The 288358-nt window shown below is 32.5% G+C and overlaps 9 protein-coding genes and 1 long non-coding RNA gene across 18 annotated transcripts in view; 5 read left to right on the top strand and 5 right to left on the bottom strand.

Moving 5' to 3' along the window:
• LOC132720951 (sterol O-acyltransferase 1-like) overlaps positions 1 to 7874 on the top strand; it is a 24583-nt gene extending 16709 nt beyond the window's left edge. The window contains exons 10-17 of the mRNA XM_060705197.1: positions 151 to 223; positions 853 to 952; positions 1417 to 1613; positions 2896 to 2972; positions 3540 to 3638; positions 4150 to 4285; positions 4647 to 4783; positions 5721 to 7874. Of these exons, the coding sequence (XP_060561180.1) occupies positions 151 to 223; positions 853 to 952; positions 1417 to 1613; positions 2896 to 2972; positions 3540 to 3638; positions 4150 to 4285; positions 4647 to 4783; positions 5721 to 5798 (897 nt within the window). The 3' untranslated portion in view covers positions 5799 to 7874. The remainder of the gene's footprint in view (positions 1 to 150; positions 224 to 852; positions 953 to 1416; positions 1614 to 2895; positions 2973 to 3539; positions 3639 to 4149; positions 4286 to 4646; positions 4784 to 5720) is intronic.
• Positions 7875 to 27837: 19963 nt separating this feature from the next.
• On the bottom strand, positions 27838 to 34201 carry LOC132720949 (uncharacterized). The gene is made up of 5 exons (XM_060705196.1): positions 33837 to 34201; positions 30519 to 30610; positions 30086 to 30231; positions 29351 to 29484; positions 27838 to 27892 (listed from the first exon to the last, which is right to left on the bottom strand). Exons 1-5 carry the CDS (start codon positions 33878 to 33880, stop codon positions 27838 to 27840), a joined length of 471 nt encoding a protein of 156 aa, XP_060561179.1. The 5' UTR covers positions 33881 to 34201.
• Positions 34202 to 45751: 11550 nt separating this feature from the next.
• On the top strand, positions 45752 to 52754 carry LOC132720952 (uncharacterized). Its single transcript, XM_060705198.1, has 4 exons — positions 45752 to 45943; positions 46140 to 46208; positions 47214 to 47405; positions 51794 to 52754. Exons 1-4 carry the CDS (start codon positions 45865 to 45867, stop codon positions 51949 to 51951), a joined length of 498 nt encoding a protein of 165 aa, XP_060561181.1. The 5' UTR covers positions 45752 to 45864; the 3' UTR covers positions 51952 to 52754.
• Positions 52755 to 54429: 1675 nt separating this feature from the next.
• LOC132720961 (uncharacterized) lies at positions 54430 to 64151 on the bottom strand. 4 transcript variants are annotated; one of them, XM_060705212.1, is made up of 6 exons: positions 64012 to 64151; positions 59851 to 59915; positions 58804 to 58872; positions 58078 to 58269; positions 56288 to 56445; positions 54430 to 55493 (listed from the first exon to the last, which is right to left on the bottom strand). In XM_060705212.1, exons 2-5 carry the CDS (start codon positions 59894 to 59896, stop codon positions 56288 to 56290), a joined length of 465 nt encoding a protein of 154 aa, XP_060561195.1. In that variant the 5' UTR covers positions 59897 to 59915; positions 64012 to 64151; the 3' UTR covers positions 54430 to 55493. The 4 variants fall into 4 exon arrangements, with proteins under 4 accessions (XP_060561195.1, XP_060561196.1, XP_060561193.1 ...); XM_060705213.1 differs by lacking the exon at positions 64012 to 64151 and adding an exon at positions 63986 to 64008; XM_060705210.1 differs by lacking the exon at positions 64012 to 64151 and adding an exon at positions 62916 to 63233.
• Positions 64152 to 68134: 3983 nt separating this feature from the next.
• Positions 68135 to 85448, top strand: LOC132720959 (uncharacterized). 4 transcript variants are annotated; one of them, XM_060705207.1, is made up of 11 exons: positions 68138 to 68469; positions 69409 to 69636; positions 71072 to 71176; positions 73087 to 73179; positions 74044 to 74072; positions 74532 to 74645; positions 78291 to 78403; positions 79511 to 79649; positions 80119 to 80291; positions 84481 to 84613; positions 85261 to 85448. In XM_060705207.1, the coding sequence occupies exons 1-11, from the start codon at positions 68319 to 68321 to the stop codon at positions 85336 to 85338; spliced, it is 1356 nt and encodes a 451-aa protein (XP_060561190.1). In that variant the 5' UTR covers positions 68138 to 68318; the 3' UTR covers positions 85339 to 85448. The 4 variants fall into 4 exon arrangements, with proteins under 4 accessions (XP_060561192.1, XP_060561190.1, XP_060561189.1 ...); XM_060705206.1 differs by having other exon boundaries at positions 68142 to 68469; positions 71072 to 71191; XM_060705208.1 differs by having other exon boundaries at positions 68153 to 68469; positions 71072 to 71191; positions 84481 to 84617.
• A 3273-nt stretch (positions 85449 to 88721) lies between these two features.
• Positions 88722 to 92138, bottom strand: LOC132720958 (14-3-3 protein zeta-like). Its single transcript, XM_060705205.1, has one exon. It carries the CDS (start codon positions 90838 to 90840, stop codon positions 90106 to 90108), a length of 735 nt encoding a protein of 244 aa, XP_060561188.1. The 5' UTR covers positions 90841 to 92138; the 3' UTR covers positions 88722 to 90105.
• A 1163-nt stretch (positions 92139 to 93301) lies between these two features.
• Positions 93302 to 95414, top strand: LOC132720957 (14-3-3-like protein 2). The gene has a single exon (XM_060705204.1). The coding sequence runs from the start codon at positions 93461 to 93463 to the stop codon at positions 94175 to 94177; it is 717 nt and encodes a 238-aa protein (XP_060561187.1). The 5' UTR covers positions 93302 to 93460; the 3' UTR covers positions 94178 to 95414.
• A 6223-nt stretch (positions 95415 to 101637) lies between these two features.
• Positions 101638 to 133837, bottom strand: LOC132720955 (heparan-alpha-glucosaminide N-acetyltransferase-like). The gene is made up of 17 exons (XM_060705203.1): positions 133589 to 133837; positions 132988 to 133086; positions 132213 to 132373; positions 128895 to 129025; positions 128496 to 128611; positions 112762 to 112831; positions 112429 to 112510; positions 110440 to 110534; positions 109916 to 110023; positions 109444 to 109592; positions 109006 to 109118; positions 107548 to 107669; positions 107170 to 107296; positions 104676 to 104762; positions 104135 to 104209; positions 102902 to 103085; positions 101638 to 102232 (listed from the first exon to the last, which is right to left on the bottom strand). Exons 2-17 carry the CDS (start codon positions 133040 to 133042, stop codon positions 102057 to 102059), a joined length of 1851 nt encoding a protein of 616 aa, XP_060561186.1. The 5' UTR covers positions 133043 to 133086; positions 133589 to 133837; the 3' UTR covers positions 101638 to 102056.
• LOC132720956 (uncharacterized) lies at positions 123173 to 123900 on the top strand. The gene is made up of 2 exons (XR_009624404.1): positions 123173 to 123276; positions 123774 to 123900. It is a non-coding gene; the product is annotated as an uncharacterized LOC132720956 (long non-coding RNA).
• A 5134-nt stretch (positions 133838 to 138971) lies between the features above and the next one.
• LOC132720954 (receptor-type tyrosine-protein phosphatase N2-like) lies at positions 138972 to 286698 on the bottom strand. 3 transcript variants are annotated; one of them, XM_060705200.1, is made up of 23 exons: positions 286586 to 286698; positions 282751 to 283560; positions 282106 to 282159; positions 277998 to 278054; positions 272560 to 272715; positions 271856 to 272008; positions 268147 to 268219; positions 259849 to 259932; positions 252441 to 252520; positions 236850 to 236917; positions 218917 to 219108; positions 214680 to 214816; positions 207588 to 207617; positions 179508 to 179562; positions 178936 to 179083; positions 169274 to 169347; positions 168684 to 168761; positions 167345 to 167464; positions 165495 to 165661; positions 149701 to 149754; positions 148674 to 148738; positions 144566 to 144639; positions 138972 to 143219 (listed from the first exon to the last, which is right to left on the bottom strand). In XM_060705200.1, exons 1-23 carry the CDS (start codon positions 286677 to 286679, stop codon positions 143148 to 143150), a joined length of 2895 nt encoding a protein of 964 aa, XP_060561183.1. In that variant the 5' UTR covers positions 286680 to 286698; the 3' UTR covers positions 138972 to 143147. The 3 variants fall into 3 exon arrangements, with proteins under 3 accessions (XP_060561183.1, XP_060561184.1, XP_060561185.1); XM_060705201.1 differs by having other exon boundaries at positions 271856 to 272005; XM_060705202.1 differs by lacking the exon at positions 207588 to 207617.
• Positions 286699 to 288358: the final 1660 nt, after the last annotated feature.

Here is a 288358-nt window from a genome sequence, read left to right as displayed (position 1 = left end):
CGGTATTTAGAGAGTTCCGATTTTCTCAGCGTCCTGTTTTCTCAACTTTCACTGTATTTGACTGGTCTGAAACAGGCACAGAATGTACACTGAATCAAACATGTTTATTATCATATCTATTAAATATTTCATGATGTGTTATATTTTCAGTTGAGGTTCATGATGAAATCCCATGCATTTGTCAGAGAAAACTTTCCGAAGGTTTTGGAATATAACAGCAAAGGTATCTCACATTTTTGCTCAGTTATAAAATGTTTGAGTTAGTTTTTGGCTATACGTTATCATTAAGAACTGATACTTTGTACATTTAAGGTAGTAATTACTTATATTTGGATGTTTGAAGTGTTTCAGACAAAAATTTAAAGAAGATGGAACCATATACAGGTTCCAATTATGAACATAGATTATTACTAGGAACCATGTACTGCTTCTCAACTTAAACAAATTAAAGTTTCTCCTAAAACAGACAACAGATAGTCTTCACATTTCTGCGAGTGTTTCAATACTTTTAAATGGTTAAAGTACACCATTTAAATTATTATTAATGTATTTTAATACAACAAAGTCATTGTTCTTGTTCTTGTATGATTACAATTTGTAGCATTTAAATTTAGTCTCCTGATGTAAATAAAATGATTTTCACCTAGAATGTAATACATAATTGGTAATCATTACATTCAGTCAAAGAAACTGATAGAAAGTAACAAACAAACAAACAAAAAATGGAAAAAAGGATGGGTTAAGTGCACATGAAGATGAAATTTGTACATATGTCAAAGCAAGTTTCAGGGTTTCTTTATCAATTCCTAATTTTCTAGCATTATTATTATTTAACAAATGTATATATTTCAGATAGTAAAGATCATGACAGAGCTGACCTATGTCCAGATTTCTCCAAATATTTGTACTTCTTGTTTGCACCTACACTTATATACAGAGACAATTATCCCAGGTAATTTTATTTATTTTCTTTGCTTAAGTAATGCTTACTGATTGCTTATTGTGGGTTATAGAGTCCAATGATATTTTTCAGGTTTTATGTCTTGAAAGCACTCACATGTGCCCACTTATGTTTAACCACTGACTTTTGTTATGCTATTAGGATTTCTTCCTGGAATGAAAGTTACTTTTCCAAACAGACTTCAAACTAAGTGTGTAAAGGTAGTTTTGAACATTTTACCATAAATGTTGGGCTTTAGGTCAGTTAACATTGTACAGCGCAGAATTTTCCTTATCTGTTAAGGGAGGTAATATTGTCAATGAACATTCATAACATCCTTAACCACTTTGTCTGGAGGCTTTAAAAAAGAGCTGTCAAAGTTTTCATGTTCAACGTTAAGAAAATGTTAGTGATAACTTATTTTCCTCTTTGTATTATATGCATACTCTTTTATTTCTTGATATTGTTTATTCCAGAACGGCAACGATACGTTGGGGATATGTTGTTAGCAATTTTGCTCAAGTGTTAGCCTGTACCTTGTACATTTACTACATATTTGAAAGATTTTGTGTGCCGGTGTTCCGGAATTTCAACAGAGATCATGTTTCAGCAAAATTATTTATCACCTCTGTGTTCAGCTGTATGCTACCTGGAGCATTAACTTTATTACTAGGTAATTATAGCATAATTATACTTGTGTTTCTGTTTTTTTTAACATTCAGATTTTTTTTTTAACGAATGTAATTGCTGGTTTTTAAAGTTGTTCTACTCTTTGTTTCTCCCATTTTATACTTACACTGGAGCCGTGATATAGCGCTCATGTTGGGGTCCATGATATCAAGACAGCGTTGTAACGAGTAACTTTTTATAACGCTCATTTTGTAATTATAGCGAAAATATCGCATTACCCCACCCACCGCCGAAACATATAACGCTTGTTAGTGGAAATGATTGTTTACTTACCTTCCAATGGATATCAGTCCAAGCTTTTTTATATATTATTATTAATCATTTTGTAAAGCATTATTGAATATCTTTAATATAAACATGAAATTTACGAATTAAAAATATAAACCACGAATGAATGTTTATAAATTTCCAGTAAAACAGCGGTGTTAACATGAGTTATGTGTGGTCATGAAAATTGATAGCTAGTGGATGGGACTAAATTAATCGTCTTTCCTGCTGTCTCTTGTGAAAAAATCAGTCATCCTCAACAACTTTTTTGCAGATAGATCGAAAGTGCATGCTTTTTAAAATTAATTGTACGCTTGGGTGATTTACTTAACTCGTCGGTGTTTGCATGTCTTAGCTAACAGTTTGATACCTGACTGATCAACACTTAAAAATGAACAAAAGAGCAGATTAACGCTTACCTTTGTATGACTTCACACCTTCTTATCATGAGTGACGTAATTATGACTGTTTATTGCACTCGACTGACACATTGAACAAGCGTGATAGTGGATAAGGTGCGGTATTGATATACATGAAAAAAAAATTATAATCGGCGAAAAATACGATTTTTTTTTGGGAGCCAAGGCATATGAGCGTTCTACTGAGATTAGCGCTATACCGAAGAGCGCTATTTCGCGGCTCCAGTGTATAAACCTTTTCTTATGGTATTTTCATTTTTAGAACATTTTTGTATGTGGATAATATGCTATTTTTTATTTGCAAAATATTATTATTATTATTTAAGTAATTGTCTGTTTTAGAAGAAACTTTTAAGTTCAAGTTTAGAAGAAGTACATGGTTCCTAGTAATAATCTATGTTGAAGTAAGGAACCTGTACATGGTTCCATTTCTTGGAATTTGGCTGAAACACTTCAATTTCCAAAATATAAGAAGAAACATTATACCAATAGTTATCAAATAAATGTATATTGACTGAAAGTTTTACCTCTGTTATTGTACACTGAATCTTTAATATTATTGTTTATGTACTTTTGTAGGCTTTTTTGCAATACTACATTCCTGGTTGAATGCTTTTGCTGAAATGTTACGTTTTGCTGACAGAATGTTTTACAAGGTAAGTAATTGTGTTTAGTTTATAATAACTAAATAAAATTCTTAGGAAGATTAAAAAAGCTTATCCCCACTAGTTTAGTTTATGGAATTATATTTCCTATTGGTATATGTGTCTACGCTGAACCTTCATTAGAATTTAGAACCAAGTTTATGATAACAAAAAAGCAGAAAAAATTCTTCGCCAAATACATGAAAGCACACAATCTCAGTGATAACTTCTTTGCCTTCAAACAAAGCAACCTATGTCCTAGAGGTCTGTGCATCTTACTGTAGCCATGAGTTAAGATTGATTCACTATGGCAACAAATACACCTATTACCACATTCCTCCAAGTGGGGATCAATATATTTATGTAGGATTGGAACAATCCCCCAGCCTATACCCCCAAGTTTATAATTAGTTGAACAATGTTAGAAAATAATTTTTAGGCCAGTCTTAAGTTGTTGAAGAAATGAGCATAAATTTGAAATTGATAATGATTAATTTAGACTCTCAAAAAGAGATAATAGTTTCTGAATATATATTTGTACTTTATTTAAAATAATCACATGCTTTATTTAATCACTAGGATTGGTGGAACACAACATCATTTGCCAGCTATTACAGAACATGGAACATTGTAGTACATGACTGGCTTTATACATATGTATATAAAGATTTTTGCAGAGTAAGTTATACTTTATACTTAGTAATTATTAATAGATATTAGTTATAAAGTCACATTTGCTAGAAGGATTATTTTCAAGGTGTTTAAATGACTATATCTTCTCTATGTGACTAAACTATATCTGTGAATGTTAGCCGCAACCATTATTTACTTTCACAACGAACGAAGAAATTTTGAAAATGGCCCTCATCGTACAGAAATCAAAACTAGGTCGCCTGCTTCACAGTCCAAAGCTCTACCAATTAAGCTAAAATGGCAATTCTATTCTGCCTGGCCAGGTTCTATTCTTTTTATAGCTAAATGATGTTTTCATATTGATATTGTCCATGTAACAGCAGACAGTTCCAAAAATAATAGACACACAAGAGTTGCACAAATCTTGCAGGATCAGGGTTAAAAAAATTTAGAAAAAAAAATACACAAAAAAACATTTAATAGCATAATGTATTGTATTATTGTATTACTAGTATATGTATGATGTTGTTTATTGATAGTATTGAAATTATTTCAGGTTCTGGGACCAAGATATAGGAGTTTGTCAATGGCATTGGTATTTCTGATATCTGCTGTGGTACATGAGTATGTCATAGTGATGGCCCTTGGCTTCTTTTATCCCGTCTTGTTTTTTATGTTCATGGGAGCTGGTTGTAAGTTTATTATATAAAAAGAAAACTATAATTGTGTTTTGTTGAATTATATGAGGAGACTTATAAAGCTTTATATAATGAAATATCATTAAATTTATAAAAAAGTAGAATTATGTTGTTTCCATAACTTTATGGTCAATTCTGAAATGATTTGTAATATAAAATGTCACTATTGTTTAACATAAATAAATATTGTAAGTTATGTTCTGGAACAAAATGTTATGCTGCTTTTTTAAATGGGATTTTAACCATTTATCATTGTACATTTGCATGTGTTCCGTTTTAATCATTTAAAACAAAGCATTCATGAAAATACAATAAAATGCAAATTTAATACTTGTATTTTAAAATTTTGTTTCAGTTGGTTTCATCTTTGTGAAAGGCACAGGACGGAGTTGGAATGTCTTTTTATGGCTGGCTTTATTTATGGGAATGGGAGTTTTATTCTGTGTGTACAATATGGAATGGTTTGCAAGACAAAATTGTCCAGAAAATTATGTAAGTCCATGTATTGTAAATTGTATTTGGTCTCACATTAGTTGTTCAATACAAGGGTATTTGTCTATGAGTTAGGACTTGAAATTTGCTTCAGACTGGAAAGAAAAAGTTCAAAATTAAATACTATTGTTATTTTTGTACACATTGTTTGGTTGCATTAAGAACAATTTGGATAGAAGGTTTCTAGTTTCAAAGGCTAAACAAGTTTTCCAAGGGTTGGTGGTTCTACCGAGGTGTTGCAAAATTGCGAAAGGTTTTGATGGTAAAAAAAGACTTAAAATCAAGTTTACTAATAAAATAGAATAGAAAACTAGTTACAAAAACATCAAGAAAAGTGTCTTAATATCTCACAAATGTTTTCCTTTCTTGTGTAAATTGTGATGATTCAAATACTGTGGATTATTAAACGTGATGTTACAATGTAGCTATCCAGTTAGTTCAGGGAACATCAGTGGTTCTACAAAGGTGCCTGCTCATGCCTGAAATAATATATGAAGGGACACCTAACTGAGGTGTTCTTCCTCCGGTAAAGGTAGAAAGTCGCTATATGACCTTTACGGTGATGGTGCGACATTAAAAAAATAATTAGTTGATACAAAATCTTTGAAGACTCGATAATTTGTTACCTGCCTTTAACCTGAATCAAAGTACAAATTATAGAAATCTACATGATAATTAAGATGTAAAGTGACACAATAAACATTCATTCCTCTGAAATATGTATATCTTACCAAACTTGATTGCTGGCCACATGGATTCAAACCCTGTCAGGGGCAAGTCATTGTGTCCTTGTGCAAAAAATTTTACCATCATTGCTTAGTACTGACTGGTTCCAGGAACAGATTCCAGAATGTGTTTAGAAAGTTAAAGATTTATTCACAATCATACTAAGATAATTTCTGTATAAATTTAATTTGATTGAAAATTCTATTTTCAGGATCATTTTATGGATTATGTTGTACCACGATCATGGACGTGCAACTTTGATGCCATGAAAAGTAACACAGAATCCTGACTGACATAGAAATACAGATTTTATTTAAGTCTCATACATGTAAAAAAACAACCAAAAAATGCCAAATTTTTAATCCTGTGAAATTATCATTTTTATTGAAGATTTTTGTATGTTAATATTACATAAGATTGAACAATATAATAACAATAATGATTGTTGATATGCTAAAATGTAGATGTATTTATGTCCGAACAAAATTAAAAATTTTGATCAAAACATTTTTTTAAAATAAATGTGTTTTACAACAAGTGTGTAATTATAACTGTTTTTTGTGTAGAACATTTAGAAATTTCACAAATATTTTTATTTGATACAGACTTCCATTGCAGCCAACACAAAAGTTTATGATTTATAGAGAACATGCATTGGTTCCAGTTTTATGAAATGCTAGCTGTAATCTAATGTACTTTTAATTTATCGTTTTTCATTTTGCTTGATTTTGTTTGAACAAGAACATTTGATGCATTTATAGTAACCTTTTCATGCATAATATCTTTAGTAGCTTTAAATATTAAGGTTTAATATTTCTATTTAGAAGATTTTGAATTAAAATACTTATGATTAAAAAAATTAGGCCCTTCTCTGTGTACATTTGTACTGGTCTGGATGAAATACAAAATTTTGACAAACATTATACATATAATTAACTATGTATCACAACATTGTTAAAACTATTTTTTACTTGCTGCCTTGGGTGTCTGTGGCAGAGTTGTTAACGTCTTTGATTTCAAAGCATTTGCCCCACGCAGCTAAGGTTTTCCTCCACCAGTAAACTTTGAAGTTGGCATATGACCTTAACAGTGTTGGTGCGACTTTAAACACAACAACAATAACTTTCACTGTCTTCAAAACCGTTTCACTAACACCATACTGTAGTTTGACTGCAAAAAAATTATACTTGTCTTTTATATCTGATAAAAGTTTAACTGATATATTTTTTTTCCACATTTGTATGACAATTAAAAGGTATTAAGTACAAGAATTAAGCCAAAACAATTAATTATTATTGACCTTAAATTGTTTTTTCTCATCCAATTATCTTTCAAGTTCAAATTTATTTGAAGAAATGCTTTGCAATGTTATCAATATATGTTTTATTCAAGTATGAGATTGACTTAAACATTTTAAAATTTACAGTCTTGCATTGTATTAATGTTGTATTTTTTGTGTTTTTATTTTCCATTTTCCATCATTGTGTTTGTATGTCTATTTTTATTTTGAAGAATTTTGTCAAGTCAGAAGTTATAGATAGATATGTATATATAGAAATGTTGCTGGACAATATTTTGGTGTGTTGCATTTGTGTATTTATTGATCTTGCATGTATAATTAATTATATATGTAATTATGAATAAGAAATTCTGTAAGAGGGAAGTTACTAATGTAATAAATGAAATGGTAATGTTACTGTAGAAAATATGTGAATAAATGTAAACATTTTAGTAAAACAAATAGCTATAGCAAAAATTTTGCCTCTTGCATTTTTAGCTCACCTGTCACAAAGTGACAGGGTGAGCTTTTGTGATCGCTTTTCGTCCGGCGTCCGTCGTCCGTCCGTCGTCCGTAAACTTTTACTTTAAATGACATCTCCTCATAAACCACAAGGCCAATTTCATCCAAACTTCACAGGAATGTTCCTTTGGTGGTCACCTTTAAAAATTGTTCAAAGAATTTAATTCCATGCAGAACTCTGGTTGCCATGGCAACCGAAAGAAAAAACTTTAAATATCTTCTTTAAAAAAACCATAAGAGCTAGAGCTTAGAATATTTGGCATGAAACATCTTCTAGTGAGTGTCTACCAAGTTTGTTCAAATAAAAGCCCTGGGGTCAAAATTGGCCCCGCCCCGGGGGGTCATTGATTTTCCCTATATGCATATAGTAAAAACTTAAAAAATCTTCTTTTAAAGAACTCAAAGAGCTATGGCTTAGATATTGAGCATCAAACATGTTCTAATAGGTGTCTACCAAGTTTGTTCAAAGAAAAGCCCTGGGGTCAAAATTGGCCCCGCCCCAGGGGGTCATTGATTTTCCCTATATGCATATAGTAAAAACTTAAAAAATCTTCTTTTAAAGAACCAAAAGATTTAGAGCTAAGATATTTAGCATTAAACATGTTCTAATAAGTGTCTACCAAGTTTGTTCAAATAAAAGCCCTTGGGTCAAAATTGACCCCGCCCCGGGGGGTCATTGATTTTCCCTATATATGCATATAGTAAAAACTTAAAAAATCTTCTTTTAAAGAACTCAAAGAGCTATGGTTAAGATATTTAGCATCAAACATGTTCTAATAGGTGTCTACCAAGTTTGTTCAAATAAAAGCCCTGGGGTCAAAATTGGCCCCGCCCCGGGGGTCATTGATTTTCCTTATATGTGTATAGCAAAAACTTAAATTTTTTTTTTGAAAAAACCCAAATAGCTAGAGTTAAGATATTAAGCATGAAACATCTTTTAGTGAGTGTCTACAAAGTTTGTTCAAATAAAAGACCTGGGGTCAAAATTGGCCCCGCCCTGGGGTCATTGATTTTCCTTATATGTGTATAGCAAAAACTTAAAATCTTCTTTGAAAAAACCCAAATAGCTAGAGTCTAGATATTAAGCATGAGACATATTCTAGTAAGTGTTTACAAAGTTTGTTCAAATAAAAACCCTGGGGTCATAACTGGCCCGGCCCCAGGGGTGTCATTGTTTTTAACTATATGTGTATAGTAAAAACTTTAAAAAAATCTTCTTTTAAATAGCCCAATGAGCTAGAGCTTAGATGTTAAGCATGAAACATCTTCTTATGGGTGTCTATCAAGTTTGTGCAAATAAAAGCCCTTTGGTTAAATTGGCCCTGCAACGTTTGGGGGGGGGGGGTTGGGGGGGCCTATATACAGGTGAGCGACCTCAGGGCCATCATGGCCCTCTTGTTTGTCAAAAGAATGATTGTTTTACAGGAAAGTTATTTGATGCTGATAATTGAAATATTTGATGGAAACAGTGAAATATGATTCATATCAAATGTAATCTATTAGTCTTTGTTTCAAAGTATTGTTATTATTTTTAAACATAATTAAATATATTTGGGAATACTTTTAGATAAGATACTACTCTCCTCCTGAAAATATTAAGAAATTAATTGTGTTTTTTCTCAAGTGGGACGAATTTCATTAACATTCTCTATTTCTTGTTTTTTTTACTTTTTTAGACAAAATACCTTTAAAAGAGCTTCAAATTAGAATCTACTATACATATTTCATTGATGTTCAGAACAGTTCTTAACCCTTGATATGCTAGACACAATATTTTTGTTTGCCTTTGTTACTAATAGCACAAGAGTAGTCTGCACAACAATGCAGCACATTATCAGACTTTATACAGTCAGCTGCTCAAGTTTTTATTGAAATTCCTTGCATTTACAGTGGAAAAGTCCATATGCATAGCAATTTATCATAACATTTTATTGGAAAGGTAAGGGTAAAGTGTCATAATGGAATATTATTATACCTGTATGCCTAAAGCTGCATGCCTCCAGATAAGCCAAAATAATTCAAGAAAATCAAACTTGAAAAAAATGTGCTAAGATTTGAAGAAAAGTAAAAGGATTCAAGAAAGGATTTACATGTTATTTGCGATTCATGACAGATTTAGCAGTTTTATCACCATATTTCTTCTGAATGTCTAATGCAGTAAGGGCTATTTCTGCATATTTTGACAACTTTTTGGTAATTTTTATGGATTGTAACTGTCGTTTGCAATGTTTACTTACCTTGCTCTCTTCACAATATTTTACTTATAAATAATTTTTTAAGATTTTCATGAAAATAAGCATGAATCAGGTGGTATGCTGCCTTGAGCAGTTGTTCAGATAATGAGTAAATTTGTTTATACAGTCTTCATATGTCTGACACTATGTTGATCTATGTTATAATGTTTTGTTTTGTGCTGTACTCAAAATTGCGTATATCAATGATGTTTAACCATTTGCTCTAGTCTGATATTCTAGTATAACAAGTATAAATTTAAGCGTAAGAATTTGACTTTTATTTGTATTTAGTGAACCAATTTGTTTAGACAATCACTTGGAAATAAGTGATCATCTCATTGTATGTTATCTTATTTTACATGGATTGAATTACTGAAATATAAAATTTGTTTTTGTAGATGTCTTTATATTTTGTTATATTTTGCAATGTGCAATACTTAAGAATCATATTAATATATTCTGTTTATTTTACTTGATGTCGCATTAGGAATCATACATTGATCTCCCAAACATTTATCATACTGGAATTAATCTGTAAATTCATGATATCAGTTTAGTTTTTGAATTATTACTGAAACATTATTCCTTTCATTACAATTTTGAAAAAAGAATTGTTTCTTATTTGGACCTCTCTAGAATTTATTTTATGCTTCTCATAAGAACTGATTTTAAAGAAATGTGGAATTATTGACCTAGAATTTGTAAATTTTATTGGAACAATTTTGGAAGCAAGTGTTATAATATAGTATGTTAACGTAGAGCCATTTTCAACATTATCTTTAGCAGTTACGATATAAGTATCTTAAACAGTTTTAGGAGAAACTCATTTTATTAGGAAAATTCTACATCAACTTTGTACTTGAACACTTGACGAGCACCAGTTAAATAAGTTATAACCAAAAGCATATATTTTGAAACTTAAAATTTTCATGCATCTGTAATATATATTAAATGGTATAATGATGTATGTGCAAACATTTTATAGGTTTAAATAAAATGCAATTAACATCCAATGTTTATGATTGTTATATGTAGTTGTGTTCTCCTAAAATAGACAAGATCTTCTGCAAATAAACTTCTTCTTTTAAAAACTGTGTTCTCTTTTTATGGGAGTGAGAGTCTAGACAGTGCCTTAATAGAGAAAGTGGCATAGCAACATAAGATGATTAAATAAAATGTTTCATGTTTTGTTTTGGTTATGGTACCAAAAGACTTTGTCGTACAACTTTTGTCCAACATTTCCTATACACTTGCATCAAACCTACAAACAAACCAATCGTTCAGGTAGACGATAGTCACGTGTTTGGCGCTCAGCAATAAACCATCTGAAATCCATCTACTTTGAAAAGTCTTTCTTTACATTTACACCTTGTATTATGATAACTGACGTACACTGCGTCGTTCATTTTTAAAGTCTTAACTTGAAATTAATTATTAACTTTTTTTCCGAAGATTTATTTGATGTTATTATGCGTGCAGAAACGAACACAAATGTTACAAACGCTCCATTAGTTTCTAACACCATCCCAGAAAACAAAGAAGAAACCCACTAAAATCAACCGAAATACAAACTGTATTGGCAAGGAAAAAGCTAAACAATGAACAAAATATCACGGGTCTCCACGGCTGCTTGACACGTTTTATCAAAAGTAGTTGCTTAATAAATATTTAGCCAATTCTTTACATTAAAGCGTTTAAATTCATATACTTGCATGTTCAATGATTTCAGCTACACATTTCAAATGTAATATGTCCATAGATCCTCATTGACAATCCAGACATAGTCCAGGGAAATAACCTAACATATCTCAATATTGCATTTTAAATGATATTATAGTGAATTTCTTTATCACTCAAGGTTTTTCTTACATCATAAGGCTAGAAATAAAAAAGATGTTTTACCAGCGAATGAAATGATTCAGGATCGATTATGTAACATTGTTGAAATGTTCCGCCGAAAATGTCCTAAACCTCTGATAATAAAGTTTTCCCAGTCAATACTGAATACCACTTCAAGCATGTATTGAGCTGTTTTTATAACCACCGTTTGCAGAGTACTCATATAATTATATTTCAAAGATACCATATACATTGATGTACATTGATCGCATTAGAATGATTGTTTCGTTCTTAATGAATTTGAATATGGAACTGAACACAATTGTGAGACTACAAAATGTACAATAATTACTTACATAACATATATATATAAATAAGAGAAAGAAACATTGTAACACAACAGAACAGTTTTCTATTCTGTCTATTTTGTTTTACTTAAAAACATGATATTTTTCTGCTACTTTTCCTTACTTTTTTGTCTAACTCCTACTTTTTTCCTCCTTTTTAAAAAAAAATATTCCTACTTTTCCTACTATTTTACTAATATTTATGAAACTAAAAAATGTATATAACAACATGTTTAAGTCTTTGCAAAATGAGATATGCTACATGATAAAAGGACTGATGGCATATACTGTTATATTCTTGTTCAGGTTCCTAAGTTGGCCTCTTTTGCAAGCTGGTGTCTTTCTAAATGTTTGTGAACCTAAGAGGCAAGTTGGAGTTAATAAAACATTTTGAACTTGTATTTTGCCTTTTATGTGAATTATGTGCACTGTATATAGAAATTCTACTATATGCCCAAATAATGTGCAAACTGACCGGGGGGGGGGGGGGGGGAGGTGGGGATTATGCACCTATCAATAGGTCTGGATACTAGGATGAGGATACCTTTTTTTGAAATATTTGAAATTTATATGAAATGTTATGTCTCTGTACAGAATTTACTCGTTCAGTAAGAAATAATGAAACATGCGTAGGATTTAAGAATTTCTTTCTGTTAAAAGTTTCTGATTATTTCTGTTTGCATTATAGGTGTGAGGAGAAATTCTTACTAAAACCTCAATTATGAGTAAAAGCAATTCTTCTCATTCAGAAAATCACTGATTAAAACAATTAAAAAGATATTTAGTAAAATGACAATGTAAGTAAAAGATATTGTTAATTTGCTGTGTCTTTTAACTAGTTGGTAACAAGGTATGGTAGGAAAATCTGAATTGACCAACTTGAGTTTGGCTCCACGAAGTAAGTCTAAAATTCGTGACAGAACTTTTGTTTTGCCTGCACCTTGATGTTTCAAATTATTCAGTTTTACATGCAAATAAAACTGAATAAAATGAAATAACTATAAACAATAAAACTAATTGGGGTATTATTGAGCACACAGAATATAGAACTTTTCATTAGAAAGATATTACTTCATATATTACGTAATTTATAAGTTTGCTTAAATAAAACTTTTCTACAGTACACATCAATGGTTCCAGTTATTCTGATATTTGTCAATGCTCTGTTGCTTTAAATATATAATTATGCTACTCCATAACCAGTGTATACCAAATAGCTTTGTGTATTTGCTTATGAAAGCATCCGTACTTTTGGTGCTTTTACACATCTGCCAATAGTTTTGCATTTTACACTAGGAATGCTCGGCAACATTTAATGTGTACTACTCCATAACCAGTGTGGCTCAATCTAATATTATATACTCAATAGTATTGTCTGTATTTGCACATGTGAACATTTGTACTTGTGGTGTTTTACCTATCTGGCAGTAGTATTGCTTGTTAATCAAGTTGTAATGTTTTAATTGCTCTGCAACATTTAATATATGCTTTTCAAGTGAAATTTCAACCAACATATACACAATATCATTTTGTGTATTTGCACATGTGAGCATTTGTACTTGGGTTGCCTGCAATTTGTAAATCTAGGTGCAGAGTTTTAATCGAGCATGCATCTGCTGTTTCTGAGAAAGACACTGAGCTGCTTGGTGTCCAATGACTGACTGAAGTCTGAAATTGAAAATTTCGTTTGCATTTTGTGCTGTTTTTCCTGACAGATCACAATTACTTTTTCATGCGCACTACAAAAATAGCCTGTTCTTTTAAGAAAAGAATTTTACCTTCTAAAGAATTTTCCCAAACAAAAAAAATCACCAACAAATTATATCAAAATTGTGAATAAATCTGGAATAAATCATGTTTTCCTGATTTGTTAATACAATTTGTTCATGATTCATTAAGTGAATCATTAACAAATTGTGCTGCTACAGGAAAGTTAACCATCCGATTTATTATAGATTCATTACAAACATGTGATATATTCAATACAATTTATTACAAATTCATTACACTAGTACTGGAATATTTACAATTTGTTCATGATTTATTAGTAACAGAATTTTTTCAGACTGCATTAATTACAAATGCATTACACTTAAAATAAGAAATACACAAGTTATTCATGATTCATTAGAAACAGAGATTTTCCAGGATTTATCCAATACAATTTATTACAAATTCATTGTACTTCAACTATAATACTGTATACAGATGTACATAATTTGCTTATAACAGAATTTTTTATTGAGGTCTTTCCGAGCATATACTGTACATAACAACTGAACCCTCATTCATAAAAACCTATCAACTGTAAACATATTTTTTGTTGTTGAAAATTTCTCTTTTCTTGTTACCGAACTTGTTTGGAAAAAATATATGTTTTTTTTGTCAACATTTTTTTCAAAGCACGTTATGCCTCAGGAAGTAATAAATATTTACTACTTAATAAGGTAAAACATGAGCATATTTGATGCATGTTACCTGAAGAAAATAGTGCTTAATGTAAAATAATGTCATAAAAGGAGCAAAATGTAGTAATTTGACTCCCATACAAAATACATGTTGTACTAAACCACTGTAAATGTAGTTTTGTTATGTACTAATTGCCAAAAAAAAAAAAAAACACACACACACACACACACAAGAAAAAGACAGTTCAGGTACCAGTAGAGGGCCAATGAATAACTTGTGGGAAACTATAAAAGAATACCGAAAATAAAAAGATTTTAAGAAATAAAACAAAGCATTTCTGGGGCATAAAAGGCCTTTAAGCATCAACATATTCCATACTCAATGAAAAAAATAAACAAAAAAATTTATTAAAGAAAAATAAACTGGGGGCTTCCATTAGTGAAAGTTTGTAGCTCTTGATTTTGGCTTGTGACTTCCAATATCTAATACGTTTCATTCTTTACCTATATAATGTGACTTCAAGTGCCACACATTTTCAGTCTGTATATAACTTCCAAATTTTGAAACTTATGGAAAGCCCAAAACTAAAAGGGCACTTTACAAACACTGACATAATATTTAAAACATTATATATTAGATGATATTCATGTTGATTTCAATGCTCTTTACTTTATCCATATATCTACAAATTTGTCTCATACTTGTTAGGTTCCATAGAAAAACAGATTTTGCCATCAATTTCAACACAAACACACATTTCAATAATGTCAGTTACATCTACAATACAATTCCTTTTTGTAGATTTCAGGTACTGGAATTGAGTGATTTCAGGTACTGGTATTGAGTGGTATTTCAGGTACTGGAATTGAGTGTTATCAATATCCATGAAAATTTTGGCAACTAATTCGTGATCATTTTTTTTTTCAGAAAAAATATTCACTTCATGTGTCTTACATAATTCAATGCATGCAAATAATTTTACATTGTCATCTTTTCTAAATTCACCATACCATAAAACAAAGCCATAGCAAGTATTGCCTTTCATATTAAATTTAACAGAATATGAATTTCTTTTTTGTGCTCTAGTATATTCCTTACTTTGAAAAATTAAACCATTGATTTTCAATCTTTTATAAAATAGCACATTATTGTTCACATTTTCACATCTGACAAATTCTCGTACTTGAACATTTGTAAATAAGTCAATTTTCTTTTTGAAAGGTTTACCCATTGTCATTAATTGCTCTTCATGTCTATATTTTTTCTTATCTATAAATGACTTAACAAATGAATATGTGGCATCACCAGAGCTAATGTCATTTCCAAGAGTAGGCAATAACTGATACATGTTTACAGCATTTACAATTTGTAAGTTAATAAACTGTGTACCATGAAACATTTTAAGTAATTCTCCATTTATAATTTAGCTCCTTCAAAAGCAAAACAAGAATAGCACCATAATGGACCCAATTCTTTGACAATTTGCGGCAAATGAAGTAAAGAGTGAGCATTTAACGTCATACACTTTTCACCATACAAACTCGGAAGCATGAATAAAAAATACTGTAACAACTGCTCTGCCTTGTCAATATCGTCAAAAGAAATACTAGACTGACTAAGGAGATATATACCTTGAACCAGGGCATAAAAACGATAAAGGTACTGACATTGTAAAATACCTTGCAAGCATGGAATAGAATAATAAAACAAGAGCTGTCCGTAAGACAGCGCGCTCGACTTTTTTATTGCTTGCCAATAAAAAAAGTTTTTGCAGTAAAAGGCAATACAAGAACCAAGATTCTAAGTCGATAAAAGGCCTTAATTTTTAAAACAAATCCTTGACAGAGTTACCTTCTCTTGCGTACAGATGGGGGTAATGATGTGAAATAGCATTAAAAGTTTCAAAGCAATATCTCAAAGGGTTAAGGCAATAAGTGGATTTTACCCATATTCAAAGTATTTTCTAAGTCAAAAAGGGGCATAATTCTGTCAAAAACCTTGACAGAGTTATGTCCTCTTGTCTGTTGATGAAGGTCGTGATGGTAAACAAGTATGGTCAGTTTCAAAGCAATACCTCCAATGGTTTTGAAATAAAGTGAGGTGGTACAAAAAACTTAACCAAGCTCAATACACTTTCTAAGTCAAAAAAGGGCCATAATTCTGTCAAAAACCTTGACAGAGTTATGTACTCTTGTCTGTAGATGGAGGTTATGATGGTGAACAAGTATGGTAAGTTTCAAAGCCATACTTGTAATACTTCTGAAATAAAGTGGGGTGGTACGAAAAACTTAACCAAGGTGTGACGCCAACGCCGACGCCGGGGCGAGTAGGATAGCTCCCCTTTTCATAGAAAAGTCGAGCTAAAAACCAAGATCTGTGCTCAGATGCTTTCCAGAATTTCAAATGTTCTGAAATTGATCGTGGTGTCCGTGATATAAAATGAGGCACTTTAACTTTTGCTAGCCTGTCATCAACAACTTTTACATTTTTATGCAAAGAATATGCCTCTTGTGAATTTTCAGAATAAAACCATAACTGTGTTAAATACAAATGACAAATTTGTTGTCAAAGGGTCAGTCTTTGAAAACATGTTTTTGTAATGTTCGCCATCATAAACATCCTCAATATTTCCTGTATTTTTTTTCTGTCTCTTTGATGGATATTTCAAACCATTCAAGAAGTCATCCCTCTGAAATAAGTTTTCTAGCTGTGATATTACATTTAGTTCAATGAAATGAGCTCTATTGTTCTTCCATAATTTTTGTTTACACAGTATGTTTGAACAAATAACATCACTTTCATTACACATTTGATTGCATTCTAAGCAGTCATAGTGTTTCTTAAACCCAGACATTGAAAAGTCCTTGTGAAATGCTTTTTTGAAGCTGTGAACACTCTTAAAAGTTGGATGAGATATCATTAAGTGCAAATTGATAAGTGTAAGAAGATCCCCTAACTGAGATGTTGTCAAGCAATGTGCTTTTGCATACATCCATATTACAAGAATGCTTGTCTTCAATGTTAACTTGTGTCCTGGACTGAGTGGTTGAGTAAGAAAATCAGTTTCTTCAACATCAGCATCACTGTCAGGGTCTTCTTCTGATTCGGAGCTTTCACTCTCACTTGTTCTGACAATTCATCAAGCAATCGATCTACAATCGGTTCATCACAATTTAAGGACAGACTTTCACTATCAACTGCTGTTTAACCTTCATCTTCCATTTGATTTTCAATTGAACTACAGTTCACATCATTTTCTGTGTCAACAAGATTACTTATGGGTTGTATTAAACTAATTGTTTCTGTATTTTCATTGCACATAAGTGAAGAATTTAGTTCTGTCACTTTCAGTATATTCTATTTTTTTAATATTTATTATGACTAGTCTCTGAATCACTTGACACATCATACCCTTCCTCAGATGCAGAATATGAACTTGAATCTTTAGCTTTTTTCACTCTTCTTCTGTATGATTTTGGACGTTTCTGTTGTCTTGAATTGACTCGAATATCTCGTACTTCTAGCATGAAAAATTAAGCAAAACATTATTATATTGATAATGATATGCAGTGTATTTTTTCTTTGGTTTACCCAGCTTGCAATTAATAAAGCATGATATGAATCCAAGACAATTTCCCTCCCGGCCATTTCCTCATTTGAGTGAGTTTGGACAACCCGACAATCCCCTTCCCATTCTGTTTTTACAAAGCAGACAATTCCACTCTTATTCTTTATTTCACTCCAGAAAATGCCCCTCAAGTCATTTAGACAGGGCGGAAATTCCCCATCTTTCAATTAAACTGTCAGCTTTAATCACACTAATTATAAACAAAATCTTCCATTAAAAAGAAATTAACCCGATCGTTAGAAATACATTCCAATTTAAAAATGAAAAAGCATTCAAAGTTTGAAGTAATTAACTTAAGACAATTTATGAGAAATATACCTTAGAAAAAAAGAGGCATTAAACATTGCAAAAAATGATTTTATGATTATCTGCCCTTTTGTCATTCCCTGCGGTCTTCAGATATTGGTACGCGTTTAACTTTTGAGGCATGGAGGAACACGTGACCTGTTTTCGGTATATGGAGGAGCATGTGATCTGTAAACCGTACATGATTGGTTAATTGCCTTTTCGAAAACCCGGCTAAATACCGTTTGCCGGTACGTTACGGATTTACCTCAAGGGAATTAGTCCGAATTACACATAATTAAGATTAGTCCGAATTACACATAATTAAGAACAAAAACTATACGTGACATTTCTAATTTTCTATAATTATTTTAACGTTTAAGATGGAAAAACTTGAATGATGTGTTTGAAAATTATCAATGTTTCTTTAATATCTATGTCAAATTTTACAAACAATAAATTGTTTATACTGAAAATCTACAAAATTAAAATATTCGTAGTGGAATCTGCCATAATAAATAGAGATATTTTGTAAAACTTGTGTGTTTATTTAATTTTTTTTTTGCTCGGAATTATTCATAATATGGTACGTAGGCCTATTTAATCATTTTCTTAAAAAGAAATAATTGTTTTATGTTCGATCTTCTCCGGTCTTTGAACAACGGTCACCAGTTTCCAAAGACCTTCTTCTATATTGATCGATTATTGTCAACTATATTCCTGATACAAACGTTTATTTATCCCCCCAAACAATGTTGAAAATAGTTAAATGAAATATCCTTATATCATTAAAATGTTCCCCGCAGGAAACCGTTTTACTTGTTCTGCATTTTACATACACCTTTCTTACTAGGCTACCTCCTATTTACTTCTACTAAAATTGGTTATATATAAATGATTCATCCCACTGTTGATTCGCCCCACTTTACTGATGGATTTTCCCCACCTTATATTAACACTGATTAAAGCAGCATGCCTCCAGATGAGCAAGAATATTTCAATAAAATCAAACTTGAGAAATATGTACTAAGGTTTTTGGAAAAGTAGAAAGATTCAAGTAATAATTTATGTATTTAAAGTGACCAATTGCTAATTTTTCATTATTTTTAACTATATTTCTACTGCGTGTTTGTTACTAACACAGTAAGCGCAATTTTGTATATTTTTACCTCTTTTTGTAATTAATGCGGGTTGTAAGTGCCATTGATAATGTTTAAGTTGCTTCCTTTTGGTTACTATACAATATTATACTGTTAAATACATTTTCAAAATTTTTATAAAAAATAAGCATTAATCTGGAGGTGTGCTGCTTTAAAACTTCTCAACTCATTTGGATTGAAAAAATTTATGGTTTATTTTATAAACATTGTCTATTGTACCTCTACCAAGATTGTTCAAATTACTGGTATAGCCCTTGGGGTCAAAATTGGCCTGTCCAAGGGGTCTTTAAATTGATTTTCATTATGATCATATGGTAAAAACTTAAAAAATCTCTTGTCTGAAGGTACACTGCATTAATATAACAGAAGTATTTAAATATCTTTTCAATTAAGCATTACCAATTTCTAAAAAAATGAAAAACATTTACGATTTAAAATCATCATTAAAATGTTAAAATTCAAATTGTTTCATTATTGATTATGAATAAATATCCCTACAAAATATAGTTTATGACCTAGTCATTTCATAAATATCACTGAATAGCAAACATTTCTTTTGCTAGAGGGGCGAATCATTATCAATTCCTCACTTTAACTAAATTCGTAATAAATTCAACTGATCTGTCTTTATAACTGACACAGGTTTAAGAAACTTTAAGATACAAATCTAACGCAAATTTATTAGACTTTTTTAAAAGTCGGTCTCAATAATATGCCAATTTTTAATTATTCTAATAAATATTCGGGGCCTAATAATAATGGCATGCATAAAAATATTGTTTCACTGTTAAGTGTGTCACTAATTTGGATGTAGATTTATTGTCATATAAGACTCTAGGTCTCTGCAAGTTAGTGATGGAAATCGGATGAAATTTGTCCCAATCGATCATCGGTTCAATCAGAGGGACATAATCGATAACTTTCCAATTAAAGTCGCGTTAAAAAGAAATAGGGAAGAAACATTTTTTCCCAAGGCACTTGATTATATTCAGTAACATGAACTTCATTTAGCACTTTTCAACACCGTTTTAACCCTATTTAGTTATTATTTTACGAAATAGATTTAATTTTCCAATGGATGTCAAATAATAACATTCACATCACATTATATTACTATTGTTTACATCACGTATTGATCTGAGATAATTTTTTTGTGATCGGCGAGGTGTTCCTAAAAGAAAATTACCGTCAGAATTAATTTGTTTTGATACTTTAAACATTTTTGACGACGTCGCGGAACATTTTTTTGTAAATCGATTAATGTCGCTTTACATAACAGTAACTGATTATCAACGACTTGCGACAATCGGAACATCACTACTGCAAGTGACAAAGATCTGTTCTTGTCTTTTTTATTGTCAACATGCAACAATTGCTACGATTAATCTGATAAACAGATCAATAATATCCATATGGTACATGTGTCAATCCAGTTTCGTATAATCATAAGTGTCAAACACTGCATAAGTTACTTTAAGTTTTGTTAGTGGAAGCCCGGGGTACAGATGGATACCAAATATAATTAAGCTATTTTCACGAAAATAAGATTTACTTTTATATGCTGCATTTACCCGTTTGAATAATCACTTGAACTAGAATCCTATATCGCATGCACAAATCAACAACTACTAGGATATAAAGGCAAACCAGGCAATAAAGCAAATATTACTCAAGATGAAAGATTGGCTCTTACATCATTGCGGAATAACAAAGAAATAATAATAAAACCGGCCGATAAAGATGGTGCCATTGTAATACTTAACAAAACCGACTACATATCTGAAGGCTTACGTCAATTAAATGATAAACATTTTTATAGAGAAGTACCGAAAGATCTCACTCCTAAAATTGCCTTTGAAATCATCTCTTTTCTCAACTACCTTAAGAAATTATACAGTTTACTCAGTAAGGAAGCTATTACATACCTACAACCTAAAAACTGTAGAACACCTATATTTTACATGCTACCTAAAATACACAAAGCTAACAATCCCGGTAGACCTATAGTATCTGCGTGCGAAGGTCCGACAGAAAAAACTTCAGAATTCATAGATTTATACATTAAGCCTTTAGCACAATCCGTCGACTCATATATAAAAGATACTAACGACTTTTTATGGAAACTACACAACCTAGGTCCCATACCAACTAACGCAATATTAGTAACCATAGATGTTGCTGCACTTTATACGTCTATCCCACATAAAGACGGCATTATAGCATTAAAGGAAGCACTTAATAAACGCCACATACAAGAACCTAAAACTTGGATCATTTTACGACTCATGTTATTTGTGTTAAGAAAAACTTGTTTCAAATTCAACGAAAAATTTTACGAACAAATATCAGGCACTACCATGGGAACCAAATGCGCACCCAGCTATGCAATCATCTTTATGGCACATTTTGAATCAAGATTTCTACTAACCCAGAAAGTCAAACCTTTGATATGGTGGAGATATATAGACGATATTTTTACGATTTGGCCGCACAGCAGACAGGAATTGTATTCCTTCATGGCCGCTTTAAACAGTTTCAGCCCGGCAATCAAATTTACACATGATGAAGACCTTAGGTCAGCACATTTTCTAGATGTACACATAACAAAAGACGAGGTAGGAAGACTACATACCAGCTTGTATACAAAACCCACCGATGCACACATGTATCTACATTATACTTCCTTCCATCCTGAACACCAAAAGAGAAGCATTCCGTACAGTCAAGCCGTAAGAATACGCCGTATATGTAGCAATGACCAATCTTATAATGAATGCACTAATTGTCTCTACGAAAACCTAAGATCTAGAGGTTACCCTTCCAGTCTCATACGTAACGCAATAAATAAGGCTAAAAAACTCAATAGACTTGAACTTCTTTTTAAACAACAAAAGAACACGGAATCAAAAAATGTCATCCCGTTCATAACAACATATAACCCTTATGTTCCAGATATACAAAAGATCCTCAACAATTGTTTAAAATTATTAACTAATAACACATCTACGCGTTTCATAAATAATTCTAAAATCATTGCTGTTCACCGAAAAACTAGAAATATTAAGAATAATCTTGTCAAAACAGACTTAAATCCACAACATGAAGTAAATGGAAGTTATCCCTGCAAACAGAACTGTATAACGTGCAGATACGTCTCAGACGAAACACACATAACGAGTACAACTACAAAACAAACCTATAAGATTTCTGGACACCATAACTGCAGAACAATAAGCGTGATATATTTAATAACCTGCAAAAAATGCGGACTACAATATGTAGGTCAAACAGGTAACTCCCTAAGAAAACGATTTTACGGACATATAGCGGACATTAAATCAAATAATTATGTTAAGCTGGTTCCCCGCCATTTCAATAGTACGGGACATAACGTAAATTACATTGACGTCAGAATAATACAGCACACGGAACGTAATCAAAACATACGTTTACGAACTCAAGAAGCGTGGATTAAACGATTACAAACAAAAACGCCGTTTGGACTCAATTTAATACAAGAGGGCCATGATGGCCCTGAGGTCGCTCACCTGTATATAGCCCCCACCCCCCCCGGGCCTATTTTTACCCAAGGGCTTTTATTTGTTTATTTGAACAGACTTGGTAGACACCCATAAGAAGATGTTTCATGCTAAACATCTAAGTTCTAGCTCATTGGGTTTTTTCAAAGAAGATTTTTTTAAGTTTTTACTATACACATATAGTTAAAAACAATGACACCACTGGGGCAGGGCCAGTTTTGACCCCCCGGCTTTTATTTGAACAAACTTTGTAGATATTTACTTAAAGATGTTTCATGCTTAATATCTAAACTCAAGCTATTTGGGTTTTTTCAAAGAAGATTTTTAAGTTTTTGCTATACACATATAAGGAAAATCAATGACCCCCGGGGCGGGGCCAGTTTTGACCCCAGGGCTTTTATTTGAACATACTTGGTAGACACCCATTAGAACATGTTTCATGCTAAATATCTTAGCTCTAGCTCTTTGAGTTCTTTAAAAGAAGATTTTTTAAGTTTTTACTATATGCATATAGGGAAAATCAATGACCCCCTGGGGCGGGGCCAATTTTGACCCAAGGGCTTTTATTTGAACAAACTTGGTAGACACTCATTAGAAGATGTTTCATGCTAAATATCTTAGCTCTAGCTCTTTGGGTTCTTTAAAAGAAGATTTTTTAAGTTTTTACTATATGCATATAGGGAAAATCAATGACCCCCTGGGGCGGGGCCAATTTTGACCCCAGGGCTTTTATTTGAACAAACTTGGTAGACATTTACTAGAAGATGTTTCATGCCAAATAACTAAGCTCTAGCTCTTACAGTTCTTTAAAAGAAGATTTTTTAAGTTTTTACTATATGTATATAGGGAAAATCAATGACCCCCGCGGCGGGCCAATTTTGTCCCCAGGGCTTTTATTTGAACAAACTTGGTAGACACTCACTAAAAGATGTTTCATGCCAAATATCTTAGCTCTAGCTCTTTGGGTTCTTTAAAAGAAGATTTTTTAAGTTTTTACTATATGCATATAGGGAAGGGCCAATTTTGACCTCAGGGCTTTTATTTGAACAAACTTGGTAGCCACTCATTAGAAGATGTTTCATGCTAAATATCTTAGCTCTAGCTCTTTGGGTTCTTTAAAAGAAGATTTTTTAAGTTTTTACTATATGCATATAGGGAAAATCAATGACCCCCCTGGGGCGGGGCCAATTTTGACCCCAGGGCTTTTATTTGAACAAACTTGGTAGACATTCACTAGAAGATGTTTCATGCCAAATATCTAAGCTTTAGTTCTTACAGTTCTTTAAAATAAGATTTTTTAAGTTTTTACTATATGCATTTAGGGAAAATCAATGACCCCCCGGGGCAGGGCCAATTTTGACCCCAGGGCTTTTATTTAAACAAACTTGGTAGACATTCACTAGAAGATGTTTCATGCCAAATATCTTAGCTCTAGCTCTTTGGGTTCTTTAAAAGAAGATTTTTTAAGTTTTTACTATATGCATATAGGGAAAATCAATGACCCCCTGGGGCGGGGCCAATTTTGACCCCAGGGCTTTTATTTGAACACACTTGGTAGACACTCATTAGAAGATGTTTCATGCCAAAGATCTAAGCTCTAGCTCTTAGGGTTGTTTAAAAGAAGATATTTAAAGATTTTTCTTTCGGGTTCGGGCATGAAACATCTTTGGGTTTCAGAGTTCTGCATGGAATTAAATTCTTTGAACAATTTTTAAAGGTGACCACCAAAGGAACATTCCTGTGAAGTTTGGATGAAATTGGCTCAGTGGTTTATGAGGAGATGTCATTTAAAGCAAAAGTTTACGGCTGGACGCCGGACGGACGCCGGACGAAAAGCGATCACAAAAGCTCACCCTGTCACTTTGTGACAGGTGAGCTAATAATGGCAGCAGAATTTACAGCAAGAAAACTAAATGATTATACTAAACATGAACTCGATCAACTCAACTTAATTGAAGCTCGTCCAATTCATCACCTATGTGAAATATGCGGCCAGGCAACATACAATAGATGGCAAAAACAAAGACACAAGAAAACACACAAGGATACCATTACCAAATACGAATGCTCATGGTGTAAAAAACTGTATGCCAGAAAAGACAATCTTATAACACATTCCCGCAAAATACATGGATTTGAAGAACTCACATTTAATACAACTGAAATACAACAACAAAACAAACTGGATACAATCAAACAACAGAATGGCAACACTAACATGAAAATTCTTCTAGAAAAACCCAAATTTAGAATCGTCATTAACAAAACTGGAACACCAACCATTAAGAAAAAAAACTTAAGAACAACACATAGTCATAAGAACGAAAACATCACCGCTAAACAGAATCCAGAAACAATGGTCTACAACATACCGAACCCTATATCACCAATACCAGCAAGCCCTAGCACAAGCTCTGAAACCATCTGTCAGGATGAGTACCTTTGTTTTAACTCGGACAATGAACTTATAATCAATGTAAATAGAATATATGGACTTCTCACTAACAATTTAAAAATTAAATAATACAGACCAGCATTTAACTAATTAATTGGCATATTGCCAATATTGACTCTATTTTTAGTAACAATTTATCTATATTTAGTAACATACGTCATATAACGTAGCCGTTTTTTTACCACCTTAAGAGACAAATTTTTAGTAAAATTGTCCTGATGAAGGTTGTATTGACCGAAACTAGTAGACACAAATAAAATATTGTAAACTTGCTCTGGTGTTGACGTGTATTACTCGTTAATTCATATTTCCTCGTTTGAATAATTATGTAAATTATGCCTTCTTTGAATGATTTTACAATAAATTGTCCGAACAAAAAACATAAAAATCAAATATATTTGAAAAATAAGAACATATGAGCCACGTCTTGACAAAACCAACATAGTGCGTTTGCAACCAGCATGGATCCAGACCAGCTTGCGCATCCGAGCAGTCCGATCAGGATCCATGCTGTTCCCTATCAGTTACTCTATTTGTAATAGGGTTGGTAAGCAAACAGCATGGATCCTGATCAGACTGTGCAGATGCGCAGGCTGGTCTGTATCCATGCTGGTCGGGATATGGGGATATGGATAAAAGCCCCCCCCCCCCCCTCCCCCCCCCCGGACGACACAGCCCTCCCATCTAAAAATGACAAGGTGGCCAAAAGCCCCCCCCCCCCCATGAAATTTACACATAGGACAAAAGCCCCCCAATCAAAAATACAGGTAGGACAAAGACCCCCCCCCCCCCCCCCACCAGTCCAAGAGCGATCAGTAATTACGTGTCGCCTCATGATGGCCAATTTCACGTTGGGATAAATTTTGTGACAGACGGACAGACAGACGGACAGTGCACAACTAGACTTGGTACTGATCATTCCTGTAAAGTTTGGATAAAATTGCACCAGTAGTTTATGAGGAGTAGTCCGGACAAGCTTTTGCGTATCTGGCGTATCACAAAAGCTCACCCTGTCACTTTGTGACAGGTGAGCTAAAAACATAATTCTGCATTTAACCAAAGAAGTTCATGAATAATTGAAACAAGGTCATAAACACTAGCATGTACTGAGTGTAATGGACGGGCATTTCTGAGACTCTTACTTTAAAATATTTCGCATTACATTTTGGGTTTTATATCACGGTTTATCATTTTTCATAACCATATATCTGTCTGTTCCTGTAACAATACTTCTTCGGAAAACAATGAAATGCTGTGGATTGGATGTCATCAAAAGTTATAATTCAATTCGTTCATTACGGTGCATAATTATTAATATTAATTTTTAATTCGTGCAGATTAATTAATCAATATTAATGTATTATTAAACTCTATCTTAGAGATTAAATACCAATGATTTATTTCATTTATTTATTATTGACAATGTCTTTATTTCTTTTAGAACTGTATGTTATACTTTTGTTGGCGTTTTAACAATTTGTAAACTGTCTATTTAGTTTTAATTGCCATTACTGGTCTGTCAATCTTTACACTTATACCGCAATTCAAAGTCACGATCTTTTTTTTAACCCTGAACCTCCTGAAATCTGTAAATAGACTAGCCCGGAATGTAAAAATGTAGAACTCGTTCGGTCAAGGCTAAGAGTCGTATAGCATGACGTCATAAATAAGTTTGTGCCGTGTGCAAATTTGATTGACACTTTTTGAAGCATAATTTCGATCACATGACTTTTGTTTACTGAGCATCTATTGGTCAATGTCATTTATCCCCGCTCTTTTTTACTTACAGAGCTGGTTTAGTCTCATTTAGAAATTGAATACCATTGGGATCACGAGGCGCTCATAAAAAAAAAAGAAGTTTAAAAAAATAATTGCATACAAACAACGGCAGTACTAAATGCTGATGAAATTTACATAAAAGATTGATAAGTGTTTTTATATATTTGACAATTAAATATTTCTCGGAACAGGGGATATAAAATGTTTGTGTTCACTGACAGGCAAAGGATTTTTTTATATGTCTCGTGTTTCAGAAAGTTTTAGACATTTTGGAAAATTTTGAGGCAATCAAGCATTTGAAAAATATTTAATTTGAATTTTAAAAAGATACGCTTGGAATAAATTTTTATGTTATAGCAATCTCCATGTTTTGGGCTAGCTTTGTGAATGCGTGTACTGGTCGGGAACCTTCAACCGGACACTTTGAACATTTTTCCATACATATTTCATATTTTCAAACCTAGAGACCTGAATACCTTTAATAATTGGGCTATATGCAATAAATTATTAACACTAAAATTGGTACTTACTTGTGGAATAGGCTCATCTGCTGGAGTAAGGTGCTCAACATGCTCTTCCTGCACTATTGTCTCACACTTCTTTTCCCTAAGATTTTGAATCAATGTCAGTGGCGGTAAATCATCAACATGTCAGTGGCGGTAAATCATCAACATCTGTTTGAAATTAAATAGAGAATACTAAATTTAATGAACATGTTGAATAAAATCATATTATGCAAGCCTCTGGTGAACAAAATATTGTTTTATTCAACGAGTTCAATAAATTTAGTATTGAAGCTACACATATATTATTTATAAAAAGAAGATTAAACTGTTAAAATGAGTAATTTTTTCAGTCAAGCTCCCGTGGTGTAACGCTAACATTATCGCCCGTTAACGTTGTGATTCTATGTAGAGCAAATAATGTCACATCAATTAGTGTTATTACACTAGTGTAAGATCGTTTTTATGAAATGGCTTTATTACACTCCTATCACTATGTGTTAAGTAAGGAAATCTAAATGACATTGGAAAGAAAACTTTTCAGGTATAATATTTATAATCAGAAATATATTGTGCCATGTAATGGGATCCTTTATTTATGCTTAAAAATGACATCATTGATCTTCCTTATTTATATCTTGTTAGAATTAGATATTATTTTTGAATTATTTTAATTATATAAAAGACTATATATTTCATAGGCAAAGGTTTGCTAGAAATGACTAAATTATTCCTGCACAAAAACAAGTAAATATTTTATTGCTTTACCTGCTGATTAGCAATATCTATTTTTACTTGCCGTTTAGCTTTATATATTTTTTTTCTTTCTTCCTTGAAAAATACATTATATAAATATGTAGAAAATGCCCCCTATTTCATTTAGTGTAATTCTTTAAAGTTTAAAAAGAAACTATTAATAAGAATGGCAATTTAACTGACAAGCAATCCGCTGTACCCTTAAATCCACTATTGCCTAAGCAACTGTAATGATGTTAAATTGAATGCTTACCTTCCTCTTCTAATTCTGATAAGAAGCTGTCCCACCAGGATGCAATTTTTTCTTTGTTGTAAAACCTTTTTTTTTGTCATAAATATTAAAATATTAAAAAAGCATTTATATTATGGAATATTAAATTTGAAAATAAAAAAGCTATACATTATACTTATTTCTTCAATCGGACTATTACACAATATATGTACAGCTGAAAAATGTAATCCTCACATATGCCTTTAATGAACGTTTCTATTGGAAACTGAGGCGAAAACAAATTTAACCACCAAACATAAAGTCCAACTTTATAATAATAATTAAATTTTTCTTGACGTGTTAGAATGGAAATAGATAATTATTCTTTGTGCATTATTGTATAATAATGCATGTTTTTCCTTCAAATGCTTTGTAATTAATCATTACTACGCATTTGAACTCGAATCGCATATTATTCTACAACATTGCACTCAGAATTGATATCTATTTCCTAAATAATTTCAGTTAATTATTTAAAATATTATGGCATTATTAGTTGTTTTTATTATAAAATTAAACAGTTTTTATAAATAAAAGACAGAACTTATTTTAAAATTTCCAACAATCATTAATTTTAAAACTATAAAATTTACAAAAAACAGTAAAAAATTTAAATATCTTAATCCCAACGGTTGAAAGTATTAGGGGTAGGATAGCAAAAAAATTTTAAAAATATTTAAAGTTAAAAACTATGTTATTTTAATAAACTAAAACATCTTTTAAAAAAATAAAAATCAAAAATGTCCAATTGTTTCCTGTAAAACGGCTTTTAATCTGGGAACCCAATTTCACATTAATTCATGCAAAAGTGAAAAATTTCAATGTTTAGATTTACCTTGCTACTTGATCTGTGTCGTGCCTCAATCTCTCAAAATCTAAATTGTCAACAGTTGGTTTAATTTTGTTAATTGGACTATCATCCATATCTTGGAGTATGTATTTGTCACTGCCTGTGCTTGTTATCCATTTCTTTGAAATAGTAAAATAGTCCTTGAATAATTATCTTAAGTCAACTTTGTTCAATGTTTTAGTATAAAATTGTCTCCCTTAAAAGTTAAAAAGATTCAAGATTATAGTAATAATTTTCATGTGATTTTAATACAACTTTTTTTTCAACATTTTTACATGTATTTCTAACGCAATAATGGCCTTTTTTCATATTTTGGCCTCTTTTCAAGTTTTGGGTAATTAACATTTGGTGTAATTGCTTTTGTTGAATCTGGCAGTCTGATCATAGGCCATATGGGCCTTTAACTTGGACAGAAGTATCGACCCGGACAAATAATCATAGGCCCAAAACATTTTAAAATTTATTGTGCATAATAAATTATGTTTTATTTGTATCAACAAGATGCAATTTAGGCACAATTGCATGGATTGTCAGTCTGCCACTTTTCATAAAAATTCTTTTTTTCTGTTTTTAAATACATGTACTTTTCATCATTACTCGTCAATCTACTGCTTTTCACTTTATTTGTTTGAAATATGAAAAGAAATTATCAATATCAAAAAAGCAAGCGCTGCATTCAATGTTTCCTGGTTTCACTTGAAAATGATTTAACACCATTACCTTGTCTGTGGACCACTTCTTATATTTCATTATCGCCTTCCCATCTTCATTTCTGGTGAACTTAAACACATGTGGGTGGGAGTGATTTTTAATATTGTTTAGTTGTAACCACTCCTGAAAATTATAAACCTCTGCTATCTTCATACCTGAAATTTAGCAGATTTTACATCAATCACATTCGGATTATTTGCTTATTTTTAAAGGAAATATACTTTATAACGATGCAATAAAAATTGTAAGAGATAATTGAAAATGTAAAAGTGTATTTTTAACCAGAAAATATAAATTTTTCTAGACTAGTTCTGTATATATTGCAGTTTATTTGGAAACTCCAGTTCATGCAAGCTGTGATGACAAAATTGGCTTTTAAGATGAGATTTAGCTGCCTCATTAAAATTTGCAGGTAATGTGCATTGAGAAATTCATAGAATACCTGTCACTGGAAGCTGCTTGTAGCATTTTTCAAAGGTCGTTATCAAATCATCCATGATAAATATGTCTTCTCTGGAAGCTCTGACAGAAAACCTGTTATAAATGTATAATCAGAATTTAAGTCAAGGCTGCAATGTTGTATACAGACATGAATCTTGTATCATATAAGAGTTACCCTTCAAATTTACTTCCCCTTTATGTAATCACGGACACCGACTAGGAGTGTAGACATTGAATATCACGATATCATCGATATTCATCATCCTATTCAATTTCGATACACATTTGCAAATGTCAATACAAGATAAAATTAATTTATTTCTTTTTGTAAATATGTACCTGTCAATTTTGCCTAATAAGAGAAGTCACTTTTTTACAGTTATCCAGGCTAACTTGAACTTTAAACTCTGTTTTCAAATGTGAGTGACGAAAATAACAGAAAAAAGAAACTTTCTGTTAGTTTGTAGTAATTCTAGTCTTAATAGAAGCATGCATAACACCATGATCACAATTTATAGCACACATTTAAATGTTTTTTATTGTATCTGTTAAAAGTCGATATATCGTCTATATTTGTCTCTCCATATATCGATACAAAAGTGTCCATCAATGACAGCCCTACTTTTGTGCCCCTGAATTTTATAAACTTAAGTATTATTTTTAACTTTTTTGCTTATAGTCATACGGTCAATTTCAGGTTTTAGTTTTGTTTGAAATAGTGTTTGCAGTATGATGATTTTTTGATATGTTATGTTGCTGTTTGTATGGGAATATCCATCGCGAGTGGAGCTGCCCATTGGGCGGTAACGAGGCTTGCTGATTAACTGCCATGGGCGGGTTCCTGCAGGTCGGATATTCCGAACCATAAACATATTTCGGATATTTTTTCTTGCATATTCTGCGCCATATTATTTCATATTTAAAATTGTTTATCTCGGTATGATATATATTCATGGAAATTAAAGTCATTTCATCCATAACTAATTTCTTACAGTAGCGTATGAACTTGCAACTTGTCTGTCTCAGAATAACAACGGCTAAATGAAGTCCTCCTAAGCACATAAGCGGGGGCCGTTATTCATTTTGCGTGCCGGTTATCACCTTCCGACCCTAGTCTGCCGTCTATTAATCTCTTAATAATCACATGATGTGCAGAGCGCAATAATTGGGTTGCTTACCCCGGTATCTAGGTCACACTTAAAGGTCAAATGTTAAAAAAAAATAATTTCATTAGTAAATGTCTACTTCTAGTGTCCGCTCCATAACTTTAAACAATTGAAAAATTTTTTTACATAATAGAACACAATGTTCACAATGTAATAAATTCATCAAAGGATCCAAATCAAACTTCAACCTACACTACAAGACACATGAGAAAACAATTACGATGTTCATATGCTTCCATTGATCAAGAATACACAAGAAGGGACATTCTTAAAAGACACTGCCGTAAAATACACGGCATGGAAATGCAAAGATACCAAACTAAAACGGAGAAAAGAACAACTGACTTAGACGAAATCAAACCAGTAAAACCATGGCAACCACCTTTTGAATGTACATTAAACACGAAACCAACAATTATACCTAAATTTCGAATCGTTCAAGGACAAAAAAATTGGCTAGCCAAAAAATTTACACCGGAATTTAATTGCACACAAATGATAAAGGAAATGACAGTAGAAGAACCACTATCACCATTACCGGACTCTCCATTTAGATCCAACGAAAATTCGCCGACACATACAATCTCAGATGTAACAATTTGCCAAGACGAAAAAGACGATTTTCTATACACAAAACACATGGACATAATGATTTACTCGATCTATGGTATTTTTAATTAAATAAACAATAACTTCACAATAACTATAAACATTTATTATTATTATTTTCTAATTATTCATACAAATAACTATATAGGGACAAAAGAACCACCTAACAATAACTTCTATAAATAGATTTGATCACGTGACAAAAAGAACCGTCAAAACTGTACCTTAGATGAAAAATTCTGATATATCTGTACCCTGATGAAGGCTATTGAATAGCCGAAACGTAGGTCTTAAATAAAATTATAGAAACCTGACCCACTTTGTTTCGTGTGTTTCACTTTCCTTATTCTTTTTATTAGGTGTTTATTTTGTATAAATTGTTGTCACTTGTGAATTAAAACATTGATTTTCAAAGTATTTTTGTGACTAATATTATAGTAATATAATAATTATATATATATATTTTTTTTTATCTATAAGGTTTTATTTGTTTGAACTGAAATTCAATGTCACTGATGGTTTGCTCACCTATGTTGTAAAATATACATTAGTGTATTAGTGACTAGACATTACTGATAGATTACCCTAACTTTGGGATAATTATATCAATAAATAAATTGATCTGGCCACATCTCATTAAATTGGATTTCGATTTGAGCATACACTTAAATTCCTTGTTTAATTCAATGCACCATTTTATGTATATAATATATTTGAAATGCTATATTGCAGGTTTTGTTTGAAGTTATGAATTTTGGGTTACTACTTATAGTATATAAGATGAGCAAGATCGACAAGGAAGGGCGACATTCAATGAACATGACATTTACTCTTGTTAACTACTGCCATCATTGCCAAGTCGCGCATCTGGCAATCTTTTCAACTTAATTCAGTTTATCTTCATCGATCTTGAACGCTTCAGCCATGTTTGTTTTCACTCGTGGTTATGACTAAAATACGTACTTAATCTCGTTTGTAGCTGCGAGCCGACTGAGTCATCTCGCCTGTGTTTGTAATATTCGTTATTATTTTATTTTTTCTACTTTTGTTTTTGAGCGGACTATAGCTGTCAAAAATCTTCTTTAAAAAAACTGAAAGAGCTAGAGCTTAAATATATGGCATTAAACATTGTCTGATGAGTGTCTACCAAGTTTGTTCAAATTAAAGCCCTGGGGTCAAAATTGGACCAGCCCCGGGGGTCATTGATTTTCCTTCTATGTATATAGTAAAAACTTTAAAAAATCTTCTTTTTAAAAACCCAAAGAGTTAGAGCTTAGATATTAAGCATGAAACATCTTCTGGTGAGTGTGTACCAAGTTGGTTCAAATAAAACCCCATTGATCAAAATTGACCCGGCCCCGGGGTACCCCCATAATTTTGAAATTCTAGATGCAACACTGTGCAAGTATTTAAAATAAATATCCAATTATTTTATTGTAAAAAATTACATCTGCAAGCTAGCCTATTCAGATATTAAAAATTAAAAAAACAACATTTAAAATGTTTTTGTTTTTTCTTTTAGTAGTATATAAAATCCATATTACCTGCTGAAAAGTTGGTCTATATCCTCATGTGTATGTCCAACCATTAAAAAAGAAACTTTCACTTTCTTGAAAATGTTTGCTTCCACCAACTTGGCAACAAAGCCTAGTACATGTCTGAATTGTAAAATTTATAGAACAGTTCATTTGCAGTAAGTGTAATTATTCACTTCAACATACATGTATTATGAATTATTAAATACAGGATATGGAATGAATGTTTTGAATTAATTTTTATTAAGTCTTAATAGGCAATGAGTAGCTTAATTAATTAATGATATTCTATAATTGATTTTATAAACAAAATGTATACTGTTGAATTGCAAAAGAATCACACCATGTATCACCAGTGCTTTCTCCATGGGAATGGTGACGATACCAGACAGATTGGGGAAAATTCCATTGGTTTGACTCTATAAGATGCAAAATATTCATTGGGAATTTCTTTTCTCCTGGGAATCAATAATAATTATGCATAATATACACTTTTAAACCATGTATTATTAACTTTAATGATAAAAAAAATAATATTTTTTACTACTTATTGAAATGATCTCAAATTTAATGCTAAACCTGTTCTTATTTTGCCCAGGACAGTTGTCGAGCTGAAGATAAAGAACATCAGGCGGACATCAGGCAGGAAATCTAACAGGGAAAGAATATGCACTAGCACCGATAAAGTGTAGGAAGCTCCATGTGCCCATTGGAAGGCATCAACGAAGCCGTACACTCCAATGCCATGGTTTTCAACGACCAAGTTTTGATGTGACAGAAATCAATAGGTCAAAGTGCACTGAAGTTATTGAGTAGAAGCTGAAAATTCTATTGTAAGCAAATGACCTTGAACTTGCTCCCAGATATCTAAGTGGCAATCCAAAGCTGCCACTCAGCAATTTTGGTGTCAAAAGGTCAAAGCAAACTCAAGTTATAACTTGAAAACTAAATACATTAACTTTGATCACAGACACCTGGGTAGCAATCCCAAGCTTCCTCTTGATATAAGCTACCCATTCATAAAGTTTGGTGTCAATAGGCCAAAGCAAACTCAAGTTATTGAGCGGAAACTGAATTTCTATTTTTAGTAACAGTGACCTTGACCTTAATCACAGACACCTGGGTAGCAATCCCAAGCTGCATCTAAATATAAGCTACCCATTCATCAAGTTTGGTGTCAATAGGCCAAAGCAAACTCAAGTTATTGAGCAGAAACTGTATTTCTATTTTTAGTAACAGTGACCTTGATCACAGACATCTGGGTAGCAATCCCAAGCTGCCTCTTGATATAAGCTATCCATACACCAAGTTTGGTGTCAATAGGTCAAAGCAAACTCAAGTTATTGAGCAGAAACTGAATTTCTATTTTTAGTAACAGTGACCTTGACCTTGGTCACAGACACCTGGGTAGCAATCCCAAGCTGCCTCTTGATATAAGCTATCCATACACCAAGTTTGGTGTCAATAGGCCAAAGCAAACTCAAGTTATGGAGCGGAAACTGAATTTCTATTTTTAGTAACAGTGACCTTGACCTTGATCACAGACATCTGGGTAGCAATCCCAAGCTTTGTCTTGATATAAGCTATCCATACATCAAGTTTGGTGTCAATAGGTCAAAGCAAACTCAAGTTATTGAGCAGAAACTGAATTTCTATTTTTAGTAACAGTTACTTACCTAGGAACATTTTCTTTATTTCATAGTATGTACTGCGGGGAAATCAAATACCAGCACACTTAGAAAAGCATTTAGGCATACATTTTGGCTACCAATATTGAAAGTTGTTGATAATTTCATGTTCTCAATGCTGCAATTTAATAGAAAACACATTGAACAAGTAAAAAAATGATATTGCTAAATGCAGGGTTCTAATTTAAGTTTATACAGCATGGAAATGCAAGCACACCTGGAAAAGCATTTTGGCTACTAATATTGAATGTAGTTATTAACTTCATGTTCTCAAAGCTTCAATTTAATTGAAATACCTTGAAGAAATGGAAAAAAAAATGTTATAATGCTTGAGCCACTTTAAATCTCGTACAGCTAACAGAAATTTCCTGTGCAATTGTTATCAATTGCATAATCATGGTTTTGGCAAGTGCCCACTGCAGCAATTGATGATTGTTATTATGCAAGCTATAGTATCTGATGTTGATTACTGTAAAATCTATTTCAATCGTCTTTTTTTTAGGTAAATGTGAAATTATTTAATTCTTGACTAAAAACAGAAATGAGTTTTAATAACTATTGTCAATGTTGTTTCTGACATTCAATTGGCATGCAGCCTATATATGATATAAATTGTTATATCTCGATATGTTTTAATTTTAATAATTGTCTATGTGTATTATACTGATGAGAAATGCCAGTTCAAATAGCTTAAGTCTTAAAAAAAATGAATGTATTCTAAGCAATGTGAACTATTTTATTTCAATTGAATAACCCCTGGAAATAGAGACACTACTAATTTTTTATTCACAAAGCATATAAAGCTATAATTCGTTTCAAAATATGTCATTATCTTTATTTAAAAACTTAAATTAATTGTAAATGAGTAGATTTTCCCTTCATTAATTATTTTATGCCTCAACAGCTTTCTCATCTTCATTTCTGGTGAACTCGAACACGTGTGGGTGGGACTGGTTTTTTTTTATATTGTTAAGTTTTAACCACTCGAGAAAGTTGTGAACTTCTGCAGCAGTTCTGCTATCTTCATACCTTAATTATTGCAGATTATATATGAAACACATTTTAATTATTTGCTTAATTTTGAATATTATTCTTTATATATTTACTTTTCAAAATGAAAATGTTAGAGGTAATTGAAAGTGTAACATCATACTTGTCAAGTCTCTAAATAATATGTAAGAAATAGGCTTATCATCAATAAAATTGTTACCTTGAATGGTCTCTAATCCAGTTCAGAATGTATTCAGATCTATCCATTTTTTTCATTGCCTGAAATGTTTGTCTTGCCATTTCTACAGTTGTTACACTAAGTGCAACAGCACACATTTTCAGACAGCAGAAAAACGTTGAAATCTCATTTGGTGACATTTGTTTCTTTGCTGAAAAAGAAATTTTTTGGTCATTAGAAAGTAACCTCACCCAATTTGACACTTTGCAAAGTACAAGGCATAGTCAGTCAAAAATAAAATTTGATTAATTAGGTCATTTTTGGCTCACCTGACCTAACTCTGGTCTATAATCAAAAATCTACAATGGACATTAATCAATAAATAACTTATAAGCTATTTATTTCTAACACTGAAAAATGGTTGTTTCTGGTGAGGGATTCAGGGCCGGTGATTTTTTTCCAATTTTCAAAACAACCTGTGGCTTACTGAAGGGGAAAATATAGCGTATTTTATTTTTTTAAATGGGTTTTGATACGCATTCTTAAGAAATCAATTGCGTATGTTATAAAATTAATTGCGTAAATACGCAAATACACACCTTATCTGTTGCTCTGCTAGCACCATGGATAATTACCATAATTATTGTTCCATTTTTACTTACATTTATTTAGTTCATTTAACATGTGTACATGTATAATTAAGAATTCTTAACACTAGAGGTCATATTTACATAAATACTTATTGTCATGCCTTAATACTTAACAAATTGTTAGAAAACATACCTGTTTTAATTAAGTATACTAATAATTTTATTCATCTTCACTTCTTTGTTATGAAAATAAAAATTTTCAATTTTATAGTACATGACCGCCATTTTGTCATACTTCTGGTTTAGTTCTATTTATAATCTCAACCTGAGGTCAGATTCATATATATGTTTTCTGAGCAAAGTTGATTAATAAATTAACTGTTATGTATTATTTATTGATTTGAATTGTATATTTGTTCTAATAAGGAAGTATTATGACATTTGTTTTCTATTGTAACCTTGAAACACCTAATTTGCATACCAAAAAATATTGGTACTCATTTGCATACCAAAAGCTAATACCTGAGCGTTCGTATACCAAAAAATCACTTTGCCTCTGTCCTTACAGTAGAGTAGATGTAGAAATTTTGTCTCATCCAAATCTTTCATATTTTCTAATAAAAGTTTCATTTATAATTACTAAATTTCATCTTGAAAAGGTATCTTAAAATATATTATTTTAAACTTGTTACCGGACGTTCAGTATTTTGTTAATAAACTGTCGATTTTCTGACTTATTCTTTTTGAGCACATTATTCGGTATAGCATACATTTGACGGCACTTTTAGTTTATATAGATATTCGATCTGACCTCGATCTTTTATAGTTTTCACATTTATGCAATTTATTTATGCAGAAATCATAACAGTATTTATTGATTCATGCATTTGGTCTAAATGTCAGCCAGAGTTATTGTTAAGGCCCATTACAAAAATAAATCATAATTTAAACCAAAAGGAATGGCTTTGTCCTTAATTTTAGTTAGTTTTCCATGTGTATTTGTAATTGGCCGCTACCAGGCTCGTTGCTTACGCTACCAGTAATTCTTTAGATTTACCCTTCACGTTAATACTGACTAACTTTAGCAATTTATTTGAATAATTGCTGATGTAGTACCCTTGCACATTTCAGTAAATTGTACCCATTAAAACAACTGGACTATAAAATCTGAGAAAAAATTTGTTTAGAGAGCAAAACAGGTGAAAGTCGAGAGAAAGGTCATACACAGGATAGAGGGGCTCTACAAATTACTGTAAATTTAGAATATGCTCTGTTTCTAGAAACAATTGTATTTCCAATTTTCATCATCAAAACACTTGCCGTATCAGCATTTAGTCTTCAGTAATATGCATTATGATTATACAATACTGAATTTTCATAAAAAGGGCATTTATAGTTAAAAAAATGAAATAAACAACATTTTTTAGTAAACCTAAAAAGATAAAAGAAAAATATAAAGGTCATGCTTGGTAAAAGGTCAAGTCTAAGTACACATTCATGTTCACTGAGGAAGGGGATTTAAATGTCTTGTTCTGTTTAAAATGTTTGTTATATTCTAACATGCCAAGTTAAAAAAAATTCTATTGAACAGTTTTAATTTTGCCTTTGTCGATATGAAAACTTCCTTAAAAATACACAGACCATAGAGTAAAACTGGCTGTCATGTATCTTTCAAATTTTCTGCCGATCAATAATGGATTCACATTTGAAAAATTTGATAATTTTTGTGCCCCCATTATTGGGGGGATCATTTAGATTTACCCTTGTTCATCCATCCGTTCCCTTTTTGTGTCGCACGTAGCTCAAAAAGTTTTTGACCTATAGTCATGAAACCTTACATGAATGTTGCTCAGCATGTGTAGTTGTGCACCTGGGTATTTTCGTGTGGATATTTTTAGAGTTATTGCCCTTGACTTAGTAAAAATTTTCAATTTTCAACTGTGTCGCATGTAACTAAAAAAAGTATTTGACCTAGTCTTGAAACCTTACAAGAATGTTGCTCAGCATCTGTAGTTGTGCACCAGGGTATTTTCATGTGGATCACTCTTATAAAGTAAAAAATAAAACTTTTACAATTAGAGTGGGTGGACCAACGCTCGGCGTAAAAATACTATATTTGATATGGCAAATTCAAATCAACGTCAACAAACCTCAATGTTATATGTCCATTTTCAAGACCAATGATATTGTTTTAAATAGCCATTGTGTAAAATTCGCTAATCACATAATGACGTGCATGGCTGGAGCTATAGATAGTCCGGATAAACAAGAGTGGTTTGCGTGAAATTGTACCATAGCTCGGTGTACAATTCTACATTATGCAGGATTGTTTTTCGAATAAAATCTCTTTTTTATCTTATGAAGAAAACATATTGAATAAACTGTAACAAGCAAATTAGGTTCATACATTTACAAGTACCCAACTTTTAGTTTTAATTTTACAGCCCCAGAACTCTAGTGTTAAAAGATTTTAATAATTTATATGTTGGGGATTACATACGGTTGTTCGTCTGCTTTAGCATTGTCACGTGACTTTACCAGCAGTGAACCACACCAGGATAAAATGGTAAAAGATGTAAATAAAAGCACCAGTGACCTAAATCGGAGATAACTCGAGACATTTTCAGATATTCTAAAAAAATTTTTTTACGCCGAGCATTGGTATGCACCGAGCATTGGTCCAACCACTCTATATATGATATGACATACAAACTTTCATTTTTAAGTAAAATTAAGGTCCATTTGTAGTATATCATACGTATCAAAATAATTTTGGTATAAAATGGGAGTGAAACGTCTTGGTGTGAACCGTCTTGGTGTGAATCGTCTCAATAGTGAAACGTCTGTCTACCGAGGCCGGAGACCGTCGATTAGTACGTATCCCCCTGTTTTGAGTAACATTTTACAGTAATGAACCGACTTAAAATAAGTTAATCACAAATTTTACCTTGTATATGCAAAACTTTAACTATTTCATTCACAAAAAATGTGTATTCTTTGGTAACTTTCCTCCATTTTAAGATTGACAACTTCCGTCTGCTGACAGGACTCCATTTGTTGTTGTTGCCTAAAACTCCAAAACCTATACCATACCATAGTTTTTGTTTGTGTTTTTTTTTTTGAGTTATGCTCCACTCAGGTGAAAAAATAAGTATGAAAAACAACAAAGTGTTGATATCTCAAAGGCTTTTTGAGTTATGCTCTGGACAAAAATTAATTTTGAAAAATAACAAAGGGCAATAATAGAATGATACTGTCCAATCCTTAAAATCATATAGTCTAATGTTTAAATGTTACTGTCCAATCCTTAAAATGATATAGTCGAATCCTAAAATGATAAAATCGAATCTTAAAATGACACTGTCTAATTGTTAACATAATATAGTCGAACCTTAAAATGATATAGTCAAACCATAAAATGATACTTTCCAATCCTAAAAATGATATAGTCAAACCTTAAAATAATATAGTCAAACCTTAAATTAATATAATAGAACCTTAAAATAATACTGTCCTATCATTAACATGATATAGTTGACCCTTTATATGATGTAGTAGAACCTTAAAAGGATACTGTTTAATCCTTAAAATGATATTCTGAAACCTTTAAATGATATTGTTCAATCCTTAAACCAATATAGTCTTACCTTAAAATGATACTGGCCAATCTTTAAAATGATATACTCGAACCTTTAAATGACACTGTCAAATCCTTAAACTGATATACTCTTACCTTAAAATGATATAGTCGAACCTTAAAATGATACTCTCCAATCCTTAACATGATAAAGTCAAACCTTCAAATTATATATTCAAACCTTAAAATGATACTGTCCAATCCTAAAACTGATATAGTCAAACCTTAAAATGACATAGTTAGACCTTGAAATGATATAGTAGAACCTTAAAATGATACTGTCCTATCCTAAAAATGGTCGTGTGGAACCTTAAAATGATAAAGTCAAATCTTAAAATGATACTGGCTAATCCTTTAAATGATACTGTCCAATTCTTTAAATGATATTATCTAACTTTACAGTCAAACCTTCAAATGATCTTGCCTTATCCTTAAAATCATATACTGGAACCTAAAAATGATACTGTCCGATCCCTCAGATGATAACGTCGTACCTTAGAATGATAATTCTTAAAATAATCTCGTCGATTGTTAAAATGATACTGTCCAATCCCAAAGATGATGTAGTGGAACTTTAAAATGATACAGTCAAACCTTTAAAAAAAATTTGATCTTGTCTTATCCTTAAAATGATATACGAGAACCTTAAAATAATACAGTCAGTCCTTACAATGATACTGTCCAAACCTTATAATGATACAGTCAAACCTTAAAATGATACAGTGCAATCCATAAAATGATATAGTCGAACCAAAAAATGGTACAGAGAAACCTTAAAATGATATTGTCCAATCCCTAACATGATATAGTCAAACCTAAAAATGATACTGTGAAATCCTTAAAATGATATAGTTGAACCTTTAAATGATACAGTGTCCAATTCCTTAATAAGACCCTGTCCACTCCTTAAAATGATAAAGCTGAACTTTGAATTGATATTGTAGAATCTTTTAAGTGATAAAGTCTTACCTTAAAATGATTGTTCAACCTTAAAATGATAATGTCCACTCCTTAACATGATATAATCAAACCTTAAAATGATACTGTCCAATCCTAAAAATGATTTAGTTAAACCTTAAAATGATAAAGTAGAATCTTAAAATGATACTGTCCAATCCTCAGGATGATAATATTTAGTGGAACCTTAAAATGATACTGTCCAATCCTTAAGATGATATAGTCCAGCCTTAAATTGATATTGTCCGATCCTTACAATGATAAAGTCAAACATTAAAATGATCAAGTCCAATCTTTAAATGATACTTTCCAGTCCTTAAAATGATAGTGTCCAAGTATTAAAATGATATAGTCAAATCTTAAAATGATACAATCAAACCTTCAAATGATCCTGTCCAATCCTTAAAATGATATAGTCGTACCATCAAATGATACTATCCCATCCTTAAAATGATATAGTCAAACCTTAAAATGATACTCCCCAATATTTGACATGATATAGTCAAACTTTAAAATGATACTGTCCAATCCTTAACATGATATTTAAACCTAAAAATGATACAGTCGAACCTTAAAATGAACCTGTCCAATGCTTAACATGATATAGTTGAACCGTAAAATGATTCTGTCCAATCATTATTATAATATAGTTTACCGTTAAAATGATACTGTCCAATCCTTAAAATGATTTAGTCGGACCATAAAATGATACAGTCAAAACTTAAAATGATACTTTCCAACCCATGAAATGATACAGTCAAACCTTAAAATGATTCTGTGTTATCCTAAAAGTGATACAGTTGAACTTTAAAATGATATTGTCCAATACTTAACATGATATAGTCAAACCTTAAAATGATACTGTCCAATCCTTAGAATGATATAGTTGAACCTTAAAATGACCCTGTCCACTCATTAAAATGATATAGTCAAACCTTTGAATGATACTGTCCAATTCTTAACATGATAATAGTCTCACCTTTAAATGATATATTCAATCCTTAAAATGATAAAGAAAGAAATCTTATCCGAGAGAATCTATGCTTTATCCTTGATGTCAGGTGTAACCGGGGCAATACCTGTGCCTTTTATGGAAAGTGTCGTTGATATTGGAATTCTGATTGAAGAAACCACATTCTACAAAACCCAGTTTGGTCTCAGTGAGGAAATGCTACAAGCATATGCGCAGAGATCTGAAATGACCATTGACCAGTTAACAAATAATCTGAATCTTCAAAGTCGTTTAATAGGTTTATCCGCGAAAGGAATTCTATCTTATTTGTCCAAAAAAGGATTTAAAAAGGCAGGCACGCTAACAACTGCGAAATATGTCAAGTACATTCTGCCTCTAATTGGAAATGTTGTGAGTGCAGGTGCTTCTTATACAATGACGTCATGGTGTCTTCACGACTTACTGAACTTAATGGTAGAGGATGCATTGAAAATAAATGATCATAAATTCCATTGAGTAAAATGTGTCTGCAGCATTGCACCAAAAATTATGTATATAATCACTTGATTCCTTGTTTTAAGTTCGCCTTTTCGGAGAATAGAAAGAGGTACTGTATTGACCATGTTGTCTGTGTTGGGGTCGCCGTCACACTTTGGTTAAGTTTTTGTGTGCAAGTTGGTACATGTATTTCCAAGCTTACTGGAAAATATTCAACAACAAATTATGAAGGTACTTTTATAACCAGGGTTTCCACCGTTTTGCAACGATTCCGTTCTCTCTTATGAAAATAAACAAACATTTCAAATTCAAGACAATTTACCTCCTCAGTCAACTAGGCTATCAGACTGCCACTTGTACTGTCTCTTCTGCCAATTTTACAGGCATGATTATACAAAACTATTTACAGAACAATGCTAACTTTGCAGTTTCATACAAATTGTAGACAATTGTATAATTATCAATATGTACTTGCATAAGATCAGCTAAAAATCGAACGCAAAACAATATACATTTTATGAGAAGGTCATGCTCTATCAAGCATTTTAACAGAATAATGCCCATTTTTAAGATAAAATTTATGTGAAAGTTTGCTACCACCGCATTGCAAAGTCCAGTGACATATGGCTTTGAAACATTGCACACCTTCACCATCATCCCCACAATATGTAGATGGGAGGAGATGGCTCTATCTTGTATTTTGACAGAATGATGCACCTTTTTGGACTTTGAACTTGCGTTAAAGTTTGCATACTGTACCATCTTATTTTTGAAAAGTGACTTTTAAGTCCATTGTCATTTGGCTTTGAAAGTTGAAACTTAATAACTTCTTTCAAAGCATAAAAGGACTCTCTACAAAACCTATAACTGTAACATTGATTTGAAACAATTTTTGCCCTTTTGTGAATTTTTTACATTATCAAAGCTCTTTTACTATCAAGCACTAAGGATAGTCAAGAGTGCTGTCCTACCGACATGTCTTGTTTTAAATGCCTTTAATGCACAGCAGCTTGTAGTGTAACAGTGGCTTGGGTTATCTCTTCATCTTTATTTCTTTCTGAATTTTGGTTTGTAACCTTGCCAAACTATTTTAACATAATGTTACCTTTTTCATGTCCTTTGTTTCCACATTGTACCATTTGAACTACTTACAAGAGTAACTTCGGCTTGGATATGACACTAAATACGATTTTTACAAAGTTGCAAACATTTACTTACCTTTCACTTTCTCACAGGCTGTGAAAGGTTATATATTTCACAACACAATCGACACTCCAGGACTTTCAGTGCTATGATTTTAATGGTCACTAAAGCGATCAAAGCATATTATTCTTTTGATAAATAGGGTAAATATATATATTAACCCCTTGTAAAATTCCTGCGAAGGCAAAATGAGGTTTAATCTACGGGCTACAAAAATGAATAACGAAATAAATGCAACCGTGCATATTTTACCAATTCCAAGGAAATTAACTAGCAAGCTTTCACACTGTGTAAGCGCTATCAGAAATATGTTTGTACTTTTCATAATTTTCTTATGTTGTATAATCATTATGCATAGCTTATGTAAAGCTAGAAAATTATTAGTTTAACCCTTAAAGCTAACAGCGTTGGTGTGTGCCTGTCTATTCCATTTATTTACTTTCGGCATATGATATTTGTTTTAGTTTAAACTGCCCTCACACATACCTCGCGACCTTACTGCGTCCTTACTGCGACCTTGCTACGACCCAGGACGCAGCACAGTCGCCATGGACGCAGCAGGGACGCAGTGAGGTCGTAGCGAGGAACCCAAGGACGCACAAGGTCGCAGACCGTCGGCGACTATTTTGAACATGCACAAAACAGTCGCAGAAACTCTGCGTTCTTGCTGAGTCCTGGTTAGGTCGCCGTGGGATCGCAGTGGAGTCGCCATAGTCGCAGCAGCATCGTAGTAAGGACGCAATAAGAACGCAATAGACGTAGTACACTCGTACTAAGGACGCCGTAAGGTCAGACTCATAATTAAATTTACTGGTAAAAAGTATTGTTTTTATAGACGTAGCAAGAACGTAGTAGGGTCGTCGTACAGTCGCAGGACAGTCGCCGGACAAACGCAATGGTCGTCGTAGTGTCGCCGTAAGGACGCAGAGAACATAGCACAGTCGCAGCTGGGTCGCCGATGATCGCCGTGGGGTCGCCTTGGGGACGCAATACAGTCGCAGTGGAAACGCCATGGACGTAGAAGGGTCGTATTGAGGACATAGAGAAAACGTACTGAACACAAGACTGCAGAGCCCCGGACCGTCTGCGAGAGAAATTTGAAAGAAAACCAACGATTTTCGAAAGAAAAATGCTATTTTACTAGTTTTCAGGTCGCAGTAAGGTCGTGGTTTATGTGTGAGGGCACCATTATAAATACATACTGAGTATGGTACTTGCCTAATGTCCAAAGTTTAACTAGTTAAAACGAAATTTTGAGTTTTTCGATCAATGATCAATTACAATATTCACCTTGATATTTTATAGTTTTTCACTCTTTCAAAGGACATCTTATAAGTTTAAAATATGAATGAAGAAATAAAACCGCCGAGCGGAGACACTAAAAGTAGCGATTCTGAATCAACCAAATTCTTCGGATCAACAAGTAAGTTATCGACTTGTGGGGTTTTCCCCGAACTTTTTATTGTTTAACCTAGGTCTTATTACTTTTCATCATAAGCTATAATAAATACATGAATGATGGTTATTTTTACACTGACAAAGTTTGATGTTAGTGAGTACATATGTTTGCTAAATAATTATATTTACTTATTTTCTCATTGTTTTCCTTTGTCTTACAGTTCTATTTGTCCTGCTCATAGCAAGCTACATATTATGGTTTTCACTAGGTTTGGCAAAACTCGTTATTGGTAAGCTTTCATTGTTTGAATAAGTGATTACTCGTATTTTGACAATAGTGTTTCATATGTCTTTACCTCTAAGTACGAGTATAATCGCGTATTAACAATAATGGCGCCGTATCTGGCCTGGTTAAGTTGCGTTCATTAGATGAGCTGCGTCATGACAAAACCAACATAATGGGTTATCCAGACCAGCCTGCGCCTCCGCGCAGTCTGATCAGGATCCATGCTGTTCGCTTACCAACTCTATTACAAGTAGGGAAACTGATAGCGAACAGCATGGATCCTGATCAGACTGCGCGGATGCGCAGGCTGGTCTGGATCCATGCTGGTCGCAAACGCACTATGTTGGTTTTGTCGTGACGCGGCTCAGGTTATCGAAGTTTCACAAGATATTACGAGTATTTATATTGCATTAGAACAGTATTCACTTAAGCATATATTAAAGGAATCGAATTTTAAAGTGAATCTGTCTAACATGGACACATTTAAATTAAGTTTTTCAAATATTGATAAAAACAAAAGAAATGTATCATTCCGATATTCTTACAAAATACAGCATCTCTAATCTTGAACTAAAATGTCGGTAGAGTTCTAACTGATTAAGTATGAACATTTATACGATGAGTAATAATATTTTGTTCTACAGTAGAGTATTTTATTATCTGTCTATTAATAAATGTAATATTAGATAATGTATCTCACACTTGCCAACAACATCAAAAAATGCATGTATAACTTTAATATTCGTGGACATATAGAATAAATATTCAGAAATATTGATGAAATAATATTCGTTTTTTTCATTTTCCGTATTTTCACTGTAAAAAATTATTTTTCACTGCAGTGAAACATATTTTCCGTATTGTCACAAGTGGTTTGCTTTCTTCTAAATTCAGCAAAACTAAAACAATTAAAGGGGGAAGTATGAATTTGGGCGGTGTAGGGTGGGGTCGGAGAGTAAATTGTGCACTAGGGATTTCTACTACATGCGGATTTAATTTTATCTTTCAGGTGCTGTGTATGTTAACGACTGTGATGAAGTAGAAATGATTCCAATATGGCTAATTATTGACGGTTTTGTTTATATACCATTCGCTATAGGACTTATCCCGTTTTATAAAGGTAGCAGTGATTCAACAAAACATTATGCCAAGATTCTCCTTATTGTCGGAATAGTTGTTTCTATCGGCTGGAATATAACTGGTAAATAGTACTTGTCAATTATCATTTGAGCCATGCCATGACAAAACCAACATAATGGGTTAGCGACCAGCGTGGATCCAGACCAGCCTGCGCATCCGCGCAGTCTGATCAGGATCCATGCTGTTCGCTTGCCAACCCTATTACAAGTAGAGATACTGATAGCGAACAGCATGGATCCTGATCAGACTGCGCGGATGCGCAGGCTGGTCTGGATCCATGCTGGTCGCAAACGCACTATGTTGGTTTTGTCATGACACGGCTCATTTCTTTTTTTCTTTTATATGTTTTAACCCTTAACTTGCTTGAACCGGAAGTCATTAGCCTTTGCCACAACTTTTTAAGGGTTATTGTAAAGTCAATATAAGAAATTAGCAATAATGAAAAGGCCAATACATTTATTAAGCCATGTGTAAACTAAATGATTTTTTATGATTTAGACAGTTGTCCAACTGATATTAAAATGTTTAAAGTAACTAAGAATTGACAAGGGTTGAACAATCAAGGGTCAGAGTCTTACCACCGAGTGTCTGTGTTTACAAGCGCGTTTTTACGCTACATAAACTGAAACGGGAAAGTAGTTATTTATTATGACGTCAGATTTGACGTCAACACACCTTTAAAGTGAATTGGTCTATACACAATTAAGTATTTCAAATTTTAATCAAAACAATGGAAATGTATCATCTCAATATTCTTATGAAATAACATTTATTTACTATCAACATTTATGTGAGAACTAATATATTCTGTTCTAGAAACAATTTCTGCTATAATTATGAATATATGTAATATCAGATCATGTATTTCAAACTATAATTTTTACAACTTCATTTCTTACATCAGTCAAAAGTATCTTATCTTCAGTTAGAAAAACAAAGTCCAGAAATTGTTCCTGCAACTTTATCAGAATCAGCTTTTACCTCTTCTCTAAGGACCTCAGTTTTCTTTATAGATGAATGAACAAGCTGTACGAGTAGTTTTCCTAACTGTTTAATTTTCTCCTTCATTATTAAAATACATCGGACTTTCCTATAAAATCAATGAAATCATTCCGTAAAAATCTAGTCGCGTTTTAATTTAATTTATTAAAATCTATTGAAAAAAGTCTTCAGTCGTGGTATCAAAATATTATACCAAACCAATTCATCCCCCATTGACAATGAACGGAGTGCAAATAAATGAAGTGACCTCACACAAACATCTTGGAGTAACATTTTCTAATGATGGAAATTGGCATTCTCACATACAAAATATTACCAAAAAAGCCTGGCAAAGAATTTATATTATGAGATCTTTGAAATTCATTCTTGATCGTAAGTCACTTGAAACTATATATATCTCTTTCATTCGGCATCTTCTGGAATACTCGGATGTTGTTTGGGACAAAATAACTCAACAAGATGAATTTGAACTTGAAAAAAAAAACTTGAAGCCTGCAGAATAATAACCGGTACAACAAAACAAGTTTCTATCTCTAATCTCTATGAAGATACTTGCATCCAACCCCTTAAAATAAGACGCTACAAACACAAACAAATACTTCTTTATAAAATGTTCAATAATCTTTCTCCTCATTACCTCTCTTCATTATTCCCGATACAGTAGGAGACTCTTCAGATTATAATTTACGAAATGCAGACAACACTAGAAATATATTTTGTCACACACAACTTTATTCTCATTCATTTTTGCCATTATCATTTAAAGACTGGAACAATCTTACTGTTAATTACAGAAATTCAAAAGAAGACTTAATGAAGATGTCCAAAGTGCGCCTTCTCATTATTATGTAGGTGGGAGAAAATACCAGATTATACACACAAGACTTAGAACACATTGTAGTTCTCTCAAAGAACATTTGTTTTAAAAAAAAAACATAATAGAAAGTCCCCTATGTGAATGTGGCGACATAGAAAACACATCTCATTATTTCTTCTCGTGTCCGAAGTACCAAGATGAACGAAATGTCCTCCTTAACAATTTAAGTAATAACAACTGTCACACTTAACGTTTTACTCTATGGTGATAATTCAATTGCTGACGATTTAAATGAAGCAATAGCCCTTCATATACACTCATATTTACACAGAACAAAACGTTTTGAAATGTAATAGAAAGTTATTATTTCGACTAACATGAAATAGAGATTTAGATGCATAATATCTTCTCAAAAGTATATTGTAAACTCGTTCCATCAACTCCATAGTATTAGAGTGACCTTCCTTTTGTCTTTCTTTTTTTTCTCTCAAATCTGTCTCTTATTTCCTACCCTCTATTACCCAACAATTTCCATATCTTTATTTTTCTTAATTTCTTAATTTTTTTAACATGTTTAAAAGTTCTATTATTTTTCTTGATAACTTTAAACGTGCTAATTTGTGCATTTATCACTTACGTGTATTTATGCTATAGAGCTATAGGGTTTTCCTTCACATTTTTATGTCTATATTTTATTATTAAGGTCATTTCGATTAGGAAAACAAGAGTGCAAATTGCTTACTTTCTTGTACATGTAAAGAAGCAAGTTTATTTTCCTATTAAATCAATGAAATCATTCCGTAAAAATCAAGTCACGTTTTAATTTACAAAATTAAAATCTATTGAAAAAAGTCTTCAGTCGTGGTATCAAAATATTATACCAAACCAATTCATCCCCCATTGACAATGAACGGAGTGCAAATAAATGAAGTGACCTCACACAAACATCTTGGAGTAACATTTTCTAATGATGTAAATTGGCATTCCCACATACAAAATATTACCAAAAAAGCCTGGCAAAGAATTTATATTATGAGATTTTTGAAATTCATTCTTGATCGTAAGTCACTTGAAACTATATATATCTCTTTCATTCGGCCCCTTCTGGAATACTCGGATGTTGTTTGGGACAACATAACTCAACAAGATGACTTTGAACTTGAAAAAATACAACTTGAAGCCTGCAGAATAATAACCGGTACAACAAAACTAGTTTCTATCTCTAATCTTTATGAAGATACTTGCATCCAACCCCTTAAAGTAAGACGCTACAAACACAAACAAATTCTTCTTTATAAAATGTTCAATAATCTTTCTCCTCATTACCTCTCTTCATTAGTTCCCGATACAGTAGGAGAATCTTCAGATTATAATTTACGAAATGCAGACAACACTAGAAATATATTTTGTCACACACAACTTTATTCTCATTCATTTTTGCCATTATCATTTAAAGACTGGAACAATCTTACTGTTAATTACAGAAATTCAAAAGAAGACTTAATGAAGATGTCCAAAGTGCGCCTTCTCATTATTATGTAGGTGGGAGAAAATACCAGATTATACACACAAGACTTAGAACACATTGTAGTTCTCTCAAAGAACATTTGTTTTAAAAAAAAAACATAATAGAAAGTCCCCTATGTGAATGTGGCGACATAGAAAACACATCTCATTATTTCTTCTCGTGTCCGAAGTACCAAGATGAACGAAATGTCCTCCTTAACAATTTAAGTAATAACAACTGTCACACTTAACGTTTTACTCTATGGTGATAATTCAATTGCTGACGATTTAAATGAAGCAATAGCCCTTCATATACACTCATATTTACACAGAACAAAACGTTTTGAAATGTAATAGAAAGTTATTATTTCGACTAACATGAAATAGAGATTTAGATGCATAATATCTTCTCAAAAGTATATTGTAAACTCGTTCCATCAACTCCATAGTATTAGAGTGACCTTCCTTTTGTCTTTCTTTTTTTTCTCTCAAATCTGTCTCTTATTTCCTACCCTCTATTACCCAACAATTTCCATATCTTTATTTTTCTTAATTTCTTAATTTTTTTAACATGTTTAAAAGTTCTATTATTTTTCTTGATAATTTTAAACGTGCTAATTTGTGCATTTATCACTTATGTGTATTTACGCTATAGAGCTATAGGGTTTTCCTTCACATTTTTATGTCTATATTTTATTATTAAGGTCGTTTCGATTAGGAAAACAAGAGTGCAAATTGCTTACTTTCTTGTACATGTAAAGAAGCAAGTTAATAGTGAAAATGTTATGTATATTTAACACAAAAATGCATATAATTGTTACCATTTTACATACTCTTTGAGATAGTGATTACGGAAAGAGTTTCTAAAAAAGCTTTTCAAGCTTCCTACTCAATCCGTACTATTTATTATTTGTCAATTATTATGTAAATGTAATACTTATAAATAAAATATTGTTTAAACTAAAGTATTATACAAGTATTCTATAACCATGATTTCGTCTATACAACGTCTGCTGATAAGCAACCCATGAATCATACATGAACAATATACAACTACATGTACACTAGCTGTATATACATTTTGTATATTTTTTTCACTATTTCAAAACATTGTTTCATTTTAGGTGCTGCATTTATTTACCCAAACAACAACAATGATGTGGACTGCAGTAAGGTGGCAAGGTCATTTGCATTTGCTATGTTGACAACAAACTGGGGAACCATCGGTATATGGGGTCAGCTTGTTTTTCGAGCCCTAGCAGATGGGAAAAGCTGCTGTTAGGAAAATACACTCCTGCCGATTTTGGATGACTTTACAGATGCACCGCAATGACGATTACTGACAACTTTCAATTTTTAATGATCACAATCGAATATTCAATGTAATAAGATAGAAACAAATCTTTGAATAATTGTTTCAGGATTGAATTACAAATGCCGTGTATCATTTTTAAGTAACACTAGAAGTACATTAAACCGTACACGACTTGCATGGGTAGTTCAAATGGGATGTACTTTATCAGCTTCAAACCTCAATCAGTAGTAAATTGCTTTTAATTTGTCATAGAAGTTGCAAACAATGTAGGTTTTTTCTCCCATTCCTATCATTTGGAGTATCTCGCTGATTATCCAATGTCCTTTCGACAGGGGTTTAAATTTTGCTTAATAATCATAATAAAAGCCTGTGACATAATATATAAGCCATTAGTTCCCTTTCCGCCAATCTTCTGATCATTATATAATAGCCGAGGTGTTCCGATTGCCAAGATTATAGTGTTGTGTGAGGTCAATTTAAAAGCTTTTACAGATCAACCATACTGCAGTATACCTCACAATCTGAGTAAATTTCAGATCTACTTTAACAGCGCAGAACTTTAAGAGCTGGTCTGCCTGTTATTTTTATTTTGTTTTTATTCATTATTTTGCCATTTTTAACCATATTGACTATATAAAGTTACTACAAAAAGTGCTGTTTTCCTTTTTCACTTGGAACGCCTTGCCCCTTAAAAAGGATTGAACGCATTTGAATATTTTGTCGTAGTTGATCTTCAGTTCTAATTTGTTTTCCACAAGTAATGGCCCGTGGAAGAATCAAAGGGCTGCAGCTCTATGGTATTTTCTGATCTTTGCAATCTAAATCATACTGACTATCTGTATGTACTTTCCTGTATAAGTTTATTTTTATATACTATAATTCATCTTACGCAGCGATAGCGTTTTGATATTCTTCTATAACAGTTTGAGATTGATATATATGGAATTTTGCATGAAAAAAAAAATAGAATTGCCTCGACTAGGATTTGAACCATAGGCCTCTCACACCCTCAACGAGACCGCTTACCTCTGCACCACGGCGAAGTAATACATATGTACCTTGAATAAAAACGAATACATTATGTAATTCTAAATTGAGAATTTCCATTTCGTGTTTGCAATCCTTATTAATTTCGAGGTATTTTGTTCACGATAAACCTGTTGTTTAACACTGATGAAAATAATTTAGCGAAAATCTTCTCGCCAAAACAGTCCGACATGTATATATTCCACTACTCGAGTCAGATTTATTTGTGTACTACGCTCTGGAGTATTCATTAATCGACATAGCTAAAAATAGCATTTTCATTGATTAAAATGATATTCATGATAATCCGAAGCTTTACGGAAATAGCCGAACATTTTTCATTGGGTAAAAAAGATATTCATCCGCGAAATTTGTGATTGTTACCTCATATTTCTATTGACTAATCTAAACTTTTAATGCACTGTAATTTGTTAAATGCCTACATTAAAATTATTCTTTCTTTTAAATTGCTGGTTTTTAAGCAGTTTTGAGTGAGAACTACTTTGCGTTGTTAGGACTGTAAGGAAATTTTGTGTTAGACCGTGGACGTTAGCTATGTATTTACTGATCTTACGATCAGAAAATACAAAAATGACAACTCGTATCTACTTCCAAATCGTTGCGTTAACTGTGTGTCACGCTTTAAATCTTTACATTAGAGACCCCTTTAACATGATTTGAAAAAAAGTCTCTGTACACAAACATTTTGTTGAAGTACATTTGTTGCATGTTGAATGGTTTCAATATATAATTTATGTGGTTGACCTTATTGTACAAATGCGGTGTTTAATTTTCTTTCAGTGGGTTATTGATTGATTTTATAATCATAATTTTCTGAAGGAACTGCTTAGCCCATTTTGAGAAATATAAACATGAAATATAAAATATGGAAAAACTTCGAGGCATCGAAGGACAGAGCATTTAGCATACATGTATATTCAAAATTGAAGTGATAATCACAGAGAAAAAGTGTGTGATGTTTCAACCCATATGTTTCAGTAGTTTTGGAGGCAAAACTAAAGTGTGACATGGTTTTAGGTGGACCGAAAAATTTTTCCTCCAACATTTTATTTTGCCTATGATTATCGTAACCAAACATGATTTGACCTCAATATTAAAACATTATTTCTTTTCAATCTTGCATTATCAAATGTGTTTACGTTCTGGTAACGTGTTAACAACCACTGACATTGAAGGTTGTTATTGTTAGATAATGGCTTTTATAGGTTTTTACGTTCAGCCAAAATCTATAATTACTGTTATGTTGTGTTGTTACCTACACATGTACAAATATTCTGAATAAAATATGTTTAAACCAAACATGACCTGTAGCAGTAGTTAATTTTTCATCTCAGTTGCGTGTTTGTTTCGGATAAAAGATTTAGGATCATCATGGCGAAACGATAAGAAAAGAAGATAAACATTGTTTTCAACATTTTATTTCAATAAACAATGATTTACAAGAGGTAGATTAAGAATACATGAAAAGTATAGAATAGCAACAAACTCAACAGAAACGGATTTCATTTTGTTTAGCAGTATAAATGAAACAAATAGCTTTCAAAATACTGACAACATTGTATTGCTGTTGAGTATCAAATACATTACCCCGAACAATAAATATTTATAGGTGTTACAACCTTTTTATGAAAATCGGATAAAAACAACAAACAATAAAAGATTAAACTAACACATAGAAACTACAGCATTTTTAGTTCAGGGTATATTTTTTTTGTATGAAATAATGCGAGGACAATTTTATTTTTCTCGTTTCACCAGGGGTATTTTTTAACAATGTTTTAAACCATCTTTTTTAATTATTTTCACGAGATTAGTTTCTAGACTAGCAAATGGTATAAAATGTGTATATATCTGGCTTACTAGTATTATGGTAAAAAAAAGCTCCTTTATTGTCAACATATACATATGAACACGCAAGCGTTGTCTCCTATACCAAACCATGGCTTCTCTCCTATACCAAACCATGGCTTGGAGAGAAACCCTCCTCCTGTACATGGCTATATTTAGTGTCACTATTAATGTCTAAATAAAAAATCTTTAAGCTAAACATATATATAATAACTATTTATAGCTGCACCAATACATATAAAATACACGTATATTTCGTGGTTATATTTAATAAAATAGTTCCCGTACATATGTACACTCTTTGTAGCTGGCTGCGGGAGACGATTCACAGTATGTGTCTTTGTAGAAAAAGCTTTAGGAACCGGGATTGAAGGTGTCTAATAATTGTGGTCGCTGAATCAAGCCATTTTACTTATAATGAAAACAAAAGTACTTCAAAGGCCAGAGATTGCATTATTAATGCATGAAATTCTTAATTTGATTGTTTAACTTTTCACGAAAATAAAATCTTCTAGCAGATACAAACAGGTGAATGCTAGAAAACTAAAGGGCTTGACGAACGCCTTTAACATCTAGCATGCTAGGAGTCGTGTGCTGTAAATATCCACGCAGGCCTGAAATTTGAAAATAAAAAGATGAGAAATATTTATACGAAAGCTTGGATTTAACATTTTTTCTGGATATATATTTTTCGATAAGAAAAATGTTATGTATTCAATCACACACAATGCTTTTCGTTTTCTTTCATTCATTGTTTTATACGAGATGTAACAGGGGATTAATGGGGTGGCAGTATTCAAATTTGGAACAATAAAAGGAGTTACTCAAAAATGGATGCCTAAAAGTGTTTTTAATAAACGCCATGTATTTTTAATAAGTTAAATTTCTAAAACATAGAAAAGAATGGAAGTGCATCTTACTCCTATTAATATGTGTATATGCTGTGACGGTCTTGAGTTAGGAATAATGATATGTATATATACAAGAACTTGGCTAATTTGTATGTTAGTCATATAACTTATGACCGGTTATATGACCCGATGTTGCGCTAATATAACCAAAGCTGTTAGACAGGGGTAATTATTACGGCAAAAAACTGGTGAAAGTTAACTATAGAAAGCATGTACAATGTATTTTCACTGTTGACTAGCATCCATTTAAATCAGTAAAACTCGGCTTATCTTTAAACACAGCTTAATAAGTTTATATTGTGACAAGCTTTTGGACAGTAGGAAATTACTTTTATTCACAAGTTATCCCTATCAATAAGTACTGTAAATGTTAAAATGAGGTGATGTTGAAAATGTTGAACTTTTGCGAGAGTTTCTTCAAAAATCTTGCTGTTTTATTTGAAGATGTCCTTAAAAACAGATTTCACTATTATGAAAAAAAATCAGACTGTAATTACCTAACAGCAGCTGCAGCCGTTATAAAACAGCGCACGGAACACAAGTTGACCCCAAATGCCTATCGTGCCCCAGTTAAGGCCAAGTGTGGCGCTTCCGATTGTCCTGACTACCTCGTCACAATCCTTTCCCTTGTTGCTTGGGTAAATAAAACAAGACCCTTAAAATTAAAGAAAATAAATCATTGCATGTTATTGTAGTATGTACGGAATATATATCATGGGTAACCGACAATGATTCATGATTGCAAATGCCGAATTGTTGTTAAAATAAGGAAATATTATCAAAACAAAAATAATATCATATGCATCTATTTTTTGCCTTCACTGCAACTCTGGTTGCATTCTTTAACTACAAATCACGAGTATGAGGATTTCCATGAAAATGTTCTAGGGACAATTTCAATTTTGTCGTTTTCCGCTCTCTTTTTTAATCTCATTAAAGTTAATCTAATTTGTTGATATACGGAATACAATGCAACCCGACAGACAAGCCCCTTTATGGAACAAATACCTCTTTACAACAACAGTTTCAATAATTTCCAGACCAAATATTTAATCTCTGTAGAACAACCTCCCAAAAGGTGATGCTCTCCAGAAGTTGCACTGTAGTGGCTTTATAAACCATTAGTATGCAGTCTTTAAACCATTCGGATTTTAGTGATAAAAAACAAGAAAAGATATTATTTACCATACTAAAATATAGACCATGATACTAAACATGTTGACAGTATATCAAACAAGTTAAAACATATCAAATACTTGTTTCATAATCTATCTCTTTTCACCATTTGATTTTCAAAAGAAATTAAAAGACACTGTCTAGCGTGTGTTCTGTTCAAGTTTAACGTCAAAAATTGAAAAAAAAAGTTTTTTAACTGAATATTCGAATCAGAATTTCATATTCGAATATTCGACAGTTTCTGAAATATTCAATTATTTTTTTCCAGTTTCCACCCCTAGTTTTTCCCAATACGTAACACTACATACACTACTGTTTTAATAAAAAAGTATTTAAAGATCTTGTAACACAATTTTTTCATGGTTTTATTTCATAAATATGATGCTCAAATTAAGATTTGTCAATATTGTAAGTTCCAATAAGCATTGTTTATAAAGATATTACCCAATTTAACATTTCATGTAAATAAAGGGAGGTAATTATAAATTTGTTTTCTATAAATTCTAAGTCAAATTTTCCAATAAGAAATGAATGCCTGTAATTTATTGATTAAATATAATGTACACAAATATTTGCAGTACACATTTTACATATCCTTCGATGTTTGAAAATTGTTTTATTTGCATAAATATGTACATATATAACTTTTTGCTAGTGTGGTATTCACACAGTAAAAATATCAATCACAAAACATACAGGATCTTTAAACTTTTGGGACATACTGCACAATAAAAATTAATATTCTGGAAAAACAGAGGGAGCAAGTTATTTAGAATTGTGTACAGAAGTTATTAGTCCAGGATCTAAGGTTACAAATTAATTGACCAAAGTCAGACTCAAATATCAACTATTTTATTGGCTGAAACAGGTGCAATGTGCAATGACCAATGAAATGACGGTAAGTCTCAGAAAAATTTTGTACAACCTGTAGGCCTGACCTTCATCAAATGCTACACTATTCTCGAATATTATTCACAGTCCTTTTATTTAACTTCAGTGGAGTCCCTTTAAGTGGTTATTAAGATTTAAATGCAGAGACATTTATTTCAAATGTCGGGCAGAAAAAAAAGAAACATTTTAGTTATTACAAAAAGAATAAAAGTGTATTCACCTGTTATTGTCCAACCTGCGCAAAGTATTATTCCAAAGATAAGAAGGAACTGGGCGTTTCGTTTCGTAGAATCGCTACTCTCTCTGTAGAAAGGTATAAGACCAATGGCAAGCGGGATATATGTAAATCCGTCCACCAGTATGAAGATTGGTATCATTTGTATATCTTCGCAATCGTTTATGTATACAATACCTGGAAGAAAGAAATCGTTGAAACAAAAATAGTCATTACAGTATAGTTAAATTAGCAAGTAACGGGAAAAAGGTAAAAATTAAGCCGCGTCACGACAAAACCAACGTAATGCGTTTGCGACCAGCATGGATCCAGACCAGCCTGCACATCCGCGCAGTCTTATCAGGATCCATGTTGTTCGCTTACCAACTCTATTACAAGTAGAGAAACTGATAGCGAATACCATGGATCCTTATCAGACTGCGCGGATGCGCAGGCTGGTCTGGATACATGCTGGTCGCAAACCCATTATGTTGGTTTTGTCATGACGCGGCTCAAATGATTATTGGATTTAATAGTGATTAAATAAATCTACCTCCCACTCCTGGGATTGTGCGCTCAGATATGTCATTATAAAATACTAGTTAACTAAATTTAAAAATTATACCAAAATTTGTTGATATATAAAAAGCACTTTAAATGTTATTTCTCATGTTGTTATTTGCTCATTAATAAAAAACATTAAAAATACAATTTGTATGCGTCATTACTTACCAAGCACAAATTTTGTCACGCCCCAGAGAAACCAATATAAGTAAATTATGACCAGTAGGATAAAAAGAACTGAAAGAGAAGAACAAGACATGTGTTTGATTTATGATTTTTACTGCACTTTACAATTTTAATCATTATTGATTTTAAGTTCGTAAGCATTCGGCAAATGCCGCCTTTTTCTGTCATGACAGTTACCGAATACATGTATACGTAGGCATTGATATCCTTATTCAAGTTTATACATTTTATTGCATCAAATACATGTCAAATATTATACAAATAGTAAGTATATATTACAAAAAGCAAATGGGTAGGGTAACAAGTTCTAGCAACATTAGACTAAGCCCTTCCCAGAAATTAACATCATAGAAAAAAATACTCTTAGGCAACAATGACTACTTTTAACATGTATATTAATTATTAACTTTTTATGTAATTGATTTTTTACAGCTCATACGCCCGGGTCCTTCTTATATGTTTATTGAAGGACCATCTACATCATAGCATCAAATTTTAAATATGATATAGGAAATGTTTTCCAGTGTAATATTTAACATTTATAGGCACAATCACCTAAAAAACGTTGCGGACGAATTACATTTCAGGTAAACATATGAACAACGTCACAACAAAACCAACATAGTGCGTTTGCGACCAGCATGGATCCAGAGCAGCCTGCGCATCCGCGCAGTCTGATCAGGATCCATGCTGTTCGCTATCAGTTTCTCTACTTGTAATAGGGTTGGTAAGCGAACAGCATGGATCCTGATCAGACTGATCCATGCTGGTCGCAAACCCACTATGTTGGTTTTGTCGTGACGCGGCTCATAACAAAGGATTTTATTTCAAAAGGTCACGGACAGTCACTTGTGAAACATTTAATATATCATTAATGTAAACACCTCACAAATGTAGAAACAAGACTCTTTCAAAAAAGTATATATTTAAGACCAAGCAAAAACATATATAAATAAACAATTCTTACAAAATCTTACAGATGTACAATAGTATCATCAAAACAAAAATTCAAGAGGGTTAAATTCTTACCTTTCGATCCTAGAAATCTCTTCGAGCCATCTTCTGTTTTCTCCATACTTTAACGTCCAATTATCCTGTAAACGTTGAGAAACAACTATTATATACATTATAATATGAGATAATACATAGTCACATTTATTGCTCATGCTCAATTTCATTTTTAATAATCGATATCTGAATGATAATAGGTATAACTTTAAAAATAGAACCTAATCGTTTGGCTGATATCTCTCCGGACCATGCCTTCTCTTTAACTGGTGTTATGATATAGGAAACACACTCGTAATCAAACTAGAGTTCGGAGTTGAGAGGCACACACCTTGACAACAAGGCAAAGGTTGTCATTATATTATTAAAGTAAATGATATCATGACTGTAATTGAATTAAACACTAAGTATTATTTTTTTAGTGCTCGATTTCTGTCAATAGACGAACCCATGTACATTATGTAAAATCCCTAAACAATCGATTATCTATCTTCTCCTAAGTTTGACGGAAATGACCGAGAAGATGCGATTGGCATAAATGAAAGACAAGGTCCGCTAGTTAAATGGATTCTTTTATGTGAAGAAGTTTTCCAGGTAGCGTAAGAAGTTCTACTCTGGCATTCCTGAGATATTCCTCCATTCAAATTTAAGCTGTGATTTAAAACCCAAGTAAATAACCTAATGGACTACAAATATCTAAAATATAGTCAGTGCGATTGTGTTGTTTTGTATTTGATCATAAAACTGGAATGGGAAAGTTATCATCCATCAAGAAAAGTACATCACGAAAAATTTCGGGTGCATATTCAATGGTATGTAAGTGACAAAACTGAAAGTAGGAATATATAATAGTAACAAGGGGTCCGTGATGGCCCTTGTATCGCTCACCTGATTATTAAGGCTATGAACTAATATTGTTAGTTAACGAACTAAATGTGGACGGACGACAGACGACGAACATTCAACGATCCTAAAAGCTCACATTGAGCCAGCTCAGGTGAACTAAATAGGGTTGAGAAAAATCTTACGTTTAACTTTGAAGGAAGTTGAACCTTTTGACATACTTGAATGTCGAAAGCAATTGATAAACAAATTCAATAATATTTAACCCATTAGCGATAGATATACACACGACACAGGGCGACCTTTCCCAACAAGTTTTAAAGCAGCACGTCTCAATTAATTCGTGTTATTTCTTGTTAAATTTGTTTGATCTTCTGAAAACAAAACACGACGCTTTACAGTCTTTTACATGCTAGAATATAACTTTTGCCAACCCAGTCTGCACAATTTTGATACATTTTCACTTAAAAATGTTCCATTGAAAAAAGATTCAGCGCGTTACAAACATAAAAGTCTTTTCTTGCGTGAATTCCAGCTTGTAAACTGGATTAAATATTTGAATTTAAGGATCAACTATTCGAATTTCAATGTCAAGGAAAAGATGCCCGAAACTCGGAAACTTCGCCGATTACCGCTTTATTGTCTGAGGGCTGAGAAATTGCGATTGTTGCGATTGCTCCTAGATTAATCAGTACATGTACTTCATGCTTGTATAAAGCAACAGAACAGATAAATAACTCGAGTTTTTTTTTATAAATGTCATGTCAGATTTTGTTTTGCCTGTTAAGTTAGTTGACCAACTGACATACATTTTTATAGAATATTACGCATTAGTTGTTATGTAAATCATTACCAATTAAATGGTTTTATTACCTGGTTTTATAGTTAAATTTTGCCTTACATAGGTAAAAATACTTGACTTTCAAAAGAGATGTCAATATTCATGCGAAAGTAGTCTATGTGCAAATTTGTTGCAGTTAAATTAGTTTCGCATTGAACAAATATAGCCTTTTCAGCAAATATATTTTGTGTCCTTAACTATGTAAAGGAAAAGGAATATTTTAACACATACTGTGAGGACTTTTAAGACTTTTCAGAATCTGTAAAAAAAACTTTTCACGAAAAAATGTCACATAGACTAGTTTCGCATTGACCCCTCGAGTTATAAAGCAAGCGTTTACAGTTTGTAACCGTCTTCTTAGCTCGGTTAGCTTAAATAGGTACAGCATTGGGATTCGGGTCCATGAACGGTGCAGTTCACTTTCGTTACATGATTGTGTCATAAAAACCTTCCTACAGTCATACGCACATTACCACTGCTCTGCCTCTGACATGAACAGAAATAAAATTGGTCAGTTCCGGTAACTTTTACTGGTAAACTGCTTAACAAGTTAACAGCCTGTCCAACTGCACTGTGCTCTGGTAAATTCAGTGTGACTTATATAGCCGTCATCCTGAGGGTAAACTACCACCACCACCACCAACTTGTGTGGTAAAAAACTAAGATTTTAGGAAAAGATTTAAGTATTAATTAACATATTATGTGCGATTATGATTGATTTTTCAGTATTTATAACAATATTTCTACTGTGCTACTAACGATCTATTCAGTAAAGGCTATTTTTGATTTTTTTTTTTATCTCATTTTGGTAATTTGCGTGGGTTGTGAGTGCTGTTATTAATGTCTACATTGCTTCCCTTTGGTTACTTTACAATATTTTACTTTCAAGTTCATTTTCAAAATTTTCGTGAAAACTAGCATGAATCTTGAGACACGCTGCTTTAAACTAGTATAGTACTCCTTATATATAGTTTGTTTACATTAAACTGCGCGATAAAGTATAATCGATATCGCTTCTAAATATTTTCACCATGAACTAGATTTTGACTTTGAACATTGATGTTAGCTGAGAAGTTCGCTTCTTTGCCACTTGGCATAAAATATAGTATTATATAGTGACATTTGGATAATTGCCGTCGCCATTTTATTTAAGAAACTGAATTTATAAAAGCTGATTAAACATTTATGTATCATACCTTCTTCTTGTAAGTCCCTATATAACTGTATAATGCGTTAGTCAAACTTATGGGGTTAATTGCATATTCATTAATCTAATTTTAAGACCACTCCCATATTGTTCCAAAATAATATACATGTACAATGTACATTTAAATACAATGTATATGAAAGGCAAATGTATATATACAAACGGGTGACAATTAATAAAATAGTAAAGGTTTACCTCTTGTAACCCGTCTCTGATAAGGTTGTTAGGAAGTTATAAATCCTATCTCAAGTGATTTATAACAATCTGTTTATTTCTATTTAAATCCGATTTTACAATTTTCGATTTTACACCCTTGTTAAAGCACACACCCAACAACTCCTACAGCTCGCGTTCAATCAATAGAAAAATAAGTTAACAAAGCATGTATAAATAGATGACCTTCTTATGCCTGAATTATCATGACCGATATATGTATACAAAGATCAGATTCGTTTTGCTTCAGGTATAAATAAAAGCCTTTTCATAATTTTACCATTTTCATGATAAAGTATTAACACATCCCTAGCGTGTAAGATAAAGTACCATTACAAATAACTCTATTTTCATCTCTAGGTTAATGAACTCTAGAGAATTTGTACTAGCTTTTAACCCATATACAATATCAGTCATACTGGATAACCAGTTCTTTTCGTGCGCTGCTGCTGGTTACTTATTACTAAAATAAAATAATAATAAAAGTACAATTATAATAAATATTTTTGCAAGATAGTAAATAGTAACAATAATGATAACAATTTTACTCATGTATAAGATAACAATTTTGATAATAAAAATACTCAGTGCTACTTATATTTTATACGAGTCCTAAGACAATCTGCTAAACAACGTTCCGTATTAGTTGGTAGCCACAGCCACCTATAACCTGTATTCAGACTCATACTGTTGCATGGTTGCTCTTTTTCTCCTTTTCTCTTTCTTTCTTTCTTTCTTTCTTTCTTTTGATTGATTTTATTTATAGTCTCTGTTATGATACAGGTACAGAAAGGTGCTCTAGTCCCTGGTTCTTTAGCGTGCCAAGTGGTTAAGTACTCGTACACAGCTAGTTTGATTTTAAATTAAACTAGCCAGCCAAGGAATCGAACCCGCAATGTTGAGATTATAATTAAGTCTCGCGCTGTAACCGATTTGAGCATATTGTCTTAAAACCAATGCAGGGGTGTGAGGAAGTGCATTACTAAGTAAACAAAGTTAGCGGTTACAAATATCGACAAAAAGATCACTTAAAAATAAATAATCAAACATACTTTTAACTAGAATTAAGTTTACTTACTTCAGGTTAACTCCGTTTTAATATATTTCTATTCGTCTGTCAAACTTTATATACAACAATTTCACAATGAGCAGCTAGGATTTCAAAATGTATCTGCCATTACTAAAGTAACTAAAGAGAATTTCGTAAATAAACGGGTGAATATCAAGGACGAACTTTATAAATAAAAGCAAAAAAAAAAGCAAACAGCTAAAATGGTATTTTAGCTCGACTTTTGAAAAATGAAAATGGAAATATTGTTACAGTCATGGTTGCGTTCCCGTTGTCGTTCGTAAACTTTAATCTCGAACATAACTTATTAAGTTCTTCATACTTGGCCACAACAACCCTTGGGACAGGACCTTCAAGAAGACTACCTTCAAGGTCAATTGCTAAATTTTGCTTGAAATTTTGATATTATAATGGCTATAAATTTGTTATTTTTGAATGGATTGTCTTCAGACTTGAACACGAAAATCTTCAGAAATAGATCTTCCAGTTGACCGTTTTCGATGTTTTTAGGGGCTATATCCGGTGGACGCTGTACCATGTAAAATAACATTAGGAAAACGTCTTAGCAATCATTCTACGACGAACCGTTATTTAAACCTACCCAGTGTTACTTAAAGCAAATACTTGAACAGCTTTTTATTTTTTTTTATTAAATCCGTCAAAGTTGAGATTTAAAAGTTCGATAATTTAAGCAATCTAGACTACTTCAGAACTAAGTAGATATGTAGAAATCCCGTATAAATTTCTGAATGTAGAAAAGACAAGAATAAAGATCAACAAGGCAAATGCAACGCAGCCCCCGACACACTCAAGTAGGGCACCCAGAAGACACCAAATATAGGCCTACAGTATTAGTGCTCCGCGCGGAGCTATTTGTGTTTACTACTTTTTTGTCCATGGGCCCGGATTTGATCAATTAATCCCTTCGATTTACAGCTAAAAGTAAATCCGCATTCAAGAACATCTTTCGATTTCTATATTGGCTTCCCCATTCGGTGATTCGCAGCATGTCATATTAATGAATGAGAACAGTTCTGCTGTACATGAATTCGAAAGCTATAAATAGCTATAAATGTTCAGATTGGTTATATAAATGTGTTATTTCCCTTTTTTGGTAGTGCATGAAATTATAATTTGTTACATTTTGAACTACATTTACAGACAGCATATCAAGATTGAATTTGTCAATATAATGAAGATTATAGGCATAAGACTTTAATAATTTTGCTTTTGATAATTATTCTTAATTTATATTTATGAAATTAAATGAAATCAGTATTGAAAGAAACCATTTTTTTTTAATTTGACATGAAAAAAATGCATGTAATATTACTATATTATAGTACTACTAAGTATCTGTAGGCCCTAGGCCCTATATTTGTTTTACAATTATGATAATGAAAAAACAGACTTTGATATTTTTATCATCTTATGTTACTGACTACAGTAGTGACACAAACAGAACACAGTACAGTCATGTCACATAACATGCATTTACAACTCATGTAAGTCTTGTTTGTATTCAATGGAATTACTTTCCTTACCAGGTAGGAGTCAGTGAAAGCATTTTTTTACATTAAATATCTTTCCCCTCTTCTTAATTATGGACAGTGCATATGATAAGTATAATTATGCAAAAAATGGTTTACAAAACATTCGGAAAAAATCTACAATAGTACTTAATCTGAATATAACATTACCTGTGCGTAGGAATAATTTGGTAAGGTATCTGTACATAATGAGCGCATTTTTTGCGCGGAGCTTCTCAATTGCTACATTGCAGCAACATTTGTACTTGTACTATATAGTGGTAACTTGCCAATTTATACCTGCACACGGGTGCATGGTCGATGGCGGTCATAGCCTTTACAATAATAACGCAGAGTTTAGATTCAGCTGAAGAAATTAATGAATAATGTCAAACCATTCAAGGCGTGGCCGTGCTTAGAACCAGTGCACGAAATTTGACGTCATCACATTACGTCATATATGTAAACAAAGATGGCGACAAGGACGAAGGTAAGCTTCCTTTACATCTTTAGCAACCTTTGTTATAAATGTGTTTCAGTGAACTTGAAAGGCTCTCAAATTTCGATGTTAATGCAGCACTAAATATTTCCTTCATTAAGCTACAATTTTTCTTGATTTTTTTTTCAGATCAAACATCCGCTGTTACAATGCTGAAGTTTTTCGTCTGTCTACTTTGTTTGAATCATGTTAGCGGCTTGACATGTCCACCGTCATGTGATCCTGCAGAGAAGAGTGGCTGCATTGTTTATACCACGCATGCTGGTTTGTAAGTCAAAATTCAGATGTTATATGCAGACTAACTAAATTTGCCATACGAACATACAATTTTTTTCATTAGTATATTTTATTTTAGACTAAAATGTTAGCATGGTTTTTGCTGCTAATGTTTTTTTATGTTAGCGCCTATGTACATGATACACGTCATGCATCCTTCAGAGAATCTGAGTGCAATTGCAGATATTCAATTTTATTGATTAAGACATGCAGTTCAGTGACACAAATGTACAAGGTATTGATTATATTTCAAAGAAAAAAATAGAAAAATAGAGTTCGAACGAATTCAATTATATATTAAATATTAAGTCGATTTCTTTTTTCAATTTTATTTATATGGCTAGCTATTTCCATATCATTTTTGTAGGCCTAGATGTCTACTTGTATACTGCAGCAATAAACCTAATATAAAAAAAAATAACTGAGTGTCACATTTTTGCAAGAATATTTCAATTTTATGGATTAATAGACTAGTCAGTGTAGATCTACTGTAGGCCTACCGGTGTTGTACACTTTTTAAAGGAAAAAATAAGAAAATTATTTCATAGTTCAAAAAATCTTATAATTGAATATTAGAGTGTGTGTGTGTTTTTAGTTTTATTTATACTGGGCGCCGGTTTCCCATATGTCCCAGACTATCGGCCTCTGTTACGTTGTTGGTCGTAGAGCCTGCAACGGAGGACTTATTTCGCCTGCAACGTCGTCGATCGTAGAGCCGCAACGGAGGTCTTTTCATGCCGTCTTTTGTCGTAGATCTTCTCTTGGACCCAGTTCCTCGCATCCTGAACAATGGTAGACAATAGAGGAAAGGCACCTCTTCCGGGAGCAGCAGCTCTCTTTAGGGTCACACCCTTCGCCCTTGGTTGGTCACACCAGCTAGGTGACCTAACTAGGTCACCCATCTGGTGTGACCTATGCCTTCCGAGCGACGTGCACGCTGGGAAGGGACGTCGGAAGTGAATATTAGATCTACATAGAGTCTGTTTACATAGAAAATCTAGTACTAGATGGTTGGGAAATATTTGGTGTCACCATGTGTAAAAAAAAAACAACAGGGGAGATTGACTATTTCTCTACCATGTGTTTGGATACCTATATTAGATTGCGGAGAGTTGTTTCCCTTTAAGTGGATTATCAGGATAGGTGGTGTTTAGAAGTCTGCAATCTTTACTTTATAATTTTTGTATTTGCAACAAGTTTTATGATCAATATGGATGCCTCATGTGTGTCAACATGTTAAAATTTCTTTTATTGACAGGAATAGAGCAAGCAGGGGGCTGAGTCTTCTAACGCCAAGTGTGTGGACACTGGTAGTGTAGAGCTCTCAGGCCTATTTGTAGACATTTTAGGGAAAAGTGCCTAGTCCAGATTGGAAAATTTGCATCATAAAATTGCTTAATTGGGAAAAATATTTGTAGTCCAATATTTCAGAATTGTTTTAGATGCTTTGCCAAGAAGTGAAAATATCTCAAAGCAATGTCATATTTATAGGACTAAAATATTTGGTACCTTTTGAAACCTCCTTCATGCTCTTTTGGCATAGTATTTTGAATTAGCAAAATTGTTTATTCCAACTAATGCAAATATTTATAGCGTAAAAAATACATTAAAATTTGGCAATAAAATGGCACTAAAATGTTTAGAAACATCATTCCGTCTGATACCATACTGGAATGATCAGCAAATTACTGAGAATTTCAGTTTGTTTTGGAAATTTTTATAAAGATTAAAAATAAGCATATTTGCCATTAGAATGGGTCAAGTATATTAATTTGATTATTTGTCAATCTGAACAATGAATATTTTATTATAATAGACATTAAAATATGTTTTTTTTTGTTTTTGTTCACAATGTTTTGTTTTTTTCAAAACAGTGTATATTAAGTAACTTACGTTTTTTTGATGATGTAAGTGTATGATAAGGTGAATCAATAACTGGGAACCTATAGATGGGTCTGCGATAAATTATTGAAACAAAATAATTTCTTTAAGTAGGCTTTAATTCTTCAGTCATGATACATTTATATTATAGAGATATCAGCTCTTCAGAGGCACACTGTGGCTGTTTATGGCAAACATACATACAAACAATAGAACCAGCAGCTCAAGTCATCTTTACCAATAAAGGAAAGCATTGTTATTTATGGGCAGCAAAACTGTGCTGTATGTAGTTTTTTAATTCATTTATTTTAAAAAAATCTTTTATTGACTCATTTCTGCAAGATAGCCCCTTCAATTCAAGTAGTGGAATGTTACAAATGTCAAATAATAAGCCCTGCAAGACATGGTCAAATGGTATATTGATATTCATACTCAAAATAATTGAACATATACTACAAGTTGGGATATTTTCCTGTTTTATGTATCTATAGATATCCCATATTAGAATCTAGCTTTGGCGGTAGAAATGTCCTGACTACTTTTAGTCAGTGACAGAGCTTTTCGCACAGGGAGGGGCAGAGACACTTCCCTTAAATTTGAGAAAAAAATTAAAAAGTATTTTTGACAAAGGGGAAGAAAAAAAACTTGTAAATTGAATTTTAGGGGAAAGGGAAAACTGCATCATCAGCATTTTTTTGTATTGCCTGAGGAGGAGCAGCCTTTTGTTAAATGGCCCATGTTATAGAAGGGGGAAAAAAAACTGAATGAACTGTAAAACTTTATGTACTTTCAAGTCTTTTGTCTTTACTTTAATTTTAATCTGATAACTTACTGTTTTTGCCAACTAAATCAGATTTTGACAAATTATGTTATTCTGTTAACTCTTGTTTTTTAATTTCATAAAAAAGATTAAATATAATTATGAATAAAAAATCTTATTTATTATTAAAATCACTAGCTTAATATACTGTGACTCTTTCTTGTTCCCCTAGCATTAAAGTGTTGAAATTACATCTCCTTTATATTTTTGTTGTGATCAATTCTGTCAAATACAAAAGATGAGATTCTAGAAAGATTATCTGTCAAAAATGGATGCAAGACGTGTTAATCAAGATATCTTGGTAAAAATGAAGTGCATTGTAAGATTTGAAACAAACATTTTCATATCTACATTTTTAATTTCATTGTATATGTTTATTAGCATAAATTCATGTTTTGCAGCAATTCTTGAAAATAATGAGAGAATTGTGCTTAACAGAAGAAACTCGCCAAAGAGACCAAAAACCACAGTGTTTAGAAATAGTCATGAACTGGAACATTTTCTAACACAGATCCAAAAAATAGAATCAATCCAGGAAAATGGGAGAAAAGTAAAAGAAATAGCAAAGAAAAGAAGAAGAAATGGAGTGGGAACACTTACAAAGGAGCTTGAAAACCTCCTAAATAAAGGTACTCAAGTACTACTCACAATGAAATTATTTTGTTCTGTGTTTTGTACACAAGTTTTATGACTTGCTTCTAGCATTAACTGGCCAGTTAAACAACTGTAATCAGAGGGGAGATGTTGCACAATTTTTAGCTTACCTGTCACAAAGTAATTTAAATTTTAGTAATCAGCAATCTCTTTTCCTCATTCTTTCAAGACCATAGACTACTGAAGACTGTAGACTGTCGATTTCAGGCTCTTCTAACGTGAAACGGCATGGCAAATTTTATTTTGTTAGTTTACTACAAGTGTTTTAGTTAATTTACCTTCAGCCCTTAAATATTATTTAAGAGCACACAACTGTCTAATTATAGGTAGAGCACACAAATTTGATTGTTTGATAGAGTTATGCAAACATTGACATTCTGTAATTAGGACTTTTGCCCAACAGATGAATCAGGCACTGAGTTCAGGTACTTGGTAAAGTTAGAAAAATCACTAACACTGAACAATTGAATTTTTTTGACAACACCAACATGTTGAATGATTTAAGCTGCTTTAGCATGACCTTAATCTCTAAATTACCTTGACTATCCAAGTCAAATATGAGATTTGAATTTTATAATTCCAATAAAATAATTTTTTCTAGGAATATTCAAAAACTACAATATTCTTCCTCCAATGTGTTTGACTTTAGAAATAGGAAAAAGTTGAGCATTGTCCCTGCTTGTTGTTGCCATTCTGTACTGACCTGACTTTGGTGTTGTTGTTTGTTTGTTGTTGTTGTTTTTTTTTGCAGTAAGTTAAATGAAGAACTTTTTCACTTCAATCTATTGAAATGTATAAACTGTAGAATAAGGATATCAGCCTACCATGAATTTACAAAATTAAATTCAAACTTGATACTTGGTATATACTCATTACATTTTTCTTGTCTCATGGAAATAATCTCTTTATTTTGATTGAAGTAGCCTGTTCTTCTGTTTCTTGGCTAGCTTAAATACTGAATTTAATTTTTCAGAGATTGTTAAGAAATATTAAGAAGAAAACATACTGTCTTATAATTACTATATTGCATTTATGATGTCTCAAACAAGACTGTATAATACATGCATGATAATGAACTTTAAGTTCACATATTCAAATGGCTCACACTGTTCTAGATATTTAATTTGTGAATTTCTCAATTTTCAGCTTTTGGTCTACAGATACAACATTTTCCGTCAGTGATAGTCCTAATAAATTACATTTTAAAACATGATTTGCATAGGGTTACTATTTGTTTAATCACGATTCCCGCCCATGCCTGAAAAAATTTAAGGCATGGAGTGAAAACTGAGGTCTTTCTCTTGAATTTAAAACTCGAAATTGCCATTACAGTTTAAGATTCTAATACTTAAAATCAAATCAAAAGTAATGAAACATTACTTATTAATGAAGGATTATGTATGTTTTCAGAAAAGGAAGCAATAAGAAAATCACAAGCAGCTTCTCTTAAACAAGCGATAATAACCGGAACATTGAGTAAAAAAAGCAAAAGACATGCTTATGGTGATTTCATTGGTAAGCCTGGGAAAAGTAAGTTGCCACCTTCATGGTAGCTTCATATGTACATTAAAACATCTCTTACTTAGACCAGAGAGAACACAGGAAGCTTGGAATATTACTGTCAAAATATTTATATGTTACACGGAGCACTGGATGAAACAATACTCTGTCATGCTATATTTTCCCCAAACATTGAGCAAAATTTTCCCCTTGGTCAGAAAAGATATGTAACTGCAGTAAAAAAAAGTTGAATAACCAAATAAACAACTAATTGAAAAAAAACATCTAAATTTGAAACGGAAAATTTGATTTAAAGTATTGCTGTGTTACATTTTAAACTGTTCGTGTTTGATTTCAGCTTAACCCCTTTTTAGCTAAACTATTAAAAAAATGGAAGGGCTATCCTATTTACGTAGGGCTTGGCATTGGTGTCAGTGTAACACTTTGCTAAATATGAGCCGCGTCACCACAAAACCAACATAGTGGGTTTGCGACCAGCATGGATCCAGACCAGCCTGCGCATCCGCGCAGTCTGATAAGGATCCATGCTGTTCGCTATCAGTTTCTCTACTTGTAATAGGGTTGGTAAGCGAACAGCATGGATCCTGATCAGTCTATGCGGATGCGCAGGCTGGTCTGGATCCATGCTGGTCGCAAACCCATTATGTTGGTTTTGTCATGATGCGGCTCATATTTTGAACTTGAAAATTCTTTGTAAAAGTTTTTCATGCAACAAAACTACTGAAGGTATTCTCTTATAAAAACTTAATGCATCACTTCTGGATCATAACCAGATATCACTTTAACAAGGTATTCACATGAAACTTAATAAATGTTGGTTTTTTTTGGATCTGGGTGAACTGGGTGTAACTGTCAAAGGCACATAACTCTTGACATGAATTTTGAATGAATTATGACCCTTTGTTAATTTAGAAAAAATTTGATATAAGTTTTGCTTGCAACATTAATCTTTCATAAAGCTGCTGATTGTATTCACTTAAAACTTGATTCATACTTTCTGAATTACAAGTCATGGTCTCTTTCAAAGACCCATAACTGTGGCAATGGATTTTGAACCGATTTTGAATGAAATAAGGATTTCTGTTAACTTATCAATATCCAGGACTATAAAGACTATTATAAAACTATTAACTTCCAAAGTGATTGATAAACAGTGAGTAATAATACATCATACATTGCTTGTTATTATCATTCAGTGTTTTTTTTTTCTCTACTTTGGAAATGGTGCCGGTGCCAGACTGATTGGGAAAAAATGCGTTATTTTGACTTAAATTGGGAATTTTTCAAAGCATTTTTTCAGCTAGACATAAGATTAGTCATCATAAATATAGACAACTAACAGCTTCCACTGTCCAGGGAGAACTATTGAGTGGTTATTTATATATGAATATGTTGGATTTAAATGATTTCAGAGAAATCACTTGGCCTTGTGGTTATGTTGAACAGCCATTTTGGGAATTTAAACATTGGAAATTGGGAATTTTAATGTCTATTTTCTATTGGGAACAGTACCGTTTTAGGGTAGTAGTTATATAAAGAAAAAAAACACTGTCATTATATAATATAAATTATTGATTCTGTGGTATTTTTCTATCTTATTAACAAATATGAGATGTTTGTTTATGTTTTTATCAAATATTCATACAATTGACTTGAATTGGAGCACTAGGAGAAAATACTATAAAATATCTAATAGCTAGCAGTACAAACTGAAATATATCTAACTCGAGGGCAACTATTATAGCGGTAACTGTTAAATTCAAGGCCTTGGATAAATCAAGTATATTTATTTATTTTTATTATTACACATGAACAGTGTGTGCCATTTTCACCTATATTTATATATGCTTTTATTATTCTGGAGAGATCTAACCTACCTTTAAGTTAAAGTAAGAATATTTCAGGTGGAACTGTGTCATGGGTGGAAGTTGTACCAGAAATACAGACTGTAAAACAGACTGTAAATTATCCACCCATCTCCCTATCAAAAGTCAATGGTAAGTTCTTTATATTCTTTTTTGTGAGGGAGAATTTTTTATTCTTTAATTAGAAGTTTCTTTTTGTAACAGTTAATTTAGATATTAGAAAATAGTCATAATTGAATTAGCTGTAAAACTTAAAAACATTATTAGTTATTGTCTGTAAAATAAAAAGAGGATATTGAATGAGAGCATAATATTATTTAATTAACGAGTTTGATAAACCTAAATCTAATATAATATTCTATTTACCAAATATCTAAAATAAGAACTGCTAACATTAAAAAAAGAATCACTATTTCGTTGGTGTATTTATATCATTTATCCCAGCTAAAATAGAGGTTGGATAGAGGTTGAAAAAATCTTTGACAACTCCCAAAAAAATTGTGAAGATTCCTTCTAGACAGCTCAACTTCTTAGGCTTATTTGACTTATTATGAAAAGTATTGTTTATGATTATTATCAAACAAAATATATTTGTTTGAAAAAAAAAGGTTTTACGGTTAAAAATGTTAAAATTTTCCCATTTTCCTTTTTGAAATAGTGCTCAATATTCCAATTTAATAGGCTGTCATAAAAAAAATGTCACTGTTAGATTAAATATGAGCCGCGTCACGACAAAACCAACATAATGGGTTTGCGACCAGCATGGATCCAGACCAGCCTGCGCATCCGCGCAGTCTGATCAGGATCCATGCTGTTCGCTTACAGACCCTATAACAAGTAAAGAAACTGATAGCGAACAGCATGGATCCTGACCAGACTGCGCGGATGCGCAGGCTGGTCTGGATCCATGCTGGTCGCAAACACATTATGTTGGTTTTGTCATGACGCGGCTCATATGTGTATTAAATATTGCTGCAACTATTTGTATTTTTGCAGGTGTTGAAAATGTCAAGGACATTTACACTGTAAGTAAGTTTGATTTTTATATTCACATGTATGTGTAATGATAGAAAGTGTTGTTTTAACTTTGTGACTTGTATCAGACAGTTCCCCTCTTGATCTCAGGATTGCAGGTTTGAACCATATCCATTGTTTACTAATTTATAATGGCACTGGTTTAGTTTTGCAAAGAAGCAAATGTCATACCTTGTAGGAGACAGTGATTTTTTTGTCAAGATTAGATAACTTTAGTTAACTTTCAGTCTAATTCTAATTAGTTACTTCCCTTTATTTCTCACTCTAAGACACTAGTTCTCACCAACTCCCAGAATGTTCTTGTTTCATTCGGTCTCTCTGAGAAACCAAGTAGAGATTTTGATTAAGTGTCATTTTGATTAAACAAATTAAAGTTACAATTTATGTGCAATTTTTTTTTTAATTTCTCCAATGAAAGACAATTTACCTCATTGAATCTGTATTTCTAGGTAAGACAGCATTGGATAGATCTAGATATGCCAGTTGACCAGTTCAAGCTTGGAGTTTTCATGATCATTCTACTGCTAAACATTCTTGTTGTTGTTGTACTTATATTCTGCAGGGTAAGTCTTCTCACAATTTTCTTTAATTCATATTTAAGCTCAATTTACCTGTGAAGTATTTATTAATTATGCTTCCCGAAGGTAGAGCATATAGTCACCGCCTTGTCTGTCTGTCCGCCCTATCTGTCTGTCCGTCTGTCTGCACTACAAAATAAGGTTAGAGGGGCATCTTACTATAAACAGAACAAAAGAGAACAAGAGTTCATTCTGTAACAATTAAGGAAAGGGCCAATGGCTCTCTATTAAAAAGAAAGAAAATAACAATAGAAATGGCCCTTTATCCAAATTCGATCGCATGTCCGTCTGTCCATCTGTTGTGCTTGTCCAGACCATAACATAAAAACCCTTGGAGATGATTTGTTTAAACTTCACGCAGTGGAAGAGGGCATGGAGGCGGAGTGCAGTGTCCCTTTCAGAAAAATCTTGTCCAGGACATAACTCTAAAACTATAAGAGATATCAACATGAAACTTGGTAGGTAGATAGATGTCAATGGGTAGATGTGCAGTGCACAATAACGATAACTCTGCCTTGCCTAATTTTGGAGTTATTGCCCTTTGTTAATTTTTACACTTTGAACATTGTCTGGGACATAACTTAATAATTATAAGAGATATCAACATGACACTTTTTAGGTAGATAGATCTCATTTGGTAGAAGTGCAGTGCAAAAGAACCATAACTCTGTTTTTCCGTGGTTTTTTTTTAGCTCACCTGTCACAAAGTGACAGGGTGAGCTTTTGTGATCGCTTTTCGTCCGGCGTCCGTCCGTCCATAAACTTTTACTTTAAATGACATCTCCTCATAAACCACTAAGCCAATTTCATCCAAACTTCACAGGAATGTTCCTTTGGTGGTCACCTTTAAAAATTGTTCAAAGAATTTAATTCCATGCAGAACTCTGGTTGCCATGGCAACCGAAAGGATAAACTTTAAATATCTTTTTTTAAAAAGCCCAAAGAGCTAGAGCTAAGATATTTAGCATGAAACATGTTCTAATGAATGTCTACCAAGTTTGTTCAAATAAAAGCCCTGGGGTCAAAATTGGCCCCGCCCCGGGGGTCATTGATTTTCCTTATATGTGTATAGCAAAAACTTAAAAATCTTTTTTGAAAAAACCCAAATAGCTAGAGTTTAGATATTAAGCATGAAACATGTTCTAGTAAGTGTCTACAAAGTTTGTTCAAATAAAAGCCCTGGGGTCAAAACTGGTCCCGCCCCAGGGGTGTCATTGTTTTTAACTATATGTGTATAGTAAAAACTTAAAAAATCTTCTTTTAAAAAACCCAATGAGCAACAGCTAAGATGTTTAGCATGAAACATCTTCTTATAGGTGTCTACCAAGTTTGTTCAAATAAAAGCCCTTGGGTTAAAATTGGCCCTGCAGGGGGTGGTGGGGGGGAGGGGCAGATCATTGTTTTTCATTATATGTGTGTAGTAAAATCTTAACATCATGAAACATCTTCTTATGGGTGTCTTCAAAGTTTGTTCAAATAAAAGCCTTGGGGTTTAAACTTGCCCCGCTCCAGGGGCCTATATACAGGTGAGCGACCTCAGGGCCATCATGGCCCTCTTGTTTTTTTAAAAATCTCCCCTTTTAGAAAAATCTTGTCCGGGACATAACTCTGAAACTATAAGTAATAGTGACATGAAACTTTGTAGGTAGATAGATCTCATTGGATATTCAGTGTCTATTCTAGGAGGGGGATCGGGGGATTCACTCCTATTTTTGAGAATTCCCCCCTATTGATGAAAATATTACATAGAGAAAGAAGGAAAAAAATCAGTAAATGTAATAAATTCTCACTTTTCGATAAAAATCCCCCCTGTTTTTCAAATCCTAAAATAGACACTGGATATTAATGCAGGGCAAAATAACCATAACTCTGCCTTACCTAATTTTGGAGTTATTGCCCTTTGTTCATTTATTCACTTTAAACTTTGTCCGGGACATAGTTCTGAAACCATAGGAGGTATCAACAAAAAATTATGTAAGTAGATATATCTCATTAAATGGAAGTACAGTATAAAGAACTGTAACTCTGCCTGCCTTAATTTTGGAGTAATTGCCCTTTGTTCATTTTTTACACTTTGAACATTGTCTAGGACATAGCTCTGAAAGTATAAGAGATATGAACAAGACACTTTGTAGATAGATAGGTCTCATTGGGTAGATGTTCAGTGCACAAGAACTTGCCTAATTTTGGAGTTATATAGAGGATATTTGTTTGTTTTGCATGTAAGATTGAAATATAATTTCACTGAGTGAACACCAGATGCAATATTTTCACGAGTGGCGTAGCCACGAACGAGTGAAAATATAATAGCTGGTGTTCACAAATGAAATATATTTCAATCTTATATGTAAAACAAATAAATTTTCTTTTTATTTCATGCTTTTTAAGTGATTTTAAGTATTGTTTTACTGATTTTACCGCGTAACGTCGCGCATTCTCCTTTGTGACGTCATCACATCATGACGTCACATCATCAATTTTGAAATATAGTTCTGTTAAATTTCACTACTTTTGCTACATTTTTAACATGATGTATGGTAACATCGACTTTCTTTTCCTAAAGAAGCAAAATTGACGCATGACGGCACTTATTTCTGCCTGTTTTTCCATTTAGTTATGATTTTCTTTTCATCCGCATTCAGATATAGTCCGGCTACAGTGAAAATTATATTTTATAAATTTCACTAGTGGTTTATCAGAATATAATCATCTGATATATTACAATAAAACACTGGAAAGCATGAAATAATGCACTTTAAAGGGACTCTGAAACTACAAGAGGTGTAATTTTCTGTGTCTAAAACCTATTCGGGGAGCATCACTAGGTTCAAACCAGGCTATTGTTGTACTTTGTCTTCCATTTTTTGCTTGGTTGCTCATTAACTCAATTCCTTAATGTTTTAAAAAATTTGAAAAAAAAAATAAAGAAGGACAGTTGTTAAATGTATCAAATTCAATACATAAAATTGAACTTTACATACTACATTTGCATAAATCTAATTCAGTGTTACATTTGCTATATTTATAGATCATAATTATCAATAATTTATTGTGAAGGACCCTTTGTTAAAATCTTAAATCTTTATAACTATGCCCCATGTCAAGGGACATCATAGCACTTGTCCCTCATAGCAGTAGGTTTGAATCCTGCAGTGGAATTCATTTCACACATGATGTGTGGTTCTTCTAAGTATATTCCAAGTATGTGTTGTTTTTCCTCCACCAGTAATTCTGGAGAGTCACTATATTACTTTGATAGTGAGGAGTAACATAAGTTTAACACAACATAAAAAGAAAAGAAAAAAAATAGAAAAAAAGGGTTATGATATTATGTTAGGCTCCTAAACAAGCAATGTGTTCAAACATGACAAGAAAGTATTATTAAAAAGATATGGTATACAAGGTCAAGGTTTACTTTCAAAAACACTGACTGTAAATTTATTTTAGTTTGGAAAACAAAATATATTAAAACCTAACAACTTTGAATTGTTTAAGCAGAAGTGTCTTCTCTAGATAAACCATACACGGATGATAGGTCAAGTTGGTATTGGGTCAAGGTCTTGTCAGTTGGAGGTCATTGAAATTTCAAGGTCAGGTCTGTGATAGGTCAAAGTTCAAATATATTTTCAGGGTTCAGATAGGGCAAAAAAACAATTTGAAACAAAACGGCCGCCAGGTGACCTAAATTTAGATGATCGATCAGAACAAGGGAGAAAAAAGAAACCAATGAGTTCTCCTTTCAGGTATTACATATTGTAAATTTCTTTAACTCTAAACCTGCTATGTTTATGTTATGGATTTGCCCAGATTTGAATTTGAAAACAGTCCATTTGAAATTTTAAAAAATCAAAAATTTCCATATCAAAAGACAAACATTGAGCTTCTATAAGTATAGGACCTGGTCAGAGAGCATACATGTGAAAGCTGTCCAGGCTCTAGACTTGTGGCAAAGGCTTATTACTTTCAGTTCAAGCAGGTTAAGGGGTAAAAAAGAAGAAAACAGGGCCACAACCTTCATTTACAACTCCTGTCAATTTTTTTTCTGTTTGTTCAGGTCAAGCTATTTTTCCAAAGCATTTTAAATGTCATTGTATTGGTATGCAGTTATTGTATGGTGATGAGGTGAATACACAAATCTACAGAGCTTTAGCCTCAGTGAATATCACATTTAGCCAGGTCCATAGACTAGGATATTCACCAAAATCTTCAACTCTTTTTTATTTTATAATAAAAATAAAAATCTTCATTTGGAAAGTTTTCAATTTGTCTCACTACCATTTCAAGGATATTCTAAGGCAGAAATTTCCAAAAATAAAGTTTTTTTTTTCATGTTTTCAGCATTTGTAACCCTTTCTAAAGCATGTAAATGTTAATTAATATACAAATCAAAATGCCTCTAGAAGTCACTATTTTGTTTTGATTTTACCAATTTTTGTAAAAATGAATAAATGTTTGAATGAACTATACTAATTAGACTCAGGTGGGCAAATGTGGGCTGTCATTGCCCTTTTTTTGTATTAGACGGTTCAAATATACATACATGTAGTACTTGCATTTTACTTCAGATTCAAAAGGAATTGTACAAGTTTATGTTAATATTAAAATTTACTACACATGTACAAACTGTATCTTCATCAGCAAAAATGGTCGGCATATGCCTCCAGGATAGCACCAGACCAGACCGTACATTCTGTACAGTTTGCTACTTTCTTTAAGTGTATTAGTAAATAAATCCCTTAAAGGAGCAATGAATTGCTTCATATTCAGAATCTCAGTTGGATTATGGTTGAATGAGACCAGTGCAGCAATAAAGTTGAATGCAAAACCCATTTGAATAACAAATTTTACAGTGCTTTCCTGAAATCATGTTCAAAGAAAATAAACCAAAGAAAGAAAAAGGAAAATGCCTCAACTAAGTATTTAGAGCAGATGATTGAAGTAAACCCAGATGTATATACAACAAATAGAAATGCGCATTCTAAAGTTAGGGTATGTATATACATGTAGATAGATCTTGCTTCATTTATCAATACAGTGAAGTTATTATTTATACATAAATTGTCATTTATGAAATAGCTCCAACAACTATTTATTCAAAAATTTGCATTTTCAAAAACTTACTCAAGTATTTTTCCAATTTTAGTTATGTTATCAGTATTCTTTTATCCAATTTACCAAATTTCATGACTCAAAAATTTCCCAAATTGGCAAGACTAGCTATGGTACTATGTTAAGAGGAAATTCTCTAAGCTCAAACTTTGATCTCAGGTTCATGTATTTGATTGGCCTGAAACTGCCACAAAATCTACACTGACCAAGGACATTTTTGGAATTTGAGAAAAAAAAAATCAGAAAAAAAGATTTATGACCTTGAGACCAGATCTGTTACAGGGCTACACAATTCATTGTATGTCAATGTTGGAATGTATAAATTTACTTAAAGATGTTATTTTTTTAGGAAAACTCACCATATATAAATATTGAAATGTCTCCTAAAAAGATATCTCGAGGTTTATATGAAGGTATTGATGAAGAGTCTGAAGGTTTACTTGATAATACATATGAGGAGCCTGTATCTGTCCGCTCTAATGACACAGAGAATCCCAGAGAATTTCAAAAGAGGAATTACAGGTAAAAAATTAAGGCTGTTTTGTTGTTGTTTTGTGGCTTATTTGGGATATATCTGAATAAGTTTCATTAATCTTTGAAAACCATAATCTATTGTTGGTTCTGTTAGAGCTAAAATAATAAAACATGAATCATGCATATTTTATTGTACTATATTTACAAGGCTGGTATAAAACAAAGAAAATAATGAAAATTGCAAATCATAATTGCTTCTTACTTTTTGATTTGTCTTTTAATGTCTATATCTGGGATTTATCTCATAGTGAAGTGAGTATTTGATACAGTGTTTGAAAACCACAGGCCATTTGTATTACTGGTTGATAATTATTAATATTAACTAGCCCTAAAAATGTTTTTCAAATCACAGGTCCAAAGAACATTTAAAATCATGATTAAAACAGTTGTTTTGTTATTTTATTCCCTTGATCATGGATATCTAAGGTGTTTAATTAGAAATTCGGTAAATTTCATTTTTAGAAATAAATTAATTGACTGGTAATTTTCCACTGACTAGTTGGGCTAGTAACTTGGAAAATCTGCCTTAAATTCTTCTAGCCATGAGCGAGCAGGTTACCAGTAAAGTCACAGACTATTAGTATGACAGACCATACTTACAGGTATATGATAAATGAGTGGTCTGATGCCAGATGGGACTAACCCTTATACTTTCGATTTTCAGAATATTGCCACTGAAGGTTTCCAAATCCCCCAACAAAATATATTTCAGGGAGACAATATTTTACTTTTACAAAATAAAATATAGACAAAGAAGAATTGTTTCTCAACTATTTATTTAATACTGCTTATGTGGCTTTTTTTAAAACCATGATTTTGTGGAATAGTTCATTCTGGCATTTGTGTATATGTAACATCACAAGTGAACTAATCCAAGCTATTGAAGTTTTAAAAAATCAAACTAGTAAGAACAATTGAAATTGAACAACATTAATTCAAATCATCATCTGATTCATCACTGTTCCAGGTATCCCATAATGGCGCTTTATTAATGTCTATAAATCTTTGAGATCGGAATTCATTTTTCTGACACATATAAACTGCTTGAAAATCCAATCCAAATTCAATATGTTGATAAGCTTCATAGAAAACACACCAAGCAGGTGGTTTCTTTCATTTGGATGAGAATTTTAAAACCTTCAGGTGGCTCTTACTAAGCATTAAAGTACACTGGTCAGGCGATAGATATGTACTTCGTACAATATTAAGTTCTGTGATATTGACAACTTGTGGTAAGTCAACTACAATAGATTTATTCAACCGAAGAAATTCAAAATTTGTCATTTCAAGTTTTTTCAGTCCTGGGTGACATGATAAATGATGTATTTCTGAAGAATCAATAAAGTTGCATCCACTTATATCTAAAAAATTTAAATGTGGCATACATTTAACAAAACTTAGATTTTGCACTAACAAATTCCTGCTTAAGTCAACGAATGTTATACTGCTGCAACGACACAACTGAAATTGAACATGAAGATTTATAGCAGCAGGGTTTCCATTGATATCATACATTTGACCTTTGACGCTTTTAAATTTCAAAATATTTATATGTTGAGCATGCATATCAAGTAAATGTCCAAAACTATTGTCATCATACAAAGAATCCTGTGGTATTTCCATGGTGACATTTTTCCACAACTGCTTGTCGTGTGCAACTTTGTAAAGAAATTTGCAAGTGACAGCAACCTTGAGCAATTCTTTTGTCGCCAAATTTCCAAGAACTTTCAAGAGCAACTCATTCGGCAAGTCTGTCAGTCGCACTGGAATGAGAAACAAGAAAATTATTCTAAGTTATAGTCAATACTGTTTCCACAAAGATCGTCATTCTCTATAGATCTGTCAACTTCTTATGATTTATAAAAACTGTGATGCACAGGTGGAATGTAAGGCAAACGTTCCTTAAGGTCCTTTGCCTTCTCTTGACTTATTTTTCTTCCATTTGGATACAGCAAACCAACTTCAACATCAATACCCGGAACTTCCTGTCCACAGCTTCGTCGTTTGGGTGCAAAGTTGACCTCATTAAACTCTGTTTCTTCATGTGTGTACTTGTACTGCATTATGTATGGTCTTGACTTCTGAAACCTTATATGCCTAATCTTCAGCCACTCTACCTTTTCGTTGTTGGCATTCTTTTTTCTGTCTATAATAATGGATTTTTCTAATTTTTTTGTTGAAAAGAAATCATTGCAAGACATCTCTATGACTTTGAATGGGTGCTTGCTTCTTGATTTACGTACCAAATCATACCATTCAGTCGGAACATACATGTTAGGATTATACTTAAGGGAACGTTCAATGTCTCCAAAATCACTATCACAAGGTAAATAGGAATGGCCACTAACGAGAAATTTATGGTCAACAGTTTCAAGAGATGTGGTTGCAACTAAATGCATCCATTATGAACAAACTTTTATGTTTCGGTTCTGTCCACCGCACGAATCAGACCAGGCAGTCAGATGATTGATTTCACTATCGAGGAAATTCTTTGTAAAATATTTCAAACATGAAGAAACCTCTTGAGCCCCGCGAGATGCAACAGCTTCATGCCACATAAACATGTAACTTTTTTCATCATCACTTTGATATGAGTGTATTCCTAGGTTATAAACCCATAATTGCCTCTTGTAGTAAGCCAAACTGGTCTGAATTCTAGGGGTTGGTAAAGTTTTTTGAAGATCAAATGTAATTGTGACTTGCTTTTTATCTGTTTTGACTACATTCTGATCAAATTTAAAGGCTTCACGTGCTATTTTACTAATGTTTAAATGCTCAGTATGTTTCTTTTCAATTTCCTTCCGTTTTTCGTAATCATCTACCATTAGTGCTATTTTATTTGCATCACATGTTTTGAAGGAATCATTTTCTGGTGTTTTAAAAAAATAGTTAAAGTTATCATAGAAAACTTTGTTATACATTGACATGCTTACATACTCAAAGCTGTTTTCAGAACACCATTCTCTATAAAGATTGTACATTTTCGTTAGGTTTAGATCTGGTGAAAGATATTGGCGTTCAGTATCTCTTCTGCAATAATGTGAGGTGTACTTAGGAAAACTATTTATATGGGTTTTGACTAAATCAACTTTATCTTGACTTACTTTATTACTAGGCTCATGCCTCCCTCTCAAGTCTTTCAGGTTTCCGCTTTTCATTTTTTCAATAGCTCTGTGTATTCGAGCACTATCGACCTGTAGAGTGTTCATAAACATATTCTTACAAATTCTTTTCTTGGTACCATTTGAGTCATTAAGATAATAATATCGAGAATTCTGTCTTCTAGAATTTCTACCTTTGTCAGTATACCTCCTTTCCAGACTGTGTCACTTAACGTGTGCATTTATGTAGATTGTTTGTATTTCCCAATTACCACTCCAAATTACATTGGACAGAAACATTCATAGTCTTTAAACATTTTCTCTGGCTTTATTGTGCCACTTACTGTAGTATAGGATTTACCTTTGTTTCGTTTCTCCTTTCTGACATTTTTTTCCATGTTTCAGGGGCCCTCCTTTTTCTCTTATTGTTATTAACGATAGGTTCACTAACAGAGTTTATTGATCTTGTTTCTTGGGAATCAATAATGTTTATATCTGCCTCAATAATACCTGTGTTATTACAAGCCGCACCAATACCTGTATGTTCCACTGGATATTTTACATGGTAGCTTTGGTCAACTTCTTTTTCTTCATTGCTGTTATTTATATCTTTCTGTGATATTTCATAGTCAGAATTTTCCTCATCTGTAACAGTTTCATTCATTTAGTGTACATTCAACAATATAAAAGAACAGAATGATCGTTAAAGGTTCATATACAGGCAATAAAAATGTTTGCCCTGAATGCCTGTGTACCCTGAAAATTTGTGCCAACAACATACACACTTATCAAGCACTATTGGTTCCTGGTTCGCTCTGGCAAACTTGTATGTAAAGACTTACTGTTGAAGTGGGATAGTTCACATGTTTGAATTTTCCCACATTTTTTACTATAGGAAGCTAGGAAACCAGACTAAATAATAGAGATTTTTATGAAGAGTACATATGGTCATGGAACTCATTTCTTAAGATTTTGTGGGTTAGTTCCCTTTGGCATAAGACCACACAAATGTCTTGAGTAGTTTAATGTAAAAAAAAACAATATAAACATGAGTGTATTTTTATTTTCATATACAGTCGCAGATTAGACAGTGTTTCAGAAGATGAGAGTTTGCCACCATCAAAATATTTCACAAGAGAGTCAGACGCCAGTAACAAATCCGTATCTTTCTCCTTATCACCAAATACTTACCTTACGTTACAGGACAGAGTAGGTACAAACAGTACTAATATTACTTCTATTATTTATTTTTAGCTTTATTTTATCAAGCTTTTGCTGCATACTGTCAGGTTAATGCTTGTTGCCATTACCCTCCAGAAACATTGGCCAATTTTTATTTCTTAATGAATTGTCTTCATACTTGGACACAACAAAGCTTTGGACAGGACCTTCAAGGGGACCAGACAAAACTTGACCTTTATTCGTAAATGACCTTCAAGGTCAAATGTTTGAGTTTTGCTTGATTTTTGCTGTAATTGGCTATTATGATTAGCAATAACTTTGTAAATAATATATTGTCTTCATACTTGGACACAAGAATTTTTTGGACAAGACATTAAAGAAAATTTAATTGAACGTAACCTTGACCTTAATTTGACCTTGACACTTAAGGTCAAATTAGTGAATTTTGCTAAAACTGGCCATAACTGTTACCTATTCATGAATTTGATTTATACTTGGACAAAAGGACATTTAAAACCTTGATTGGCAAGGTCAAATATTTGAAATTTGTTTAATTGTTATAACTTTGTTATTTATTTATGGATTTGAATTGACATTATTAATATTATCATTAAAAATGAAGACTATAATTAATTTGTTCCAGATTATTAATAGAGGATGTATTGTTGTTTCAGATGCTCGTGCACCCGTCGAGCCGCAGGAAACGCCTTAGAAGAAAGGGAATAACTATGCCTTTCAAAATGACTAAATGATTGAAAGAGTGTTTATGTATGTAAATAAAGCTGTCAAAATTAACATTACCCTTAGACAAGTGATAAGTCTGGTAATCATCAAAATTTTAATAAAAAATAATTTTACATTGTTTTGTATTTTATCATGTATTTTTTTACTCACCTGAGCACCAAGTGCTCAGGAGGGAACTTTTGATGGCAGTTTAACTGCCAATCATAGTTATATATGTACAAATTCTTTAAATAACTTCTCCTAAACCATTTGATGGATTTTGACCAAACTTTACAGGCTGTGTTTTTTCTCACTGATTTTGGGAAAATTATCATTAATATTGCTAAGTAAGGATTTTGGAAAATTATACAATTTTTAAAGAATTTTTTTATTGGGAAGATGTTTTTTATAGACCTTAATTATATAAAGTGAAAAATCACGGACAGGTATGATCTTAAGGTGACCTAAACAAAAGTTAGTTAAAAATGCAATCTTTAATCTTTTCCAAAGCACAATTGCCTACAGCGTAGATATTTGGAAAGGAACATTGACTAGTAAACCTGTAACCATGTTAGTTCAAATTATAGACCTTGAGTCAGAATTAGCCTTGCCCCTGGGGTTCATTTGTTTTTCCTTTTATGTATATATTAAAATCTAACAGAAACTTCTTAGAACCCCCAAATGCTAGAGTTTAGATATTTTGGCATTTTCCATAGCAACCATTGATTTTCCTTAACAACAAGTGACTTCCATAGTAACCAGTGACTTTTTAGTCCCCTACCGGTTTAACCAGAGGGGACTTTAGGTTTTCAAAATTTTAATAAAAAAATAATTTTACATTGTTTTGTATTTTATCATGTATTTTTTTACTCACCTGAGCACCAAGGATGCTCAGGAGGGAACTTTTGATGGCAGTTTAACTGCCAATCATAGTTATATATGTACAAATTCTTTAAATAACTTCTCCTAAACCATTTGATGGATTTTGACCAAACTTTACAGGCTGTGTTTTTTCTCACTGATTTTGGGAAAATTATCATTAATACTGCTAAGTAAGGATTTTGGAAAATTGTACAATTTATAAAGCAAAAAGTACTGAAAATATTTTTATGAAACTTGATATGTAGATAGATGGCAGTCTGGAGATTATGCACGTCTCTTTCTTTTCTTCCTGTGTTGAAAAATTTGGTTGCTATGGCAACAAATAGGCTTAAAATATGGCAAATATAACAATATTTGTCATTACTCAAAAAGTAGTGAAAACTTTGTTATGAAACTAAAAATATATGTTTCTGATCATCAACCTCATCATATGTGACAAGGTTTACAACTCTAATACAAACATTTTCAGAATTACCCCCCTTGAACTTAGAATTTTCATGAAAAAAATGATGTTTTTTTTCTAACTTCTTCATTTCATGATGTATCTATTTTTTACTTCATATATATGTGTCTTATTATTATTCAAGTCATTTGGGAGAAGATTCAATACTCTAGCTTGATTATTTTCAGAATTATGTCCCCTTGAACTTACATGTAGATTGTTTTCTGTTTTACTCAAACTTCTTCATTCTTGCATTTCCTTCAAACCCCCACATCATAATAATAGTACAATAGTAAATCTAGCGTCCATATTTCCAGAATTATCTCCTCTTTAGACTTTTGATTTTTTCTTACTCATTCTTTATCTTTCTTATTTCTCCATGGATTTACTTCAAATTTAAAAAAGACATTCATTATCAAGACCTCATATGTGATTAGATTTATAAGACATGGGTTTCCATGATTATTTTCATGCCGACTTGAAATTTACTTGAATTTTTCTTTTAATTTTCTTCTTTGTTACTATCAATGGTATATTTTTTTATTTTTTGTTTCTTCACTTTTCTTTTTTGTGACTATAAATGGTATCTTCTTTAACTTGAGAAAATTGTTCTTTGTTACACTCACATCATGTTCATAAGTCTAGCATCTTTATTTCAAGAGTTACCTCCTCGTAAGAATTTTGCTTCTAAAAATGTTATATTCTTGTAACAACCAGGGATGTTTAAAGATTTATCCTCAGAGTCTCTGTCAGTTGGTCTGTCTGTCCGTTTCTAAAAACTGTTTCCTGAGATCACTTTTAAAGAACTTTGAAGTTTTCCAATAAATTTACTTAAAATAGAGAAAAGTTGAAACATCAGGACTGGTATACATATTCATCCTGAGAAAATTGGATCTTTTGATTATCTGTTCTATAAACATGATTAGGGAAACTTAACATATTACTTAGATACAGACAAACTAAGAACTCAAAAGATTTAAGTTTATTCATGTCATTCACTCAATGACACAATTCAGTGACCAATGGCCCTTCAGAATGTTGCTGGGGTTCTAACTGGTAGAGGACTTATGAATTGCTTGTAATACTATGATAATTGCTTGTTTTTAACTTGTACACTTTTTTCAGATGCAAATTTGAACTTTGAAATCAGTAGCTGTTGACCTAGCTTTTTACACAATACCTGCATTTGATCGATAGTTATTAATGTTAATTGTTACTTATCATGTAGAGCTATGATAGTCAGGTGAACTCTATAATGGTCAATTGGTCCCCGCGTAGCAAGGATGGGGAGTGGATTGTAGGAATGGCCTCCGTCTGTCTGTCTGTCCATCCATCCGTCTGTCAGTAACACTTGGCAGAAGTGATCACCCTAATGAGACAATGTGCAGAGCGCAATAATTGGGTTGCTACCCCCAAGGTCAAGGTCACACTTAAAGGTCAAGTGTTGAAAAGTTTACATTTCGTGTGTGCTTCATAACTTTTAAACAGCTGAAAAGTTTTTTTAAATAACTTGGCACAAGTTATTCCCATTATGAAACAATGTGCAGAGCGCAATAATTTGGTTGCTACCCCCAAGGTCAAGGTCACACTTAAAGTCAAGTGTTGAAAAAAGTCTACATTTTGTGTCCACTTCATAACTTTTTAACTGCTAAAATTTTGTTTGAAAAACTTGGCACAACTGATCACCTTTATGAGACAATGTGCAGAGCGCAATAATTGAGTTGCTACCCCCAAAGTCAAGGTCACACTTAAAGGTCAAATGTTAGAAAGTCTACATTTCATGTCCGCTCCACAACATTGAAACCGCTGCAATGTTTTTCAGATAACTTGGCAGAAATGATCACCATTATAACAACATTGGTAGAGCCCAGTAATCAAGTCAAAAACAGTCAAGGTCAGGGTCACACTCAAAGGTCCAATATAAAAACATCTAAATTTCATGTCTGCTCTATAACTTCTTGTTTAAAATTACTCACCACAAATGATCCCCACCATGACACACTCTGCAGAGCATAATATCCAGGTTGCTACCCCCTTTGCTAACTCTTTGACTGGAAGATTTTAAATAATTTGGCACATATAATCACCATGTGAGACTACCTGCTTCTGATATGCATGGCACAAGGTCATGGTTGGTTAAAGGTCAAGAAGTACACAAACATGTTTACTGGGAAGGGGTTTAGCTTTTATTCAGACTGCCTTGTTTATATAAAGAATTAATGTTTGTAAATTGATAGTGATCTGTTTGTTTTTAATTTTAGTTTAAAATGCAGTACAGAAAAAAATGTCAAAAATAAAAAAAAAATGTGCAAATATTATACAAGATGTGCAAACTGAATAAAAAAATGTACAAACTGCTGAAGGTGACTTGTGAGTCCAATAATTGAAATACTATAGCAGTAAAACCTGCAGAATAAATTATAATCTCCACGGATGTAATTATCTTAAAGTGACATTTATCAATTTTTTTTTATTGTCAAACAGAGCTTGATATACATGTATATCTCAAATGATTTACTATTATAATGGTAAGCGACCAACAGTTGGTTTTGGAAAATATAAAAAGACTGTCCCACTCTTTTTAATTTGAACATTAATTGCTGTTATATTCCGAAAGATATTTACAGACATTTCCTTTTGACACGAGTTTAGTGCCTTTGACCATTTTTTTTATATTCCAGTTCAGGCTTAGAAAATGGGATGAGCAATGCTGCATAATGTCATTTTAAAAAAATGTCTGTTAACAAATTTGGTTGAAACAAATTATCTTGTCCATACTACATCTATAACATTGAAACAGAAATTTTTTAATTGTACATGTATACCGGTATAATGATTCTATGTTAAATCTCCCGAAATCGACAGTTCAATAGTGGTTACCACTAAAAACAATTTACTACATTTTGGCATTTGCTTTTTAAAGATAAGCATTAGTTTGATCTATATCTTTTTCATATGTAACCTGAAAATCCGGGTGTTTTATCTTGAATCGAGAATCGTTGTCCCATTCACTATATTTCAAATCCACGGAATATCTGGTTTATTTACAATATATCAACTCCGGGAGAACTTCATTTTCACCAACTGGCATATCAAATGCATTAAATTTACATATCGTTTCATTTTGTTACACTGAAATTATCACTTGTACCAACTTATATTATCATTTGTACCAACTTATAAATCATTTGTACCAACTTATATTATCATTTACACCAAGTTTAAATGTTTCGACTATAGATAGTTTGTAGCAGACATTTTGTAAGTCTGATCGAATCTTCAACTGTCTTACGTTTCACGGATGCTTAATATTAATATTTCGCTTGTTTGTTTCACTTAACTTTAATGTGGTGAAATTAAATTAAATTGTTAATTATCTGTGCATATGTTATTTAAGTCCGTTGTTATGTAGACTATCGCAATAGTTCTGAAAAACACATTGTGAAAAGTTTGGGTTACACTAGGTTTAGCATTAAAAATATTTTGGTGATGTACTTATCCGTGAGTTGTTCATTTCCGCTGACCATATATTTAGATTATCTTCAAGCAGCTGTAAAAGAACGCTACTATCACCTCTTGCTGATTGTGTAATATTATGAAGATCCTCCTCACCTGCTGCTAAACTTTCCTTCACCATGTCACAGGCAGTTTCGTGCGCTTCTAATATCTCGTAATAAAACACAGAAAAGTTTAAAATAATCCCTAACCGCAATGGGTGCGCAGGAGAAAGATTTTCCCGACAAAGTTCAAACGCGTGCGCATACGCAATTTTTGCGTTTTCAAATACGTTGTCGTTTGCGGTATCTCTACTAAATTCCGATATGTATCTATAGTAATCTCCCTGCATCTTATGGTAGAAAATCTTATTTTCCATGTCTACGGTATTGATAAGATGCTTTTCAATTAGCTCAAGAACTTCGTTACAAGTGGTCTTCAACTCTTCTTCAATTCTAGCTCTGTATTCTCTACTGATATCCCTCTTTCGATTAGCTCCCTCGATATTTTGTTCAATACTCATTATTACCCGCCAAGCTGCCCTTTTCGACCCGACATTATTCTTGTACGCGTTTGCCAGCAAATTTCTTTCTTCGACAGATAATTCTCGGCCAAGCTTTACGATACCCTTCATAAATTCTACCATGTCGTTCCAGCGACACGCCTCCTGGGCAATTTTAGCCCTTTCCAAAAGCGTCCGTCTTTCATCCATAGTGTCGGGATACGAGTGTTATTTGTAGTTCTTGTTTATTTCCTTCCTGATGAACACTTAATTCTGGAATAGCTTTCCAAATCATATGTTGGCAAGTTCCTTACAGTTGTTGCCTCTGCTATAAAAACATTAATGTCCTCGTCAGAAGATATACAAGTTTTCCTTCATAAACTGCTTCTAAATATCACTGCGATTGATTATTCTTTGTCAATACAAAGTCCACGTCTCTGAGACAGCTTTGAAAAAACAACAACACAGAAATATTTGATATTCTGTTTATTCTCGTTTTATGTCGTTTTGTTTTGTAATTTGATGATAAGAACGTCTTAAATCTACCTCGATCAATTATTTATTTATAACTTAACTTGGTGTCTTTTCATCAAGTCTTGCAGCATTTCGTATACGTGTTATAGAAAATGAATATTCCATTCGATCTATATCTGTATTTTACCATTTGTAGACCTATATAACAAGATTTTGTATCTAACTTATTTAATTTTCAATAAACTATTCGCGTCAACTGTGTGCAGTGAGAATGAATTGTGATTGTCAATATAAATATTTTGTTCATTGAAACTAAATTAACCACAATCAAAATTTAAAAATAAGTAGCGACTTTTCAAGGCTAATATACGCAAGGTGATTTGTAATGTATACCTAAATTGTAGTTAATTGAATACATATACATTATAATTATTATAGTAATTCATATGAAAATAAACTTAAATCAATAATATAATCACTATATATCTTTATGCCTATGCCACAAAAACCTATAAATCCATGCAGTCCGGCCTGTTCCCATCAGGTGGAGTGCTTAAATATTTTTTACGCGCAGGAATCCCCTATTCCAAAATCTCTTGTTATACATGTATTTCTCTTTGGCTATCGGACACAAATAATTTGTGTCGTCATTGTAACAGAACAGTGTTTAACCATTGGATTGTTAACCAACAGAGGAACAATATAATTGTATTTTCTTCGACAACCTCGAAAGAGGTGGAAATTTATGTTATTTTGAGCGGAGTCGAAATTTCCACCTTTAGTGACTTTCACCATGATGCAGGGGCTGTCTGCAAAAAGTAAAGCATTTTTATATTGCTAATCAATTAAACACTATCAATTAAAACGTGATTGAAATCGAAATATGTAAAAGATTAAAGCAGAATTACGCTACCTTAAAATTTTCTGTAACTTGATGATCTGGATGTACATGTACCTACCGACGTGTGTTAGTTTAGCGTTACAAATTTCATATAGATCTAAATTCGATTTATAATTACACACAAAACAAACTAAATTCATTTAAATTTAGAAAGACTATATCATTTAAAGTCACCACTTTATTTTTGCACATGCTATATTCGTTTTGTTAAGAGACTATCTGCAAACAAATGCAACCTTTTCTATCTATCGGCTACTTGTATACCTTCTATGTACAAAATGTTTCAATCTCGCTTAACTTGCGTTTCTTATTGACAAATTACAGCGAGCACGTATTTCAATAAAATTCGTCTACAGTTATCGATAAATTACGCGCACATTTCAATTAAGATAGAACGCGACACTTTACGACCTTTCGAGTAGCGTCTTGAAAACTGGCACATATTTCAGATTTAGGTTCCGTTGATTTTATTCCAATATTTTCAGCCATTTTTTGTACACATGACGTCAAAGTTGACCACCAAAGCCCGTTTTCAAACATGACGTCGTTGCGTATCCTTGGCAACTGTTACAGGTATCGCAACGCCATCAACAGAAAAATTATCTTAAATTCAACAGTATTCGACGGAAACTAATTTATCGTTTTTCGCCGGAAAATGTTTAAAAAATGGAAAGAAAACTGGAAATTTGTGTAAAATTTGATGTTCAGGTCAGCTACAATTTTCGGCTTTATAGCGGCTTATTAAAAATTTCCTGAAATAATTTATATATTTATTTTTTTCTTCTTTAAACGTCTTTTAAAATGTATACTCAGTCTAGATGACTAAAAATACGGGGTCTATTGGAATAAAATCAACGGAATCTAATCTGAAATATGGTCAACTTTTTACAGGCCAATTTTTAAGAGAGCTACTCAAAAGTTGGCAAAGGGTCGCGTTTTAACTTTTTTTTTATTCTTTTTTTTTCACCAGGAACAATGTTATTCTTTTTGTAGCCGTTCTGTTTCTTACATATACTCGTTTAATTATGCTTCACTCTTTTTAAGATCTACGTACATTATTTCTGTTAGAAATGTTGTTGAATAGATACTGTAAATTAAATTATCTATTCACCAAATTAAATGGAAAGACCCTGGCCGAATTGAGTTTTTTTTTATCCTTGACTTACATACTGCAGTAGATTAATTTTGCCGATTTTTCTTTACCGATGGTCGTATTTTGAGCTGCCGCGGTTTAAGTTGCCCGCCGTGTATAGGCCATTCATAAGCCGAATGATATCGATTTCGTACTGCATGGTTGCGTGCGTACTATCGACTCCATTTTGTTATTCGCATAGTTGGCAAGAGGCCAAATGATTACAGTGTATTAATAAAACAGAAGGATAGTTTATGTAGACGGGGAAAAACTTACATTTTTCGGTTTAAATCAGTGATATAACGTTCAAAAATTGTGACAAAATGGCTGATGATGAAAAAAGTAGGAATGTGTTCAAGGCAAAGTTGTCGGAACAGGCAGAAAGATACGACGAAATGGCGGATTGTATGAAAAAGGTCGCCCAGGCAGGTGGGGCTTTATCGGCTGAAGAGAGGAATTTACTCTCGGTAGCTTACAAAAATGTGGTCGGGGCACGTCGCTCATCATGGCGCGTCCTTACGAGTATAGAGCAAAAGGAGTCGAGCGAGAAACAAGAAACGGCAAAAAATTACCGTATGAAAGTAGAAAAAGAATTAACGGACATTTGTGAAAGCGTCATTAGTCTACTCGATTCTACACTGATAGAGAAGGCGGTGGATAGTGAGAGTAAAGTGTTCTTTCTGAAAATGAAAGGCGATTATTATCGTTATTTGGCCGAAGTGATGGAAAAGAAGGAGGATGTCGTTAATAAGTCGAAAGATGCTTACGAAGAAGCTATGAAGAATGCTGAAAGTATGCCATCCACCCACCCGATCCGGCTAGGGCTCGCTCTGAACTATTCCGTGTTTCATTATGAGATTATGAACAATCCTAAAGTGGCTTGCGAGAAGGCGAAATTGGCGTTTGACGATGCTATTGCAGAGTTAGACAGTTTACAAGAAGATGCTTACAAAGATAGCACCCTAATTATGCAATTGCTAAGGGACAATCTAACTCTCTGGACCTCAGAAAAAGAAGCTGACCAGGACGATGATCAATAATTAGAGACAATTTTTTAAAAGAAACTATTCATTTAGGATATTTATCAAAATAAGTAACTACCATTTAATAAATCACTTTAACAAATTGTTATGTATGTGAAATAATAGCAAACAAATACAGTAATTTGCAATATAGTAAGTGTATATGTCAAAATGTCAGTTAAGCATACATGTATTTTCATATACATATAATGTAGGTCATATATACATCACTGCATGCCTATGTTTGCATATATTTAAATTCATATATAGTGCAACTATTCTGCAAAATTAAATAAGGTGGATCTATTGTTGATAAAAAATGATAAATGTATATGAATCAATGTTTTTTATGCCTTAAGAAATTTGTTGTTTTCTATAACATCCATGTTTTTTTCTATGTCCAAATCGCTAAAGATTTTTGTATAGATTACATGTCACAAAAATGCATGAAAGGTGAAAGAATTTTTCAACAAGTCCATGAATTTCTACAATATTTCATCAATTTAAATGATTTTTAAATAAAATAGTATTAGAAATATTAATAACAAATTAAATACATAAAGCTTGCGTTTGTTTAAAAGTAAGTAATCTTAGTTTCTGAACCATTCATGTGCCTGATTGACTGTTGCATAAGCATATTTGTATTATTCTTTTCACAACAACTTGTGAATATGTTCTTATTTTACTGTATTAAATACAATTTATGTATATCTGTTACCGTGATGTAATCATATAAAACATTATTAATGGTACATTATAAACCCAGCAAAGGTGTGTGTGCTTCAAAAAATCGTTAATAGACAGAAATGTCAGTTGCAGGAAATATCGATCTGAAATTTGTATGAGTGTCTAAGCAACCAATCTGTGCAGGATAAAAAAAATCAGTTTCAATGGTATAATTTCCCAGAAATCAGTGTAATTCTTGGAAGGTAAAAAAAGCTTACATTGTGAATAGTGTTCAAGCATGATTTTATTTTATCTCTTAACATTTCTGAAATATCTAAACCTACTTGAAAGTGAAGTAGTTTTGAAATAGGGAAACTAGATTATTTTTATGATAAAACTGTTGCTATGTGCATTAAATGAAAAGATTTTAGTAAACCTTTATGTGCTTTTTTTAAACATTCAAGGTCAACTGTGAATAATGGGGTGAATTTATTTCCTCCTATGATCTTTTTGTGTTTGTAATTGTGACATAAATACATGTAGACACAAAATTGTCTTGATCATATTAAAAAAATGTAATTTAAGTGTTCTTTATTTTTGTTGTTCATTAATTAGGGGTGTACTCCTATGTGAAAATTAGAAACTAGGTTACAAAGAAAACAAAATACAAACACATGCCATCCTTATTGAAATACCGTTAAAAGTCACGTGTGTATTGATTTAATCGGAAAGGTGACTGGGGGTTTAACCCTAGCCATGTGAATGGAAAAAAGAAACAACCACATGTACAAAAGTATTTGATAAACAATCAGAAAGGTACATACGTGGTTACTACAGGTAACCGAGGTCGTAGATCTACTACTTTCGTTATTATTTCAATTCCATTATCGTTTTAATAATAATATAAAATTACTTCATCTGCTGTGTGTATGTTTACGCTAAACAATTATTACTATCGGAATTATTGCCACAAAATTCCCAATTAATGAGTATACACAATTACACATGCATGCTAAGTATGTCGTTCTGTCCATTAAGTAGAATACATTAATATATGTACATTGCACATGTGGAATTGTGTATCGGAGACATTCATGACTAAATCATATAGACCGTATCTCTTTCCCCCCGGTTACTAAACTTACTACTATGTAAGTTTGTTAACCACGAGGTTATGAATATATTCACTCAAACCTGTTCGATGACTAATGTAGGGAGTATTTTGACAGGCAAGGATAGGCTAGGACGCTTTTATTACTAATTGTCTGATAAAATTATCTATTTTACTCATTCCTAAGAAACTGTAAGTTTAATTTAGCAAAGTAAACTAAAGTGAAGTGTATACAATGAAGTATAGATCTAATTTGTCTTTTTATATATCGATACGTGTAGTTTTAAATAAACCACACGCGGTTATACACGGCGGCAAACTAAATCTAAAGCTGTCGACATCTACCTATGGTACGGCCAACAGCAGTTTAAACAGACGACGCGAGATGACGAGCACGACTGTGAGATTTTTAAGTCGTGAGCAATGAAACTGACCGGTCTCACTTTACTACTATAAAGTGCCCACGGGAATTTAAGGCATTATGCCCTTCAATGAATATTTTATAGGCCTAACTACGCTTAACAGTGGTGCATAACGTATAACATCTTACTACTGGTATAATATATAAATTACGTAACGCTGATTTTATAACAGATTGGTCATTTATCAAGTGATTTGTACATTTAGATAAAGTTCTAAGTTATCTTCTGTCCCTGATTCAGAGCATATAACAAATAAAATTACGTTTGGGTAATAGATAGCCCGAGTATTTTGTCTTTTATCTGGGACACATTACACCGTGTATATCCAGTAACGCAGGAGTGTGCAAATAACGCAGGAATTGTGCAAAAGTAACGCAAACTTGTGCAATTTAGTGGTTAAACGAGCACCGCGATAAGTAAATGTACATACGGTTGCTGAGACATTATACTGTAAACCTCATCAAAATTTTTGTTCATGAAAATGTTTATTTTTCAAGTGACGACCTGACTAGCGTATTGATGGCGATTTTTAGTTTAGTTGATATCTTTAAATACAATAACATAATATTACTTTATGATTTTATATATTCGGTGTACCTGAGACATTTTCCAATCAGACAAAACGTAATTGAGACCATTTTTACGAGGTAACGCCGAATTTGTGAAAGAAGCACTGGATCAACAACGGTTATCTAAATCTTATTATGCCCCCATTTCGAAGAAAAGGGGGTATATTGCTTTGCACTTGTCGGTCCGTCGGTCCGTCGGTCCGTCGGTCCGTAGACCAAATGGTTTCCGAGTGATAACTAAAGAACCCTTAGGCCTAGGAACTTCAAACTTGGTATGGTGATTGGTCATGTCCAGTAGATGACCCCTATTGATTTTGGGGTCAAGGGGTCAAAGGTCAAGGTCACATTGACCTTGTAGGCAAAAACGGTTTCCGATCAATAACTAAAGAACCTTAAGGCCTAGGAACTTCAAACTTGGTATGGTGATTGTTCATGATCAGTAGATGACCCCTATTGATTTTGGGGTCAAGGGGTCAAAGGTCAAGGTCACATTGACCTTGTAAGGAAAAACAGTTTCCGATCAATAACTAAAGAACCTTAATTAAGGCCTAGGAACTTCAAACTTGGTATGGTGATTGGTTATGATCAGTAGATGACCCCTATTGATTTTGGGGTCAAGGGGTCAAAGGTCAAGGTCACATTGACCTTGTAAGGAAAAATGGTTTCCGATCAATAACTAAAGAACTTTAAGGCCTAGGAACTTCAAACTTGGTATGGTGATTGGTCATGATCAGTAGATGACCCCTATTGATTTTGGGGTCAAGGGGTCAAAGGTCAAGGTCACATTGACCTTGTAAGCAAAAACGGATTCCGATCAATAACTAAAGAACTTTTAGGCCTAGGAACTTCAAACTTGGTATGGTGATTGGTTATGACCAGCAGATGACCCCTATTGATTTTGGGGTTAAGGGGTCAAAGGTCAAGGTCACATTGACCTCTTGGGTAAAAACGGTTTCCGATCAATAACAAAAGAACCCTTAGGCCTAGGGACTTCAAACTTGATATGATGATTGGTCATGATCAGTAGATGACCCCTATTGATTTTGGGTTCAAGGGGTCAAAGGTCAAGGTCACATTGACCTCATAGGTAAAAACGGTTTCCGATCAATAACTAAAGAACCCTTAGGCCTAGGAACTTCAAACTTGGTATGGTGATTGGTCATGACCAGCAGATGACCCCTATTGATATTGGGGTTAAGGGGTCAAAGGGCAAGGTCACATTGACCTTGTAGGTAAAAATGCTTTCCAATCAATAACTTAAGAACCCTTAGGTCTAGGAACTTCAAACTTGGTATGGTGATTGGTCATGACCAGCAGATGACCTTTTGATTTTGGGGTCAAGGGGTCAAAGGTCAAGGTCACATTGACCTTGTAGGTAAAAACGGTTTCCGATCAATTAACTAAAAACTTAGGCCTAGGAACTTCAAACTTTGTATGATGATTAGTCGTGACCAGCAGATGACCCCTATTGAGTTTTGGGTCAAGGGGTCAAAGGTCAAGGTCACATTGACCTTGTAAGTAAAAACGGTTTCTGATCAATAACTTAAGAACGCTTAGGCCTAGGAACTTTAAACTTGGCATGGTGATTTGTCATGACCAGCAGATTACCCCTAATGATTTTGGGATCAAGGGGTCAAAGGTCAAGGTCACATTGACATTGTAAGTAAAACGGTTTCTGATCAATAACTAAAGAACGCTTCGGCCTAGGAACTTCAAACTTGGCATGGTGATTGGTCATGAGCAGCTGATGCCCCTCATTGATTTTGGGGTCAAAGGTCAAGGTCACATTGACCTTGTATGTTAAAACGGTTTCCGATCAATAACTAAAGAACCCTTAGGCCTAGGAACTTCAAACTTGGTATGGTGATTGGTCATGACCAGCAGATGACCTATTGATTTTGGGGTCAAGTGGGCAAACGTCAAGGTCACATTGACCTTGAAGGTAAAAACGGTTTCTGATCAATTAACTAAAAACGCTTAGGCCTAGGAACTTCAAACTTTGTATGATGATTGGTCGTGACCAGTAGATGACCCCTATTGAGTTTTGGGTCAAGGGGTCAAAGGTTAAGGTCATGACCAGTAGATACTTGATAATCCTTTTTAATTGTTTGATCACTGGGTCAGAAGTCATGCATAATAACCTTATCACATGACTAATTGGCTGCTGATAGGGGGCATACATGTTTTACAAACATATCTTGTTTTACCAGCTTCCTTCTGTTGTTATACGACAGTTGTAGTTTGACAAATTCTTAGGTTAATTAATTTCTTTGAATTTGATTTAGAATAAAATATTTTGGTTCGTTTACTTACTGTGTTATTCGTTTTGGCAATACCGTTGTACAGATTCGGCGTTACTTTTCCGTTATTTGCACATTCATGCGTTACTGGATATGCACCCAGCTTTTATAAGAATTTCGAAGTTCAATATTCGGATTAAAAAGAAATTTTATTTTCAGTTTCATCCGTTTACTTTTGTCATTACATGCAATTTCAAAGTAATATTTTACAACTTGATGTATCTAAAAAATAGCGTTTTTATATGAAGTGGATGTTGATAAGTTTTTTTATTATTTTAAATTCTCTTTCCATTTGTCAATGATAACATGTTAAAATAATGCAAACGGTTCAACTGGACCGAGTCCGCAACATGTTGTCTCTTTGAAGTCTTATATGGATCCATGCGCACAAACGTTAAGGGGCAAAAAAATCTTTGAACCAAGAAATCTGACAAAGTCATGTCCTTGAATGTTTTATGTTGAAGCACGGAATGGTCATAACTTACCTCAAAGAACTATTTAAGCCGAAATAAGGTCAATAAGCACCTTAATTAAAGTACAGTAACCTGTGACAATAATGAAGGGTAAGAGGTAGTGCTGATAATGGCTGTCGGTGCCATGCAAAGGACGTGTCTGTCAAGCTTTAACAACGTACTAGGGGCTCACGAAACCAAACATTCTTCCTCGTAGCCCCTACATACTTTGTATAGGGACACTCGCCTCATCTTCAGTCAAGGCATCGGCAGCTGGTCCGCAGAAGACCAGATTCGGTTTCCAACTTCTCTGACAATGTCGTTGGTACATCAATTTCTGCAATCCCTTAAGAATCGAATGGACTGTTCCATATTTAAATCAAGATAACTTCTTAAAGTCAAAATAAAATACAGAGACGCTAAATGTCGAAGTTAACTCAGGTTGGTAACCGCTATTTGTTAAAGATTGATAATGGGAGGTAATTCATGCAGTATATATAGGTATAAGAATACCTCCCTCGATTACTCTCCCTTGATAGATCAGTCTCCTAATAATTATGCTAATCTCCTATGAATTTTGGCACGCATGGGATAGTATGATGGTACAAAATGAAAAGTTTTAATGATAATAACTTAAAATATACATAAATAAAAGACACAGTCGTACAGAATCACGCCGCCAGATTAGAGAAATGCCGGTTTGAATACATATTTTTGGTCATTTACCAGTTATAACCGTAATTTAGCCGAAACTGAAGGAATCGGCAGTGTGAGACAAATGGTCATTAGACTCGCTGTCCTAGATTAATTACGGATAAATTTCGCATCGCCCGCTGATCGGACCAACGACTTCTGGCTTGCATACCCGATACCCTTCTTCTTAATGAGCTATACAGACTGACTTTGGCTCTTGTAAAAGAAGAACAATATTTTTGACATATTAAACTCATTTCAGTGTTTGAAATGCAGTAATGAACGGTGATACAATTGATCTTTGTTTTAAGATTTGAATTTATATTATTGCATCATAATATGACAATAGTAGTCTTAATTGTTTTCTTATCGTGTCTTATTGATGGAGTATTCTTGAAAAGATCACTGATTTATAGGAAGGTTGCAACTTGCTCGAAGAAATTGCTGATAACTGCAATGACGCGAATTTCCTATCGTTCAAAGACGCAGTTTTACTTTGCAACGAAAAATAAAATTACATATTCCAAAAACACATTATATGTATGGATTTTTATTATGATAAGGCTCTTGTTTTTTATTTGTTTTTTGCCCCTTTTCACATGTTTTTAAGCAGTGTGATTTTAGCGTTCCATTCATATTATCGATCCTTTTTCTAAAGACTATAGCTACTTAAAGTAGTAATATTTCAAAAATGTTCAATTTAAGTGGTTGAACTGCTTAAAAATAATTCGTATAAAAGTTTAACAGAAATAATTCGTCAGATGATACGAATGTTTACTAACTCCCGCCATTCCTTGAATCTGATCATGTGACTGAATGGTGTCATAGAGTTTCCATGGTGCGTATCCATATCGGTACCCTCTTTGCGAAATCTATTGAAACGGTACTGTCTTTGAACATGCTTGAGCTAAGTGACATTTAATTAAAAAAATAATAATAAAAACAAACGTCGGGGCCTCTGTGGCCAGGTGGGAAAAGTCTCTGGCCTCGAATCACTTGAACATTTTTAAGCCAGATTTTATGATCATAGAATTAATACATGTAATAATCATACGTGACGTAGCACATTCCAAAGGTAGCTTTCATCTTTATTCAGATGTTTTTTTTTAATTTAAAGCCCTCATATCCATATGTACCTTGTTAATGCAAGCATTAAAGTATCACATTAATCCTATCTTTGTTGTGCTTCTAATGGCTTCAGTAAAGATATATAAATCCGAAACTGTGGTGCGGATACGCTTTCTTTATAAAGATAATATATATAATCCTGACAAGATACACTGTTTATATACGATGTTACAATAGAAACAGATAATTAAAAATCATATGTTTTTTCATTGCTTATTCACTAACTTCAATATATATGTATGAAAATATTAATATAAAGTAGCCAACATGATTCTGGTCCGACTGCATGTGGTTGAAAGATAACCTGGCAATTCAATACAGTATGGCGTTATAGAAAAGGTCTACGTTGTCATTAAGTCTTAATCTGCTGGGAGTGATCTTAAAAGACTTCCATAAAGCTTGACACCAAAAGCAGACGACAAGTTCTTCAGAGTCTTGCCAGAGACCAAGCTGTTTGACAGTCACCTTTTTATTTCGAGAAGAAGAAAATATATAAGCAAATAAATTTTCAGCAGACGACATTTGTGCTTGCAATGCAAAGATGTTAGCATCTAATTTACAGTGCTATGAAGATCTTTTTGCAATAGAGAACAAAGCCAAGAACCAGCCAGATTATAACATCCCAGACTGCTTTGATGAGGAGTTTCCAGTGAACCTGTTCTATCTGCCAGTTAACCGGAAAGAATCGATAAAATATATCGTGACAAAGATAGAGCACCAGTGGGTTCATTCCTGCAAGAGAAAAATAAATACACGTATACATTTAAATCCTATTGACTGAGCTGAAATAAATGAAGTTTCTAGTCGATATGGTATTTTAATTTATGTATACCTAGATACAAGAACATAAACACAAGTAGTATTCATAACTTGAAAAAAAAACATAGTTTGCAAAATTCAGATTTATAGTGGCGCGTAAGCTAAATGTTCTTTACCTATACTTATTACAACAAAATGTTTTCTAGCAAACCTTATTTATACAGGATATATGTTATTTTTTTAGCAGCCTTCATTACCCTAGAACTGACCAATATGAAGTTTTGTTCTAAAACATTATAAACTAATATGTATTAGATGTATTCACGTTGTTTAAAGCTTAAAAATTACATAGTGTTTCTTGACGTGTTTGAGTTGTCTGCTTTCATTTCAAATTGTTAATAACAACATGATATTGGACAGTGATTGGACAAATAACAAAACAAAAACAAAAAGAGACAAAATTTGTTTCCTCATAAGATTACAATTTCCAAATACAGACTGGACATAGCTCCCAAATATGCTACCAATATTATAACTTTTTTTCTCTCATTATTTCTTACACATCGGCTTCCATTACATATTTTATTTAGTCAAGAGAAGACTATACAGGGGAGGTAAATGAAACATTTGGACCAGACTTACCGGCAAATATGAATGGTGCGCCGTTCCATAGTTTGAGAACATCGACAATTATATATAGCATAGCTAGCAGAAAGTATGCAAAGCTAGCCGTTACCATGATGAACGATACAGACCAAAGGTTTTTGTTTAACGGTATAACTCCATCGTTCTTGGAAAAATTACACACCGCCGCCCCTATTACTCCCTGTAATTAGAAATGAGCCGCGTCATGACAAAACCAACATAGTGCGTTTGCGACCAGCATGGATCCAGACCAGCCTGCGCATCCCCGCAGTCTGATCAGGATCCATGCTGTTCGATTACAAACCCTATTACAAGTAGAGAAACTGATATCGAACAGCATGGATCCTGATCAGACTGCGCGGATGCGCAGGCTGATTTGGATCCATGCTGGTCGCAAACCCATTATGTTGGTTTTATCGTGACGCGGCTCAAATTTGTATGTATACATGTAATAACATTTCCAGTGGAATTGCATTTTCTAGAGATTTAAGAGAATCAGATCTTGGAGCAGGTAACTCAAAATCAAACGTTCATTATAGTACCTTGTTTTATTTCAAATCATTTGTGTTATTCCATTATCACTCATTAAGCAAAGTTTAGAAATAGTTATATGCAAAAGACATTTACTATGCTTCAATGAGTAAACATACAGTTGTTTTTTGTGGGTTTTTGTGTGTGTTTTTTTTTGTTTTCTTATTTACGAAATTGGAAGACAATTTATATCATTGGTATAAGCAACTATTAGATAAAATCTGTCGTATAGAAATTTAGCAAGTTTAACACCATGACAATTATTACAGTAATAAAGATAAATCTGTAACTAAAGCAACAGTTTTAACTTCTTACTTTATTGTGACCTAATAGAGCAAAAAAGTAGGCGGGTAACCCCCATTTTTGTTAATTTATTTAAATTATCCTTTTAATTATTTCCCTTAATCATACAACGATTAAGAAAATTCTCTTGCAATTAAAACCTCATGCATATTTGACATTCTTCCTCACAGTTTGTATGTCATAATTATTTTGTAACGGTTGGGTTGACCAGATGGGTTGTCTAGAATAGGTTAATATAACTTTAAAATTAGCGTACATAACATTTCACTGCATTACATTAGCATACATTACATCACGCACACAAAACCAGAGACTTTAAATATAGCTCTGTGACGTCATAAATAATATATAATTAATGTGAAAGCAATGCATTGCCAAGCTAAAAAAAACATATACCGTTATTAATGACCAGATAACCAGACGAACAGTTCGACCAATGGCATCCTGATAGCAGACGAAGATACGCCCCGCCTACAAACACAAACATTTTTAATTATCTCAGAGTGAAATAAGTTTTGAAATTTTGTCACGATTTATATTCTTATCTTAAAAACATGATACATTTCTATTATTTTATAAACGATAAAAAACACCATATTGCCAGTGTGACATTTTGCCAACCGACGTTTAATTGTTAGGTAATATAAAATTAATGAACAATATTTTTTTTTCTTTTTTCTGTATATATCTGAAATAAGTGATTGACTTACACTAAAATATCAAATGTAGAAACAGTTGGACAAATAATGATAATTGTTTTTATATTTCTGTACAAAATGTCAGCTATGGTGGTAAACCTTATTGTTATTGGTGTTTTTATTGAAAATAGAAAAACTACTTATATTATTGCACCGGTTATTCAGTAATTAACATGTTGGTTATTTCTATTTACGATGTAAAACAATATGTGTGAAGCTCTACATCAAAATATATTTACTTGCACGCCCAGAAAGCAGAGGAATATTGACGTCAGAGTTCCCAGAATTCCCTCGGGATCGTATGCTACTTTCGTCTGGTAAATTTCCTGTCAACAAAAAAAAAAACATCCCTATTGTTTAATCTACCATTTTGATATACATTTACATTGTTATTTCAAATAAGCACTTTGGTTTTATTTTGTTTGTAACTTTGTATTGTCATGAAAAGGGGTTTGTCATTCCACCTCCATCAACATCTGTATACTTAAATTGATTGGCTAATTGCTGAACCAGAGCGATCATAAAAGCCATTGTAAAAGAGCTCGGTATCAAACCTTATGCCGAGTACTAGAAGACTTTGTCAGTCATCCATTATTCATTATTTCAGTTTCGAGAGACAATCTTACCAGCATGCAAAGGGTTTATCAGCAAAGCTTGTTAGACTATATGTATAAATGCGGAATGTGCCGACTGTCAAACGAGCTCATCATAGCTGATTGGCGTCCGCGCCGAAGCGCGGCGCTCTTATGGAATGAGATCAGATTTTGTGAAAGGGCGACAGCAACTTCTCGAGCCTTTTAGTCGGTCATAATAAAAGCCGAAAATTCCGATCGGTATGAGGGTGCTTGATTATTAAATCAGAATGAAATGTCGCGATATGTTACAATGAATTTTCGCAATGCAAACATTTTCAAATGAAATAACCTTTTCCGTCAATAAATCGCGCTCTTCGGGGTTTTTTATTTATCATTTTGTAGTACACAGTCGGTTATCATGGTATGTTATTGTTGTACATGTATCCTAGAATGATCAGTTGATGACCTAAATATTCCAAAAACCTATTTATAGATATATCTATTTATCACTCCTATCGGTAAATGCCGGTCTCTCCCGGTCTATTTTGACCAGGATTTACTAGTGACCGGCGAATAGTACCACAGGTTTATTGTCCGGTCTCTCCCGGTTTTGGAGTAGATGTTTGATATCGTTACAATTAGAAAAAAAACAACAATAGCATGTTTCATTTTTGGCGTCCGCGTTGTGATATCGTTACAATTAGAAAAAAAACAACAATAGCATGTTTCATTTTTGGCGTCCGCGCCGAAGCGCGGCGCTCTTATGGAATGAGATCAGATTTTGTGAAAGGGCGACAACAACTTCTCGAGCCTTTTAGTCGGTCATAATAAAAGCTGAAAATTCCGATCGGTATGAGGTTGCTTGATTATTATTAAATAAGAATGAAATGTCGCGATATGTTACAATGAATTTTCGCAATGCAAACATTTACAAATGAAATAACCTTTTCCGTCAATAAATCGCGCTCTTCGGGGTTTTTTATATCTATATGAGATAAAAACAATAAATATGTACACGGATTTATATGTAATATAAATCCGTGATATGTACAATAATTGAGAAAAAGGTACATTTTTTATGGTATTAAAATGACATTATCAACTTTGAAACATTTTATTTAATTATTTAATTTGTTATCCGTGTTTAGTAAAGATGCCGAGGAATTATTCAAAGTTACAAATTAGATTTTATGAATTATTCAATTGATCGATAATTTAAAAAATGATAAAGAAAAATACAATGTACATGTACATGGTTTAAGAATAAACAATATTATATATTGAAAGATAAACCATAATTTACTGACTTTTTCCAGTTAAGCTTTGACTTATAATCGTCGGTCAATATGACAATTGAATTCTTAAAATTTATTTTACAATTTTAATAAAAAAGAGTAGTAAAAACTCAGTATTAAAATAGCACATAAAACACAAAAAAGAATAAAAGAAAACAATATTCATAAAATTTGTATTTTTTTTTTAATTAAAATTAATAGATATTACAATTATTGTATAATAAACAATTATGCTCAACATGATCAACATGGTAATATAACCAGTGTCATATTTTTACTAACTTAAAGTGTGAACAGATACCTTAAGGGGGTCTTCGCTAATAGCGATAACATAATAAGGGACAAATGTGTGGTACGTGTTGATCATGCGTTACACATATGGATTATAAATGATTGCATACATGTATATCCGTTGCTATTAATAACCACGATCATAAAGAAATAACAAGTAATATTCTAATCTCTAGCATGCCAATCAAAGTTCATAATGAACAATGTCTTTCGTCCGCTCATTCATAAGTGGTATACATTTCTGGTAGTTTATAAGAATATCTTGTCATCATATGTGTACTAGTTCATCTTCACTTGATGCATTTCTTGCTTGGACGCCCTTTGATGCTTTGCATCAATGCTTTTCTTGTATATACATGGTTTATAACAGTAATCTATCGCTACCAATATTTATTAAACGCACATTAGGGCACTTGATTGTATGCACATGAAAATAATTTAAGAATTAGATTCTTACTGATTAGTTGTTTGGTTACAGTAGGTCAAACCGTTTGAAAGAACCTTCTTACCGGTATTGTTTAATATAGTATTTAGTATTTAATAAATGCATACATTTGTACGAGTACAATTACCTTTGGTGTAGGATTGCCGTATATATGATTTACTCCTAAAACCATCCTGTCTATATACCCGGCAGCACCGCCTGTACAGTTCTCGTAAAGTTTACCCTCGTGCAAACCTCCCGGACCAATATATCCGCTAAAAATATAATAGTATTAAAAACATTATTATTGCAATGATAAATCCCTGACATGACTCGAAAAATGTTTTGTTTTTTACTTTTTCGTGTGCGGCTTTTTTTTAATTACTTGCGTTCTCTTGTTTATCACTGCTGGTCACCTTTTTCTGAAAAAATAAACAGCTTGACAAAATAATTTAGCTTCCATTATAAGCCGCTTTCGTAAATAAACAAATGTTAGAACTGTATTCATAGCTATATTAGAACTTACGTCGGACATCCAGGTACATTTAGTTTAAAGGTCAATGCCAAATACATTGCTAGGAAACCAAGGCACGCGATCCAGTCCGGTAGAATGACAACAACATCTCTGATCCAGAACCAATTCCTGTTCTAATTCAAAATTCAGAATTCATAAACAAAACTATAGTATATTTTTAATTCAAGCCGTATTAACTACTCTGCTGTTACAGAGAGCTATTTCAAGCAGGTCTTGATCTGCAGCCGACTGGATTTTAATAAACCAGAAACTAACGAGGCCAAATTCAAGTAATGAATCAACACGCGAATCTAGGATTTTTTACCCGAGGGGTCGACAAAGGGCAATGCATATTCATTCCAAAAGAAGACAGACATTTTACTGGAGAGATTTATGAGTAACCATATTGCTCTGATAACGACCCCGTTATCATTATATACCACTTCAAATTTAATTGTAACGTAACACTTGGTATTACGTTACCAACGCAATTCCTGGTTATACTAGTTATAATGCGGAATTTCTTTATGTCGGGACGTTTGTGTGCATGTAATACATGACAAAAACTTATATAATAACAAAATAAAAATTAAGTATAGGTTAGTGTTTATTAGCATTTACAAAATTTAATTGGTCCCGTACGACCAATTTATGATGTAGTAAATACTTACTTATAAATACTAGCCAATCGTATGGTGTCATATTTCTGCCACCAGATAACCATATACGTAAGTAGTTAATTTCTTAATATTAAGCTGGTAAAATAATAAAAGGATGGCAGTTGTAGGCACTAACATGCATTTATTTCCCGTTATGATCTTTTATTTATTGAAAAAATTAACTAGTTACGTAACTAGTTAACCACATAACTCACTAGTTAATTAAGAGGTTTACTAGTTACGTAACTAGTTAATCTCTTAATTAACTAGTTAATTATATGGTTGTCTGGTGGCAGAAATATGCCACCATACAATTGAGCTTTTGAAATTATTTTTATAAAACTGTCGATTTACGAGACTGATAAATATTGACCGATTTACTAAATGATTCATTTGAAATACTGCAATTCCATTGGACAAAGAACTTTCAATCACTTAATTAATGAATACTAATGAAATCTCACATTCAATGTCAAAACTCCCGGGACTTATCCGCCATACTTATGTCAAATTCAATTTTAATTTAAATACATTCAGATATATCAAATTCAATAGTTTATATAACTTTAATATGTTCTTTTTGGTCGTTCGAGCCGAGAAAAACGAAACATCCAGGAACTAAAACAATTATTGCATTTCTAAATTATGAGCATTACTTAGAAATAGATGTACATTTTGTAAAATTGTGGTCAAAGCATTTTTCCAATGGGTTAAAAAAATTATCATTGGTTTTCTTTCGTTTTTAACTTGATGATATATATGATATTATGCTGATATCTTAACCACCTAGATTGCATTGATAGTTATTTACCTTCCCGACGTCTTTCTGTTTGGCAAACAATGTCCGTAGAAACGCGACGAAAAAATAACTTAAACTGAGCCTCTGTAACACCCCTGGTATACGTAGATGCTCCAAGTCAACAGCTGTTCAAAGTATAATACACTATGGGTAATGATTTTTTTAAAAACAATTAAAGTTTTAAGATTATATTATAACTTCTGGAGAAATTACTTGGATGTTCAGTTATATACATACTCTCTACAGGTCAAGATAAAGAAATTATTTTCATCTTAATACAGAAGCAGAAAAAAAACCTGCAAAGTCGACAATGCTTTTGTCCAAAGCAATTTACTACTCAGTCTACTGTTTGTTCGCATACAAACATTTTGACACTTACTGAAAAAAAAATCTAACAGTTGGATTTTTTTCATCGAACATTTACTAATAATTAAAATTAAACTGGCTTACGTCCCCAATTCGTATTCAGAATGATGCCAAATGCAAAGAGAAGACAACTCCTCTTGAGAACCTTCCAGAATATCATACCACGTGACCTGCCTCGTTTTAACATGCCTTTAAACGAAAAATTCATTGATGTTCCCATGATAAACACGAACCTGTAAATGCGAAAGCAAATAAATACAATGAAGATGTTGCGCAATTAAAATCTACTGTACTAAATTTAACGTAAATTATTCCGTCTAAGTCAATTGACAATATATTAAACAAATTACAGTTAGGAAATTCAAATATGTCATCGACATAGGTTAATGTTCATAATTCGGTCCCTTTTTGGTAACTGATTTTGATAAGTGTTAAAGTACGATTTTTTATTTCAGTTGGTGTTCTCTTTTTTGTTAAAGTTGGTGGTCTCTGACTTTAACCCACCAAGTCAGTGGTCTCTGACTTAAGTCCCTCTCCCAACATTTCAAAAACATACCATGGGAACACGAGGTCCGCTAGGGTAAGGCCATTCCATGGTGGATGCTCAAAAAACCAGTATCCTCCACCGCCATAATTGACAAAAATCATGATGACCAAACTCAAACTGAAATTTCATGTAACCAAACAACAAAATAAATCAAAATTACATACTGAAAAGAAAATGCCGTGTATCTAAATTGATAGTGTAAGGCATATAAAGGCATGGCATCCAAAATGCAAATATGTTGCTCATAAGGAAGTATTTCCTGGTGGAAAAATAGACGTCAAATAAGCCTACATTTTGATGTTTAATAGTTTACCATATGTGAAAGTTGTATTTGCATCATTTCTTTATTACATGTATTTTTATTTATTAATTAATTAATTATTTAATTTATTTATTTATTTTCAAATTTCCAATTGTTATAAAAAGGCAGAAGTATCCAAGTTGCACATTATCACAGCTGAGCTCCTGATTACTGAACATCCAACAGTTTGGGTTAGACTGCGGCCAGTCTAAGATAATGAAGACTTGTTTACCCTCTAAATGTGTCGAGTGAATGTAGTCGTTGTCGTTTCTTGTGGGTGTCGAGCGGTACTTCATTTTCTGTAGAATCTGGCGTTACGGTCATTGCCTTATAAGGAGAATAGTGAAATAAAAACTAGTAATTATGACATCAAATATAACAAAAGAAACACACTTCACCAAGCAATGTAAATGGCTATGCATATACAAAAAATCGTAATTTTTTATGATTTCATACATGTATACAAGTGTAATTTACTGTCAAAAGGGTCATGATGGTCCGATATCGTTCATTTGAGTACAAGTATTTTTTTATTACAAACTTACCTCGGATGACCCATAGTTGAACATAAGCTAAAATCATAGAATAAACCTTTCTGACAAATTTCTGACGTTTATGTTTCGATCCAAGATAACCAATATTTTATCTTGAGCTAGAAATCGTCGATATAACTTTTTCTGACAAATTTCCAGGATACTTGAGCAATATAAGTGTTAATAAGGTTGTTCAATATTTGAGCTCCGTGACCTACATGTAGCTTTAACATCACATGACCCATATTGAAACTTAAGGTAGAAATCATAGAAACAACCATTCTATCAGGATATTTGAGCTGAAAATGTAACTTTTATTGTGTTTATGCGTTTTTGGGCCATATTTGAACTATGTGACCTAGTTTTCGACTCCATGTTCGAACTTGAGTCCCGGATATCTGGCTGATAATGTTACCTTTAGTGTGTGAACAAGGGTTTTCCATATTTGGATTGTGAGACCTTTTTTCGACCAGAGGTAACCTATATTCGAACTTGAACTACAAATCACTTAAGCAAGTTTCCTGTCAAATTTCCAGGATATCCTGTCAAATTCCCAGGATATTTGGGCTGAACAGTAGCATCGATAGTGTTTTTTTGTTTTTTTTTAAATCTTATTTTTGGGTGATGTGACCTAGTTTTTCATCCGAGATGACTCATATTCGAACTCGCCAAAGTAATTTCTGTGACCATCGATCATTTTGATAATGTTTTGTGAAAATTGAGCAAAAAATTAGACCACTAGTGTTAATGAACTTAGTTTTCAGGTGAGTTGAATATAGGCGACAAAGCAAAAAAACAAATTTCATATGGGAATTTTTTTTTTCGGACGAAGTCCGTCTGTTATCAGTTTGACTTCCTGTAAAATTAACAGGGAAGGACTGAATATAAGAAGAATTTTCATTGGTCATTTTAAAATTACAAACTGAAATCGGTGAATCTCATTGGTCATTCTAAAATAAAATGTAAAGGACAGTTCTTGCCATTCTAAAATAAAATTTTAAGGATAGCTCTATGATAAAATGTAAGGGATAGTTTTGCCACTATAAAATAAAATGTAGAGGATAGTTCTAAAATAAAATGTACAGGAATGAGGATAGTTTTTTTTTTTCTAGGTTAATTTGTAAATGATTACAAAATTTATAAAGTCAAACGTACAATAAGTGAAAGGGACACCTTAAAAAGAAGTTGTTCTTCTTTGAAAGATCATCAATATGAATATGCTTAATTCAATTTCAATGTTTCCAAAGTGGATATTTTCTTAATAGCTACAATAAATAATTATCAAGTCATTGTTATGCAAGCATTGCTTACATTTCTTTTTGTATTGAAAACTTAGAATTTACATAATTTTGCATGATAAACAGATTTACTTCGGCCGAGTATCGTTTTAAAAGATACTCCTTGTTTCTTCTTTGTTCTACTTTAGCAAAGGCACATTTGAAACCAAAGGCAACAATTTACAACAAATTGTAAAAAAAATATGTCCACGTCTAAAATACAAAAATGTATACTCGTACAATATATTCATTATAAACAAACTTTCAGCAAAATTTCCAAAATCTTGAAAAATTGATATTGCCCTGTAAAGATAATGTCTGATCTTGGTCTGCACTGCTAGCTTTAGAAAACGTTAACATAGTTTTAGTTTTAGTGAAATTAGAAAGGATATTAAAAAATGTAAAGCATACAATGTCATTAGAAACGGGTTGTTCCTTTTTAGCATCGTGGGAGTGGTCTAACTCGTATTTTGCCTCGTCACGAACTCTCACTCTGAAAGTTAATTGAATACTTTGTCATCCGCACTTTGAATAATATTAATTTTGTATTTCTTTTTTTAAGTGACAGAAAGACAACTTTTCCTTGGTATATTTTTAAAATAATTATTAGAAAAATGGACGTAAAACAGCCATTTAGCTCCAGAAATCTTCAAATTACAAATTCCAAATATAATTCAAAAAGTTTAATAATTCAGAATTAGCCTTAAAATGAAGACAAATACGTAATATACTGTAATAGCATACCGATAACAATAAGAAATGGCCTTCACAATAATCCATAGTACAAGTGTACCTATTCCAACGTAGAGGATTGCTGCAATTGAATAATAATAATAATAATAATAATAATAATAATAATAATAATAATAATAATAATAATAATAATAATAATAATTTTTAAATCGGTGACGATGATGATCGTGATAATTATAATGATAATAATTCTTCTTCTTATTGTTATTGTCGTAATAATAATATAATAATAATAATAATAATAATAATAAACTCTTTATTTAACGAAGGTAACTTATTAAGACAATACATCAAAGCATTAGATACAACACATATAATGCAAAATCTTATTTTCAACAAGGCCTTCAATAAAACATAAACATAACAACGGACATATTCAAACAATTGTAAAGATTACAACATTCAGTAAATCTTAATCAACAAAGAAGACAGACATAATATTATATTATAATATAGGTAAATTTTCTATAATTCATCTCTAGATAATAATAAATGTTTGAAATGTGATTTAAATAATTTAAGACTTGAAAGATTTCTTATTTTTAAAGGAATAGTGTTCCATAACTCCATACTAGAATAATAAAAAGTACGTTTCAAATAATTCGTTTTAGGTCGTTAATGCATAATATCTTTTTTATGTGTTGATCTTAGTAAGTAAGTTTTATTTTGAGATAACGGAATTAGATTAGAAATATATGCTGGCGTTAATTCATTCATCGCTTTATATACCATAATTCCAGAAAAGTATTTACATCTAGATGGAAAAGATAACTATTTCATATTTTGAAACATATCAAGAGAATTTGTTTTTACGGGTTTATTTAAAATAATTCTAGCGGTTCTTTTTTGTAATTTTGTTATTCTATTTAGATCTGATTTGTTACATTGGGACCAAATAATACATCCATAATCAAAAGTAGGGGCAATGTAAGCGTTATAAAATAATTGTTTCATTTCAGGTGTAAGAAATATATTTGAATTCTTTTTAGCAGAGATATTTTAGAAGCAAGCTTAGAACATGTTTTGTCAATATGTGTTTTCCAAGATAGACAGTTATCAATATGCAATCCAAGTAGCTTTTGACAATGAACATTATTTATACTCGAATTCTCAATATGCAGAGAAAGATTGCCTATGTTATTTATTTTACATTTTGATCCAATTATCATGCACGTGGTCTTTTCTGGATTTATGGCCATATTATTGAGAGTGCACCATTCCTGTATTTTTAGTAAGTCTAGTTGCAGCTCAGACTGTATATTACTCAAACTTTGGTCAGCTATGTGTAATGTTGAATCGTCTGCGTACATATCAATGTCTGAATTCGTAGTGACTGATATATCATTTACATATAAAAGAAACAGTATAGGACCTAAGATTGAGCCCTGTGGCACGCCTGATATAACCGGTAAGCTTTCAGATTTATCATTGTTGACTTTTACAATTTGCTCTCTGTTAGAGAGATATGCATATGACTGGAAAAATTGTACAGAGTTTTCAGAAAAATGATAAAGTTTTAATTTATGAATCAATATATTATGGTCAACTAAATCAAAGGCTTTTTTAAAATCTAAAAATACAGCACCTATTATATTTCCATCATCAATATTCGTAAGCCAAGCATCTATAAGGCGGATCAAAGCCGTTTGGCAAGAATGATGTCTCCGGAAACCTGACTGGTGTTCATTAATGATATTGGTATAATGAAGATAATTATTTAGCTTATTTGCAACATGCCTTTCAAGTATTTTTGAAATGGTTGGGAGAATAGATATTGGCCTATAATTATTGGGGTTTGACTTATCTCCCCCTTTGTGTAAAGGTATAACACGTGCTAGTTTCAGTTTATCTGGGAATATACCTAGTGAAATACTCTTATTAATAATTGAAGTTATTGCTCTCGTTATAGAGTCTTTACATAGTTTTAACATATTAGGACCAATTCCATCAATGCCAGAAGATTTATTTTTATCAAGGTTGTCAATATATTTGCTTACTTCAAATGTGGTTATGAAATCAATGTCAAATTGCTTATGTCTAAGTTTATGATCTAGAAAATCTTTTAAATACGAAAAATTGTTAACATTAAAATAAGATTTCTTAATTAGATTTGAAATTTCTGTAAAATGTTTATTTAAGGCATTTGCAACATTCACATTTCCTTCAAAAAGAACATCATTAATGTTTAATGTGATTGGTAAAGACGGTTGCTGCTTATTCTCATTTGATATGTCTTTTAAATTTTGCCATAAATATTTACAATCTCTCGAATCTTCAACTGCCTTGTTATAGAACATCTTCTTACTCTTTTTAATAATAGCCTGGCATTTATTTCTCCATAACTTATAATTAATCCAGTCTTTACAACTTTTATAGTGATCTCTTTTATTGCGGGCCTCTTTAATTTCGTCAGAGTACCAATCTGGTTGTTTAGTCCTTTTAATACGCTTTACTTTTACAGGCGCATGTTTGTTAAATAATGTTGCAAGCATATTGTATAGAACATCAAGTGAGTTATTTGGCTCTGCAATAGTTTCAATCATATCAAAATTATTAGCATTCAAATCATCTTTAAATACTTGTTCATTAAAATTCTTGAAAGAACGATAATTTATCGTTTTATGCAAGAAAGCATTTGCCTCCCTTCTTGTAACACAATTTATTGTAAACGACAATGGATAGTGATCGCTTATGCTTAAATTAGAGACACTCACATCATGAATATGGTTAAGGGAAGATACGTACAAATGGTCAATTATAGTAGATGTATCTTTAGTTACTCTAGTAGGAGATTGGATTAATTGCTCGAGGCCAAAATCTTGAACAATATGCGCCCATTTGCTATTATTGAAATTGTTAGGGTATGAATAGTTAATGTTCATATCTCCAATTACATACAAATCTAGATTATTTAATTCTGCATTAATTAATTGCTGCTCATAGAAATCAATCCAAGACTGGTTACTGTTAGGTGGCCTGTATAAGAAATTTAACAGTACAGATTTATTGTGTGAAAAATTAACCTGTAACCAAACAGATTCCACATTTTGCGACTCTATGTCAATTCGCCTTCTATAAGAAACAGTATCTTTGATATATATTACAATTCCACCGCCACCCTTTAATACCCTGTCTCTCCTTTCAAAGGTATAATTATCAATTTTGAGATCCTTATCTTCTACTGAATCACATAAAAATGTTTCGCATAAACCAAAAATATCTGGGGCATTTGATTCATTAAGTATCATACGTATTTCATCAATTTTGGGCATAAGATGTTGTACATTTAGAAAGCTTATATGCAACCCTTTAGTGCTGAAAGAAAATGTTACATAATTACTAACAGGTTCATTAAAAGCAGTTTCAACCGACAACCAGTTTGTGTCACTATGTGAGGAAGTAAGGTTAAAATTATTATCAAGATCTATACCATTTGAATTATTGTTTGATATAGAATGATTTAGGTTTTTGAATTGACATTCACAAGCTAATTTATCACAAGTGTTGCAAAGTTTTGAAAAAATATTAAATTTGTTAGTACATTCATATGAGAGATTATGTCAATCTGCATGAACCTACCACCTCCTGCCTCGTCTGCACTCCCTTGTGGTGTGATTGTTAAAACCACAAATATTACAGTGAATAAAGTTATTCAATCTGACCTTGAATTTTTCATTTGTGTTTGGTCCCAAGAAGGGTCGTCTTTGACCATGTCCATTTGAATCACGTTCCTTTATTATCGGAAGTGTTTTGTTGATTACAGCTACTAAAGTACTTGCTCCTTTAGAACCTAGATGAATTCCATCCCGACTGTAGTAATATTTTGCTGTACTGCCATCCCCATAGACGAAAGATGGAAAGCAGTTGATTAATGTAGCCCTGGTATCTTCACAAACTCTCTTAATTACGCGGTTAGTTGGTTCAACATCTGTATCACGGCGTGGACAAAGAGTACACAGATAGATAGCACATTTATCACGCATTGAAGCAACGGTTACTTTGAGTTCTTCGTAAACTTTATCAACGGAACCATCGTTTGCCGCATCATTTCCACCAACGTAAATAACAATGTTTTTGTATTCACGCAAATCATAATTGCGCAGACGAAAACACACATCACTTGTCTGCTTCCCTGGACACGTTAGCACATCAACATTGTTTTTCAGACCTCGTGTATGAATTCCTTTCAGAATAGAATCCCCGACAATAAGAGTTTTCCATCTACTGGACCTGTTGGATTTTGTTGGTGAATCTGAATCATTAATTTTGTTAATGGAAGGCTCTATATATTTCACATGTGTTTGGTTTGTGTCCTGTATCTTGTCTTCTGTTGATACTGGTTGTAGAGTATCTATTGAGCAATTCATTTCTAGGGAATAATCATAGGATTGATGAGGAGATTTATTTTCCACGCTACTTTTCTTATTATGAGCGGTTCTGTTAGAAGGAACATTAGCTTTTGACCGAAGATGATCTGAAATAGACTGTAGCCTTTGAACCAGACAGGAATTTACCGAAGAAATTTGTTCTTTGATTACCTCCGTGTTGTTTTTTATATGTTCGACTTCACCATTCAATTCATTAGAATTTACCTGCCTCTGAGAATTCAGTCTAATCAAAGCATCTTTTATTTCACCTATCTGTGAAGCCGTCTTTGTTATGTGATTGTTTAGCTCTCTACGCATATCTAGGATAGAGGAAGAAATGTCCTGTGACATATCTTTGATTGAACTTGAATTGTCATCGTTCAACAATTTCTCTTTCAGTATAGGTTGGATTCTATCATTATGCACTTCGTGAGGGTGTAGTAGAATATGCTGTCAGTATCAGTTGAACATTCTTCAGAAGTATTTGTTGATTTACTCGACAAAATTAACTGTTTAATGTTTTCATTGATTTCTTTAGCAGATGTATATTGGTTTTTAAATGATCTTCAAGTATTTTTAGTATTTTTGGTGAGTCCTTTTCAGAGAACACGTTCTGTTGTTTCCCATTTATCAAACATGACGACTTGGAATGGTACATATTTAAAGTGTATATCCCTTGTCTTCCGGATGTTATTTTATATTTTGTTTCAACAAGATTGCCTTGTTTGTCATGTACAAGAATTTTCTGGCATTTTACAGTTTTTTTTCAGAACTGAAGAATGTATCTACAGATTGTTTCAAAAGTTCGTACATACCCGTATTGAGAGTTATTCTAAGACCTCCAGCAGTTTCTATTAATGTTACATCTTCTCGCTCTGTTGCATGTAGTTTCTTTTTCAATGATTTCTTTACATTAAGATCATAGGCTCTCCTTTCATAGCGATCGTATCCATGTTCTTCGCTTTTTGGGTCGCTGCGCTTGCGCAAAGCGAGCCAAAGTTATAAGCTACATCTCAGGCTTACTGCGAACCGAATTTCGGCTGAATTATACATGCACGTAGTAAATAGTTCCATATTGTCGGTAACAAGTTAGAAAATCCGTACCTTCATTCATTACAGGAGGGTTATCATACATTTTGAAATGTATTATGATAACGAAAATTACAGTAAATTTGTGCTGTGTACAGAAAAAATATCAATGCGCGATTGAATCACGTGACAGGTCACTGAGGTCAGCCATGCTTCTTCCACAGCTTGATTCGACTTTCGTTATTTGATACAGACATCCAGGATATTTTGAAGAAATTGTAAGTTCTTGAGTAATTTTGACAGTTTACCTCGATTAAATAAGAAAGATTTTATGAAACTGAACCACCCGTGAGATTAATTTTTGAAGATTAATTTGTTTATAAAATAAAAATTGTCGGTAACAGGGTAACGATTCGCCACAGTGACGATTCGTCCGAATTTAGTGACGATTCGCCCCACCTAAAATTAACAAAATTTTTTAAAATACATTTGGACTGAAAAAATATTTATGGTTTGGGTATTTTTGGAATTTGTTGGTATATCCTTTATATTTAATAGATAACAGATAAAGGTTTAACAGAACTAACAGTATAATAATAAATTATTGAATTAATCTGGATTCTCATTTGTATCAATAATATATTATGATATTTAATATAACTTTCAGAGTTTTAATAAATAAACTAGATAATAGATTGATGTAATAGATAAGTATGATAATATATTGATTTTATTTACTCCTAGATATTCGTTTCTACAAGCAGATTGTCATACATTGTATTTTCTATAGTTCTATTGGCCATGGTATTTGTCTAGTCCAACTAATCGTACTGCGCGACGAGATATTGTGCTATTTTCGTGTCTGGGCAATATCTCGCCTAAGCGAGATTCTGCCCCAGAACGAAAATATCTCAGAATCAAGCTTTGGCACGTCAATATATTTTGACTAGGTATTTGTCGCATGACATTATATAATGGCAGATTGGTGAATCAAAAATTATTGTTTATGTTTACAATGCATATCATAGAGGAAAAATAGAATCCCTTAAGAACACCCAAAATGACACAATTGAAAATGTTGCAGGTTCGGTTTGTTTGAGGCTAAACAGTACTGGAAAATGAAAGTTACTGTCCTTGCCCCCCTAGCACATACTGGCTTTAAGGCCCATTATGCCCCAGAAATGATTTTAATTTATTTCTCAAAAGCCTGTTATTGGTGGCCTGTTATAACTTCCAAAAAGTTACTCAATGGGCAATTATCTGAACCAACTTTTGCCTCAGCTGTTGCTTTTTAGCAATCAGTATAGTTAAAGTGATTTAGTATTTTGTATGGAAGTCAAAAAACTACTTTGTTTACATGCAAACAGTAAGGCCTTACATGTAGTAAGTCTGTCCTAGAGGAGGTGTCTGATTATTCTTTAGGCTTCAGTTCTCACACTGACACTAACTGAGTTCAAGTATTTTGCAAATTCAGTTTTTATAGTCTAAATTACTCTAATTATTGAAACAATCTAAACCAAAGTTTTTGAAAAACGCAGAAAAAAATACACAGAATCTTGAAGAACAGTATCCTTTTTTGTTCAGTTCCCCCATTCTTTTTTTCATTAAGGGAACACACATTGTATTCTTTGGGAATCATACGCCACTTTTCATGGAATGGCACTAACATGTCACATTGGAGGTTCATGATCACTGCCATAAAAATACACCTGCTAATGTTTCTAATTTAAAAAATTTACCATTACATGTTTAAATGTTGAATACTGCTTAACCTAATGCTATTGGGTGTGAACAGTAGCATGCACTTTCCAGTACTATCCATAAACTGGCTCAATCAAACTGAGTCTGCAGCATTTTCAATATTGCTATTTTGGACTTTTTTTTAGAATTTCTGTTTCTCTTTATGTACATAATTACCTAGTATTAAGCTTTAAATGAGCGAATAAAGAGACCACTTAGGACAAACACACATGCAAACAACTGGATTTTATTTATTTTGCTCAAGCCCTGTCACTCAGTCATATTTACCTGTATTTAAAGAAAGATTCTACAACTAGATTTTTTAGAAGGTAATTCCTGATCCAGAAGTGTTCTCCCACAAACAAGTGCGTGGTTCCCCATTCTGCTCTATGCTAGTGCATACAAAAACGGACGATAGTACTTAGACTGTGTATCATATAACACTTTATTTACATGATGATTAGGGGATTTTCTAATAATATGAAAAAATTGTTGATATAAGAAAAATATATATATATGAAATTAAATTGATAACGTCATGGGATTTGACTGATTAATTTCACAAATAATCATTGTATATTATAAACATGAATGATATTGTCTGAATGGTTAAGGTCAACATTTTACTTGCTTCTGATTTGTCCCAATAGTTTGATGCATTGACCTGTTTTGAGTTGGTATATATACATGTACATGATGTAGCTGATTTGACTATTAAGCCAAATGATTTAGATAACTTTAAGTTGGGAATGCTTTATTGTTGATATGAAAATCATATGAATGTTAAATAAGAAATGCATTTATTTCAGGTGTGTGATATAATAAAAACTGTTGTGTGAGGTTTTAAATGTGACATGGTCAAGACATACTATGATAGTATTGTTCAGTGTAAGTTCTCTTTAAATGTTTGTTTATAAGAAAAACCCACATTTATTTTATTGAGCTCTGGAAAATTTGAAACACATATTTGACTTAGTAGTCAAATTTAAGAACAACACTACTGTCATGGAAGTATTTCCTGTACAAAAGCAGTATACCAGCTTTTTTTGCAATAAATGCTGTTGTTTTTTCCTTGTGTCCAGAATGATATGCACATACTATTAAGAAATATATTCAGAAATACATTGAAAATTGTATATTTGTGCTATTCTAATTCTATTCTTCCCAATACATGTATGAATCAAAAGCACTGTTCATTTTTGGGACATTTTACACTATTCAAGTAATCATTCTGGGAAAACAGAGCGAGTGCATGATCTGAAATTTTTGCATATAGGTTTTTTGCCAAGATCTACATCAAATAGAATATCAAATTATCAATCTTGAAATATTATTTCCATTCTGGTCATGTCAAAAGCCTCAGTGGAGTCCCTTTAAGTAATTCATATATGACATTTACCTTTAGATGACTGACCATCATGGTCAAATACTGAATTTAACTTATTGTCATATTGTTAATATTTATTTGTTTTGTGTTCGCATATTAATTTATAAGAAGAATTCCTTGAAAAATATTTACCTCATTTTGACTGGAAAAAGTACATATATTATAACAACCTTAGCTAAAGTAGTAATAAGAGTATGAGTCTGAAGTTTACAATATTTATGATTTCTCTTTGGTTACAGAGAGAAACAGTTTTTCTTTTTGTATCTTATTATATTGAAAAATGTATAATTTGCTGTCAAGTTGTGTGTTACTAAATGTGTAGTACATTTTACATTATCTTCTGTTCTTAGTAATTAATCTATAGAGTAAGTGTATAGGTAAAAGAATCTCTGGTAAAAAATATTGAAAATCTTAAAAGCACATAATTATAATGTGTCAAAGATAAATAATTTTGTAATTCTTTAGAAAGGTCAAAATATGTGTTCAATTATGTTTTAATGATGTATTTAGAGCATTTTAAATGTTTAACAACTGAAAAGAGTAACACTGAACAAACAGTCATGTGTTGTAAAGGTAGCAAAATGTGAGCAAAGTATTATTTTGACTTACATACAAAATACTGAATTAATGTAATTATACAATTGCCAGATAACTTATCTACATGTACATGGTCAATGAGTACATGTAACTATTTGAGAACTGCAACAAGATATGTAAAAGGAAAGTTTGAAAAATAAAATGTTATCTTTTCTAAGGCTTAATGGACCTTTAAAAAGTTATTATTTAATATATAATTAATGCAGATATCATATGTGCAGAAAAAATTGTGGTAAAATGATATAACTTGCTTGTTTAATACTGATTACTTGTGCATGATCTTTAATATATTATAAGACATTAAATTTTGTTTTGCTTTTTTTAGGTGACTTCTGTCATGTTACTGTTTGATAACAGTGAAGGTACAGTACATGTAGGTTCAGACAAGTTATATAACATGTATACAGACAAGATAGCTCAAACTGGTAGTTTGTTATAGCAAAAAGTGATGAAGTTTCAGCCATGAAGTCTTCATCGTGATGATGATCATCATGATCCTATTTTATAGATTCTTTGCAATTATCTGTAAGAAGAGGTTTCTGCTGCAGAAGAAGAAAAAAATTCATACAGGTTTGTCATTTTTTCAATAATAAATTTAGGTCTGTTGTTGATTGCATGTACATTAAAGGTCTTTCCTTATCATAAGGTTCTAAGGTTTGTCATCTTGTGGTAATTACTGATCCCTTAGTAATTAATTACAGTCATCAAACTTTTTAAACATGTTTACTGTAATCACTTGTTGCATGGTGCATATGCCTGAAGCCTAGGATTTTTGTGACAAATATCATCATGTTTTACTATTAGATTATGTGGAAAAATGATTAATAAATGAATTATAGTTTAAGGGTTTTTCCAAATTTTCAACTTGCACCGATGTTGTTGTATATCAGGGTTTTACTTTCTAATGTTTGACTGATATCATTGCAGACCTTTACTAATTCAAAATCATGACAAAGTATTTAAAATTAAAATTTTCCTTTCCAGAATTACATTAATTCATTGTAGACTAGTAATCATACAAAAAAAATATATATTACTGTAAACATGTTACACTAGAAAATTAAAAAAAATTGAAATGTATGCTCATAGTGAAATGATCCATTCAAAAGTTAAATTTTCAATTATTTTTCTGAAAAACAATAACAAGATTATGCCCTGCTTCTAGTTTCTTGTATTTGAACAAATTATGCTGTTTAATTGTTTTTACTAAACCTTGCTCCACTTTGCAGTAAGAAGTTGCCCACTCTGTTCAAATGAAGCTGTCTGAAGTACCAAGTAGAACAAATGTATTATTTCTGGAACAACTTAATTGAAGTGAAGCTTACTATGTGAAGGAGTTATTTCTGTATTCAAAAGGAAACTTCAGCATACAGAATACCAATTTAGGTATAGTACACTTTAAATTTTTACTGTTATCCATCTAAAGAAAGCATGAGATACAAAAATAAGCGATAATAATTATTTTCCTGACACCAGAATACACTATGGTTCTGCTTGCAGTTAGAAGTGATGTTTCTATTCTTGTACAGCAGCATTAATTGAAACCAATATTTGTCCTATCATTTAATTGAAAGAAATTGACAATAATCTTGTTTGTTTTTCAGCAGCATTTGTAAAGTTAATTTAGTCTGTATATCACACCATCCATTGCTTTTGATTTTCTTGTGACCAGAAACTAGCATTTTACATAGTGGTGTAAGCTAACTATGATAATTCATGCAAAGATATGATAAAGATATATATATATATAATATATATAAGAAATATGTCTTCGATTTTACTGGTAAATTGTTATGTATGGAGCACATTGTCTTTATGATGTTGAATATATTCAGTGCCAGATAAACAATTACTTGCAACATGACAAATATATTTTATTTCAGATATTTGTAGCTTCAGTTATGGGAGTACACAAGATTAATTGAACTGGAATCCCTTCAGACGTTGACATAGCTAAATTTCGCAGTTTCAACTATAAATGGACATTAAATTAATATACATTGGTTTTATTTTATACATGTATTTGTAATATTTTTGTTTCCATTATTTCCCAATATTGTTAATTTTGGATAATATAATGCCACAGAAAACTTGTCGGTCTTGGAGTATGGCTGTTTAACAAAAACACTACAGAGTGTTCGTCAGAACAATGAAATTACAGTTTTGCTTGTTAATGAACTAATTTACATAAATATATAATTTTTGTAAGTATGAAGAAATTTGGAACATATCATATAATGGGTATTTGTTTCTTTTGCATGCAAGATCCAAATATATTTCATAGAGTGAACAGCAGATTTAATATTTTCATGAATGGCATTGAAAAAAATATACAATGTATAACTTTGGCACAATGTTGGTAAATGGAGGCTGCTATTTTACTGTGACTGAAAGTAGTTCAGATATGACACCTTATTATGTCCGAGGTCTATAGCCCATCATACAAGCCAAAGAGAGCAGATTTTTTTTTTCTGTGTAGAATCATTAATTTTCAATGTTCAGATTTGAAAGTGATTCTGTCATATTTCCTGAATTTGTTTAATTTCCTTCATGATTTGCAAATATTAATTATCTACTTTTTTATTTATCACATTTTTCTGAGAAATAAATGTATTTCCCACAAAATTTCTGTTTGTTTATAGGCTTTTCATCCTCATTCAAATAAGGGTCTGGCTACTTTTGAAATTATACTTTATTGTGAAATAATCTAAAAGTAATGTCATTTTTTACTGAAAGCATGTTATAAGTTATGGTGTTCAATTGATTTCTGCAGGACAACTTATGAAGGAAATGAAGTGAGTTGACATTTGCCATGTTAGTATCAAAAGGCAGATTTAGTTTCAATAAATTATTTTTGATGCTGTTATGCCCCTTTTTAGCTCGACTTTTCTTTTTAAAAAAATAGAGTATTGTTACAGTCATGGCATTGCCGAGGTCATCCACAAACTTATACTTTGATCATTACTTTTTAGCTCACCTGAGCACAACGTGCTCATGGTGAATTATTGTGATCCCCACCATCAGTTGTCGTGGGTCGTCAAAAATTTCTTTAAAACAAATCTCCTCCGAAACCAAAGACTGCACAGTAATAAAACTTTGCAGGAATGACCCTACAGTTAGTGCCCTTAATTACTTTTGTCCAGTGCATAACTTGAAAAATAGTACATGTAGTTTGAATTCAATACAAATTCATACAATGGTCAAGCGAAATGAGAGAAAGTGCAGTGTACAATAACCATTACTCAATCTGCAGTATTTATAGAGTTATTGATCTTTTTCCTTGTCTTTCTGGACTTATTATAGAGTAATTCAATAAAACTTCATCAATGGTCAACCACATTGAAAGGAAATGCAACATACAAGAACCACAACTTACTATCTTTAATTGCCCACAAACATAACTCTATTTCAATTCTTTACAAGGTATTCTGTTACATCCTAATGTCCAAAGCAGTCTTGTGGGGGTATTAATCACATTTAGTGATAGTTCTAGTTTTAACTAATCATACTTTACTTATTGTTTTGTGAGAATTTCATGAATCTCTCTGGATGAAATTTGTGTGACTTTGATAAGTCATGTATTCACAATCACTGAAAGTTTATCCCTGATGGAACACTTATTACTAGTATGCATAGAAACAAAGATTTTTCAACCATTTTCTTTTCGAGTTGTTTGAACACTATCCAGTCTATATGCACATGGGTTGATGATAACTTGAATATCAGATTGATAATAACTATAATCCCCAAAGAATGAGCATGTTTTTCATATGCCTTATAAGTAGATGAAATTATCAATGCTTAGTCATTGTTAATAGAGGACTTGTTATCTACTTCCAGCTTCTGCTTCTGTCAGTAGTGTACTCTTAAAATTTATCCAATTTAAAGTATTATTTTGAGGATATAAAGCAATTTGGTTTTTCGATCTCAACTGAACCACTTGAGAAAAAGTACTGGTTTTTAGTACTTTTGATAAACCGTGTGTAATTGTTGGATGTCAATGATAAAATCTCCCTGAATAAAATCATATGCAAAATATTGCACTTTCCTTTGTACTCAGTCATTTCCACTTGAATATGACTTGACCCTTTAAAAAAAGTTGCAAAAGGACAGGAAACTTGGCCTTTCAAGTGATCACCAGCAATATAATGTCATATAAATTTGTCAGCGCAAGCGACCCTCCAGTGCTTTCAGTGCTTTGATTTCAGACGTCTCCGCTTCTTCTGTTATTGCGCGAAGTTCATACTCACTCATATTTTAAGATTCCGACAACAGAAAATTATCTAAATTATATCAAAATGACCAGAAATTTAATCTGATTTTGTCTATTATTTTTTTGTCTAAAACTGTTCATTTGAAAAATAATTACTTTCAATATTAATAATTTTTGACGCTCCGACGTTTTAAAACTTGTTTACATCAACCGGACGTAATTATCGTCATCAATAACAACAAAAACAACAGTATCATAATTATAATTATTATCATTTTTGTAACTTAAAATTAAGAAATAGAATACAGCCACATTTCTTTATATGGTAGTTCAGATTTACAACGAGTTTTATTTAAAGTTCTCCCACCAAGAATAGGCATGTTTTCTGTTTTCAGGGACAATAACCCCTACACACTGATAATAAACCAATAAAATACATGTATAATATTCCAGGCCACAATTCCGAAATTTCGTTAACATATTAATTTACAAATTCATTTTGAAATAGCCATGGATCAAAGTTGTCGCTCCTGGTGGACATCTTTTCTGCATCTGCTATTAGTGCAAGGGCAACTACTCCGGAATCACTTTAGATACCCGAAATAGTACATATGCTTATTTTCTTATAAAATTAGGAAATTTCCAACCAATTTTAGCTCTAGCCAGATGCTCGCACCCACGGTTGACAACCCTACGCCGTTTTGTAATCTAAGGTAAAGTGGAACAGTGTAATATCTTTTTTTTACACATTTTCAAGGAGACACCCCCCCCCCCAAGCTAATCTCCCTTTGCACAGAAAAAAACTAAAATGAAAGAGGAAGTTCAAAAAATGAAATGAATCAGTTCATGAATTCTTACATTGGTGAGCATTGACGTTAAAAGTACATTGTACTAAAAATGTATTTGCTATAAAGCATGTTCCTATAATATATTTGTTCATTTGTAAACAGTTTTGCACAATATCCCATCTATATCAGTAAATGAGAACAATTGTATTGCTGTACACCTGGTCACACTGTGAGGAGATATTCATGTAATATTACGATAACGTTGCTTTGTTTTTGTTTTTAATTTTTTTGACCACATATAAAGAATGTTGTACTGGATACGTACTATATTGCAATTTAATCTTAATAAATAAAGGCAAAAACGGGGACATAAATAGACCCTGGTAAAAAGAACATGGCTTTTATGATCTTGTAAATTGCGCACGTATCGTTGAACGTACATATTTTTCGTTAGATGTATTGCATGTACATATATTTCTTCCGTTTACATTTCAAAACGTTATGTTATGTAGAAGTGCTACTTAAATCATTAAAGTGAATTGGTTCATAATGGAAGGCCAGTAATACTGTAAATAGTGATGTTGATTGTATAATTATCATATATGATAACAAACTACTGAAGAATGTTATTAGGATAATGTTGAGTGTGAGATGATATATCCATATAGAGCAGATAAAAATATCATAAAACAAACATATAAAATGTTCATACAAGATCACTTTTAGCACTCTATTAACATTCGTTTTCAAAGAAATATATCATCAGAATAATGAAATGATTCTTACAACATTATCACTGTTTCCATCAATATTGGAAGACTAAATATTAGACCAATCCACATAAAGACTGTGCGCACTTGTTTATAAATTTAAACTCAATTAATTACATTTTAATACATACACGTACTTCTAAACTTCTTTTTTGCGCAAGCTTCTTGTGACAAGGTTTTTTCCTTGTGTCTAAATAATCAAATTTATACATGGTGTCGAATAGTGTGCATTAATGATTAAATTTGGATAAAAAAAGTTTTGACGTATTATGGGGGTAGCCACGAATGAATTATGATAATTTTCATACCACAAGATGAAATCTTGTATTTTTAAGAGGAATAAGAGCTTGAATGTTCTGTTTGTTATATACATTTTTCTCTTTTTTTTGTCATTGCAATTTGAAAGACTTCCCTTTGAATTTAACATATTGGCTGTATTCAGAAGAAGGTTGCTCGACAAGACAACAGTGAAAATACAGTGTGTTTCTAACAATGGTAGTTCTAATAGCAATTTGAAAGACCCTGAACTAACCTCATGTTCGTGTTCCGACTCTAAAAAATCATATTAAATCACTTACGTACTTGAAGTAACAAAGTTCGGTCAAAATGTCCAAAATTTGGTGGTGGAAAATAATAATTTCATTATACATTACTGAGTACAATACTGATTCTATTGGACTAGCACATAGCTGCAAAACCTATATTATATTAAAGACTTGGCTAGCGCCTCGTCCAATATAGAATTTGTAGCTGTATACTCGTCCAATAGAACTCACTATTGTACTTTTAATCTATAATTACCTCGTATTATAACTCATTAACATAAATACTCACGCATCTCTGCGATCATTGGATCATTTACGAGCATGTAGTCACATGATGCTGATTCGTAATCTGATTGGTTGTAGAACAACCAATAGTCGCCATTCTCTTTAAACTTGGCTGAAAAGCTAAAAGAAATGAAAAGTTTGTGCAATAGATCGTATTACTTCGACAAACTTCGTCATTTATAATTATTATTAGATAGCGGTAACGTCGGATATCCAACAGTATACTTTATATGGAAGCCCGACTTGAGTAAAATTATATATGATGTATTTGGTATTTCTTTTGTGTTACCTGGCACTGGACACGTCTCAAGTTTGAACAATAAAGAATTACGGTTACTGTTCATTTTGAAGAAAACAATCAAACATAGATGCTGTTTATTGTTGATATATTAGAGATGTTTACCTGCATAATTTTGGTTGCAAAGTTTGACCTGCAAGTCTCCGGCGAAGTTCCAAGTCGGTTCCATAAGTAGTGTTCAAAACAATTGTTTTTGTTGATGGTCCAGGAATGGTCGTCAGGTATATCATATCGCACTGTAATTTGATATCAGACGCCTTTGTAGTTGAGCAAAAGATTTAAAATGAGGAGGTTTTTATCATGGTAAATAAAGTCGTACTTATATGACACAAAATGTGCGTCAATATTTACATATGTAAAAACACACTTGAGATTACTTGAATTGTGATCATTTCATTTTTTTACAAAGATAACGCGTTTTTTATGACTGATTTTATAACCTTTCACCGGAGGTATTTGTGGTTCATTTTCCATAATGTCTAAACTTTTCTTCTCTTTCCGAGGACCATTTCAAATGGTGACAAGCGAGATTTTACGCACGCGTGAAATGGCTGCGAAGGAATGGTCAGCGGTGCACTGTATATGTTTAGAAAAGCGGAATAAAATGTTACACAGACGAATGTCTGTTTGGATCTGCGCAGTTGTTGAAATTAAAGGGGAAGCGTTACGGCACGAAAATTCCATTATTTCCGTTCCACTAGTATTCGTTATATATTGTGACAGGACGGGTACCATTCAGTCAATTTTATAATGTGCCAGGAATCCGACACCATGTGTCTTATTTATATGACAGTGTTGTTCGTAATGGTTTGTCATAATGCCGTGAAAATTAATTAATTATATCACGATTAAACGATATATAAACTTTTTATAAGCAAATGACCAACAATAAAATATAAAATAAGACATTAAAGGCATCAGACCCGTAACCAAATTTAACCAAAATAAAACAGCACAAGTGTGGTATAAAAGGCGGCTATTTAAGTTTTTGAAACCAGACCTATGTCCGCACAGCACAATCCAAATCATCTCGAAAGGAAAATACAACACTTTTAAAACGAGCTTGTTTAATTCCTAGTTTCTAAAAGACAAGAAATAGATATATTGAAAATTTCAGATGTTTAATGACTGTGCAATGCAATAGTTCTTATACCGAATACCGATTTGTTTTTTACCAAATGCGAAGCAGTTCCCCTTAAGGTGGAGACATTTTGATTTTAGCCTGGTTCCACAATATTAAATCTCGGTAAACTACAGACAATTGTGGTTACGGAGATAAGAAAACATTGTCTTTCCATTTGAAGAAAATGTAAATAGAAATGTTTTGCAGCAAAGCCAGATATTTAAAATTGGTCTTGAAGTGTAAAGCCTTTACTAAAGGTGATGTATGTGAATGTTTTTATGCACTTGTGTTTTTATTGACGACTCGCAAAATAAATCGTGTCATTCCGCAGTAAATCATGCGTCTTATTCAAAATCATGCAAGACTCGGCTGCATATAAGTTCTTTCGGTCCTTTCCGAAAATTGACGGAATGGCCCGAAACGTAGCGATTGGTCAATAACAAACGACGAGGCGTTCCGAATGTGCAAATCCTAACATTGTATTCTAGAATCAGTTTAAATTAGCCAACATAGTGACTACTATACAAACGTGACATGTGTGCACATTTCCGTCTATCGTAAAATTAAATTTAAATTTCATACCAAACTTTATATAGTCCTACATGATCAATCACTAAAAAATACTGTGGTTTATTTCAATCTTATTTAAAATTTTAGAAACGCTTATGTTATTGTTTTTATACATTTATTATAATATTAAAAAGACCTCAACAACAATAATTTTTAATAATAATAATAATTTCGTTACAAACATCATATACGATTTGAGTTACAAAACGAACTGCACTCGCTTATTTGTTATACTTCGCAAACTTTTGTGGTACATGTAAATTTTGTTTGTTTGTTTTGGGTTTTACGTCACATCGACACAGTATAGGTCATATTACGACGGTGGAGGAAGACCTCAGGTGCCCTTCCGTGCATTATTTTAGGCACGAACGGGCACCTGAGTAGAACCACCGACGTTCCGTAAGCTAGCTGAACCTCACAAGAAGGAATCCAAAGTCCTTGTCGGGATTCGAACCCACAGCGGTGAGGGGCAAGTGGTTTGAAGTCAAAGACCTTGACCACTCGGCCACGGACGCCCCAACATGTAAATACATTATTGTAAAAGCAACAACAAAATAATGTAATAATGTCAACGTGTGGTAAAAGTATGCTACATATAACTGGTATAGTTTTACAGTTATTCAAAAAGGAAAGTAAAATATTGAAAAGTAGCATTAAAACAAATCGTATCCTTTAGTATAGATACATGTATATGTTTATATTCAACCTACGTTAAGTCAAGAAAAAATAATACAAAATGTTATTATGCGTAAACATCTCGTATGGAAGCATAGATTAATATGGTGGCTGATTTGGAACACTATTGTACGTCGGGTTGTCGTTAGCGACAGCACGACTGAGCGACAAACGGCGCGTTGTCGGACTTTCGTCTTGTCGTTCTGTCGCTAACGATGCACGCCAAACGGCGCGTTGTTGGGCGGCGTGTTTTCGCGATGTAACATTGTCTCTCGGCTCAAATTGAAGGAATTGCGACAATGCGACAACGCGCCACACGACAACGCGCCGTTTGGCGTACTTCGGTATCGACAAGACGACAGTGCGACAACGCGCCGTTTGGCGACAGGACAACAAGACGGAAAGGCGATAACGATATAGGTTGTGTTGTCGCTATCGACAACGCAACGCGCAAAGTGTGCCAAATCAGCCACCATAGATTAAAGTATATGCAACTGTATTTTATGTTTTACTCACAGGCTCCTCACCTTTATGGGTTCGAATCGTGACAGGGTTATGGATTTTTTCTTTATGTAAAAGAAGCTATCGACCATCAAACTCCCAGGAAAATGTGCTTTGTTGGATTGGTCTACATAAGGCACATTTTTCATAACTATTTCAATATAAATGATATTTTGTTTTAGAAGATTTATCTGCTGTATTATTGGATCATGCATCTCACTAATACCTACAACATTCATATATATTTCTTCCGTAGTTTGTTGTCAAATATAATACTAAACACTGTCAACAGAGTATTTTATGGTACATGCATTACAGACTTTCCAGTACAAAACAATTCACTTTAATCTGATGTATATGTGTAATGAATTTGCTCTGCTTGGAAATTTGAAATTTGAAACAGTCCATTTCAAGTTATCAAAACTCAGCTACCAAAAGAGTATAGAGCCTTTCAGACTGCACGGATGAGCAGGCGTGCCTGTCTCTATACTCTTGGCAAAGGCTAAACACTTTATCGGTACTTTTGATACTGATTTTGCGAAAATCACACTGACCTTCCAACATTCATGATTATGCACGTATATATGTATGTCAAACATCACCGAAGAATTGATTGTCATCCATGCTTCGTCCTTTATGATTTCCGGTTTGTTGTTACCATGGTTATAGTCATCAATAAATTTCCTTTCATTGTTGCGTATTTCACGTGTATCTGCTGCAAAGAGTAAACATGAAAACACCGTGTACTTTACAACGAATGCATGGGAATAATTGTGAAGTCTGTGCAATTGCAACATCTCAGAAACGATCTTTTTTTTCTATTTACTATTTTAGTAGTGGTAGCCTAACCGATCAAAACCTAATATATTCGTGCAGTATTTTCCAACGCTTCTGCATTACATGTAATGAGACAGAAATTGTGTGGGTTATATCTTTTTTTTTCGCCTGTTTGGTATCCGGAACAAATTGTCGAGTTACGTAACCAAAGCCACCTGCGCTCAAAGCAAATTTACATAACAATTAAAACAATCATAAGATACGTTATATACAACATTACAATAGCTGTTTGATTCCAGGCTTGAGAGGTAGCGTAGCAATTTAGGAATCTAGGTTCGAGCCTTACAGGGCAACGATAACAGTACCTAGTTTTTCTAAGAAACGCGACTCTAAAATGGTTCAAATAACATCCAAACTTTCATTACACATTGGATTGCCATGTGTTCACGTATATTTAAACTATTAATTCAATTAGTTAGACTTATATAGTAATATTTAAAACGCACTACAAACATCTTTATTGAAAAGAAAATATATATGAAGACAACTCACCTAAAGTGCTGCAGCAAAGAATATAACCAAATATCCATAAAACTCTTTTGTCCATTTCTTCCCATGAATTATTTTTACTCTCCGAGTTTTATTTACAAGCTGTAATATTTATCTCAACTCGTGAAATGCATTTAACAAGAGGTAGCGAGCGTAAAAGTTTAATAAAATTATCTTCTTAAGCAATTTATTATCAAACTTTACTCTAGCTACAGTGCAATTTTTCTATTGTGGTCCGCCTCGAAACCATGCGATATGAATACAAGAATAATTTATAATGAGTTTACACTTGATATTTGAGGCAATAAATTTATTCATTTGTTCTTTACCAGTATTAGTTAAACCTATCAACATATTTTACTTTGCCATCGATACATTGTACAATCTTTCTTATTTGTTTACATCTGTAATTTATAAGGTTTTTCAAGCATTAAAGGTGACATGAAAGTTTTCAAAAATGATGCCTTACAAGGGGTTTTAAGCACTGAAATACCATGGCTAAAAGAGAAAGTGGGTTGGTTGCACACTATCCGGTATTCAAGTATATGTACCAAAACTACAGTAACTTGAAATTTATCAAGTTAACAAAAATATCAAAACATACCCCTTATCCGTCTTCCGAGCCTTTATTTTGTATACCACACTTGTTTTATTATATATTGGAGTATTTTTGGGTATTATTACTGGTACTGATTATTTTCCTATGTCAAAAAGCCCGTGCATGAAGAACTATCTGTTGTCGTTAACCATCTTTTAACAAGAAATGAAACATTGGGTTCCTATGCTACGCAACAATTCGTTTAAAGTCATCAATTTATCAAACAAACTAATAAGCCGGGTGTATTCTACGTTTTTGTATAATTTGGACTTTCTCATATGCTTGTATATTCCTGTTTTAGTATGATACGTAAATTCCCGAAACTTAGAAATATAACAAACGTTTGTTTAACTTTTTACTTCTAGCGTGAGGTGTGCAAATTTAAACAATGACATGAGGACCTTCATTAGCATACAAATGAACACATTCCTTTTTGAGTTAAATGTTTAGCCTCTAGCAATTTCTAATTTCTTCTTAATGACAAGGCAAACATATGTAATGATTGATTAACTGTACAGTACTAAACGTTGTTAACGTTATGTTCTATGTTCGCGCGGTTTGTTTTGCTTTTATTTTTTAAAACAATGAATAGATCTTGTTATTTTACCTTGTTAGACTAAATGTGTTTAAATGTTTATGGTAAACGTCCCACTATTTATCAATCTGTTTTCACACGGCAGCTATTATTAATTTTACTCCCACGGCATCATTATAATATAGTTTGGAATGTGGCGGGACTACTTAGGGAAGAAACTCTAAACTAAAGTTACAATTTATATAAAAGATTTGCCTCCCTTGATTGAAAAAAAACCGAGTATTGAATGTCTTGGTCAAGTTTGGGAATAAAATATTACTAACTTTACAAAAGTTTTATTTGCAATAACACAGTTATATCCTGTATTTTCGGCATCATTTGTAGCTTCATCTTTCTGTTTAAGACACCTATAAATGCGATAGTAGTTTCCTGCAAGTTTGTCTCTGAAAATGATGTGGTAAACATTTAAGATATTTCAAGCCAGAAGTATACAGCAGTTCATTTCTGATTGAGATTAACCTTTGCCACCAGTCTAGAGCCTGCTCATTCATGCACTCTGAGATGGCTCGACTTGCTTCAGATTTGCAAAATTGATAATGGAAGTTCAAACAATGAAATAGATAAAGATGTGGGAAGGTTAGCCTAAATAATTATTACAAATGTCAGAAGTTGTTTTTAATTTGTTATATAAATTATAAAACCACTTACGTCAATCTTTATCTTCTATTTTCAGATATATTAAATTACACACAATAGAACCGTACCTGATATAGTTTCCATGACTTATTTTCTATATTTAGTAATTCTATACAAACCATTACAAACTTAATTAAAATAAAGGAAAACAGATCTGCCTGGATACATTTATATTATCTGCGGTTTAATAATGTTGCACTGCAATCAAAAACTCAGCAATTTTGATAGATCAGTTCGCTACAATGTTCTCCAAGTAATATAAGTCGCTTGGAACGATTTTCTATATTGGTCATTTTGAATCGTACATGTACATTACAAGGGTCACAATTCTAGATATAAAAAAGGTACCTTTACTCAGCTACATGATCACCAGGTTTATTTTCTTTCCGGAAAAAGATCGTGTCAAATAAACTTTCGGAACAGACGACCGGTTTCTGGGAAAAATTCCAGGGACAATATTACATGTATATAGTCCAGCTTGCATCGCAGGTGTGCAAGTAAAATGGAAGAAAAAGATTTCAAGTAAAAACACAGGTACCACAATTCATAGAATCAGGAACGTGTATTTAATTCTGTACCAAACTATATGTCAGTTTCAACGATAATAAAGAAGAGCCATTGTTTACTTTACCATATTAAAATGTCGATATTGCGCTTTTGTTTAGAAGTGTTACATTATTAATGTCAGTCTCAATGACGTGGGTATTTCAGCTGTTCAATGACTTTCTGTGAAACAGACATGCCGAAAATAACACTTGAGGGTCAAAGAATGTTTACAGAACAATTGATAGGAGCATATTATATACATGTACAGTAACATGTGTACATGAAGTTTATTAACCATTTACCTGCTCAATTTCTTAAATGGGCTTGTCCAGCTTCCATTTTTGGAACTGTTCATTATTGGGGATATTAGGAATACAGAGCCTAGTACGACGGTTTATATGTGCGGTCTGACCGGTGGCAATCACTAATAATATTCACATATACATGTAATAATCACTCGGATAATCACTTTTTATTTCAGCTATTTTGAATCCCAATCTGATTAAAATCAGTCCCTAATTAAAGCTACATGCAAGAATTAACTTTAGTTTATCTGAATTTTAGTCATATCTGAACATTCTTTCCTTTTTGAATATTTGACTTTCTGCTTGCAAAAGACTGGCAAAAGCCATACTATAATATGTCCCGAAGTTTCTTCTGGCATTTAAAAATATTTTGTCATTTTCATTGTCAACATGCCATACAAAAACAAATATGAAAAGTCAATGCCATAGTTTTTTTTATACGGAAATGGATCACTTCCAACCACACAAACTTTTACAAACTTGAATACAGCTCCTGCTGAATCTATTGCTTAGAGTTGTTGCTCCAGAAAGGTGTTTTGGAAAGAGACTATTGCTCTGTAGAAAGGTGTACTGCTGGGGCTGTATTTTACAGAATGTAGTGCCGTGCCATGTCTATAGCAATATCTTTTTTATTATCATATTTCAATGTCAAGGTCAATGGTACAATAAAAACAATTAGACAAACTTAATTTGACGACCTTGACCTTTCTACAATACTTGTATGCTTGTGACAGATAGTAAAATGAGGATCATTTTTGATGAAAAGTTTTGCGCTCACTTGAATTTAACAGAGGAAAGCCATGTGCTCACTTAAGCATAACCATTTCGGTATACCAGGGCCTCTGCATGAAATACTTATCCTGATGCAGGGCTTGCTGGTTGAATACTACCTGGTACATATCAAATCAGCACAAAGTGTGTCATAGTTATCAAAATTAAAGTATCAAGTACTGGGTAGAAGGTGACATTTGAATTCAGCATATTTATGCAGTAGATGCCCATTCAAACAGGTGGTTGTCAAGTAATGGTTTTAATAATAATGAAAATTCATGGAGTTGGAAGATCGTCATTTTAATCATAGCACGTCTCCAGATTTGTGTAAATGAAAACTTTAATATAGTCTTCATGAGTAAAATAATGTCTACAAGGATTGATCAAAAAGTTCTCGGCCCGATGTACTTCCGGTAGTCAGAGAACCTAATTAATCGTCTTACTTTCCAATATAATAGCCCTTTACATCAATGCACTTTGTCCATCTGTGCTCCAACTTGTTTAACCCTTCAAAAAAAGAACTCTTTATTTTGGTCCTCAAAGAACTCATTGGCCGCCTCCATGACACCTTCATTGCTTCCAAAATGTCTACCACGAAGACTGGTTTTCACTTTAGGAAACAGGTAGAAATCAGAGGGGGCCAAGTCAGGAAAATATGGGGGATGGGGAAGAATTTCAAAGCCGCAATCTGTTGCAGCAGCCATCGCAACTTGGGATGTGTGAGCTGGCGCATTGTCGTGCAGGAGCAGAACGCCTCAGAGTCAGTTTGCCCCTCCTTTTACGCGCGATTTCCTGACGCAGACGGTCAATTCGTCTGCATGGTACGTACCGTTTATGGTATGACCTTGCTCAAGATAGTCAATCATGATTATCCCCAGACTATCCCAAAAACATTGAAGCCATCATCTTACCTGCTGATGGCACCCTCTTGAATTTCTTCGGAGAGGTGAGCCAGGGTGCTTCCACTGCATGCTCTGTTCTTTCGATTCTGGATCAAAGTGATGGACCCATGTTTCATCCTGAGTTACGACCCGGTAGATAAAATCAGGTTCATCCTCGTAGCGAGACAAAAGATATCTTGAAATGTCAAGCCTGGTCCGTTTCTGGTCGTCAGTCAACTGTCTGGGGACCCACCTAGCGGAAACCTTTGACATGCCATAGACATCAGTCAGAATTGCCTGAACTAAACCAAAGCTTATACAATGCTTCGCAGGTTTCGCCTTCTGTCGCACATGACAAGATCGTGCACAGCTTCGGCAGTTTCATCGTTGGTGGCCTCTTTTGGTCATCTCCAATGCTCTCCCTGCCCCTCTTAAATTCAGCAGCCCATTTTTTCACAGTGCTTATAGGAAGGGGACTTCTTCCAAAGTGTATCCATAAAGTCTTCATGGATTTCCTTGGGGAACATCCCTTTCTTACAAAGGTACTTAATGACGGCTCTGATTTCAACTTTCTCCATTTGGTCTAAATGACATACACCCCTACTGATCAAAGTGTGTTTTGTTACTTAATCTGTGTAAAACCGAGTGTAACTCGGGCAGTAATCTTCAATAAGATATCGGTATCGACTGTCAGTGAAGTGGCTAGAAGTATATCGGGCCGAGAACTTTTTGATCATACCTCGTACATCCGAGCCTGAGGCACCTTTTATCTACAAAAACTACATAAAACTTCTCAAATAATGCAGAAAATTTTCTTACTTCTTTAGAAACATGGTAGAATTTTGGTGATAGAATAGTAAATTCTGTAATATACATGAATATATAGCATTATATATTCAGTTATGTAATAGTGTGATAATTTATTTATTTGTTAAACTATACGTACTATAAATAACTTTTTTCTAAAGTTTTATTTTTGAAAATTAATTCATATATCTGTACAGGCATGCTGCTTTAACCCTTAAAATAATTGAACAACAACAACAACAAGAACACAATTCAGACTGCCCAAATATTACTTTATTGATATCTTTTGTTTTGACAAAGTTTACACATATGATGGTACTGTGAACATTATTAAATAAAACAAAATTTGAGACATTCTACAAATAATAAATTGATTTCAACCTATTTCAAGCAGCTTATTCGAAATATAAAATAAATAAAAATACCAGTATTGTTCCTTGATCTTTAATACTGTATTTTCTTTTGACCACATAAAAATTTAAAATGTTTTATTTATCACTTTAACCTTTTTTTCTTGTAAATGTTGATGACAACTTAAAGGACTTGGTTCATGCATTCTTTTCAAACATACAACAATATACATGATAATAATGTTAAGTTTAATGAGCAGCCATGAAAAAAGAGGACATTTACTCAATTTAACACTAATAATTTTGCAATATTTCACAAGTAGTTTGTCTTGGTGCCAAATTTTTGTATCTGTTGCTGTATAAGTTAGCAGTTAGAAAAAGCATAGCAAAGTGATCATGTATTTACTCACATATTAAATTGATCATCTATAAAACTGGGTCTGTTTTTAATATTAAAATGTATAAATCTATATATCAGATGCAAAAATTATTTTAAAAAAAACAACACCTCATTAACAGATACAGTTTATTTAAACATGTTTTTGTGGTTATTTAAACTTTCAAACAAAGTTCAAAGTTAATTTGAGTAAAGTATTCTTTTTAAAATGGCCAAAAAATGAATAAATGAATAAACACAAACATTAAACTAAGATTACACAGTTATATTTTTAAAGCAATAGATTTTATATGTATTTATTCTTTTAATTTTCTGTACTGCAGTAATATATAAAATAGTATGTTTACAAAGTATTTGTTGTTTTTATACATACCAATGTAAAAAAAAATATATCTGAAGATTAATAACATGTCTAAAAATTTAATAAAAGGTATATAAATTACTTGCTAGGCTAGTAATAAATTCTTAATGTGATAAACATGGTTTAAAAATTGCTACAGTATTTTTTTTAATTTCTTAAAATGTTAGATATAAAATGTAAAGGAATAGAATGGTAAGAAAAGTACAATGTAGAAAAAAGCAATATTTCATTTCTATCACTGTAAACATGTTTTGTCATCTAGAAGGAAGCATGAGAAAGTCACACACAAACTCCTAAATATTGAGATATAAAAAATTAAAGTTACCAGTAGAGCCATTAAATTTCTAGTAATGATTCTAATTAATTACCTACATTTATATCAAAGAAATACATATATAAAGCCTATAATATCATAGTGTATATAATATATATGTAAATATAAATGATAAACTATCAGAGATAAAACTTAACAAGAAATATAACAACTGGATGTAACAAAAAAATAGGTTGGAAACCACCAAAACAGTAAGGTAGGAAACCACCAAATATGGAAATTACATTTGGTATTCAAAGGGAGAAAACCATTATTAGGAAAAAATGTATCAGTTACTTCCCTTGTGCATCAGACACATTTTAATATATTTCAAAAATTCATTTAACTAGTGTTTAAACTTTATCAAAAATGGGTTAAATGCATAAATCATTTATGATATTGCACTTATTCAATACACTATACTAATACTCAATATGTAGGTGGGACACACACGGTGGGATTTTCTAAATACATGGAACAGAAACTAATGGAGAACAAATATGAATTGCAAATTGATTTTATAATAAATGTAGTTGACGGTTAGACATTTCTTTATGTTGTCAGTATTTATCCTGTGCATTTAGGCAATCTGCTAACAAAGACCACCTTGACTTAAAACACCAGGTACTAGTATTTCCCATCATTAAATTTTACTCTGTGAATAAAGACAACCTCCATACACATATTTCTTTTCATGGTGTCACCTATTTGGTCTTTCTTGGTAATAACTAAATGTTTAATTTATATTTGAAAAGGTTACTGAGCATCTGCCATAAGAGATTATTGAAAGAAGTAGGGAAAATAAAAGAATCATGAACAAAGATTTAATGTAAACCAACACGACTACAACAACAACAATCTTATAACATCCAAAATGATTTCATTCTAACAAGTCAATAGAGACATAAAATTATTGTGACAAAAACAAATTTTTAAACCAAGACCAGTTTATAGTGACTTGTTAACTGAAACCCAGATTTATTGAGACTATTTAACAGACTGATGTTTATTGTTACCAGTTTACTCAGACAAGTTATTTGTGACTATTTACCTGAGATCACATTGTTGTGACATGTTAACTGAGACCAGCTAATTGTGACAATTTAACCAGCTTATTGTGACAAGTAAACTGAAAAAGCCTGTTGTGACTAGTTAACTGTGACCAGCTTATTGTGACAAGTTAACCAGCTTTTTGTGACAAGTTAACCAGCTTTTTGTGACAAGTTAACCAGCTTATTGTGACAAGTTAACCAGCTTTTTGTGACAATTTAACTGTGCCCATCTTATTGTGACAAGTTAACTGAGACCGCCTTATTGTGACAAGTTTATATAGAGCACCTTATTGTGAAAAAGTTTATATAGAGCATCTTATTGTGAAAAAGTTTATCAGCTTATAATGACTAGTTAACAGAGACCACCTTATCGAGACAGAACCAGCTTATTGTTATTTGTATGCAAATATTTGATTTCATTTATTGTCAGGCAAATGTTCAGTAAAATGTAAAAAATAATGTTAAATAAGATGTTTTTTTTTTAAAATGAACTCATGTAGATGACAAGCTAAAGATTTAAAGTTTATGAACATTATAAAATGATCACTTATCTAACTGATTCTTAGCATTATGTGATTGGTTACATAGAAATTGTTATACAGGGCAGTTTAGGCCAGTGAGACAGAAAATATGAGTTACTGAAAGTACTATTTCCTCTTTAACAATTTACTTGTCACAATTCACTCACTTACATAATTATAAACAGAACAAGTTTTATTAACTTTTTGGCAAATTATGTGCAGAGTTTTGTAAAAAATGTCATTCAAGACTGGAATAAAAGTCACAATTTTGTTCAAAGTTCACTCCTTTGCATTATTTTAAGGACTTTGAATAGAGTTTGTTCCCTTGTTTTACTTTAAGGACTTTTTACAGAGTTCATTCTCTAGTATGATTTTTATGGATTTTGTAGGAATGTAGACACTTTAAAAGGAATGTTTTCTTAAATAAAATAGAAAAAAACTAATCAAAGTCAATAAACAACTATGCCTTAAAATACAATGAATTGAAAAAAGCTTAGTATAGGTTTCAAACAAAACAGCATTAACATTATAATCAGTTAATAAATATAATAAATATATTGTAATCCCTAAAAAAATTACATAATGTAAAAATCATTTGCAAGTCGCGTTTATAATTTGTGAAAAAATAATTTTCCTGAATGATATTTTTGGTCTTAATTAAGATCTTTCAAAAACAATCAATTAATACCCTTATCTTAGGGCAATTCCTATTCAAGAGATTTCACAAACTCATTTTTCATTAAAGAGTTATTTCTTTGAATAAGAACATTAGAAACATAAATAAAACACAAATTAGTTCATTTCTGTTAAATATCTTTTTTATTAGATATCACAATCATTTTGAAATGATATAACAAGAGACATTGTATATTGCACAATAAACCACTAGAATTAACCTTCTCTATCATCATTACATGATAAAAGAGCTATTTTGAAACAAAAACCAATGGGAAAAAGAAGGCAACAGCTTTTGGGGTAACAAGTTGTCACAACAACTTTTCAATTTTTAAGAGGAATTTAACAGTTCTTTGTTAAAGTAAAAATTTCACAATATTACTGCGGTAAATTCTCATTTCAAAATATACAAAATATGTTAAAATGTATTCTCAAATTATTTATAATCAAAGGAATATTTTCGTAACAAAAAAACCCATAGAAATTTGATTAAATTCATTCATTTTACAAACTGCACCTCATATAATCTACAAAACAATGGAATAAAATACATTTTCAATAGTTTAACAGTCTTTGGTTACATACCTTAACAATCAGAAAAAACTTTTCCTAAAATTAAAACAACAAACTTATTCTAAATCTATGAGTTAAGATCAGACTCTTAAGACAGAGTTTGCAATGTGTAAAATTTAAAATTGTGCTAAAAATAACAACCAATCAGATACATGAATTTTTCCTAAAAATAACAACCAATCAGATATTTAAATTGCATTAAGAAAGCAACCAATCAGATATTGATAATTTTTAGCCAGAGACTAGTTTAGCTTTTGTATATGATTAATCATTATTTTTTATCGCAAACTAGACCATAATAAATTAATGTCAGATCCTTATGCAAGATATGATTTATATTACTTAAGAAACATAAAAGGAAAATACAATCTTATACTATTAAACTCTCTGTCTTTTCTCTAAGCGCATATTGTTATGTAACAATGTTAATGAATACAACAGCTGTCATACTTTATTCTACCAAAACACAATCATTGAACAAACTTTTTAATGAATCATTCTTTTAAAGAGCCAGGAGGTTTGTTCTTATCTGTATAAAATTATAGTCATTTTAATTAATTTTTTTTGAAGAAAAAAATATGGGAACATTTATTCACTAGCACAACAAAAATGATAATTTATGTTGCTCTTAAAATAGACATCAAGTAATATTGAACAATTTTAATTCACAAAATACAATTAACAAGAAAAAAGTCCATAAGTAGTTCTTTATTCCATTATTCAGTGTGTTGATTCTATTTATAGAATCAGGTCATGTGACTGACTCTGAAAAGTCATGTGACCTACTGTGGGAGGGCCTTCAGAATGGCATGAACCTCTTCTGCAACGGCGGCCAGAGCAAACTGAAACTGCTCCTGCAAGATAGAAACAAACAATGTATACAAATGTGTAAACAAAGAATAAAATGCCAGGAAAAATGATAATAATGGTTCATCTATACTGACTGATAAATTAAAAAGGCATTTTAACAAAAAAAAACCCCAAAGAAAATGAAACAACAGTAACTAATACAAGATAATATACCTGGCTAATACTAACAAAATTCAAATATTTTTGAAAAGCCAATCCATTTTATAAAGAAAACCTCAGCCACTATCATGTTTCAAGGAAGGAATTTCAATCATCTTTTTGCCATAGGAAAAAAAAGCAACCAAATAAGATTTTCTTCATTATAAAAAGAAACATATTTTTTCTTCTATAGAGAAAAAAAGCAACAAATAAAACAACATTTCAATTGGCGACAAGTTCAACAAACAGAAATTCAACATAATTTTCAACAGAGAAGAAAAAAAACTTGAACATTCGCAGTGCATGTGATGTGCTAATGTTCTGCACATCTTTGCAACAGGCTTAACATGTCATTAACACTTAAAATGTGCACTTTCAAAAATGTCTCTGAGGGAAAATTCTGTTTAAACAAATGACACACTGAGCTCCTAGAAATAGCAGAAATTACATTGATTCCAAGACCTCCAAATTATCCATGCTGCAAAATTTACAAAATTTGCTGTAAAATTACTCTAATTTTCCCCACTAATTAAGCCCACTTTTTGTCACTGAAATCTCACTCATTTGACTATTACCAGTCTACAAAACTCCCATAATGCAACCTTAAGCAACTAGATAGAAAATATAAAAAATTCCTTCAGCTAAAATTGAAGTCAGCTAATTTTAAAGGAAAGTTTAATTTTCCACAGAAGATTATATTACTGCATTTCAAAATAAAATTGAAAAAAAATTCATCTAAACACAGAGTACTCCCATATCACATATTTTTACATGTTATACTAATGCTGAATAATCAAAACTGACAAAAAAAACAACATGTTTTAATTAAAGAATACGAAAAAATAAAGGGAGGGGGTACAATTTAACAGCTGTCTATAAAAAAAATCAGCTCATTATAGCCTAAGCAAAATAAGGGAGTAAAATACAACAGCTGCACTTTTAAAACTGGTTTTGGAATATAACCATAACAGTTGATCTCTAACTCAAATTTTTACCATTCACAAATACCTTCAGCAAAATTTTTACTGTAATGAATGAAGAAAAATTAAATTTTGAATTTGAAAATAATTTTCATGTAATAAATAAATAAAGAAAAAGGCCTTTAATAGTTATTGAAAAAAATTCTTCTATCTTAAAACACAGAGGAGGCTGTGGGTGGGGTAGGTTGCAATGATGCATAGATGTGACATACCTTAGTTTTGACCATACTGATTCTCTGATCCCGAATATGCTCCAGGGTGGCAGCTATATCAATCTCCTTAGCTCCTGTAAATATAATTGTGAACATTTATATTTTAAATTCTTTAGAAAAATATTCTAAACATTTCAATTACCTACTTGAACCAAAAGTTATTGACCTTTGACACTAATATAGAACCAACCTAACCTGCAGTTTCATGCAGTCTAATCAGACATTACATTTGGCTGTAAAATTCTCTACAAGTATTTATTTAGCAGGTCTATTTTACAAATTTTGCAGGTTAATAAATGGTTAAATCACATTTAACTTAAGTCATCTTCTTAGACTCACAAGTTATACAGGCTTTTTAACAGAATGGTAGAATAAACTAGAACTAGAAATATGTTGTAACACCAATAATGAGTTTATACTGGATATCTAAGGTAATAAAATTATCCATTTGTTCTTTACCAATATTAGTTAAACCATAACTGTCAAAAAAAAACATCTTCATTGAAAAATTCTTAAGTCTTTTTTCAAAAGTAAAGGGGCATAACTCTGTCAAAAATCATCGAGCTCTGACCAAATTTGAACTTGACCTGAATATCTCTTTAACATATCCATATGCCAAACTTGAGTTGAATGTGTACAGCAGTTGGGAAGATAATGAACTGAAACTGACGATGACAGAATGACGAAACAGGGTAACACTATTATGCTCTGGCCACTTTATGGCAGGGGCATAAAAATTAGAAATAAATTCTATGAGAAAACTAGAAATAGTAGCAAGTTTCTAGCATTAAATTTGGAGGTGTATACAACATGTAACACCATAACACAAAAACTATTTGAGCCGCGCCATGACAAAACCAACATAGTGGGTTTGCGACCAGCATGGATCCAGACCAGCCTGCACATCTGTGCAGTCTGATCAGGATCCATGCTGTTCGCTTACCAACTCTATTACAAGTAGAGAAACTGATAGCGAACAGCATGGATCCTGATCAGACTGCACGGATGCGCAGGCTGGTCTGGATCCATGCTGGTCGCAAACCCACTATGTTGGTTTTGTCGTGACGTGGCTCATTTGTAGATTTTAATTACCTGATTTTAATTTTTAGCAAAAACACACACACACAAACACCATAAGATTTTATGTTAATATGAAAATATCATCATAGGCACAAAAGTAAGAAAGACAAATTAAAATATCAGAATTTAAGAGAAAAAAACTGTATACATCTGCTTTTTCAAAGAAAATCCTATTCCTATAAACTCAAACTGACAGAAAAACTGTTATTAGCAAAAACTATCATAGAATTGAAGGGAAAGGGGGGGATAAAGAAATAAATTTCTCATATGGTGTTAACTTAAATATTACACGTTGCCACGGTAACCAGAGATTTTTTCCTATTTAATATTAAATGTCTTGTAGAGGCCAGGTATGAAATCAGCACGTGGGTGTTCTCTGTAAACTGTGATATAAAACTTTGTATTCTAATGTAATACTATACATTGTCACAAGAAGATCATTTTCTATGAGACATGTTCTAAATTGAATTCATCTTCTCATACGTACGCATGTTATACAAATATGTCATTGAACTTGTTTGGTATGCAACTTTAATTTTATAACTTGAGTACAATAACAGTAACTATTCATCATTTACCAACTGAATTTGTGTAATGAACTTCCTCTGTTTTAAATGTTTTGTGTGGCAGCGTAGCCAAACTGTTAACACATCGGACTAGTAATTTAAAGATTGCTGTATGCATTGGTTCAAACCCCGTCAGGAGCAAGCTGTTGTTCCGTAGGCAAGAACCTTAACACTCATTGCTTAGTACTGGTTGGTTCCAGGAACGATTTCTAGAGTGTTTCAATAAGCTTTTATTTTCCTACACAATCAAACTAAAATAAATTTGAATACATTAAACCTGGCACTGTCCATTATTTATTTTCAGGTATTTCAAAATTGAATTATGAAGCCCACCTTTAAAGAGTTTGTTCAGAATGCCCGTACATGGATGAAAGTTGAAAATCAGAAAAAGATATTTTAATTTTGAATGTAACGTTTCTTCAATATAATGTAATCCTGTGACCATTAAATGGCTTTGGCAGGTAGAGCTCATCAAAGTGCAAGCTGATATGATGTTTGAAAGCTGAAGGTGAAAGGTCATCTTTCCTATGATCTTGTTTAACGTTTTGTGACAAGCAGACATACTGACCAAAAGCAATAATGCCCTCTAGATTAATAATATCTGTCATATTTTGCGGTTCGGATCGGAATATCCGTCCAGAGGTGACCCGCCCATTGGGCGGTAACGAGGCTTGCCGAGTTACCGCCCATGGGCGGGTGACCGAGGGACGGATATTCCGATCCGAACCGCAAACATATGTCAGATATTTTTTCTTGCATATTCTACCATATTCCATTATATTTTAAATTCTTTATCTTTATTTTCAATGAAAATTTATATCATTACAACCGTAACTACTTTCATTCAACAGCGTATGAATTACAAAATTATTCATAACGGTAAAATGACGTCAACTTTATCGTGCCATTGTACAGCACGCGACTCATCTGGAACCCCCCATGCCAGATGACATTTCCGGCATGGGTAAAACTAACGGAAACGCCAGTCTGATATGCAAGAATTATTGATCTGAGGATGTAAAAATAGCCCTATTATTTCTAATGAGCTTCAAGACAGTTTATTAGTCTTCTTTTTATGTTATTTATTTATTTTTAGAAATGATTTCCCTGTTGTAACATGGACATTAATTTTCTTATAGAAAGACATATATGTATATAGAGGTATAATTACATTAATTGTCATTTAATTCAGACACAATACATTAAAAAAAGTCTGAGAGAGTGTTATTCAGCGAGCATATGGCATCAACTTTACAACTTTCTGTGACGGATATAATGTACTGGTAAGTTTTTAAACAATGACAAGAAATTAAGACTTTTTTCTCATTAGATCTTATGGATCCAGAAAACACAGAAAAACATGTGGCGGGAGATCATGAGATGAGGTCCTTAATCAGGGGATTTTGTCAATGTAATACCAATATTGTAAATTTGCCCCCATCATGTGATACATGGCATGTATGCTGTATGTACTAGAAAATAAGATATAATGGTTATATAACATGAAAAACAAGCAGCACCTTGTGATAACTATAAATAGAAATATAATTACATACGGAAGACTTTCGATTAGAGGGAAAAAAAATTGTGAATAAAGTAACTTGATACGACCCTAACATAAGATTATGCTTGTGAACACACTAGCAGACGTCTCTCATTAATTATAAATGACAAATTATCAATGTAATACCACTATTGTCATTTTTCTAAATAAGTTTAAATAGAAAGGCAGACATGCACGTCCCCGAGGATTACTTTCGAAATATTAAAATCCGAGAGAATAGCATAGATCAATTTGCTTCAATTTCTAGAAACAATGCAGCTTAGTATATCTGTCAAATATTATTGTAGTATTAAACGGGACTATTTTCCGAGCTTAAATAAAGGAAAAGGATGAAACACACTTTTTTGCTACTTCATAAGGAGCTTACAACTTTTCTGACTTTGTTCACAAACAAATTTATAAAAATTTATAGTGCATTTAATGAAAGAACATTGCTGAGGAAATTATATTTTATAGTTCATGTGCATCCATGTTTGTACATGTAATTGGTAAACATTTAAAAATTAAAAAAAGACAGAATCTTCATTCTTTTTCTAAAATTTTGTCTTTAAGTTATAGGTGCTTGTTTACAAACCAGAATTTGTATGCCTTGGCGTTTTTAGTTTCTGATTTTCAAACTGAACCTTTCTTTACAGACAAGTTTAAGTCTTTATCCATAAAAACCCTTTCCCTAAAAAGATTTTTTTTTCTTGGTGAAATTCAAATCACTACAACACTGTTAAGATCATATGGCTACATTCCACTGTTTACTGATGGAGGATTATTTAAGATGTATCTCTATGCATATTTCTGGACATAAATTAGTCAGCCCCTGAGTAAAAGCACTGACCATCCTGTATACTAGACCAAAACTTATGACCAACTATATCTAACAGTTTACCACAAGTAGAGTACAAACCTTTTGCCATTCTGTTAAGAACCATGTCGACAAGACAGTAAGTCCCTGTGCGACCACACCCATCACTGAAAGTAATAAATAATACATTTTAGAAATACAAGGGAGTATGGGATATTTTCTTTGTGGTATTTAAAGGCAGTTTATACAGAATACATGTACAACACTAACACTTTAACTATATGCTTCTCCTATTCAGGAGTGGCGTGTCCATCATTAGCAAGAAATCAAGCGGAAAGCTTTGTAAAAGGGTTCTAATTTTGGCATGTTTGAACAAAAATAATGACACTTTGCATTACATGACTACAGACTCAAGAATTGGTGATGACCATGTGTGGTTGACATTTAATTACAATTCATCACTGCTGAAGACAAAACACTGGTAGTCTGAATGAAGAACATGACAAATTTAGTCATAGATTTTCAGCAGGTTATATGACCCAGTAATATAAATGGTTATAATTATAGCAAACAACCATAAATGTACAGCTACTTTACCCATGTATATGCTACACAACTGCATTCTTACATTAAAATAAAAGTTAATTTAAACATTTTCAGCAGCCATGTATAACAATAATATGTTATCCTCCTCTTGTCTTTTTATTTAACAATCATAGTGGAATATAAAACGAAAATTTAAATTTTAATATTGCTTTATCCTGTCACACTAATATCTTATATGTTAATTGTTTATCTATCAATCTGGACAAAAATATTCATTACTTTTAGGAAAAATTTCATTGTACATGTATAGTCAGTACTTGGATAGAGAGTGGCGACCATGATCAGTTGGCACCAGTCAGCCAATAGGCAAAGGGTTAATATAGATAATGGACATGTGGTTCTTTGACTTAAGAAGATTTCATTATCATTTTACAATTGCGAAGCCAACACTTAAGAATACAGCCTGTAAAACTTCACAAACATGTATGCTGGCCCGAGTTGCTCTATACTAGTTACAATAGCCTACCCTTAAATGTTCCAGTCTGGCATTTAAACAACAAACATATAACAATATATATCATACCTGCAGTGTACAACGATTGGGCAGGAGCGCCCCCTGTAAGACTTGTTCACCTTTCTGAAATAAGAGAGAAAAATACTATAAATAATATTAGTCAATTGAGGGAGGACTTCAGCGTACCCGTTTTTATACTCTGACTAATGCTGCATCAGATGAAAGAAATTGGCTTATAAAGTTTTGGCAGCCAGCATGTGTGAAGGCAAGCAAGTTAAAAAATATCATCACCATAAATGGCTTAACTTATCAAACATTTTCCTGCTTTATAACAATATCTATCAATAGGATGCTACAAGCATCTTTAAATCCTTGGACTATTGCAGGAAATTTGGATTCTGCCAATTTCTAGGTTACGAGTACAAGGTAAATCTCAAATTGAAGTAAAATATTCCTATAAAAAGATTGATGTAGAGGGAAACAACAGGTTTTAATCTTGTTATATCAGATATAAGAACACATCATAAAACATACTAAATTTTATGACAAAATACAGAAAAAATATCAAAATTTCTTCCAGTCAGACAATTATTATACCTTTTAACCACTTTATAATCTTATTAAAATCATAAACACACCAGCAAATTTTTTGTCATATATTGTAGATCCATTAATCTGGTAAAATATACAATCATATATAGGCCGTATTTTCTAACAAAAACTATACGGCCCTAAAAAAAACTTCTGGAATTTGCAAATTATATATAAAGACGTGACAGACAGTTCTCTTGAAATTTACAAATTATATATCATGTTTCGAATTTACATCGCCTATTCCATCTTATAGATAAAAAAGAAAACAAAATTATAGGTGTAATCAAATACTATATCACACTCTAAGTATAGTATCAAGATCTTAAAATGATCATAAAATCGACTCCGTCAACGTGGTGGTGCAAACACACTCTGTATATATTTAAAGGAAACAATCCCCCTCTATTCCGATTAACATACACATGGTAAATTTTCTATTTCCGTACAATGTAAATGAAGATGGAATAAAATAAGAGAAGTAAGACACAAGCCTATATAAAGTTCAGGATTTTTTCTTGTATTTTTTAACTTAATCAACATTAAATGTTTACAGTTTGTCACTGATTATTTTATTTTCACTGAAATATTTCCAGTGTTTATATAAGGTGTTATCAATGTAAGTTTAGTTGGCCTCCTTGACAGTTTACTGACTTGATAGAGTTGCCTCCCTTTATCAAGTCAGACGAAAATACTTAAAATAAGTGTTGCTTGTCTCATCAAATATTCATAATAAAGTTATATATCAAGGGAGAGTAATATTACAGTATATATACCGTAGACAAGAAAGATGTTGCTTGAAAAAGAACCAGGAAGTCATTAACACAAGTCAGGCTGCTAATTAATTCCAGAGTTAATAACACAATTTCAAATTAAAGAAAATATATTTATCATACAAATGTAGCAAGAGATTAAAGTTTTTATTTTGCTTATTTATTTACTGCTGCTTTTGTATGTTTCAATATATGTACTACAACATGATTTATGTAGAAGTATGAAAACTAAAAGAAGCATGCATATACATATGTATTTTGCTGTACAAGAAATTTTTCTGAAAAAGAAGTTTTTAAGAGCATGCTTTGCAAAGATGAAAAAACAACACAAATTCTTTTGTCAATGAATTGTCTTATTATTGAAGACACTAAAAGTACAAAATGTTTCAATTTACTAATGTTTGTAAATCTACGCTAAATGACCAATTCATTTGATGTTGTCCACGTCCCCAACAAACATCCTACACATCAACATTTTCAGTTTAACCTTCTTTCTATCCTGCGGACACAAGCCTTTTAAAGCATATTTCAGTGAAGTGATCAGTTGTCTTCATTTTTCACCATCCTCTGTAACCCAGACTACAGGTATTTATCATCATCTATAAAAGTTAATGTAGTATAAAGGAAATGTGTCGCTTTGTTTCCAACCAAGCTTTTTTCTTGATGCCCTTAACAAAATCATCAACTTCACATCCAGTTATAGTTGTCAGGTTTCCTGTTTCCATGGTGATAATTTCAGCCTCCATCTCATTTTTATCTTCTCCACTTAATAAGGGCAGCTATCATTAAGGGTCATTTAATAATCCCTTAGCCGCTGTAAAACCAGGTTTCATTGTTACAGAAAACTGAAAGTCAAATTTCATAATATTTCCATGATATTTCCTATGACCAGTCTATCCTATTTTCCAAGATAACCCAGGATGTTATATCAATTAAATAATTTTTAATGAACTAATTGTCTTTGATATTTTGCTCATTATGTTTTTTTTTCTCCATTTTTTTAAACTCCTTTAAGAGATATTTATGGCAAAATTTCCACAAAAGTCTTGAAAATTCCATGATATTTGTATGACAAATTTTTGTGTTCTGAATTTCCATGACATTTCCATGACATTATAGACTACTTTTCCATGATATTTCCATGTCTGTGCAAACTCTGTAAAAACATTTTGTAAGCAATGATTTAATATGGTCTCTATTTTCCATGTCCTTGTTTATTGTGCGCCTTGATGACCAAGTCGGTGAAATTTGTGAGTGTGAACTCATGCTAATTGTTTGTTTTTTTATGCTACACATGCCATGAACATTAATGCAATTCACAAGTTGATCTGTGAATACAAATCATAAGTGAAGAATTTCATTAGTGAAGAATGTTACTGGTTTAGTTGTGAAAACCTACCCACCGGATCACTTTTGTGACTATGCAATTTGGTTTATGCACAATTGCTAAACCACAAAAGCTCCCCCATAGGTAATCAAAGCAGGATGCAGGGGCAACAACTCATCTTGTGCTTGCTGACTGTTTTTGATAAAATATTTTTCACTTCAAAGGGTAGCAATCCAAATTATCTTCAAACAAGGTTATGCACCAAAGGGAGATAATCCAAACTAATTGTTAAACAAAGATTTAAGTACAGAAAAGACGAAAACATCCAAAAACTGTAAAATGCTTTTCCTTTTCAAAATACCAAGAAGAAATCATGCATGGATTATTTGCAGTTGACCAAATCCCTGCCAATTCATTGCTTTGAGAATTTGACAGATCACGAATTTTCAACAAAACAACAAATAAAATATTGAGATGTAAAAAAACACCAAAAACAACACCGAAATTGATAAAAACATGCATGCACATTTGCTTTGGATAAAACATGTGGGGAGAAAAAAGGAAATGGCTTGTTCAGAAGATTGCTGAAATTGATTGCACTGAATTTTAAAACAGACCAAAGTAAAAATCCTTTCATAAAATAAGAAGGGGAGATTTAAGGATTAAGTTTAAAGGGGAGATAACAAAAAAGGAAGTTACAACAACAACAAGCACAAGATAGTTTGCAGGAATTACTTTTTACATCACATAAAAATAATTTTTTATACAAAATATCTTTCTTTTATTTCATTTTTTTTTTTAACAAATGCCCCCTCCCACCAAAAAATTGCCAAAATAAACTCATTTTGATTGATTGAGGAACGTGGTGGGTTTTTTGCTTTTTCTGAATGGCTTGGAAAGTTAAAGTTGCCAGTATAAAACTGGTCAGACTATATAAAGCTATACAGCCTAGCCAAGCTCAATACAGGTGGGCATCGGCACAAAATCAGTTTGGCTGTTACCACTCAAAGAATAAATATTTTAATACTTTTGACTAAACGATAAAGATATATAGCTAAGAATGATAAATTTAAACTTGCTTTTCAGACCTTGCAATTTTATTATTATTAGTATTGATAGTAAACGAATATATCTAAAGAAGTAAAAAATTCCATGTTTACAAATTAGTTCCATAAATATCACTGTTACATGACATTACTTCTGACAGCATGTACAAAACAAAATTTCACAATATACAAAGCTGATAAATAACATGAAGCATTTTATATATTAGCATACACCATTAAAATATAAGTACCCTTCTTCTCAACCTGTTTCATCCAACCAATTTTATGTAATGGACTTGTCCTTTTTTCTAATTTGGAACAGTCCATAGTAAATGTGAGGTCGGTATTGATATATAGAAGGAATTTATAGCCATATCAGACTGCTCGCTTGACTGCTGGTACATTCAATTAGCATTTGACTGTGATAGCATTTTTGCCAAAAAGGCCTTTTTGTTGCAATAACCTTTTTGCTGCAATGCCAAAAAGGCCTCTTTATTGCAATAACCTTTTTGCTGCAATAGCCATTACACTGCAATAAATTTTACCATACAATAACCTTTTTGCAAAATTAGCCTGTTCACTGCAATAGCCTTTACCATGCATCTTTTGCTGCAATTACATTTACACTGAATAACATTTTTGCTGCAATAACATTTTTGCTTCAATAATCTTTATATTTTGAGCTGATTTGTTCTGCAACTGTCAAATGCTAATTTCATTGATATCAAGGTCAAATAAGGTACTATAAAAAGTACCCAACACCTTTGGGTATGTGATCAAACTATATGCATGCAAATTGTGTAGCCCGGTCTGGTATACCCATAATCACTGTCAGTGTTCCATGAACTCAAATGCCAAAATATACTGCTTCAAATAAATACTTTATGTAAAGCTTATATCTAAAGCCAAGTACAATGTATGGATAACAAAAATTCGAGTAATTGTCAGTTTCATTAATAAATAACAGTAAATTTACCAGTATTGTATTTCAACTTTATTGTAAATACAGTTATTATCAGGTGATTATTAAGACATGTAGCTATAATTCATGAATTTATGAAATGCTGGTACATTCATTTCCCTTTATGTTATTAATTTAAAATGCTGATAATTATATTCATTTTCCTTTAAGTTATAATTACTTTTATAAAATGCTGATACATTCATTTCCCTTTATGTTATAAGTAATAGAAAGAGCACCGAAACACGAGGCTATCTGATTTGTACGAGGGGGCGTAGCCCCCGAGTATAAATCAGATTGCCGAGTGTTTTGGTGTTCTTTCTCTTTTGTATCATAGTCAAACATAAAAGCACGTTACCTGTTGTCACAATTTTAAACCCCGGGAAAAAGTAACCAATGATCGAGCATCTAAATATGATATTTCTGCCGCTTTCCCTTTCTCTGCCGTCACAATATGTAAACCCCAGCAAAAATGAACCAATCAACGGGCATGATCTGGAGTGCAGGTAACTGATACCCGCACTCCAGTTACCGCACTGTGCATGTATATGTATACGATTTAACTCTGACACTTTTTCAACAGAAAGGTCCCCAAACTATGATACAATTTCATTTATAAAATGCTGATACATTCATTTCCCTTTTTATTATTATGAATCAAATATAGTTAGTATGTTAGTACTCATTATGTTATCATTACATGAAATGACAATGAGTTTTTATTACAAAGTACTCATACACTGCTTTATAATATATGGATAACATGCTAACATCATTTTTTTCTTAGTTTAATATTACAAAGCACTTACTAATACAATATATTTATGCCATTAATGCATGCTTTACAATTTATACAGTGATTCTTCATTATCATTACATGTATATACAGTAATTTAATGTTATTTTCACATGCTGTTATTACATACTAATAACTGTAATAATGTTATCAACTAAACATATCAATTTACCATTACCACAGACAGACACACAAACACTTTATCAAAGCTACAATAATTCACCAACACATTCATCTCTTCTAATAATGGACTTAACCCTGTTGATTTTTTTTCGCCGTTGCTTTCCTTCGATCTTTTCAAATTATCACCCAATCACAATTCATCTCTCTGTAATTATTCTTTTCTTTTATTAATCCTTTGACGGGAGGAGCAAAAATAATCACACTGTATTGGCATGCTCTCTGTTTAACGCGAGTTTTGAATTTTCAAGACTTAAATTTCCATCCTTCTTCTTTTGAGCGAGATGTGAATAATCGTTAGAAAATGTTTTTTATCGCTCCGGTTTAAAACATTGATCCCTGTTGTATTTTTTCTTCAATAATTGCTGCTGTGGGTGCGATTCCATGCAACTATGCAATATGTCACAATTTTCTCTGAGAGATGGTTACGTGAGATCACTACAAATGTCACACTATATCCCAGCTCCTGTATGATAAATAGCCAATTCTTTTAGAAACTCCGGAACTTAAGTCTGCATCTATATCCTATACTTTACAGACTTAAAACATTCATTTTAACACCCCTTTTTTTCAATTTAAAAAGCATGCAAAGAAAAGATTAAACAATATCAAAATATAAAGAAAATTTGGGAAAAGAAAAGAAATTCTGTCCAGTTATATTTCTTTAAAAATTGCCACCAATTCTTTTTTCTCTTCCATTAAACAATTTGTTAGGACTTTTCTCCTTCTGTAAATGGTTTTTCTAATGATTCAATTTAAATTTTCCAATCATTTACAAAATTTGTAATTTTAAGCTGTTTTAATGGAATTATAATAAAACTTTTTGGTAATTTAAATTTTCATAAAATGCTGTTGTTTTTCCCCCAATTTTCATACTTTATATAAAATATAACAGGGAAATTTTCTGCACATTTTCTAACAATTTTGTTAGAAAATGTGCAAATATTTGCCCTTTTGAAGAGAAAATATAATTTTTACTTTGCACAAATATCTGACAAACTTATTTTTTATGTATCCCCAATTCTTACAGCATAGAATTAATTATAGTTTTTGTAGGCAATGATGTATAATGTGTGAAATATAAAATATATCTCACTGCTAATTTAAATCATATCTCAATGATAATATAAATGATATCTCACTCATAAAACTTACAGATATATCACTGATACAACTGAAAGATATTTCTCCAATGATATATTATTATAAATAATATCTCACAAATAAAAAAAATCATATTTCACTGATGAAGTATATCACACACAAATTCTCATTGTTGAAAAATCATATCTCACTGATGAAAACATGTACACTAATGACAAACTACACAATATTATACTCTATCATTTTTTTTGTAGATTATAAATTTGAAAACAAAGTCTTGCAGTCTGGGCCAAAAAAAACAAAACAACACCAAATATGTAACCTGTGTACATGTTTCTAGCGTCTCCATCAATTTTTTAGTAAATTTGCTAAAATCACCTATAATTTTAATCTTTGATTATTCTGCATAAATAATGGTATTATTTAATACCAACAGTGACAAAATGTTTTTTTTATGTATTACTATAATATTATAAAGTAGTTTTGAGATACATGTAAATGTATAAGTTAAATTAAATATATCCCATGCCTCCTTATAATTTTTGGAAAATATATAACTATTTTGTTAATGTTTGAAAGTTTTACAGATAAACAGAGTTTTTTAATAATTTTATTATTATATTTAAATGTGACAAATATAAAATATTGCCCCATTAAGGGCCTATACAAAATGTGACTCTTACAAATATTCATGAAAATAAAGAAGAATTAATAATTATGTATTTTTTTTTTCATTAAAAATTTATATAAAAACTGCAGAGATTAAGAATGATCGATGTACATTTTCTTTAGAAAATAAAAACACAAAAAACCTAGATAATTATTAATACTTGTATTTAATTTATTTCTTTTTATTATTTAACTCCTTTTATATCAATATTTCCATTATAAAAAAATACACATGTATTTTACTTTTTAATAAACAGAAAAATTCATTTTTTTTCACAATAATTAAAAAAATAATGTTTCCATTTCTAAGCAACAGCAGCTATATAACAACTTTACAAATTTTGCTAAAATACAACAAAAAAAGAGCAATATTTTACCTTTTTTCATATTTTCAAGTTTCATCAACCAAAGTACCATATATTTCCCGTCATTATTAAATCAGATTTTATAATTTTCTTTCGTTATTAATTTCCTACACATATGGTCATGTAGTTTTTCAGCACAGCTTCACTTCCTGCCCTCCAGCACATTATTTTCAATAATACATTACAAAACAATAATGCTCTTTTTTTTACTAAGCCCCGGCTTTCCTGCATAGTTTTTATTATGATTTTACAACAATTCTTCAATAATTCTTTTTTTTTATTCCTGTCATATAAGGGAAAACCATACATGTGAAACAGAAAACTACGTTAAACCGACTTCTATCTTAGTATCTACTCCCATGAACTGCCTCCACATGACTGATTTGTAATTCATGAAAATCTCGAATTTATCGGATTCAATGACAAAATGAACGAAACTAACGGTTAAAAAAAATCAATGTAAGCTCAGAGCACATTGGCATGACAACCTTTGTTTAGCCACGACCACGAGAAACTCACAAGACTCTCGTGCATCTCAAATACAAGAAAAATCGGCAGGACATCGTTTCGAAATTTGTGATTATCCATCATGCTAGTGACACATGTATAATAAATCAATATCTGTCATTATTTGGAGTGATAAACCTTTATAATTGTACAGGTGTTTTAACCAGGGAACTTGCTTTGTTAAACCAGTACCTAATATATTTCCTCCCCTTTCCCACCTTCCAACAACACAATGAAATTACGATAAATTACCTTCACACGATACTGGCCGATGATATCTGCCATAAAAAATTCTATTGTTACAAAACATTGCAATTTTCATTACTGTTTTATTTGTAGGGAGTACTAAGATTTTATAGCCCTTAAGTTTTACAGTCTCTCAGAATTCATCAGGTGATTTTATCTCATGTAAAACATTCAATTCACGCCAACAATTTATATCATCCATTAGTATTTCTATAGTGCTGTTATATTTTTTCTCAACATGACAAAAAAAAAAAAAAAAAAAAAAAAAAAATTGAAATGAAGAACCATTGTATTTATTACATTCAGAATTTCATTTTTTTTTTTTTAATCTAAACTTTGGAAATTTAAATTAATATATTTTTATCATTTTAATGAGGTCATCAAATTACGATATTTTTTATCCATGCGTTAATAAAAACTAATAAAGATTTCAGAGAAAACGACCGGCTCATTACATTGTAAAAGTTTTCAGTATTTCTTTTTCACTCAGTATTAAAACATTGACAGGCTCTTGATGTAAAATATTAAAAACAAATTTACAATTCTTTCCTAAAATTAAAAAAAAAAAGATATATTAATATGCCATTTTTGTGACTTACATCATAAATCTTTAATAAGGGAATCTTGGCCAAATCTATATATGAAAGTCCTTAATGTTCCAGCATCATCAATGGGGTAATTTAAAACATAATCATGGATATTTATAGTGAAGAAAGCATATCACCACCTATGAAAGAAGCAAATTCACCTTGATGTTCACTGTAACAAATATACATTGAATTAAGACCATATAATATTACATGGCAATAATTATTAAAAGGTATTTCTTTGTCAATTGATTAATATACATATCCAATTTATAGTGTAAAATTCTAGCATTCATCATGATGCTTTATTTAGCTGCCTCAGTGACAAATTGCAAATTTTGTCTATAAAACGAACCAAAGAAGTGTGCTCATTCTATAATAAGCAAGGTGTAATATACATTAAACCTGATGATTTTTCTAAATATAACAAACAACTACCCTAGAGGACAATAGACCTATCACTGGAGATGATATATACTTGTACAATAAATAATCAGCTTTAATCACCCAGGGGCAAGCTGACTTCAAATTTGTCGACAGCTTTTAATTAATGTCACTGGATCCTATTATAAAATGTTCACACCTATATTGCACAGTATCAAGCTGGGAACCATACATACACCTGGGAACAAGCTAGGAACAGCTCACAGTCAAATGTCACCAGGGAACGTAACACAATGTCGGGAAGCACCTGTCTACTGTTAAGTCAATATCAACAGTTACATCTAATAATTAATGAAAATAGCAGATCAATAAATTATCTACCTCTGGTTTATTAATGAAATATTTGTGATAATGAAGTCATAGTTGCAGCAGCCATTACAATTGTCTGACATCAGGCTGCAAAAACTCTATTTTAGAAGTAATTTTTGATAAATATTGATTCATTGATACAGAAATATTTATATGGGTCCATTTCACAGCAGTGAATAAATAAAGCATTTTATTATATACTTATAAATAAAATATTGAGAAATATAGATTAAAATTAAAAGATGTGGCATAATAATTACCATATTTCATACCACTCGATGAAAATAAATCATGTATTTATAGAAAAAACTTGAATATCCTCTATATATTACGATATTTTAAATGTTAAAATATTATTTAATAATTTTTGAAGAAAAAAAACCCCAGACATTATCTCCGATCCCCCCCTTAATTTGGATAATGAACTTGTCCTGCTTTTGACAATGGATTAGTCCATTGTAACTTACAGGCATTTTAAGAATAAAATACATGTATGTTATTAACCCTTAACCTACTAAAACAGAAAGTGATCCGACTTTGCAGTCTTACCTGAGGCTCTTTACTGTAATATGTTAGCTAAAATTTTGTAATTTAAATCCCTTAAACTTTGAATAGACTCTTCCAAAATCAAAATCTGAACCAATTCATTACACAATTAATTTGCCAGACTGCACTAAAGTACTGGCTAGCCTGGCCGTAAGCAAGATCATTATAGCTTCAAGGGTTTAAAACAAACATTTTTCTTGGCATAGAAAACAACGAAGAATTCATGACTTCATTTGTATAACCACGTTCACAATGAAAAATCATAACTTAACAATATATGACATCTTCTCTATTCTTCATGTCAAAAGTCATAACTTCATGATATTAATCTAAAAACCCAAAGACAAAATTAACGATTAAATAGAATTCCAGATTGAAAAGATCTCAGAGGATAATGTTAACAATTTAATAATACAAACTAACTAACGTGTGTCTTGGAAAGAAATTTGATATCTTTCCATGGAAAAAAATTTAATTAAAAAAAGAGAAAAAAGAAAAAAAAAGGAGCTAAAAATTCATGAAATTTAACACTTTAAGTTTCAACAATTCTGACTCATTCCTAACAACAGTGAGTTAGGTTTCAATCACCTCATTTCCGAGCCCTTATAACTAACATATAACATTAACATACAGTTTTCTAGCAGATGTAATTTTCTGTTGCAGTTAACACTGTTTATTACAATTAACAGTACAATTACCAAATCATTAGCAATCAATAACCTATTGCTCCCATGCTCCCTGTAATCATAAAATAACAAGCGTAAATGAAAAGTGGAACGAGGGGACGTGTGTGTGTTGGGGGGATGCTGTTAATTGGGGACTCAGGCTCAACGGAATATTGATTATAGTCAACAGATTTATTATAGGAAATTATTCAGTACCCCGATTTATTTTAAATCGATATTAAGCAGAGTTGTTGTTTGGGTCATTAATTTCGGTGCAGGGCACATTAAAGAATTATTGAATAATGTTACGTTCCATTTTTTACTACCGGCAAATTCACACAGGGTCGTAATGAAAGATATAGGGTAAAATTCAATATGTTGCAAATGCATTTCCATTAATCATGCATTGGTATTGACTACAGGCGGAAATTTTCAATATACCATAAAAGCCTTTTTTTTTCATTATTTAATGATCAAATTTCTCATTCATCTATTTATTCATTACATTGAATAATTCACCTTAACTTTATACAGTGGTTCCATTAGTAAAACAATATTTAAACATTGTATGGCAAAATGATACATAAGTGTAATACTTTCATTTCATTTTTAGGCATTTAAAAACATCATTCTGTTCTGCATTTTATGCACAAGATGGACAAAAATTTACAGCAACTTCCAGTCAAAAAAACTGAATCTCTTATTTCTAAATGTTTTCTGCCCTAAATTTTAATAATAGACATGTCCTGCTCTGAATTTGGACTTGACCATTTTAATTTGAGGGATTTTGAAATCAAAATGCTTAAATAAAGCATCTGACAGTAAACAAATTTTTGCTAAATCACAAAGATTTGAAAACTGATATTTACTGCCTGTAAAATACAGTTATTCTTATCAGGGTTAAAACCTTATCTATTAAAAATCTTGTTAAAAAGCATGTGTATTAAAATAAATAATAATAGTAAAAGTAATGTTTTTCAAAGTTACGCAGTGAGTCACATTTCAGCAGAATTCTCTCTTTGGTCGAGAAAAAAGAATCATCTGATTTTGTTTTCACCTTCTCTTACAATATGGTGCAGTTACAGACCAGATGACCTAGTTAAATTTCTTAACACAATGAAATTCCTTGAATTACGAGGACAGAACCTCGTATTTCAGACAAATTTATATACATGAAGTAATCTCAAGTTTCCAATTAGTAAAGCCTTTCTCTGTCTGCAACCTGGATGTATATTTTATTTAAATACTACATCAGTATCACAAAATGTATAACTAGAGGATCTCGCAATACATTACATTCAAATGACTATTGAACATTAATTCTGATTGGGCAACTGATAGAGCTACGAGTCGTCAATGCCTTTTATAGATTAAGATTTTCTGATAGCGCCCGTAAGTGGAATGCATTGATTGTTTTTATCATTAATTAGGAATCTTGCGGATAAATCTGTAGCTATGGTAACGGCAAACTGTTAGACAACCTGTTATTTGTAGCTATAAAATAATTAGGCTATGAAGAATAAATGGGAGTCATGTCTCTATATAGTTTTATTAGTGAAGGTTACTGGAATTCTTTTAATTTACTGAGGCTTAGTGAAGCTAAACATGACCAGAATGAATTACTAATGTACCTCTCACATTAACAAATATTTCTTTTCCAGCTATATAAGTAGCAGAGAACTATCAGGTACTAGTCTGTGAATACTGTGAATAATTCCATGCTTTAACTGTAGAACCATGCAACAACCTGCAATAAGCTATCCGGATAGCTTCCGCACATGAAAGAGTCAAAAGTCTCTGCAAGGAGTCAAACCCACATGTAGCAGTGAGAGGCAAGTAATAGTTAGTGAGTGACACATCTAATGGTTTTATTTATTTTCTTTTTATTTCTGATTATGATTTCAAACTTTAACTAAATAGTCCCCTAAGTTAGCTCACCATAATGCATGTCAGAAAAAAAAGAGAAAGAACTTAGTATAATAATATTCTTCTTTATTCCGCAGTGGCATGGTCACACTGCACGTTCATTTCAGTGAAGATCAATCAACATTTTACGTAAGACTATAAAACCCTTATCTCAACACTCTATTTAACGTCTAACGGGCTGAATCAGTCCTAACGACTGCGAAAGAAAAACTCTGCAAAAATAAATAAATCTGCATTAGTTTATTGATTATAGGAAAAACATTACTTTTGAGAATGATTTTGATAAAAAAATCAATCAACGGAAAGGATCGGCAACGCAATCCACCAGTCTGTGATCTCAACCGCCGCCTTACCTAATGAAACATCTCTTAAGACAACCTAAATTGGATTGAATGAGCTACATGCTGATTTTCAGTTTTCTTCCCAACATAAGCCGTGATCTTGTATGCGCGGCACATACATGATTTCGGTCCAAATCCATCAGGATTTATACTATCTATGACTAATCACCCACCATTCTCCTCGAATCATCTCCCGTATATTGAGTGCTTTAACAACCTTCTTCTCGTCACCAATTCTTCCCTTTCACTTCTCAATTTCCCTTACAAATTTCTCTCTAAAACACATCTCTTGGAAATTGTTTTTTCTGGTGTGTGTTTTTTTTTTCAAGAAAGGAGTGTCACCACTTCTAAAGAGGGTTAAAGTATTTCTTTCTATTCATCGGAAATGCAGCTCTGTAACATTTGAAATATGTTGACACAAATCTATTTTGAACAGATTCATTTTCAAGCACAACCCAGTAGAGACATCCTTAATCTTTGGGGGGAAAAAAAACACCTAATTTTTACTGGTAGGTCTAGAGATTTCTGAAAAGTAGTAATTTTTCATTAAATTGAGATAATGTATCCGCTATCCTTATAAAGTGGCATAGATTGAACTTGTTAATTTAGTTAAGTTCTTTTATATTTCTGACAAGATTCCTACAGACTTCTAAGGATGTTTTAAAGACTTTTTAAGGACAAATAGTACAACCTTGTAAATTAAAAGAAAATGTCCCCCACCTCCCAAAAAACACAAGCTTGAAATTTAAAAAAAATGTCCCCAAACAAAAACAAAAAACCAACAAATAATAAAAAAACATCCTTAAAATATATGACTTTAGCAACCCCAGGGTCATGTTTAAACACACATGGAAGAAGATTTCAACTATGGTATATGTGTTTTTGCAAAGACTAGCCGACTTGTGGAAAAAACATTATTGGTATTGTAATTTCTTGTTGTAGAGTCTGAACTACACATCTTAACAACTTTACTTCCTTGTGGATTTGATTTCTTTACAAATACCAATTATTATAATAAAACTGTTAACAGCTGCTGTCCTTAGATTTTATACTTCTTTAAGTAACTTTTGTGAACAATGAAAATAAAACATCCAAAACCCCAACAACATTTGTATATAAAAAAAAAAATTGTCTCAATATTATACACAGCAGAGTGAGTGATAGCAGAAACCTTACAAAATACTTTTAATGAGAATTATTATAGATTTTGTTCCAAGTCAGAAAAAATTCATCTCAAATAATTGTATTTCACCTGCGTATATTTCATTTAATATATCACTCTCATTTCTACGCCAATTCTTCGATTTCAATATTTCTCTACTCTCATTATCGTTGCCATAAAATCTAGTTCAACATCTAGGGTTTCACGTACAATTCATATTAAATATCTCTGGAAACATTTATAATATTAAATATTTTTCTTCATGTGACAATTATATCTAACAAGTGGCAACTCTGCAGAAAATTCTGCGACTTGATTCATGTTTTGTTGGGCAAGAATTATCTGAAAGTGTTTGTCAATGACATAATTATATTTATTACATGCTTTTCGGTGGTTTATAGAAATATATCAGTGATATAAAACTGGTAATTTCACTGTTTGAAACAATGAAATTACCACTTTGATAATTTCACTGTTTTGAATTTAAGCCCCTTACGTTGTTTCAGTGAAATACCAGCGTGCACAGTACTGGGTACCAACTTAATGACGTGACGTCGTAAATGACGTCACGTTGTATTATTATTTGGCGCCCTTTTCATTCAGTATTAGGTTAAATGTCTTTTTAAAACGTTTCTTTGCATGTAATAAAAAGAAAATTTGTTTTGTTTAGTGTAAGATTGTAATATATTTCACCTTGTGAAAACCAAAAGTTCATATTTCACTCGTGGCTGCGCCACTCGTGAAATATACCTTTTGGTGCTCACTCGGTGAAATATATTCCGATCTTACACTGAACTAAACAAATATCCTCTATATATTTTTTTTTACTAAATACAAACAAAAATAGAGTACACTTCCAGAACTATGGCAATAAATTTCGATATATATTGAAAACTCTTCTAATTAAGTAAGTTATTACAACAGAGGAAAGATTTAACAGCAAAAAAGTGTTTGAGATTGAATAACTTTCTAAGAAACAGTCTGAAACATACAGAAAAAGAATGAATATTAAACATGCTATCAATGCTGAATACTGACATGGTTGTCTTAAAAAATTGGATGAAATGGTCTGAAATATTAATTGTTATCAAAGTTCAAGTTACAACATTGTGACTTTACCGTTTAATCATTAACATCTATCATGCCTTGTATTTTACAAAACACCAAATTTGTTCTAAATGTTGAATCAAAGTGACTTTCATGCAATAAGTCAACTATAACAATATTACATATTACATTGCAGTGACTTTATCATGTTGTTTTCAACCTTTCCACCACAATGTACAGTGCCACAACACAAAGCACACAGTTTCTTTACCTTCTAAAATCTAGAAGAGCTTTGATGGATCCAGGTACGCCAAGGTCCGGCCAGGTCAGAAAGTGGAACTGGGTAACGGTACGAGTCTCTCCGGTCTGCAGGTTCTTCAAGTAGAAGCTCCTCACAAGGTAATCCTCACACCAGATATGCTCCGATACAAGATGTACCTGGTGTGTTCAAAACATAAAAATCTAAAATATAGTTGAATTTTTATGTAATAAGACTCCATTTTAGTGTGCAATTAATTTACCACAACTGTGTTTACCAAAGTAATTTAATTACTTGAAGAACACAAACTAATAGCAAAATATGCCACAGTCTTGTTCATTATCACTCAATTTCTAAAACTCATATTATGCAATTTTCATTTATTATTTCCAATAATTGTTATGGAGAAGTCAACATGGGGATCATACTTTAACCTTTTATAATGCAGGTTACAATATTGATGTGCCTTCACCACCAGTATTTAACCAGGCCAGCTTGAACATTCATGCAGTCTGACCAGAATATAAACAATTTGGTTGCCAAATTCTTGAAATCTCTTACATTGTTTTCATTTTCTTAAGTCACATCAGAATTTGAATTATATTCTAACAACATTTCACATATTTATGTCACCCCCCCCCCTCCCCCCCTTTATATTACAAAATGAACTGTTCCAAATTCAAAACAGGGCAAGTCCATTACTCAGAATGAGTAGAGTAATGTTTGTTCTTGTCTTAACTATTTTTTTTCTATTCATTAATGTATCAAACCTTCTCAACTTTTAATATCCACTTCAAATAAATTTTCCCTTAAATAACTATTCCACTAGAATATAAAACCAATGACAAATATTCAATAATGAATTTTTTTATGTACAGATGAGACCTCTGATCAAATTTCATTCAAAGCTATAATCAGTCTACAAAATATTTCATACAACTCCCTTAACCTGAGTTCAACCTTATCATTAAATATTAATTATTGTTTATTACAGAGAAAAATACAACAGTTGTAATTGATGTTTAAGAAGCACTCTTCCTATATGTTTTAATTTTTATGCAAACTTAGAAATTGTACGGAATAGCTTAATCAGAATTTAAGAGTTAAAGAAAGAAAATCTAAAAGCATTAGTGGCTCATCTATTAAAAAATCAGGTCATTTCAAAGAAATTTATCTTCAAGTTTGCTTATTTATTTATCTCCCTTAAAAACAAATATTAATCAAAATTAAAATTTCCCTTTTTTTTTAATGACAATAATATTAAGAAGTGCACCTGTTAAGCAGAAAATTGCCAGTTGACCTTTACAGTGTTTGCTCGACTAATTTTAACCAAATAAATTAATGGATTCACTCCATATTCTTTATAGTAATATTCTTCATAGTAATCTAAGCTTTTTTTATAAAAACGGTAATTTATACATGTAATTAAAAAAGATTATATTTCCAGTTTAATTATTTTTTAAGGAGGCACCCAATGTTTGCTACATAAAAAATACCTTTTTATTAAAACTTTATGAAAATTAAACAAAATTATTGTAATCTAAAAAAGGGAAATTTTAATTTATATATTATGGCGCATTATTTCGGTCAGCTTGGAGTCTTAAAAGATTTAAGTGTAAGTGTACTTGATTAAAAGAAGGAAACCGTAACAACTCAGTCAAAGAGGCCGATGAATATGTAGGAAACTTCAGAAAGTTCAAAGCATATTGTGTGTTTTTTTCACAATATAAGTGTAAAAACATTTTTCTTTGGCAAATTACGAAAAAAAATTCCCCAAAAAAGCACAGGTTGAAACTTTGAGTATAGTATTATATTGAAATAGTTAAAAGTTGAAGTTTCTTATATTGTTACTGTCCCCGTACCTCGTATATATGGTAAAGGTCGCTACCCTCGTCTGGCCAGTATCTGTGACATTTGGCTTCACCATTCTCCGTTAACTTGGTCAACATTACAATCACAACGCTTCCTTGTTCCCATACCATCTATAATATAAAATGTGTACATATTTTATGACTAGATCATTTTTTTTTTCATATTGTATTTATTGAGTAATTTACAATGAGATATTTATAATGTTTGATATATACTGTGTAATAAACATTAAGTGATGGATCATTAGTGATTTATAAGGAGTGATAAATACTGGTAAACATTAAGTGATGGATCATTAGTGATTTATAAGGAGTGATATATACTGATAAACATAAAGTGATGGATCATTAGTGATTTATAAGGAGTGATACATACTGATAAACATTAAGTGATGGATCATTAGTGATTTATAAGGAGTGATATATACTGATAAACATTAAGTGATGGATCATTAGTGATTTATAAGGGGTGATATATACTGATAAACATTAAGTGATGGATCATTAGTGATTTATAAGGGGTGATATATACTGATAAACATTAAGTGATGGATCATTAGTGATTTATAAGGGGTGATATATACTGAGTAATTAACAATGGGTGATGTACAATGAGTACAAATGTAGTACACAAGGAGTGGTACAAAATGGGTGATATACAATGAGTGATATACAATGGGTGATATACAATGAGTGATATACAATGGGTGATATACAATGAGTGATATACAATGAGTGGTACACAATGAGTGATATAAAATGGATAATGAACAGTGAGTGATATACATTATCTTAAAACTGATACATATATTTTTTTTTTCTTTTTTTTTTTTTTAGATTCCTATTTCTTGTCACTTTATTCCATGTGGAAAAGGAAGAAAAAAACCCAATTATTATGAATATACGATTTCCTCAGCCCATGTTTCAGTGTCAGATGGAACTTTCTAAAAGAATTGAATGACAGTCTGGAGAACAGCATGTGAATCAAATGTTTTCAACAGCAAAGAGTACATTGAGATTTGTCTCTTTTTTTTGGAATTTTTTACATTAGATTTCTTTTTGTAAACATATCATATTTGTTTAAACATTCAAATAATTGTTTTTTTTTTTGTTTTTTTTGCCATTATTGTTTGAATACGTTTCAGAAAGAATGCAAAACTTTGTAATCAATATGTTTTCACTAAAATATTCCTCTTAACCAGTTTTCAGACACATACTGCAAGCAAAAACATTTCTGCCCAAGTAATTTCTTTGCTGTGCTGATACGTTGTGATCTTTTCTGTCCTGAAATAAGATTTTTTATAGATATAAATAACATTATATTTCATACCTGCCAGAAATCTGCGACAGTGTGTGGCAAGGGGCCCTGGGTTGCAACATACGCCGGGTTCCGTGGGTCATGATCCGTCTGTAAATGTGACAAAGTTCATGTTAAATCTGCTACAAATAATATCCTTACAAAATACAGTGTAACCTCTACAAAGCTGGCATCTACATAGCCATAAACTCTTTACAGCAACACCTCTAAGAAACAAGACACAATCTTAATGTCACCAAAAACATGTCCCACTGTAGGCGTTCAACATGCTGATCAAATTATGACCACAACAATAGGGTCATTGTTAATTTAGCAAAATTCAAATTAAAATACTAGAACCTTAGCAGCTGAATATGTCAAACCTGTTCACTCTGTATGGATTTGTTAACATAAGGATTGTTCTGTGAATGACTTTAATAAAAGAACTTCTGATATTGAGAAAGGTGCTCAATGTCAAAATTAGAGCAAAACTAGATTTCTTCATGTTAAATAAATTAAATAATATTTATTCTTTTTTAACATATAAATATTCATGTCACGTTTTATTGTGTCCTCAGATAATAGTTGTATTTTTCTTGCAGAGTCAACGTAAATATACTTACGATTGTGCTTGCGTTGATGTAATCTGCGCCAGACACGTTTGTGTTGGTCGTCAATACAACACGGGAATGGTCGTCTGAATAATAAACATGAGAATATGTAACCATTATGCTGTGCTTCAAAATTTGCATAATATCTGTACACGCGGGAATTAAAAAAAATATTAGATATATATATTCTGTATATAGTACGAATGTAAGCTGAAACACTGAGACACAAGGAGACAAGGACAGAGAAAAATGACGATAACATACATTTACATTTACAAGTATTATTTTCTTATTCTAACTAATATACAGCATCTCCGTTACCACTGGTCACGAGACATACCTATATATTTTTTTTTAATGCAAACGTTTCTCTAACCGAGTTTTCTCTTCTGACTTTACATTAAAGGATTTAGTCCTATTTTATATAAAGGATTTAGACCTCTTTTGGACTTGGGAGCACTCATTCAGTTTAAAAATAAATAAAGTCTTAAATTAACACAGAAATTAGCAAGATAGTTATTTGGCTTGTTGCAATCTTATCAGAATTTCAGTCATATACTAGCAGACTATACATACTAATATTCCAGTATTCTGAACCAGTAGTAACCAGTTTTTCCAGTGTATTCAGACTGGCGTTTCCTTAGTTTTACCCATGCCAGAAATTTCATCTGGCATGGGGTCCAGATGAGTCGCGTGCTGTACAATGGCACGCTTAGGATGACTTAATTTTACTGTTATGAATAAAGCTGTAATTTCAATGTACTGTTGTTAGAAAATAATTATGGGTGTAATGACATAAATTTCCATGGAAAATTATTTTATGAAGGTAAAGGTATACAAAATATAATGGAATATGGTAGAATATGCAAGAAAAAATATCTGACATATGTTTGAGGGTCAACTTTATACCTGATATCAGTGGCTGATGAAAAAGTACATTAAGACATTATCATAGTCTTCATTCCAAAAAATTATTGCAGAAAATAAATATATTGCCTTAACAACTTAAACCTGCATATCAAGTCTGTAGAAATACATTTCCAAATGGGCTAATCAGTAAAAACAGTAAACAGCATTTTAATAATGCCTGCTGAAATTCTTTACATGGAAACAAGCCTTTCAATTCTGCAGATATTTGTTGACAATTATCTGACATTCTTTTAGATGTTTTTCATTATACATATTTCTGATTTGTGAGCCACAGACAGGAACAAAATATTAATTTGAATGTATTTCTTATTGTTGACAGTTCAAAATGTATCATAATGTAAAGATGAAATTAAAAGGGTGCTTTTTTTATAACCAAATGACTTGAAGTAACAAAAATCTCAATGCTTATAATGTTCCAAATATCAAAATCTGTCTCAGCTGGTACATGGCATAATTTTTTCTAATGCAATTTAAATTACGTTGTATATTCTAGTTAAATAAAACCACATTAGAAACATGTGTCCAAACTGTCACAAAACCAGGGTTTCTGCCAATATTGCATAAATATTTGTATAAATTCAAATTTTACTCAAATAATTTTTGTATTTCAAATTTTACACAATTATTTTCGTAATTGTGGCAATATGTGCCAATATTACATATATGAAAAAAAAACAAAGTGCCACAATTCTGCTTAAAGCAGCAAATTATCAAATCACAAAATACTGATATAAACAAGAGCGATCAGTAATCACATGTGTCGCCTCATGATGGCCAATTTCATGTTGGGACAAATTTTGTGACAGACGGACAGACAGACGGACAGTGCACAACTAGACTAACCACTTTGTACTGATCATCCCTGTAAAGTTTGGATAAAATTGCACCAGTAGTTTATGAGGAGTAGTCCGGACAAGCTTGTGCGTATCTGGCAACACACAGAAAGAAACACCTTTTTATCAAAGGGCCATAACTCAGCCAAAAATCATTCAACCGGAAAACCCGTGCAATATGCACAAGGACTTGAGCTACAGATCAATCCTGTAAAGTTTCATTGAAATTGCATAAGTGGTATAAGAGAAGTAGTCTGGACAAACTTTAAAAATAAAAATTATTAAAGGGCCATAACTCAAACAAAAATCATTGAACCGGAAAATGCTGACAATATGCACAACTAGACTTGGTACTGATCATTCCTGTAAAGTTTGGATGAAATTGCACCAGTAGTTTATGAGGAGTAGTCCGGACAAGCTTTTGTGTATCTGGCAACACACAGAAAAAGAAACCTTTTTATCAAAGGGCCATAACTCGGCCAAAAATCATTCAACCGTAAAACCCGTGCAATATGCGCAAGGACTTGAGCTACAGATCAATCCTGTAAAGTTTCATTGAAATTGCATTAGTGGTATAAGAGAAGTAGTCCGGACAAACTTTAAAATCAAAAATTATTAAAGGGCCATAACTCTGACAAAAATCATTGAACCGGAAAATCCTGACAATATGCACAACTAGACTTGGTACTGATCATTCCTGTAAAGTTTGGATGAAATTGCACCAGCAGTTTATGAGGAGTAGTCCGGACAAGTTTTGTGACGGACGGACGGACAGACGGACAGACAGACAGACAGACAGACAGACAGACAGACAGACAGACGGACAGACAGACGACGGAGAAGTGATCCCTATATGTCGCCACTACTCCGTAGAGGCGACACAACTAGAACAATCTTGATGACAATCATTCAGTTAGGGGGTCTTGTATGTGGGCAATAATATATACCCCTTTGCGCCTGTGCCCACACAGGCGCCCGCCAATATTCATCAATCTTACAACCCGAGTTTTTCCATTGGCAAACATGGCTAATAAAACACCGAAACACTACACAGTGAAAAATATTATTGTTGTCAATAAAAGACATTACTTTTTTACCCTGGCTGTCAATAGTGCCATTGCAATATGCTCTCAAATATGCATGTAATGAACAAATGGGCAAATATTTCTGCAAATATTTGTTCAATAAAAACATGTCAATGACAGAACAAATAAAACTGTTTCATTATAAGTTATCCTAGGAAGCCTGGAATATTTATTTGGTATAATATGTCAATGTAGCACATTCTGATGTCACAGAAAAAAAAATTTCATGAATATGCAAATAAAGAAAAATACTCTCTTTTTGACAGACATTTGGGAAATTATGACAACACAAATTTCAAGCGTTTTACAGTACATTGTAGAAAAAAAAGCAGAATTATAATCACTATGACATAGAGTAACAAGTAATAACTCTTAAACTTATTACAATGTGATAAAACTATCTCCCTTAATACTTAATACGGAAATGTTTTTAAAAAAATCTTTTTGGAATTGATTCATGATCCGTGATTGCAGGGAAGCCAGCCTTAAAACACCTTCCCTAATATTGTAAAAGCACCTAATCAACACATTTCCTAAATGACATCAAACTCTAAATTGAAAATGGCAAAAAGGAATTTCTAGTAACACAAAACTATTTCTCCCTATGCAGTTTAACCTTATAAAATTTTTTTTTAAAAAACCCAACATTAAATGGGTAGGAAAAAGCTTGAAATGCAAAACAAAAAACTGATTTCCTTTTATGCCCTACAGACTGACAGCAAACAAAATGTGTTTCCCAGAATGCATTTTGTTTGCAACAGTCATTAAAAGTTTTCCCAGAATACACTTGGCAGGAAATGTTTGTATCTTCTGCTTAATAAGCTACATAATCCCTCATTTTGTTTTGATCCTCTTTATATCAAATCCTTTCATCTTTAAAACTTGCAAAATGCACCAGATATTTATAAAAAAAATAATAAAAACACACACAAAAAAACAGCTGTGCATGTGCAGCTTATAAGATCAATAAATGGCCTAGTTTCATTGTTTCAGTTTTAATGAGAGTATTCCTGTTTAAAATAAATACAAATTTTATACAAATATTTTCCTATTTGTGGCCACACATGCCAATTAAATTCTTCATGGTTTATATGTAGTGGGTAAAAGAAATCACTGCCCCGGCATGTCTTACAAGTGTATGCCTAAGATCTTGATGCTTTCTGTCACAACACACAGGTGGCAGTATCAGTGTTTAGACACCCCACCCCTATCTGCCCCTGGACCCCTACTACAACCCTGAAAAAAAAATAATTCAACACTCTAAAGCTTACTATAAGGTACCAAATACAAAACCACCCACGAAATTTTATATAAAAAAATTTTTTTTTTTTTTGTAGATTATGTTTGATCATCTTGCATTATGATAAACAATTTAAACTATGTCGCGATTTGTGAACTGTTAAGGGGCGAGAACTCTGTTATCTATATCAACGGAATTTTTCCACGATTCGCCTATCATCGGAATTTTCCGTATAGATACTGCGTACATGTATATATAAATAAAATACGTAGTACGCGCTTAATACATAAATTGCAGTTGAAAGAATATAAATACAAGTAGTAAAGGATTATGCAATATAATTTTATATATGTATATGCTCGTAAACAGTTATTCAATGGGGCAGTTATACGTACAGTGGCGGGTTCAGGCCCTGGCTGAAGGGCTGCACCTACCCCCAAATATACGTTCATGAGCTGGGATGGAATATATACGTGTCAGTTTCATGCAATAGTCTTCTTAGTGTACTCCCTTACCAAAACATATTATGCTGTCATCCAGTTGTTAAGCACCGGCCTAGGTACTGCGAAGGTCTTTATCTAATGACTTGGACATTAAAAAGCAAAAATTATTGGCCTTTTAACTTAATAAATGTCTCAGAGTCACTAATAGTGGCGAATAGGTATGTAACACATTAAAATATACATGTATAATAAGGAAAGAAGGAAGTTGTTTATTTTTGTAATAATAGTCAATTTCAAATGAGCCGCGTCACGACACAACCAACATAATGGGTTTGCGACCAGCATGGATTCAGACCAGCCTGCGCGTCCGCGCGGTCTGATCAGGATCCATGCTGTTCGCTATCAGTTTCTCTACTTGTAAAAGAGTTGGAAAGCAAACAGCATGGATCCTGATCAGACTGCGCGTCTGGATCCATGCTGGTCGCAAAGCCATTCTGTTGGTTTTGTCGTGACGCGGCTCAAATGTTGGGCATATGTGTGTCTGATTATAGATCAGACATCCCGCACATACCACCACATTCACATACATTTGTGCTTAATGATATACTATGCACATCTTTCAGTAAGATATTTTTATCACAGAAATTTATTGAAATCTATAAAATTCTTACTAAATATGTTTTATTTAAATAAAAACACATACACATAATGTATAGGAATCTGCTTTTCTTATTACGGGTCAAGTAAAGTTGTGCCTGTCTTTAAAAGAAACTTCCATATTTTTTTTGTAATAACACTATATAGAGGATATTCAAGTTTTTTCTATAAATACATGATTTATTTTCATCGAGTGGTATGAAAATAAATATTTCATGAGTGGCGGTAGCAACGAGTGAAATATGGTAATTTTCATGCCACAAGATGAAAATAAATCATGTATTTATAGAAAAAACTTGAATTTTCTGTTTATTATATACATTTTTCTCTTTTTTGCGATAAAATTTGAAAGACTTTCCCTTAAATTTTGTGTACTGGCAGAATTTAAAAGAAAGTAGTCCGGCAAGACACCAGTGAAAATACGGAAAATATGTTCCACTGCAGTGAAAAATAAATTTCTACAGTGAAAATACGGAAAATGAAAATACGCATTTTATTTCATCAATATTTCTCAATATTTCATTTATAAGTATATAATAAACATGTATATTCATACTGCCCACTTACAGTGTAAAGGATTTAAAGCACACATATTTGTGTGAAGCCAAATTATATTTATTTTATTTTACAGAAAAAAAATCAAGTTTGTACTGTACTAAGTCGTGGCCACGAGTTACCTATTCGTGGCCACGAGATAGTTAAGTCGTGGAAACGAGATACTATATCGTAGCCACGAGATACTATGTCGTTTAAGTCGTGGGAACGAGATAACTAAGTCGTGCAGACTATATAATTAACCAGTCAGATTACACCATGATTTTTTAAACTTAGAAAATTACTGTTTAAAGATTTACGTGCAACATTAATCTTTGAAAATACTAAAGTGTTCACTTTGAACTTGATACATGTCTTTAGGATCATAAGGCCCATAAATCAGACATTAATTTTGACTAAGTTATAGCCCTTTGTTGGGACAATTCTATGATAGAATTGGTCATTTTGTACGTACAACGGCCTGTCAACATTGTTTATACCATAACTTCAGAGGGACTTAGTCCTGGTTTATTTTATTGGGTAGGGACATTGCTGCCCACGAACAGTAGATATCCTATAACAAGGTCAGATAAACATGACACTTCATGTAAATTCCTTGTCTGATGAATGATTTAGAAAGAATAAGCCGTAGTTTATATAACCTCAAAAAGATCAGTAGATGACACCTGATAATTTTTAGGCAATTTGGTCAGAAATCAGGGTCACAATGACGCTAAATCTTTGACCAATCAATAACTTTTATAAATAGCACTTTTACGGACAGGAGAAGTAGGGGCATCCTTGTTAGGAAAATTCATTTGGTTATTTATCTCGTTCGCACGACGTAACTTTCTCTTGGCCACGACTAAACTTTCTCGTGGCCACGACATAGTAACTTGTTCTAACGACTAATTTATCTCGTGGCCACGACATAGTAACTCGCGGCCACGACTTAGTCATCTCATTCCCACGATTTGATTATCTCGTGGCCACGACTTAGTAACTCGTGGCCACGACACAGTATCTCGTGCGCACGAGATAAATAAAAACACACACATGTCACCTTTGTGCCACCGTAAGTTTGAGCATATAGTATATCTTAAAATTCAATTTCACTATTACTCATACGACTATCACACACGCTCAAAAAGAAGTGTAAACAATTGTATAAGAGGTGAGTTGCCACTTGTAGGATGAGTTATTAGAGACATCTATAACATTTTTTTCCACATGCTGGCGGAATCTTCAAAAACACGCACTTTTCGTCTGTCGCATCGTGTTCTCTTGTTTTTCAGTAAATTTTCCCTTTACATGTCAGTCCCCAAATAACACTGTTCTGTATACGCCCCTGTATGAAGGGGACGTAACTTTGTTTACTCCACGTGCCAAAATACGGGATCATCCAGAAAATAACGGGATGTACCGACAAAGCGACACCTGCTGTCATAATATGAACACAAATTATTGCAACTCGCATTATGCTTACTGCCAACTGCTTAGTGCGTACTGTCACATGCGACTATAATATCGCTATCGTTGTCATCTTCGTTGTCGATGCGCAGTGATCATGTATTGCATTATATTTGTAATCAGTGAATATATTGAAGCATATGAATGCTAAAACACATCAAATTCGCCAATTATTGATCAAAATTAATAATTTATTGTGACATAATGTCGACAATATAAGTGGCAGATTTATAGCAAATTAAAGGTACCGACAGAAACTTACCATGTTACATATAGTTATATCAAGAACAAGCAAAGAATGTTATCTTAAACACCAAACATAATACATTGTCCTTTAATAAAAGATGCAATTAAACATATTGCATATTAAAATATGTGAGTTTGATGGTTTAGTAGGGAACACATAAGGTTGCAATTACATGAAAGTGCATTCAGTAATCACAAGGCATGATTGAATTCAGCAAAACGCAGGTTTTCATTGTCATAAAGAAGTATAGAAGCAAGCATAATGTAAGTCCCGATATCATAAAGCAAGATGGAATAAATGCACTAATTCTGTTCCATAATTTATACACTATGTTTTAACTGCCATTTAAATTAAATACTTGTAGACTTTACAAATTTTCAATATTTGGTATCAAAATACATTCCTTTTCATCATAATTTATTTTTCATAAAAAAGACCTACCTTATTCCTGCTGTCATCAGACAGTAAGGAAAAATTTAAGATACCCTATTAAAGCCTCCTCCCATCATGCCCTCCTTGAAATATTTTGATTCTATATTTAGTTTAATCATAATTATAGGTCCATGAGAAAGGCAAGAAATCCAGGTTTGCTTGGACATTATTTGTAATTATAATTTGTAATTATAATTTGTAATTTGTTCCTAATTTCAGTAAATGAAATACTGTCACATTATTAATTGATTTAATACAATGATTTTCCTTTAGAGTAAGTTTTCTTACCTGCAGTATAAACAAGATTTTTTAAAAATAATTTCCTGACCAGTACAAAAAGGAGTTATCCTCCATTTTCCTAATCTGCTTTAGTAAGAGTTATCTTCATGACCAGAATCAAGAAGAGTTATCTCCCATTTGTCTTGACCAGAGTTATCTTTAAGAGTTATATTCCTCATTTCTATCAGAGAAACAAAGTTTCAGCCAATTTTAATTTCCGTTTATTTTTTTAAAATTTTGAAATCACGAGCTCATAATAAGGTCAATCAGTTATCCTAATATATCACTACAACCCATGTAATCAGCGCAGTGTAAGACTGCTTGCATGACAACAATATTTACATTGCATTACTCCAATATCAAACCATCGTAATTCAGTGAAATCGGATAACCGACTCTTATAATTTTCTAATATCTTTAATAACCACTGTTCTTGTATTCTGTATTATAATATGCATAACAATAAGATTTGTTTTCTAATGTACAGCATTGATGTATTATGATGATTATAATTAGGTTTTATAATTTCTGATTGTATGATTACATTAGAACCATTATTATCAATCTCCAAACAATTATAAAGGAAAAAAAGGCATGTGAAATACGTCATTTTGAAATGTGTTGACAAAGAACATGGTTTTATTAAAATTGCTAATGATGATCACTGAAACATGTTGGTAAATTTTGAGGAAATAAAATGTGGCAAAAATTGTTGAGAATATTTAAGGAAAAATTGAAAATCAACTGAAAAAGCATAATATTACATTTGAATTAAGAAGAGTAGCAAATTTAAAGATGGCGATATTTATTCTTGTTGTTTGTACACAATTAGTATTTATTAGTATTTAATATTTTTATCGACAGCCAGAAAGAGGTTCAAAACTACTGACCTAAGGGTAAAATTTTAAGCCCCTTAAATGTTCATAATGAAAAAAAACAAAACATGAAAAACAAAACAATTAACATCGTATTAGTTTTCAAAATACAGAATGAAATTTCATAACATGTGTGTCAATAACAATTAAAAACAGGAAATTTGAGGGACTTCTTTGAAAAATAATGGTTTCAAATCTTCAAACGAAAGTTGAAATTCAATTACTGTGGTTCCAGTCTTGAAACTTCTGTAATGTCTAAAATCTGATAAAATGGACACAAATTTCGTGAAATCCTAGATCTCTAATTGCCTTTTCATGCCAATCATGCATGGCTTTAACAAGTCTTCTAGTAAAATTGATGGGTAATGACTATAATTAACGTTCATATTACATGTCTCGTTGGGCAAACTAAAATTGTCAGACCGTAGGTGATGTAATGGCAGCCTAGCATGCAGTAGTAATATAAGACTGTTCAGAAATTTGATGCTTTGTATAAGGGCACTTTAATGTTAACAAAATAAGGGATGTTCCATTTTCACTGAATCAAAATTACCTTGCCAATTACATTAATGAAACTAACTAAACATCGGGTATACTAATTACTTGGAAAATCTCAGATCTACGATAAAATAAGACTTCATTTTCTTACATGGTAGGACATCAGCGTATCTGTTTTTCCTTGCATTGCCGTTATCAGCAGCGACCTTGGTGCTGCAAGGATCAGCTTCATACGCACACATCGCCTCCCACTCACGTTCAAGTCTGTCCTTGTTTTTCAAGTGGTCTTCCATGTAGGACTGTAGAAAATGTTAATAATTCAAATTAACAAAACAATCAAATACTGAAACTTATGATAATTGACACTTTCATTAAAAAATTCATAAATTGCAGGAGTACAATTCTCAAATAAAGTTCAATATCTGAAAATTTATCATTAAACTGATTTATTCTTATTTCTATTATAACAACTGTCGGATTAAATTAATGAAACAATTAAACTGTACAGTAACAATATCTCTATGCCATGTCATTTGACCAATTGACCTTAACAAAGGTCATAGGGCACAAAACAGTACAATGTAAGGTCATAGGGCACAAAAAAGTACAATGTAAATATTAGAAAAAGATTAAATGCTAATATGACCTTCACCTCTGACCTACTAACCTATTTTCAATATAGGTTAAAGGTTAAAATGTAAAAATAGAATAGTTGAGACTAACCAGCACAATATGTCCAGTGGAGATGTCCATATTGGAGTTCACTGGTTCTTCACTCCTGAAAATATACAAAATTTCAATTTTGTTACCACAGGGATTAACATATTCATTGTTTTTTTATTTCTATATAAAATGTAAAATAATATAAAAATATCTTAAGTTATAATCATAATATTAAATAGAGTAAACATAGACCATTAAGTGGTGCAATCAAATAATAAAACTCATTCATTTAAACATGTATAGAAAACAAACTGAATTACTCTTAAAATAATATTTCGCGAATGAAAGGTGAAATCACTTTGTCCATGGACCAAAACAGGCTGGCCAAGCCCAGCTCTAAAATAATGGCAAAGGCTAATCACATTTGGAACGGTAAATGGATAAACTTGAGCTTAAATTATTAATATAGTTTAAATATTTTGTTAACATTATGCTTTGTTAAAATATATATTCAAACAACTATTAAATTAAAACAAAGCTAGGAACTGTAGTCACTCAAATTACCCTGTAACCTTTTTTACAGTACATGGTGCTAAATTCCCTGGGAGTCATGTTTCACTGACAGATTTGTATGTGACAGGCAAGGCAGCAATTACAGAAATCAACGGTGAACAAATAACTGTAAAAGAATCAATACCACACTGTTTCCACTGAACTTGCCTCACAATGTAAAATTATTCTGTCACAAAAGACAAACATCAGTCGTGTTTTAGGAGTATAAACATGTGTTTAAAATTCACATCAAAGTGGGAAGTGAAATACAATGCTATACCAATTCCAGCCAGATACTCACTTTGACTGTATGTGACACTAACATTGTCAGGCATTGCCAATTATTCTGGTGAATGTCACTAAATATAGTTGAATGTTTTTGTTCAAAATTTAGTGGCTTGTGACCAGGATTTTAAATTATTGACTCTGACATATGCTCTGCTCAATTTGTATTTGAAATATTCCTGCAGTAGAATTGGAAGTTACTACTCATCATCAAGTTTTACATATTTCAATATAAAATACAAAAATTTAATTACTTCTCAATGCTGTTTCCTTTCTTAACTTTAATAAATTTCTGAATTTCTCTTTTGTGTACCAAAAGTGCATTAAAGGCAAACCTCGTGTCTTTTTGTGCTTTTAAACATGCCATTTTTTTAAGCATACTATTACCTAATATGTCTTTCTTAACTTTAAAGCATACCTTATATTTATGTCATTCTTAATTTTCAAACATACCTTATATGTCTTTCTTAACTTGTAAGCATAATTAATATGTATTTCTTAACTTTAAAAAAAATTACGTATGTCTTTCTTAACTTTTTAAGCATACATAATAATGTCTTTCTTAACTTACCTTTATGCATGCCTTATAAGTATTTCTTAACATTAAAGAAATTGCCTTAATATAGGACTTTCTTTACTGTTGAGATATCTAATATGTCTTTCTTAACTTTTTAAGCATACCTTATATACCTCATAATGTCTTTCTTAACTTTTTAAGCATATGTCTTCCTTAACTTTTTAAGCATACCTAATATGTCTTTCTTAACTTGTAAGCATATTTAATATGCCTTTCTTAACTTGTAAGCATATCAAATATGTCTTTCTTAACTTTTTAAGCATACTTTATAATTATGTCTTTCTTAACTTTTTAAACATACCGGTATGTCTTTCTTAACTTTTTAAGCATACCTCATAATGTCATTTTTTTAACTTGTAAGCATATCTTATATATCTTTCTTAACTTTAAAGCATACCTTATATGTAGTTCTTTATTTTAAAGCATATCTAATATGTCTTTCTTAACTGTTGTGATACCTTATATGTCTTTCCTAACTTTTAAGCATGGCCAATATGTCATTTCTAAGATTAAAGAATGCCTTATATGTCTTTCTTAACATTAAGGTATACCTAATATGTTGTTATAACTTTTAAGCACACCCAGAATGTCTACCTTAAGTAGACCTTAACTTTTATGCATACTCTCTTCTGATTTTTTTTAGCACATGTATGTCTTAATTGTCTTTGATGAATTTTAAACATACCTTGAATGTCTTTAATAAATTTTAAGCGTACCTTGAATGTCTTTGATAAATCTTAAGCAAACCTTGAATGTCTTTCATAAATATTAAGCATACCTAGAATGTCATTCATCAATTTTAAGCATATCTTGATGTCTTTTATCAATTTTAAGCATACATAATGTCTTTCTATTTTTTAAGCCTATCTAATGCCTGTCATCCTATTAAGCACACTCCATGCTTTTTCAAAGCATACCTTCTGAACACCTATCACCACTAAATTATTATTGGAAAGAAAAATGATACCCGGAAATTATAGAAGATAAAATTGCTGCTTCAAACACCTACAATGCCCTAATCCCAGTTCCTGCTTTTCATACGAATCAATAGGACAGTTTGATAATGGCCTTTCGATTGACATGAACGTTACCAACAGAGCAGAAAACTCCTATCTTTGTATGAAACAAGAGCACAGATAATATCGGAATGCCCCAAGGAGAGAATGAATTATTTTAAAAGCTTGCCACATCCCTGGGTTACCGACTGAGTAAATGCTAGTAACGTGATTAAAAGATTAGCACAACTTGAAGAAAATTTCTTCCTTTTTTTTTTTTTAGAAAATTCGTGAGGAATATATTGATTTCAGTCAATCAATACCATTGAATTGATATCATTATACAAGTCAGACCATTGTGAAATTATCGTTTAACACGTGTCATATTGTAACAGGTAACATATCAATGTTAACAAGCTTTTCCTGGGTTAAAACATGGTTTAGCCCTGCTAATCTTGATGGACTTGCCCTGTTTTGAATATGGAAACAATTCTTTGCTTATTAAAGGTTTATACAATATGAGAGTGACACAATAATATGAAAGAGGTACAATTATGCCAGAAAGAATAAGTATTAAGACTATAATATTGCACAGACATGTAGGCTCACCTAGGACAATATAGGTGGTTAAACTGTTGTTATGTGTAAAACAAGCCTGCTCTTTACCAGTGGGTGGGAAAGGAATGACATAAGATTGCTAGAATTAAGGCTAGATCTATACTGGTGATAAGGGTAAGTCGTAATGACTACTAGAATTCAGGCAAGCCTTACTCTAGGGTAAAGTAGCTTAGAGACTACCCTGACTTTAACTGGTGTAAAAATCCATTGGCCACAGGAGTTCAAATCTAGCCTAAGGTCTCTATCAGTGGTATAGAAAAGTCTATATTCTTCTCTATTAAATGCTACTCAAACTAAAGGTCCTTAAATTCAATACAACTAACAATTATTCTATTTCAATGGCAAACATACATGCAAACATTTAACAACCTTAAAACATAAATACAAACATTTCAAAAGTATGGCTATAGAGGCCTATAAATTGTCTGAGGAAAATCACATTAGCTGTTTGTTTTAATGGGAAAAACCTTCCTTAAAAGCGCTCATCTGATTCTGATTTTATTTTCGATATGGAAATCAAGTTTTTCACATGACCTTAATAACATGAAAATTATGTGCACTGATTCAATCGTTTTTTACGAGATGTTGGAAATTATTAGCCCGATGGGGATTCACGGGACAGAATTGGGTGTTGAATTAAGCCTGTCTGTTAATAGTATCACTTTAATAAGTCTCCATTAGCTGAGAACGGCTCATAAATTCTGAGGCTGGAGACATTGTCCTACCAAACGCATTGTTCACACAAATTGTTCCCTCATATCAAATTGTCAGATCTGCAATGACATTGATACAGAAGATGAGTATCAGTATTGTGTCTATATTGTAACATTAATAGTATTGAAAACGAATTCCATCCTATTCCTGTAAAAACAAACCTAGCCCTTGATTATCTCATAATGTTAACAATTCTAGGAATCGTATTGTCAATCCTACTACACAGCATTATTTTACTTGGTGAGGTGTCTCAACTTTTATTTGATATTATATTTTTCTTTTTTGTATTTTTATATTTCATGCATAATGAAATACAAATGCCATTTTTTTCCTGAAAAATATCAGCTTTATTCTAGAATTTTATGATTTGATTGACTAATTTTTTTATATCAATTTGTGTGTGTGTTTTTTTTCCATATCATAATTATGCTCCAGCAATTTTGATATTTTCTGTACCTGCAATAGCATTTTTATAGGTGTAAATTATTATGTACTTCTAAATGAATATATTTTTTACTGGAAGAAATGTCACCATAAGTTTTAAAGTTTTTGTTTTAAATTATACCTGATTACTTTATTATTCTTCACCAAAGACTACAGTCAGTCTTGGCTTTGCATTCTAGGATACAATATGGTCAAATTTGCTCAAGGAATGACATAAAAGTAAAGAATGTGATCGATAATGTCAAACATATGTTTCTGCAATTCTACTAATGTTAACATAATTAAATTTATACAGTACTGCGTATGAAAACAAATGCCACCCTAATTTTTATAATTATTCTTTTTTAAAATTATTTCTGACTATAATCATAATGCATTCTGGCCCAACATTGTCAAATATGCCGTAGCCAATGGTATATACCATGAATATCATAACAAATGTCTCTGCTGACACTTCATTAAAAACATTAAAGATGAACAAATAACAACATATTTGTTTACTTGATTTTTAAGAATCAAAATAAAACTTATTAACACAACATGACATTAACTGCTTTTATTACCGGATACCTAAATATATAAATTTTTTTTGTTACTGTTTTCTGAAATTCTAAAGACCTCAACGTTAGCGAACTGTCAACCGGTCAATAGTTCTGACTGTTTCCCTTGTGAGGTTTCCCCCTTTGAACCAACTTAACATATTTGCCAAACTTTTTTCTTGTTCCTTTTTTCTTCTGCAAGTACTGTTGAAACATTAATTGATCAGGTAATAAAATCATACGTGATTTGGGAAGAGTCAAAGAGTTGTCCCTCGATGTCATATGTTATTTGGGAACAATCAAACAGATGTCCCTCGATGTTGGGGATAGTGTTTCCAACTGTTGCCCTCGGCCTACGACCTTAGGCAACAGTTCAAAACACTATCCCCTCCACCTCGGGCCAACAGTTTGACTGTTCCCAAATAACATATGAAATAACTGTATAATAATAACAGCTCCTACCATGAGCCAATAAAAGAAGCATTACATAAAAGATGACGCTGGTCACCGGCGTCGCCAATAACCCACCCCTTTACATTTAATCCTTTCAAAAACAAATATGACACAATTGTAAATGATTATTTTTGAAAATCACAAAATCTTATTATCATACAACAAAGCAGTATAAAGGAAGCATTGTTCTATATTTAGACATGATTTGTGACTGCCTCTTCCATCAAATTATCTCTTGATAGTACATCAGTTATTGACAGATTGTATAAGTCTATAGAAATGCTATAATATTAAATGGATGGAGCAAGGATTATAGAGTCTTTATGCCTTATATAGCCCATCTGTATCTCTAAAATGTGTTTTAATTGGTCAATTCAAACTGTTCCAATTTATAGCCATTACTGGATGGATAATATTCCATTAAACCTGTTTTATTTCAGCGACAAGCTTTCATGATGCCAGCGACAACCTTTCATGATGCCTAACAAAAGGAAATATTTTAACAAGTGACAGGAACTGTCACAAAACCAGATTTTCTGCCAATAACAGGTTTTAGTAGACCTTAATTTCTCTATTACTTAAATATATAGCAAACAATTACAAAGGGCTAAATATTCCCTGAAAATGAATAAATGACAAAACCCTTTAATATGAGTTTGGTTGGAAGGAGTTGCACACATGCCTATAGCCCCCCGTTCATTCTACAGAATTTATGTTATTAGCCTGTTGGTAGCCATTAAATATAACCATGACCAGAGACGAAGATTTGCCTGCAAATCTGTGCTGTCTTATTATGGTCTGCACTGTTTGCTATTCAGTCATTACATATTTTGACTTTATACCTACAAATGATGAATGGTTTAGTCCAGACAGAAAGTTGAACAAGTCCATTTCAGATATTTAGCATGGTAAGGGTTAAACATATTCACAGGCAACCTATATGAAAATGATAATTTCATATTGATCATTTGGCCATATACCGGTAGTTTGATATTTGTCAGTCAGCTGTGTAATTTTATATTGATCAGTTGACCGTATAGTTTGATATTTGTCAGTCAACTGTGTAATTTTATATTGGTCAATTGACAGTATAGTTTGATTTTTGTCAGTCAACTGTGTAATTTTATATTGATCAGTTGACCGTATAGTTTGATATTTGTCAGTCAACCATTGACCGCATAGTTTGATATTTGTCAGTCAACCGTGTAATTATATATTGTTGACCGTATAGTTTGATATTTGTCAGTCAACCGTGTAATTATATATTGTTGACCGTATAGTTTGATATTTGTCAGTCAACCGTGTATTTTTATATTGATCAGTTGACCGTATAGTTTGATATTTGTCAGTCAACCGTGTAATTTTATATTGATCAGTTGACCGTATAGTTTGCTTTTTGTCAGTCAACCGTGTAATTTTATATTGAATAGTCGACCGTATAGTTTGAGAGAGGTCAAAATAAAAATGTGTTGTTTTTTTCTTTCTTTTTCTATTTACAATTTCAAAATCACTTAATTTCAATATTTTGTTTTATTACTTCAAAATAATATCCTCCACGTGTTGCTTGTATTCTGTAAGCTAATTGTAACTATGATTTATTTCTTTTTAATTATTTGGTTTTTGAAAAGGGTATGTCATACTGACATTCTGTATATGTCAATTATAGTGAATTTTATCTTTATTGCTCAAATGGCCTTCAGTGCATTATTTCAGACTTAGGTAGGAACAACAGATGTTTTGTTAGAATAATAATTTATTAGCTTTATAAAACCACTTATGCTCCACTGTCTCAGGGCTTCCTACTAGTAGACAAACAATTAATGTTTTGTTAACATACCAATTTATCATCTCATATTTCTTACCAGATTTCAGCTGGTGTATGTATAAATATTTTGACAACGGAAATGAAATTTAAATTACTTTTTAAAATTTTATAAGAGTTCAAGTTTTTTTATTACCTCCCTTTATTATATAAATTCTGACTCAATACATCCAAGAGTACAAGCCCTTGATTTATTTTCTTATTATCAACTGATACCCAACTTGCAGCAACTGATTCTCTCCATTAGACCAATGCAGACCAAGATGTGCTGACACATCTGTGCTGTTTGATTATGGTTAGCACTGTTTGTTTGATTCAGTCAGTAATTATTTTAAAAATTTCCCTTAAAATGATGGATGGTTTTGTACAGACTCAAAGATGGACAAGTCCATTTAAGATATTTATTTTGGTAAGGGTTAAAACTGTAACTCTTTTGCTGTTCATTTGTACCATTGCCTTACCGCATGTTGAAGAATTTGAAGCAGCCCATTGTTTTTAACTGAAATTTAGAAGCCAACATTCTAGAATCAGACTAGGCCGCTTGCCGAGATGTTGACAGGCTAACTTTATAGCTTTTGAAACAGACCTGTTACATCTACCACAAAAAATTGCTGTAAAATATTTCATTACAACCACTATTTTGGTCTATGTACTTACTGTTTTTGGCAAAATATGAAGGCTGTATATTTTTTAGGGCATCTTTCTTCCATTAATCGTCATCATCCTTCATTATCAAACTAGTTTAAAACCACTAAAATATCTGTCAATCGTCACTTGAATTATTATACAGAACTTCTCCCAGTTTCTAGTCTTCAGTTTTTGTTGTTTATATTCATTCTTCATAGCTATAAATTTTCATTTTGTTTCCTGTGTGCACAATGTACATTGCATAGCTTTCATGGTATATAACTGTTTAAAATTCATTTTCCAAAATCATTACATAATAAACACTGCATGCTGGTAGATATTACATTTATCATACTACTTATTAGTCTTCAATTTAACACATTCATCACACTGGAGTCATTATCACTTCATCACATTTGATACTTGTTAATTTCATATATTCATCACACTGCTTACAACTTTATATTTCATTAATTTTATAACACTGCTTACAAGTTTATATTTCATTTATAACACTGTTTACAAGTTTATATTTCATTTATAACACTGCTTACAAGTCTATATCACATTAACCACATTGCTTACAAGTCTGTATTTCATTTATCACACTACTTACAAGTCAATAACACATTTATCACATTGCTTACAAGTCTGTATTTCATTTATCACACTACTTACAAGTCAATATCACATTTATCACATCAGTCAAATTCATTGTATCTTCACATTGGCAAAATCATTATGAAAACTTAAATATTCCATGTAACAATTCAACCTACTTATTGTTGAATATCTTCCATTTTGTAAAGATACAACATAAATCAGCTAAAACCAAAACAAAACAACCAAAACTATGATATAAATTAACTTCTATGAGAAATGGTATCAAACATCTTCCATATCATCTCAAATTTGAAGAATCCTTTTTTCCGTACTTTTATTCAATATGAATCTTTTTTTTGCTATTATTTTTGCTAGTCATGCAAACACTGTTTTCGTTTCTTTATAAAAATAATTGCTAAGTGAAACAAAACCTGGGGAAAATTGTTAAAAACACCCCTTTCCCTACTGATTCAATAACTTTATTTTTGAAATCCTAGCTGAGCAAAACAATTTAAGGTGTGCATCTTATTATTCCATTAAAACAAATAAAAGAATTTTATTGTGATGTAAAAAGTTAAAAATTGTCCTTAAATGTAACAAGAGCCATGTCAACATGGCCATCCCCCGCCGAATGTGTTTGCTCATTGGAAGAATGTATATGTAGTAGAGCAGAATAATTCCATTTTAAGAGGTCTTTTGGTAATGAAAACTGATGGCTATAGTGATTACAGATTTGAAACCTATGTGAATACTGATGGCTGAAAATAACAAAGGGCAATAACTGAAAAATAATGCAGGGTAGGTTATCATTCTTGTGTGCTGCATCCCTCCTCAGTAAAATCTATCCACCTATGAAGTTTCAAGTACTTTTTGAGAAAAAAATTGAATTGAAAAATTAAGTATGAAAAATAACAAAGGGCAATAACTCAAAAATTATAAAAGATAGAGTTATCATTCTTGTGCACTGCACACCTCCTGAGTTAGATCTATGCACCTATGAAGTTTCATAATGATATCTCAAAGGCTTTTTGAGTTATGCTCTGGACAAAAATTAATTTTGAAAAATAACAAAGGGCAATAACTCAAAAATTATGCAGGGTAGAGTTATCATTCTTGTGCACTGCACTCCTCCTCAATGAGATCCATCCACCTATGAAGTTTCAAGTTGATACCTCAAATACTTTTTGAGATAAGCTCTGGACAAAATAGCATGAAAAAGAACAAAGGGCAATAACTCAAAAATTGTATAGGGAAGAGTTATCATTCTTGTGCACAACATTCCTCCTCAATAAGATCTATCCACCTATGACATTTCATGTTGATATGTCAAACACTTTTTGAGTTAATGCTCCACTCAGATGAAAAATTAAGTATGAAAAATAACAAAGGGCAATAACTCAAAAATTATGAAAGGTAGAGTTATCATTCTTGTGCACTGCACACCTCCTGAGTGAGATCTATGCACCTATGAAGTTTCATGTTGATATCCCATAGGCTTTTGGAGTTATGCTCTGGACAAAAATCAATTTTGAAAAATAACAAAGGGCAATAACTCAAAAATTATGCAGGGTAGAGTTATCATTCTTGTGCACTGCACTTCTCCTCAATGAGGTCTATCCACCTGTGAAGTTTCAAGTTGATTACTCAAATACTTTTAGAGATATTCTCCGGACAAAAATGTCGGACAGACAGACGGACGGACGGAAGGTCGGACGGACGGAGACTATTTCTATATCCCCCGCCGCCTTTTCGGCGGGGGATAATAAAAACCAAAGTACTGACAATATGTTAATGTCACTATATGTATAGAATGTATCATATCATCATATCACTATATGATTATATCCCTTAATTAGCCTGCTGAAATTATGTAATGAATTTATGTCCAGATAGGAATTTGGAACAGTTAATTCAAAGTTTAAGGGATTTCAATATCAAAATACAGAAATTGAGGTGCATAAAATATAAAGCCTGGTAAGATTGTATGACTCACGGTGCCTGGCTTTATATATACTGATAGGAAAGGGTAACCACTACTGGTTCCAGAAGCATACAGGGGGAACTCAATAAATTGTAAATTATAATTCATCTATACAACTAAAAGGCCCATTATATCCCCAAGAAATACTTTTATTCTCATTTCTCAAAAGATCTTTATTCTAGTTTCCATAAGGTTACTTATTGGCCATTTACCTAAAAAAAATCACATTCAACAACTACTTTCATCAGATAATAAACAAAATGTTCTAAATCCCTTATTTATACATTATTAAACTCATGTTAAGTCAAATATTTTCTAAAGTAATACATTTCTGAGGCGGTAATATATTATGCATACAACACAACAGTGAAACAGACAAAATTCTGGTAAAATTATAATAGATGTTGTTAACTAAATATAGAGCACGAATACCATCACTACAGTTTCAATCACATAATGCAATGTAGTGTCATGAACTTTGTACTTCAGTATGCAAAGTTATTCACAGCAATGATGATTCATTGAATCTCCGGAGACTTCAAATTGATTTTACAATAGTTACATGTAGCAAGCATTGAATATTTTTATCTGCTATCTCCCATAATATAAATCATTTTATTTTGAAAATTAACATGCACAATCCATTTAAAGACATGACTTGAATGTAAATTTTAAAATTTGTATTTTTGAGAGAGTACCTTGCGACAGTATAACTGACATTTCTTTACTGCAGGAATTTTGTTGTTTTTGAGATTTTCGCCATGTTTCTAAGCAACTGACAATCAGACAGAAAATCCATCTTTTAACAATTTTGTTTTCGTTCACAAAATACCTTTAATATTAAATTTCAATTGCAATTATAACAATTACAGATATTTTGAATTTTTTTTTTCTAAATATGAGAACATGTCATGTCAATTTTATATTAAGTAATTTGAAAAGCCAGCAGTTAGGTGAAATAATGTAACATGAACAGATAATAACAGTTAATATTACACGTAGGCCCTTTGTTTAATAACTCTGTATCAAATAATGCTTATTTTGATGGGGTTTGGGGGTCACACCTGTTGCATGTGGTATTTCTCTTACAAAACAGCACTGAATATAGTTCAGAAACTGTGTTTATACAGTGTACAAACATCTGCACCTTTTCATCATCCTTCTTTTGTTCTAGTGCAATTTTCATAATTTCTAAAATTTGAACTATTACAACAAGCTGAAATCTTAGTTACTTAAAAGTTTCCGTGACCAACTTAAACTACTGAAGGCTAAAACTCTTTTGTAAGTGCTCATGACCCTAATTTCTACACATCTTCACCATAAAATGCATAGGCCGCAGCATAATTAAGCATATTAATAATTGTTTTGAATATATCAATTTTGTCTAGTATTGAATCGACTGACATTTCTAAAATCACATGGCGACTTTAGAATATCATTCTTAGTAAACATGACAGTTTCCTCACAAGCTCATCAAAGAAAATAATCCCTTTTTTAAATCATAACTCAAAAGAGACAATTAGTGCTAAAGATGGGCTCCCAGATTAAAGGCAATACACCCAAAAGATGACAGACACCTTTGAAGCATTACTCAGGTCTGTTTCCAAGCACACTCAGTGTTTTCAGACTTCCAAGTTTCTCATAATTATAAAGAGCTGGAAAAATAACTAAGCCTTTAAAAATTGTTTTCTTTCCTGAAACAAGTACAGAAGTCCTCAGTAAATTCAGAAAGTCTGCAATTTTCACAATTTAATTGTTATTTTGGTGTTGTTAATTGTCATCTTTTTCCCAAAGAATTTCACTCTCATAACAGAAGGTGTTAAGTGCTATGTGGCAGAAGCAAAAAGTTGCCCCATACTTCATCTCCATAATGTTGTGTTTTTCTGATTGTTCTGGATTGTTCATTCCAATACTTTCAGTGATAAAATATAATGCTTAAGCCAGTGCTGTGAGACTTAGTGATGGTGTGCCTATCATCATCCTCATAGGTGGATTCAAAGTGAGATGGACTTTCACACTTAAATTTCTCCTTTTCATACCTTTCACGGGATCTCCCTTTACCAGAATATACACTATCTAGAATAAAGGTACATCCATTTAAGACCTAAACTATTAAAGTTTAAGGAGACTGGAACACCAGAAAATACCTACAAGGAACAAACTCAAGAGCAATATCCATTCAACACACTTCTTCTTAAAAAAAATAACAAAAAAAACAAACAACAAAACAGATTCTACATTAAAAGCATTCAAATTTTCTCCTTTGAAATGCTTCTTTCTCTTTTTTCTTTTCTTTAGTTAACATTAAAGAATTGTTTTATTCAACAATGCTAAGGAAGATGATATTCAAGCCTTTAGATGGTTTTACCCCATTGACAGGCACATGCAAATTGCTTGTTAAATTTATAGGGACAAAATCAATACTAAGCATGCACTCAATTTTCCTAAACTTGTATTAAAATTCTGTCAGCTAAATCTGTTAGTTCTCTCCTTAATAGTGTCTACAAGAACAGCATCTCAGTGGGAAATTTTCTGTTTTTCCATTTCATTTTAAAAAATCAACAACCTTTTTAGAAATAAATGTGTTGTCTGAGAGATTTTTATAAAAAGGAATATTTACTAACATCAATGAATGTGTCCCGACACCACTTTAACACACCTAAAACACATTTGTCAAACTAGGTAGTAGTAAGACCATCTTTTTAGCCCTATAGATCTTGAACTCAATGTCAGACTTGAAAGCATTGGTAGGTCTCAATGCAAGAAAACTAAACAGCAAGTATCTAAGATTACAGTAAAAAACGAGGCAAAGAAAGTGTGATAGAAAGGTGGAAGGAGATTTTTTTTCTCTAAAATACAAATATAGAAAAGGAAAGATTTTTAAAGTGTACAAAAATATTATAACAGAATTATTATTGTGAAACATGAAATGAATACAGTTCTTATTATGCACAAATAAATCTAAAATGTCTGTGATATTTTATCATTGCTATGCAATGTCTTGGTGTATGTAAAATTTATTTTTTGGTAAAAATGCAAAGGCTGATTATGACTGCACAATTACTCTCCATGGATTTATGATTACCCAGTAGCTGCCTTCATATATAGTTATTGTAAATGCTTGGTCAATCATTTGTTATTTTAAACATATGATCTTCTTGAGAATACATCAATTTTAAAATTTTAAATGCTTGAGAATATGTAACTTCTTAATGAACTTATGTTGAGCTGACAAGAATTGTAAGAATGGTTTTGAAATGCAAAATTTACAGTGGATTTTGTTATTAAAATGAACTTATGTCTGGCTTTACAATGCAAAACGTACAATGTATTTTGTCATTCACAATAAACGTATGTCTGGTTCTGAAATGCAAAACTTACAATGGATTTTGTCATTCACAATAAACGTATGTCTGGTTCTGAAATGCAAAACTTACAATGGATTTTGTCATTCACAATAAACGTATGTCTGGTTCTGAAATGCAAAACTTACAATGGATTTTGTCATTCACAATAAATGTATGTCTGGTTACTAACAATGGATTTTGTCATTAGAATGAACTTATATTTGGCTTTGTTATGCAAAACTTACAATGGATTTTGTCATTAGAATGAACTTATATTTGGCTTTGTTATGCAAAACTTACAATGATTTTGTCATCACAATGAACATATGTCTAGCTGTGTATAGGACAACTTATGATGGATTTTGTTATTTATGTCTGGGTGGTTTTTAAATAGAATATCTTTTACCTATTCTGTAATTCACTGTGGACTTATATCTTAAACTGGGAAAAAAGAAAACTTAAAATCAATATAAGGATTTAATTTATGTCTGAAAAATGAAATATTCTGATGGACTTTCAAAAAAGGTAGAATTTAAATTTGTAAGTTAATTAATCTGTAGTGCTGCAGAAGGCTTCTCTGAAATGTTATATGAAATGTAGTGTTCCAGTTTTCATTAAACACTTCACAAAAGAACCTGACATGATCATCTCAGATGTATGTTTGTCAGATATTAAGTTGGTTTTAAGTTTATTCTCTGCTCAGTTAACAGCTACAAATAGCAACTTCTTTTTATTTCATTCTGACCATTGTCTACTTTTTTTGGACTATTTGCTTCTCTTCTAACTTCTGCTGTATTCAATCAAATGTATTGTTGCTGCTGTTGTTGCCTAGTTATCAATAATAAATGAGCTGCGTCATGACAAAACCAACATAATGGGTTTGCGACCAGCATGGATCCAGACCAGCCTGCGCATCCGCGCAGTCTGATCAGGATCCAATGCTGTTCGCTTACCAACTCTATTACAAGCAGAGAAACTGATGGCGAACAGCATGGATCCTGATCAGACTGCGGGAATGTGCAGGCTGGTCTGGATCCATGCTGGTCGCACACCCATTATGTTGGTTTTGTCATGAAGCATCTCAAATCTAGAATCCACCTGGTCATATTAAAAAACAGATCATAAAACAGAGTAGTATTATGACAAAATGGTTTCAAAAAATTGAAACTAAAACCTCAACTGTTTTTAGAAGAGGATAAAGACTAAACATGTTGTAGCAATTAATTACAAGAATATTCCTACATGAGTTTGATGGGATTCATCATCAATACATGCCTTACAAAACATTCACTTTTACATTATCAGTTAGATTTGCTATCACAAAATTTCTCACAGACTTCCAAATATTTCAAACCACAAAGTGTTCTCTTATTTCAGGGAATTTTTCCTTTTCACTTTAAAATTCCTTCATAGAAAACTCACACAAACAATTAACACTATCTCAAGAATAAGAATCATTGTCAAACACTGTAAGCACATTGAATGTTTGTGGTTGATGCTTCTTTAGCTTTATTTACTACTCAAGAACCAGTCCACAATTTAACTACAAATCAGGTATTAGTCCACAAATTTAAAGCCCTAGTTCAAATCTTTCCATCTGATCTCTTTGTGCTAAAAAGACATAAAGACAAAAAACCCAAAATAAATACTTTCCATTTTTTTTCTTCACAAAATCTGTTTAAGACTTGTGCTGCAAGCCAAATAAATCTGTCAGTGCATTTGTTTTTTCTACGTCTTGTGACATTTACCAATCTCCTTCTAGATAATCTGCACGCAATCGGACATTCTGATAATGAATGGATTATATTCGTACTTGTGTTCTCTATTGTTAGCTCCCAATCATTAGAAATTTACATCTTATAACGTTCACTCTCATGCGATTTTATACGAATTAAATTCAGAGGTCAGCCACTAGATTGTCCTTATTATTGAACAAAATACGTAAGTAACAAACAACTTGACAATAAATGGGTATAAAACAATCACTTGGAATTTATACAAAAAATATTTTGGAAACATACGAAACGGTCAGACACATCCTCTTTAAAATTAAAAATATTCTTTTGCAGTCAACACAAATGAAAAAATAATGGCTTTAGAAAAACATTTTTAATGCATTTATCGTGAAATAATAATTACTTTATTTTAGACTTAACCATACTGAACAAAATATGAAGATATTAAGATCACAAGGATTTAATTTCACAAATAAACATAAACATTACCAAATAAAAAAAAAAAATTCTAATTTTAAAAGGCTTCAAAATTTTGTGAGGCCATAAATATTTATAATGGATTTATGTTTCAGGATTTTATGGTATAAATCAATCCTTTAAAAGTGAGGATATAAACATTCTAGATCCAAAGAAAATGATTTATACCACTCCAGAAATAGCTTAATTCCTGCTTTGACAGTTATCACAATTATATATACCTCCTTAAAAACCAGACCAAATGCTGTAACCAAAACTGAATAGCTTAGCTCCTGTTTTGACAGATACCACATTCGTACCACCTGTAGTAACCAGACAAAATGCTGTAACTGAAACTGAAATAGCTTAGCTCCTGTTTTTCAGTTACCACATACGTAACCCCCTTAGTAATGAGACCAATGCTGTAACCAAAACTGAAATAGCTTCGTTCCTGGTTTGACAGATACCACAATACTACCCCCTGTAATAACCAGACAAAATGCTGTAACCAAAACTGAAATAGCTTAGGTTCTGGTTTGACAGGTACCACAATTATACCCCCTGTAATAACCAGACCAAATGCTGTAACCAAAACTGAAATAGCTTAGTTCCTGGTTTGACAGTGACCAATTATACATCATTAGACCAATGCTGTAATTTAAACTGAAATAGCTTCAAGTTCCTGCTTTTACAGTTACCAGAATTGTACCCCCTCACCTCCTCCACTTCAGTTACCAGAAAAATGCTGTAACCAAAACTAAAATAGCTTACTTCCTTCCATGTACCAATGCTGTAACTGAAACTGAAATAGCTTACTTCCTGCTATGTACCAATGCTGTAACCAAAACTAAAATAGCTTACTTCCTGCTATGTACCAATGATGTAACCAAAACTGAAATAGCTTACTTCCTGCTATGTACCAATGCTGTAACTGAAACTGAAATAGCTTACTTCCTGCTATGTACCAATGCTGTAACCGAAACTGAAATAGCTTACTTCCTGCTATGTACCAATGATGTAACTGAAACTGAAATAGCTTATTTCCTGCTATGTACCAATGATGTAACTGAAACTGAAATAGCTTATTTCCTGCTATGTACCAATGATGTAACTGAAACTGAAATAGCTTATTTCCTGCTATGTACCAATGATGTAACTGAAACTGAAATAGCTTACTTCCTGCTATGTACCAATGATGTAACTGAAACTGAAATAGCTTATTTCCTGCTATGTACTAATATTCAATGTCAAAGATCTTTAAAAATGCAAGAGAATGGTTTTAAAAATGATCTCTATAAACTATATAGAGAAATTGTGTAAGCAGACAGATGGCTCAATTGTTTGTGATGCAGATCAGTGTTCATTAGGGAACCTAGGCTTGATACCAGTCTTGCTGCATATAATCCACTCCAATTGTCAGACTTCAAACTTTTCACAAAAGGAATGTAAACAAATCTGATATAAAATGAAACATTAACTGTGAAAATATACAGACACTCTGAAAGTAATTAAAATCAAACACTCCCTTATTTCAATAAAAAGGTTTCACAGTGAGCAGTCTTTTCAATAATGAGAAATTCAAATCCAAATTACCGTTTCTAGAAGTTCACAACAATCAGTTCATACAAAACTATTACAGTTATAGGGAGTAGTCTTTAACTAACAAATTCACAATGTTTCCTGATGCCCAATATAATGTATTACTTTGTTTAAACTGTATCAAATGAAACAAATTAATGATCAAAATTATTTTTTGTCCAATCACATTGTAGTATTTTTCAAATTTCTGCTTTGTCTAACTTTGGTTAATGTGTACTAACTAAATAAAATTCACTTAATCTGTCGTCTAACGCAGTCTAACAAATGTCAATAATGCATTATATTAGGGAGGAGTTAGAGGTATGGTTTACACTCTGATTTGTAAAATGTCAAGGTTAGCAAAACAATGCCAACATAAAAAAAAAATAGTCGAGGTCAGGTGTTTCTAAATGTGAGGATACAATCAACTGATTTATTACATAGATAATACATGTTGGGTACGCAGAGACAAATGATTGCATATTAACTTTTTTATATCCTTTGAACTCTAAGAAAAATGACTGTTATAAATTGCTGACTGTTTTAAACTTTATATTTTATAGAAAAAGTAACCAAAACATTATTTTCTTTCACTTGATAGGAATAAACTGCATTAACAATCATTGATATCAAGAATACAATGATTACATTTTTTGGCTGGAAAACTCATTGAAAATGGACCCCCTTCACACAGAAAAAAATGAACTGTTTTTCAAATGAGCAAATCAATAGGGATTTTAAATGTTAGTGATTAAACTTGAAGCTAATAACGAATTTGTATCAATGAATAATCTCTAATGTATTTTTTTCTCACATTTTCCATTTATTTTAAAAGGATGTACACATTTCATTAACTCCATTGTTTTTACCTAATTGCAACGTTTTCCTCGCTGTTTTTTCCAGATATATTATAAACATGATAGTCTTACTGTAGATAAAGGTATAAATTCTGTGACATTTCAGTAAAAAATGTGCCTGGGCCATTTATTTAGCTTATCTAAATGTGACATGTTAGCAACTTGACAAGGTGTAGACATCTTGTAGAGCGAAAGGGCGGAGCTATAGGTGATTTAGAGAAATGCCTTGTTGTTAGTTGAAAAAAATAATGTTGATCATTAAATAGGTTAATGTTTAATAATATGCATTAACAAAAATAATTGGTCGCCTGCCTGCGGCAGGCTTGACCAATTATTTTTGTTAATGCATATTATTAAACACTAACCTATACTTAATTTTGTTAAAGCTCAAAATGTGTCTGGAATTTCAAAGTGAAATGCCAAATGCATGCGTCTAGACAATTTGTTTTCCTTTTAGGAACAAAAAATTTCAGAAAAGAAAATACATTTATATATAATAATTGCGACTAAACATCTGAAAGTTTTCATAATACCTTTAACGATGGATGCTCGACTCAACTATGATGGATAACAGTGGGATCTTTATGTTCTCGCAAGGTGTCATATATATAGATTCCACAATATGAAAAAATAAATCTCCCAGGGGGGCGCTACAAAGACAGACAAGGAAAATATGCGTGTGTTATTTTACCATACTCTGGAAAGGTTCGTCTGTCTGATTCATATCCCCTTAAGACCTAAAACAAATCCTGATCATGTCTCTTTATGAAATGGAAACTTTTACACAGATTGTCACAATGTTTTCTTGTTGTTTTTTCAACATCGTAAGGAAATAAATTCATGATTTTATACATATACATATGTACATGACAGTAAAGCAAGAAAATAAGATAAGTATAAAAATGATTATAAATCTTTTGAAAGGAACATCACCAACCATTAACATGTGAATTTAACTTGCTCAAGCTTATCCATGATTTGGCTAATACCTTCAGCAATATATATATACATATTATTTTTCTTATGAGAATGACAATAACTGACATGTCTGAAGCACTTTCCACAAAGCTGCATTTTTTCCTGAACAAGGAAATAATTACTCAAAACCTATATCTGAAAAGTATCCGTAAATGTTAAAGTTTATCCAACAGTCCTCACACTTGAACATGGCAAAGTCTACCCAAACATTAATATAAACAGTTCAATAAAAACAAACGCTTTCCTTAGCTTTTGACATAAAGTCTCCTTCAGAAATAAATGATGTTTTTACCCAAACATTTGAAATATACCCCTAAAAGCTTAACACAACAGTATAATAATATAATATAACAAACCAAGAATTGAAGCTGGAACTAAACATGTAAGTATTATATAACAAAAACCTTATTCACTGAAAAAAGCCATGTTTCTCAAAACAGGGGAAAAAAACCTGTCATTTTTATACACAAAAATGGATGCTGCATCTTTGCAATGAAGAAATATAGATTTTCCTACAATCCTTAAGGAAAGAAAACATGAAACATACAAAATTTGAATTTCATATCAATTTTCAAAAAATCAACCATTTATTTAGACCCCCCCACCCCAAATATTTGAAATAATCAACCACCATTTCTCATGTATTAACAACAATTGCAATGAACAAAAACAAATCGAGCAATAAAATCCATTATTACAACAAATACAAATAAAACGTCACTCCGCATTATTATCACAATGATCGCAATCAAGTTCATTCCATTTAGTGCTAACACTGAACACACAGAACAACTTCGGCATGTTAAACAAATCAAATATCACTTATTCAAGGTATTATCAAACTGCCTTAACATGGTCTCGTAGTCAGAAAAGCTATTCATGTATGACTGGTTAACATAAGAGCTCGACCATATATAATTCATAGCATTTGATTCATGATTAATAAAGGCTCTGAGGTATTCAAATTTTTCAATCACATGAAGTGCTGGTGCAGCATAGAAATTACAGTTGTCTCTTTTATACAACTGAAATAATCAAATCAAGGGGGAGTTCATTAGACTTTTAACAAAATGTTGCAATGTTATGCTACATAGCAAAGTCAGGAAAAGCTACAATGTATACTTTTACACATGTAAAAATACCATTACTAATGATAACTTATAACTGCTTGATTTTACAATATTTCAGAAAAATTCTCTTTTTCCTCTTTACTATTTAAAAGTTGGCCCAATGTTGGTCAACTTTCAAGATTTTATAGTTTATGTTTTCCAAAGCTGAACAAGATTTGAACTTGTAAATGAGCAAGTGTTTCTAAAATCAGCGGCTACCAGAGGGCCACACTTAGAAACATAAGCAACAGCCGCAAGGCCACATTTCGGGACATTTGCACTTACTTCTGGTGATATGGTAATAAAAAGGTTTTCCAGTGAATCATAAATGAGTTCAGCACAAATGTACAAATGTCTAAATTACTGTCATCAACAGAGAAAAGTTTAGGCATTAATCAACCTCAGATTAAAGCAAATACAGGTGAACTTACATAAATAATAAATTATCCACATAAAAAATAGTCTATAAATAAACAACCAATGAAAAAAAAACTTTACAATTTCTTTTTAACATCCACTTATTATTAACGCAAGAATAGACCAAATTTCCAGTATAATATTAGGGAAAACCTTCAATTCCAACTGTGCACACAAACGAACATTTTTTTTGTATGTAGTACATCATTTCAAGAATTATTTATCTCATTAGCAGGAGAGGAAAATAATTTTTCTGTCACCATTATCTGATATTGGCAGTAAATCTTTGAAAATTACAGCAAAAATTTATTTGAGGACGGCAACTGCTGACAGCAGACCACAATGTTAGCACATAATGATATGAACACGAGGCTGAATTCTGACATTATGTTCAGCTTTGCTTTCACTTACTGTTTTGTCTTTGCCTATATTCCCTGGTGTTCATGTAATGATACTCAACAGTTTTCTATGTCAGTTAGTAATAATTTATGATTCTGGTAAATTGTATTAACAAACACTATGAGTAACCGACTGAGAAATCAGTATTCTTCATTTTCATAATTCCATTTTCATACAGAATAATAAGCTTATGATTATTACTGAGCTATCAAATATTGCTGTTTGATTTCTTCGTTGACATGGAGGCAAAATATCTTTATTATGGCTGATCTTATGTTGCACTGGTGGCATGGGAAGATTCTGTCACCTCAAGCAGGCTAAAATTTAATGGCACACCAGCGGATTAAGAAAAATCAAATTATGACTATTCAGTTTAACTACTGTTGTGACTATTCAGTTAACTACTGTAACAGTTGTGACTATTCAGTTTAACTACTGGAAGAAAGTCCTCAAATTCAATGTACTTTCATGCCTTATTTCATACACAAGCAGGCACCAGACTAGAATCATCAAGCTTTTGTTGGCTACTGGAAAACTTCCTCAAATGTAAGAATCCAAAGAATCTGATTCAAACCTACAGCTGCCAAGCATATTATAAAAGTTTTCAAAAATATATATACTGATACAAGTGGAGAACAGTTATAGTCACCTGTCTTAGCTATTGCATTTTACTTTCAGTGCTAAGATCTCTTTCAGAAGGTGACCAAAGCAAAACTATTAAACCTATTATAAGCATTTTGCATGACACAATATTTCACATAGAATTTTACTACAGTTCATCATGATACTATTATATCATGTCAATAAATCAAATCGGGCATGTATTACATGATTCAGGCCTAATGGTACACAATTTCAAAACTGATACATACATCAATATCTCCAATTAGGAGAATTTGTTTAACAAAATAACAAGTCAGTCAACAGATTTGTATCTACATGACATTGTCACACAACAGACTGGTTCACACTGTAACAGTTACTGGAATGCCAATGATTCATCCACCATACAATGTGAGATGTGACAATGAAATACACAATTTGTAATGAAAAAATTGATTCACTGTGGTACACTGCACAATGCAGACTGCAACAACATGGCCGTAGGTAGTAAAACTAGAGTCACATATGTCTCCAGGTGAACCTATTACATTGACAGGACTCATAGAAATTAAATCATTGAATGATTGATTGATATATTGATTGATTTATTGATTGAAATATGAAATCATAAGCAAACTCATAAGCAAACACTAAATGCCTCTGATCTATTTAACTGCAGTGACAGGCATAGTACACTACAGTAATATTTAATCAAATAAACAATTACCCTACCACTACTGTGTCATACCACAATATTGCACTACAATAGATACAAGCAAAAAGCACTGGGAAATACAAATAAGGCAGTAAAAGACCTTAATTCAACACCATCATTGAATTTTTTTCTAAATTCTATGGGAAATTTTACAAGACTGGGGAATTTTGAGGACCAAACTTGGGAAAAAAAGAGGCTAGTTTGGTTGGGGAAGCAGCCTATATTCGGCCTCTACAAAGAAGGGTTTTTAGGCCCTGATTAGGTACTCCTGTACTTACAGAAGGATTATCAAATTAATTCTTCCAATTTTTAATTAACAATAACAAATGTCACTCAATCGTATTTTGTTTTTTTCTGTGATTGTTTACATTAGCGGCATTGTAAACCGATTGTGTATTGTCATAAAAAATCACATGTTCACTAACGAGTAGCAGGGTTTTTCCCATGCTGTTTTTTGAAAATGCAATATCAGACTGAGGCTGCAAGTTAACATCAATTATATTAAATCAGGTATCCCCCTAGTGGGTAATTGAATTATTAGCATTCATTGGACGAAAACAATAATTTATTTTTAAATGAGAATGTTTGTTTACAAGTTTAATCCTCCGATTTATCTTTTCTTTGCAGACTTCCCGAAAGTTAAAAAACTGTGTCAAGACATTCGGTCTAACAAACTATGAAAATCTGTCTTTAAATTTTTCGCCGTAAAAATCGGCACAGTCCGTACAGCGCATTTTCATCTCCTCCCTGTCATACACCAACGATTCCAATCCTGCTTCCATTTTTCATTAAATTTTTTTCAGGTCTATTCTTTTCATCCTTTCACTGCTGTTTGGCGCTCCTGTGACGTAGATTTTCATTTTTCCCACGTTTGGCACCTTTAGCGAGGCCATTTTGTATACATGCTACTTGGATAAAAGCTAGACAGTCGGACAGATCCGGAATAAAATATCGTCGGACCTAATAAAAACTTATCGGACATGTCCGTCTGACCAACGTATTTCAGGAAGTCTGTCCCGAAATAGGTAATCTTTGCAAGGAGGGGAATTTTTAACTAGTTTTTGGGAAAAAAAAGGTAGTAATTCAGCTTGGGGAAGTTAAAAGCCGGATACCGGCTGCAGCAAAGAAGGGTTAAAAGGCCCTGATCTACATAATACTGCTTCATTATCGTTTACAATTACACTAAGCAGATATACATTGTATAAATTGGATTGAGAGAAAGCTATGAGATACAAGGGAATCAAGAAACCATTCCCTACCTCTTACTGAATAGAACCCTTAGTTCTTTTACATGCCCAGTGCATAGCACTGATACATGCGAGGATTACCTAGATTTCTTTAATTTTCTTACCAGTACAACTTTAGGTTGGTGGGAAACGCTAATAGTGTCTCTGAAAAGGCCCAAGGATGTTACCTAGGATCGAACCCAGGATGTCGGGAGTGACAGTAGTCAGTGGTCTAACCAATGGAGCTATCGTGCCACGTAAATTATACAAACGATGATTGGGCCTTATGCAGAGATCTGCCAAGAATTTTAAAGTACTGGGCCCTGGGCCCACTTGATCTGAAAATGATGGGCCATTTTTAATACTGTGCATTATCCATTTAATTGTTCCTACTTTGCACCAAATGTCCCTTTGCCACTGTATATTGACAAATTTTATTGCAGTGTTGCATCTAGGCCGCGCGATTGTGCTATTTGCGCATTTTTTATGCAGATCGCGCATTTTAATGTCAAAAATGCCTGAATGTAAAATAAATGAATTCTATTCGGTATGTCATATTGTAAGGTAAATGTATGTCCCCAAATTTTTATCAAATCCCCCACATTTTTCAATTAAGTGGGGGACAATCCCCCATAATTTTGAAATTCTAGATGCAACACTGTTATTGCCCCTTGTATGCCTCTGTGTAGACAGCATACATCAAAGACACTTGCCGACATGAAAAAAGTCATGCACAATGTTTCCCTGTCAAATATTCTGATGACGAAATTAACATCTTTTTTTTACACTTCACAACCAAAGCTTGTGTGAACTTAAGTGACCTTAGGGGTGATCCAGTTGTACACCTGTCTGATTATACTGTAACTTACAGCATTTCTTAAAATAGCAACACTTTTTTTTTTCAGTTACTGATAATCATTTTAATTATTAGGTAGTTGTATAATTTGTTTGTTTGTTTTATTGGATTAAATTTACGGTAGTAAAAATGAGTATCTGTGTGGGAAAAGGACTATGAGAAGAAATGCGGCAAGTAGATAACATGGACAAAAGCTATAGAGGAATGGATAATCATAAACTCAAGAATATGCGTAATTACAGGGGAATGGGTAACATGTTGCTGTTGGTACCAGTTTTGACTGGATGACTAAATAACCCAGCAGACAGTTTTGTTTTCTTATAAGTCTGGCTAAGATTTTAGATGCGCCCATGGCCTTTTGCTGCCGATTTTCCTGCGCCATTCTCATTTTTTTAGCGCTAATGGCGCAAAATCGTGTCCTTGGCAGATCTCTGCTTATGATGTTGTGACCTTACCTTATTTTTCAAAGAAAAAAAAAACACAAACAAAAAGGACATGCATTTAACAGTGTGTAAGTCACAAAAAGAACATTCAATTTTTAACAGTAACACACAGTTAAATGTTCAAATGCATGTTCTTTTTGTTTTTCACTAAGATTTTAAGAAATTTTATTCCTTAGTTGACTGCCAGTATTAAGATGCTTTGTCCGTCTGATAACTTTACTTATGACCCTCTAAAAATAGCAGTTCATAAAACTTTAAATACAACCGACAAACTGGAAAAAGTAATTAGGCATAACTATAGTATATGCACATAAAAATGACAAGTTCTCGTACCCCACCCATCTTATTTTTAATGTATACGAGTTGGGATATTTAATTCGAGAGAATAACTGCTTCTTCAAATTACCTTTCAGAATTTACTTTTCAAAAACAAATGTTGATCTACCAGGAATTAAACAATTAACTTCAAATTCAATTAGGAAAATCGAACGAATTTCAATCTTTCTTCTAAATTCTTACCGACCGGAAGTGATTATTGCATCTGCGCAGATGATCGTGGCAACGACTGGTTTTGCATATTTCTTCTCAAAATTAAGCAAACGCTCTAATGAAAGCAGAGCAGTCGCTCATGTTTTATTATACTTATTTAACATCATTATCTTAATCATAAACAAGAAAAGCATTGATGCAAAGCATCAAAGGGCATCCAAGCAAGAAATGCAGCAAGTGAAGATGAACTAGTACACATATGATGACAAGATATTCTTATAAACTACCAGAAATGTATACCACTTATGAATGAGCGGACGAAAGACATTGTTCATTATAAACTTTGATTGGCATGCTAGAGATTAGAATATTACTTGTTATTTCTTTATGATCGTGGTTATTAATAGCAACGGATATACATGTATGCAATCATTTATAATCCATATGTGTAACGCATGATCAACACGTACCACACATTTGTCCCTTATTATGTACATGTTATCGCTATAAGCGAAGACCCCCTTAAGGTATCTGTTCACACTTTAAGTTAGTAAAAATATGACACTGGTTATATTATAATGTTGATCATGTTGAGCATAATTGTTTATTATACAATAATTGTAATATCTATTAATTTTAATTAAAAAAATACAAATTTTATGAATATTGTTTTCTTTTATTCTTTTTTGTGTTTTATGTGCTATTTTAATACTGAGTTTTTACTACTCTTTTTTATTAAAATTGTAAAATAAATTTTAAGAATTCAATTGTCATATTGACCGACGATTATAAGTCAAAGCTTAACTGGAAAGTCAGTAAATTATGGTTTATCTTTCAATATATAATATTGTTTATTCTTAAACCATGTACATGTACATTGTATTTTTCTTTATCATTTTTTAAATTATCAATCAATTGAATAATTCATAAAATCTAATTTGTAACTTTGAATAATTCCTCGGCATCTTTACTAAACACGGATAACAAATTGAATAATTAAATAAAATGTTTCAAAGTTGATAATGTCATTTTAATACCATAAAAAATGTACCTTTTTCTCAATTATTGTACATATCAGGGATTTATATTACATATAAATCCGTGTACATATTTATTGTTTTTATCTCACATAGATAAAATGAAACATGCTATTGTTGTTTTTTTCTAATTGTAACGATATCAAACATCTACTCCAAAACCGGGAGAGACCGGACAATAAACGTGTGGTACTATTCGCCGGTCACTAGTAAATCCTGGTCAAAATAGACCGGGAGAGACCGGCATTTACCGATAGGAGTGATAAAAAGATATATCTATAAATAGGTTTTTTGGAATATTTAGGTCATCAAACTGATCATTCTAGGATACATGTACAACAATAACATACCATGACATGATAACCGACTGTGTACTACAAAATGATAAATAAAAAACCCCGAAGAGCGCGATTTATTGACGGAAAAGGTTATTTCATTTGTAAATGTTTGCATTGCGAAAATTCATTGTAACATATCGCGATATTTCATTCTTATTTAATAATCAAGCACCCTCATACCGATCGGAATTTTCGGCTTTTATTATGACCGACTAAAAGGCTCGAGAAGTTGCTGTCGCCCTTTCACAAAATCTGATCTCATTCCATAAGAGCGCCGCGCTTCGGCGCGGACGCCAATTACTGACACAACAATATGAAATTTTACAATAAATCACTGTGACAACAAGGTGTACTTAACCAAAATAGTAATACTGTGTATGTCATGTGTAAAACTACAAAATTCACTATATACTGTCAACAATACATAACACAGTCTATAAGCTATATGTCACAGTAAGTCATTGTTACAGTGTGAGATTTTGTGAACCATGTTTATCATAAATTCTGTCAAAGTTTATCACATAATGCAAGACAACAAAAAAGCAAGACATAATCATCACAGTGTGTCATAAAATAAAGCCTTGTTTATCACGTAAAGCAATCCATATTAATAGCAATACATGTTTATCCAAACTTTGTGTCATAAGATATAATGTTTATCACATAATAATATATGACAACCAGAATCATGGCAAACATGTTTATCAAAACTCTGTACAATAACTTTTCATCATTGTGACAGGCACAGCAACAAATGATGTCATCATATGTGACGTTTATCACAATTTAAACTTTATGGCATGAGAAAAGGCAAGATATTCCAACCGCAAACCCTGCGTGATAGTAATTCTTGTAAATCATAATATACATGATTAAAGTCCATGTTTATCAAAAAACTCTGGTTAATAGAATGTGATGTTTATCTTATATGCATGGCAGCAATCATTGGTGAAGGCTAAACATATTTAAAGGCAACGTTGTGTTAACAGAAGTAATGTTTATCACTTAACAGTAATGACAATACTTAAGTTAAGACATGTTTATCACCAACCCTCCCTGTCATAACAAATGGTGTTATATTACAAGTATGAGAGTAGGACATGTTCAAGGCAAACCATGTTTATCACAAACATTGTTGCATTCAATGTTATGTTTATCACATTATGCATGACAACAAGTTTTGCTAAAGTTAATACATGTCTATCACAAACATGTGCCAAAAGCAAGCCACGTTTATCACATGTTTATAACAAATGCATTAACAATTTTCCATCAAGCAAGCAGTGTGCGATTCATAACAAATTACAGTAATTACAGTTTTGTCAGTGAGCTTTTTGTGTACTTACAATTTCTTGCACTTGCTTTCATAAGACTGACTAAAACAACAAATGTTTATATACAAAATAAGGCATAGCATGTAAAAGGAAACTAAACTACTGGTAAATCTACATAGACAAGAGGGCCATCATGGCCCTGAGGTCGCTCACCTGTATATAGGCCCCCGGAGCGGAGCCAGTTTAAACCCCATGACTTTTATTTGAACAAACTTGGAAGACACCCATAAGAAGATGTTTCATGATGTTAAGTTTTTACTACACACATATAATGAAAAACAATGATCTGCCCCCTCCCCCACCCCCGGCAGGGCCAATTTTAACCCAAGGGCTTTTATTTGAACAAACTTGGTAGACACCCATAAGAAGATGTTTCATGCTAAACATCTAAGCTGTAGCTCATTGGGTTTTTTAAAAGAAGATTTTTAAGTTTTTACTATACACATATAGTTAAAAACAATGACACCCCTGGGGCGGGGCCAGTTTTGACCCCAGGGCTTTTATTTGAACAAACTTTGTAGACACTTACTAGAACATGTTTCATGCTTAATATCTAAACTCTAGCTATTTGGGTTTTTTCAAAGAAGATTTTTAAGTTTTTGCTATACACATATAAGGAAAATCAATGACCCCCGGGGCAGGGCCAATTTTGACCCCAGGGCTTTTATCTGAACAAACTTTGTAGACACTCACTAGAAGATGTTTCATGCTTAATATCTTAACTCTAGCTATTTAGGTTTTTTCAAAGAAGATTTTTTAAGTTTTTGCTATACACATATATAAGGAAAATCAATGACCCCCGGGTTGGGGCCAATTTTGACCCCAGGGCTTTTATTTGAACAAACTTGGTTGACACCCATTAGAACATGTTTCATGCTAAATATCTTAGCTCTAGCTCTTTGAGTTCTTTAAAAGAAGATTTTTAAGTTTTTACTATATGCATATAGGGAAAATCAATGACCCCCTGGGGCGGGGCCAATTTTGACCCCAGGGCTTTTATTTGAACAAACTTGGTAGACACTCATTAGAAGATGTTTCATGCTAAATATCTTAGCTCTAGCTCTTTTGGTTCTTTAAAAGAAGATTTTTTAAGTTTTAAATATATGCATATAGGGAAAATCAATGACCCCCTGGGGCGGGACCAATTTTGAACCCAGGGCTTTTATTTGAACAAACTTTGTAGACACTCACTAGAAGATGTTTCATGCCAAATATCTAAGCTCTAGCTCTTTTAAAAGAAGATATTTAAAGTTTTTTCTTTAGGTTGCCATGGCAACCAGAGTTCTGCATGGAATTAAATTCTTTGAACAATTTTTAAAGGTGACCACCAAAGGAACATTCCTGTGAAGTTTGGATGAAATTGGCTAAGTGGTTTATGAGGAGATGTCATTTAAAGTAAAAGTTTACGGACGGCCGGACAAAAAGCGATCACAAAAGCTCACCCTGTCACTTTGTGACAGGTGAGCTAAAAATGCAAGCTTAATATCTATATATAAATAACTATAAAAGAGACAATACTAGGAATAGAAGAGGTACTCATTCTTATTTTTATCAGAATGTGAATTCACCTAATTTTGTGGGCATGGAATTTGTGGTTTTGTCATTAAGGACATGTTCATGGGTTCTGAAATTAGTGGATTGTCTATTTATGTAAAGAAATAAAATACAAATAATGTAAAATAAATAATCAACAGCAGACTAAATAAATTTCGTTAGATCATAAATTTGTGGGCAAAAAGCTAGAGGTTGGATAACTACGCATCTAGAGGGGTGTTGCTTTAATAGGGGTTGGAAATTGTTGCATATGGAGGGATGTTGCTTTAATAGACATGTATGTATTTCCATAATATTGTGGTCCCATTGTCAAAATTGAAATTAAGCTTAGTTTGATTAAACCCTTTCATGAAGGAAAACCACCTAAAGCAGAACTGAAACAGATGTGTCAAAATATATAAATGCCAATTGCCATGAACAGCGAAAAAAAACAAAAACAACTAGAACTGCCACTATCATGGCGTGAATACCCCCGCATACCACTTTGTCAGAATCAACAGTGGCCATTTAGAGCTCAAGGACAACCTCCCTGCCAAATCTGAGGTTACTAAGCCAGTGCATTGCTAAGTTATGTATTCTACATGCTTCAAATGTGAAAATGTCAAAATCAATACATTGCGGACAGGACATTCTTTAGCAATTGAGAAGAAAAGCTTTTTTTTGTCAAGGTCCCTGTGACCTTGACCTTTGACCCAGTGACTTCAAAATCAATAGGGGTCACCTTATAGTCATGATCAACATCCATACCAAATATGAAGACTGTGGGTCAAAGGAATCTTAAGTTAATGGGTGGACAAACTTTTTGAAGTCAAAGTCCCTATGACCTTGACCTTTGATCCAGTGACCTCAAAATCAAAAGGGGTCATCTACTAATCATGATCAACATCCATGTCAAATATGAAGACTGTGGGTCAAAGGAATCTAAAGTTATTGGGCAGACAAAGTTTTTTTGAAGTCAAAGTCCCTGTGACCTTGACCTTTGACCTGGTGACCTCAAAATCAATAGGGGTCATCTACTTATCATGACTAACCTCCATGCCAAATATGACGACTGTAGGTCAAAGGAATCTTAAGTTATTGGGCGGACAAGCTTTTTGAAGTCAAGGCCCCTGTGACCTTGACCTTTGACCTGGTGACCTCAAAATCAATAGGGGTCATCTACTTATCATGACTAACCTCCATGCAAAATATGAAGACTAAGGGTCAAAGGAATCTTAAGTTATTGGGCGGACAAGCTTTTTGAAGTCAAGGCCCCTGTGACCTTGACCTTTGACCTAGTGACCTCAAAATCAATAGGGGTCATCTACTAATCATGACTAACCTCCATGCCAAATATGAAGACTGTGGGTCAAAGGAATCTTAAGTTATTGGGCGGACAAGCTTTTTGAAGTCAAGGCCCCTGTGACCTTGACCTTTGACCTAGTGACCTCAAAATCAATAGGGGTCATCTACTAAACATGACTTACCTCCATGCCAAATATGAAGACTAAGGGTCAAAGGAATCTTAAGTTATTGGGCGGACAAGCTTTTTGAAGTCAAGGCCCCTGTGACCTTGACCTTTGACCTAAAAATCAATAGGGGTCATCTACTAATCATGACTAACCTCCATGCCAAATATGAAGACTAAGGGTCAAAGGAATCTTAAGTTATTGGGCGGACAAGCTTTTTGAAGTCAAGGCCCCTGTGACCTTGAACTTTGACCTAGTGACCTCAAAATCAATAGGGGTCATCTACTAATCATGACTAACCTCCATGCCAAATATGAAGACTAAGGGTCAAAGGAATCTTAAGTTTTTGGGCGGACAAGAAAAAACCGACGGCCGGACGGACGGACGGCCGGACGGACGGACAGCCGGACGGACGGACAAGCTGATTCCAGTATACCCCCCTTACAACTTTGTTGTGCGGGGGTATAAAAAACCTGAAAAAAGGGCAAAATTTCAATTTATTTAGGAAAACGACAACATTTCTTATCATAAATAAATCAAACTTACAATTCTCTTTTGATTTATAGGGCACTTTTGAAGTTGGGACAAAAATTTACATAAATGACAAAATGCCATATTAAACTGAGAAATAGTCAAGAGATTTCAGCAAATTTATAAACTTGGTCTCAGATATTACATCATTTATCACATGGCCTGGAAGAAATCTCAAATATGAATTTGTCAGAATATTTCAGGATGAACTCCCATTAACTACTGGAGACCATATTTACCAATCAATTGAATTTGTCTTTTGCCAAGTTAATTTTTGTCAACCATTGCATCAGCCAATTTCAATTAGTTTAATGCCTGTAGTAAAATACATCAAAATAAAGTTGGGAAAATTAAGTTGTTAACTGCTAATCTGTAGGTACAGACAAACTTTTATTATATACTTTTAAATGAAATATTGAGAAATATTGATGAAATAAAATGCGTATTTTCATTTTCCGTATTTTCACTGGAGTGAAACATATTTTCCGTATTTTCACTGGTGTCTTGACGGACTACTTTCTTTTAAATTCTGCCAGTTCTCAAAATTTAAGGGAAAGTCTTTCAAATTTTAATGTCCAGAAAGAGAAAAATGTATATAATAAACAGAAAATTCAAGTTTTTTCTAAAAATACATGATTTATTTTCATCTTGTGGCATGAAAATTACCATATTTCACTCGTGGCTACTGCCACTCATGAAATATTTATTTTCATACCACTCGATGAAAATAAATCATGTATTTATAGAAAAAACTTGAATATCCTCTATTTACTGTTACAGCTTTAAAAATAAGCCCAACAGGATAACTTATCTATTTTGACAGGTAGTGCACCCTGAAGCTATAACAGTATATGGATTATGTGAGAAAAACCCACATTTGGTGAGTTCCTGATAACATCTATTGTTTGTGTGTGGTTAGATGTCATAAATATGCAGGCTGGCCTGGCCTTATAGACTGGTTAGACTTCATAAATATGCAGGCTGGCCTGGCCTTATAGACTGGTTAGACGTCATAAATATGCAGGCTGGCCTGGCCTTATAGACTGGTTAGACCTCATAAATATGCAGGCTGGCCTGGCCTTATAGACTGGTTAGACCTCATAAATATACAGGCTGGCCTGGCCTTTTTGACTGTTTAGACCTCATAAATATACAGGCTGGCCTGGCCTTATAGTCTGGTTAGACCTCATAAATATGCAGGCTGGCCTGGCCTTATAGACTGGGAAGACCTCATAAAATATGCAGGCTTGGCCTGGCCTTATAGACTGGTTAGACCCATAAATATGTACAGGCTGGCCTGGCCTTATAGACTGGTTAGACCTCATAAATATGCAGGCTGGCCTGGCCTTATATACTGGTTAGACCTCATAAATATGTAGACTGGCCTGGCCTTATAGACTGGGAAGACCTCATAAATATACAGGCTGGCCTGGCCTTATAGACTGGTTAGACCTCATAAATATACAGGCTGGCCTGGCCTTATAGACTGGTTAGACCGCATAAATATGCAGGCTGGCCTGGCCTTATAGACTGGTGTCATACAAAAAAATAGTTAAAGCCACTAGCCTTCAAAGTGTTGACATAAGTTAAAAGTATTATCAACATGATATTTTTCATATCATATATTATATAAATTTCAATTTACTATCTCCCACTTATATAAAATATTAATTTCAATTTACTATCTCCCACTTATATAAAATACATACATATTATCCTTATATCATTAGCTTGCTGGCCACAACAGATGTTACCTTCACCACTACCTACACCACTACCTACACCACTACCTACACCACCAGTGCAGACCTAGATCTGCCAGCACATCCATGCCATCGGATCATGGTCTACACTGTATGCTATTCAGTCAGTACTTAATTTTACAATCTTCGAATTGTTTTGTCCAGATTGAAAGATAGACAAGTACATTTACTATATTTAGCATGTTACGAGTTAATTACTGAGAAAATACTGACAGTTTTAATAAAGCTTACATAACTGGAAACTCTAAATTTAACTTATTTCATGAGAAATTAACAACAAGTACTTATGAAATTTCTGACAAATATCATATTCCATCTTGAGTTTAAATGACAGTTTTGTATAATATTTTGTTATTAACTTCAATATTTCACAAAAAAATACCCTCAGCAGTTACCAAAACAAGTTTTGCCCTTTTATAAGGTATACAAAGACACAATATTGATATTGGTAAGCTGATCTTAAGTTATGAAAATAATAATTAATATGGATAAATCAGTGGCACTGAATTACATTGTTACCAGATTTAAGCATCTAGAAGTTGTTGCCTACACATCAAAGAAATTAATTTCTCTTGCCATCAGTTCTTACACAAGGTGTCAAAGAAAACTGAAATAGAGGAGCCCTTTGATCCATTTGGTGCTACATGAATTCCTTTATCAAATATTACACAACTTCTTTAACACTACTTGTTACATTTAGTGATCCTTGAATGGTTATTTCAATTTCTTATATATCAAACTTTTTTTTTTTGTTACATTAGACCTTTTGCCTTCAATATACAAGCATATTACTCCAGTAGTCAATGATTGAGTTGCTATTTACAGGTAAATCATTTTTTACTAAAATTGCATGACCTAAGTTCTAGCTGTACAGTAGAAACTTAGTCAGTAACCAAGCCTTAGAATTACAAATATTCTCATCATCCTTCAAAACCAGAGCTTTGTTTAAGGGTTTCCTTTTTCCAATAATGTATTAACTCAACTGCCCCTTTTCACTCTCTTACAAGACAGTGGTCCCACAATTGCCTTATGTCTGCAGATTTTGCTTTAATCCTTTCATAAGACAGTAGTACCATTTCTGCCTTAGGTTTTTCAGTTTTTGCTTTGATCCTCTTACAAGAAAGGTGGTCCTACTTTTGCCTTAAGTCTACAGTTTTTGCTTTGACCTCCTTCAAGATGGTGGTCCCACTTTTGCCCCAAATTTGCAGTCATTGCTTTGACCCTCTTAAAAGACAGATGTCCTACTTTTGCCATAAGACAGTTGCCCCACTTTTACCTGAATTCTAAGTCTGCTTTTCTTGCTTAGACCCTTTTATAAGATGGGGTACATGTCCCATTTTTGCTTTAAGTTTCCTTATAAGAAGCAATACATTTGAAAAATGTTATATTTTTTTGAAAATTCAAGAAGAACTACATTTTTTCAAAGGTATTACTTCTTAAGCATGAGGCTTTTTCAAATTCCATATGGTCATATATTTGTTCTTAAAGTAACAGTCACTAAGGTGTTTTAAAAGATGATACATTTGGAGAATATATTTCAAGGGACTGTTAAAATATTTAGGCATTTTTAGTTAATTAATTTTTAATTTGACTCATATGCTAAAGTTCTTTACACATATTGAAAAAATAAACCCAGCGATAGAATTAAATATGAGAAAAAATACATTTAACCATAAAAGCAGATCAAGAAAACTTCAGGCTAAATTCTACGATATGAAAGTGGTTACATTTACTATATATATAATATAGGAATACACACTTGCTTCTACTAGCTAGGATACCACAGAAAACATTTAGAGAACATTTACCATGAAGAGGTGCTGCTACGGCTGGATGGGCTTCGAACTTGAGTCTCTGACACGCTGCCCACTCTAGATACTGCTGCGGTGTGCAGAGGTTCCGGCTTCTCTGATGATTTGCTCTGCATCCTCTGTCGGCACAGGTCCTGTGTTAAGTTAAATATGTGCCGTGTCAAAACAAAATCAACGTAATGCGTTTGCTAGCTACATGGATCCAGACCAGCCTGCGCATCCGCACAGTCTGATCAGGATCCATGCTGTTGGCTTTTAAACCTTTTAACAAGTAGAGAAACTGATAGCGAACAGCATGGATCCTGATCAGACTGCACGGATGCGCAGGCTGGTCTGGATCCATGCTGGTCATAAACGCACTATATTGGTTTTGTCGTGACATGGCTCAAATATATAAAAAAAATTATTTTACATGTACGAGGGTTGTCCAAATAATTCGTGCACTGCAGTTATTGTCGTGAGAGTTATTGATAGAAAAACATGAATTATATATCACCTGAAGGGGAAATCTGTCTCAGATAAGAAAACAAAAGAAAAAGCCGTGTAACTGTAATGTCATGAAAACAAATCGCCATACAGTTACCTTGGTAACGTAATAGCGGCGCACGACAAAAAATTGGGTTAGTTCATGACTTTGATGCATAAAAGTTTTCTTTAAACACTACATATTAATGTCAAAATTCAGGAAAAAGTGTGTATACGTATGTATTCCTGACGTCAATAGAAAAAATGACGTAATTTGCCCAATTATAACGGCTGTAACAAACATTTCTGTGTGGTCGTCAATACTGTAATAACGTGAAAATTTTAGTCGCTAAACGTCTGGAAATACGGACGATCATTAAATTTTGGGCAAGTATTGGAAAACACCGACAGATACCTACAAAGAATTTAAAAGGGCAAGGGTGACAAGTTCATTGTAACGAAGGCTGGTTTTTGAATGACACAAATGCTCTGTAGAGGGACGAGAGGAGGTAGATGATGACAACCGGTCAGGCAAACGTTCGTCCGTAATGCCGGCGCATGTGACGAGGGTTGTCCAATATACTTATGCACTGGTGGAATATGTTACATGTACGTTACAAAAGATAAAAAACGACTAAAAATGATTTGCATTAATCATTCCACTATTGACAGTAAAACAAATTATGACATAAAAAAGCAAATGCCACTTTACAAGCGACAAAATAATGAATATTGCCATAGAAATTAACTTACCCATTTTTTGTCGTGCGCCGGTATTACGTTACTAAGGTAACTTAATGACTATTCTTTTTCACAACACGCCGGTTACACGGCTTTTTCTAATGTTTTCTTATTTGAGATAGATTTCCCCTTCAAATGATATATAATTCATGTTTTTTTATTAATAACTCTCACGACAATAACTGCAGTGCACGAACTTTTTGGACAACCCTCGTATATTGAAAACATTGAAGGCCTTGATCAATGTAAAATATGACAAGTCTTTGGTTTTGGAAGTGGCCATGCCCTGGATCTGTGGACTTGCTAAGTTTTATAACTTGTCTAGCACTGGTTTATAGAACTTGTTAAGCCCTGTGTTTAAAAACATTGCAAAGCTCAGGTGGTTAATATTGCAGAGTCTTGCAACTTAAAAACATGCTGATACTGGAGATTTAAAACTTGCTGACCCCTGGGTTTTAGAACTTGATGATCCCTGGGTTTTAGAACTTGCTGAGCCCTTTGTTTTAGAACTTGATGATCCCTGGGTTTTAGAACTTGATAATCCCTCGGTATTATAACTTGATGAGCCCCGGGTTTTTGAACTTGATGATGTTTTAGAACTTGCTGAGCCCTGGTTTTTAGGACTTGCTGATCCTTGGGTTTTAGAACTTGCTGAGCCCTGGGCTTGACAGAGAACTGAATCATATCATTTGAATGTTTTTAGAGTTGAGCAGGAAATAAAGATTATAGAACATACATGCAAAACTTAAACCTGCAATTTTCTAAGTTAATACTTAGGGGAAGCACTTTAAAGAAAATCTAATTATGTCTTGGAAGAAATGTGTAACATTTTAACTGATTAACTTGAATACTTAACAAGAAATGAAGTTGCTCTCTAAAGGAAAATCATAGCCAAGAGTTTAGGTAATGCTGACAGAAAGCCAAGGCATGGATGAGAAACAAAAAAATTACAGTCTTTTTCAGCCAAGCTAAAAATGGTACAAATTCAATGAAACAATTTTTTTAAGGGCTGTTTTTTTATATACATATTTTCTAAACAAAGACAGTAATATTTGTAAACAATGAAGAAACTGATACTTTCCTTGATTGTTTCTTAGATTTTAGTATTATGAACAGATAAAAAATATGCAGTATAAAATATGTCATGCATAATAAATTTCATATTAAAATATATTGCATTTCACTATGGTTCTCTTTCAATTTTCACAAACAGTTATAACATCAACATATATTCATAGTATTATCACAACTTTCCTTGACAGGTCACTTTTCATTTTATTAATTTATAAAACGTACAAATTGAACAGTAGCAAATACCATCGGAATGGTTTCACTTAATTTCAGCGCCTGTTCTGGATAGGGCATTTATTATATACAAGTCACTGGGGAGGTAAAGAGCCGAGAAGTTGAACTTTGAGGAAGTCATCAGTATCTGTGATTTCTATTGGGAACTATTCACTAAAGCACATGTCAAAACCAGAGGCAACCAATCTTTTTCTTATATGTACAATGATTGGAAATGTTTGCCGCCACCTCCAATGGTGAAAAAGCCATAATTTGCATAATGTAAAATCAATATCTTAAAAACTCTAAATTCACATTGTTTTCATATATATGTATGTTATTTGACATACATTCATTGTATAAGAAAACAGAATAAAATATCTCTTAACAAAATAATCCTCTGCTATTTTTTAAGAAGACTTTATGATGTCTCCATACATTGTGCCACCTGGTTAGTTGGAATTCTTTAACTTCAGGTAATTTGGTATAACAAACATGATATATTCACTGTTTATAAAATAATCAGCAAATCTACAACCATTTAGAATATAACAACAAAGCAGGTTTATCATATTTTCATTTCCTTTTATTTCCATTTTTAAAGGGACAGGTAGCTAATTGGTTTTCACTAATATTGACTCCAAAGTGTTCTACGAACTCTTCAAAAATCACCTGTATGACTCCTATACTCTTAACAAAGATTGACCATTAACCTTTATAAATGAATCTGCCTTGCTTTGGATTTGGAGCAGTCCATTCAAAGTTAGGGATTTCAATAAAAGATAAGAAAATTAAACTACCAACACTATAGAACCTGGTCAGATGGCTAGAATGCACTGGCTGGCTTGGCTTTATACTTATAGCAAAGGGTATTCACTTTCCGTCCCAGAAGGATCAGGATTAAGCATAACAAGTCAACAGCACCAGCACAAACTTACAATTTTCCCCCCCTCCAGAAAACTCAATATACAGCCTGTTATAGAAAATCGCTCTTCTGGTAAAAAAAAAAATCATTCAAAGATGCTTGAAATACTAACATTTGTAGGCTTCCACAAGAAACCTTAGAAGTGTTGTCTTGTCAGAAAGACAGACTGAAACGCATTTACTAAACCTTTCTAATTTTCTTGCAGGACAACTTTTAGGTCTTCCTGAGATATGGGACGACTAATTATTCAAATACAATATCATTACTTAATTGTATTCCCCAAGATTTTAACTTAATAAGTTTATTTTACAGTGATATAATAACTTTATAGAGATGTGAAAATCTAATTAAAGTAGATTTACAATGATTGATAAACACAAAAAAAATCTGAAAATCCTGAAAATTTATTCATCATTAATTTCAAAATGTTTACTTTTATAAAGAATTTGCTCTTAAAAGTTAAAATCCTTGTTAATAAATATTTATTTTATATACATTGCCTAGTATATCATGAGAGCTGAAAATTTCAGCATTTTAAGTTATTAAGGAATGACCCCACTTAAAAAACAGTAAGGCAACACAGACATCTGTGCGACAAAATGTTTGCTTATATTCCATTTTAACATACTATTTTAGTCACATATTATAATCATGTATGTATATATGTGTTATTTATATAATGTTTTATATATATATATATATACTTCAATCTTTTGCGAAACTGTAGCTGATTTAACAAGTTAATAATCATAAGGCTTATTTATATTTTAACACTGTTTCACGACAAAAAACTTAATTACATCGGAACTGAACACTAACCTGGTAATCTTTGGAAGCAGCCTCATTTCCTTCTTGTCCTGCCGTGATCTGTTGAAGTTTCTCTTTGGACCGAGAGTTGCGCCGGATCAGATAGATTACCACAACAGCCAGCAAGATACCGGCAATACAACCGCACAGCACAAACGTCAGTACAAAGTAGCGATCATCATTTCCCTTCACCTCTACCTGAGTCTGAAAATACATAAGAAAACGGATGATGACTTAATGGCTTATGTTCAATAAATAAATCTTGACAAGATAACTATCACTGGAGGTGAATACCCTTATCACTAATTATAGAACATGGCTTTTGCCCTTAAATTTTAGAAGCAATTTTACTAAGGTCTTCTTATTTACCAATTATTTCCTTAACATCTTTACCAGCACAGTCATAATTTTAACACACATTTACCTTTTGAAATAGTACAAATGGATTTGCACTGTTTTAAATTAAGAACAATCCATGATTTCAATTGAGCCCTGGTTGGCTCTATGCTGGTGACAAAAGGTGATCACTTTCAGTAATAGCAAATATTGGGACAACTTTTAAAGGAGTAGCCATTCAGCATAGATTAAAGTTTATTTGTGGTAAAGTAGACTTTAGTCCTGAAGTATGCAGTAACATCTAGGAAAAGTTTTGACAAAAGTTGGCAGAAAAAATGATACAAATATGTGTATATTTAATTTGTAGAGTTGACCATTGAACTTCTCCCAGCTGACAAATATCTCAGTTTATTCAATCCAGTTTCAAGTCATTTCCTTGTGTAGTTTTCAAAGCAAGAAACTTGTAAGAAAACTGCAACAGACCAATAAACAACCAGTAAATGCCAACAAGAAAAACCCTTTTTGCTTCAAACTTAATATGGTAGTGGTACATTAAAACACCTAATATGGCACTGGTATATTAAGACACCAAATTTAGCAGTGGTATATTAAAACACCTAATTTAGCAGTGGTATATTAAAACACCTAATTTAGCAGTGGTATATTAAAACACCTAATTTGGCAGTGGTATATTAAAACACCTAATTTGGCACTGGTATATTAAAACACCTAATATGGCACTGGTATATTAAAACACCTAATTTGGCACTGGTATATTAAAACACCTAATTTGGCAGTGGTATATTAAAACACCTAATTTGGCAGTGGTATATTAAAACACCTTATTTGGCAGTGGTATATTAAAACACCTAATTTGGCAGTGGTATATTAAAACACCTAATTTGGCACTGGTATATTAAAACACCTAATTTGGCAGGAGTATATTAAACACCTCATTTGGCAGTTTTATTTTAAAACACCTAATTTGGCAGTGGTACATTAAAACACCTAATTTGGCAGTGGCATATTAAAACACCTCATTTGGCAGTTTTATATTAAAGTACCTCATTTGGCAGTTTAATATTAAAACACCTTATTTGGCAGTGGTATATTAAAACACCTTATATGGCAGTGATATATTTAAACACCTAATATGGCAGTGGTATATTAAAACACCTTATATGGCAGTGGTATATTTAAACACCTTATATTGCAATGGTATATTAAAACACCTCAATTGGCAGTGGTATATTAAAACACCTAATTTTACAGTGGTACATTAAAACACCTAATATGGCAGTGGTATGCTCAAACACCTAATTTGGCGGTGGTATATTAAAACACCTAATATGGCAGTGGTATATTAAAACACCTTATATGGCAGTTTTATATTTAAACACCTAATATTGCAGTGGTATATTAAAACACCTAATTTGGCAGTGGTAAATTAAAACACCTAATATGGCAGTGGTATATTTAAACACCTTATATGGCAGTGGTATATTTAAACACCTTATATGGCAGTGGTATATTAAAACACCTAATTTCGCACTGGTAAATTAAAACACCTCATTTGGCAGTGGTATATAAAAAAACTTAATTTGGCAGTGGGAAATTAAAACACCTTATTTGCCAGTGATATATTAAAACATGTGGTATATCAAAACACCTTATTTGCCAGTGATATATTAAAACATGTGGTATATCAAAACACCTTATTTGCCAGTGATATATTAAAACATGTGGTATATCAAAACACCTTATTTGCCAGTGATATATTAAAACATGTGGTATATCAAAACACCTTATTTGGCAGTGGTATATTAAAACATGTGGTATATCAAAACACCTTATTTGCCAGTGATATATTAAAACATGTGGTATATCAAAACACCTTATTTGGCAGTGGTATATTAAAACATGTGGTATATCAAAACACCTTATTTGCCAGTGATATATTAAAACATGTGGTATATCAAAACACCTTATTTGCCAGTGATATATTAAAACATGTGGTATATTAAAACACCTAATTTGACAGTGGTATATTAAAACACCTAATTTGGCACTGGTTTATTAAAACACCTAATTTGGCAGTAGCATATTTAAATCAATCATTAGCCACCTTTCTCTGAATCATTTATTACATTTATTGATTGCTTTTGACAACAATAAAATCTACTTAAAAATTCAAATGGTATAATTATGTTGTGAATAAAGGCTATTTGTCTGGTCATGAAATTTGATAGAGATTATGCCAGTGGGCAGTGTGACAGATGTTATGAAGTTCATACTACTTCAGATACTAGTTCTAAAAACAATTTCCAGACTGTATCTATACATGAACCCCATGTGTTCATCAATTTTCTCTCTCTGCCAACCATAGTCCAGTCAGGCACCAACCAGTTTTATGTAATTATAATGTAACTATAACTTTCTTATTACTGTAGGTTATAAAACCAGACTAAACAAAACACCCCCAATACCGATCTAATTTGATGACTCATGCAAGCTGATACCTCATTTGAAATTCCGAAGCTATTTCTATGTGCAAAACTAATTTGCATGATTCTTAATTTGAGAGATATAGTCGACAGCACTAATTTTACATTCAGCATGAAGAACATTTTGTAATTAAAAATTCTAGAACTAGAAAGTCAGGGAAATTTTTGCCAAGGGTGGCTTCTCTTAACATTAAAAATCTTTGAAATTATTTTCTCTTCATTTCACGATCACAATCCATTGACACTTTTGATTTTTAAACCAAACTTAACAGATTAATCAAAATAAACCTGAATGACAATCATCCTGCAAAAAATGTTACATGCTCAATGAACTCCTTATGGTTTCTAACGTCTTAATTAAAAGAAATAAAAACAAAAATTGGGGAAAAAAAGATAAAAACTCATTTGTTCTAAAGGGATGGATATTCAATCAATAAGCACTCAATAATACGAAATAGTCAATCTAACTTCAACTAATCCTTCCTAAAACCTTCACGTCCCTTGGTTTCCTGGGGAGACGTACTTAATGTGGCCGAATGTCAGACGCGTGTGATTCGCGGACATTTCGAGACACTCGCCTAATCCTTTGGCTGTCATTGGGATATATTATCGCCAAATTTACACATCATTTATACGAGTTAAGATTGCTGAATAATCAATACACTTTTACTCAAAGGAAAAACCAAATCCTGATTTGTGGCCATTATACCACAAGTGTCTTCTTTGCCTACTTCATTAACTTGACAAAAATCATGACAATTAGCCAGAAATTGTCCCAAATTCTACACCTGTTACTTTCCTCATGTTTATACAGATATCACTGGTACACAATTTAAAGTATCTGTGTAGATTTCAGGATACATTCATCAATTAAATTAATATTCAAACTTAACCACACTGAAAGAAGACTTGAGTACTTGCAAAAATGCTTTAGGAAAACCAGAGCAATGGCAAAAAAGCTTTAGGGAAACCAGAGTTCTGGTAGCAATGCAGTCATGAAGCACTTGCAAAAATGCTTAAGGAACTCTCAGACCTGAGCAATGGACAAAATGCTTAAGGATGACTTTAGTAATAGTGTGCATGCTTTAGAAAGACTTAAGGCACTTGTAGAAATGCAGACATGAAAAAAAGAGAAAAATATTAAAATATTAAAGATCTGTGTACAAGTTAAAATCTTTCAGAAAGCCCCACAACACTAAGGGAACTGACTTGCAACACTTGCAAATTTCGCTTAAGACCCTAGCACTGGTACAAAATGCTTATAAGGAAGGCTAGCACCATTTGCAAAAGACTTATAATTTTTTTGTTCCAACATGAAATATGTCCTTTGAATGGATGAAGCAAGTTGTTCTAAAGCAAAAAGCCAAAACAAATACCAAACTTCAAGACCTCACAAATATACAACAGACTATATAAAAGTGGAGCATGATTAAAGCGTTCAAACTTAAGTTGGCTTTATCAGATACTTTTGATGCTTTAAATACAAAGATGTCTTGATTAACAGTTACTTGAACTTTTTAATCATTTTTCAAAAGCTTGCATGATGAATGCAAACAGTCAAGAGAGTATACTTTTATAAGATTAAAAAAGCATGTAAAATGCAAAACCATTTAAAGAAAATTAACTTTTTTTTCATAGATTTTTATTCCTCATAAAAACTTTAATTGAAAACAGCTTGAAACTACTATAGTTTACAGGAATTTGAAGAAATCAAACATTCTGAATATGGCTTTATAAATAAACACAGGGAAAAATTTGCCTTCATTATCTTAATAATACATAGATAATTAACAGGTAGCACGGAACACCTGACTGTTACATTAAAACCCTGAACAATTATCTTAATAATCAAGACATCTTGGGAGTACTTTCATTTTACACTGTCAGGAGACTAATTTTAGAACAACAAAGCTTGGAAAATGAACTGATCTGATTGGTTTACACAAAACCTGAATGAATTACAACAGCTAGTTTGATTGGTCAAAACCAAGCTTACAAGGATAAAGATATTTGATTGGTCAATCAAAACCTCTGAGTACATCATATTGGAATACAAATTAATAGAGAACATTTTAAAAGGAAGGAAATTAGGGACACCGCTTTTATTATGCTGTATAAACGTCTTAGAAATAATTGAGATCTACAATTGACAAACCTTGCCAATTAAGGATAACATATACGAAGAGAAAGTAAGTTCAAAAGCTGCTCCTACCTAATGAGTTGATTTAATTGTCCGGAACACCTGTGGTGCTTTCCATTAACCTTAATAGGGAGTAAATTTATAGGACAACGCTATAGCCTTTCTTTTCAATAAAGGTAATTTTTCAGAGCGTGCGGAAATTCACGAGGACACTTGCGGCCTTGTATCAATAATAACTAATAATGCAGGATTCGTGAGTGTAATTTTGATGTCTTACAAGAATCTTGTCTAATTAGTAATGCAAATGTTCCCTGTTTAAAAGAGAAAATAATAGGAGTACAATATCCATAAGTTCAAACTGACTGAGTTTCTTTTGGAAAGTTACAAGAAACCCTAGTTGTTTTTTTTTAACTTGACTTGTAATAAAATGACAACAACAAAAAGATATCTAGGGCAGCTGAGGTTCTGCTTTGGGTACAAAAGGGTTCTCGAAGCAACATTCTGTATTTCTTTTGATTTTTACTATTCAATTTTATTATTATCATTAAGTAAAAATTATTCCTTTTTGAAAATCTATACAAGCTATAAAACTGGGGTTTTTTTTTACCTTTTTATTACCCTTTTTACTTTATTTTCTAAATGGAACCATTCAACCTTAGTTGGATGATTAAACATTCAATAACCTTAAGCATTATTGCTAACGGCAACTGAATCTACCAATGTAACTAAGTGCAGACCAAGTGCACATCAATGCCAGCTGATCATGGTCTGAACTGTTTGCAAATCAGTCAGTATGTTTTTTTTTTAAATTTTCCTTACAATGACTTATGGTTTTGTCCAGATTGAAAGATGGGCCAGACAATTTAGGATATTAACCTTGGTACAGATATTCTGAATCTGGTCATATTGTGTGGATAAAGAGACTGGCTTAGTGGTCTACATAGATGGCTTAAGACATTTTTGCAGCCTAGCCTAAATTATATTGTTGGAACTGAAAGTGCTAGCCTTTGACACAAGTTAAAGCCGGATTTGTACCAGTCTGTAAATCTGTGCAGTCTGACCTGGTTCTATACTGCTGAAAACTCAATCTTTGTACTCTGATACTGAAATCCCATAGACACTAAATGGACTGCTCCAAATTCATAGCAGGGCAAATCCATTACACAATTTCAGGTTAAAGTTAAGGGTTTGTATTGGAAGAGTGAAGAACAAGCAGTTTCTTGCCAGAAAACAATGGTTTTACTTATAATACTAAAGAAATACGCTGGTAAGAACAAACTTGTAAAACATACTAGAAACAAAATCACCATATGCAGATGGATGACTAAAAGCCCAAATATTCCAAGAATATGATTTTCCAATACATTTTTTTTATTTTTCCCCCCAAAAAAGCTATATATATGCACAGTACTTTCTGTACAATAAAACAAAAGATGGTGAAAAAGAAAACGAAATTTCAACAGGATAGAAGAAGTTAATTGGATTTTTGTCTTTAATCTTATATATCTGGTGAGAAATTTGGGAAACAAAGGTTGACAGAGACCGTCTGCCTTAAAGGTCTTTGCATGCCTGATGCTGACAAAATTTGGGAATATTTTTGATAAACCAGCATCTTAATACAAACTGATATTCCAGATGTGTGGCAGCTAACACTAGCAATAGCTTTTCAACACAGCTGTCTAGACTTTACTTTAATATTTGTAAAGAAATGGAAAAAAATCCTCCTTCTAGATTTAATTTTAATATTATTTAATATTAGTTGCAAAATTTGTGTGAAAACAAGAAATGGAATGCAACAGAAATTCAAACATTCTTTAAAATACTAATGTAAAACATAATAAATAGACAATAAAAGTCAAGTGTGGATGCTCTAAAAGCTATTTTTAGTTTGACAATATGCAATGCATATACTGTCTATTTTTTAATGTGGAACTACATGTGAATGTTAAACATGAAGATCTTAAAATGCATCATTTGATGGTTGATCAGTAATGGTAGGTAGAACTGTTTAGACAAAATCTTGTCAATTAAAACAGTTGTAGCAGCTGTCAGAGTTTTGTCATGTTAGACAGTTGTAGTAGCTGTCAGAGTTTTGTCACGTTAGACAGTTGTAGTAGCTGACAGAGTTTTGTCATGTTAGACAGTTGTAGTAGCTGTCAGAGTTTTGTCATGTTAGACAATTGTTGTAGCTGTCAGAGTTTTGTCATGTTAGACAGTTGTAGTAGCTGTCAGAGTTTTGTCACGTTAGACAGTTGTAGTAGCTGTCAGAGTTTTGTCATGTTAGACAGTTGTAGTAGCTGTCAGAGTTTTGTCATGTTATACAGTTGTAGTAGCTGTCAGAGTTTTGTCATGTTAGACAGTTGTAGTAGCTGACAGAGTTTTGTCATGTTAGACAGTTGTAGTAGCTGTCAGAGTTTTGTCATGTTAGACAGCTGTAGCAGCTGACAGAGTTTTGTCATGTTAGACAGTTGTAGTAGCTGTCAGAGTTTTGTCATGTTAGAACAATTGTTGTAGCTGTCAGAGTTTTGTCATGTCAGACAGCTGTAGCAGCTGACAGAGTTTTGTCATGTTAGACAATTGTTGTAGCTGTCAGAGTTTTTGTCATGTTAGACAGTTGTAGCAGCTGACAGAGTTTTGTCATGTTAGACAGCTGTAGCAGCTGACAGAGTTTTGTCATGTTAGACAGTTGTAGTAGCTGTCAGAGTTTTGTCATGTTATACAGTTGTAGCAGCTGACAGAGTTTTGTCATGTTAGACAGCTGTAGCAGCTGACAGAGTTTTGTCATGTTAGACAATTGTTGTAGCTGTCAGAGTTTTGTCATGTTAGACAGTTGTAGCAGCTGACAGAGTTTTGTCATGTTAGACAGCTGTAGCAGCTGACAAAGTTTTGTCATGTTAGACAGTTGTAGTAGCTGTCAGAGTTTTGTCATGTCAGACAGCTGTAGCAGCTGACAGAGTTTTGTCATGTTAGACAGTTGTTGTAGCTGTCAGAGTTTTGTCATGTCAGACAGCTGTAGCAGCTGACAGAGTTTTGTCATGTTAGACAGTTGTAGTAGCTGTCAGAGTTTTGTCATGTTAGACAATTGTTGTAGCTGTCAGAGTTTTGTCATGTTAGACAAGTTGTAGCAGCTGACAGAGTTTTGTCATGTTAGACAGCTGTAGCAGCTGACAGAGTTTTGTCATGTTAGACAGTTGTAGTAGCTGTCAGAGTTTTGTCATGTCAGACAGCTGTAGCAGCTGACAGAGTTTTGTCATGTTAGACAGTTGTAGTAGCTGTCAGAGTTTTGTCATGTTAGACAGCTGTAGCAGCTGACAGAGTTTTGTCATGTTAGACAGTTGTTGTAGCTGTCAGAGTTTTGTCATGTCAGACAGCTGTAGCAGCTGACAGAGTTTTGTCATGTTAGACAGTTGTAGTAGCTGACAGAGTTTTGTCATGTTAGACAGCTGTAGCAGCTGACAGAGTTTTGTCATGTTAGACAGTTGTTGTAGCTGTCAGAGTTTTGTCATGTCAGACAGCTGTAGCAGCTGACAGAGTTTTGTCATGTTAGACAGTTGTAGTAGCTGTCAGAGTTTTGTCATGTTAGACAATTGTTGTAGCTGTCAGAGTTTTGTCATGTCAGACAGCTGTAGCAGCTGACAGAGTTTTGTCATGTTAGACAATTGTTGTAGCTGTCAGAGTTTTGTCATGTTAGACAGTTGTAGCAGCTGACAGAGTTTTGTCATGTTAGACAGCTGTAGCAGCTGACAGAGTTTTGTCATGTTAGACAGTTGTAGTAGCTGTCAGAGTTTTGTCATGTCAGACAGCTGTAGCAGCTGACAGAGTTTTGTCATGTTAGACAGTTGTAGTAGCTGACATAGTTTAGTCATGTTAGACAGCTGTAGAAGCTGACAGAGTTTTGTCATGTTAGACAGTAATAGTAGCTGTCAGAGTTTTGTCATGTTAGACAGTAATAGCAGCTGACAGAGTTTTGTCATGTTAGACAGTTGTAGTAGCTGACAGAGTTTTGTCATGTTAGACAGCTGTAGCAGCTGACAGAGTTTTGTCATGTTAGACAGTTGTTGTAGCTGTCAGAGTTTTGTCATGTCAGACAGCTGTAGCAGCTGACAGAGTTTTGTCATGTTAGACAGTTGTAGTAGCTGTCAGAGTTTTGTCATGTTAGACAATTGTTGTAGCTGTCAGAGTTTTGTCATGTCAGACAGCTGTAGCAGCTGACAGAGTTTTGTCATGTTAGACAATTGTTGTAGCTGTCAGAGTTTTGTCATGTTAGACAGTTGTAGTAGCTGTCAGAGTTTTGTCATGTCAGACAGCTGTAGCAGCTGACAGAGTTTTGTCATGTTAGACAGTTGTAGTAGCTGACATAGTTTAGTCATGTTAGACAGCATTAGCAGCTAACAGAGTTTTGTCATGTTCGACAGTTGTAGAAGCTGACAATAAAGAAAACAACAATTTGAAAATTAAGTGTTTTTGGGGGTCGTCCAGGTTTGATGGTAGTCTGGTTTTTGTGGTCTCAAAACAGTAGAAACCATGGGATAATTTGTACAAAACTTTCCAAACAATATTAAATTTATACAGCTCTTTTCTAAATCATGTTCAATTTGTACAAAACTTACAAGCCCTTTTCAGAAGAAAGCACTAAAATGCTGTAATGTTGTTCTTGTTTTCATTAATAGTTACAAAAGTTGTAAATTAAGAAGTTAGACCCCAAACCTAGCTTTTATGAATATCCATCTATATATCTATAGCGAATGACTTTGTTTGTGAAGTGGTTTAATTAGCTTGATATATACTTAGCCTACTGCAGGCAGCAACACACTCTACCCATGCTGTCAGTGCAGACACATTCATTAAGTGTCTGATGTTAACTCAGTACATGTTTTGAAATTTACCCAAAAAGTGATGAAAGTGTCTTGAAAGAAGAATGAACAAATCCATTTAAGATATTTAGCACAGTAAAAAATAAGGTAAAGTCAAACTCTGAATTTGGAACAGGCCACATCTGACACCAATATAAAGGATTAAACTTAAAACACGTAACAGAATAGAGTCTGGTCTACATATACCAAATTATTGCTGCCATAAGACACATATAATGTATTGTTGAAACATAAGATTTACTTTTAAGATTTAAGATTTAAATGATGCAAATTGACAATTGATAAAAAAATATACCCTCTAAAATGTAACACCATGTAGCTGTCTTGTTAACATTATGGAACTGTTCAGAGTTACTAGTAATGAAAAGTGTCATAATTTCATAACTCAATTATTAAAATGCTGTTAGGCAAATTTAACAGAGAAGTTATACCTTATATTGAGTCTGCTTCCTGGTGCGAGACTATATTACCTGAAGTCACAGTTGTGACTGAGACGGCCTTGTTCAATCCCAGAATAATTAGTTAAAGATATACTATGCTCATCTTTGAGTAAAATATTCTTATCACAGAAATTTATTGAAATCCATGAAATCCTTACTGAATGTTTTTATTTGAGTAAAAAAGTGTTCAAATTTTGTATTGAAAGCTGCATTCCCTATCAAAGGTCAAGTGAAGTTGGTCTTTTCTTTAAAAAAAAATTCCAGTTTTTTTAATGAAATATGTATTCATTTTGTGACCACTTATAGTGTAAAGAGTTTAAAATATAACATATCTACTTTGATATGTTTGTTTTATATTTAATAAGAGGCTGTGTAGTAGTTATCAATATTTTCAAACATAAAATTTGAGCTTAGTATTCCAGTTATAGTAGACAAAACAGTTATAGACAGTTATAGCAGACATTAACAGTAGTTAAAGACATTTATACATGTGTTTTATTTTTGTTTTTCAGGTCACAGTGTCCAAAAGGCAGTACAAAAAAATCTTAATGCTACATTTTGACATCAGAACTTATTGTGATAAAGAAGACAAATTTATAACATGTTGTAAAAGCTGAAATGACATATCAGCCTGAATGAGCTCCTGATAAATTAATTAACCCTTCAATGCTAAATAACTACATATACATCTTTCAATCTGAACTAAATCATTTATCACCTTTATGTTAGATTTCAAAATATGTAAATATGAGACTCCATCTAGTGAACAGTACAGCACATGGTAAGATGGCACAGACAAGTCAGCTGATCAACCTTGCTTAAACCAGTGCTAGGGGGGACGTGGACGGTAGCTTGCAATTACCAGTACTGTCCATGAACAGACTCAAACAGAGCCTGCAACATTTTTAATTTTGATGTGTTGGGCTTTCTTTAGGGATTCTGTTTTTATTTTGCCGACTACTCCGAATGGTTGGTAGAAGCTTCATTATGCCAACAGGACAAGAGTAAGGTTTAACCATATTTTAAATATTGTCTCTTTCTATGCTTTACCTTAGATGCACTTGTCTATCTCTAAATCTTGACATAAAAATTTTAAGGAAAATTTTGAAATATGTTGTGACTGAAATAGTGAACACCGTGTTGAGAACATGATCAGTGGGCATGGATATGATACTTTAGTCACATACTGATATATTCAAATGACACTGTTGCAAGCTAAGAGTTAATATAATTGTCATGAAGGGAGGAGAAATAAATTGTTCTTTTGGAGCATCATAAATGTTTCAGCATTCAACCATCATTTATAATATTAATATCAATTTATAACACCTCACTCAGCATGGTGGCAGCACATATAAAATTTAGTTATCACCTTTATCACTTTTCCAATGTAATATTTGTAATTTGATTTCAAATCATATAAAAACACTTTACTGCAGATCGAAAGTTGAACAATAACACAAATTTAACTTGTGCACACAAAAAACATATAAGAAATTTATCTAAAATGTTTGGATATGAAATTAAATGGAATAATTGTAATTTAGAATTTATTGTACAATTTAGAAAAAAAACAAACAATAATTAATGTGATGTTAATAAAAAAATGTATGGCAGATTGAAGGGGATTATTATATCTAATTCAATAGATAATTTTTATAATAAGTAGATTAGACACAAAAGTTACTTTAAATTGTATATCAACAAGTAAGAATGCATTCATATAAGGTTTTATTTAAAAGAACGTATTTTGCCAAAATCATGAAATAAACAAAGCTTTTTCAATAAACTCTAAAATGAATTACAAGTATAAAATATCAAAATGAAGAATACACTAAAATATGCATAGCAACCAGAAAACACAAGCATTTCAAGAATAATACAAGTAATATAAAAAAGTAAGTTTTAAGAATACCCTTGTGTCAGAAAAGCTTGAATTATGACTATAAATAGTCCTGAAAGGTATTGGGCAATCTCAGAATTCACAATACATCATAAGTTTTATAACAAATATTTAAGGAATTACAAAAAAAATGCCTCTAAAATATTTATCTATTTTAACAAAATTTTAAAATCGAAACTAAATTGAAACATACCAAAAACTCCCTATTGCCGATCTCACGAAATCCAATCCAAAATCTGCATTTCTTAAGTTAAAAAATGAGAAACTGGACTGTAGATTCCCCCTAGCAACGGAGAAAGCGTCGCCAAGCTCCAATCATTCATATGGTCGCCTTGTAATGTACATCTCGATGTGTATATTTCACATCTCTTCCCCGCTATTAACATATATTGATTGTCACTGCCATCAGTCCTTGATGACAGTTCTGTTACCATAGCAACCATTTTGCCAGCTGCTCGCAGGCATTTTATAATATTTAGGAGATAACGAAAAATCAGTGAAAAATCTGAACAATCAACTTTTTATTAACTGTCGCCTAAGTTTGTATGCATGTCTGTTCATGCGTGTGTATGTATGTGCCTAAGATACTTTAATAAAAATGTCATCGACCAATATTTATTGTTAAGACAAAATTGACTAATACTCAGTCTGTTACAGTAAAGTGGCTCATATACTTGCAGTCCTGTTTATAATATCATTCTTATCTTATGAAAAGTTGTTTCTCTAAAGTAATATATCACCTCCAAGTGTGTAAAATAAATCGGTTTTCAGGAATTAGAACGATTTTTCACATTTTCATGCTGCTTTATTTAATATTTAATGTTTATGGTAAATCTATGTTAAATGTTGAATTCATTATTTCTTTTTTTACCAAAAAAAAAAAAAAAACAAGATTGCATTTGAGAAAAATGCTATGCCACCGCATTAATACAACACTAAATAGTAGTGTAGGAACAGATTTTTTTTTGTTTCTATACAATTGAAGATTGTCATAATGCATAGATCCCTGACCTATCTAATTCTTATTATCAGATTAGTGGTTAAATCTATTGTTAACTCAATAAAAGATCAGAGTAGGAATATATCAATGCACTTGAGTCTAGTGAATTTGGTGGTGAAGGTCATATTTCACACAGCCTAAAATTTCATGACTGCATCAAAGGACAACATGTAATACACTTTGTCAAAATCAAGGTCAGCTGATATCAAAGTTCACTTTTAATTTTGACACTAGAGGCAAAATTTGAACAACTTTGGTAGAGTACCTAAAGATGATATCATTTAACAAATATTAAAGCTCTAAGCCTAGTACCTTCAGACAATAAGATTTTTTTGATTTTTTACTATATGTATATATTGAAAATCAATGACCCTGGGGCGGGGGCAATTTTGACCCCAGGGCTATTATTTGAACATTCTTGCTAGAGTTTCACTTCACAATGTTTCATGCAAAGTATCTAACCTCTAGCATTTGTCAATTGCTAGAAGAATTTTTTTAAAGTTTTTACTATAAGTTTTTATTATGTAAATATGAGGAAAATCAATGACCCCCAGGGCCGGGCCGATTTTGACCCAAGGGCTATAATTTGAACAATCTGGGTAGAGGTCTATCAGACAATGCCTTATGCAAAATATCTAAGCTCTAGGCCTATGGGTCTTTATAAAAAGGTATTTTAAGTTTTTACTATATGTACATATAGTGAAAATCAATGACCCCCGGGGCGGGCCGATTTTGACCCCAGGGCTATAATTTGAACAATCTTGGTAGAGGTCTACCAGACAATGCCTTATGCAAAATATCTAAGCTCTAGGCCTATGGGTCTTTACAAAAAGGTATTTTAAGTTTTTACTATATGTACATATAGTGAAAATCAATGACCCCCGGGGCGGGCCGATTTTGACCCCAGGGCTATAATTTGAACAATCTTGGTAGAGGTCTACCAGACAATGCCTTATGCAAAATATCTAAGCTCTAGGCCTTTTGGGTCTTTACAAGAAGATTTTTTAAATTTATTCTTATAATTCCTTTTTGTTGCCATGGCAACCAGATTTCTGCATGGAATTAAATTCTTTGAACAACTTTGGAAGCCCTTCACCCAAGGATCAATCCTGCCAAGTTTGGTTGAAATTGGACTAGTGGTTTTTCACAAGAAGATTTTTTAAGTTCACTATATAATCTATATAACACACACACACACACACAAACAAACAAACACACACACACACACACACACACACAGGTGAATCGCTATATGCCACCGCATCTCAGATGCTGCGGTGGCATAAAAAAGGGGAAATTAAACAATATAAGATCTCCTTTATCAATTCTGGATTGAAATGTTAACAGGTTAACAGTGCAATTATTATCAATTTTTATATAAAATTCATACCAGTAAGACAAAAAAATTATTTTTTTCATTTTTGAATTACTTTGCCAAAAAATTTGCCGTCTGACCATGGTAACTATGCACTGTTCACTTTTTGTTAAGTACATATTCTAAATTTTCCCCTAAAAATTATTTTGGCCTGATTAAAAGAAAACAAAGAAAAAACAGATTTATTAACATATTTAGCATGGTAAGGGTTAATAAATCATCAGGTATTATTTTATTTCCAGGTAAATAAATCTATCAAAGGTAGTAACATATAACAACTTGACTGTGAAAATAGACTGACATTAAGTACTAACTTAATATCATATTCCTCCGAATCAATATTACCGAGCATGTCACATTGCCAATACCATACTTAACAACGGTAAAACCTGTTATAATGACCTACATATTTATGTTTGTTTATTCTTTTTTCTGGTTTCTATGCCAATTTCAACATATTTTTGGTCATATCTTGGCATTCTCTAAACCTAACCAGTTTTTTCTGGATAACTAACCAGTAATTGGTAAGAAATGAATAAGCATTTAAATCTGGCTCTAGCTTGAATTTGCTATATGAATTACTCTAGGGTATAAAACAACTGTTTTGACTGACCACCTGTTATCAAAGTCCATCTTTCCAGTCCAAAAGATTGTATTTCATTGCATATACAACTGCCAAATTGTAAAAGATTATAAACAAGAGTTGCTGGTATTTGGGAGCTAATAATGTTTATCAGGTCTGGATAATGAAGGAAATTTCAAAGAAAATTGCATTAAAAAAATTTGATATATAGCTATTTAGTATTAGTATTTTCTAAATTAACTTTCAATAATGACCCCAAAGACATGTGTTAAAGTTTCAAAGTAATATCTTCAATTATTGTAAAGACTGAATTATTGCACACTAAACTTTAACCAGAAATTTTCAAAGTTAAAAGAAGGTCTTAACTTCAAGCAGAATTCTTTTTTCCCCACTGTTAAAATGAGGAAAATCAGTAAATGTAATTTTTTTTGGTATAATTCTTCTTGTTCTGCCACTTTTTATATATATAAGTGTATGTATATAAACATAATTATAGTCATCTGATTTATACAATATTTTCTATAGAGATGTGACACAAAATGTCTAACATTCTAACCATTTTTATATCATTAACTTACAAATGACAACTCTGGCTATCAGATGCTGTTCTTATAATTGTTGCTAGCAAAAATTACTTGCAGACGTTTTGCAGCAAATAAAATTTGCTTCTCTGACCATATTTAAACAGTTTTTCACAGTTCTGTAGTCTGAGACTGGCTACATTAATATTTCCAGGTGCAGTTTGAAATCCATTTATTACCCTTACCTTTTCAATATCACTGTTATTATAGAATATCTTATATACATGTATATTAATACATTACTTTCTGTAGCATAAGCAGAATGTATGTACTGTATTAACAATATCATTACAATGCCATGGCTTTATATGGGGAGATATCATATCTCTGCAAAGGCTTGAGATTCTGAGTGTAAAGAAGTTAATGGCTTCAAACAAAACATAAGAGGACCATAATGAGACCAGATCGCTCATCATATGAAATTCATTGCCTTTGAGCAAAATATATAGAGGTTAACTAGACAAATTCACACACTTAGTAACTTAATAGCTCTAAAACTTGTGTTAAGAGAAGATTTTTAAAAGTTTCCCTAATACATTTTTCAAGACTCAATATAGGTATGTGAAGGTAATTTTGACCCCAGGGTCAATTCTTTGAACAAACTTGGAAGTAGTCTTTATACACTGCTACACACAAAATAATCCTAGCTCTAGGCTGGGCATTACAGTTATTGTGAAGATCTTTCAAAGTTTTTCCTATAATTATGATTTCATGTAAAATTAAGTGATCCCTGGGTTAGGGTCAGTTTTCACCCAGGATCACGATTTTAACAAACTTGGTAGGGGTCTTAAAACTTTACATTGCTACACACAAAATAATCTTAGCACAAAAAATGAAATATTAAGAGGGACAATATATCAATGCACTTTTTTTAATCAAAACAATACCAAGTCACATCTAAAGCAACTATTTTTATTTATTTTTTTTATAAATTTAGCTTACGCCAGCAGTTTTACTTTAGTGCAAATAGGAAGATCTGGAATTTTTCTATGCAATAGACATTAAAAAAAAACCAACAACAAAAAACACACAAAATGTACTAAGTTATTGAAAAAAATCTGATGAGAAAAAATTTTCCCCGGATGACTGCAATATGAGACTTTTAAAGAGGCTGGGATTTATGGGGGAAAAATGTTGTTAAATCAATCCCAACCACAATTAGAAAAGTTGTGTTACATTTCTCAGATTTCCTTTTCTTTCATTACCGTAACCATGGAGATGAATATAGACACACACAGAGCAGAGATGTTACTAAAATGTCACCTGTAGGTGTACTAGCACTATTCATTTTGTCTCTCCTCATTTTCTCTACCTCCCTGTCATTACTTAGCTAATGACGGAGGCAGACATATGCTCTATGTTAAATTCAACAGCCCTCCTGTCTTTCTTGCTGTCTTCAGACCAAGATAAGGACAACAAAAAGATGGCATATTAAATTCAACTGCATGTACATGAACAACTTTAACCAGTGCCGTTTGTGATAAAGATTTGCAATTAGAGTCTTGTTTTTTGTTTTGTTTTTATGTTTTACTTTTAATTATTTTCTTGACGTTGTTGGCTAGTGTTTTGTTTTTATGTGCTACTTTTGATTATTTTTCTTAAATCCATAAGATCAACTTATCTTTTTATTAAATTAATGTATATGTCACGATTGCCAGATCAGCAGGGACAGGGCCTGATATACCACAGTGGGTAAACAAAATCACTGTATCATGTCTTGCAAGCATGTTCAATTTAATGTGTACCTGGTCTTGTGGTTACAAGCACCTGCTTCTTCTTATTGCTGTACTTTTCTTGTGAGGCAATATAATATTCCAACTTGTATATTTCTTGAAAATATAAGTAGAAGACTACTGTATCCACTGTGTATACATATATTTACATATAGTAATGCTTAAAAAAACACAATTGTTGCAATGATATTGTCAGACTGGCTGTTAAAGCCAAAAATCTGCCAAATATAATTTAGAGCATTGGCCAAGTGCGAGTTTGGACAGTTCACAAAACTCACCAATTATCAAACTACAACAGGCTTCACTGTATTGTGTTTTTAATAAATAGACAGACAACACAATAACCCCAGAAAAACAATAGCCCCAGATTTATATTCAAAACAGGACAATCTTTTTTTTCTTTACAAATATAGCATGTATTAATATACAGTATAGCAATTCTGTGCTAGAGATTTTAACATAAAAAATTAACTTACAACATTTCCAATGCCAGAAGCTTCGAACTTATAACCTGTTGCTTTCTCCAATTCACCCTTGTGGTCACCTGTAATACACAAACATAACATTATAGGCTACACAAACTCTTTTATATGCTTTGATTCATCATTTATTACTAAATTTTTAAATAAAATGTTTTCTAGTTATCTATACATTCCATAGTTTTAAATCAAATAAGAAGTGTGACATTCGCATGCTTATCTCATGACTCTGCACTGTAATACTGACAATACACACAAAAACATAAACAAAGTTTTTATCTATTAATTCAAGTAAAGAACAGCAAAAGATAGTAATAGGTCACACAAAAAGATTGAAAGTAAAGGATGCACAGAAAATTTAATATTGATAGCAAAGCAAATATTAAATAATGCTGTATAAGCTATATGAGGCACACCAATACTGCTAATATGGTGTTTTCTAGGGAGCATATAAAAATTTCAACAATATATTTATTAAAATGTCAACATTCTTGGTATATCTTTAATTCAGTTAATTCTCCAGAGTGCCGAAATAATCTCTACCAAAAACATTGTTCCAGTGAGCATGAGCCCCGATCATACAAGACATGTTCTGACTTGGTGATAATGTTTTCTAAGGTCTGGCTGTGGCAATGGCAAATATAGTTTGACAACATAACTCGTAGATATACATTAAAAATTGTCTTTAAAACAAAGAAAAAACGATAGAGAACACCTTAAAATTCCACAGTGAATTTCTCTTTGAGAACTTTTTAACAAAAAACGAGTTTCTACACAAAAGTGTGTTTCACATTGACAAACATAAAACAAGTTTCTACATATATTTCAACAGTGTGTTTCTCTTTGACAAACATAAAACAAGTTTCTACATGTACTTTAACAGTTTGTTTCCCCCTGACAAACAACCACTTGCCCCTAACTGCTGTGGGTTCGAATCCCGACAGGAACTTTGGATTTTTTCATGTGAGAAAGCTATCCAGCTAGCTGACAGAACACTGTTGGTTTCACTCAGATTGAGGTCTTCTCCTGCCAGTAAAGCTGGATCATAGCCATATGACCTATACTGTGTCGGTGTGATGTAAAACCCAATCAAACAAATGATCTTTGACAAACAAAAAACTAGTTTTTACATATTCTTCAACAGTGCTATTCTCTTTGACAAACACAAAATGAATTTCTACATGTACTTCAACAGTACGCTTCTCTCTGAAAACACAAAACTGAAGTTACTACATTGTACTTCAACAATGCATTTCTCTTTGACAAACACAAAATGAATTTCTACATAGTACTTCAACAGTATGTTTCATGTTGACAAACACAAAATGAGTTTCTACACATACTTCAACAGTGCACTTCTCTCTGAAAACACAAAACTGAAGTTTCTACATTGTACTTCAACAATGCATTTCTCTATGAAAAACACAAAACAAGCAATACCAGTTCTACATATATTTCAACAGTGCATTTCTCATTGACAATTAAACTTAAAACAAGTTTCTTGGAATCATATAAAAGCACCGCCAGTTAGGTTATAATACCTCTTATTTATAATGATGATGAGCTACATATTCTAGGATTATGTTCAAACAAGCACAGAAATAAATGCAATATAATTGTCACCAGCAATCAGGAGTCTAAATCTTCTAATCAAGCAGGCCTAATAAACCTGGATGTGATTGATTTATGAAAATGGAATTGCAACATAGTAATCAATGCTGTTTTAGAGGACTAAATCTTGTTAATTTTATAGAGTAATCTGAATCATTATATAGGGGAACACTGAGTTATACATGTATTTCTTTTCCCATTCCCTTTCTTTTTTTTTCCTTTTGCTTTTTGCATTAGAGATGCTGCAAAATGTGTACAAAGATTTTAAGGAAATAAAATTGCAGAAAGAAAGTCAAAGATTAAAGAAATGCATCAATATTCATAATCAATGTCATAATTTGCATTGTTTCATGCAAAATATAGCAAAATTTCCTTGTCACATTTTTTTATTCCACTATACAAATAACAAGCAATACTAGGGTTTATTTCATGCATTTTTTACTGCATTACACATTTTATTTGGTGATTTTTTAAACGTTTTATATTTAGCTATCTTAAATTACTAATATGTACTTGGACAATGTTTTGTCTATCAGAACACATTATTAATTTTCATGAATCTTATTAACAAGATTCTGTAAACTTCCCTTGTTAAAAAGAAGATACCACATTTGCAAAAAAACAAAATCATCAAGGAATGATGACATTCAATGAATGCATCATTATTAAAAGCAATGTATCACTTGGTAGTATACATATTTTTGAAATACAAACTGTAGAAGTATCTTTAGCTCATGATTCTTCAAACTATTGAACCTTACAAACCTGACTGCCCACCTTTGAATCTGAAATCATCCATTTACAATGAAGGGATTTCAAAAATCGAACTACTGAAACTGAACAGCCAACAGACAGTCTGGTTAGACTGCATGGCTAATGCTGGCTTGTCTGCCTCTAAAATGGTAGTAAAGGACAGTAAGTTTAATATGACCTTGACCCTTGTGATAACGCACCACCATTGCACCATTGTAGTATCATAGAGTTATATGGTATATAAATACAACATAAAGTTTTCAGTAAAACTCAAACCTCAAGCAGAAACGGATATGTTAATCTATGTTGGTGACTTTAACTTGCTGAATTTATTATAGTGACTTGTCCACCTTTCATTTTTGGATCTGTCTATTATCAAATTTGGGGATATCAAGATGAATGCTTAAAGTTGCTCACCCAACATTACACTAGCCCTGGTCAGACTGCAGGTAAGTGCAGGCTTTTCAGGTGACAAAGGGGGAAATCAGTTTTGGTCCAAGCAGGATAAGAGCTCACTTAATACAGTAGTATCAAAATAATTCCTACTTGTAGATTCTGACATTTCACTATCGTCTTACAAAAAAAAAAAAAATGTTTTTCTTAAGTTTGATCTTTTTTGAAACTTGTATCCGGAGACAAACAATTTCAGCATCTAGTAAAACTGGAGGTACACTCATGGTCTAAACTATTGTATTTAGAAAAGTGCAGTTGTATGGAAACCTTGATATATTATTCCTGACAAAACCAAGCCCTATTTCAATCAGATTCACACTATTTTATAAATGTTCTGTTTTTAAACAGCTTGTCATTAAGTATCAGTTTACGAACCGTACCACGCAGGCAATAAAGCGTCACATCAAATTGCCCTTACCTTAAAAAATCAAATTGACTTGTAATATGATTGCATTTGATTTACAATGAAGGTAAACGGTTCATAATAGAACACCTCAATATCTGATCTAAAAGCGACATTATAAACCATTAGCCATGCCGTATTTACTTGTAACTTAAGGCAACAAGAGCTAAAAGTAATTCTTGGCGTATACGAGATGTAATTAATTGAAAACACTGAGTTCCTCTTATTACCCCCGGCCTTTACACTGTACATTCTATCCTCAAGGGCTAATTAAGGACAATTTTACAAAATTCGAGAAAGCAACAACGGAACGTAAAAGTGAAAGAGAAGACGTGTTGGTTTTTTTGTACTGAAAATTAACTTCACCATTGCAAAAATGACCACTGTTGCTTCTGTGATTTGTTGAAATCATATAATTACGACTATTAAATCGATTTTCTGCTGCAGTGGTGTTGTAACTGTTCCTTTAAGTTGAATGAGTTACGACGGTTTTGCATCAAGCACTCAAAATAAGGCATCATAATTACCAATACTCGGTTCCATTAGAGTCATGTGATTTTTATGAGATCTTATTTTTCTCCCCTAGAAGCAACACTAAAATATTTCAAATTGGAAGACTTCCAAATGGAAAACCTATTTGCTGATGAATAAAATTGTCCTTATTTCCTAAATACGTAACATGAGCTATCCAGAAATTCACAAATTAAAACCGACTATCTTTTGCCTCTTATAAGCACATCTTGTAGTGAAATATCTATTACAGAAGATTAAATTGGGCATTAAAGGGATGAAGTTTACGTAATTAAAAGATTAATTATCCCTCCTGTTGTTAGTGACATTCACTTGGAGAATATATTAAACGCACTTATGAATACTTATAAGAACATATGAACATCTCCAATAATCAAGCTAAAGAAAAAACAATTTCACATCATAATTGTTTTTTGTCTATTGCGGTGTTATTTTTTTCTATTTCAGATGAACACTTTGAATATCCATATCAACAAATGAACATCCCCTATAATAAAGCCAAAGAAAAATCATTTCCCAAATATATTTTTTTCTATGTTTGATGTGTTTTTTTCTAATTATGATTTACATTGTTTTTTGTTATTTTAGTTTTTTATGTCACAATGACACTAAGAATCTGTGAATTATGAATGTTAATTCCTAAAAAAAAATCTAAAGAAAAACAAATTTGCTATTCTAGTGTCAATTACACTAGATTTTAGCACTATCTGTTCACTTACTTTGCAATGAGTTTTACACACCAAAACAAATTTTCACAATATTCTTTATAGAAAATAAATTTTTTTATTACCTCCCTTTATTTTCATGAAATGTTAAATTCAGTAATATCTTTATAAATAATGCTTTTTGGAACTTGATAAAATTGATAAATCTTTATTTGAGCATCATATTTATGATATTAAAGCATAAAAAAATTGTGTTACAGGATCTTTGAAATATTTCTGGATCAGGATGTTAGCTGCTTTAAACTCTTCATGTAAATGTTCTTCATGTAAATGTTCGGATTCATGTTAATGTTCTTCATGTAAATGTTCTTCATGTAAATGTTCATCATGTAAATGTTCTTCATGTAAATGTTCTTCATGTAAATGTTCTTCATGTAAATGTTCATCATGTAAATGTTCTTCATGTAAATGTTCTTCATGTAAATGTTCTTCATGTAAATGTTCTTCATGTACATGTTCTGATTCAGTTAACATTCAAACTGATCAGCCTCGGCACTTGTGGGGTTTTCCACATCTTATTCTGCGGTACAAATATAGCTTCAAACGACACTGTGTTCACAATAGAGTGATGAAAAACATTGCACTTGTTATTGATATATGAACCAAGTTGTAACAAATAAAAGTTTTTTTGTTTGAATGGGAAAAGATGAGAAAAACCCACAGGCATCTCTATATGCAGTAAAGTAGCAGTTCAGTGAGTTGGGTAACAAAATTATGTGATAAAAATAGTATAAAGTAACTTAAGTCTGTCATATTTTGCATTATCAAATGCTAAGTTGAATGTAGGTGGTCAATAATCTAATCATTTATTAATATTGTAAAAATGTTTATCTTAAGTTCGATCTTTTTTGAAAATGGTTTTTGACAAACAATTTTTAGCCATATTGACAATACTGGTGTATTTTAATTAATAGTTAGAGTTAACACTTTAATTATGAGAGAAGACCTGAAGTGCCTTTTCATGTAATATTTCAAGCTCAAATTAAAAATACATTTGTGAAGAAAAGGACTAACAACCTTTGGAAACCATCAGCTAGTCACCTAATTCACTAGATTTACATAGAGCCAAACTGTGATTTCAACTTCATTTGAAAAGTGGATGACTATCATTGAAATAAAATATACAAATATACCAGAATATTTTTCACAAATTTAATATGTGTTATAAAGTACCAAAAGTAGAAACAAACATGGCATTTCTTGTTGCATTCTGATATAAAACATTTTTTTCTGCTCGCTAACTTACTTTCCACTTAATGAATTTTTGCGCCATAAATCTGCTCTCAAATTACATCTGAGGGTCTCCGGAGATGTTTGCCTCTGAAATTTCACACATGCAGGCAATCTGTTGTCAATGTATGACAAATTGCTTTGCAATGGTATCAAAATCTGAGAACATATTCCTTCCAAAAAAATGTCAACTAAGCGTGCCTACCAGTATTTAACCTTAAAAGTCCTGCTTGATTTTTTAAACAAAGAAAATAATGTTTGTTATTTAATTTAATAATCAAGCAATATAAGAGCAAGTATGAGCAAGTATTAAAATAAGTGACTTGGCAATCGATAGATTTCTTTATTTGCACACAGTCTTTTGGCTCTTTTTTTTAATACAAAATTTGCTACTTTATCATATTATGTTCAGATTTTTCTACTGTCATAGCTTTTGATATAGGTAAGTAATTAAATCTTACGTATACTTCACATATAAGTTTTAACTTAATGTTACAACTTCCTAAAATTGTTTTCTTTTTTGAGATATTGTATGTTATATAACATTGAACACATGACTAGTATGTCTTTGCACCTTATAAAACCAGTTTTCAGACAAATAAATCTACACTTAAGTTTTGTAAATGCATCTAAAACCCGGTAATGGAACTCGATTCATCATGGCAGTAACTGAAGTTGTCAATAGAAGCTTACAATCTGCCTGAATGTAAAATATTGTCACAATAAACAGGCTGAGTTTTATATTTCAACATTACAAGATTGCTATACCTCAGCTGTAGCAAAAAGCATGAAAATCTATATTTAGCTTAAATGACCTTGACCTTAGTCTCAATGACTCTGACCCAGTCTGAAATCCTACCCAAACACTGAGCTTAAAGTAATTAATATGGTACACCTAAAGTTCATAATTAAAGAGATCAATGGTATGATTCCCACCTATATTTGTATGTTAAGGATAATAAAAATATTTTAAATTGGTTGTCTTTAACCCTTAATTATCTTGATGAAATTAATAACACAGATTATAGCTTTCAAAATGAAATAGTACATGAGTAGTGAAATGAATTGTCATAAATCAAGTGGGAAACACTATAGAGGTTGGTTAGACAGCACAAATATGAAGGACTGTCTGACTGGACAAGGTCTGGTCTGGAAAACTCTTCATAATCACTTAATTGGCCGCATACATGTATATAAATACATGTACATATTTAAAGCAGCATGTCCCAGACTCCTGCTAAATTATGAAAATTTTGAAAATGTATTAAAAAGAAAAATATTTTGTGAAGTGTCTCAGACGTTAGTCTTTGTGGGTCCACTACTTAAGGTGACTATGTCTTAAGAACGTAAGGAACTTGCTTGACGGATGGACTTATGTCTTTCTGGTATCTTTGAACTTGCTACTCTTCAGGACTTGTTGCGCTTCTTGACCTGCTGCGCTTTTGGACTTGCTGCGCTTTTGGACTTGCTGCGCTTTTGGACTTGCTGCATTTTTGGACTTGCTGCGCTTTTGGACTTGCCGTGCTTTTGGACTTGCTACAACTGTAGACTTGCTATGATTTTGGACTTGCTGTGCTTCTAGACTTGCTGCACTTTTGGACTTGCTTACTGTGGAGACTTGCTTCACCCCTTCTACAGAAAACTCCAAGACAATACTAAAAGGTCCTTATTCAGGAACTAAATTTTTTTTTTCCCGATCTTCTACCAAAGAACATCAGGTTTCTTTATTTCTCTCAATATATATAGCAAAGGCACGAACCTGATAGAAAACAATTGGTGTGACGTCACAATATAATCGACATCGCAGAAAAATAAATAAAAGTGTGTTTCTTTTGACGCACTTAAATACTTATAACTTGAGTTTAAATAAATGTATCAACATGAAATAAAGTGCATATTAAAATTCAGCTAAATATCTAAAAACTGATTTAAAAATGAATTTAATCAGATTTGTGCTGCTGAAACAAACATAAAAAAAACGATAAAAATTTAAAGAAAAAATCAATCTTGACAAAGTGAACAAAAATTATTTTACACATTGCAAATGGCACAATCCATGTAAATTAAAAATATGCAAAAATAGGCCTTACTGTGTTAGTCATGCAGTACAGCAATTGATATATGGTGATAAATAATGAAAACTTGATCATTAATTGCATATAACATATAAGTTATTTCTTGAATCTTGAATCTTTCTTCTTTTCTTAAAATTTTAGTACATGTACATTTTTCTCAAGTTTGATTTTCTTGAAATATTTTGTCTGATCTGGAGGCAGAGCTTTAAATGTACTAAAATAACTTAGTCTATTTCCTCTCTATCTACCAATATAAATAATGACCATCGCAAATGAACACATTTTTCTTATTTTGAAAATTGACGAATAAATCTGGAGGCAAGCCCGTTAAAAAAATCTCCTTTTTAGGTTCAAATAAATCTTTCTAGATACTGTTATAATCTTTAATTATGTGCCTCTGGAAAATATATATACCGGTAGTTCTTTTATTGTAACACCATTATAACTTTTACATCTCATCAATAACATAAGTCAGCTTTGTTGTCAAATGTTGATATAGTAATTACATTCAGATATTCCCATTAAAATGTAAACACATCTGTAATAATTTATTTTTAACTAATACTGCACACCGTATTACCGGCGGCAGTGATGGCAGATCACTGCAGTGATGGCAGATATCTGAAAATTACCGATCGATACAGGTAGCTTATAAATTTGGTTGGTTTAATTATATCACACAAATACGGCCCATTTCATTGCTATAAAACTATTGTTCATTGAATGGAGATACTGTAAGGTAATTTTGGACTCGTTTTTTCCTGTTTTCAGACTATTTTGAGCAGGTTAAAAGTGAAAGCCTTAGAAAAATCCGTGAAAATGTCTGTTTTCTGTTCAAAATATCTCAAGTTTTAAGTAAATGGCAGGATTTCCTGTTATCAATATAGACGTTCATCCATTGGGGTCACGCAAGCCAAATATCTACCCCGTGAGTCTTTTCTTGAAAGTTTTACAGACGCTCAATCTTGTCCGGTCGAAGAAAAAATGCTGCCGTTGTAGGCAGATACATATTATAAATGCTGCCATCGATGGCAGAAATACCATGAAAGTGGCTAACATTCTGACAGAAAATCAAGTTCAATCTTTTATCAATTCCTCTTTTCTTTGCGTCCTTTTAGTCAGAATTGAGACGTTAAACTATCATTTCTAATATTTTCTCAAGATAGAAAAGTTATTAACCCATTACCCCATGAGCATCTTGTGAAAAATGGCTGTTTTCATTGAAAGGTCTCCCGTTACAAGTTCAAGTTGCTATAAAACTATAAAAACTGCTTCAATACTAATCAAACTTGGCACAAATGTTGACTGGACCATTGACTTTGTAACAACATGTTCAGTCTGAAATTTCCTGTTACCATAGCAACTAGGGGACATCTCAAAATTGCCAAAAATCATTATTTTGCGTTGATTTTTTCCATTAAATTGATTTCAAAGTGCTGCCACTTCTCAATGGATTGAGATAGAGTCAAAGGCTTTTCAGCATTGGTTACACGTTACCTTATGATCGACCTGGGGCCATTTTAGCCTCCAACAAGTCCAAAATTTTCTTGGCGATGAGGGGGACTCAGCCCCCTTCTAACCCCCCAAACAGAAGGGGGCCCATCCCCCTTCTGGCAACCCCCTGATGTATCTTTTGGATGGGGGTGGGGGGGCCGCGCCGAAAAAGTGGTCATTTTTTTAAACAACATTTATCAAACAAAAACAAGTGTTTGGGGCCTAAATAAGGCATTTTTCACCATTTGAGAAAGCAAAAAAGGAAGGGGGGATGAAAAAGGCGTAGAAAGGCGTATATATCTGGTAATGGGTTAAAAGAAAATGATGGAAAAAAAACGAAATTACCCAAAAACGCGTTTTCCATGTTAAAACATGGCCTCACATATAATTTTGATGAAAAATTGCTGCTTTGTAGATTTTTTGATTTTTTTTCATTAATGCGGTATGTGCATCGAAAAAAAGCTTATTAGCAACATGCAGTTACAATACAAAAAGTTATGATTTAGTACCACAAAATTTCACTATGAATAGAGAAATGAACATGAAAGACTTCATTTTTCTATATTCATGCATGTGTGCTTGATCTGTTGTGTCTGTCAGTTACATGCATACAATATATACTATATGTATCTTAAGTTTAGCAGCGCACTCCCTTTTTAAGACATAACGCCAATTGCATATTACAGCAAGTAACTTCTGTAAGTGGATATTCATTTGCTAGCATATGACATTATTTTCTCGAGGTAATAATGTTCATCGCTTTATGACAAATAAAGGCTGAAATTTACTTAATCGGCGCAGATTATAAATTATTAAATTGATGTAATAAAGGGGAGACTATTAACCTCGCAACTGGCATCAGTGTATCATAAAACAATGTATGTTAATGTAAAATGGAAAGATAATATTATTCACAGTTCAAATATTTTCCTATATTATCAAGTTCTTGAAAAACACGACAACGTGAATTCATTTCTTTAAATTTTCATGTTTGTAATAGCGTTAATTGTAGTTTGCCTTTGAATTACATTGACTATGCTAAACTATTAAAAACAGTTCTAACATCACGTGCTCCCATTTAACTATATATTTTTTCATTCATTTTAGTTGTAACCATGACAACTTATAAAGATGAACCTTTCGATGATTCATATCACAAGATGAAAATAAATCCTGTATTTATAGGAAAAAAACTAGAATTTTTTTATTTGTTATATTCTTTTTCTCTTTTTTGACCTTTCAATTCATATGAACAGATCAAGCACACATGCATGAATATAGAAAAATGAAGTTTTTCATGTTCATTTCTCTATTTATAGTGAAATTTTGTCGTACTAAATCATCACTTTTTGTATTGTAACTGCATGTTGCTAAAAAGCTTTTTTCGATGCACACACCGCATCAATAACTTTTCTATCTTGAGAAAATATTAGAAATGATAGTTTAACGTCTCAATTCCGACTAAAAGGACGCAAAGAAAAGCGGAATTGATAAAAGATTGAACTTGATTTTCTGTCAGAATGTTAGCCACTTTCGTGTTATTTCTGCCATCGACGGCAGCATTTATAATATGTATCTGCCTACAACGGCAGCAATTTTTCTTCGACCGGACAAGATTGAACGTCTGTAAAACTTTCAAGAAAAGACTCACGGGGTAGATATTTGGCTTGCGTGAACCCAATGGATGAACGTCTATATTGATAACAGGAAATCCTGCCATTTACTTAAAACTTGAGATATTTTGAACAGAAAACAGACATTTTCACGGATTTTTTCCAGGCTTTCACTTTTAACCTGCTCAAAATAGTCGTAAAACAGGAAAAAGCGAGTCCAAAATTACCTTACAGTATCTCCATTCAATGGACAATAGTTTTATAGCAATGATATGGGCCGTATTTGTGTAATATAATTAAACCAACCAAATTTATAACCTACCTGTACCGATCGGTAATTTTCAGATATCTGCCATCACTGCAGTGATCTGCCATCACTGCCGCCGGTAATACGGTGTGTACTGGTAAGTGCCATAATATTTTATCTCTAAGTCCACAAACATTTATCATACACATCTCTCATTCTTAACTCCTAATCTTTCTTACTTTATCAGGCTTAATTCCTGGAATATATTGGAATATATTGGCCATACAACCTGATAATGTCTTTTTCTGTCCAAAAACTTTAATATTGTTGGGATTTTTTTTCTTATAGAAAAAAAAAAGAAGAAAAAATCACCCGACTTTTCTTTACGTTGATTTTTTTTGCTTAATTAAGCTAAGGGGATTCTGAAAATCTATCGTAATTATGTTTCCTTTTAGCTTAAATAGATGTTAATGGTAGAAAATGCATTAAACAATCAATATCTTCTAATGCGGCCATACAAAAGTATTATCTTTATACTAAACATTTTCTCATAGCTTATTTTTTGTTGCCGTAGAACAAAAGCGAAAAAAATGTCAAAAGAGGATCGTAAGATAGAAAATCTTCTTTCCTGCCGATTTCCCGTTGAGGTCGCACTATCAGAGTTTCCGCTGCAGATTATTCAGTGATTTCTCTATGCCAATCAGATTTTAACGACGCTAAAAACCTTCTTTGAAACATTCTCTAAAGCTCCGGAAACATCGAGCCGCACGCATCAATTATATTCTAGAACATTGACTGATTATGTTCCTTTTAACAAAATCTTTTGTCAATTTTCTTCAAAAACTAAAGACTTTCCTACTACATATGTTACTGGTTAGAAAATCTGTGAATGATGACGTTTCTTTAAAGAGAGAATTTACTAGCAGTATTATTACGCAGCTTGCCTCACGATATACACATGTATATGTATTTTTATAAAAACTTGTCATTGTGTAAACAAATAAAATAGTGCAGAACAAGATGCATTTATAGAGCACATGAAAAATTTTAAAAGTGTCAAAATATGAAAAATATGGTGAAGAAAATAATAAGTTCAGTTATATATTAACATAATTATTAAGTGTTATATGGATTATAATTATTTACAGTACATTCTATAAACCCTTATTCGTAGATTTTTTCTTACATTAGAATTTTTGAACATGTGTTGTTCATTCATCTGGAGACCTTCAGTTTTAGGAATTTATTTATACAGTTTTTAGGTGCTGTCCAACACAGGCCATATGGCACCGTAACAGTAAAGATGATTTTGACTAACCTTGGGTGTTACAAACTTGTAGCAACACCAGGAGTCAAAACCACCTCACCAGTTGTTGAGCTATTTTAGACATGCATAGACTTCAGTAAATCGAACCATTAAGTTGCCTATTACGATCATGCAGGTATAAACAGTGGCTGCAATTCTGATGATGCGTCAACCTGTCAGCCACAAGGGGTTTTACAAACTTTAAATCCTGATAATGCTTGTGACAAAAGAATTCTTTCCCATTATCATTTTAAGGTATTCAATGTAACAATGTAAAATAAACTTTTAATCACTAAAATATCAAATTTTTTTCTATTCAAGGGCTATAATTTAAAAAAAAGACAATGAATAAGTTCATATCAAATGCATATATTATAATGCATGTGCATTAAACACCTAAAATGATAATGGAAAAGAAATATTCTGTTGCAAAGAGGGATGGACCCATCTTATTACTTTGATATAACCTTTTTTCTGTGTGATGGGGTTGGGGGAGGCGGGGTAGGGCAAAAGCTTGAGGAAAATCTGACATATCTACTGACAGTTCACGAATTTAAAACATGACTAAACTTAGATATTACATGCAAAATAATGGAACTTGTTCAATTTTCCCTCATTTTCAATAAAAATGCAAATATTGAACACATAACATGCAAAATTGTCACTAAAATTTTGCATGCATGACATAATTCAAATTCTGCTCTTTTCTGTGATGTTTCTGAAGCTATATTTCTATAAATTCTTCAAGCACTTGCAATAATAAGGTCAGACATTATAATTATACTGTCAGTATTAACTAGACCATCATGAACTTGTGCAGCCTCACTGACCATAATGATTATACTGTTGGTGCCTCAATTTTACATTTTGATATTGTGACCTAGCTTTCACAAAAAGTGATTAATACCCCCACCAGCAACTTTGACTTTTTGATAAATAAGTGGCCTGAAGAAAAATTTGAAATCAACCTATAATAAGTATCAACTGTGTACAGAGAATTATTTCAATTAATTGCAATCCCAAACAGGATCTTCATATAAACTTGCTATAGACCAAGTTTGATTACAATATCTCATTCCTAACTCTAGTTTTTGTTTGGAAACCATTTTTCTATCTCAAGTAACAGTGACCTTAACCCTAGGGGGTCCAAATGTAATACCAACTAGGGTCTTCATATAAGCTTGCTATACACCAAGTTTGATTACAATATCTTATTCCTAACTCTAGTTAGTGTGCGGAAACCATTTTTCTATTTTAAGTTTCGTTTAAAATTGCTATAAACCAAGTTTGATTACAAAATCTCACTCCAATTTTACTCTGGTTAATGTCTGGAAACCATTTTTCTATTTTTAGAAACAGTGACCTTGATCTTGATCACAGGAGGTCCAAATGCAATACCATCTGGTATCTTCTTGTAAGCTTGCTATATATCAAGTTTGCTATATACACAATTCCTCATTCCAAACTCTTGTTGTTGTCCGGAAACCATGATGTGGACTGACAGACGGACGGACTGACAAGCCAACTCCTATATACCCCCTAAACTTCTTTTATGGGGGTATAACAATGGATTTATCCCAATACTCTGAGAAACAAGTCCATTATACTAAATTAAGGTTGATAGATTTATGTTTTGTGTCTGTGACAGTCCAGATCTGTTCACCTTTTAGGGGAGCAGCGGCTGGATAGCTCAGCCGGTAGAATGGCAAAACTGTATTCCTAAGGTTACGTGTACAGGTCCAGGTCAGGCTGCAGATTTTTTCTCATCCTGTGAAATGTCTACAGAAGATGCCATTACAAAATAAAAAATGTTCCTATTATATTAATTTTTATCTTCTTAATAATACAAGAATGACAAATATTTTATTGATTGAAAGGTTTTCAAGATTTGATCCAAAAAAAAGAAAAATATGTGCAGATTGGAATTTTCAATTTGAAATGATCGTGCTTTGAAACTTGGCGCCTGCTGTAACTGGCCCATTTTATGGACTACTTTCAAAACTTCTTTAATGTGTCTTGAAGTATAATCAATAAATGTTTATTGTCCTCTAACTATCAAAAATTAGGGTTAATAAATGAAAACATTGGGCAAAGAAATGTAAGAGTAACTGTAAACTAAATATATAATAATGGCTTATGATTGCTTTGACAACAACAAATTATTCAACATTTAACTAGTCAACAACCTCTTGTTTTTCTGAAAAGATCAAAAAGTTCACTTAAATACATCATTACTATCAGCCTGTCATTTTTCTCTACTTGTTTTGGTTATTTAGACGTCAAGAATTTTTCCCCTCATATAACTAAACTAGTGTATTAGTGTACAGTATAAAGGTTTTTTGGTGATCAAAAGGTTTCATTCCATTAGGGAACTATTTTTTTCCTGGATAAAAAGCCTGTTTCCGGATTAGGGCAGCGTTTCTCTACGAAAGTAAATGGATTTTTAGTTTATCATTGGACACAAACGTCACGATAAATCTATTGTTAAGTTTCAATTCTGGAAAAACGACAGCTCTAAATAACGTTGAAGTGTACGATTCTTTTTGTCATATAGTCCCCGCGGGCTGGGGGTCTTAAGAAAAAATCATTAATTACAGACGTCTCCTTGTTTGATAACGGAGTAATGTGATCAGATTACTGGAATAAAAACATATCTATAGTGTACTATTAGGGTTAGTGGACGGTAGATGAAAGTATATGATTATTCCGCCTTAAAAACATCAAGCCTTTTAGCCGTTAATTGCCATTGACAACAACATATTAAACCTTGATGTGGAAATGAAACAATGGACAGAGTGCTTGTAAAAGAAAGCTTGTAAAGCTACTTACTGGCCAATTATATTGTACATTAATTTCAAAAACTATACTATCACATTCAACAATTTCATACAATGTCCTATGATTGCATCTGTAAAGAATTTCCCTATTTTTTAATGTACATAAAATTTAAAATGAAATGAAACAAATCATTCCCTTCCAAAATATTCAACTTCTATTTTCGATTTTGTTACTAAGATACAGCCGAATAATTTTCTGATTACAGACAGAATATAAAGTATCCTTAAATTCTAAAATAGACTTACCAGGGGCCTACAAACAAACTTTTACAGTTACAACATGGCACAACACAATGAAGTGCACACTTACGAGCTTGTTCAGCAAATTTAGTAGCATTCAGCCCAGCTAAAACAGGATCAACATTGATCTTCAGCTTTGTACCATTCACTCTGTAAAATAAAATTTTACATTTTTATATTTATCAAATGATCAAATAGTCACCAAAATTTTAATTAATACTGGTAAATATGCATTTACTGTATAATATAGTCGCATTTAGTCATTTTCCATTTAATGCAATAATGATGTAACTGTGGGGACTCTGACTTATTGCAGTGTAGTTTGGCCATACAATGTCATGTACTGTTGGCTGACTAACCTTGATATCCCCCATCATTGATAATGGTTGATATCCCCATCATTGATAATGGTTGATATCCCCATCATTGATAATGGTTGATGTCCCCATCATTGATAATGGTTGATATCCCCATCATTGATAATGGTTGATATCCCCATCATTGATAATGGTTGATATCCCCATCATTGATACTGGTTGATATCCCCATCATTGATAATGGTTGATATCCCCATCATTGATAATGGTTGATGTCCCCATCATTGATAATGGTTGATATCCCCATCATTGATAATGGTTGATGTCCCCATCATTGATAATGGTTGATATCCCCATCATTGATAATGGTTGATATCCCCATCATTGATAATGGTTGATGTCCCCATCATTGATAATGGTTGATATCCCCATCATTGATAATGGTTGATATCCCCATCATTGATAATGGTTGATATAAAGTAATTAAAGTAATTGCATTTTATAGTCTAAGTTTCATGCATACGCACGTTCACCGACTTTACAGCTATTACCCATCATATCCCCATCATTGATAATGGACAGCTCCATGAATGAAAGTTGGACGATTCCATTTAAGAATTTCAGCAGGTTAGTAAGCATTATTTGCTTTTAAAATTTAAACACTTTAAGCATAATTATGGACATATTACATTGTCTTGACTTTATAAAACTTTCACTGGTAATAAAATTCTGTAAAACCCAAATAAAAATTGCAACACAATAATCAACAACAACACTAACAATAGGTCTACAATTTTCATGGAAAAGGTTTTGCTTAGAACAAGATCATAGATTTGTAACCACACTTAAAACACCTCCCCCCTCTCTCCCTCTCTCTCTCCACCTCCCTATGCTCATTAATCTTCTATTTCTCCGCCAATATTAAGCCTGACAGCTCCCTCTGTAAATTCACGTCTTGGGTTGCAATTGATTTCAAACTGTCAAATCGTGGATAACTACATTACTGATTTACAAAACGAATATTCGCTTTTATTCAAATTAGGCAAAATTACATTTATGGCAACACAGAACGGCTTTTATAGACTGATGTCTACAATAGCTCACGATAAACGAATCACAGTAAGAACAAGCTAGCTATCAAATAGGAGAAAAAAATAACACGAGAACTTACTCAAGTTGTGTTATTTTGGACTATTATTATATATAATATGCTTTCAATATATATAATTTTTACATAGTTTGGGTTTTGGTGGTGGTGTTGATAGTTTTCACTCCGGATCATGGCAGCAACAGAGCACAGTTCAACCAACGCATCATTCCTGGGCAAGCTGTCAAGCAGTTTACCAGTACTAGTTGCCTTCACTTACGCAAGGAACTGAAACGTCTGTACATACCAGAGCAGAGGTACAGTGCAAATGACCATAGAACAAAAGTGACCTGCACAGTCCGGGAAACAAACCCGGGTTGCCCAATTCACAGTGCAACGCTCTACCTATTGAGCTAAGCAACAGTCTAAGTTGAGTTTTAAGTTTCCACAACACCTTATCATATAACAGGGTCCACATCACATCTCAGGTATTTAATTGGTTAGAAATGGACACAGAATATACACAGAATATACATTGACCAGCAATATTCCTAAGATTCGACACAAAGATAACCTTGAAGCCAGGCTCAATTTCCATTGAGCAATTTTCTTTTTGCAATTGTTTCTATCATTCAATCAATTTACATGTACAACAAAATATTATTACATAAAAAACAGTCTTGTCCAAGTCAAACCAAGGCAAATCATTTATATACATGTATAAATTTTTGAAACTCTAGATACATGTATTTCATCAGCATCTTTTGGGATAAATATTATTTTATATTTTCTATCATTAAATCAAGAAAATACAACAAAATATAGTTTTATATAAATGTAAAGTAAAACTATGATAAGTATAGGGAGACCAAACAAACACTTGTCTTCTGACACAACCAAACAAATCAGATCAGTTCTAATGTTTGAACGCTTCTCGTCCATTATTTCTTGGACATTTTCTTGTCTGATCAAATCATACGCGACACGGTGCTTGGTATAATAAGTCAGTCTGCCTCATATTGTCACCGTCAATAATCACACAACTGTAATGGGAGGAAGAAATCCAAAGTAATCCAATTGAAACAGGAAGCGGCACATTTTGATAAAGTTTCAATACGTCAATTATTGTCGGCCTGCGAGAAAAAAGCCACTGTAATGAACTTCTGAAATATGGAATTAATGCGTTTAATGGGGTCCAAGAATGGTTCTGAATTCATAAAATAATCGGAGGCAATCCTTTTAAATGAAAAATGATTCTATGAATGAAACATAATATAATCAGGCTGTCTCAACTTATTGTCTAAAATAACAAGAAACGTCAATTACTATATGAATATTTAAGATATATGACTGAGCTATTTCCGTGTAACACTTCATTTACAAATAGAAACATTCATTTCTAACATTTTCTGGAGAACAAAAAAACTGGTGAGGATTTTGAAAAAATAATCTATTGTAGTGTATGTTATTCAAATCCCTTCAAATACCATTGAAACTTCTTTCCTTACTATTTAATATTTTAAACTGCATTTAAAATTTAAAAACATTTATTTTGCTGAACTTTGCTGATGAATTTATTACTTCTGTTTCACTTTTAACACTTTAAATTTGTACTGTGGAATTATCCTACATTAAATTAAGAATAAGTAATAGAAAGAGCACCGAAACACGAGGCTATCTGATTTGTACGAGGGGGCGTAGCCCTCCCGAGTATTAATCAGATTGCCAAGTGTTTTGGTAAACTATGATACAACTACTTATAAACAGTTCACCAGCTGACACCAGGGAGTCATCACTATACAATCATGCTAGTCTGCAAATGACTGATCCAAATAAATCCTAGTAAACACATTGGGAGGTTAAAATTTGATTTTATAATATTAAATATATTTTTTTTTTGTTCACATTGCATATGGTGACTTAAAATTTCCAGCTTTACTCAGGTGAAGGAAGACCTTAAGTCCCCCTCCATATAATATTTCATGCACAAACGGACACATGTGTAGAACCACAGATGTCCCTGTGTTATCAAGCTGGATAGCCTCCTCACATGAAAGAATCAAAAGTCTCTGGCAGGTTTCAAACCCACAACATTGAGGGGCTAGTGGTTTGATGTCAATGAACCTGACCACTTTGCCATGGACGCCCAACTTAAAAATTTTCCATCAAACAATTACGTGTATACAGACTTACAACTTCTATGATACATTCACCATAAATTTTAACCAACATAATTTATGTAACAGAGGTGTTTTGCTTTAATTCAAATACAATAGTTGAAGTGACATCTGAATACCAAAATATTAACCATTACCATCCTTATGTCTATAAATCTTGACAAAACAATCCATAATTTTATAAAATAATTCAAATAACAAACATAGTTAATTACTAAACAGTGAAAGAGTATGTACTGGCTGAACAGTGCAGATCATGATCAGACTGTACAGATGTGTCTAGTATCTTTGGTTTGCATTGGTAGCATACGGGCAGGAAGTTCTGACAAATGGCTGTATGTCATTCTGCAACAGTTACATCTGTTTATTCCCCCAAGACCCCAGTAGTATTTTACTATGACTGAGACCAAAAAAGAATGTTTTTAACACATTATATTTTTGAGCTCTTAGCTATCTATACTATCTTTACAGAACAGTTGTAGAACATATGTTTTTTCATGATCAAACCACCATAATTTACCAGTACAAGAGACTTGAAATTTCCATATGAGCCTTAACAAAGATTCTGTCCCGATCAATTGATTACACGATTTGCAGAATTTATCACAGGCGCATCTATAACAGGGAAAGGGGGGGGGGGGATGAAAAGCCAGGGCGATTGTCAATTGCTGATAATTACTGCAGAGGAATGACAACTGTAGATGGCGCTGCTTCCACGAGTGCTTCAAGATACCATCGGAACATGAAATCTCAATATTGACAGTTTAATCAAGTGTCGTGAACTTAATTATATCAACAATCATGAATGTAGTGCATGCAATAACGCCTTTATCAAAGTCGATAGAACAATTATAACATATTTTTTTCATGCAAACCTCAATTTGAGCCACAAAGAAAAAATCAATTAACTCCATGCATGCTTTTACACGAACATGAAAATCAAATTGAAAATGTTATGAAAATACTGTTCCTGTACTACAATGTATAGGCAACTTATATAAAATGAAAGTAGGAGAAAAACTATTAATTTCTTTTTCCTAAATTAATATTTAATTAACCCTAACCCAGTTGACAATTAATTTGTGTGTTTCATTATTAAGAATTTGTTCTGCTTTGAAAATATTCTATGTAAATTTTAGGATAAAAGTAGTAAAATGAGCATGTCTGCCCTAGCTAGGTACTCACAAGTGATGTACAAATTTACAGGTACCCATTATAAATGGTTGAATATTGTTACATGATTATGATGAAAAATGCAGTGCAATTCTGTTTTAAAACACTTATGCTGTTAAGCTTGATGTAGCCCTATAAACACTTAACCCTTATCACCCTTGATTAATCTCAAATATAAACTTATCCAACTTTCAATATAATCATTTTCAGGAAAAATTTCATAGCAAACAGTGAAAAACTAAGATCAGATAGCACTGGTGTGCCAGCTATAAAGCTTTATTCATTATTCACCTTATTACAGGGATACATTTATACCTTTATTCATTATTTACCTAATTACAGGGATACATTTATACCTTAATTCATTATTCACCCAATTACAGGGATACATTTATACCTTTATTCATTATTCACCTAATTACATCAATACAGTTATACCTTTATTTATTATTCACCTAATTACAGGGATACATTATATACCTTTATTTTCTATTTACCTAATTACAGGGATACATTTTACCCTTTATTCATTATTCACCTAATTACATGGATACATTTATACCTTTATTCATTATTTACCTAATTACAGGGATACATTTATACCTTTATTTTCTATTTACCTAATTACACGGATACATTTATACCTTTATTCATTATTCACCTAATTACACGGATACATTTATACCTTTATTCATTATTTACCTAATTACACGGATACATTTATACCTTTATTCATTATTTACCTAATTACAGGGATACATTTATACCTTTATTTATTATTAACCCAATAACAGGGATACATTTTTACCTTTATTTATTATTCACCCAAAAACAGGGATACATTTATACCTTTATTTATTATTTACCTAATTACAGGGATACATTTATACCTTTATTCATTATTCACCTAATTACACGGATACATTTATACCTTTATTCATTATTTACCTAATTACACGGATACATTTATACCTTTATTCATTATTTACCTAATTACAGGGATACATTTATACCTTTATTTTCTATTTACCTAATTACACGGATACATTTATACCTTTATTCATTATTTACCTAATTACAGGGATACATTTATACCTTTATTCATTATTCACCTAATTACACGGATACATTTATACCTTTATTTTCTATTTACCTAATTACACGGATACATTTATACCTTTATTCATTATTTACCTAATTACAGGGATACATTTATACCTTAATTCATTATTCACCCAATTACAGGGATACATTTATACCTTTATTCATTATTCACCTAATTACATCAATACAGTTATACCTTTATTTATTATTCACCTAATTACAGGGCTACATTTATTAGTAATCTTTATTCATTACTTCCCAAAACTGAAGAGTTTGACAAATTAAATTCATATAAATCAATAAATCTTTATTCATTTTTCACCTAATTGCAAGCTCCACTACTTGTGAATAAATTCAAACATAAGTTTAAAGCTTTATTCATAATTCAGCCAGTAGGATACTCCACTAATTGGCAGAACTCCACTAATTAAACTCAAACAAATGGCAAAACTCCACTAATTAAACTCAAACAAATGGCAGAACTCTGCTAATTAAATTCAAATTTCACTTTATAGCTTTATTCATAATTCAACCAATGGCAAAGCTTCACTTATATTCAAGCATTATTCTATAACTTTAGTCATGATACTGTCAGCCAATCTTTGTAATCTTTTCAAAGGAAAACTTACAAGAGGAGTAAACATTCATTCATTTCATATTATTATATTTCCCTATCCTCTATTTCACACCTGTTACATATAATATCAATTTAGTTTTCATAACGAACAAAAAACACCAATATTAAAAGTGAGAGATATTAAAATTTATTCCAACAAAACATGCCTCTGTTAGACGGAGGTAATAATCAATAGTAACCTAGAAGATTTCATAACTCGATTAATTATACTTAATTTATATCAAGTGTGTCTTGGTTCTGGCGGAAAATCTCGGAAAAACACTTAATATCCCCGGCAGACCACCTGATCCCCCTCTAGTTTCGCACTCGAAACATTAGATATAATAGCAAACATTTAGCCTGGCCCTAAAAATATCTTGATGTATGGAAAACAATGAAAGGTTATATCCTGCAATGGATTTTATGTAACATGATATTTTACAGACCTATCACAAACTCTTGTTTGTTTTACTGATCTTTTTCAAAGATATTTTGGTTTTATATGATGATTGTATATGGAATCATTAGCAAAACATGAATTTATTCATTTCCTTCTAACCTGAATCTGCTGAAACAGAATCTTATCTATAACTTTCTCCCCACATTTTTCATGTATTCTACAACTGCACAATGATTTATATAATATTTCTGTATAATTTATCCGGTCAGTTTGAAAGATGGACACACAGAATGACCGCAAAACAAACCAGTCATCATACATGTATCTTTATAATACTGCTGTCTGTAACATTGGTTTACTTTGGATTATTGTGGCATTTACATGATCTTTAAACAAAACTGCTGTACATGTTTTTTGCTTTTATAATAAAACATCCACAAATTTAATTAAAGTTTCAAGTTGCTCAAATTGCAAAAGCTAAGCACTGAACACAACTTAACTTTAATTGGAAAATAGAATTTCAAACAGGTCATTGTAAAAGTATCCTGTTAATGGCAGATACAGGCAGGTGTAAAATTTAAAAAAAATATTCATATATACGAACTGATAATTGTTGAGTGAACCAGGATTTGCTGTTACAACATGCTCCAGTGTATCTATCATCTTATCCACCGCCTTCGATGTCAGACTGGAAAAAAAAGAAGACAAAATTGAAAATAACCTTAGAAACTGTATTAAATAATAGCAAGCAGCATTGGAAACTTCAATTATTAGCCCTGAACATGCTGAGTAGACTTGAAATATAGACACTTTTATTAAGACATTTTTTAGACATTTGAGCTCTAACTGTTAACTTAAGCTCAGAGATATGACCAGTTCTTGCAACACTCATCCCTGTTCAATTATACATTCAGTTTACTCTTTGTTCATATGTTATACCAAATGTTCAACATTCTGTCACATCTTTACTTAACTAGCAGTTTAAAAAAAAGTACAACAAAATTTCTTTTTCTTTTTTTTTAAATAAAAGAACAAACTCTAAGGTAATATTTGTGAGTAAGCTAGTGTTAAATTAGACTTTCACTTAATTTGTTCTCCCTTCGCCTTTTTATTATAGTTTTTTATTTCAGCCGCCAGTCAAATTACTGGCGGTTTGGGATATTTTCTTTTTAAATTATGTTCCTATTCACAGACACATCTTTATTGATCGGTTAAACTGGAGAAATATAGTTTTAAATCATTCAAATAATCAAGTGACAGCAACAGACTTTTTTCTTTGCCATACAGAAAACTTGCAGTCTGTGAAAATTTAGGTAAAAAAGTACCCATCTACTGTATGCATTATATCAGGCATTTGCAAGCTGCTGTTGGAAATCCTGTCTACCCCTATCCCAAAATAGTCAAAGCAAGCACAAAATATAATCATGAGAGATTTAGAGAGGAAGATTAGATGGCAGAAAATTACCGGAAACCCTATCAGACAAATATCTTTGGAGTGCATTAAAACTGTACCCTGAAGTGAGGCCATTCAAGTGTTAAGAGTAAATTACTGAAGACCTTTAGTACAGCTTCGCGAAAATGAAGAAAATCTTACTTCTATTTAAAATGACACAAAATTGGCCATATAATAGTGATCCTTAAAAGTGAAAAATTCAGTGAAGTGTAATTCAACAGAAAAGGAGAAATCATACAAAAGCCCCTCAGCGAAATAAGACATCAGCGTGGAAAAAAAAAGAAGTGTTTCTAGATGTAGACAGCTTCAAGAAAAGCCGTGGAACGTTCAATTCCATTAATTTCTTGATTTCCAACTGAGGTTATTCGCAAGACAATGGAATCATTGCCGTCCACTAATTGCACGGTTACAGTTTCTTGCGGCACACAGCGGACAAATGAGAGGCAACAAGGGATAGAAAGAAAAAAAAATGTCGCCTGGTGTGAGCGTGTAATTTCCTAGGAACATTGATTCCCCCTTCATTACCATAAATCATGCCCTGTAATGACACTACTACTAATATCTTTTTGCATGCAACATTCCATCAGAAAAATACCCAGTACATATCAGTTTTGTTAAGTTTTTTTTAAGTTTTTTTTAAGTTTTTTTCTTTCTTATTTAATATCTTTTTTTTTTTTAATTATTATTTATTTTAATATCAAATTCTTCTTGTGGCAAAAAAAAGTCAAAAAGATGTGAAGCTTACTTTGAAAAAAGAAGTTAAAACCTAAGCCTGCTGGCAACAAATAAATTAACCCAAACATCTACCCATGTAAACTTAGAGCAGCCGACACATTCAATACCATCTGCGGTGATGTTCTGCACTATTTTGCTATACAGTCAGTACATATCATGAAATATATATATAATTATATATATTATTCCTGAAATTGATCAGATTGAAAGACGGACAATTATATTTAATGTACTAAGATTGGAAAGGGTCATTAAAAATGCAATTTGCAGGTTTTATAAACAACTTATTTAGATTTAATGGTTCAGTTTCAGCAGATATTATATATAACAGATAATAATAATAATAATGATAATAATAACAACTTCATTTAAACAGGCAACATAGTAATTTATGGCAAGCCAAGTCTTCCCTACAAGCTTCTTATAATACATTTTGCATCACTGAGTTTAGTACATTATGTACCATTGTCTCGCATTTCCTGTTTACCATTTTACTAAGACTTTTTTTAAACAAAAATATTCAAAACTTATTACTTAAATGATAGCAAAATGTACAATCAAAGAATTAAAGTTTGTGTCTGTCAGACTGATAGACCCAGGGCTTCATTTTTAAGTCAATAAAGACATCAATGAAATCTATTGAAAACTGACAACAATTTTCAATGTTTTATTTATTAGAGCAGATTTTTCAGTGTTTCAAAATACTACACCCAAATAGTTAAATTTATCTCAAACTTTTTTTAATAAAGCAATAAATAAAACTCAGGTTATATGTTTCTAATTGAGGTGGTAAAAATTCCTAGAAATCTCTGAATTTACACCTTCCCCCATCTGCTCCCCAAGGCCCCCACCCCACTCCATTTAAAATGCTGGTGGAAATGCTTAATATTTACAAATATTATTTGGAATTCCATCTTTAGCTTTATTCAAAACTTCCAGTTTTTCTCTTATAAAACATAGGAGAATTCTTATCTTATTTTCAACAGAAATGTTTTTTGTGTAAATTTTTCCTCCGTTCTATCAAACGAGTATGTCTGACCAGTCTAATGATTACTGGGGTCTACATTGGCTGTTTTAACGACCTGTCATTTGCAGAGATTCTCGTAAAATTAGGATTTAGTTGCCGCTGCGGAGCTCTTTGGCAAATTGACTAGCATTAAAACAAACCTTAATCCCACTTTTCACCATAAAACCTAATGCCTCTTATATGAAGAAGAAAGAAAAAGAAAATCACAGAGAAAAAAGTACAGCATGAAAATCTCAGGTCTTTTTCTTGAACAAAGGGGGGAAATTTTTGAAGCAGAACTAGAAGATTAGATTGTCAGTGGAGTACACCATCAAATCTAACAAGTTTTCAAATAACATGTTTTATTATAGTTTTGTTAAAGCAAATAGTTCTATAGTTAAGTCCTCTCCAGATTTGTAATGTTATTCCAAATATACAATTTTGATGTCAAATTATATTTTTAATGGTTATTCTTTTTTTAAATGTTGATTGTACAGTGCCTTTGAACCTGTTTTATTTATGAAATGAGTGCTATATAAATTCAGTATGATAATAATCATAGTAATATCTAAATTTTTAAGAATATAATTATTCAATAATAAAATTGCATGTCTGTAATGTTGATTTTTGTTCCATAATTGTGGTGTAAATTTTTAAACTTTAAACATTGCTATTATAAATTAATGTAAATTTTTTCTCAAATAATTCTATTGTGCTGTATCATAAATTTGTTATAATTTTTTTGGTTGGGTTTTATGATGCAAAATTAAAGTAACTTTCCATGAGCTTTACTAGTGGATGAAGATTTCAGGTGCCTTCGGTACATTATTTCAAGCACAAGCTGGCACCCGAATATAACCACCAATTTGTTCTGTATGCTAGTAAGATAGCTTTCTTACATGAAAGAATCCAAAGTCCCTTATTGAGATTCAAACCCACAACAGTCACAGACAGGCAAAGGGGCAAATACAGCATGATAAATCAGGAAAGGGGGAAAACCTAAAATTATATTCCAACAACAGAGGATGGACTTTGACCATATATTTTTATAAAATTTTCAATTTCATTTCATTTAACATGCAATGTACATACCTGTAGCAGAGACTACCAGCTATAGGGTAGGTCAATAAAATTTTATAAATCAGCTGCTATTAAGTCATTGTTTTGATGAAGAATGTCACACAGGGCATTTCTGGGGGAAATATAGCAATTTTAGGGGAAAATATACCTATTTTGAGCTAGTCTTTATTTGGTTGTAAAAAATAAGGGAAAAGCTTGCCATATTTGGTAAGGTGGCAAAAAAATAAAAAAATATAAAAACAATATCTTGATTTTCTTCTAATAATTTAAATGAATAAATAAATGAGTAAAAAATAATGTAAAATTTGAGTGTTAACTTCCTAAAAAAAACTTTCTATAGCTGTAGAAATTTCAGTATTTCACAGACTTGATCAGTGTCCCCAGGCATTAATATTTTCCTCAGAAATTCAGTTATTGTATGGAAGTTTCCCATGTTTGCCTATCGTCTAATGTAATTATAGAATTGTGAAAATATTATTCAAGTAACAGTGTGAATAATTTTCACAAATATGGACTCCAGAATTGGCTTCTGAAGGAATTTAATTTGCTATTCACTTTAATAGAATGAGTTTCACTATCAGACCTGTTCTAATGGCAAATTCCATTTATATGAGATCACTGAAATGTTTGTTTGTTGTTTGTTTATTTTCTTGCTGCTTTGGTCTGAAAGAACCTATACTGGAAATCAGTTATTCCCTCAGTGAGCAGTTATTTTAAGAGTCTGCCTCAAGTGAACAGTTGGTAAAATTTGGCTGCCTAAAGTGGCGTTATTTAAGTAAGCAATTCCCTTAGTGTCCCTCCAGGAGCAGTTTTTTTGTTCTTCCTGTAGTTTTTATTTAGTGAGATTACTTAAAGTGTACTCTGGTAAGAGGGCAGATTCTAGAAAATGCCCCTCCATGGCATAACTTATAGAGTATACTTCCAGTTAGCAGTAATTTATAAAGTGCAGCAGGGTTATCTAAAGGATGTACATCTAGTGAGCAGTTACCTACAGAGTATAACCTCCAGTGAACAGTGTCAGTTTCTCTACTTGCAATAGAGTTGGTAAGTGAACAGCATGGCTCCTGATCAGACTACGCGGATGTGCAGGCTGGTCTGGATCCATGCTGGTCGCAAACGCATAATGTTAGTTTTGTCATGGCGCGGCTCATTTTATTGTTCTTACAACACCTTTACAATAAAGGAGCAAGAATGAATTTTCCTTAGACATACGCATTATTTTATTTTTGTTGTAAATAATTATCACATAAAATCTGTTTTGTAACAGTATTTTTTTTTCTTTAAATTATAATATTTATATGTTATGAAACAGACATTGACTGACATCAGGTTAGTACAATCCTCACTCATGACAACTTTGAACTGCTTTATAATTATAGCAGCAGATAAACAACATTTGCTAGTGAATGCCACAAAATATACCATTTCAACACGCATTTGCAAAAGGATATCTTTATAAAAACATCCATACATGCAACATCTTTTCCTTATTAAAGTATTAAGTTACCAAAACCTACTATTTATGTAATTATCATTTTATTATAATATCATTATTACGAAATAAAATTTACGTAAGTAAAATAAAAAATTTCAAAACTGCCTTTCCTACTCATTCTTACATAATATAAGTTAATAAAAAAGAAATTAACATAACTAATATGAAAATGTATTACAAACAAATAGTTAGATAGATAAGTCAAAAACTGCTGTTTCTATTTACTTACATAAGACATAAAAAAAAGAATTATGTAACAAAATTTAATTGAAAATGTACACTAGAAGTAAACAGTTTCTAAAAATAAATTTACAAAAATCGCAACTTCCAAAACATACAATATAGGATGGGTCCTAAAAACTGCTATTGTCTCTTACAACTCAGCTGGTGATTTCTTGACTAAAGCTGAGGGTAGTTGCCCTACAAAGTAGGCAGAACAACAAGGAAAGAGTGCTAGGGTGCATGAGCCCCTTGACAAAGACTGTCGAACAAAATCATGAATGAACTTTCATGATTTTTTTTTTCATGACTTTGAACATACCAGGGTGACCTTGACCTTTTAGCTCATTGACCCCTGAGCTACAGACCTAATTCTGAAGCAAAAACATATTCAAACACCTTTCAGGAATGACAGATTCGTCCAATGGACACAACAACCAATGCACTTTCATGTCCCTGTGTGACCTTGACCTTTAATCTACTACCCTGTGTCTTACCTGTAAACACATTGTCTAAATGTGCTAGAAATGCTTCAAAATCAATTTATGAGTAACAAACTGTCGCATAATGTTCAATTTCTGGGCTGCTCACAAATTAAATTCATAAAACTCCCATTGGCTCTTGCAGCACATGCGGGAATTCAGTACAATATAGTGGCATACCACCTGCATGACATGTTAAATCACATGGGGGACACAAGCTTTATTGGTGCTTTTTATCTGTTGAGTAACTCAATGTTATTATGATGCACAGGTCATGCAAACTTCAGTATCATTTTTATGAGTTAATTTTATGATTCTTTGAGCTTTAGGCAAGTTTAATGACAAAATGTGATGTACATTTATTTAAAGTCGCAACCAGAAAACCATCCAGGATTCTTATACCAGAAGACTGATAGCAATTTTATTTTTTAGAGTTAAGTACAACTGATACATAAAATTACTGGGGAAGCAACAATTAAATGCTTTAACCCTTAATATCCTAAATGGACTTGCTCTTTGTTCAGTCTGGACAAAACCATTTATCATGTTTGGGGAAATTTCAAAAACATTTACTGTCTGAATAGAAGAGTGCAGATTGAGTAGAAAAGAGTGCAGATTGAGTAGAAAAGAGTGCAGATTGAGTAGAAAAAAGTGCAGATTGAGTAGAAAAAAGTGCAGATTGAGTAGAAAAAAGTGCAGATTGAGTAGAAAAAAGTGCAGATTGAGTAGCAAAGAGTGCAGACAGTGATCAGATGGCATGGATGTGCCGACAGATCTTGGACTACACTGGTCTGACATGGGTACAATAAGATGACACCAGCAGGGCTAGGGCTGACATTCAAGGTGTAAAGCAATATTATAAAGGACCTCAGTTTCCAAAATCCCATTTAAAAGGCTTGTTAGTAGTTATATGCTTTGAGAAACAATTAGTAATGCTTTGAGGAACTATAAGTAATGCTTTGAGAAACAGTAAGTAGCTTTGAGAAACAATAAGTAATTCTTTGAGGAACATAAAGTAATGCTTTGAGAAACAATAAATAATGCTTTGAGAAACAATGAATAATTTTTTGAAAAAGAACAAGTAATGTTTTGAGAAACAACGAGTAAACAAGAAAAAAGGCTAATGGACAGCCTTTTACTAATGCTCCATCTAAACACAACAAAATACAACATCTTGGCACTGTGAACATCAAACTTGAGTAACAAGCGAACATGTACTTTGCCACAATGAGATTCTCCTTAACCAGAGGAAAGTTGATTGAGAAACAAAAAGGACCTGCAGAAAACACAGTTTATCATACTTTACTATGTTACTTTTTACTTATGACACATATTTTTTTCCCAGAGGTATAATATCCATTTTAAATTTTGTTAAAATGTCAGAAATTTTTGAAAAATTAGATTTCATAAAGAAATTACTCCTAGACTAATTCCTCTTCCAGATCATTTTCTCTCGAAAAAAAAACCTATTTCTGAGTTAAGTACAGAACAGAGTAGGACTGAGCAACTCAAGGGAAAAATTTACTTATGACATACATGTATACTAGTATAAAGAAATACCAAGTGTTGTTTGTTTGTTTGTTGTTGTTTTTATACTAATTCTATCACATTTTTGGTCAAATCTCAATTATCAGCCCACCTAACCAGCTTTCCTGGATAACTAACCAGTCAGTTACTAATTTCTCCACAAGTGACCAACTACTAATCCCACATGATATCTGAATAAGCTATTAGGGAAAATTGACCATTAGACTCATTGTCAAAGACCAATTGTTAAGGAGAAACAGCTCACCCGAGGATCAAACCAGCAACTCCTAGATGATAAATACCATGCTTTCTGGCTATCCAACTGAACAGGCAGAATTAAATTTTCAAATCAAGATCAAATGTTGTATCATTCAACGTACCTACATTTTACTATTTAATTTGCTCTAAATTCCACATTGGCTTCAAAAAATATATCCTGTGTATGTCCATTGTTCCATAACCACTAACTAATGCCAAGCAATATGTTTGGTTACTACTAAATTATGGGCATTAGCTTTGTTACACACAAATGAACCCTTTATTTGTTGCTTTTGTTCTAGACATGTTTAATTCTTAAATATGCAGTTATAACGATCATACATATTTGTTTTTCTATTGTGAAATATAGTGGACCCACTTTCTTATCATTGTCACAGAAACTATTTTTCATTATATGGTGCCACCTTTAAACATTGCAGATTGACCTAAATGTAACTGTTATAAATCATTGATGGTCATGCATACTTGTTACAAAATGAAAAATGCTAAAATTTAGCTGAAACATCAAGATAGCACCAGGTCTGTTTACATGCTTGTACCAACCATCCTATGGCTCTATACTTATAGACTTCATTCAGTGCCACAAGTGTTCAAAATATATAACAGGAAATTCAAATAACACATACTTTTGGTCCATTTCAATGAAGGCAAAGTTTGTTTCCACAACATCTTCTCTTTTTACTGCCTTTTCTGTTTTATCTGAAACAAAGATACAAACATTGAATTGAATTAGCGGTGTGGCCGAGTGGTTAATGCGTCGGACTAGTAATCTAAGGATTGCTGACTGCGTGGGTTCAAACCCTGTCAGGGGCAAGCCGTTGTTTCCTTGAGCAAGAAACTTTACATTCATTGCTTAGTACTGGTTGGTTCCAGGAACAGATTCAAGAGTGTTTCAATAAGCTTATAGCTTCCAACACAATCGAACTAAAATAAATTTGTATAAACTAAAGATACAAACACAGCCTCCTTGCATGTGGTAAATATACTGCAGGTTTTTTTAATTCATTTTTTTTGTAGTCATACTATATACCAATTTGTCACTGACTTTGTACAAGGTCATACAGATGACTATCCAGCTTTACTGGTGTCTACAGACCTCTTGTCTCTCTGCACATTATATCATACAAAAACAGGGATCTAAACACCATCAACCTTATGCCACCAAACTGTTTAAATTCAACAAAATTCCTGTCACTGGCCAAAAGATGACCCCTAATGCTCTCATCAAATACATGTGGCTGCATGGCCGAGTGGTTAACGCTTCGGACTAGTAATCTTATGATAGCTAGCTGCATGGGTTCAAACCCTGACAGGGGCAAGTCGTTGTTTCCTTGCGCAAGAAACTTTACACTCATTGCTCAGTACTGGTTGGTTCCAGGAACAGATTCGAAAGTGTGTTTATAAGCTAATAGCTTCCTACACAATCGAACTAAAATAAATTCTGTATAAACCAACCAAATACATGTGCCTTGCGACTTCAATGAACATGACATTGAAGTCTTTTTTTTGCTCTCTACTTTTAATAAAATAAGCAACCAACTTTAGACAATTATTGTTGAAAAAGACAATAATTTTTTGTTGTTTTCTTTTTTATTGTTTAAAGATCAGGTAATAAATAAGATCCTTCTAAAAACTGAAGCAAAATATCTGACAGCTAAATGTACTCATATTTTAAGTACATTTGTACTTCTGTGAAACATAATTAGAATTGGTACATTGTTTTTAATGTAATGTGACTAATGTCTTTAAAGGCATAGACATTTTTTATAGCAAATCCATTTCTCTATAATGGTAAATAGATTTTTTAAAATGAACTTTTTATACCTTTTTAAATTGAAGAGCATTCATTTTAGTGTCAATTATACCTATATAAAGGCATTGATTTGAATGACATTTACACGTAGATATTGGCAATTGCATTGGTTTTAATGTCATTTATACATAGATATTGGCAATGGCATTGATTTTAATGACATTTACACCTAAATAAAGGCATTAACACAAATTTTAATGACATTTATACCCATATATAAGCAATGACATAAATACAAATATAAAGGTAATGGCATTGAATTTAATGTTATAGGCACTGACATTCTTTCTTAATGACATTGATATCTTAATAAGGTCAAAGGCATTGTTGTTAAATGATATTTGTCATCACTTTTGGGCAAAAATGGGTTAACTCCTTATTTGATATAATAGAAGTTAACCCGTTACTGCACTCAGTAAAAATATACTTACGTAAATGTACAGACATTGTTTTTAATGACAATTTTATCTTGATGGACACTGATATTGTTTTAAAGCTGCATGCCTCCAGATTAGTCAAAATATTTCAATAAAATCAAACTTGAGAAATATGTACTACGATTTTAGGAAAAGCAAAATGATTCAAGATTCAAATAATATTTTATATGTTATGTGCAGTTAATAACTGATGTTAGAGTATTTACAACTATACTTCTACTGCGTTACTTAAAATGTATTTAAATGTATAATATTGAGAAATAGCCAAAAGGAAGCAATTTACACATTATCAATGGCACTTACAATCCACGTAAATTACCAAAAAGTTGTCAAAATATGCATAAATAGCCCTTACTGCATATTTTGACAATTTTTTGGTAATTTACGTGGATTGTAAGTGCCATTGATAATGTGTAATTTAATTGCTTCCTTTTGGCTATTTCTCAATATTATACATTTAAATACAATGTCATGTTTAAAATTTTCATGAAAATTAGCGTGAATCTGGAGGCGTGCTGCTTTAATGACATTAATATTTCATTACAGGCACCTTTATTAAAGAACTGACATATGGACATTTTATTAGATTCATATATCTCTTTAAAGGCATTTATGTCTTATGTATATCATTTGCAAACTTGTTTATTTGTTCTGGGGAATCTAGATAATCTTGTATCATCTTTAACATAATGCTTTTGAGGTTAATTCTGTGTTATTTCACCATATGCTTAATTCACTGCAATATTACCGCATAATTATACAAACTGAAGTTAAATAATAATAAGCATATGTCAAAGCAATATTCACTGAATTTCAAGCATGTTTAGTTTTTTGCCAATTCCATTTAAAACAGAGGCAATCCTTAAACAAATCAAACTTTTAGTTCTCATATCTTCACACTTTCAATATAGTTTAAAATAAAGACAAAATATAAGCTTTTATATCATACTGATACTGATATTATAGTAAGCATGACATTACAATAAAGCTACATCTGATGAAATATTTTGTAAAAGATTTGTTATATAGAATGCTAATGTAATTTAAAATACATGAATATTGTACGTAAACAGAATAAAATGTTGTCATCTTAACATATTGATACTATAAGGAAATGAGCAACTTTTCTATAATATAGCACTTTGAGTACAAGATCAATTTTTGTCTATGTTTAAATAATTAGTACATATATTATTTCTTTGATAAATATTGTCATTTTGTTATACATATTTCTATTATGTCTTCAACATGTCTGATCTGTAGCATCCATTGATGTATATTTTGTATAATAAATCTTCATATGTGTTTGGGCCAGTGGCCTTATAACTCAATAAAGTTAGAATTTGCTTGATTGCAGGTAACAGTTTTTCAAATAGTAACTTACTGGGCTCTTTCCAGCAGTCATAAGATAAGGACCTCGGACATAGTTATATAAATACGAAGAACTGATAAGGTATTTTGGTCTAACATATGCTACAAAACTCCACATAGAAACAAATAGTAGGTGAATGCTGGGATCTGTTGGCTTACTCAATTCTGAATTCTATTTTATCCTGTAACTGTCCACTTAAATCAAGTAAATTTATTTTATAGATATTCATATTATTCTATGCTTATAGAAACCAAAAGTACAAATGTCCTCCTGTTGACAATAAAATTGCACATCAATAGGTTTTTTAAAATTGATTTCAAGAGTTGGATATATTTTATTACGGTAATCAAAGTTATTGTTGTTTACATATGAAATCCAGTGGTCAAAGATTGCAATGTATTCTGAAATCTTATTAATATAAGGGAAGCAACTGTGACTGACAAAAATAAATAAATACAACTATGATTGTTCCCCTTGTTACACTCTTTCTAGAGATTGACCAAGGGAGGCAACCATAACATTCTTAAATCTAGATAATTTAGTAGGGATTATCTCTCTTAGATTAAAGACCTTATGGTGACAGTGAATTCCACCAAATTTTAACCAATAGCCCAATATATATTTTAATCTTAACAAAAACTTTTTATATTGAATACACAGACTGCCAGCATTTTGGTAAGTTAAGAGATAAGCAGCTGTTGACTTGAAGTTACCTGTATCTGACTTTTTCTCCATCTTGGGTTCATCAACTTGTTCTTGTACAATGTTGGCCAGGCTATCCACTATAGGAAGGTTCTCATCTGTTTCTTCAGGATATTCTCTCATCATTTCCTCCTCATCAATACCATATGGGAGCTGGCCATCTACTGAAATCATTGCAGCTGTTATATATGCATGAATTTACATAATAATTATAATTTGAAACCTTTATACATTTCACTACATAAAATGTGAAAATTATAACATCACATACATGAATGGTAGCATGCAATCTTCTGCAATCATTACATTACATTTAACATGAACAGAGGTTGGAAAGCTTTTGAATCATTATATCACATTCAGGCCTATTCCAAGCTCTTTTGGGAAAAAGTACCCGAGTTGGAAAATTTGTGCTGTAAAATTGCTCAAATGAGAAAATATTTGGTACCATTTGAAACCTCCTTTCAGGCTCTTTAGAACCTTCAATTCTGGTGTGCTAAAATATAGGAAGTAAAGGATATTGGAGTATTTTAAATAAAATATTTTCTATTTATTCATTTCCTTGGAATAGGGTTTTTACACAAGACTCAATTTGTAAGGAAACTATTTTGTTTGACAAGACTTTAAGCAGAATTGGCTGGAGAATTGGCTGGATATTTCAAACATTTCGAGCTTGTAAAAGTAATTTGAGCAAGGAATAAGTAAAATAAACAACCTTGCATCATGTTTTCTTCAACAGGAACATCCTCCCAAGCTTCTGGTGTGTCAGATGATTGGTCATCAGCATCACTAAGACGCAGCAACATTTTGGAAACATATGGAGTAAGATACTCAAGCTCATCGTCTGTCAAGTTTTCTGGAGTTAGTTCCCCTGTAATAAAATATAAATATTTTAAACAACTTTAAACAAGCATTGATACCTTCTCAGCACACTCAAGGCTTTGTTTTTTATTTGTTTAAGATCTCTTATTTTCTGCAATATATTTGTATCTCAATTTTGTAAATTTTCTTAACTGTAGAGGAATTGATTGAAGTATTTTTTAATTGTCCTTTTATTGTTGCTTTTAAAAAGAGGTACATGTTATCATATCAAGTTTAAACTATCTGTAACTTATCACAGGTTTCAGGTATGATGTGGCTGCCAGACAAATTTATATCAACATTTTGAGTAATATTTATAGGACAATTACCATACATGTAGTTTAATATATTTTCATATGATTCCCTACTGTTCCCCACTAAATTACCTCCCTTGAAGACTCCAAAACAGAAAAATCATATGTTTTCCAGTATCAGATAAATGAAACAATTTTCTAACATGCCTCAATTATTTTGATACATAATCGTCAAGTTAAATCCATTACAATGCCTCGATAATGTAATCTATTTTTTGCAGACACAAATCAAATCAGGAAACAATTAAGTCCTTTGGGGAAAATAAACTTTGATTCATTTAGAAATTTCTCTCACGTTGTAGAAAGTACTTCTAGTTTTATTTTTAGAGCATGCTTTCCCTTGAACTGCTGTCATGCCAGTCTTTAAATCCATATACTTACAAATAACAAAACCAGACTGACAGCTGGCGGGAATGGTTACAGTCTATCCTATGAACATGCCAGCAGTAAGGACAACAGACCCATCTGTACATGCCAGCAGTAAGGAGACAGGCCAGTCTGTACATGCCAGCAGTAAGGAGACAGGCCCGTCTGTACATGCCAGCAGAAAGGACAACAGGCCCATCTGTACATGCCAGCAGAAAGAAGACATGTCTGCCTGTACAAGCCAGCAGTAAGGAGACAGGCCAGTCTGTACATGCCAGCAGTAAGGAGACAGACCAGTCTGTACATGCCAGCAGTAAGGAGACAGGCCAGCCTGTACATGCCAGCAGTAAGGAGACAGGCCAGCCAGTACATGCCAGCAGTAAAGAGACAGGCTGGTCTGTACATGCCAGCAGTAAGGAGACAGGCCAGCGTGTACATGCCAGCAGTAAGAAGACAGGCCAGCCTGTACATGCCAGCAGTAAGGAGACAGGCCAGCCTGTACATGCCAGCAGTAAGGAGACAGACCAGCCTGTACAAGCCAGCAGTAAGGAGACAGGCCAGTCTGTACATGCCAGCAGTAAGGAGACAGACCAGTCTGTACATGCCAGCAGTAAGGAGACAGGCCAGCCTGTACATGCCAGCAGTAAGGAGACAGGCCAGCCTGTACATGCCAGCAGTAAAGAGACAGGCTGGTCTGTACATGCCAGCAGTAAGGAAACAAGCCAGCGTGTACATGCCAGCAGTAAGAAGACAGGCCAGCCTGTACATGCCAGCAGTTAGGAGAAAGGCCAGCCTGTACATGCCAGCAGTAAGGAGACAGGCCAGCCTGTACATGCCAGCAGTAAGGAGACAGGCCAGCCTGTACATGCCAGCAGTAAGGAGAAAGGCCGGCCTGTACATGCCAGTGGTAAGGAGACAGGCCAGCATTAAGGAGACAGGCCAGTCTGTACATGCCAGCAGTTAGGAGACAGGCCAGCCTTTATATGCAAGCAGTAATTACATGCCATCAGTAAGGTGACAGGCCCGTGTGTACATGCCAGCAGTAAGGAGACAGGCCAGCTTGTACATGCCAGCAGTAAAGAGACAGGCCAGCCTGTACATGCCAGCAGTAAGGAGACAGGCCAGCCTGTATATGCAAGCAGTAATTACATGCCATCAGTAAGGTGACAGGCCCGTCTGTACATGCCAGCAGTAAGGAGACAGGCCAGCATGTACATGCCAGCAGTAAGAAGACAGGCCAGCCTGTACATGCCAGCAGTAAGGAGATAGGCCAGCCTGTACATGCCAGCAGTAAGGAGACAGGCCAGCCTGTACATGCCAGCAGTTAAGAGACAGGCTGGTCTGTACAAGCCAGCAGTAAGGAGACAGGCCAGCGTGTACATGCCAGCAGTAAGAAGACAGGCCAGCCTGTACATGCCAGCAGTAAGGAGACAGGCCAGCCTGTACATGCCAGCAGTAAGGAGACAGGCCAGCCTGTACATGCCAGCAGTAAGGAGACAGGCCAACCTGTACATGCCAGCCTGTACATGCCAGCAGTTAGGAGACAGGCCAGTCTGTACATGCCAGCAGTAAGAAGACAGGCCAGTTTGTACATGCCAGCCTGTACATGTCAGCAGTAAGGAGACAGGCCAGCCTGTACATGCCAGCAGTAAGGAGACAGGCCAGCCTGTATATGCAAGCAGTAATTACATGCCATCAGTAAGGTGACAGGCCCACCTGTACATGCCAACAGTAAGGAGACTGGCCAGTCTGTACATGCAAGCAGTAATGAGACAGGCCAGCCTGTACATGCAAGCAGTAAGAAGACAAGCCAGTCTGTACATGCCAGCAGTAAGGAGACAGGCCAGCCTGTACATGCTAGCAGTAATTACATGCCATCAGTAAGGAGACAGGCCGGTCTGTACATGCCAGCAGAAAGGAGACAGGCCAGTCTGCACAAGCCAGCAGTAAGCAGACTGGCTGGTTTGTACAAGCCAGTGGTAAGGAGACAGGCCAGCTTGTACATGCCAGCAGTAAGGTGACAGGCCAGCCTGCACATGTCAGCAGTAAGGAGACAGGCCAGCCTGTACATGCCAGCAGTAAAGAGACAGGCTGGTCTGTATATACCAGCAGTAAGGAGACAGGCATGTCTGTACATGCCAGTGGTAAGGAGACAGGCTGGCCTGTAACATGCAAGCAGTAAAGAGACATGTCAGCCAGCACATGCCAGCAGTAAGGAAACAGACCCCTCTGTTCATGCCAGTGGTAAGGAAACAGGCCAGTTTGTAGATGCCAGCAGTAAGGAGACAGGCTGGTCTGTACATGCCAGCATTAAGGAAACAGGTCAGCCTGTGCATGCCAGTGGTAAAAAGACAGCCCCCCTATGTACATGCCAGTGGTAAGGAAACAGGCCAGTTTGTAGATGCCAGCAGTAAGGAAACAGGCCAGTTTGTAAATGCCAGCAGTAAGGAAACAGGCCAGCCTGTACATCCAAGCAGTAATTACATGCCAGTGGTAAGGAGACAGGCCAGTTTGTACACACCAGCAGTAAGGAAACAGGCCGCCAGTCTGTACATGCGTAATAAGACAAGCCTGGTTTATTGATATTCTGAACAGTTACCCAAAAGATTTATCAAAGATGTATGTATAATGTTCCTCCATGTTAGCATCAATGAGACCCCATGGCAGAAACAAAATCATTTGCTAGTCCTCTGAACAATAAAGTTACCATCCTCAGAAATCACTGATTACAGAATGATAACAAGTCTTCAAAGCATATCAGACCTATGAGTTTGAAGGTCAAATGACGTCAGGCTTATAAGTTTGAAGGTCATTTGATGTCAGACTTATGAGTTTGAAGATCATTAATTTTGATGTCAGACTTATGAGTTTGAAGATCAAATGATGTCACACTTATGAGTGTGACTGTCAAATGATGTCAGACTTATGAGTTTGAAGATCATTAATTTTGATGTCATACTTATGAGTTTGAAGGTCAAATGATGTCAGACTTATGAGTTTGAAGGTCAGATGATGTCAGGCTTACAAGTTTGAAGGTCAAATAATGTCAGACTTATGAGTCTAAAAGTCGAATGATATCAGACTTATGAGTTTGAAGGTCAAATGATGTCATATTTACATGTTTGAATGTCTTATGATGTTAGATTTAGGAATTTGAATGTCTATTGGTATCAGACTTACAAATCTGATTCACTTCTGATGCCAGAAAAATCTTGTGGGAAACAGGTAAGTACAGGTACAAAGAACACTTGTAAGTTAACTGCTGACTGGTACATAAATATCACTGTAATATTATTAAACTGGCTTTTAACCATACAAGAGACATTTGTACCCACTCTTGCTGAACACCTGATGTATCTGTTTCAACCAGGTATATATTAAGCAAATATTAATTTTTATTTTTTTATTTATTTTTTTTTTTGGTCACACCTAGAATACTGTTTACCAGGTTATGGTGTTTGTGAATATTTAACAGTAATAGTACCCTAGGTGACAAAATGAGAGTCAAGATGTGATTTCTGAATTATATTACATTACAGTTACCAAGGCAACTCTCCCAATACGCATAAATTTGTTTCTTCCAATATTTTTGTTAGATTTATGTTGACTGTAAAAATATTTTAATTCTATGTTTTTAAGTCCAATGACGCAAATTTCAGGTTTGCCTGATATCATATAACATAATGATAGCAATATTTTTAAAGTTTGCAGCAAATTTAATCAGGACCACAACCACGAAGATTGTGTATGATAGTGAGTATAAAGGGAGAGATTTCATTTTTTTTTCATTAAAGCATTGATTTTTCATAAAAGAGTGAAACTCAAAGCTACTCAAAAAACTTTTTTTCACAAAATTAATAATTACTTTTGTTCTTTTGATATTCTAGCTATCATTTTTTAATACACTCAAACTACAAGTCTTTGTGACCTTGACTGACTTTGATTAAGGTCAATGGCTGTAAATCATTTGCCAATGGCCCCAAAACAACATGAATTTTTAAGCTTACAGAGTGTAAATATGCCTGCCCAGGTGCTGTCTTGATTTTTTATATATAGTAAAGTTTGCCCGCTTAGCTTACTTAAGGACAGCATCAGATTAATAATGTACAGGTCATAAGTTCAATCTTCGAGCAATGCTAAATCTCTCTGTGGTCATTTGTCTCTCCTGACTGACTCATGTGGGATCAGTAGTCAGTCACTTACAGAGAGATTAGTAATTAATGTTAATTATCCCGGAAAGCCAGGTAGACGGAAATATGACTAAAAATGTATTAAAGTCAGCATAAAAACCAAACAAACAAACATAAATAGTTCCCCTTGTGACTGAGGGGTTGCCTTTAAGAGTTAGGGCATCAGAACTGTAGCCACTGTTTATACCTGGGTGATTGTACGAGGCGACTAAATCGGCTTGAATTACTAGAGTCTATGCATCTCTTAGCTCCAGCTGGTGAGATGGTTTTGACCCCTAGTGTTGATATAAGTCTGTAACACTTCATCTTTCCTGTTTTGCCACCATATGACCTAAATTCAGTAAATTGTGTTGGTGAGCAGTAAACCTAAACCAAACACACAAACAAAGCAATGAACTTGCTTGCTCCTGAAGAAATCTTACCTTGAATAAGCTTGTCTAGTGTGTTGGCTAAACTGGGAGGAAGTGATTCGATCTCTTCTGAAAATACATAATATCAACAATGAATTTAAAGTTGACAGTCTAAACCTTAATGAATTGCCTTTAATAACATTTTAACTTACCTGCTGGAACCTTAATTAACTAATTAGCCTTTGCTAACAGAATACAGTGCCAGCCCAGCCTGCATATCCCAGCAGTCTGACCAAGTTCTATACCGTGGCATTGCATCCCAGACTGCAGGAAAATCCATTAGAAATCAAATATGATGAGTTATAATATGAGCAATGTTTATAAATCATTGCTGGTATAATTTACTCATATGGCCATGATGTTTTGTTGACAATGAATTATAGTGGCGTCAATGTGGCACCAGTTTAGTTAATATACAAATCTGATACATTTTGCATTTTATTGCCTTTTGAATACAGACTGTTATTAATTAAGTTCAAATAAATATAATAAATACAATAAATATTTAGTTTCATGTCATCAATAAAAGATATAGGTCTATCGCTCTGATAGGAAAAGTTTAATTGTAGCTATTTTGTTAGGTACTGGTGGGGAAACATTATTTTTCAGCTTATCATTTTATTTCAGGCTGAACTTGTTCTAAAATGACTTGTACATTCATTTTTCAAACTTTTTTTAATCAGCTGCCATTATACTCGTGTCTCAATGCATTTTTGAAATGTCAAACTTTATCCTAATTTTTCTGTGCTATTAATCCTTAAGTTGCAGACTGGGAATCTTGTAAAGCAGTTTGAGAATGTCAGACAAGTTCCCAACCCACATGTCTATAACCGATTTATTGACAAAGGAATCCATGTATTGACCATGAAGCCTTACAGTATTACACGATTTTATTGCCCCAATACATTGTAATGAGAAAGGTGATCACAGAAAATAGCAGAATATAGCTGCCATTACAAACTGCTTCTTCTTGTCACACTAGTAAATTGAAGGCAATGACATACAAACTCACAATTCTAGACTGTCTGAATACTATAAGAATTGAAATATGTATCACAAAGGCCTTAAGTTTTTTGCTTTATGCCGAGGCATGAAGTCAAAGTAAGGGGCGGGGGGTGATGTCTGATGATGGTCTGACCATGTCACTATTCTGTCACTAACTTATCTTAAAACCTATTCACTATATTATGATGAATTGTTTTGTTCTGATTGAAGAAGTGCAATTCCATTTCAGAACTTTGGCATTTAAGTGTTAAATTGGTGCAAAAAAGAACTGCTGCCAGATGAGAATGAAAAATTTATCAACCAAAGGATCTTAATTCACCTGTACAACTATTGCGTAACCTACAAATCAAACACCTTACAGGAAATCCTGTCTGAAATATTTTTACAAAAGAAATCATTGAAAGTTAATTCAAATTAGCTCACAGTGCCCAGGATCAAAACTCCTGAATCTGGAACATATTTATCAATCTAAAGGTTTAAGACTTAATCCTATAAGAAAATCTTTTTTGTCACAATCTTTTGTAAACATCACAAAGGGCATATAAAAGGGAAGCAGTGCCCTATTGGTTAAGGTGTCTGCCTCTCAAGCCAGGGATAAAAGATTCAAGCCCTACCTCAGGTCAAAACAATACTCCTCATATGACACCAGTAGTTCTAACAATATGGTATTGCAAGTGATTTATATCTGTTGCAAGAAACTTTGTTGAGCTTCATTAAATATGTTCCAGGATGAATGGAGAAATTTATGTTAAAAAGTAGCAAGAATTGAGTAATAATTTACATGTTGTATTCAATTAATTTTTGATTTTCAGTTATCACAATTTACATAATTCTGCTAAGTTACGAACACCGTAAAAGCTATTTTTGAATATTTTGACCTCATTTTGTTAATTGACATGGGTTGGGTGTGCTGTTTGTAATATGAAAATTGCTTCCTTTTGGTTACTTCATAATATTTTACTTTTAAATACATTTTCAAAAGTTTCATTTAAATATGCATAAAACTGGAGGCATGCTGCTTTAAAGACAATACTTTGGTTTGCATTTTAAACCCGTGAAGCTTATGGCTACCTTCAAAGCAGATTCTATCGGGGAAATTCAGTTTGACCCATTTGTAAGCTCAGTTCAATATTCCTAATTAACTTTTCATTAAAATAGAAATATAATAGGAGGGACTATTTTAATTCAACCCTCAACAACTCAATTTAACCATGATTTGCATGTGAAAGTACATGTATGATATACCATTGGAAAGATTATTGATTATTCTAACCAACAGTTTTTTCATACAATTTGCACATGCAATAAAATTTTAGCAAGTCATTTAAAAACATGTGATTTTGTTTACTGGCTGAGTTGCATTGAGATTTTGAGAGAGGAGCAAAGACCTTATTCCAAAATTTGTGGGAAATTTGGTAATTGTGCCTCAGAAATAAATATTTATAAAAACGTGCTTCCGTTGCCACTAAGTGAAATATGCCCCTTGTACATACAGCTTTTCTGAAATACTAGTATGTGTACTTTTTCTCTAACAAATGCAATAGTGTGGCTTTAAAAAAATATGACTACCTAGTTTCCATTCAGAGATTTCAACAATTAGAAGTAATATGATCAAATTTCCTATAAAATCAGCTATTCCATGAAAATAAAATGCCATCACTAAGTTATGTAATTTGTAAGGGAGTAGTATAATTGAGCCAGGTCATGACAAAACCAACATAGTGTGTTTGCGACCAGCATGGATCCAGACCAGCCTGCGCTTCCGCGCAGTCTGATCAGGATCCATGCTGTTCGCTATCAGTTTCTCTACTTGTAATAGAGTTAGTAAGCGAACAGCATGGATCATGATCAGACTGTGCGGATGCGCAGGCTGGTCTGGATCCATGCTGGTCGCAAACCCATTATGTTGGTTTTGTCATGATGCGGCTCATTTATATCAAAATGATGGCATTTAACTACCTGTTTATAACAGTATCTATTTTTGGGCTTTGAGACTGTTGCAAAGGCAATTTCTATGATTCACTTTTTTTATTTACTAAATTTTTGTTAAGACAGCTGAATTATTAAGTAAAAGTTAGATGCCAATAAGAAATAAAATGATTCAAACATCATAGGAGAGACTGTAACTGTTTAATACCATAAATTCTTTCTTATTTGTGTCTAATTCACTTAAGACTTTGACCTACAATTGGTAGACATGCAGTGTTTACCCAGATACAGGCAACATTGAAATGAATGGTTTTAAATAATTTTTATTGAGAACTGTTTATGTGAAATTTAGACTAAAGACTAATGGGAATATGATGGCAATTATATCAATAAACAAGATTTTAAAATAATGATATGATATAAAACAGAAGGAAAGATGATATACAGTCCCACATGTCTCTCTTGACCAACTTGAGAGAATTAGCCCTAACCCTGCTTAAACTAAACAAAATATTACCATTCACCTCTACCACCTGTCTCATACCAGGCTCTATACTGATTAACTAATTTTTTTCTTGATATGCCTTAAATTGATAATGGACTGTTAAGTGAGTTCCCCAAAAATGGAAATTAGAAAACAGTGAGACTGTTTATGAGATTCAGCAGGTTATGGGTTAACAACGTGATATTTGTTGACTGGTTACATCTAAAATACCATTAAAATTTCTAGTTTGATTGTTCAATTGAAAAAATTAAAAGGTGAATTAGAATAACATGTTTTCAGAATATGTTTTATTGAGGTCATGACACACAGGTTTCACTTTAGGTTGGTGATTGAACAAAAAAAGACACAATGGGCTATATAGACAGTGATAATTTCAATATCAGAAAATAATTTACCATATATTAACAGTTCAGTCAAATCACATAGACAAAAGTGGCAATTACAGCAAGAGAAATTGTTAGCAGGTTGGTCCTATCAATGTAAAACAAGTATATAACAATGATTTATTGTTAGCAAATGGTGTGGTACCCTCAAAACACTACCAGTGGTAAATGTGCTGTTAAACTTAAAAGCATGGCAACAAAGGGGACCTTTCAGCTTCACAGCATAAAAATAAACATGATGAATTACCTTATGCCTTCCTTCAGGGTATAAAAATCAACATGATATACTGTATCTTACCTGTATTCTCTGTAGGAGTATCAGATAGTTCATCTAAATCAATTTGATCTTCATCTGAAACAGTACAATAAATTGAGATGTGAAAGACCTCAGATAATGATGAAAAACCATGATTTTTTAGGTAAATGATAAAATAATTTCAGAGGTAACTGATACCAGAAAACAGAATAAGAGTTTAGACTGTGGTTTTTTGTTTCCAAATAAGTTATGTTTTTTTTATGATCCACTCATCTAAAACATTTGAATAGACAGATTACTGTCATGTAGGGCTTTTGTTCAATACGAGTTAGCTCTGATTAAATTATAATCATTGATTCCATCATGAATCACAAGTAACAACTACTTTATGGACAAAATAATTAATGTAGCTAAAGATGACTGAAAATTGACATTTTTTTCTCAATATTCTAACAGCTGATACACTTAGTTCATAGTTTATACACTTACAACCTTTTAATAAAATCTAATATTATTCTGGAATATATGTCAGTACAATTCAATATCACAAGAACACATTCTACTTTTGTTTAAACTTTGAAATACACAATAAGTTCTATTGGGAGAACAGATTACATATCCTATAGTATTGTATCAATAATTCATATAAATGTGTGTAACAATGAGTATAGAAATTCAATAATGTACCATTATCTGGTGTTGTTACGTCATAAATCATATCATTGTCATTCCAAACATAGCCTGGTTCTACATCCTCATTGCTGATTCCGTAGCCTCTTTCTGGTAAATCATAATCAGGGAACCCACCTACTTGTTGTTCTGTCTGCTGCTCAAGTTCTGGCGTATATGAAAACAGTTCCGATAATTTTGAACTATATTTTGGCCTTTGTTGTCCTCGTGTAGCCTCAAGGTAATCCTTTACTAATTGTAAATCTTTGTAAGGAATTCCCGAATTTTCCCATCCGCCTCGATATGGTGTCTCGTAAGTTTGTTCGTAAGATCCTGGGTAAAGCTGAGAAACATCGTCCCTTGGGTCGTAGGAGAGGTAGTTACTAAATCCTAACTGAGAACCCCCAAAAAAGTTGCGTTTGTGAATTTTTTCATTTTTATCAAAATATTTATGTACCCTGACAATTTCATCCCGTTTCTGTGATGGTGATAACAAGGAAACAGGTTCGTATTCTTCAGCAGACGTAAATCGGTCCAGTGGAACAGTTTGTTCATAAAGACTTTCTAGTACTGAGCTTATTTCATCTTGAACTGGTTTTTTCCAGTCAAACAATAGGCTGTAACATATTTTCTTACTAAAAGGCTCTTTTATTGTTAGCGAAATTATAACGTTCTGTATAATACATTGAGTATAGCCGTCACCCCAAGAAAATCCATCTTTTACCAGTTTTAGTATTTCAACCTCTAGTTTCTTTAAGTCATGTTTTTGAAGAGTGTAATCGAAACTTGCTGGAATTCCACTTCTAGAGCAAGTTCCAAAAAGAAGATCTGAAATTAAAAGCAAAATTATTATCATACATATGTACTTATCATAAAGGCCATAAAGTAATTTAAGTAATCTATAGTTTGACATATATTTTCAACAACAAATACTAATATCAACTAATCCAGTAACATATACAACAATCTAATTAAGCTATTAAAAAGAAAATTAACTGAAACATAGCTGAATCGAAATCTGAAAGTTTTAAGCTATTGTTTTTCACTCCTACACTGATCTAGTTTGTAATTATTTTCTAGAGAGGAAATGTTAAAATCTGCCTTAATAAGAATGTTGCAGCATTCCAATAAGCATATGAAATGCATAAATGTCTAGTCAGCAAAAATGAATTTATCTTTATCATTTTATAATAATTGGCCCTATTCTACATAATATCGTAAATATTGTTACATAAATATACAAAGTGAAGAGATATATACAGAATAAATCATAGTAAATACAACTTGAAATACTACTTTTCTCTGAAAATTCATTTTATCAAAAAGTGCTCCCTCAAACTTATTATTTATTTATGAAAAAAAATATGAATATAAATTAAACATGAGCTGTCTAGCTCAACACTTATTGTATAGTTTTGCAATTATTGCCACTATTACCTCAAAGTCTTTAGAAAATGATAATAAGTATTTTGAAACAGATGTGATCACACAGGTAAATTACTTGCTTTTTAAGCTGGGTCTGCGGACTACACAATAATTATCACCTATGTATGAACATGGTATAAAACCAGAGTAAATCAATTTAACAAATCAGAATGATACAGTAACAGACATTACAAGATAAAAGACAATGTTACACAGAAGAGATAGAGAAATCAATGTTAGAGAGAGAAATCAATGTTACAAAACAAATAGAGAAATCAATGTTACAAAACAAAAAGAGAAATCAATGTTACAAAACAGATAGATAGAGAAATCAATGTTACAAAACAGATAGATAAAGAAATCAATGTTACAAAACAAAAAGAGAAATCAATGTTACAAAACAGATAGATAGAGAAATCAATGTTACAAAACAGATAGATAGAGAAATCAATGTTACAAAACAGATAGATAGAGAAATCAATGTTACAAAACAAAAAGAGAAATCAATGTTACAAAACAGATAGATAGAGAAATCAATGTTACAAAACAAAAAGAGAAATCAATGTTACAAAACAGATAGATAGAGAAATCAATGTTACAAAACAAAAAGAGAAATCAATGTTACAAAACAGATAGATAGAGAAATCAATGTTACAAAACAAAAAGAGAAATCAATGTTACAAAACAGATAGATAGAGAAATCAATGTTACAAAACAAAAAGAGAAATCAATGTTACAAACGGATATAGAAATCAATGTTACAAAACAGATAGATAGAGAAATCAATGTTACAAACAGATAGATAGAAAAATCAATGTTACAAAACAGATAGATAGAGAAATCAATGTTACAAACAGATAGATAAAGAAATCAATGTTACAAAACAAAAAGAGAAATCAATGTTACGAAACAGATAGATAGAGAAATCAATGTTACAAACAGATAGATAGAGAAATCAATGTTACAAAACAAAAAGAGAAATCAATGTTACAAAACAGATAGAGAAATCAATGTTACAATACAGATAGATAGAGAAATCAATGTTACAAACAGATAGAAAAATCACTGTTACAAACAGATAGATAGAGAAATCAATGTTACAAACATATAGAGAAATCAATGTTACAAAACAGATAGATAGAGAAATCAATGTTACATAACAGATAGATAGAGAAATCAATGTTACAAAACAGATAGATAGAGAAATCAATGTTACAAAACAGAAAGAGAAATCAATGTTACAAAACAGATAGATAAAGAAATCAATGTTACAAAACAGATAGATAGAGAAATCAATGTTACAAAACAGATAGAGAAATCAATGTTACAAAACAGATAGATAGAGAAATCAATGTTACAAACGGATAGAGAAATCAATGTTACAAAACAGATAGATAGAGAAATCAATGTTACAAAACAGATAGATAGAGAAATCAATGTTACAAACATATAGAGAAATCAATGTTACAAAACAGATCGATAGAGAAATCAATGTTACAAAACAGATAGATAGAGAAATCAATGTTACAAAACAGATATAGAGAAATCAATGTTACAAAACAGATAGATAAAGAAATCAATGTTACAAGCAGATAGAGAAATCAATGTTGTAACAAAACAGATATGTGTCGGTGGCACTTTTTTCTTCTTTAACAAATATATTAATGTATTTGAAATTGATTTTTTAAATATTCTTCAAAATACAAGCTTATCAAGATGTTGCAGTTGGTTGCAAAACTAACAAATGAAATAATACTTTGTAAAATCTAGAAAACATGATTTTACTCCCCTATATATCTATTATAAAATTATTTTCAATTCCAGTTGTTCAAAAAATCTTTGTTTTCCAAGAAACGTCGACATTTAGCGGCAATATTCACTTTGATTATATATTTCAACAGAGCTATTGTGAAGGTATATTGAGGAATATGATCCTTAGGCTTACTTCTGATATAAAAAAAGAGAAATAAGTGTAATAATAGTTTTTCAAATATGCCAGGAGTGGTGGTGTTTCTTTTTATTGATATTTTTTTGTATTTAATATAAAATATTGGATAAATTTAGCATAGTATATAGAGATGGAAACAAGTACTCTAGTACTTAGTCATTCATAAAGTAAACTACCAAGTTACTCTGTTTCCTCAGACTAAGTTAAAAGAGAAACCATCATATTAAATGACCTATCTTTGCTTGCATTTCCATGTCATACCTGTCACAATAATGAAGGTGGTAATTTATTATATTTTAGGGCACTGTTCACCAGCCAATTAATTTTTCTGTTTTAATAACACATTCAGACTATACTAATAATTAATGCAGTTTTACAGGTTTCCCCCCCAATTGTATTTAAAATTTGGGAAAAAAATTGTAATTATATAATGGCCTCCCTAATTCTTGCAAAAGAAATTCTGTAGTAACAATTACTAACCATCTATACAAGTTGAACCTATTTCACACAGTTCCTGCTTCCCAGAGAACAGGCAACCTGAAAATAGAAAAAATAAACCAATTTGTAAAAACATCGTTAAGACCTACTTTGTCTGTCAGAACATCTCCTCCCTTTTAACATTGTTTCAACACAATGTATCAACATTTCCTTAAGATGTATTAATCAATTATTGTTGATAACAAGATTCTCTGTAACATCAGAAAGGATTAAATTCATTGTAGCCCACCTAGAAGCTCAACTATAGGTAGGAGTGTATGATGACTTGTAATGTTTAATAATTAAGCAATTTCTCTGTACCAATCATTATAATTAATCGGAACCAATTTTCCAATCAATTATCATTTTTAATCAATCGTATGATAGTGTAAAAAAACAAGAATAAAGATCAACAAGGCAAAGGCAACGTTCACAGGACGCGGCCCCCCGACACACCCAAGTAGGACACCCAGAAGGCACCAAAAAAAACTTGGAGTGGACACAGGGCGAAAGGAGTGGGACATGTAATGTGAAATAATATAAACAAAAACGGGTCCATAAGGAAAGTCATAAAAATACATATTTTCTTATTGGATAGACATGGACACTCCGGTTTCATGTAATATTTTAATAATTTGCTTATTGTGGTTGTGTTTACACTTGCGTTATAATAAATAACTAATATGATATATAAATAAAAGAAAATAAACATTATGCTTGTAATGTTTCAGCCAAATAGTGTCCTATAATATTAACATGTTGTTACAAAGTCTTCCAAACTAACAATTTGACATTGACTGCATGGCTAGCATGATTTCATTCATATTCTTTTTTTTATTGTAATGAATAATTATCAGAAAACTTTTAGTTTGTGAGTTTTGATAAAGTGAGAGTGCATTGCCACATGTTTGTATTTAATGACATTTGGCTGAAGATAATATGTCCAATGTTTGTAGGGTCTAAACTATTACTATTTATGTGCAGAAGTTCACTTTAATATCCTCCTGAAATCTATCTATTTGTTTGTATTGATCATGTTACATGTCATATTTTTATTCTATAAATTTACTATTCTGAAATTTACCAATTTCAGAATCTTTCAGAACTTTTGCCTATATTAAGCTTACTAAGGAGTAAAAGACAAAACAACAAATTATATATCTTTTCAAAAAATTATTGAAACAGAAAAAAATCATATGAATGAGCAGTGTTTTTTCATTGGTTATTAAGCTTATAACAGTGCATTCTGTAATAATCTATTTAAGGAAATCTCGGGAAGGAGAAAATGAGTCTCTCTGTGGATTATATGCACGATTACATACAAGCCTTGATGATCATTTGATGAAAACTGTGCAATAAATGTCACGTCTAGAGGAATTTTCCCAGTCAATCAATGTGCCTTTATAGCACATGAAAGCTAATCTTACACTTTCAGATATTTATTCTATAATCATCTATATAGAAAGACACTCCCAAATCCAATCTCTTGCCATATATGCTGTACGTAATTATTCAAAAAAATAATGACAATCTAATAATGCTAACTGTCAAATTATACAGAGTTTTTGGGGAGGCTATGCCGACCCAATGTTAATAACCGTCTGTCAAATCTTACTGCCGCAGTAATCAGGTCAAAAAATAGTACCTTGATTTTTTCTAAGCTGACTCATCACTCATCACAGACATTTACAATATGAAAATATTTTCATTCTTTAATTTCATATCTGCAATTTGTAAAGATAATAATTCTCTGAAAAATTCTTGATTTTTGTTTAA

Source organism: Ruditapes philippinarum, unplaced genomic scaffold (genome assembly GCF_026571515.1).
Source record: "Ruditapes philippinarum isolate M1 unplaced genomic scaffold, ASM2657151v2 ctg145_1_1_1_1, whole genome shotgun sequence".
In the NCBI taxonomy this organism is placed as follows: Eukaryota; Metazoa; Mollusca; class Bivalvia; order Venerida; family Veneridae; genus Ruditapes; species Ruditapes philippinarum.
Note: the sequence above shows the minus strand (reverse complement) of the source record. Positions and strands in the feature narration are given on the sequence as shown.

Bases quoted from the DNA above. Each gene is read 5' to 3' on its own strand.
- LOC132720957 (XM_060705204.1), top strand. From the start codon at position 93,461: ATGGCTGATGATGAAAAAAGTAGGAATGTGTTCAAGGCAAAGTTGTCG.
- LOC132720949 (XM_060705196.1), bottom strand. From the start codon at position 33,880: ATGGTTGGACATACACATGAGGATATAGACCAACTTTTCAGCAG. The intron at 30,611-33,836 runs GTAATATGGATT...CATTTATAACAG, and splicing joins ATAGACCAACTTTTCAGCAG to GTTTTCTGTCAGAGCTTCCA. The intron at 30,232-30,518 runs GTATTCTATGAA...GCTAAATTTCAG, and splicing joins CAAGCAGCTTCCAGTGACAG to GTATGAAGATAGCAGAGGTT.
- LOC132720954 (XM_060705200.1), bottom strand. From the start codon at position 286,679: ATGTTTTTACAAATTGGTTTATTTTTTCTATTTTCAGGTTGCCTGTTC. The intron at 272,009-272,559 runs GTTGTTTATTTT...CAATGATTTCAG, and splicing joins TGAAGAAAACATGATGCAAG to TAGATGGCCAGCTCCCATAT. The intron at 214,817-218,916 runs GTTAGTGTTCAG...AACTTAACACAG, and splicing joins CTGCTTCCAAAGATTACCAG to GACCTGTGCCGACAGAGGAT.
- LOC132720961 (XM_060705212.1), bottom strand. From the start codon at position 59,896: ATGGAGAAAACAGAAGATGGCTCGAAGAGATTTCTAGGATCGAAAG. The intron at 58,873-59,850 runs GTAAGAATTTAA...CTTCTCTTTCAG, and splicing joins GAGATTTCTAGGATCGAAAG to TTCTTTTTATCCTACTGGTC. The intron at 56,446-58,077 runs GTGAATACACTT...TTTAATTTTAAG, and splicing joins CGCAGGTTGGACAATAACAG to GGTCTTGTTTTATTTACCCA.
- LOC132720955 (XM_060705203.1), bottom strand. From the start codon at position 133,042: ATGGACAAAAGAGTTTTATGGATATTTGGTTATATTCTTTGCTGCAGC. The intron at 109,593-109,915 runs GTATGTTTTTGA...TCGCATTTACAG, and splicing joins GCGGACCTCGTGTTCCCATG to GTTCGTGTTTATCATGGGAA. The intron at 104,210-104,675 runs GTAAATATATTT...TTGTGTTTGTAG, and splicing joins TCTGCTTTCTGGGCGTGCAA to GCGGGGCGTATCTTCGTCTG.
- LOC132720952 (XM_060705198.1), top strand. From the start codon at position 45,865: ATGAATGAAGAAATAAAACCGCCGAGCGGAGACACTAAAAGTAGCGAT. The intron at 45,944-46,139 runs GTAAGTTATCGA...TTTGTCTTACAG, and splicing joins CAAATTCTTCGGATCAACAA to TTCTATTTGTCCTGCTCATA. The intron at 47,406-51,793 runs GTAAATAGTACT...GTTTCATTTTAG, and splicing joins TATCGGCTGGAATATAACTG to GTGCTGCATTTATTTACCCA.
- LOC132720958 (XM_060705205.1), bottom strand. From the start codon at position 90,840: ATGGATGAAAGACGGACGCTTTTGGAAAGGGCTAAAATTGCCCAGGAG.
- LOC132720959 (XM_060705206.1), top strand. From the start codon at position 68,319: ATGATACATTTATATTATAGAGATATCAGCTCTTCAGAGGCACACTGT. The intron at 69,637-71,071 runs GTACTCAAGTAC...GTATGTTTTCAG, and splicing joins TGAAAACCTCCTAAATAAAG to AAAAGGAAGCAATAAGAAAA. The intron at 78,404-79,510 runs GTATTACATATT...CAAATTTTACAG, and splicing joins CCAATGAGTTCTCCTTTCAG to TGCTTTCCTGAAATCATGTT.